Below are 286593 nucleotides of genomic sequence, written 5' to 3' on the forward strand. Positions count from 1 at the left end.
TATATATATATATATATATATATATATATATATATATATATATATATATATATATATATATATAAATACTAACGTGACACACTAACCAATGGACCTTCTACTGAACTAAATCCCCAAACTCATGATTAACTCTCCACGATAGCTGTCAGTGCTGAACAATAACTTACCATCCAGATTACATTAATCAAAAATGACGCAAGGCTCGGCTGTGCTGTCATCATAGACATTTAATCACAGCGGAGTTTGAATAATGAGCCTTGTCTTCATGCTTGTCGATGTCACCCGGGTGAACAAAATCTTTTCTGTCATCCGTTTGCAGGTCACAAGAATGTCCCCCTTTGAGCCTTCCCACTCTCACATTCCTCTCTCATCGCCTACTCACACACACACACACACACACACACACACACACACACACACACACACACACACACACACGCACACAAACAAACACGGCACTGGGTTCCACTGGGTTCCTTCTCAGATATTAGACCTGTTTTAAGAATATTTGCACCATTGCAACACAGGAAAAATAAATGCATAGCAATTCTTAGTTCCAGTACATTATACACTAATGAAAATAATATGTGTATGAATATTATATTCCACTCCTGACAATGGGTCCCCCTAAATGTTAGACACCGTTCCTTTATTGGAGTAGTAGGAATCTGTAAGACTATACTTTAAGTATATTCAGTGTAGTATATTTATATATATTTACCACACTTAAAGTAAAGTGTTACAGATTCCTTCTGAACTGAGCTCTTGGCCCCTTTTGAGGGCAGACTACTTCAAATCGTCTGTTGCATAGAGTTACGCTTATACTGCACAATTTGAATTTGTACAGGTTGTCATAGTTCCAATTTCACATTTTCTCTCATATAAAATGATGAAATTTCAAATAAAAGGTGACAGTCCGATTGTTTCTAGATTTATCAAATGTATTTCAAAACAATATATACTGAAGTCAAGGCATTATAACTAGGTTTTAACTAAGGGCCAGCTATGAAACATCAAACATCTGAAATAGTTACATTTTCCGACATTCTGTACCAAACTTGGTGACAATTGCTCAACATTTGCAGGAGAAGCAGCAAAAAAAAAGATTTGGACACAATTCTAAATTGGGTTTATTTCTTATAGGAAAAGGCTTGCAAAACCCACAGAGTCAAGAGGTTGAGGGTGCTGGTGTTGTCTCCATTGAGTAATAATTTTTTTGCATAGTTAGGTAGTTTAATTTAGGCCAGGCCCCTTCCAAAGGGTCACAGATAAATCTGCTTTTTTACTGAAATATTTGTCTAGTTATACCTCTTGAGGATCTTCAAAACATGTTGGGAATCACTTTCTTAAACAGTCTATAGCATAAATAATAGTTACATGTCAAATCTGGAAAGTATTATTGCTGTGAAATAAAAAGTACAACATATTTAGCTAAAAATGTATATAAAATGCAAATATCTCAAAATTGTACTTAAGTACACTTGAATGAATGTAGTTAGTTACTGTCAACCATAGTCATACAATGTTTAGAAATACACTTTTAGGAAAACAACAAGTATACAGGAAGCCCCTCTGCTTTAATTCACACTCCACTCGGATCTCTGTCATCTGGGTTTCCGGTGGACATGGTTGTGGTCATAACTGCGGTCTCTGAGGTGTGGACAAGGATTTGGAGTGTTTCCTTGGTTATAGGAAACATTCAGGAAGCATTACGTGAGGCCCCAAACCACTTGGTCAAGCCAGAAAGCCAGTAGGGCAGCGCTGTGAGAACACCTCCAGGAACTCCCTATCTCTTCACAGGCCTGCACGGCCACGGCCACGGACTGCTGGTGCTCTTGTTTTGATTCCTCTCTACGCCTGGGGACAGCAGCCATCAGTGACTCACACATGCTGGCTCTCGGCTGACTGAGGTCCTTTTTTTCATCTTCAATGAGTTCCCTCTTGTTTTTCCAGATACAGTCCACGGATGAAATAGCTGTGTTATTGTCTCAAAGTTTCCTGGACCTGTTCAAGGTCAGGAGCCAGTTGTTGAAAAGTAAGCGAGGGGACTTTATAAAGTGTGCGTGCGTATGTGCGTGCGTGCGTGCGTGCACAGGGGTTGATTGCACTGATGTGAAATCCCCAAACAATACAATGCCTGGCTTGTCAGTATGAGACGGGGATTGAAGAAACGTTGTAGCGGGTGGAAGAGAAATGTCAGCTGTTACAGCCACAGCTGCCATTCGGATGTAAATGGATAATAGCTTTGCCCCAATGTGCTTATGTTTGGTCTCTTTTCAAATCACAGCGAATTCCCCGGTCTCATCAGCATGCACAGTGGTGCTGAATTTAGCCCCACAAACTGCTCTCACACTAAAGTGAAGAGACTCAATGATGAAACAGTGAGTCATGTGAAAATTACAGGTCTTTAGGTGTTAAGGATTGACCGCAAAAGAGTGAGGAAAATGAAACACTGACACAACCTTAGCGCTAAAATGATTGGAAAAACAAAGTACGGTAACATGCTGTGAGATATTCTATTAATCAGGTGATATAAAACCAAATAGAGAAAAAGGAAGAAGAAACAGTAGCCGACAAACCTATCATTGGCTAGACTGACGCTTGCAGGACGCTTTCATAGCATAGTCATTCGCGTGTCCACCATTCCCCGCAACGTTTCTTTTATTTCAATATGAAGTGTGTGTGTGTGGCTCATCATCACCATTGATGAGTCACTTCTACCTTCTTGGATTGAGAGTGAAAGGCCTTTGAGGTGGAGTGATTGTGGCAACAAGTAAGAATATGTTTAACTGCATCAGATAAAAGCAACTCTGTATGCCATGAGCCCACTCAATATACATGGATAAGATCCTCAGAGTCAGTTCAGACCACCACCGTATATCATTTTCAGATGGCTTTAATTACGGAAGAGGCGGCTTTGTGATTCATCATCAAAAAAAGCTTACTGTAATTTTCCTAAGAACAGAGAATGTCAGCTAAATGTAATAATTATTTGTTCTGGGAACATGGTACAGTATCTCTGGGCTCCATCCTCTCAGTGTTCCTGGAGCTTGCTCTCGAAAAAACCCGGTGAGTCAACATCCTCTCTCCTCTTGGACAAACACCACAGCGTACGGCATTCCTGTAGCCCAGACGCTCACTGCTCTGCAGCCGGAGAGTTTCAGGCGGGCATGCTGTTTCATTTGCTGTGACATTGTGGGAGATGAGGACAACATGCTGTACCCGCATGTTGGCTGTACTGTTATATCAGTGTGGACGTGGTGGTTGTATTTTGCTCAGCATCCCATGAAAAAAAAGAAAACGTTCAGAACAGGGGTGATCCGCACCACTTCCTGTCTTTGGAGACAGGAAGAAGTTACTGTTGGCCTTCCTCTTTCTTTAAAACTACGCATGGATGTCTACTGGTCTGCACGTTCTATCATTTTTGGAACTTTATTTTAGTGAGAAAAGGTGATGTCTTTTTAAAATATTTAGCTGTTTCAATTTCTGGGAAAACTAAAGCCGCATTGTGTTTAAAGATATAAACACATCATGACACTTCCTGCCATTGTATTTGAGGACTTTCTCTGTCTTGCCTTAAACTCACAGCTGTAAGAGGTTTTATTATAACAGCAATTTCATTCTGGTGGTTCAGAAACGACCCGGTTGATCCGTGGGACTAATATAGTAAGAGTAGTTTTGCACATTAGTAGAATTTCATATTTCAGCTATTATTATTTTAATCTCCCCCATTCATATTATTTTTTTTAATAGAGTTTTTCTAGGATATTACTAACCCAACTTTCAAGTCAAGAATTCATAGGATGATATTTCTGTCACAGGAACTTACTTTGGAATACATCCTAACTGTCTTAATGTCCGGAAGATATCTGGCTTGTGAAAAATATAATAATAATAATAATAATAATAATAATAATAATAATATTTATGAATCGGTCATAGCTAACATTGCTGCCATTAACACCTTAACTGAGTAGCCTAGCTAGCTAGCATAAACTGCTGACTAACATAAAGCTAATTAGCGATAGTTTGCTAGTGTTTAGCTTATTAGCTTTTTCTTCATGTTGTATTTTGCTTAATTTATCTTGATTAAGGGTTGATTGGCCTTTAGGATGGATAGATGGATGGATGGATGACATTCCTGTGGCAATTCAGCGACAGTAGTAAAAGAAAATACAAGTAAAAGAAGTGGGTAAAATAATTTGGGAAAAGTCCTGTTATAACTAAAAGGGAACTGCCCTCTTAGTGGTGAAGGGGATTTAAAGAGTTTATTCTACATAGTTTAGTAAGCTAAGTAGCGTAACTTGGCCTAATTGCTACGTTTGACCTTTTACTGAAAATTATGAATAACATTCAACATTCTTATGATTTAGGTGTATAAGAGTATAGCATATATTTAGCATTAACGGAAACAATTGATTCAACTACAGGTGGTATTCTGTTTGTGTGCATAAATGTGTATGTGTGTGTGTGTGCGTGTGTGTGTGTGTGTGTGTTTGTGTGTTTGTGTGTAGATCAGAGTGGAAGCAACTGAACGTTGGCAGGTGGTTCCTTATCTGACTTTGTGCTGTAATCATAAAAACCTGTTTAATAACTGAACATCCAGTCTGAGGCCTATATCGTACACCATATGCAGCCTACACGCTTCCCATCCAGAGAGAAAATATCACAAATCCCTCAAATTAAAGACAAATAACCTGAAAATTATCAATTTTAATATATTACTGAAGCTTTTCTAAGCAGGACATAAGAGAGAGAGAGAGAGAGAGAGAGAGAGTGAGAGATGCAGAGTTTAAACAAAACACAGTCACATGTGTATTGTATTAGGACTAAGTCTACAACTATAAATGAGTCATTCATTCATTCATTCATTCACCCCTGAAAATACACTGACACTTGCCACATGCTGCTGTTGTGTTTCCTGTGTTAGCATTACAGCTAAATGAGCATGAGTGTCTGACATATTATATATATTATATATATTCAATGACAAAGACATTCCCACATATCACTCGTTTAAACAATAAACACATTATACACTTAGTGTGTGAGAAAGGTGATGTCTGTGTATGTGTATGTGTGTCTACACACCAGCCATTTAGCATTGGACTATCATCAGGTTGGGGAACTCTAAAGACAGTTAGGAAAACAAATAATAGTCCAATGATGCATTACAGTCTGAGATACGCTGAATTTTAGTCCAAAACACTATCCTACAATTCCCATGATGCAAATCAGTATGCAGAATCTTTTATCAGACCGTTCCTGTTTTTGTCAGGACCAGGAGGCAACCTGCTGTGAAATGCATTCTTTGTTCAGTGTTACTGGATTTTTGGACACTCCTCAGTTACACTCAAATACTCATCTTATCTGCTTCATCAGGGTTGTGTGGGTGTTTGTTTGATCATATTTCATTGATAGCACCTGGCAACCATTGCAAACAAACCACATAACTGCCATCAAATTTGAACTGTGAATGTAAATATATCACTTTTTTTTGAGGACCTCCCGCTTTCCACCACCCCAAAAAAAAAAGTAGAACAGAAATCTTCCATGGACAATAATCCAAAGGCTTTGGAAGAAAATAGTTAATGTTTGATGTCATCACTCATAATAAAAGCTTTTTATGGACTGTATCTGGGGTGGTTGATAAAATACAAAGCTGTCCAGCTCTTAAATAAAGAGGTTCTGACTGTATAACTGAGAAATCCATAACAAGCTGCTCAGGGGAAAATTATGAGCAGCAGTGTGAATGAAGAAGCTGTAAAAGTCACAAAGAGACAATATTACTGTGAACGTATCAACTCACTGCTGCTGAGAAACCAAATGCAGAATCTTTATCTCAGATTATTAAGCGTGTACTGATTCACTCACATCCCGCTGGGCAGTTTTTGTTTCTTTTTATTGGTGCTAAACTCACTCTTTTATAGACATTTTTAGAAGTAAAGGATATTTTTTATTTGTAACTTTTGACCCTACACATGTCGTAAATCCTCACCTGGTGCCTTGCGAGGCAGGTGTCTAGTCTGGTTACATTACTGGTTCTCCCTCTTTGTTAAACACACAGTGACAGACAAACATGGAGATAATCACATGCACTGCATGCTGTCTTTTCTTTTACCGTATTCTCTTATCTTTATGGTGGATTTCCGTCACATTTGTCACCCACATCCTGGGCCTTGACAGCCCACTCAGTCTCCTATATCACTATCAGATGCAACAGACTCCAAAGTGCCACACAGGCCTCCCACGCTTTACAACACCATAACTTTTTCAGTAATATTTCTGCTTCATATGGAATTATTTCTTGCGTGGGAGTGACATTGGTGGTTTTGTCTGGTGTCTTTTCTGTGCATGTGTTTATAGATGCTGCAAGAGTTGAGCACAACCACCAAACCGCTTCCTTATTTTTAACCAACAAGAACATCTGCACTGATCCATAAATTTGACCAGAGGCACTAACGGCCCATCAGAAACTGTGATGCACGCTATGCTTGAGAAAGAGCCCTCTGGTCTGAACCGTTTCACCACAGAGGCTCAACTATGTCCTGCAGGCCTTTCTGCTTCCTCTTCTCGAAGCTTCTCATTTCATACCACCGACTGGCGGAAACAGGACCGGACCATCGGTAGTTTTTTGTTGCCTGAAGACTTCCAATTCAGTTAGCATCGCACTGGGTCCCGAGACAAAAAGCCAATGGAATTTGTCCAGAAAATCAGCTCTTTGGCTTTCTTATCCTGCATTATTGCTCCTCGACAAGAATGAGAAAAGATATTTTCAGTTTTGTAAATCAATTAGTTGATCAACAGAAAATTAATTGAGCACAAGCAAAAATTACAAACATTTGATGGTTGCACATTCTTAGTCATATATTATCATTTGTTGCAGTATTTTTCTTTTAGATACCAGGATGTCATTTGGTTGATTGTTTTGTTTTGAGAACACAACACCTTTTGGAGCATTTTGTCAAAATAATGGATTGAAACTGATTCAGTCTCTCAACAAAATACACATTTGTAAACATTCTGGTGACAATAAGAACTTAATAAGTAATCATACTTGGAATAGTGGGGAAAATCTGCTCTGCAAGCAGAAACTGACCTCCATCTGCTGTTTAGTCAACAGTGGCGTTTTAGCAGTAGGGCAACATGCAAACATTTGAAACAGTATTATTAGCGAGCCATCCCCTCTATGCTAACCGCCTACTGGGTTAATTGCTGAGCACCCTCCTTGTTCAGGCATTGTCTCTGTTAATTGCCCCTTTCACACATTGTTTTTAGTGTAGCATCATCTGGAATAATTAGCCCCTCGTTATGCATTCTGCCCATTCGCCCTAAACCCATGTTTCAAGCACCGGCAAGCTTGCATAACAATCCCTTGTGTCACCCCCTCCCTGCTTCTCATTAATTTCCCCACAACAGTCGGAGGGCTCGGCTCCAACACATGGCCACATACCATCATCAACACTCCTGACGCATCTGTGAATGAATGGCAGAGGACAAAAGTGATCAACGCTGGAGAGAGTGACCACCATGACCTCATGGGTCAGCTGGGAGCCAGCAATGAAAAGACTCAAACCAACCCCCGCCCTACACACACACACACATACACGGAGAGAGAGTGATCTCTTGGACAACTGAAGCCACCATGTGAATATGAGAGTGTGGAAGAGGAGGAATAAGCATTCGTTTGCAGGAGCTGAAGGAAAGCGGTTGTGTTTGGAATTTTGGGTCATGCCTTTCTCCGCACATTCCTCACCATCATCCCAACAATAAACTGTGTCATAGCCAAAACAACAGCCTCCCTTCTGGATAACTCGCACCACAAAAAGCCTCAAACCATCCGCGACCAGACATTCACCTCCAGAACTCGAGTGATAACATTCTTAAACGGAGTAAGAGTTGTGAAACCTTGAAGACTTGCTATATTTAAAAGTATCACATGGAGTAGGACACATCTCTACTGGAGAAAATTACAAACAGATTGTGTGTACACCCGAGGTCTGAGCGCTAATTTAAGTTTGGAAGCTACAATTACCACAAACAGTTGCGGTTTGTGAAATAAAATAGCTTTTCTTGCAAATTCTGCACAAAATAACGAGAGTAAAATCAGAAAATGACAATTTATTTTTAGGAACCTTGGAAAAAAAACAAAAAACAGGATCAATAATCATCATCATCCAACGTAGATATCAAAGTTGTCTCTTACTAAATGTCGTGTTGCACAATCAAATCGTAACAGGTCATTTACTCAGCTGTCAAAATAAAAGTTGGTGCATGCAGTACAAACTAAACAAATTCCTTCATTCCGTACAGTAACATGTTAAAATAAATAAATAACTTAAAGAATAAAAAGGAAACAAAAGTTATTTACAGCTGTGAAACATTAAGGGCTTCAGAACGTAGCCACATGATCATTGGTCAAACGTGGAGAGTGCAACTGTAGAGCCATACACTTTGGTCTCGTCACTCTTTGGAGCTGCTTGCACTTTTTTCTTTGGCAATTTAGTTCAAAAGTCAGTGGTGCTTAAAGTCTTTGGGTGTGTAAAGTTTAGGTGAACAGCTCCGTTTGCTGCTCACAGTTTGCTCTCCTCCTCCTCCAGCGGCCGGTTCAAGCCCGGGATGAACTTGAGGAGGCGCCTGCGGAAGCTTTTCTGTTTGGGCTTCCTCTGCAGCGAGTTGAATCCTCCCGGCTTCTCCCCTGAGGTGGACGAAGGCAATGAAGATCCCCTCATGTAGCTGCGAGTGCTGGCGCTGCGGGTCAGCTGCGTCTTGGCTGTCGTGAAGAGCTCGCTGGCCGGTCGGAGGCGTTGCTGCTTCTGCGGCGCTTTCTGCTGCTCTTTCTTTTTGTCGCCGACCGAGTCCCCGCTGCGGTCCGCCGGGTACAGGCAGGTCTGGTAGAGAGGGTCGTCCTCGGTGGCCGTGCTGAGGAAGCTGGCGCTGCTGCTGGTGCTGCCGGTGCCGTGGAGAGCTCTGGGAGTGGCGGGGCTGGGAGTGCCGAGGCTGCCGTACAACCCTGCTGACTCCAGGGACTCATAGACTGCAGCATCACTGAGTACTATGCCTACAGGAGAGAAGGTCAGAGTTAGGATGGTGGACACATATTTATTTACATAACAATGAACACACAGGCATGGAGGAAACTATTCAAACAGGGACAAGGGATTTCTTAGTTTGAGAACATGGGAATGTTTGTTAGCTTGTCATTTAAAATGGATGATTGCAGGATTTATAAATCTGGACACAAGACGCATAAAACCTACCATGAACAAGCCTCTGCTCCTGCACCATCAACGACCGATATTCATCCCATTTCTCGTGAAGAGTTTGCTACAAAAAGGAAGTCAGAGATATGTTAAATGATTAACAAACAGACTCATGAACAACAAATTACTTTCACCATGAAGTAACTTGTGTACAGTTAGAAATGACGCTGCAAAGGGTTGTACAAGTTCATTAAAACTATAATGGGTCATGGCTCAGTTTCCAGCTCATGTATAACAGACGTTTCAAAAAACTTCTAAAAGTAACAAAAAATAATGAAAGCCAAATTATCTGTGTCAACGCTTCAGGTGCATTGGCCAAAGTTACCCATGGCGTCAAGGGGACAGTATGTGTGAAACGGAAAACTGTACGGACAAATACACTACCAGGAAGTGCAGGCTACAGCTAACAGGAAGATGACATAGTAGAGGGCTTTCCCAGAAGAAAAGTTGAATGCTAATTTAACATGCTAAAATGAAGCCCCCCACTTTCAATAACATGGATAGCACCACTAAGTGATGAATACATTTTGTTCCTGCGTGTTGAGCAGCAGGTTAATCTTTAAAACGTTGGATTAGTATCTCAGAGAGCGGCTGTGTTGCAGCTCTCACACACACAAACACACACCCACACACACTTGTGGATTAGAGCGGGACAGCTGCTGTAATCTCTGGGGCAAAGCTGGCAGCTTTTTAACAGCCACGAGTTTGAGAATGTCTGCAGACATCAGTGAACTGCTGATGCAACAGGTGGCGCTGTAGAGGAGACAGGTGTGGATGGGGGGTGGGGTGTCTATATCTAGCATGTAACATAATGTGTGTGCGTGTGTGTGTGTGGTGGACATACACAAACAGACCGCTGACAGTGAAAAACTGCTGCCACGACAGTAAAAAACCCTCACCTTCAGAAACTGCAGCCGGGCTTCCAGCTCCGCTTTTCGGATTGAGTCACTGTAAACTGTCTCCAGCCTTTAAGCACAACACCAGAAGGCAATAGAGTTATTATGCGTAACAGGAAGCACTTATTAAAACAACAAGGGTAGAAAATAGCTGAGAACATATTAAAGGCTCTTTTCATAAAGGGAATGAGTCTGGTGTCGAACAGTTTACAAGAGAAGGGGAAGGATAAGGAACAAATACAATTTCCACTCAAAGACTGTTCAGCAAACCAAATCCTTTGAATTACACAAGTGGGTGACCAATTTATAGAGCTTGTTTTCAGTTTAACAGTTGTGAATGTAATTTGATGATGTCAGTCTATATAATCTGTGCCTCTGACGCGGTTAACCTCACGTTTTCAGCAGCAGCTCCCGAGGCCTCACTAATTGTCCTTTTAATCTTTTACGAGCAGAGAAGGAGGATGAGGAAGAGTGTGGTTTAGATTAAACCACATTCAACAGCGATGTTCAAGATACTTAAGCTATGGATGACAGCTCTTTTAACTTAATAAAATGAAGTAAAACAGGACATTGATATAACAGGATTGATATAACAATATCTAGAACATCGCCCTTCGTTTACTCATGAGTTTCTGTTGCTTTTAGACACCAGGCTTTCTATTTTGAATTCAACTGAGGTGTTTGCACAATGAGCATCACCTCTTTTTCTTCATTTCCTGTTAAGACACATTACTTTATGTTTTCCTCTCAATAAATCTTTCTAACAGCCTAGGTAGCAGCAGAAAACTCTTGTTTGTTTTTTGTTTCCACGCAAATCAGACTCTTTCAACTTTCAGTTTACAATGACCAAAATGCCTCCAACTAGCTTTGAAATCAAATCATTGTTTCAGCCCTAGAATAAATGGAACATGTCCATTATTTAATTAAAACCAATGAAACCATTAAAACATTACCAACAATGATTACGTCAACATTGTGTACCTGAGTGTGTTGCCGCACGCCCGGATGAGCTGAACAATCTCCTTGTGCCTAAATCCATCCACGGTGGCCTCGTTTACACTCTCGATGGTATCCCCTGAGAACACACACACACACACACACACACACACACACACACACAAACACACACACAAACACACACACAAACACACACGAACACACACAGTCTGTTAACCAGCAGCCTCCAGGAAGCACTTCAATCAACTGTGGCTTGAATTACAGCAAGATGCAGCCAACTGAGGATTGTTTGATTCCAAATGAAACACAAATGTGGAAGCCGCGTGCAGCTGTTAATGAACTGAAGCTGACTTCGACGTGTTGAAGCCACATTCATTTTCTTTATCTGAGAGACTTATTATTCCACATCAGACTTCTTAGATGTGGTGTGAACTCTCATGCGTGACAGATTCCTTTATGAGGGTGCAGCACAAAGGCTATTTTCCTCTTTCAAAAACCACCGGCTATTCCGCTTCATGCGATCATCGCTGTGTTCGCAGGAGACAGAGGGAACAATAGAGCAAGCATGTGAGGAATGTAGGAAGTGAAACTGAAGTGACATATGCAGGTTGGATAAAAAGGAAGGAGGCGGAGGATCACCTTCCTCCTTTTTTGACACACTGGCGCCAACATTAATGTTGAGACAGCTTGTGACGGAGCGGTCAAGAGTTTTAAAAACCAGAGGTAATGGAGAGCTGCAGGCATGACATATTTCTGTAGGCCATTAGCGTTGCTCTGGTTCCCTCAACACAAAGCCAATGGGATGTTTGTTTATTGGATTTTGGATTATGGTAGAAAAGAGTTTTGTGGGAAACAAACGTGGATATGATACCTAAACGTTTTGTTCAGCAAGATAATCTTCACAAATTAACTCAATTTTTAGGATTTTTGAAGTGTAAATAGAAATCACCAGAAGTAAAACGCTAATGTTATAAACAAACTACACCAGTCACATGACCCGTCACTACCACTTAAGCTAAAGGCGGACTCGTGTCCAGGTGATGACATTTAGTAGTCTCATTTAGCCACTTTTAGCAACCGCCTTTGAGACACAAAAGCGTCAAAATTCCCAAATGGGATATCTACTGACATATTTTTATATCGTAGAACCAATATTTACAATTCGGCTTGCGTTTGGCATTTAACCAAAAAAAAACACTAATCTTGAGAAAAGAAGACTGACTCATTTGCAGGTTTTGAGACTCATTCCTGCAGCACAAGCAAAGTGAACGACGGCTTCAGTTCTCTTTAGCACAAACTCAAGCACAGAGCTTCTTCTTCTTCTCATCTTACTTTCACAAATATTTACTTGTAAATATTTCTATTTTAGAAACAGTCACAGAAGGAAACAATTAATGTTTGCCAATGAAAATAACACTTCCTTTAAAACTGGCATGTGAGAGGTTGTCTCCGCTACGCTATCAATGTGTACTTCCCCAAACAGCTGGCCTGAAACGCACGAGTGCTTTTGTTGACGTACGGTACACAAGTAAAAAAAAAAAAAAAAAAAAGGCTCACTTCCCCTCATGTCTATTATCAGTTTGCCCAGGCCTAAAATAAGTCTTTCATCTAAAAAGGAGAAAGTCGAAATACAAACACAAACTCACCAACTTTAAGTCCTGCTTGCTGGGCCGGGCTGTCATCGTGCACCTTGCACACAAACGTGCACATCTCCACTGCGTTTTGGTCTTGATGGTGCAGCCCGTAAGTCTGAAAGAGACACAACAATCACTCTGAAAACGTATTGATGAATACTTCCTTCTACTTTACGTATAGGTCAGTGTCACACAGTGGGATTGAGGTCAACAGTTTTGAAATAACGTGGCCATACACGACACTAGACTGATAAACCACCGAATGACAAGCGGAGGAAGCCGTGACGGACAGCAAAGGAAGGCAGATCATATCGCTGAACATGCAGAGAGACGTGGCGCAAACATGCAACTTTTGTTCTCTTGTCTGATTGAACAGAAACTGCTGATCGGCTTTTTCAACATTAAAGAACAGGTTCACATCTTTAAAAACGGTTCTGCCATGCTTACATGTGCATTGCAAGTCACAGTAATTGTTCCTCCTGTCTATTAATGCCTTCTGAATGCAATGACAAAAGCCTCTATTCTGTGATGAAATATACTCCAAAGTTGCACAAATGACAAATGTTGAGCGAAAAATATGTTAGTCCGAGTTAGTCTTTTTAGTACAGCATTCCCTCTTTGTGTTATAATACCTCCAAGAAACACTGTCCATGGATGCACAAGTACTTTCTGTATTTATTGGTACACATTTGCTTGTGCTCAATCAATAATGGCCTATCATAATTTCAACTGAACATTAGAATGTATCTTTCCATTATTTCTATATAAATAAATAATGAATTATAATTTTACTTCAGGGGGGGCTCTCTCATTTGCATCCAGTTTGGATGGGGTGGGGGTGGGGACCACGACAATAAAACTCATAACAAAGTTAGGCCTCATAAACGAAGAACATTGTTGTAAGCCAACAAAATAACACCTTTGTTATTATGTATGTAATATTTTGTTGTCTTGGAAACCTATTTGTTTGTGTTACTTCCACATGTATTTGCATGCTCTTCCCTTTTTCAGATGACATTATCTCCGCAGAAGGTCAGAGCACTGCAGGCAACAAATAGACTTCCCCTTCTCACGCGACCATCAGCCGGTCAATATGCAACTGAAATTGTTGAGTTCCATTCCCTCAACAAACAGGCTTGGTCGTTTCCATCTGCTACACTCAAGTGCTCTCTTATTAAAACATGGATCCGACTTGGATGAGTGTCTTTTAAATGGAACATTTGCAATGATACAGATGCGCCAGGCTCATGTTCTTCTCAGCTGCCTGAAAGATAAACAAAACTATGCAAATATCGTTTGAACGCAAATACAAAATTTGCATGCTAGACTCCACATTGTCGTTAACATAACATGCCTCTCTCTCTCTCTCTACTGGCACTTGTGATCTCACTTCCTCCTGGCAACAGGAGGACAGGAAGGGTGGGAACCTCCGTCGAAACCGTACATAGAACAATACGTCTTTTCCTCGATGCAGCTCTCTACTCACAGAAAATTAAACACTCCATATAAATATTAAACCTTTTCAGAAAGCTATTTACAGAGGAGTATGCATAACAGAGCCATTGTGAGGTCGCATCGCTTCAAGGCGACGGAGAGATATCGAGGTTAAATGAGTGAAGCTGAGAGGGTGAGAGTGAGCAGGTATGAGAAGCGTGTGCGCAAACCACACTGCTTAAAATACAGACACTGGGAGAAAAGAAAACATCTCCTCTTCTCTCAAGTCATGGGACTGACACTAACATAGTTATTTGACTGATGTGTGACCTTTCACCCCCCACCAGAGCCGGCAAATGCTGGGATTAAGAGATTTACAGGATAAGATGTACACAAGTTTCAGCATCTGTCGACAGAGATGTGGCCGATCAGGGAAATCCTGTTAAATGGCACTCGAGAGGCTACCAAATCCCCCCCCCCCTGGTATAAATCGCTAATAATCCTCTTACCTGGATCTCGAAACCAAACGACTCCTCTTCATTTTTTTCCAGGACCACCACCTTTCTGGAACAGGACAGAGATTTATATTTCAAATGTTTCGCTACATACACTTCAGCTATCATAACTCAGACATTCAAGAATCTTGTTTTTTGGCTCATGGTGAGGATAATATTGAAAGACTAATTTATGAAACCGCATTTTTGTACATAACGCAAGGCCAGAATGAAAAGGAGGACAACAAGATGTTTATGTCCATCTCTGGACTCCTCTCTTCCATATCTAAATTGCATTACGAGATATCTCTACTGGCTGCACAGGACTTCCTCTGTGTCCGGCAGCATCAAGACGTCACAGCTAAACGTACAGTACAGCGGTCTGTTGGGCCGACGGACATCAACACAGCATCCCACATGACGAGGCAGCAAAACATATGAAAATTCATGACGACCCTCAAAGAATATCGTGCATAACAATGGCCGCCATCAGTGTGGATGAATGTTTGAATGAGGGCCTTTCACCGAGATCAGGGAGCTCATTTACAATGAGGAATGGGACAATGTAGGATTTAATTCTTTTTTAAAAACACTCAATAAGTTGATCGTGGGGAATTTCTATTATTGGGATAAGGCTGAATATCCTCACACGAGTGATTGTCGAGCTCGCTATCATGTACTTGAGAAGTGAAAAATAGAGCCTGATTAAATATTACAGAAATGATCATGTAAGAAAGAATCGACTCCCACAATGTAGCCATTAAAACAAAAATGTATTTATCCTTTATTTATGTAGGGAGAGCATGTCATTTATGATTCCCTTATTTAAGATGTTTGTTTTTCACTAAAAAGGAAGTTCGCCAAAAAAAAGATGCGTCATATCTGTGAAAAAACTAGTTTCTTACCAACATCTTATATTAAGGGATTTCAGGATGTTTCCGTGCCATTTTAGACATTTAAAGCACATTTTGATGATTTATTGGGATAATAGGCCAAGATAATCGTGACATGAAATATTCATAATGTCCCATGCCTACTTGTGATCACTTAGGTTGAAGATGAAAAGATCAGAGTGAATACAGAGCATACGGGTAAATGTCAGTGAGCGATGAAGGAGAACGTACCTTTGTGGTTCTGGTGTCAGTGTGAGGGGTTTCCACTTCTGCAGGCCGCCACCCTGCGAGGAGAAAACGAAACAACACATGACGCGTGTCAGACACCTGCGTGACGTTAAGGCAAGATTACTCATGAGGGTTTCCCCCCCCGAAAGTACCAGGACACACCTTTTGTACACATGAGTGCATCAACCGGTTCATCGAGTCTTGAAGCTCCACATGTGCGCCGTTTGTTGTGTTGGTTAAGCGACTAAGCCATTACGCCAGTGTCAAAACATCACACGGTGAAACCAGAAATGCGTGACTGGCTGCTGTTTGTTTACTTCACACAGACACAACAGCTTAAGAGAATCTAAATTTAGCCTCAATTTCACACAAAATCTGCTGCCTTCAGGCACTAAAACCGTTGACCTGTGTGGAACTTACGGTCATTTAGAGCAGCTTGTACAAATTCCAGCCTATTAAAGAAACAAATAAAGACACACTGGGCTAAAATAACTACCACAATGAGTGCATTGAGTGAAAGCTCAAGTCAACAGTAGGTCAGGACTGTGCCCTACCTGACTGTATAAATAAGGAAGGTATCTGTCCAGAAGGCTCCACTAAATCACTTACAATCAATCCTCGTCTGTTCCAACTCCATAATTTTCAAATGCTGCCCCTATGAAAGGCTGCTTTGTGCTACAGTCTCTCTGCGCAGTAAAATGTTGCTTTCTTTATGTCCCAACACTTACAGAATTGTCCCACTCCCGTTTCAATGAGTGCATTTATTCCCAAATACCCTCAGAGGCCGACGGGGGTGGCTGGAGCAGGATCTGTGTGCCTGTGTGTGCACAATGCACTGTTGTAGCCTCAGTTGTATCCCTTCCCACCAGCCACTGTGTGTGTGTATGTAGGTTTGTGGATAACTGAGCCTCTCCTCACTGTACACTGTCACACTTGTCTGTTCTAAACTGGTTTCCAACTGCGATGCCAGAAAACCCCAAAGGAAGTAAAGTTACAGAATTAAATAAAGCTTTATGAGAGACGCAATAACCAGGAAAATGAGCGAGTTGACCCTCAAGCCATGCAAACTTTAAGCCCGTTTTATGCAGCAACTCTGATGGTCATTCTGGACCATCAGAGTTGGGGATGTCAATCCCAGCACTTTATTCTTCAATATGCTTTACTAATTCAGGATTACATATTGTTATCACATTTATCTTGGATGAAGCAATCTTTAGTATGCGCTTATTCTGAAATAGAGACAACATGCAACATAGTTTGAGTACTATGATATAAGAAGAAAGAAAGAAAGAAAGAAATGTACACTTTTATTGCTCTCCGTGGGGAAATTCTTCTCTGCATTTGACCCATCATCGCTGCAGTCAAGCACCCGGGGAGCAACTGGGGTTCAGTGTCTTGCTCAAGGACACTTTGACATGCACCTATGGGGAGAGCAAGGGTTGAACCGGGTACCTTATGGTTACAGGACGACCACTCTCCCCATGAGCTACAGCTACTTTATGTAGTCAATCTGATTTAAATATCTTATCTATGATTCATATAAAAATAAGAATACTCCAATTTGAAGTTAATTAGTAGTTTCAATCAAGTATATAGTCTGAATTTATGACGCAAGTACATTCCATATATTTTAGACAGATTCCCCATTTTAAGGTCAAAGTTAAATATCTATGTAAATAATCTCTTAAATCATATCAATGTCAATATATTTCATTAGTCATTAGTCTGTGAATTAACCTGAACTCATTGCTCATGTCAAATCATTAATCATTTTAATCTGTTCTCACATGAAGCACCTGCCCCATCATAAATCAGATCCAGTGTTTGGGTGGTCCACACTTGCCCCATGATGGGCTACTGTTGACCTTTAGAGAAGATGCCCTCTAGATACACTGTGAACCAACAGAGCTTCCCAAACCTTTTCAGACCAAGAATAGGGATGGAACGATTATAGCGACAAAAAACACTCACAATAAATTGATCATGGGGAATTTTATAATAAATGCGTAATCATGAATATCTTCATGAGTGCTATCTGGCTCGCTATCATGGTAGAGAAATGAAAAATGATGATAAAAGACTCACACTATGTTGCTATTTCATATACTTTTTTTTTAATGCATGATTTGTGATTACCTTATATAAGATTGTTTATTTACCAAAGATGTACCCTATCTGTGATGAGATACACATCTTTCTTGTTATGTCAGGTAAAGTTATTCCATGATTCAGAGACAGTTTAAGAGTTGTAAGGACATGTTGATGATAATGAATCGCAATTATTTTGGCCAGGATAATCGTGACATGACCTTTTCATCGTGTCTAAGCAAGAGCGACAACACTACACACCTCAGTAGAGAGAATGTAAGATGTTTACTTTTAGTTGAAGCAATACAAAGCCCATGTGCTGTCGACACGTCATGACAAATCACCTCCTCCTTCCGCCAGGTGGAATAATCACTCAACTGAACACAAAAAAAGCGTGCGTTTTCGCTTCGCTGGTCATCTTGTAGCTCATCAATGTCCACGAAGGTCCATCCAGAACCAGAACTGGACTTGATGCTAATAAGATTTGGCTTATTTCAGAGTGGAAACAACTTGATATTAAACGAAAGGTCGAAATGACAACTAGATCTTAAAAGTTACTTTTAGCGGGCAGCTTTTAACTAAATTGATCCCTTCAGACTCCTCGAGCCAATGAATGAGCACGCAGGAGAAGGGAACACTTCAATGCACTTCTTACCTTTTTGAAGTTTCTGGGCAGCGTCCCTCCAGAGTACGCCAAAGTCTTGTAGTTGTAAACCTCCGAGGAGTTTCTCGCTAAGTCCACAGTCCTGCAACTGTCTGACTTTGACGAGGGGAAATAAATGTCGTTGTCTTGAGATGCGGGTCCACTCTCTGGCCCGCTGGAGTTCACCTTCTTCAGCCTCCTGAACGTCATGCTGAGCTCATATAAAGGGGTGGAAAAAGTTGTGGAAAATAAAAATAATAATGAAATGTCTTGTTGTCCTCAGAGAAAAACCCCGCGTGAAAGATGCTGACCGAGCTGTGAGCTTCAACGTGGAGCCAACAACTACAATTTGACTTGAGAGTGCTTCTTCTGAAGAGGCTGGGGGCGGGGACTTTTGTTGTGAAGGACACGAATGAGTGCCAATAGGGATGTTGACGTGCGTCCTTCTCTGCTGCCTTCGCGTGCGCCTCGGACGTTTGTGTTTTACATTTCGGAAACTGGAAGTGTTTTTGTTATGGGTTCGCAGGCTACTGTAAATACAGCAACAAGTATTGTTTCTGTATCTAAAATCAAATCAAAAAGGTAAAAAGTACACAAAGCATGTAGTCGATGCAGAAGGATTAGTTTAATAATCAATTAGTCCATTGGGATTTGGTATTCGTTCTAATCATAATTTTTCAAGCAGAAATACCAAATATGTGCTGGTGTCAGCACAGTATGTCACTTTGATATTCGAGAAATGACCACGGACATTTCTCCCTATCTTCTGACATTTTTAAACAATTGATCAGGCGAGCATTGCCCTAGTTAAGTGACTTTACTCACCTGAAATATATTTTTGCACCCAAAAGGGAAATTTGAAACTCAATGGACACAAACACTGAGCCTTTTTAGTAGGAGACCTGTTGTGTCACACAATTACAATTGGGAAACAAACAAAAAATGTTTTTTAAATGTTTGTGAATTTATAAGTAGTGCAATACTGATTTTTTTGATGGGCTCTTTAATGTTCTAGCATATTCCCACCAGATATGAATAACTTTGTAAGGCTCATATGTGACATCATTCATTAAATTGGTAGCTCATGTTATATGCAAACTGTTGTGTATATCAGTCTGACCAGCAGCTGTTCGTAACATTTCCAAACATCCACAGTATGGCATCATTGATTTGTCCAAAAGTATATGAAGGCAGTCTTTGTTGCAGGCAGACCAACGCTCTCATTAAAAGTTAGGGGTAATATTACTCAGACAAAAAAAAACAATATTCACTCTAAGCACATATTTTTGCCTTGACAACAAAGAGATCAATCTGTACTATGAGGAATTAAGGATTTAAATTAGAAGAGAAAACAATATTTTTTAGTCATTGGAGCAGATTATGTTGCTGCCATCTGACGCCCCCTTGTGGTAAAAAAGAAATAACCTACCACATAAATAATGACTTCTACCACACTGAAGTCCAGATGATTTATTAAAATCTCTACACAGTGTGTTATTTCAGGCATATTACATACACATCATCCAGATATATTGATAGTATATGATTGATGACTAAGCATTTAAATAAGATACGTTGGAAGTGAACATATCACTGCTTCCTTCCACACAAACATATACACACACACATACACACACACACACACAAGCACACACACACACACACACACACACACACACACACACACACACACACACACACACACACACACACACACACACACACACACATACATACACAGGAACAGTTGAGGGGGCTGACTGCTGCAATAGATCAACATGCATCCCTCTTTTGATACTGTTCCCAAAAACACTTTCAAGTATCTTTTGAAATGTACAAAAAAAAGTGAAATGACTATAATCATAATCTGAAATGAAATCTCATCTAACCTTCGCTTTTGGTTCCAAATTGACACAAATACATATATCTGTATTTCACAGCAACTTTACAGCCACAAATAGCAATAGTACGTGGATTATGTCCAAAGTGCACGTCTACACATAGAGCTCTGTAAAGTCTTCTACCAAGGCCATAACCATAGAGAACAGATTTTAAAGGCACATGAAGCTAAATATTTTTCCTTTAGCGTGATATTCACTTTACTTTAAATGTTACTTTAAGTTCCTCCACTAACTGTGAAGCACTGAGACAGAAGTAGCAAGAGAGTCGGGTATTGATAAAAACACAGAGTACATTTGGTGAAAATATTTTTTTGCCACGATGCAAACATTTCTTACCATAAGGTTGTATTCATACATTGCCATGCTTCGGTTATGTGTTACAGAGATGCAGTTATTCTAACTTTGACTGTTACAGTGCGTTTATTCTACAACATACACATTAAAACTGATTTCATATTTTCCAAAAATGTGTCAGTACTCTATTTACAAAAAACAAGTGCGCGTGGCTGCACAAGCTGTTTATTTGTAGTTGAAAAAACCAGATGATTTGGCCTGCGCAGCCACCAACATACTGGCTTGATTCTTGTGTGTGATGTGAATCTGAAAAGGAAGTATAGAAAGAAAAATGTCCAGTAAATTACAATAGAATCAAAAACATTTCTACTAATTTTTTGTGAAAATGGAAATTTGCTTTAATGTTTAATTTATGTTATTTCAGAGGAAACCATGTCTGTGTGTTAGGTACCGTGCAGGGAGGCTGCATCCACGGCTCTCCATCTATCTGCATCGGTAATGCTTTCTTCACCCTGAGGGTAAAGTAGAGGGCCGTCAGGTAACAAAACCAATTACAGTATAATTAAAATACCAAAAGGAAAGCCAGCATATGCAATTATTGTTACGTAAAGCCGGACAAGTCTAAACATGTCTGTGAAGCTGTTTCTCACCTGATGGTGATCTGCGATGTTTTTGCAAGCCTCACAGCACTCTTAAGACCCGTGTATATCTGTCCCATCTCCATGGCTCCTTCAAGGCCGACCACTTCTAATCGACGATCACTGAGGTCTGACAAGAACACACGGACAAAGTGAACATCCAGTGCACAGTGCAATCGCTCAGTCTGAGTAAAAAAAAAAATATCAGTCATCAAATTCATTCTAAAGAAGCTCCATAAACTACCTTCCAACACGGACAAAGTTAGCAACTAGCCGGTGAACACAGGGGAGCACTGAGCAGCTAAAGAGACAGAGATTTCCCTCGGAAATGTGTAGAGACCAAAATCAGACCTAAAAAAAGAGTCAATATTAGACAGGTAGACACAAACATGAGTCCAAATGGATGCGAATGCTCTGTGTGTGCTGGACGTGGAACTGTCTGCTACCAAGTTGCCATGTAAGCTTGTTGTGTTTACAGCTGGTTTCTGCTGACCTCAATTGGCCAGAAAAAAATCAGTTAATGCAGGTCCACATACTAGAACTGCATGAAAACACATCAGACCGATGCTTTAATCACATGGAAGCCAGTGTCATTTACTGCATTGAATGATTTGTGCAAATGACCCTCTTAAAGCGACATTAATAGATTTTTTGACCACTTGGAAGCAGCAGATCAAGCAAAAAGCACAAAGTCTGACATCCGTTGTTTAGTCAAGCGTTTTAGCAAACAGTCATAGAGCAACATCATTTTTGAGTCCAAAAGTCACTCCCTTATTTACTCTCTCTTTGGATCTGTTTGGTGCTGAACAGGTACAGTGAGTTCATCAGCACCTTTCTGTTAAAAATAGCTGCCGGTTAATGAAAGGGAAGTTTGTTGGTAGTGAAAACAAAACAAAGAGCCAACAGAGGTTTAAAAGCTTTAAGTAACTGAGCGAAACTGCGGATGAGTCAGATTAAATCTCACATGCACCTTGGTCTCTAACTTAACTAAAGACAAAATACCTTGGGAGGTCACTTTCAGGATTTCTGGGTCGACAACCACCTCGGGCTCTTCCTGACTCGCCATTCCCTTTGTGTCTCCTTTTTTGGTCTCACCCCATAGGTTAGAGCCACCGTGCATGCTGGGAATGTTTAGGACAGCAACCCCTTCTAGAGACAGGCTACTGAGGTCCAGTGGAGTACCAGCGCACTGAAGAAGAAACAACAGCAGGTCAGAGACAATAAAGCATCAGTACTCTGTCTGGTTATGGGAACAGTTATTTTTCTCTGACTAAAGAAGAGTTTTTTTCAATGACAAAATACAAAACTTGCAAAACCTGATAAAGCGGATGCAACGTTCTCACCTCAATTGTTAGACTTTCGTTCAGTTTCTTGCAGGAAGCAGAGATGGTTTCCGAAGTGGCAAATTCAAAATACCACAGCTTGTTCTTCATTCTGCAGACATAAAAAAGTGTTTGTTTTTTTCATCTGATTTAAGTGACATTTCATTTTCACAGAACATTTCCTCCTTTTATCACACACAGCTCTTTAGATGGAGGAGGAGTGAAGTGGCAACGCTTGCTACAGCAAACATCTGCTGCCGCCACCTGTGTTCTTTTTATTTATAAAAATCTTTTTTAAATGAAAGTAAAGCTAATGTTCCTCTGGTCTGCTTTGTTGTTGAGAGGTATTATCCTAAAACTTGATTGTGGTACATTACTGTGAGTGGGACATTGCTGTTTGTTTGCTGGTACTGAAGAAACTCAAACTATGTTTCACCAAATTGTTGACTGCCTACCTGCTGTTAAATTTCTGGGGATGTTTCTCCCTCATTGTGTGAAAGCGGTGGGCGATGGAGGCATCCTGTCAACACAACACAACACAGTAATGGTCCAAACACAAAACTGATAAATAAACACTTCCTCTTGTGCGACGTACTTCTGAGAAACTCACCACTCCGATAGAGAAGTAGTTGTTGATGATTTCATAGGGCACTGGGTCGCCCTTCTCCTGATTCTCATCGGGGATGACCTGCACACTCCAGCGGTCCATCAGCACCTGAGAGCTCCCCTCGATGTCTTTAAGAATACGACTCAGATCCTCTCCGTCATATCCTTCAAAAAGAAAACACAACATGACTAATACACACACATATTTGGCTCATTATTTCTCTTTTAAAGAATCCCATTCAAACAGACATGTTTCATTATTCTATTACAAGAAAACACTCCAACTCTCATTCATTTTTCACCTCCGCCCCATCGCAGGCATCGTGCGAGGTCATTTCCTGTGCCCAGAGGAAGCACAGCGACAGGTGGTCGTACCAACAGATTGGCTTTGTCTGATAGCAAAAAAAGGAAAAAGAGAAGCAAATAGGAAGCGCGTCACAATTATCCAGAAGCTCATGGCGTGGCAGCTATCGTGTCCCTTCTACAGAGCTTACTGTTCAATCTCACCTATTGCGTCTAGAATCCAGCCCACTGTGCCGTCTCCCCCGCACACCAAGATCCTGTAGTCCTCCAGATTTCTGAAGAAACTCAGTCTGAAAGAAAGATGATGGGGATTCTAACAGCGTAGCTGCATGTATTCAGGACAATGTGGTCCGAAATAATGTGTATTTTACATTTTATTTCAAGCTGCTCATAATCTGTTGTACCAATTACTCACCCTGGTCCAGGTCCACCATTGCAAAGGTTGTGTACCTGCCGTGGATTCAGTAAATACTGAAATTTATGCAGGACTCTGAAATACAAGAAACCAGGCTCAATAATGTGCATGTTTTAGACATTAATTTCTTCATAAACACGTCTTTTGGACTCACCTTTCTCCCTGCTTGCCACCACTTTTAGGGTTCACAAACACTAGAAGAGGATGGGTGTTTGGCACAGGGCTGATCTGTTGAATGATAAACAAATGTTTGATTAACTGGTTTACTGCACATACAGCCAAATCAAATTAAACCATATCAATGTAAATATTCAACATTGAAAAGGATAATAATAATACCTGAAGCACTTGTCCATCAGGAGTAGTATTGAGCTCGCTGTCATCTGTTGAGCCAGAGCAGCCATTTTTTACATTGTTTGGTCTCTCCTTTAGGGACGAAAACCAAGGTAAAGATTAAATATACCAGAGAAGATGTAATAGATCTTTCTGCCGTTTGAGTGCAAAGAAAAATCTCTACACACTCTACATGTCAACATGCCACACAGGTGAGAAAGGTTTACAAACAAGAAAAAAAGATAATTATGTACCTTTATAACAGGATATATTGCCCATGGAGGCAGGATATGGTCTCTGAGGGGCCCACAGGTACATTCTGTTGGCTCCTGGTCTGCACATGCATCATGACGCTGTGAAACATAAACAGTGGCACATCAAATAAACTCACAGCACAACAGTGATGACAACACACAGGATCCACATGTATCTTTTTCAAGATGTATGCATTTTTGCTTCACTTACTGCACACAGTGTAAAGAGACAGGAAAGTTAAGGGGAAGGAAAGGAGGAAACACGCCTTTACAGACTGAATGTGGGTGCCTGATAACGCAAATGCATATTTTCTCCACATTGCTAATACAATATTTATTCCTAAAAATGAGTAACGCGTCGAAATACGTCCTCACCATCGTGTGGCACCAAACACAGTGTTTGCCCGTAAGGCCTTGATAGCTCTTGATCTTCTTCTGGCATTTTTCACACTTCCTCGAGTCACAGTTCCCACTCACCCAGTCGTGTGCTGGAACCTGAAATGTGAGCTGAATGTTTTAATGTCCAAATAGGAGCACTCATGCACAGGATAACGTCTAATATAGACTGTGAGTGTCCCAGTAAATGTTGTCATGGAGACAGGGGCATACCCCGGTTTCTTTCTTTGACTTCACATACGTCCTGGTACATGGGGCTGGGTTCCTGTTCGCACAGCGTCCGTGGACTGTGTATTTGCAGCCTGCGCGACACAACACATATCCCAGCTGTCATATGATGTGTACATTATTATACATTTAAGGCTTGCAATTCTCAAATTTGACATTACAGTTTGATAAATGTCGCCCTCTTCTGGTGAGTGCAGGTACTCACAGGTGCAGCAGAGTCCTTGTTTCCTCAGACCCAGCAGCATGCTCTGGCACACATTGCAGTAAACAGGCTTATTGAAATGTTTCATCCTCCAAAGGTGCTGCCCGTCCTTTTGAGTCATCTGGTTGTTGAAGGAGCAATCATTGAAGACGGTAATGCAAAAAGAAAAAAAGAACATCATGATTGGAAACCTTATTTGCGTTCGAATAGAAATATAAATGTAACAAATGAAGCTTATATCTGTTTCCTTTGTTACATTTTGGATCAAACTACACAAACCCTTCAATCATAAAAACATTGTGGGCACGGCCTGCTTTGGTTTTCCATGCCTACGCTTGCCTAACTTTGCCCTAATGAGATTGCTGATTATGTAGTATGTGGAGGCTCTACATATCATGACATACAGTGTAACACCATATTCAAATCAACACTGACTATAATCTCAGATTCTCAACACAAGATTATAAAGTAGCTTTCAATCTGTTTACAGGGCGGCCATTGCTTTTATCCGGATTACACACTGAAATGCTTTTTTCCTGACATGATGAATCATCCTATCACTTCCTGCATGACGCATTGCCAGCAGGTCACGAAAAACCACACAGCAACTGTGAGGGGGCTGAATTCATGCACCCCAGGCTTCAAATGTCCATTGGTGGCTAGAAATAGCCTGAGGGGAAGTCCCTGGCATTGTTGTAGAGGCCAAACCCTGTGGCAGAGTCCAATCCATGATTTTAAACCGCCACAGGGAGCGCGCAGACACGCAGTCTAACATAAATGGCTATAACATTCCTGGCTAAACAAATCTCATAACACAAAACTGATCGCCCGATTTTATGTACACACCTATTATACAAATGTTGTATTTCTTTAGTCAAATATAGTTCCTAAAGATTGCTTTTTTCATGCAAGTACTTTGTTAAATGTGGACAGAGATTCTGCAGAGTAAATGGAAAACACTTAAGCACTCTGATGGTGCAGAGCGTGCATGAGAGGAGATGGCATTACCACACCCTGTAACACTGAGTCAGCAAAAAAGCCCTTATCGTCTGTAAGGGTCTTTACGGGAGGAGGCAAAAGACAGGGGAGAGGCATGTAAGGCCACGGTTTCACAAGAACAGTAAATATGGGTTTTATAACGTGCTGTAAAATATCTGAGTTAAGCATTTACGGCCAACACTAAAAGAGAAACATTCTGATTTTAAAGTACCTTAAGACCCAACAAGACCAGCAAGGGAACGTTGTTCATGCCTCCCTCCACCCATTCCTCCAGAGATACTGTACCGCTGCTGTCAGCATCAATTGCTGTCATCATGTCCTTCAGAACCTAATGAAATGACATTGGATTGTTATTATCCAATCAGCACACAAACCTCTAATACTAAAAAAAGACCATATGGTCATGTGTGGGAATTTGTGGATTTTTAAAGGTGCATATACTGCGATGTCAACAATATATTGTACACACAAATGTGTCTAACTATATGTATATTAACTATATTGTCGTGGCTGAAAGTACGGTACGTACAAGCTCTCTCAGAGTGGAGCATTCTGAGACTCACCGGCCTCAGCTCGGACACATCCCATCCGAGGTATTCTGCAGCATGCATCATCTGAGCAATAATCCTATCCACTTCCTGTGGATAGAAATAAGAGACTTGTTTTAGTATTGCGGCTGGTATGATACAGTACTTCCACGACTAAACCAGAATCTTTAATGTGAGCTTGACAATCCCACCGAAGAGACTCGCACAACAACTTACAGAGCTGTCGAGGACTCCGTTCCCATCTCGGTCATAGAGCTTGAAAGCAACTAAAGAGAAAGGGGAAATGAAGTGCTGGACCAAGTCATCACTCAAATTATCTTGGGCAGAGAAGAAACAAAGGACTCACACTCCAGCTTGTCCCGAGGCTGGCCGTCCTCCAGCAGAGAGAAGTAACATGAAACATCCTTCAGAAAGACCTCCTCTACAGGAGACACAGAGGAGAGGCAGAAGGATGGCTGTGAACCATAGCTGCAGAAACAGCACTTCACACACATGTGGTGAGAAATGGACTTGTGCCAAATAGGCCATGGCGTAAATTGATACGGGCATACTGCAAAGTAGCATGGAGGCAGTGAGCTGTGTTAATACATGGTGTATAATCTCACTGGCACTGTCTTCCTGGGTGGGTTCAGAGTTTTGGAAGGAGCGAAAGAGTCGCTGGCAAAGATCCACAGGGAAGTCCTCCACTTCTAAATAAGTCTTCAGGAACAGACGGAAGCCTTCTTCATTGATGCACTGGAGAGAAAAATGAATCGGAGAGACACAATTGTTTGACAGTGCTTTTGTGAAATGTAAAATGAAATGTTTTAACCGTCTGTGTATGTGTGTGTGTGTGTGTGTGTATTTGTGTGTTAACTTCTGCATTTTTCAAATTCAGCTCTTCTGAAAATAAGGGAAGATGGCATTCACTATGTGAACATCTTCATTGTTTTTTCAAGAAAAAAAACTGTTTTGTTTTGGGATGGAGCTTCATGTCCTGTAAGTGTATCCATTGGGGGTTGAAAGGCTTTCAACAGCTCAAGATGTGAAACAAGAAACGAAGCCCTTGAATCAAGATTTCACTGTATCTGTTTGGCCTGGTATCTGGTATCTAGCATGATAATATACTGCAGGATTAACAAGCAATAGTCCCTTGATAACGGTGAACCACAAACCCAATTCTTGTTGACATTATATCATTTCCCTGGTTGATACCTCTGCAGTAATAAACCGCAAGGCAGCCAGATAACAAAAAGGAAAGGAAAAAGGGTCAAATGAAGTAAGACCACGGAATCAGCCTCCTAATTGAACACACGCCAAAATGTACAAATAGCGTTATTATTCAGTGTGTTTTAAAAACTATTAACTACTTTATGGCAGTATTTATGCTTTCTCCCATAAAAAAAGAACATTTCCTTCCAATTATCTAATTAAATTGTCTGTAGCCGGATTATCCATCTGAAATTACTGCATTTGCTTCCTGCACAAATTAGTTGGCAGTCTCACCCAGTGACACTACAGTATAAGAAAGATCTTCAATCACATTTGAGCATACACTGCACCAGAGCAGTCAGCACACTGTGCTGCACAGCTTTGCTGCGTGGGCAAAACCAAGAAGGTAATTTACATTTGCAACCTCGCTCGATTGCGCTGAAGATATTTCCCTTGGACAGCTTAACCTGATCGATTGGTTTGAATCTAATTCATTAGCACAAGAAAATCGGTAACTGTTGAATATACATAAATCTAAATGCTCATTTCTAATTAAACTGCTCCGCAAAGAGAGATCAAATTCAGTTCAGTTAATTCTGTGAGTGAGCTTTGGACCTGATGGTGAACAGCAGGACACAGCATCCTGTCCCCTCACCTCTCCATGTCTGTGCCGGGCCAGACTGCCATCTGCATCAAATTCCCTGAGCACGTCCTTCACCCTCAAGCTGCAGTCTGCAAGCAAAGGCACACAGGTCACTCAGCGATGCACATGTACTTGTGAAAGGGTAGCTCTCAAAAGTAGATTCTTAACATATTACACTACTGTGTTTAACCATTTTTTATGCCACATTTCTGAAATATCATGTACGCATACAGCACGAATACACAGAGAATCCAGATTGATCAGGAAAAAAACTAAAGATGTGAATGCTTTATTTGTAAAAAAAATGTGGCAGACTGCAACCTCTTCTAGATATGAGCGAGTGTATGAGTGTACGTGTGGGTGGAAGTGGAAGTGAAGGGGGGGGCGTTAAGCGCTGAAAATGCAGCCCGCCCGCCTCTCTGTACTCACATTCAATGTACTGCTGTAGCTGGATAAAGTCGACAGGGTTCAGTTCCTTTACCTCTGGGTTTGTGGGGGTGGACATGGTGCCTGCTTCTGCACTAACTGCCTGCCTGTGCACAAGCGATAGAAACAGTGAGACATAGACGGATAGAAAAGAGAAGGTGGGAGCATAGTAGCCAGCCTCTTTGTAGAACATAAAAGCATGGCTGCAAGCAAAAGATAGCATCTCCCATCTCCCTCTGTAAAATCCATGATTACACACACACAGAGAGAGAATCACACTCAACATACAAAGTCTGAGTGAAGCAGGAAGAAGGCAGCAACTGCCAGAGAATATGTAGAGCCATACAGAACAGTTACAGTCAACACTGTACACATGTAAAAAATAATTTTCTCTTTTATAATTATAATACAAATATAATAATTAGAATAGGTTTTCATGCCTAACCACCATTATATATCACTCTGGTCTGTGTTCATAAACCCACCATTTATTTGCTCTGAAATGCAGCTTCTCTGCCAAGTATTAACAATTGTGTGTTCTCACGTCTATATATTGTCTTTACCGGTATTTTAAATCTCTAACGACCCATAACACGTGACTAGCCACTAAAAACTGGGCCAAATGTCTGGAAGAGATGATGTCAGGTTAACAGTACCCATGATACTTAAACACTCGGGATTCTCTGCACTTAAATGATCTTTCCATGTACTCACTGGCCCATATTCCATTTATAAAATACCAGATATATTAGGTTTAGTTCACCTCAAAGGAGTACAATGGTGTTGAAATGTGGCAATAAACAAACAAATCATATTGAGGTCAAATAAACTGTCTTGTCAAGGGAGCTCCCCTCCAAACAAAAGGAAGAGACTTAAATGTCATACAAAGCTGAGAGCGAGCATGAAATCTGAAACTAACACGGAAAAGGAACTTGTAATCACAACAAGTCAGGAGCATTACGTCAGGATGAACATTTGGTGGGTTCGTTATGAAAACTTTCAGAAGCATAATGGAAAGAGATTCACTAATGACAGGAAACAAAGAGACAAATGTATAACCATCAATCATTTAAGAAAGAGGAGTAACACGCTAATGGAGGGGAGAAAGATGCCATCCTGCCATCCTGTGTAACATTGCGGCTGTAGATGCATGCTGCTAAAATGTTGCAAAATACCTAATGCTGTTGATAGTTATATAAAGGAATTTTGTTAGCCAGAAAATGTGATCTTTCCAGGCAGGTCTATCCTAATAAGTATCAAGCAATAATAATTATAATACCAATAATTGTATTGGTATTTAAGAGCTCACATTTGTGTTAAAGCAAAGCCATGTAATATTTGTATAGATACAATAACACATTCTCCCTTTGACAAAACAACAATGTTGATAAGCAATACAATGCATCCATGCTCTTCTCAATAATACCAGGGGTTCTGTTGTTTTTCTTGGTCTGGTATGATCAGTAGCTTCTGGTGGCTAATGTTAGCCAACTTTAGATAGATATAATGGTCATAACTGAATCAATTTAATGACTTGTAACACCTATATTTTTTACACTATGACGTTTTACCCGTAACCATTACGATCATCGCTTGTTAAGCAAAAGTGACATTGTTTTGCATAAAGGGCCACAGCATCTGTTATATATCAGAGCAAATTGCATTAAGTTTTGTCTAAATGACATTTCAGGGTACTGCTGTTGTTTTTACACTACTTTGTTGAAGGGCACAAATTAAGAAAGTTTGAATATTCTGGCGCCTGGACCATTGTAGGAAAGACAAATTCAGAATGAGAAACTCTCAAAACAATTCAAAATATAAATATACTAAACATGGCAGAGTTAAATGCGCACATAAGCCACTGTAAAGCGAACATCATGTCTGATATCAAAGACCATTGTATCATCGACTACACAAAACTGAACCATATACAAGATTGTGTGGTGGTTTTCAGTCCAGCACGATGAATAGGACAACCCTGTAAATGTGTTGTTCACACTGTTGTCCGCAGGTGTTATCACACATTAAAGTGCAGCCGGCACAGGTATCAGTGATGGCTGCCTGCACTCAACAGAAAATCTGAGTACTTAAAGGACAAAGAATGAGAAAGGAAAAAAAAAGAAATAATCTCAAATAACACCCACACCTCACATGTGATTGTATCCATTTGCGGTCTTTGGGCTCTGACAGGTTCACACTGTCCTCACTTAATTCCCTCAAAAGGTCAGCGGCGTTGCCTAGCAGTTCTGTTTATGCAGCCGACCCAGTGGGCCACGTCTGTATCAACAGCAAAGTGACACATGAAAGAATCATGAAAATCCATCTGGTACCGATCACCTGATTAGAGCCTGGACCTCTTTATTCTAAAAATATGCACGTGGCTTCGTCTTCAAACACCGTCATATAAACAAGGTAAAAATAGTCATAAAACACACTTGTTTTTTTAGATAACTGTTTGTTCTTTCCTGTTTTTATGCTTTCCAGAGGAGCGTGATGCCGTGAGCAGCGTGCTTGTCTATTTTATCTCCTTACCAGCTGAGTATCATCATCATTATTGTCTGGTTCAACAAAATCTCAAGCCTATCCGAGTAATCTGATTCCTCACTTCCTGATTAGATAATGATTTGCATGCACAATGCAGTGTGGAAATCAGGACCAGTCAGCCCATGGAGCACAGGAAGAGGCCTTCCCTGCACTTAGAGATGAATAGTGTACTGGAACAAGTATGAATATTTTAGCTGGTTTGAGGAATGTCTCAGGCTTGTTAAGACTTAATACAGACCATGTGACAAATTGCTTCTGAGCTGGCTCTCAATAAGGTTACACTGTTGGACTTAACTTAAATGTAAAAGGCCTAATGAAGGATCAGTTTATGTTACTTGTTTATAGAAACATTTACGAGGTAGAGACTCTTTTGTTTAGACACGAGAAATATTTAAATGTGAGCAAACAGGAGTCCCATAGCCATCATTCAGTGTGATTTGCTTTATGTGAGGCTACTATTTCATAGCAGTAAAAAACAATTTAAATGTTAAAATGGTTCTTCAAGTAGCAACAGCTTGTGTGTACAACTTCCACTCCCACAGAAACCGTCTGTTTAGAGCCAGACACTCGCCTTGATGTCATGTCATGTCATGTCATTTCATTTCATTTAGCTGACACTTTTATACAAAGCAACTTGCAATCATACACACAGCTACAGGTAACAATTCAGGGTTAAGTGTCTTGCTCAAGGACACATCGACTAGGGCGGGGATTGAACCGCCAACCCCCTGATTGAAAGACAGACCTGCTAACCAATGACCCACAGTCGCCCTGTTTGCCTTCACTTCTGACATCTCAACTGAAAAGATATCAAAGCAACTGCCGTATATAAAACAATCACACAGTGAAATAATTGCACGGTTCAGTTGGCATTTTCCTTCACATATGCATGCGTTTAATTACGATCCCTTAATGTCGTCATGTAAAACTGTCAACATACATAGAGCACTCTCTTCCCAAGAATCATTCCAAGGTGCACGTGGGGACGACCTTTTTCAGTGCAGGCTAATATTTGTGCAAGCTGTCATAACGCCCACGCCTTATGTCAAGGAAATCTGCTGTTTTGCAACACTTGCAGGGTGCAAGCCATTGTCATTCTGTGGTTGGAAAACACTGCGTAGGTTCTTTGAACAGAGAGCAAAGTCTACGTCTAATGTTGGCCGTTTGTTTCCCCCCTGAAAGTACATTTATCTTCACAGAAGTGCGTCTAGATTGCACCAGGTTAACAGAAGGGGGAGGACGGGTCGGTTGCTATGGAAAGTGTTTCCCTCCATCAGCTGCTCTCCGTCAGAGCACTGCCACGGGTGACTAACAGGTAGAACGAGGCAGATAGGGAGGCAGCCAACTCTGGGAAAGAGGGGAGCCCAGTCAGGATCGCTGTGGGTCTTCCCCCCGCAGCTTCGCCTCCTCCCCCGCCGTGAACCTCGTTTGGCCTTCAAAACCAGAGGCCACGCTCTAAATTGCATTCTGCATGCAGATGCTACTGTGACTCATCGCATGAACACGGGAATACTCTCGTACTACTATAAATGGTCTGTTTGCACAAGGGGTCACTTTGCAGGCCGAGCCAGAAGTTTCAAACAATCAGTAATAATTGACTTCCTTAGTGGAACTATGATAGAAAAAAGCCACTTCTACACATTTATGTATCCCGAGAGCTACAGCCAGTAACCACGACTTCCCCTGGTTGTTTGATATCTTCACGTTTTTCATGAAAGTAAATATTGTTGTATTGTGTACAGATATATAGTTTATATATTTATTTGTTAAATTATGTTATGGCTTTGGATCAAACATATTGATCAAGCTGGTGTCAGATGTATCAAGTAAAAAAAATGCAAAAACCAGTGTCCAGAGTAATGAGTGTTCTAAATCAGAGCAAAACAAGGTTTCCCTTGTCTACTGCTACTGTATGGAAATATATGAAGAATTGAGTGGTATCCAAACTACAGCGGGCTAAAGTTAGTAGAAACACTGGAGAACTTGAACACAGTCAACATGGCTTGTGAATCTGACAAAAAAAACACAGAAGGGAAAATAACAAAAGTCTATAACCACAGAATGAATCACACATTCTTGGAAAATGTAGGCGAGGCTCTGCTCACTCTCTGGCTCCAAAGTGAGGACTGCCCATCACTCTGAGTTCAGACTTGAATGTGAATTATGTAATAATTTTTGTGTGTGGAGGCAGCATTGTAGAACTCCACGCTGCATTCAGAGAAACTAAACCTGCCCAGACTTGAGAGAGTGCATGCTGTCATTCAGCACTGTGTGCACATATCAGGGAGTCTTGCCTGGTTCGCCCAGATATTTCCACAACTGAAAACTAAAGGTTAACTCACTTATTTTCCAATGATTCAACCTGATACGCAACCACCTCGTCTTGAGACTTGAGCTGCACTAAGACGAATTATAATAACGTCTATGACGTATGACAATACAGTATTGACTCGTGAAAGCAAAGAGTCATTACCACAGGACTCAAGGGAATATTATAATGAAGGAAGTGAAGGCTAAATGGAAGATACTACTATTGAATTTAGAGAAGAGAAATAGTATACAATCAAAATGTATGCATGCCATTGATTTGGTCACACCACGTATTACAGCAACCGCTAAAATTTATAAAATAAACCGCAGACTGCAAAATGGTCTAAATTCTAGTGCATTTACAGGCTCCAGACCCCGATGTAAACACTAACAATGGGACAACTGTCCCGAGCACAGTATTGATCGTCTGTGCTTGAAACAGATGGATGCCACTGACACTCCCTGCTTTGAACTAACGTGCTCGTAATAAACACACAGCTCGACCAGGAACGTGTCACCTGGGAATAAAGTGTCCTCAGCTGAAACTGGGGGTTTAAGTAAAAAAAAAAGAAAAAAGGTGAACACACGAACCTGTAAGTATCGAGATTTTCCTGTGTGTTGTGTTTGACCGGTTAGCATCATAGCTGAAAGTCCCTTTCACCATTTGGGAGAGTTGAGTAAACAATGACCACACAGCGGGGACAGTGCCCACCATCATCTACGTCACACTGTGGAGGATTTAGTTATCCCACGAGTGGCAAAAAGACAGTGGAAACCCTCTGCGTTGTTTCATGTCTATTTGGTCCGGGGGTTCACTGTCCCGGATGGAATAGCACCATATCCTGCAACAAGCATAATATCAGATGGGTGTCACTCAGATATAAGATCCTATCAAACATGGGGCAATAACACGATATACCTCATTGCTCAATGCAATACAGTGATACATCAGGCTGTAGCGTGTGTTTAAATCGAACTTATAGTGGTGTCCTTTGCACCAAAGTATCGTCAGACACCCCAACTGCTTCAGATACCACCACTAATATCTAATCTGAGACATATTTCTCAATTCTCTAAATATATTCAGAGGAGGCTTCCCCGCGTGTAATTTAAGCAGCCTGGCATTAACAGTCATGACACGCTGCAAAGGGAACTAACATTATGAGGTATGCGTTATTTTAAAAAAAGGCATATGACTGTGCACTAACATGCATTATGTCTGCCTTGTTGTCTGTTGTTCGGCTGAGTGCATTACTCTGTAATAACACACGACTGTTCGCTGCCCATGCACGGAGCGGAAAGCCTCCCATTACTAAATGCGCAAATTGTTGACAACAGCACAGAAACAACAGTCTGAAATGAAATCCTGTGTGTGGCTGCGGTTCGTCTGCAGCGAGGCGTTCAGGGGCGACACAGAAACTTCCATCAATACGTCGAGTCCGGACCTCTTACTGTTTGTCGTGGATCGTCGTTTTTCCCGTTTCTGTCGCCACTCAGTTGTTATTTAACGGGATGGTCGCGGTCTGAAATCCTGCCTTCGGAGTGGCCGTTAACTTTCAATGTAGGCAGCGGCAGTTGGGCGAAGTGGACGCGGTGAACGAGTGCGGAGCAGTGACTGAGCGAGCGGATCCCTCCTGTCAGGCACCGCCTCGGCTGCTCTGCGCCCTCTTTGCTCTGCAAGCCAATACACACTCGGCGCACGAGCGTGCGTCCATCTGCAAAGTTGCAAAAGTAACGCTCATCAAAGTAACGCAGCTTTAATCTGTGACAGCGCGTCACTCCTCTAACGCCAAAGGAAACCGATTCATTTGACACTACAGGCGTAGTGAGTAGTATTATGAACTAATGTATAAGAATATGTTGCTACATTTTCCATATGGAGCCGCAGTTTATTTGCAAAGTAGTAACTTTCTCAAAAGTATTATTTGTATGTTAGACTGTAGGCTATGATTTGGTGCAACAATACGTAATAAAATATGAAGGTATTGTTACAATATATAACCTTACAAATTAACCTACTATAACTGTTTTTAACAAAGGTCATGCTAGTTTAGTTACTTTAGTTAAAAGTTGTAATGCTTGGCATGTAACGGGAGTTAACGTTAAGCCCAACATAGACACCGTCATCTGGACACATTGGGGGAGCTATATGTTTTTTAAAATGTTTATTATTATTATTATTATTATCCAATATTACTGACCGAAATAAATAAACACTATTACTACTATTATATGTTGTTTACTCACAGTTCTGTCGTGTTTTGCACCCATAGGTGATAAAGTTTAAGCTGTTGATTGGAAATATGTCTGGAAAGTAACAGTGCAGTCACTAAAATACTGCACCGTGTACACATTTGAGGTACTTGCACTTTGAGTATTTCCATTTCTTGCAACTTTTTACTTTACTTCCCAAACCTTTATTTGGCAGCTATAGTTACTCGTTACTTCTCCAATTAGGATTTTAAAAAACATATGATGGGTTTCGAAAATATAATGCAACAAGAACAATATATTCCATTCGGCCAAAAATACTTCACACACACATGCTCAATGCAGCACTTGTACTTGTAATGCCTACCACAAATATATTATATTATTTAAAATTCTATCCATATATTTTAAGTTCTGCACTATTTTGTCTTACATTCTCATACAAATTGTAATTGCTTTCTGACTACTTCTCTGTAAGGAGAAAAATCACTTGAAACTAATGGGAGTATTTTACGTGTGATACTGTAAACTTGTACTACTCCACCAGACATACAGGCCTCAAATATGTGTACATTTTGTAGAAATGAATCAAGGTCATCAAAACATATTCATTAAATTATTCTGAGGTCTACTTAGCACGAGGCTTAGTACGCCTTGCAGCACCCGACCACGTCACATCATGTTTGTAGACAACACGGGATTGGCTAAAGCACATGATTTCACATTCCAGTGACCACAATGGTGAGGGATTAGGCTCTACAATGAGGATGAGGCTGACAAGAGTGGAAAGCAGACATGAAACACATGAGGATGTCTGGGTTAGACAGAAAAGGAGTGACACAGTTCAGAGCAATCAGACCTTCGTACCAGTTTTGTTGTAAAATGTTCGTCTTAATTATCTTTACCTGGAACAACAGCATTTCACATCCCACATCTCCTCCTCACCGTCCAGATTTCTAAAAGCACTTGTCTTCTCGACTATACTAATGTTTCATTCATCATCTGTTCAGCCAATGCCCTTAAGAAATGCAGAACCTGCAGATCTCTGATGACATGGTGTGGTAAATTAAGGAACTGCATTTTCTGCCAAATATATAATCTTGTTTTCCCGGTGAGCAAAATACATTCTTCCGGGATAAAGTTTGACATTTTTTATTACCTTCTTGTCTGTACAACACAGTACATAACAGACACAAAACAAACAAAAACATTTAAGAGGGAAAATAATAAAGGGCACAATCTAAACGTATGTATACTGCACTTCAGTGGGCTTTCATACTTAATGGTTGAAGTCCTGTTTCTCTTACAGCAATAACTAACGAATAGCAAAACATTTTACTTCTCAAAAGCCATAAGAGTGACTTTAAAAATATTTGTACATTCTCCAAAGCTATGGTTTGTGGTGACATGTCAGTGAACAAATGTTTGCTTACTGTGAAGAATAAGATCAATGCCCATTTCAAATCAGAAAAAGACATAATTACCTAAACTATCAAGTGAACCATTATGATTTGTCAAACAAAACTCATTATACATAGTTAAATCCCATGTTAAACTTCTAATTTAACACTTCAAATGGACCCAACATAGAGACTATATTTACAACTGAGGCAACAAAGAAAACACAAAACCAATTTTCTTCCTGCAATGAACTTCAAATGCACCGAAAAAGGCAATTTCCATACATCAAATGGTAACATTTTCAAGCATGTTTGTGTAAAAGGCAACACAATAAATAAAACAAAATGGCACAGAAGGTTTAGACAATCAAAACTCAGAAGCACAATGTCTTGTGAAATATTCACAAGACACTAATAACTAAAGCAAGCACACAAAATATCTTCAGAGTCAAAGTCAGACCGTAACGCAAACTGACAAAACAGAACTGAGATCAAAAATCACAATCCAATTACAGTGAGGAATAAGAGAATTACATTTATAATTCAATATAGTATTTGTATTTACAAGCATTTATACAACAGAGAGCATCAAACTGGGGTTCAAGCTTATTACTATATTAGGACACGGAGCAGAACAATCAGATCATATAATGCACCAAAATATAAACCTTGTAAACATCACATCTCACCTTTTATCTCAGATATCAGTCAGATTAATTTGCTATTAGCCAGGTTCCTAATATATTTGTCCTTACTTTAAGGCATAGGTATCAAGCTTCGGAGTGATCCTCTTATACAATATTATTTGAAATAAGCCAGATTCCTTTCGAAGCTTCACTCCATCAAGGAAAGCTCTACTCGCCACAGCCAACCACCCACCAGGCAAAATGTCCCCCACGTGTCTCTGGATCAGGTCAGTACGCTGCAAAGTTATAAGATCTCCTCCACTCCGTGTGCAAAGATCATGACCAGGCCTGGCTCCAGGATCATGTCCTCCCCCATATGCTGATTCTCACAGGCCATCACCACCACGGCCTGCTTGCCAGGAATACGCTTGGCAACGTAGTTCTCATAGTAGCGCCTGTTCATCTGCCGCGTCTCGAGCGTGGCCAGTCCCTGCGGCCAGTTTCGCTCGTGGGCGTTCTCGATCAGGTCGTTCACAATTGAGAGAGGACAGCCGCTGTCGATGAGGGAGCGTTTGATGACTGCTTGAAGCACGGCATCAGGAGTGGAGATCATGCCCCCCCAGCGCGTCACTCTGGCAGGTTGCATGGAGTTCACCCACCTGAAGGTGTCGATAAAGTGAAAAACACAAGAAAATTAGGGACTGAGCCGCAGCTCTCAGACAAAGTTAATATTAGAATACAAACAATGGAGACAGTGAAATTTGACTTACTCCAAGATCTCATTGTACTCGATGCTCTCCTCGAGGTTTTGGAGATTAGGATTCGCACTGCGGATTGCTCTCATGTAGGCTTTTAGCAGCTGAATGTCCCGTTTCTGGAAATTAAAAGCATCATCTTCAGTGACTGATATCACAAAATACTCCAAAAGATAAACAGGAATTTATAAATGGCCTATTAATAATTAATGATCCTAAATCGTTTCAGCTTTGTCAGACTCCAATTTAGCTATGAATAATATATATTGTAACAGCAGAGCTTTCCATAAACTACTATATTATATAATTCTTGTATTCTGATCAAATATTTTTGATAAACAAGCTGCGATTCACTAGGCCTGTACATTTTACCACCAGCCTCCGCTTCAAAACAAAGCGAGCATGATGATAGCGAAAGGTCCATATCTGTCTTTCAGTCCCGCCCCAGATGCTCTATATGAATGTTTGTGTGCGAGAAGCTCAGCTTAGAGGTTGTGTCCCGCCGAGAAGAGAGCAGAGAGTCTAGTGTTTGACAAATATTTGCAAAAACAAATGACATAACACATTAAGAATTGCATTGATTACACAGAGAGAGGACATCGAAATTAGACGGGCTACCTCAAAACTACTAATTCCACTTAACGATCGCACAGTGAGGATTAAAAAATCCACAGAAAGCACATGTTTATATGCTTAATGAATGAGAAAATTATCTTTAAGATGCATTGCAAACACACTAAAACAGTCAGTGTTGTCAAAGAAACAGGCCTCTGTCTCCATATACATATGCCTGTGAATGTGTAAATAAATTAATAGAAAAATAACTAAATAAGGTCTAATTGCAAAAGTTATTAGTCAGGAATGGGCATAGTTTTAAATAGTAATAGCTATTTACACTCTGTGGGCTAAAACAGACAAGAAGTTTGATTCTCCTTTACAATAATTCACTATATGTTTACAATCTGTTAGGCAAACTCAATAAAATAAATTTATATGATGGAATAGTAGCATTACAACTTACCCCCCCTAGCTGGCTACACTTTCCCACTAATTCTTCCATATCTGTGTGTAAAGGCCTTAGGCTTATACAATGATAATTGTATATTAACATCCTGCTGCTTCGTAACATAATTGTGACAAAACTCTCAGGTCTCATTTAGCGATTGAATTAGATAGAATCATAGCTACTACTCAGTAGAAAACTCACTGTAAATATAAAGTAATCATGGAAAATAACTATGCTCTTGGCCATTTCAAAAGGTGTTCCGCAGACAACAATATTTTAGAGAACTTGGCTCAAAGTATTTTTAGGTGAACACATAAATGAGCAGGAAAATGTTTTTACTTGTTCCCCCAACTGGTGTTTATGCTCGGCAACCGTTTTCTCCAGATCCGAAATCTTTGTCTGTTGCTGCTTGACGACGCTCCGCAAGTGTTTGATGCAGTTATGGTTGGGGACCTCATCTTTGGGCATCTCAAGCCTACAAAAGTCGGGGAGATAGAATAAACGAGAGAAACTAGGGGATTTAATACCAGATCATACAGAGGACAAGTCATACTTTTTTTTTTTAAATCACATATTTAACAGCATAAACATTTATTGGTGACAATTATTATTAAATTTGGTTCTGATTAGCTCCACCTGCCACGTCTCTTGATATTTGTGAAGATTTGGTTCAAAAGGGTGACCGGAAGTTCATAATCAATGTATCAACCAATAGGACGAAGAGTTAATTTCGGCCAAATGAAAGCCACTCACCCACATCCCTCCTCGCAGTTGACAGGCCTTTTGGGGTTGTGCTCACAGTCCTTTAGGTGTGATTGCAGCTGGTCCAGCCGCAGTGTGGCTGTACAGCCAAAACCTGCGTTGTCACAGCTGATCTGAAGTTTGGACAGCATGTTACGCATGATGCGGGGCACAGGCCGCAAGTGGGCTAGCGTCACTACCGTGCGGTCAACGGGACATATCTGCTGCTGGGCAAACCACTGGGTTATACAGGCATTGCAGAAGGCATGCTCACAGTGTGGAGCCTGAAATGAAACGAAAATACAGAGCCCAAACAATTAAAACTTTGAAATACGCCGATATGAAAAAGAGTGGGTGATCTTTCGGCCAAGAACTTGCCTGCACTGGTTCTTCGAGCACTCCACTACATATAGGGCACAGCAGGTCTTCATCCACCTCCCCTTGGAACCTCGTAATGTCGTACCCCATGGTACATCACTGGGATCCACAACCTCCTAGGCAACACACAACCAAGAAATTTAGATTTTCGGACAAGAAAAAAAAATTGCATAAATATACACACGTTTTGAGCCTACCTCACTCACAAAAGGCCTCAAATGCTTCCATTCAGCTCTTGGTATAAAGCTGATCCATCACATCTGGCAGAAATAATCTGTCTGGTGAAAGACACTGCCTGCAAAAAAACGATGATATTCACACAGATTATTTGGTTTTCCATATACTATTGGATAGCTGATGGTTGGCGCTGAGCCACTTGATCTGAAACCACATGATGAATGCTGCTGATCTCCAGACACATTGTCACGTTAAGCATTCTGGTCACAATCAGAGGCGAACTGCACTCCTTACCAGGATCATTCTCGACAACGAGAGGACTCTTGCCATCTCACGAAAAACATATGTTGTTATTATTAAAATCAATAAAAAAGTGCAATGACTCAAATTGGAGCACACAGCCATGCTTGAACACATCCGAGCCCAAAAGTGACGTCCTCGATCCGTAACGTCCGTGTGGTCTTCAGCCTCATCCTCAAACGTGTGAAACTGCACCAGTTTCTGGAGGAGAGCCTCCTGTGGTACCAGGTGACTTGTTGTGTCTGACCCAATTCCAGTGAAAGCAGCACACACCGGTCCGGAGGATATTTACGGATCCTTTTCATCTCCCATCGCACTCTGCATGCCCTGGCAAACCAGCTAGCCCTCTGAGCTAACGTCAGCTAACGTACGTGTATGATGCTCTTCCGCCGTTACATATTCCTCTACAGCTCTATTCATTTGGGTTTATAATGAGCTAAACTGGTGTCACGTTGAATAAACACCCCGACGTTGGAGTTCAGATGTCAGCATCGCTTACGCGCCATGAATTAAACGAGGCTAACGCTTGAAAACCAGATGGCAGCGCCTCCGGTGCCGTTGGTTTCCTCTGGATATTAGCCGTCGAGCTAACCAGAACGACCTCAGTCTGGACAAACTACACCGACAAACGGCTCATTACAACCGGCCACGTGGGAAGAAAACATTGCAACGGACTGGTGTACTTACTTGAACATGTGATACAAATGATCCTAATAACGATGTTTGTGTATTTTCTGATGTCCTACTAGCTAGTAGCTTGCTAGACACGTCCTGTGCTACATCCTACACTTCTGTTTCTTCGCTACGCAGGCGGGTGGCTACGTCATGACGTTCAACAGGAGCCTTTGATTGGTCCGTAAAATCAATCAATCAATCAATACACGAATCAATCAATCAATCAACCAACTATCTATCTATCTATCTGAAAAGTGTTCTATCTTGAAAATGTTAAGATATGTTTTCAAAGGATCATATGATAAACACATTTCCTACAACCAGTGTAATATCAGTGTGACATGACATTACAAATGCTACAAAAATAATTATAAGTATATGTTGGAATACTAGTTAGTATAACTCCATGATGACGGAATTAATCCATGTATATTTACATATTAATTTATTTCTCAATTGTTTGAAAGGGCATTTTCTTTATTCATTTATTAATATTAGGTATGCAATGCATAGGTATCGGCTGCACGGTGGTGTAGTGGCTAGCACTGTCGCCTCACAGCAAGAGGGCCGCGGGTCCAATTCCCGGTCGGAGCGGTCCTTCTGTGTGGAGTTTGCATGTTCTCCCCGTGGCAGCGTGGGTTCTCTCCGGGCTCTCCGGCTTCCTCCCACAGTCCAAAGACATGCTGCAGGTTAATTGATCTCTAAATTGCCCATAGGTGTGAATGTGAGAGTGAATGGTTGTATGTCCCTACATGTGCCCTCGATGGACTGGCGGCCTGTCCAGGGTGTCCCCTGCCTTCGCCCTATGTCAGCTGGGATAGGCTCCAGCGCCCCCACGACCCTAATAAGGATAAGCGGTATTGAAAATGGATGGATGGATGGATGGAGGTATGCAATGCCTCTTTCTCAGCCATGCACTGTTTGCAATTCCCTATATGAGGCCAAAGGTACACAGAAAGGAAATGAACAGCAGCCAGCATGAAAGGAGTATAGTATAGTGTATGAGGATATGGCTGTACAGAAGAAGCAGCACATTGAACATGTGAGTCATCAGTGTTATTTCATGTCTCCACAATGCATGTGGCTGTGTGAAAATGAAATCTAGCCCAAGGCATTGGAAATTGTACTTGCTTGATTCTTGTTGTTCTGAGTTTGGACTCATGGTTTAATGCACTTATTGTAAGTCGCTTTGGATAAAAGCGTCAGCTAAATGACATGTAATGTAATGTTAGCACAGTTAACAGGCAACCGATTACTGCTATATCTACATTTCTGTCTTTTTGACTTAAAATTGACTTTTGGCAAGTAGATTTCTGACCTAAAACATTAATGTTAAACCCTGAAGAACCTTGTTCAGTTGCGACATTTTCACATATAAATGAAGATTTGACTTAAACTTCTTCAGACAAATATGTAGATGCATTTTTTAAAACTGTATTCAGCTTCACGGCTCGAAGGCATTCCAGTAATTTTAATAGAAATGCTAATTCAGGGTGAATCATGCTCGTAGGAGAACTACGTGATCCGAAACATTGATTCATCATCAAAAATAACTCCAGATTCAGGAAATATTTAGCAATAGCACTTTATTGAACACAAACAACCCTAAGCCACAATACTGAATGACAAGACCAATTGGCTGCAGCAAACATTTTATAAAATAGATTCAGGTTTAATGTCACTAAATTGTGTTTTGTTTCTTCTTCTTTTAACGTCAGAAAGACAGATGCAGGTTTTTCCAAAACAGTGAATGATCTTTTACATATTTAACATTTTTGTAACAAATCATCATTCACATGTTTACACAAAGGAATAACAAGGCAAAGTGCTTTCAGGATTGCATTGTCAAAAAAACAAACAGAAAAATGAATGGCTTGAGGTTTATGTGACAGTGGGTGGGTGACGGGGGAGTGGCTGGACCTGTCCTGGATTAGGTGTGGGTGGATGGGTTGGGGTGGGGGGGGGGGTCCTGCTCAGTAAACCTCAAACCTTTCACCTTGTCCTGTACCCCTTATAGTCAAATTGAATGTACAATGTCAGAGCAGCGTGGAGACAGGTGCCTATGTAGCAGAATTTGTTCCGGCGTGGACAAATGGATTCAAAGGCATACGGCTCGAGGGGCTCAAACTCGCCCCGGTACAGAATTACAAATCCACCCTACTATCTTTGTGACAACCTGTGGTACCATTACAACTGCAGGGTAATCGATCGCTGACCCAGAATGAAGCTGTAAACGTTGAAATTATGCATACTAAAAAGGGCTGGACAGGGAAGTATACATACAAGAGGAAACCAAAGAAATAGCTGGTGAAAAAGCTAATGCACAGTTACTTATTTAAAAAAAAAAAAAGAATCCTCTGACCATTCGCCACTGAATGTTAAAGGGGATAGACTATCTTTATAATCTGCATCATAACATTGTCTGGCTTCACATTCCAGTGGTAATTTGTCATATAAATGCTTCTCATAAATATTTTTTTTCAACGTCAAATAGACATATACACGTACAGCACAATCAAGCACACTTTTTTTTTAATGTATAACTACCATTGCTTATGATAAATCTGTATTCCTGTACTGTGAAGAGACTTTTTTTTGTGTAGGTGGACCGACAAACAATACTCAAGGCTGCAAAACAAGGAGGTAGGAGAAATGCTACTGAAAAACAGCAAGTGATGCTAACATGATCTTCCACTTAAATAATTGTGAAATACACCAGGCCTGGGCCCGACTTATTGAATTATGCTTGTGCCAACAGTTGCTATTCCAGTCAGTGTTTAAAGAGCAAATGTTAGATTTTCACCTTTAACTACCAAATGAACACACTCCTGATAGCTCAAGATGAAGACTGGTGTAGCAGTTGTGGTGATTTACTAACAGACGAGGCCCAATCTGCCCAAAAATGTAAATCGTGTCTTATCCCTATATTTTCAGACTGGTCATATTCTAAATTGAGTAACTTCATTTGTCCTGTTGTCATCACAGGTGTTGAGGGCTGGTGATGGCATTGACTCCTTTACACACAGTAGAATAGTAGATTTGCAGATTTGTAAATGAGGTAATCAGCGTTAGGCTAAATAGGGAACCCTGTTATTGACACACATGCCCGCTTCATTCAGAAAGAAAGAACAGAAAGATTTCCTCAATCAGCGGGACCGGACTCTGGAAAATTAAATCAACTTTGGAATGTTGGGATGGATGAGCCGTCTTTTTTATTCTTATCTTTCGTTTCGTTTGTTTGTGAAGGTGCACTGTAAAACTATTTGATTGTAACTCATCACATGCCCTGATTCAGAGTCCTTCCCCTCATACAGGCTCCTTTGTATTTCCACAGTTAAGCCACTCAAAGTAAACAGGCAACCCTTTATCTGTCATATTTTGTTCTTTTTAATTAAAATGAAAAAAGGCTGCCTCAGCAGCAGATCAGTGCCTGCTTTAAGTCCAGTTGTGAATGGATTGTTAAAAGCTTGTGAGTTGCAATGAATAGGCAACATCTACAGTGAAGCGGACTAAACAAAAAAACATGAACGGGAGCTGCTACCAAAATGTCACAGAACATGCAGTATTACATCCTTTCCTATAGGCTATTCCTAATAGCACATTCAAAAGGGGCTCCTAATGGGCAAATTCTCTGATATGGCTCTGCGTTAGAGTCATCAAGCTTGGTGTGACCTCCACCAGGGGCTCACCGAGGGAGCAGGTCTATAAGGTCAAGAGATTGCTGCCTTATTTCACGTTGCGTCATTTAGTTCAACCGGTTCAGAAGTAAAACACTGGAAAGTGTTCTGAACATTTCTTTTCCTTTTGTGTAAATCAATCCCCCCCCCCCCCCCCACCCACCCCCGAAGACACATCCTCTGCTGGTGAAAACAAACGGCACTTTCAAAAGGGGAATGTGTTTCTAAAACCACAATCACAGGACCTCCAAGTAACAAATTCTGAAAACACACAGGCTGTACAGAAGATATAAATCTCATACGTTTCTTAACTGTACAAGCTTTAGGCTACACGCTGAAAAGGGAGGGACACGTAAGAACCCTTAATGCTTAACATTGAAAACAAATATAAGGCATTTCATATTTCCTTTTATCCGCATACGTCACTGACAGCAGGTCTAAATATTTTTGAGAAAACATTTCATTCAAAGAGGAAGAGGATGCATATACACATCTACACATGCAAATGAAAATGTCTACCGGCTATAAACCAGAAGTCCAAACGACAATACCATCAAAGTCCATCAGTAAAAATAAAAAATATGCACCCATTCAAATCTATCAGTCAACATGTGCACGGTTCTTTCTCTGAGCAGGCAGCTTTAAAAGTCGGATATCACAGTTTTAAGAATGAAATATCAAACACTCACACGATCAAATGCCACCTCTCTGAACACAAACTAAAGGACGACTTGAAATCCTTCATTTGCTACAGATGAGTGACTTTTGGTGTCAACAAAAAGGGCATATTAAATAATATATTTTTTTTAACTGAGGAAGCAATAATAAACAAAAGGTTATTGCACTTTTTATCTTTTGTCTATTTCAAAAGGAGGTCAGCTTGAGAGAAGAGGATTCATGCCTTAATGTCGTGGTAAGACAACAAATGTTACATCACTTCTATGGTATGATCACACGTTATTAACACTGCACACAGCTACTACTGCAACCCTACTTGTAGTCAGTCTACCCTACATAACACAAAACAATCTCTACAATCAATTTGCAACACAGTCACAACAAACAGTTTGCCTTAACTTGATCTTGAATGCAGGTACCGCGTCACATCACAATTTGGTTAAAGTTACTAATCGCCGATGAATACCAATTTGAGAAGAACAATCAGAGCGAAGCTCTGAAATTCCAGACAATGGTCTTTCTACAGTTAATGTGTTACTGACAATCAAAACTCATGTTCTCTGCACTCAAGAGGAGTCCAATGTTTTTACTCTCATCTATGCCTAAATTTGGTCGAAAGGCTCCTTCACGTCTTTGTGTTGGGAGAGCCAACCGAGCCCCAGGGTGCCTTCTTTGGATTTGTGCTTTCGTACAACTGATCCCCATCCATTCAATGTTTGATATGCCTGAAATCGCAACAGTACCATGGAATTTATTCTGCCACCCAAAGGGAGCACTCAGTCCCTGGAAATGCATCATGACATCCAGACTAATACAGAAGGAGCTATTTCAGTGTTTTCTTTTCTTTTTTTCAAATCACATTGGGTTGAAATAATCAAGCTCAGAGGGAAAATGAGCTGAGTCGTGTACTTTCAGTGTAATTTCTTTTTCCCCATCATAAGGCTTCTGGGAAATACAAATGGAAGACCGTATCTTTCGGTAGTTACAAATAAAAGGCACCATGCCACCACTGTGCTCGATATTACACAGGTCCTATTGGTGGGGGGGGGATTAATAACCAACTGCTCAGGCAGGGAAGGTCGGTCGAACTAGCATTAGTCATACAGTCAAATGTTATTGTTTTGACTTTCAGAGGTAAAGTTTTATAGCTACCTTCATTCCTCGCCTTAAATTAGACTGAACCCTTTACCCTTTATGACTTGCACCAGATAATAGACTCATCTGTTGGTTGTAATGAAGAGAACGTGTTGAAACTGCTTTTCTGTTCTAAAACGTTCGCATGTTCTTGAATGTTTAGGTTTGCCATGCATATATTGAAAAGTCTTTCACTCACACACACAGACACACACACTAAAAGAGAGAAATATACACGACTGGCATCAGGAGAAACAAGAAGAAATCACAGAGGATAAATGTCAGCGTCGTCACACAAAAGATCACTGATGAGGTAAAACTGCAGGTCCAATAAAAAGTACAAGGTGCAGTTGGCTGCCTCTTTGTAAGGTAGGAAACATGAGACATCTGCCAACACTAATCTAACACTTCCGCATAGATACATCTCTGGCTGGTTTAAGCAGAATTACACTACCCACAACAAGATAGACCACAAGATTTGAACTCTTTGTTAGCGAAGCTGTAAAAGCATTTTTCATAAGAATTTTCCTTTCCATACAACTTTCTTTTTTTTTTTTGAGGTACACCACTTTTATCTCCAGGGTCATTTGGCTCTCGATGACGAAGAAGCCAAAGTTGATTGTTTACGAGTGAATTCTGAATTCGTTCATTCACAGTGGCAAATATGGCGATATCCTAACCTCTCACGACAATCTCTGCACCATGGCAACCTTGAGCTATGTGCTACCTCAATTGATTTGTGTGCTTTTACGACACCCAAAGATGTCTGTCAGACCAAAATTAGCCATCCAACCAAGCAGCTTAACTCAACAGGTGATGCAACTTTTCAGGTACTGCCAGGTATTGTTTCCTTTTTCAGCTTTTAAGGCAAAAGGCTCAACAGTGGATCAGAGAGTTGAATTGAAATTTGCCATTTACTTCAAGTAAGAACCGAGACATCCATTGAGGCAAATCAATTCTATACTGTATATACCATGCTTTTTTTGGGACATCATTTTTTTTCTCCAGGTAACACGCACACACACGCACGCGCACACACACACACACACACACACCACACACACACACACACACACACACACAGGATTGCTTTGCCAATACCAAAGGGAGTAACTATATTCTTCAAAAATGTCCAATTATACAATAGACTTCTATTAACAGCACATTTGAACAAAATACTTGCATTTAAGTACTAATAGCCCATGCAAATATTTATAGGTTTTCTTTGACTTATAATTGGGGAAAAGACATGCAGCTCCAAACACAAAACTGTAATAAGCCTACTTCTGAATTAGTTACTGACCAAGTAATAATGATGTATGTCTAAAGGCAAATAAAGGTTTCTATGGCACTAAATGGGTGTAGCTTAGGTGCATTTTTGTCAAATATAGGCTATTAACGAGTATGTGTGATCATATCTACTGTAGACCTTTTTGTCCCTCTTGTTTTACTGTACTGTAAGGCAATCTCAATGGAAAGGATGAACATGAATGTTAAAGTCATCTGAACTCTTCTCTTCCATTTACCTTGTAGGCAACACTCCACACAAATATATATGTATAGAGAAAGAAGAGTGATATTACACAACAGCAGGCCTATTCTCCAACAATGCCACAAAAAAACCCTATCCAGACCCTCAATGCAGGAAGACGACTACACATACTGTATAATATGTAGAGAATTAGGTTATTACATGCTACCTGTATAATCATATCCACACAAGACAAATGAAGGGCAACAGTTTAAAGTTGGGAGAAAACAAATTGTCCTGCTCCAAACTGACCCTACATTCATTTCAGTTAGAAAAATTCATGGCTCAGATTTGATGGTCAGACTGTAAACTGCTTGAACATATGCATAAATCCATTGCTGCTTTACTAAGAGGTTGTCTCCTTTGGACACATTTTGGCAATTAGGCCTTATTTGTGACCAAAGATTATAACATCTAACCCGCATTTAAATCTTCCATTGGCATTTATGCTATAATTGACTGAATTGGCCTAAATGGATGGCAGTGCAATGTTTGTGCTGCACACGATTAAACACACACACTCTATTGCTACAATTGGACCGTTCATTGCTTTTCCGTTACTGACACCAGATATATTGTATATGCTCCACTTGCTTAAATTGTTACTATATCAAAATTGTGATCTAGCTCCATGCACAATCACACAATTATCACTGGTACACACACACACACACACACGCACACAAAAAAAAAGCATGTATACGAATACTGTGATACAACAAAAGGATTCAGTTACATTTTGTATAATCGCAGGGGCAAAGGCTCCATTTACTGGTCAGATAAGGACATCACAAGAGAGAAAGAAATCCCTGCCCGAAAGAAAACGCTCTGACAGCACCTACCGATGGCAGAGAGTATGTTGAGTGTTTGAGGAGCCTGAGGTGTCTGTTGAACCACGTGACTTAGGCCAGAGTCTGTGTTATTAACAGAAGGCTGCAATGTAACCGTGTCACTTTTTTGGGCTGGTTTCCCAGAAAGATAACAAAAAAAAAAAGTCTGTGGGCAGTGGACACTGTCCCTAAGTACTTAGAGACACTTCTTTTTAATAATGCATTATTAGAGTACAATGTTGTTGCAGCCTTTGCTGGTCTCTTGTAACCCTACCTTCCTGTATTCAGCAGCAACACACATGCATGTAAACATAAGTACATACATTACATCTTCTCTAATTTGCACACTTAGAACTTCAATGTACTAAAGTGCGTGCTTGACTATCTAATTAAGTGCTGTGGGATTAAGGTTAAAAAGGAATTAAATTCTGGAACATCCCATCAAAAAAAAAAATGTAGACATAATCATCCTGCTGAGATCTGATTGGATTAATAAATTCTGCCTGCTGCCATTTCAGCACAGATCCTGAGATTACAAAACGTTTTGTACCTATCCCGTTAATAGTGATGTTAATAATCATAATAATATAACTGTTCTGATGAAAATTATAAATTGATCAAGAGAACAAAGGCTGGGGATCACCAATTACAGTCGCTCCATTTCCTTTCAGTCAGTTATGGAGGTCAATTGAAATGCAAACTATGACACTGACTGAGAACTCAGTGCTCTGAATTTAATTTTCTTGTAAATTAAGTAAAATTCAAGATTGTTCACAGGGGTATTCAACGACATAGGTCCTCATCTCTCCTCCAGTCAACTAATGTGTGCAATTGTGCCACTTCATTATCAGCGGATAAGAAGTTATCACACCGATGAAAACAATCCGACTCAGTGTAATTCAACCACCAGCACATGGTTTAAAAAAAATAAAAAAATAAAAGAAACAGACAAAATAGCATAGATATAACATCTAAAAGTCACAAACAGCTCTAGTGGTCCGATACAATCATCTTTAGTACCAGAAATGGGATGAGGAGACAACAAAATGAACACCAAAAAAGCACATATTTGGATTTCTGCTATTCCTGAAATCTAAACAACAGGTATTGGCCAAAGCAAAGATCCCTCTCCTTTTCATCTTCGCCCTATCTGCCTCTATAAGGAATATCAACTCCCTGGTCATTGATAATGCCGGGACACATAAAGATATGCCGAGCAATTCCCCCTCCCCCCCTCCCCACAAGATACTATGGGTGAAACTGTGGTTCAATGCTGTTGCGCTCAAATGGGTGGAAAGATAATCAGTCTCAGGGCTCATCATATTCTGCCATTATGCAATCCAACTGAAATGATGTGTTACAGAAGGCATGGGTCAAAAGGCATTTCATGAGATGCCATAAAGGCAATCCAGTGCATTTGTGTTGACACTGACAGTAAAATGCCCGGCACACACAGAGCCATTCGTTTAGTCTTTAGGTAATTTTTCATGAAATAATAAAAACACATTCCAGGGAAACAAAAGCCCTTGTGACAGTGATTGTCTATTCAAAAACGTTCAAACAAAACAAAAAAAGGCCAAAAGAAAATATTGCTTGAAAACTGCCCAATGAAAATAGCAGACATTACTCTTTTACCGTTTAAATTGATCAGAGATGACGACCAAGAAGTTGAGACATGAGCTATTTGATGTTTAAAACTTTTTCACCAGCTCCAAGAAATACTCTTTTAGTGCGAGTGTGTTAAAACCACAAAGCCGATGGCCGGTTCAACTTCAGAAAACACAAAGGACAAACAAATAATAATACGTCACAAGTGCCTAAAAAACGAAAACCGATTGCTCTCATTCGATAATTAGGCCTTTCAAATTTGGAAATCTTTTCCAAAAAACACTGTTAAATAGATGGGAAATAAATTGAAATGGCTTGTTCATTTATGTGCTCAGATATATGATGCTTTGATGAGGTGTTGTTGGCAGATATTACTAGTAAAGCCTCCATCTAGAAATAAACAAGGCCTCAGGCAGTTACTATCCTACAGACGTTCTCCAGTCCTCCAAAAGGAGAACGTTAGGCCCACGGACCCTGGGTGAAGATGAAGCAGCTGCTAAACGAGTTGACGAGGTATATCAAGATCTATTGTCTTTCTCTATACAGTACAGTTCATCTCAAATAAATAATTTATAGCCATAATAGTGTTGATCAACTTTGGTCATAAGTTATATGCTTCGAAACATTCTAGCTTAACAAACACTTATTTAGCATCTTTAAAACATGAAGTCAGCATAAAGAACAAATTAATGTTACGACGCTGACCCGAACATTGCTCTCCTTTGGAAGGAGACATGCGAATGTATTCAGCAGCATTACCAAATTATCTTAAAATGCCAAACAATTCTAGGCCCGTACTATTAAAGTACACTATGGAATTAACATCTTTGTGACCCTTCTCCAAATTTCGGATTTTACTGTAAGTACACAAGCATTGCACTCTGAAGCAAAATTTCGATTTTTCCCTTGTGTGGTTCCTTCATAAAACTTCTAGGCGAACAAAACAAAAAAGAAAGAAAATATAAATCAAAAAAACAAACAAAGAAACTCTTTGATCATTCTTTTGGGAAGGCTGTATGTTCCTCTACAAGGTCACCACAACTTATATGATATGACTTTTATATTGAGTGATATGAAGAGAAAGACAGGTGAGAACGCAGAGATTTGCATGCTCTTAGATGTCGGTTATATAACTATGTCAACATGGTTTTAAAGGGTTACATGATTTAGAGATGGCCAGATTGCTAGTGTTTGTTTTGGATGCCACACTTCATCCGAGTGACCTTGTAGAGCAATCCGCCTCTACATATTAAGCACTACCAGGAGATGGAGGAATGGGATCTAATTGCATATTAGGTTTGACTGCACCTCAAGAGAACAAACACTCACGCACACACAGACACACAAACACATACATACACAGAGAACAGACATGTGGGTGGGTGCTCTCCTGGTCCTCTGGGCCTTGTTAAAGGGAGTCCCCCCCTGGTGGTGATGATGGAGATAGCAGCTGACTGACGGGGGCACGTGACCTCACTCAGACAGACACCCGTCCAGGCCAACCGGTGCACCGTGACGGTCTTTGACGTAGCCGTTGTGGAGGCCGTTGCTGGGCAAGGGGGTGCAGGCGGCAGTGATGCCGCAGTGCTTCAGCAAGTTGAGACCCGTGGATGGGGAGACGGTGGGAGAAGGACAGGAGCAGGAGGAAGGGTCCCGCTGGGGGAAAGGCTTCATGGTAGAGAGGATCAGAGCCAGGCAGTCAGCCACGTCCTTGTTGGGAGCACAGGCTAGGGCTGGGGTATGGCCTGGTTGACAGATAACAGATTCACATTAGGGCTGAAACGATTCCACGAGAAAATTGATTACTAAAAATCATGCAAACGTGGCTTTGCTTAACCCCTCTGCCCACACCAACTTCAGTTTCAGATATTTTACACCATTAAACAAATAAATAAAAGTCAATGATGTCAAGCTAAATCATTATAAACATTGTAAGACTCTTAAAATAGCCAAACTCTTAACTCATTTCAATGTAACACTTTATCTAAATCAGACTAGATGAGCTCTAATGGCTAACCAAGCGCCGAAAGGCCTCACCTTCCTCATCCACAGCCAGCACAGTGGCTCCTCTACTCAGCAGTGCCTGCACCACCGTAGCCAGGCCATTACGTGCTGCAAGATGGAGGGGCCTGGAAGAGGATGTGCGAAAGAGTGTGAGAAACAACTGGCAGAGCTGCTATACATTGAGAAGAACACCCCAAACTTGAAATACAAGTTGCAGCCTCAGAGTAGCGGCCAGATGTAAACGGATGACAAACATGGCCTACACCGTTTAAGGATATTGGCTTAAACGGGCTTTTGTAGAAATGTAGGCTCACAATTATTTACAGAAAATACCAATAAACTCCATGTTCTTTGTCTCGTTTTTTGTTGATAGCTTAAAAGTATTGCTAGCTTTCTCACATTTGCAGGGCGCCGTTGGTGGCGTTTATGAGTGTGGGACTGTGGATTTCCCCCAGAATCAGCAGGGCACACATCTCATGGGCCTGAGAGACAAAATTAAAGAAAAAGTTAAAAGAAATGCCCACATACTACTTGGTGTATCGCATTACACTCAGGCGTTAATACAGTGGAGCTTTGCGTACCTTGCTGCAGGCCAGGTGCAGGGCAGTGTTTTTGTTCTCATCCAGCAGTGTCAGGTCAGCCTTGGCCCGGTGAAGAAGGATGGCTGAGGGACATCAAGACACAAAGTTGGACAATCAGCGATGTATTCTCAAGGAAACAACTCGTTCTTAAGGGCCCAACAAGAATAACAGGTCAAAGACATACCCACGGTGCCACTGTGTCCCTTGTCAGAAGCTACCATCAGAGCAGAGCATCCACTGTTGTCCACTGCGTTGATCTCTGTCCCATGGCGAAGTACCAGCTGAAGTCCCGCGACATCCTCAGCAAATGCAGCAGCATGCAGTGGGGTCCTACAGGCACAGACAGAGACAGTCCAAACAATTACTATATGATCAGTGTTAAAGCTTCAAGGGCTGTGGCATTACAACAAACGACCAATTACTTGATAAGACAGAAGTAGGATGAGGTCTTCGTAAGACTACTAACTCTATTATGATGAGAAATACATTTGATATCAGCTTTAAAAAATCGTTTAAAGCTACTTTTCTTCTGAATCACAGTTGCACCAAATTGAGAAAGGTAAAGGGATAGTTTGGCTAATTTTGAGGGGTTGTATGAGGTACTTGTGTGATTTTTACATCACAACCGTACAGAAACCCTGACGAAAAAAGAAGAAGAAAAAGGGCAGTTATTTAATACGAGCTGTGTGTATTTTTACATGGATTGGACGTTAATACCTTCACTGTATTTATATAGTACTTAGACTTACTTTAAAATAAACAAATACATTTTTAAAAAGTCTTTTTTTCTGCATTCTCACCTTCCTTTGGCATCTCTGGTGTTAATCATGTGGACCCCAGCAGGCTCCAGCAGCCTCTCTGCAGCACCGCTGTGGCCATTCATCCTACAAGCAAGACTGAAAGGGTTAATGCAATGATTTAATCTAAACCCACCTTAGTTTTGAAACAGTAAGACATGCAACAAAAGCCCATGCCAACATAATACTCACAGAGCACAGTGCAGGGGGGTGAAAGGGTTTCCCTCTTCATGGATAAATGTTTTAAATTCAAGTAAAACCTCCAAACAGTCTTCGTGCCCTGAGAACAAACACACTCAGCATTATGGACAACAGCTGTGACAGTGATTCATTGCAACATGTAGGGATTAGCCATTTCCAGTGGATCAAACTAAGCAAACCTTTGTAAGCAGCCCAGTGCAATGGGGTGTATTTTTTGTTGTCTAGCAGTTTATCTTGTTGGTCTGTTGCCACGGCGGCCTGCACCAGATTGGCCAGGATCTCCGTATGGCCTCTGGATGCAGCGTAGTGCAGCGGTGTCCGGCCCTGAATGTCCCGACACAGTGCAGACGCTTTGTGCTCCAGCAGTGCTGTCACACAGTCATCGTGGCCCAACACCGCCTGAACATAGACCAGCAAAAAGGCAATGAGATAATCTCCATTGATACAACTAGAAAATACCAATTATAACATCTTTACGTTATAGATAGAAAACATTTCCTGCTCACATTTCTCTTTTAGGCTTGATCACAAAAGCAATAATTAGATTTAAGGTAATTTCCTGGACAGGGATCTCTTATTCTGAGATCTATCTTTGAATGATATCTCATTTGAAAAGGTTTTTGGGGCTCCGTTGCTTTCATCCTTATGACTCCTTGACAGATGGTTCTAGTAAGACTTTAAAAAAGGAGCTTTAACCATCATTCCTTTATGTTAATATATTTGTACTTATTTGTCAACAGGGAAATGTGCCACTCTTTGCAGCTTAACTTTTTCATCAGGCTATACGATGAACTACAAGTATTAACTCAGACAACAGAAGTCAACATTGATTGTAAAGCTTTAATTCTCACTACCACAGTCTTGATTTAGTTTTTTTGTGGTGCAGCGGATGCTCTGCTAGGGTATTGTTTTTCGACCTACCCCTCTGTGCAAAGATGTGCTGCTCCTCTTGTCCTTGGCATCTGGCGAGGCACCCTTCTCCAGCAGGAAGTGGACACAGTCAGTGTGACCTCCCAGAACAGCTAGCATCAAAGGGGTCCTGAAAGGGACAGTAAAGACATTTTACTGAGTGCCGATTGGTCAGATGTGCTATAGGCATTAAACTGTCTTTGAAAGCTGAATGTACAAACTAAAGCCGTGCTTTTCAAAGAAAACAACTCACTGGCCGAATTTATCTGAAACATTGGTCAGATCTCCCTCCTCCCCATAATCAATCATCATGCGCAGGCAGTCTGAGTGACCATTGGAAGCTGGTATGAAATAAAGCACAGGAGAGAATTCAAACACCTATTCCCTGCAACTTAAAATGTAGACCATTCAGGGTAGTAACAATCAGAAACATTGTTGCATCGTGAAATCTTGCAGCAGAGGGCTGCATACCTGCAACATGAATTGGAGTCCACATGAGGCGGTTGTCATTGAGGAGACAGGAGGCGCCCTGAGCCAACAGCACTTCCACACAGCGCGCGTAGCCTTTCTGGGCAGCCAAGTAGAGCACAGAACGCCCTGCAGCATCCTGCATGTCCACATAAGCTGCCGTCTCCGTCAGCACACGCAGCGCCTGCCAGTGGCCCTTATCAGCCTAAGGGAGCAGAGAAGGGCAGTCACTACCTTGCATGTAGTCAGCATTAAGAGGTTGATTACAACCGGTTTCGACCAGAGTTGGTTAAATGTACTTACAGCAAGATGCAGAGGACTGACTGGAATACTGCTTTCTATGTCTCCTAGTGCATTAAAGGACATCTCCAGGAGCTGAGAAATAAGCCACAAGAGTGGATTTAATTTACTGAGGAAATAAATAAACATGCTACACATTAATATCAATCAAAAGTTAAACATGTTTTCAACACGCACAGCCTGCAAATATTAGCCCATTAATTAATCATTTTGTCAAAACAACACGACCGGAAATATATTTCACTCAACGGAATAAATAATTGTCGTATGGACCAGATCTGGGACATCTGCTTGAGTGGAATAACCGGATGCATTTAATGGGTGACATTTGAGTTTTAATGCATGTGCAAAGAAAAGTTAATTTCAGATTAAAAACAGACAAACTCACCAGCTCCAGGTTCTGTTTGTTGCCATGGTAAGCTGCATAGTGAACAGCACTGTAACCCTTTGAGTTGACCATTGATGGATCAGCACCGTTGTCCAAAAGGTGCTCCAAGCAGCTGTTATTAGAAGACCACAAAACATGAGAGAGAGTATTATAGAAAGAATACCGCAGGCCTCATCACTAACTTTTAACAGTGGTTGCCAGGCATCAGCTTTGGTTGCCGAAACAGAAAATAGCGGTTGACATTTTTTGTCATTTGGCTAATAATAATTATATCGTGACATGTATACTATACTCCCTGTCATGTGTATGTTGTATATGCTTTGCAGTATAATTTCCCATCCCGCTCAAATTCTAGTTTATTTTCAGTTGAATCAATTTGCACATTTGCTTGTGATGTTTGACTGTAGGGTGAAAAGTTCTTCGAGCCCGTCACAACTCAATTTGCTTCGCTATTGTCTCAACAGACGGCTGTGTGCATGCAGCGTTGTCCAGTTCCAGTTACCACCGTTACAGCAATATTTAAATATCACTAATGCAACAATGGTAAAATGGGGTGCACAGGTTGCAGTTTAAGGTTAGTGCATTTTACATGTCAACAAGGCCAAGAATTGGCGTCCAATTTCTCAAAAAAGTTGCTGTGGCAACCCAAACTGTTGAGCCTTGAGGATAATTGAATTCCGTGACCTTTAGGCACAAATCTTCTCCACTAACAAACTTGGTGTCCGTTTATTGAATTTTAGGCCTTGATCACATTCGTCAGTCGTAGTAGGAGGAAAGACAAGGAAAGGAAAAAAATAAAAATAACTCACAAGTACGACTCCTTCGCCTCATCCTCATCATTCTGATTCTGGTTCCCAGAAAAATGCCGATCAACTCTGAAAATAACAAGAAATGCTCCGATTCAATAAACTTTCTTGATATATAACATGCACATCATTGGAAAACCACATTCCTTGGTGTGTTGCTTAGATTTGTACACTGTTATCTAATAAGCCCAGGTCAAGAAACAAAAATGTTCACCAGCTGTTTGAATTTCATAAACAACAGTTGACAGTTTGACACAGAAGGAGAAAGAAAGGTTTTCCAACCTGCTGAAGGCTTGGGAGGCGGCAGAGTAGTGCAGGGGAGTGCAGCCCGTCTGGTCAGGCTCGTTGACCTCAGCGCCAGCACTGACCAGGGTCACAGTGCACTGGTACCTCCCATTAGCAGCCGCATAGTGCAATGGGGTCCTACAGGGAGGATGAGAGGCGAGAGAATAGTCACTCAGAATAGTTACATGTATTAGGTGGCACTTTAATTGCTGTTACAGCAAATGAAAACATCTACAACATATGAGGAGAAACAACTCACCTTCCCATTATGTCCCTCTTATTCAAGTCGGTACCGCTACTTAAGAGCAAGTTCAGACATTCAACGTTTCTGTAAAGGAGGATGATCATGGAGAGGGAATTAAGTTACAAATGACATCTGAGACCAGAACATTCTTGGTCATTTCAACATGACAAAGCAGATTCTGCATCTTACCCTCCAGAGGCAGCAGCGTGTAGACAGGTCCTCCCAAAGTTGTCAGGGGTGTTTATGTCAAACCCAGCCGAAAGTACATGCTCCTTACTCATGGATGAAACTATACTGTACAGCTGACCTGTCGGGTAATGAAGAAACACACTGGCGGTAACAGCTATGTCAAAGCGTATAAAAATAGTGAATCAGAGTGCACATTTTTGTGGAACAAAGACAAACCTGAGGATAGTAACTTGCGACAACAGTCTGAAAACCCGTACAGCACAGCTAAGTGCAAGGGAAACATTCCATGGATTCCACGTCTGGAAATGACAAAAATATAAAAACAAAATATTAGAAAGAAAGCCAATGTTAAAAATGGAACAAGGGATGCACTGTTCTGACTTTTTCAGTCCCGATACCTGGGCTTTAGGTATCGGTCGATATGTACTGAGCCGAAACCGGTCTTTAATTAATGAGCTCAACATCATTCTTTCTTCAAGGCAACATCAGGCCTGACTTAAATATTACTTTATTTACCTTGTAAAAAACAATGTAAGAACGAAATAAAGACATTTACTAAAGTGTTATTTTTTATCAAAATAATAAATTGTATTTGGTAAAAAAAATCTACAAAAATTAACAGGAATTAAAAAGTAAATATGAAACTTTTAATGCAGCAACAAATTGGTCAAAACTTAAACAGGTATTCAAATTCCAGCGTATAATGTATATAAACATGCGTGTTGGTCTGAAACATCCCTAAATGTAACCCTATTTATAACCAACTGTTTTACAGCATGGATATATACAGTAATGCCTCTTTGTATAAAAGGGCTGTACTTTACTGTGTTTTTACAACCTCATGGCACGATTATACCCATCTGTAACACAACTTAAGGCTTTTATGATACCTGGCCGTGTCTGCTCCGTTGGTCATGAGAGTGCTGATCAGCAGTTCATGGCCGTACTTAGCAGCAACGTGGAGAGGAGTATTGCCATACTTATCCACACAATCAATTTCCCCACCTGATGGAAAGAAGGGAAGAGGGAGTGAATAGAAGACTCATCATGAATCAACAAACATCTTCTCACAGATCAGTCAGACAAGACAGCACGCTCACCGTTACCATTTTGGATGAGGATCTGAGAGCGTGTGAAGCGTCCATGAATGGCTGCCATGTGCAGGGGGCTCTTCCCTTCTTTGCTCTTAAAAAAACAAACAAATATAAAAATCACATTATTTCATCTTGAGTGGAGTTCAGAGATAATTACAATTCAGAGTTTAGGGGTGAGCAAGCTTCAGAAAGCCGCTCCAATGACAGTGCTCAAGGCCAGTTTGACAACTGAGCGTCTCAAACTTTAAAACTTACAACTTTGCATGAATGTTTTGACAAGTTCTATGCAGTGTTTCTGCAGGGAGCAGAAGCTAAGAACAAGTAGTTTCCACACCCTCTGCCATTGTTATCAATATAATACATTTTAATGTCACAGGTCTCTCTTTCTCACGGCATAATTTAGTAAGTAAAGTAATTTGCGATTTTCATTTCCATGCAAGACTCTTCAACCCATTACATACCTGCTGGTTGACATCGGCCCCATTGTTGACCAGCAACTCCAGACAGAGGGCACCATTGGTGGAGACAGCGGCCAGGTGCAGAGGGGTGTAGCCGCACTTGTTGGGCTGGTTAACATTAGCTCCATGGTTCACCAGCTCGGTAGCAACAGCCTCCTGTCCCATGTAGCAAGCCACATGGAGCGCAGTGTTTCCAAAGCCATTGGGCTCATCAATCTGACAGCAGAGCACAAACAGACACCAGATCAGACTCAACCAAGAGCCTGAAAGACAGGAGTCCTAGAAATCTTAAAATAAGTGTCAAATGTTTGCAGATGATAAAAAAGACTATTGGTTAAACGCTGTGACATTTAATGATCAGACAACATGGCAGCTTAAAACAACCATTTCATTGTAAGAAGTAAAATCACCCACCTCTGTCCCCATCCTCAGTAGGTACTTTACAATTTCGAGGTGACCACTTGCAGCTGCAGCATGGAGAGGTGTGTAGCCCTGCTTATCCTTGCAGCTCTTGTCTGCACTGCGGGACACCAGCAACTTCACAATCTCTGAATGACCTACGGGAAACACAAAAAGGGAGATAACATTTCTGTATCATCTTTAACACAAAACGTAATACATTTGAAGGATTCAAAGCAACAGTGGCCACAAACAGAGAGGTTCAAGTATGAGACACAACAATCAGCAATTGTATTATTTTGTCCCCAGATACTGACGCAAGTACTTGGCGATGTTATTGCTCATCATTTGAGTGAAACTTGTCATGAACAATAGGAGCTTTTACGGCTTTGAGACAATGAAAATGTGTGCTGTGTGCAGAATTGTATGCAGAAAAAGCGAAACTTGCTTACCCAAGTAAGCAGCACAATGGATAGGCTGTCTTTCCTTCTTATCGATGGCACTCAGGTTGGCCCCTTTGTTCAGCAGCAGCTTTACCATCTGTAAGACAAATAGATACAATTGTAGAAAAAAATCAACTCAGGTTCTCAAGAAAATCTCAAAAATGGGAAGCCAATAATTCAAGACTCACCTCCTGGAACCCACTCTGAGCTGCGTGGTGCAGGGCAGTTCTGCCAGTGCGATCTGCCATGTTCAGGTTGCTCAGCTGGGTCAGCAGGGCCTCTGCGCAGCGAGTGGCACGGTTGGCAGTAGCCACATGCAGTGGTGTCTGCCAGAACTTGTCTCGTGCATTTGCCTCTGCTCCGCGCCTCAGCAGCAGACCTACTGCCCTCTGTAGAGAAGGAAACCATCAGAAGAGCTTAAAGCATACATTGTATCGGTATGTTTGCTGCATTTCCTTTGGTCAGCACAATGTTTTGGTGCATACATCTAAATGAGTTCTATAATCACTGTGGGCGAATACATAATGGCATTAGAGGATGAAGTCATCCGACAGAGATAACTGGACTTGGCAACGGGATATGATTCTATTGCTTACTTCATTCCTGGAAGCAGCCGCCCTGTGCAACGGGGTCAGCCATACATGGTCTTTAGCATTTACAGTGGCACCTGGCAGACAAAAAACAAACACATTTTAGGAAGTAACAAGGAGGTTGTCGGTGGAAAGAGCAAAACAACTGCAAGGTGAACTAAGAATGAGGGTAATGTTTATTGGAGTCGTATCAAAGTTTCGAGTATGCACCGCAGGACTCAACATCAACACACAGCCAAGTATCACTGATGCATACAGCAGCTCACTCACCTGATTCAATGAGGAGGTCCAATATATGGACATCACCCACACAGGCAGCAGCATGAAGTGGCGTGCGGTGCTCTTGGTCCTGTGGGTATAATATAATCAATTCAGGGGAATATGATTAAATTGTCAGGTTTAACATATATAGATTAAAGGGCCCTCAGACTCCTTCGTGAGAATAGCCCGTTTACATTGTAACTAAACGTGCATTATACATACCAGTGCATTGACATCCTCCTTTTTGTGCAATAATAGTTGAACTTCTTCAGCATTACGATTGAAAATGGCCTGGACCAGAGGAGGCTGCAACACAGAAATACCTGCTGAATTACGTTGCCCATCTTAACGTTGACCCAGAAAGACGATTCGTTCGTTAACATATAACGTCACTGCGCACTATTCAGTGAAGTGGGTTAGTATGCTATCGTGATGTTTCATACTGCATTTGGTGCATTTACTGTAGCGTTGTGCAGCGAATGTGATTCTTGTTTCCTTCCAGGAAATACACAGAGCCCTGGCTGAGGCCTACAGGCCCTTGTCTACCTACTTAGCTACGTCAGCCAACCAAACAGCTCTTGAGCTAACCCCGCTACATAGCTGGCCCCGTCCCAGAGCAGGGCCGAGAAAAGAGCAGCAATAACGTACGTATGAATGCCAACACCCTCGCTAATCACAAGCGATTACATCATGATGTTTACGACGTGCACTTAAATGAACACGCACGACAAATAAGCTAAAAACGAAACAACTTGCTCCGCGAAAAAGACGTGAGCTAGTATGTTGCGCACAAGAACAGGTCTTTCCCAGCAAATAGACTGCGCCACCGCACAGCTACGGAGCGCTTTCTTTCATCGTACCTGGTCTGCGATGTTATGTACTCCCATCTCCCAAACTCAGCCAGGACGGAGCTCCTTCATGAGGATAAAACTTCGAGGTATATTGCGGTGCGCTACTGTATCCACTTTTCAGACTACACCCATAGCTGGTTGCAAACAGAAATACGGTCTTGATCTGTCACTGTTGTTGTCTGTATCCAATGTCTGGTTTGACGATACAGGCTACGACTGGACTGGTCCGCCTACAGGCGTGGCGGTCTGTTTCCGTCTGCTCGGGTGAAATGGCGCCATCGCGTGACCGGAAACGGTAACGCGTTTACGCCGACCGTAGGCGACAACATGGACGGCGCTCACTTCTGCGAGGTCAAGTGAGACGTTGAGGGTCGAGGGGCACCGCGACAGAAACTTGTAGTCATAGTTATGTAACCTCCTTGTTATTGAGCATAGTGTTCGTTGTAGCTTGAAGAACAAAATGTTGTCTCACTTACTAACTGTGTGTGGCTCATTTCCAACCGCATCTCAAGATTTTCATGTTTTTATTTTGAACTTATAAGTTGTAAAAATTAACAGATACAATACAAATGCGCAACTTAAAACCCTTACGAAATATGAGCCTCCAGCACAGTGGGGGCAGCATTTCACCCAGAGCCGCCTGGGCCTACAGAAGAAAGGAACGGCTTGTCCCACCGGCGTTTTATTTAGCCACAGAAGGTCGGTCGCAGCCAAGGCGGTATTCGAACAAATTAAAAATAAACCAAAAACTAGTCAAAATAATTTAATTGTATTGCAAGTTTGTGAATCTAAACGTGGAGCGATGTGAGTATTGCTGTGAAATAACAGTAGTGCGGCGGTGCTGGTCGCATTTCTCCAGTCGGGCTGGTTATGAAACCGTGTTAGCGAACGTTGGCTAACGTTACCGAGCGTTGGTGACGCCAACGGCTCTGGACGCAGCCGGATACGTCGTTAAAGTGACTCGAACACAGCGAGACGGCAAACCGCTAGCTAGTTATTGAGGACGGTCAGAGCTAGGTTAGCTGCTATTACACGTCGGTCGGCACTACAAGTGGGGTGTTAGGACCGGATCCTTGAATCCCACTGCCCGGAGCCCTTTGCTTTTCGCTTCGCAGACCCAGGATCGGTCTTCCTCGAACTGAGTGGCTGATTTAATGGCAGCCACGGCCAGTGCCCGGCGGTTACCCATGGGCGTGCGGACGTTTAGTGACTTCCTCAACATCGCCTCTGTGGGATCCACTCGCTCGTGTGGCACAGGGCTGCAAAGAGGAGGAGGATGCCTGCGACAGAACATCAGGTACGACTGTCGTGGAAACACACAGCGAGTCCGACAACACTGAGTCAATGACACCGTCTCTTTTGGACCGAAGGTCATAATTGTCGTATTTATGTTATTTCTAAAGTGTGACAAATGACTTATGATATACTGTTAGCTAATGTAACCATCTGTACTTGATCATTAATAAAAAATAGATTACATATTCAAGCAGAAGACACCTGTGATATATAATGAAGATGTGACGAGAATGTCCATTACAAATTAGAATAAATAAATAGACCATTGCAATGTTGTTGTAATTTATGTAATGTAAGACAGACTTGTTAAGATAGAGCATACTTTCTCTCCACATTTCACAAAGACAGACATCACGTGAGGAAAGAGCAACAGCTTATTTGAAGTCTAAACGACAACAAAATGCATTAGTCCATAACACATTTTGGTAGATTCTATAAGTTATCTACTGGAAACCATATTGCTAAGTGGTAGTCTGAGCCTGAGTGGGAGTCAAATGACATAACCTTTTGCTATTCACAGAAGAGGACCAACTCAGAAAACACCAGCACAGTCACAACACAGAGACCTTCCACGACCTCCTGGTTCAGCACATTATGTGTTCTCATTGACTTTAGTATCTGGAAAATGGAACATAGTGGGCCTTTTATGTTGTGGACTGTGCCTGGGGCAGGTGTCACTCTTTCCAGAATGTGGCTTACAGAAAAATATATCTTTTACCTTTTAGACACTTGTCGTCATGCGGCATTTTGATGACGAGAACTCCCAAAGTGCTCTGCCTTCACGACTGGGACACAATGACAACGGCTCCTCAAAGCAGAAACTTCTTCAGTCTGACCAACAAGAGGAAGGAGTACTCCGAGCGTAGAATACTTGGGTAATTTTACCGCATGTGCTACTAATAATAACTATCGTTTATGTGTTTCTGAAATATATCTTTTTTTAGTTCCTTAACCTTGCAATGCTTTCTGCCATAGGTTTTCTATGCAGGAAATGTATGATGTGGTTGCCAATGTTGACGATTACAAGCACTTTGTGCCATGGTGTAAGAAGTCCCAGACCGTCATGAAAAGAGCAGGCCACGCCAAAGCTCAACTTGAAGTCGGATTTCCTCCAGTGGTGGAGAGATACACGTCTATGATCACTAACGTCCGGCCTCATCTAGTCAAAGTAAGTGCCAGTACCATGACAGAGTCGTTACAGTCCTGCAAACTATTTTACATGTGATGTTTAATGTGATATCGATGGATGGAATGTTGTATGCCTCTGTTTGATGTTGCTGCAATGTGAATGCGAATAAGTTAAATGTCAGCAGCGGACTGAAAGCAAAGCGGTCTAAGACGCAACACAATTGTTAGTTTAGGCGAATAATGTTTGTGATGCCAACATGCACCCATTGTTCATATGTCTCACTTCTAATCACGTCATTTATTTCTCTTTTGGGTGATTTTAGGCAGTGTGTACGGATGGAAAGCTATTCAATCACTTGGAGACGATATGGCGCTTTAGTCCTGGTATTCCTGGTTACCCTCGCACCTGCACGGTAGACTTTTCTGTAAGTAGCTTGCAGCTTGCTTCCTGGGGCGAAAACACTTTATTGCCAAAACTTAGATGAGGAGCTAAATACCATTCTCGAGTCTGTGCGGTAAATATGAAGGCTGAGCTAGCAGATACTTTGCTAGCTTTTGCATAAAGACTGTCAGCATAGCTAGCCTGCCGGACGTGTCTAAACGGCTCATTCTGGTTTTTCAGGTGGTTATGTGTGGGACAGAGACACGCTTGCTTTTTACCCTTTTCCACTCTCCATGCTAAGCTAACTGTCTGCTAGTCTGAGCTTCAAATGAATGATAACGAGAAAGCAAATAAACATGTTTCCCCAAATGTTAAACTATTCCTATTCAAACTATTGTTGCCATATTTTATGACTTGTCTACTCTCTCTGGCATATACTAAAGTGATTGTTATTGTATCTTCAACAGATATCCTTTGAGTTCCGCTCTTTGCTGCACTCCCAGTTAGCCACCATGTTCTTCGACGAGGTTGTAAAGCAAAATGTCGCTGCGTTTGTGCGGCGAGCCGCTAAGGCCTACGGCCCAGAGACTCGCATCCCGCGAGAGCTGATGTTTCACGAGGTGCATCAGACGTGATGTCAGCAGATGTATGTTCTCATCTGGCCTTAAACCACACCAACCTGTATTCCCTTTATCAACCAAACCTGCATGATGCCTCTTAGTCGCCCATCACTTCAAGTCTCCAGCACCACGTAGAAATCCTGGACCCTGAAGATGTTAGACATCCAACTCCAGTAAGCATTTGGTTGGAATTCCTTCCTCAACACATTCTCGTTCTTTTCCTCTGTGTGTTAAGTCTGTCCATTTTCTGTCTTCGGCCACTCAAAGGATGCTTTTTTGTCAGAAGGAATCCACCATTGCTCTCGCTTCCAGTTACAAGCTGTACTTGTGTAAACAAAACTGTAAATCATTGCAACACCATGTTACCAATGGTAGAGTGGACTATTACTTTAAACAAAAAGCACATTGACACTGAACAAAACAGCCTTTTGCTGTCTGCAGGGATCGAGTCTTATCGTGTGATCTCAAGGTTATGTGCCACACTGACACGATATCAAATCTCTGTGCGTCAGCTGCTCATACCTTCCAAGGAAAGCAGAATCGTTGCCTCCGCTTTTACCATTAAACATTATTTTCAAAGTGAAGTTTCAATATATTATTTGACATAGTACATATAATTAGTTGTCATTTGCAAATTCTTACTGTGTTATTGGGAGGGCCTTGAGTGTGAAAATATATTTGACGTGCAAAATCTTTCACAGGGGAAAAAGGTCATTTCTTTATTTAGTCAGCTGTGCCCTCCATTCACTTGAGGTTTGGAACATTTTGCTTTAACTTAGATGCTCATGTGCTGTGAGAATCTTGCTTTTGGACATTGAGATTTGAACAATGTCTTATTTTACAGCCCAGAACAAGTAACTATTAGGAGATTAATATAAGCGGGGAATCTTAACTTTGCACCAGCAAGAGCATCTGATCGACTGGAGAGTACTGTGAAATACTGTAAATGGGGATTACAATAAAAAATCATCATTAAAAGTCATCATTAAATTATCACATACTTTTTAAAATAAGATGAGTTATAAATTTAAATTGATAACTGCCGTGTTAACATCAATATTTAATACATGCTGTAAAAGTTTCCCTACTCGTTTTTTGTATTTTACAGTTCACTGAACGTCATCAGAAGGATGTTACAGTTCTATCATGAACATAGTTGGTATAAAGTATACTTGTGGGCTGCAGAATAAAACTATCAATCATTTATCATTGTCTATGGGTTTCATGCTTATTTTTTGTCAAGTTTAGCTTTTACTTATATACATTATGATGCATTGATACAACTTAACAAAAAGGCAAAAACTGTTTGTGTAGCATTACTCGTGCATGACTTTAAGTTGGGATTTATATTTAATTTGTAAGCAGCCCGTGGCTTTATTCCTACGGTTCATTGATTGTATTTGTCGTTTTACTGTTGACCATGTTCAGGTTGCAAAATGTCAATGGAAAAAGTCAGTATGTGACCTTCATCATAATAGGCAGTACATTATGTCCACATGCTCATACCCTGGTGAAACTATTTTCAATGCTGGCGTGCTTTATGTTCTGTTGGTTAGTGGAAATTAAGAAGAGTTGATCATCAATGCATGAAGAATGTTAATGAAATAAAAATCTGTCTGGGAATCAGTTACAAAAAAAACGATTGTTAAATACTATTGTAAGAATGCATTTTCATCCCAAGTTTGTTAAAACATGTTTTATTTTCAGTATATTGCCCAAAGATAGAATTTCTTGCCAAGTTTCATTCTTGTAGTTGCCAATAATCTGTAAATCCAAAACATAAAAAAAATATTTTAATAAACCGAAGAAATATTTAGAGTATTATATGATCACCTCAGCGCTCCAGCCCCACAGTAATACCAATTGTGTGAATGACCATTGGTCTCACGGTGGCAGTCTAGTATGTATACAGGGATGGAGGCACATTGCGGTCACTGTAACTACAATAGAATATATTATCATGTTTCATACACTTAAGCTCACACTTGTATCTGTTGAAAGCTTAAGTGTATCCTTGTAAATATGGTGTGTATTTCAGAGCTTTGTTATTTAAATAAAACAATTGGAATTTATTCTTGTGCAGTTTTTTTTTTATTTGCAGTTAAAGACATTTAAATAAAGCACCGCTGAACTGTAATGCAACAAACAGTAGGGGTGCAGTGTCAGAGGGCAGACAGGGCTCTCCAAGAGGCAGCTGATCGGCACGAGAAACCAGAGCAGGGGGATGATGGTATGTGGGACAGTTATTAATAACAGCACATAGAAGAGCTGGGTGTTCGGGCCCATCTTCTTTCTTAAACATATCAATTGTATTTATGATCAAACTCAGGCCTAACCAAACACGTCTTGTTGCAGATGGCGAAGCCGAAGCGTTAAAATGAGGACTGATGATGGCATACCAGAAATGATTGTCTCTGGGGATTCAAAAGATTGTTTCCAAAATGATATTGTTTGATGCTGCATGTCTCAACGGGAGTGACTCAAAGTTTGGCGTAAACGCAGTCTACCTTATATTTAGACATGATGGGCACGGGCATGACCCCGACTTCACTCTGCAGTGGTTGTGTATGCAAATCATTTCGAAATACCGTATAATTGGAATGTCTCCTTAACCTTTTCTATATCTTTAAGAAAATGAGACCCAAAAAGTGTTAATAAAAACCTTTATTAATTTTTTTTGTTAGGTTTTTCTCAAGTTTATCTGGCCCTTTTGACGGTTAGTCCCAAAACCAAAGTGTTTCTCTGATGAATCCACCTGCACTTAATTCTCCCAGTTATCATGTACAACAACCATGTTCCTCTACGATCAAAATAACCACGACTCTTGAACACCCCGCAAGGAAAAACACTACAATGAAACAAGCACGCCTGATAAAAGCCAGAAGGAAGATGGAAGCAGAGATTCAAACATCTGAATGAATCACTGACTAACAGGAGTACTTAAAGAAAAAGAAAAAAAATGGATTCAAGAACTTAAACTACACAAATGGAGTGTTGACAAACCCACAACTTAAGAACAAGCTTGAAACATTCAAGTGAAAAACCTGAAAAACCCACAAAGCCAGGCAAGAAATCATGGATATACAAGATAGCTGCAGTTCTTCTTTTTGTTCTTCGTCAGAATGTCCCAGTGAGACTCGACATGAGTGATGGACACTACTTCATTGTTGGTAAACTATGGTAATCATTGTGGTCATTACAAGCAAGTGATCGTACAGAGCTCATACATTCAAGCTATACATATATATACCTATGTACACAAAGTATAAATAAAACCACAAAATGATAACCCAAAGATTTGTTTTATACATTTTCAACACCAAAGAAACCCTGTAAAAAGGGACACAATCAACCAGGGGGGGATCTCTACTACTACAAATTAGGAAATCCAATCAAGCAAGTGCTCATTTTGGAGTAGTTGATGTTTAAAGCGCTCTCCCGTGGGGATAAAGTCACAAACATACACTCAAATAAGACAGGACTTTAACAAATACAAAGTCCACTTTTCTATTCAAGCTTGCTCTTAAGGATTTACTACAGGCTGCCAATAACAAGACCCGCTGCTCAAATCTTTATTATTACTGTACATTCTTAATTCAGAAGACCGTTTGAGCAGATCCCCATTAAAAAACAGGAAAGCGTGTTAACGAAGAATGAATATTTTCTATATAGACAAGACAGTTATTTTGATCATAGAGGCAAGACAGGTCATGATTTAAAAAAAAAAAAAAAAAAAAAGGAGGGACCAACGATTTAAAAAGGGGCAGTATCTTTTAACAGTTTTTTCACTATTTGGAATATATATCTCAAACAGCTTGTAATTATATTGGTAGAGACCTTAAGTGTTAACTGGAGTGTTCATAAATGGGAGTGAAACACATGGATCGACTGGGCGGGATGAGATCAAGTGGGGAGCCTAAAATGGAGGAATAGGGTCTTTTGCTTTTGGATATCCTCTAAGACGAAAATCACTGCATTAGCCAAAAGCAGCAAAGGTTGAGTCACATATTTAATTTGAGATCATTAAACAAATACAAAGGAAGCATTATTCACTTCCACAATTCCCTTTGAATGCCACTGTCTTTTCATAGTTCAGACCCAGTGCCAAACACAGCACTGCACAGGGAATGCTAGCAGACTTATAATGGTACATCATTTGACCGTACTATGATGTACATTTATGTTTCTGAAGTTTTCACCTCTCATTTTCCAAATGTGGAGACCCTATGGGAAAACTTGTCTTTTAAACTAAACACACTCAAACACTACATGGTGTGACGGTTAAAAAAGGCCCTTCTTTTGTGAAATGACATTAAAAGCGTACTGTCTCTTTGAATCCCATTGAATCCCTCGAGTTGTAAATGATAGGGGGTCAACCACTTATGTCTGCCTTTTGATGTTCCCACCTCCTCCTCCCACCCTTCACACTAACCCCCAGCTCTTTTCAGGCGGTTCTTCAACCTGACTTGGCTCCCACCAGTGTCATCAGTCCATCTGTGCTCATGGACTTGGGGCGCTCCAAGGGGAAGCCCAGGGCTCTACTCCACACCAGCTGAGCCAGCACACCGAGGGCTCGGGACACACCGAACAGGACAGTGTAGTAATTCATCTCAGTCATTCCATAATACTGCAGACAGAGGAAAGAGAGTCAGGCCTGTCAGGTTCTGTAACTGCCACCGTAGGATGACAAATGCACGATTGCCACACGCCTCTTACCTGCAGCAGCACTCCGCTGTGGGCGTCCACATTGGGCCAGGGGTTCTTGGCCTTGCCTTGCTCCAGCAGCACGTTGGGCACAATCTTGTAAAGCTGTGCAACCATCTTGAACATGGGGTCGTTGGGCAAGTGCTTCAGGGCAAACTCACGCTGACAGGTGTAACGTGGGTCAGTCTTCCTCAGGACAGCATGGCCATAGCCTGGCACAACCTACGAAGAGAGACAACATCGGATCAGCACAAAAGAAAAAAAGGGAACAGATATAACTTTTCCCCAAATGACGATCTTGATGATCCATATTGGCGGATCCATAGTATTTTTGTTGTTTTGTTATAGCAACAGGTCTACAAGGACCCCATAAATCCCTTCAATTGTCCATTAAATTTTTTTTTTTTAAAATCATAAAAATACACAATTCACATGATTATGAATTAATGACATAAGTAGTTTTCATTATGTATAATAAGCTGCTTAGGAAGTTATACAGGCCACTAACTCCCTCTCCAACATCTTTTATAATGCTGTGAAAACACCTCCTTCAAACAACTGTATATATTAAAGTCATAAAGATCATCAAAATTACATTTGGGGGATCCGTACAGATAACGAATTGACAACGGTCCGTTAATACACTTCAAGAATTGGTAGAGGAACTGGTGTCTTTACCCTTCCAGACTTCAGTGTGTTCCAGATATAATCCCTCATCTTCTCATCAGACACCTCTCCCCCCAACTCCTTCTGCAGGGCAGTCAGCCACACCAGTACTTCCTGTGAGATGCAGAATTTAATAGTCATTAAACACAATTAACATTCATTCTTAATAACAGAATGTATAGGCAAGTGTGTATCATCAAATTAGTGGAGCTTTCTAAGCAGCTATTCTTCGGGAGCATAAAAAATATGTTAACGTGTCAAGTGTGGACACATATGACCATTTTCAACTAATTGAAAAGATAAGACATTGAAGATATGTTCAAGTAAGACATGGAAACCACGAAACCAAAGCTGCAAAATGTCGCCCGAGAAAGAAAATGCGGGATGTTGATAATCACTGCCTTCAGCAAAATGTCACCTTCTGTAAGTGACAATAGAGTGAACATATTGATTTGCTTGCTACAAACCTGATTAGCCAGGCCATGCAGAGGACCAGCCAGACCATTCATGGCAGCGCTGAAGGACAGGTAGGGGTCAGACAGCGCACTACCCACCAAGTGGCTGGTGTGTGCACTGACATTGCCTCCTTCGTGGTCACTGTAACATTACAAAATAAATATATACATTCAAATACAAAAATTGGACATCAAAACATGTGAACTCAGCAATCCTCAAAAGTGACATTTTGTCTGAGATTAAACTGTTTTCACTACGTTTCAACACTAATTGGCAAACCGGTTGTTGGACACTGCTGTCAAATCACTAATTGTAATGGAAAGAGTGGCCCCTTGTGTCTGAAAAGTATATTGGTGCACTCCTCCGTGTGCAGTTTGACTGTGAAATACATTCACCTTTGATAACACAACTACAGGTTGTGTAAAATCCTACCATACAGTATTTATTACTGTATCTCTTTGAACTTGTGTGGGTAGCAGCCAATTCACGAAAGCAGTAGATAACAGTGGAAGTTGCACCACACAAAGTGTAATGTAATCTAAAATGTGATGTTTCTACAGCTTAGCTCTAGAGATGACAGGCTTTAGCGACACAAGGGTTACTAGTTACATAATCCTCATTATTTTTGTGTAAAATGTTTACTAAAGCATTATTAAAGCATAATATAAAGCATTATATTATAACCTGCTGTATTATTCCCCCCTGCTCTTTCACCATGTTGACCATCTCCAACCAAAACCAACATAACTACAAAATCAACGTTAGTTTATAATCTGATAGGTAAGCTTGAAGTTGCACCTGTGGATGGTGAGGTAGAGCCTCATTAGCTCAGTGAACTGGGCATCGCTGTAGCCCAGCATGTTGCTAAAATTGTGGGACCAGTCCAGGTTCGAGTCGATGGCTCCAATACTGCTGCCTTCGCGGTACAGGTTGCGGTAGATCTTGGCTGCAATGCAGGGCAGCTTAGCAATCAAGTCCATGGAGTCTTCATAGACAAACTAAGAGAACCAACACAAAAGGGATGTACTCAATTAAATGGCAATGCATTTATAAGTCAAGATATTTTACTTTGGACACTTGTGCCAAGCAAACACACCGTTTTGATGAGGATTTTTTAGATTTCCTGTATGAGTGTCGACGTAAACTCACCTCCCAGTACTTGGACTTGTGGACTCCCTCAGAGTATGCCCGTGCAAAGCTGCTCTCGCTGTTCAGAGCTGTGATGGCAGCACTGAACTGAGACATGGGGTGTAGGTTTGTGGGGAAATTATCCAGCATGGTGACAACGTGAGAGGGAAGTGCTGCTCTCTTCGCCCACTCTTTGGACACCCAGTTCACCTGGAGGAACAGGAGCACACAATTTAAGAGGCTGACCTATATTCACTCTCTCTGCTCTTTCAACATCTCGATGATAAGATAAAAATGTCTGCTACATGTTACATTGTAACAGAAACCCCAGTGCCAATGAAGCAGTGCAAGGTTTCTTTTACAAGTAGAAGGAACATATTTATTAATAGTAATTGTTAGGGAGCAAAAAGATATATCTAACATATCCCGCAGATGCATTAAGGAACAGATTATCAAAGAACAAAGGGCGAAGAGAGTGAAAAGTTATAGACAGCTAAAAAGTGAAGGCTCATCAGTCAGGTATATGACTGTTATATAACTGTTCAAGGAGATAGCTGGTAACAATAAAATGCCCAATTAAAAAAAAGTAATGAAAGTGTCTTGCTCCCCAGTTATAAAACAATCTTCAGTTTATATTTGATGATTTTCTGGAGTCATACATAACTGACAGTCATAATTATCAAAACACCTTGTGATCCACCTTCTCATGTTTATAACAAAGCAACAGTAACCATGTTGCTACTCACATTATATCAAGTTACTTCAATACCAGCACTGACAGAGCGAATTGACAGATAGAGCGAATTGACAGATAGCGCGAATGAACAGCCCTCCCTCATTACAACTCGGGCACAATTATCTTTGAAGCTACAGCACTCCTCTGCCACTCACCTGCTCCTCAGTGGGAACCTGCCCTGTGACCAGCAGCCAGAAGAGGCCTTCGGGCAGCGGCTCTTCACCTCCTGGAGCTTTAGGCAGCAACTTCTGACACTCTGGAATGCTGTAGCCCCGGAAACGGATGCCCTGTATATCAATGGAGAGAAACATGTCAAAATGATCCTGAAAGGCATCACCAAGTGAGTGATGGCATGCTGTCAACTCTACCAATGAATATGTAATTCCATGTGGTGGCCGGTAAAGGGCAGGAATTGTAACCTTCCTCAAAACAGTTTTTGTTTTTTTTACATCCCGAAGAGCAATCAATGACTCCTAAGCACTGACAAAAAATAAACTACATTTTTTTTTAATCAGGGTACTACAGTATAGTTTTTTAAGCTGACCAACCATATGACAACAATGCTGCTCTGCCACTAAAAGTTCTCAACGTCATCAAGAAAAGAAATCAAGATCAGTGCCTATGGGGCCGGCTAATCTCCAAAGAGCATTCAAATTATAAAACCACCTAAATGCTTTGTGCCAAACTGACCTCATCAGGATCCAACACAGAGGTTTCATACACCAGACCCTTCATCCCCCTCATACCTCCATAGATCTGTGGATGGAAACAAAAGCATATAGTGACATTTCAAATTGAAAACAGTCTTGTTAAAACCATACAGTTGTGCGTTTGTAATGCAGTACCAAGAGTTATGTAACATTGGACCTTTAAAGCCAAAATCCTCCGATTGAAGCCCAACAAGAGCCAATTTGGGCAACGGCTGCCAAGTCTTTAATTAATTATTTTGTTATTGATTCATTCAATTATTCTTTCCGACTAGCCAATTAATTTAATGCGGTTATAAAGATTTTTACATTAATGGTTATAACAATTAATTTACCCCAAATAAATATATTGTCTAATATTTTATTCTATCATCTTCTCTTAAAAACAAACGTAACAATATAGACCCTATTTGTCAGATGCTAGACTGGACCTCAAATTCAAAAGGATTTCTGTGAAGCATTGATTAATTTAATCACTGTATGTGAAAACAACTCTCTCTGAACTGGAGAATCAGTGTATTCACTAAAGTACTTCACTTCCAACTTTAAATGGTTTGGACATGGATTTATGTAATCACCAGAGTAATATGCAGTTAAGGTATCACTAGCAAATGTATTTTTCATTGAGTGTGGGGCAAGGGAAATAATCCAAAAGATGTACAATGGTAACTAGTTTGTTAAGTAAAGTTGTAGAGTTGTGATAATCCATGTCCAATTTGGAAAGCTTGCAGAGCACCACAATGTTGGGTAAATGTCTAAAATACTTCATCACTAATGATGATTATGGATTGCTGCAGCCTGTTTTATGGGTATGCTATGACCGGGTGCAGTCCTTCTTTATACAAATGAGTATTTTGGTAACGGATGACCTTGATGAATCACCTCAGCCCCATTACAAAAATGGCAAAGATCAATTCACTATTAAACTTAACGGCAACTATTTTGATAATCAGTTTGTGTGATTTTATTTTTTGAAGAAAAATCCTACTCAGTCTGCCTTGTGTAACACCATGCACAGGAATAAAACATGCACTTTATTGCTAATAAATAGTTGTACATACCATGAATAAGCCACAGCTGAATGCTTACTTGTTTTTGTTAAAAGTAAAACAAACCCAAGTTCTTCTAAAGTCAGCTGTCAGTTCTTTAGAAATTCTTCTCAAATCCCCATGGCAAATTGCCAGAGGTCAAAGGTGTAGTGACGATGACATGGCTGTTGCACTGGGGTGGGTGTGTGTGTGTGGACGAGCACACATATATAGGAGCACTGGGAGTTGGCAGTGTACAGTAGAGGTTTGAGTGACTCAGCCAAAATGTCTCCATCGACACGAAGCAGTATAGGTTCATATTGTGGACTCTGAGGGAGATGACCGAACAGTGATACCCGACAGTAAATAAGGCTGTGCAGGCCTAGACGGATTAGGTGATGCCAATATGCCCTTGTCTAATCCACATCATTGTAGATGGCCTAGATGCTCGCTCCTTTCGTCATTGACACAGTGGATCAGAAGCATCTTGGCTTTGTTGTTCTAATTTTATTCTGATCCCTTGACACATTTAACCATCTAACACCTCAAGCATCACTCACCATGTCAACAGAAACCTGTCCTATGTTGGTTTTGCCATACTGTTGTTTAAAGTTCTTGATCCTGGTCTGTTCTTTAGGAATGAGGTCAGCCAGGACATCCTTCAGATTCTGGAGAAATAAAAATGTTCAATCAGTCAAGTCCTTGAACCAACATATTGTCATCAAGTACAATTCAGTTTATTTTTGTATACCCCAAAATCACAAATTAGCCTCAGAGGGCTTTACAATCTGTACACATACGACATCCCTGTCCCAAGACCTCACATCGGATCTGGAAAAACTCCCCCCAAAAAATAGCAGAAACCCTTTCACAGGGAAAAAAGGGAAGAAACCTTCAGGAGAGTAACAGAGGATGACCCCTCTCCCCAGATGGACAGAAGCAATGGATGTCATGTGTACAGATGAACAGCGCTATAGAAGTAAAACACATTCCTCCAAACTGAACTAGGGTCAATTAAACAGACTGTATGTAAAAATATCTGTCAATCCACAAAGGTCAGCGTTTTCCATTAATACTCGAGAACACAAACAATTGTCTGTTGCAAATGCCACTTACAGCAGTAATAGTCTACACAACACAGTACAGCATAATAACCATCTTATAATTTGAGGCAAGCAGACTACTCTGGAGTGAACGTAGTATACTTACTGTTGTTGATGCGGTGGCATTTCTGGCAGCCACAAAGAAGTAGGTGGCATTCTGCGGAGCAGACAACAAAATAAAAGAACTATTAGGAGTATTATTCTCACAACCACAAATCGTAATGAAAAAATTAAAGGCCACAGCAGCATCTCCAGGCTTCTAACGCTCCTTACATATGAACCTAGACTTTGCAGCAGCTCACGTCATAAGACACAGAACTACAGTTATTCTTTTATGGATGTTAACAATATCTATGAACTAAATATACAAGGACAGACTTTAAAAACAAAACATTTTCTAGTTCAATTTATAATTTCTGACCATTTTACATCAAACTGACTGACTTACCGACAGTAGTACATGCTTTGCTTAACACTACCAATTAAACATGGTAGGGTAAATTATAAATCCTTTATTCCTACCTTACATTGACAAGCACTTCCTTTCTAAGAAATACAAATATTTAACCATCTCCATTTTCATCCCTTTTGAACCGAGTTGGCTGTTGGTTACTTTCTCCAGTAAAAAAGCACTCATTACACGGAGAGATCAAACATTTTCTTATGATAAATGATGGATAAGACTTGAACTGTTGCTTGAACAAGACTAAGGGATGTACGAGCGATTTAAAAAAAATAAAATAAAAAAAAAATCACTGGCCCGGTTTATGAAAGTATTTGGAGACTAGTAATCTCATTAAAAACTTAAGAGTGAGAAGTTGAGCTTGCTGCTGTTCACTACTGAAACAAGACTCCTCTGCAAGCTTATCAAAATCATCAATGTAAAAGGTGAATGAGTCTGAGCCTGGGGGACAGCTGGCTCTGTTCACAATGGGGTCATCTTCCCTGTCACCACAACTGGTAAAAGGCCAACAAGCCTCACCGAAAAAAACAAAAAAGGTGGGATCTTGCGTCAGCACACACACACACACACACACACACACAATACAGCCGAGAGAGAGATTACGTAACAGCTCAGGGCCTTAAATATAGAGCAGCAGGTTTACTCAGTCATTCCCAACACCCTGTCTGGGAGAAAGGTGACAGCAACTACACTGCTCAGAATGGTAGGGCAGTCGTCCCAGTGGCTGTGTCTATAAGAAACACATGGACATTTTCTTAGGTAAACTTAAAACCTGGTTGAAGATACTCTGTTGATAGTACGCAAACACAGTCTCTTCTAAAAAAAACTGGTTTCCTCAGAGGCAAGAATCCATGTTGATACCACCACAAAATGAATACTGCCGTACCTGCTCTACAGAGCATGACTGACATGATGTTAAATATAAATAGTTCAGAAACAAAATATAATGTGTTCACTACATAACTACAAGACTGATAACAGGGAGAAGATACCCCCCCAGGTCAAGGAAAGACATTTAGTCACTAAATACTAGCTTGGGGGGGTTGCACGGTCATTCAGTTCCAGCCGTGTAGGCTGAGAGGTCAGTGGAGTAAAACACTAGGTTTCAGTCAGCACGGAAGGCAACTACCTTTACCAGTGATTGGAAGTGCCTCGGCATACGAAGCCTTGCGGTAACATCATGATATACCAAGTTAATTATTAAAGCAATATATTAATCACACGCTAAAATCTGGCATCTGAGGCAACACATGTACATCTGATGGTGGATATCTGAATTCAGACTAAACACATCGTTTACACAGAGTTGTGTCACTTTTACATGTTGGAGAACACGCAGAATATTTGGGAGAACCTCAGCAAACGATGTGAGAGATTTCAACCTGAAGGTCGACGGGGGTTGAGAGTTGAGACTGGAGTTTAATCATTGTCTGTAGCCGACCATAAATAACACTTATTTACTGACAACTAGAAACGGGATATGTAAAGTAGTCCCGACTTAGGTCACTTAACGTCTGGTGAAAGAAACATGTCCAAACAGGCGGTGACGATACCAGGCCAGCACAAGGAGCACGTTAGCTAACAAGAGTTCAACAGTACAACTCAAAAGTAATCGTTACAGCATCGCTGTAGATAAACAACGAGCCATCGAGGATACTCCTAAAAGCTGTCACGCTGTTTTTAGTCATTATTAGCCAAGCTCTCAGTAAACAGGGTTCACAGTGTGACTGCCAGGGCTAAGCTAGCACACGCTTACTAGCTTGCCTCGCTAGCCCGATAAACTAACGTTAGCTTTTGTAAATAGCATGAAGAATGGTGACTTCTAAAGTGACATCAATGCCATTTCAAGTCCTCTTACCTTTGAATTGAGGAGTTTAGGTGCTAACCTACTGACAGTCAGAAAAGACATTGTGTCTGTGTAACTCTGTTACTTCCAATTGTTCTTTAAAACTAGGGAAGCCGCTGCCAGTGCACCGCGGAGCTGGTTGAAGGTGCCCCTCCGGAAAGCAGAAGGTTGAAGGGGGATTCAGGCCCGCACGTAGCAGCGGTGTTGATTGGACGATGGGCTGGGTCAGGCGCAATAGCGTATATTGATTTGATTGGCTAAGGGTCTGTTAGGTGTGCGCTGATTGGATAACGGATTTTCCTCTGTCAGTTACGATTTATGCAGACCAGGGTCTGTTCAAGACCGATATTTAATAAACTCTCTCCCCTTTTCTATCCAGTTGAAGAAGAAAATACCGCTATACTGAATAGTTGATGAAGCACCGGTTGCAACGACCTGGATATTGTGACAAGGATTCCCCTCTACACTCATTTTCATTTATCAAGTTTGACTAGTAACAGTGCTATGTACAGATGCAGTTAAAGGGCGTCTTCGATGTGGCTGCAATACAATGGACTCTGAGCTTTACCCCTGAAAATGTTGTCTCAAGATCAATGACGAACATTAAACTGAAGATATGTGGTTGCCTGAATTGAATTATACTTTATCTCTGAAGGAAAACATGCATGTTATAATGTTGTATATGCCTATGCATTTGTTTGCAAGTTGTCATAGGCCACATCTATGCATTAATTATAAATATATTATTGTAATATGTTTGGCATTCTTACCTAATGCTGTATTTTATATGGATTCATGTGTCTGAAGAAATAAAGTTGAATAATATCAGTGGTCATGATGTATCGCATTTTAAGCAGTAATAGCTTTGAATGCCACACAGCAGTACTTTTGCAGAGATCAAAGTCAGTAATTACCAAGTGTTGGCACATTATTGTTCTCATAATTATCTATCCAAATGGCTATGTTAGGCAGTTTAGTGAAGGTAGATTGTTGCTGTAAAACAAGAGGTTAAAATTTTATTGTCAATGATTGTTGGAAAATAGGAGTGGCCAGTTGTTTAGATTCAAGGGCATTCGTTTTAAAACCCACTGCATGCAATTTACCATGATCAAGACCACAGTCAACTTCCTTTGTGGACTGTAAGGTAATGGCTCAACAAATTGTTCAAAGATATAATTTAATTCTGCAATACACAAGAAATGTTTAAAATCATAAGATGTACCAAAACAGAAACATACTGTACTTCCCAATAAATAAAAAAAAGACAGTCCTACATAGACGTTCTTGCAATAGTCCTTGAACCAGAGCTTGTGTTGTAAATAGTCACAGTTGCAAACTCATTCTTTATCACAAAATGCAAGTGATGCAAAAAGAACCAGTGGATAAAGTTCACAAAATGAATTTGGCACATTAAGAATGATCCATATGGGTCATATAACTTAAGATGGGGAATACATTGTGCTAAACACCTAAAATAACTGTGTAAAATAATTTTACAATGTTATCTTAGAGATTGTGGAGAGTCTTACCAGGAAAGTGACCAGTAGGGCCAGGTTGCATGTTATATTAGAGTTTAGGATTCAAATATCTTGTATGTATTGTACATTTAAACATTTTCATGGAATGGAATCTGTATGAATCTGAATATGATCTCATAGTCCAGTTATAAGAATTTTTTTCCAATGTGTTCCCGGCTGTTGGCATATTTGATACTTTTAACCTTGATGGGTGAAATGTTAATCTGCAAAACACAGAAAATGCTATATAAACTAATCCACATCATGCAGCCATTATGACATGCATGTTTTAAAATCTTTGTAAACCTTTGGCAGAATCAGTAGCCTTCTAGTCCACACCATATCAAGTGCATTTTGTAAACAAACTGCCTCAAACATACAGTATGACAGCAAACACAACTGTGTGCAACAAGATATACAGTACATCAACAATGTTTCCAGAATTTGTAGGAGATGATCTGATGTGTTTGGTCCCCACTTCTTTGCTCTTGTGCATGGTAATCTGACCCAAGGTAATGCATACAATGGCATTCAGTCCAAAGATAGTCCTTCCAGAAGGAGGGAAGGGACTCTGGTCTCAGTCATCTTCTTCCTCGTCATCCTCTATGGGATCTAGGAGGATGCTGTGTTTCAAGCAGGACTGGAGGTAATTCACCACTGTCCGCTGGAAGTGCTGGATGCTGTGTGCCTCCCTTAGAACGTGGCCCTCATCTGGATACAGCTGCAGGGAGTAATTGGCTTCCACCTTTACCAGTCGGCTCAGGAGCTCTGCGCTGTGCTGGAAGTGTACCCTCGCTTTGGCCAAATACACACATACATTGAAATTAGAGGTGAGAAAATAGAATTAAAACAAAACATGTCACAACATCTCACCATCTGCAGTTCCATGAAGAATAAGGAATCTCTCATCTTTCAGCTTGTTAACCTCCTCCAGCAAAGAGGCAGTCTGAAAAGATATGCCATCACAATACAAGAGTATTAGATACACTTAGCTGAAACTAATGCAGTCTAACAACAGCACTACAATAAATCCCACCTTCATACACATTTATATGTTGTTAAATGTTCTGTTTTTGTTGAAACTGTTCAGACTGCATTGGCTTTGAGGCAAAAAGGCCTGTAACTGAGAATATATCCACAGCCTCACCCACCGAGTAAGCATGCTCCTCCTTAGCTGGAAGGCCTAGATACCTCTCTGAGAATGCAGCACCTGAAATAAGTGGAACAACTTGTACTCAAATACACAAGTTGTGTCCGTTTTATCACAATTACCATTGACTTAATGTTTGAATAGTTAATGATATGATCTCACTATAAAGCCTGAAGTCAGTTATTGGTGCCACAGCGGCCGTGCATTGGAAGACGTTATCTGTTGCAGCTAGCATCTTGAGAGTTAAATATCCGCCAAATGCCTGCAAGGAGAAACCAAAAAGTGCTAAAACAAACAAAGCATGCAAGAGCTTAAAGGGCTTCAATAGGAGAATTGAGTTTAAAAAATAAAAAAAAAGCTTTAACCTTGCCATAGAGGACAATCCGACGATCGTCAATGTAAGGCAGTTGCATCAAGAGCCTGTAGATATATCATTAAATCCTATTAGTTAACCAATTTACAGGCAATATTCTCACGTGTCAATTATATAGCTTTATTTTGTTTGCATAAGTAAACTTACTCTACAACTCCCAGATAATCTTTGACTCTAACTGAGCCAAGCTTGCGTGGATCCACGGTGGTGGTCTTCTGTCCCCGGCCAACCCCACTCCTCCCGTCCACCCAGGCCAGGGCCACATTGTGAGTGCCGGAGAGAACCTGTGGCCAGTCAAGGGAAAATTCCTCTGTCACCGACTGACTGCCAGGCACGCCATCCCTGAGCGACAAGACAAACAGGATCAGCAAGTACGGGGAAAGGCCAGGGATCATAGGTTGCAAAACAGGTGACATGAAATAACTCTTAACTGCCACTTGCACAGTGATGCTCACACAATGACGAGGAGAGGGTGCAGGTTGGCCTCGTAGCCTTGAGGTAGAGATAGTTTCAGGTGTAGATCTAAGGAAAGAAAATAAGGTAAACTATCCATAGACATGTTAGGATTGCAGCTACATTTAGAGCCTCTGCCTGACACATCTGAACCTCTGAAGCACATACATATTTAAAAAAAAAAGGTTAATCCTTAATCTGAACAAAACATGCAAAATCATACGAGATCATAAGAGAATGATTGGCCATTGAGTAGATGACTCAAACTAATAATTACCAAATCACCAAATTTAAAAAAAGATTGGTTGGACTATATTTGGACTTACAGGCTAAGACACTTGCAGCCCGTGCTAAATATAGTCAGACTGCTTGAGAAGGGCACTCAAGGTGATCTGTGATTGCTTGTATTTGTGTGGCTAATATCCTAAACATCAACACATATAAAATAAAGCCAATGTTTTCTTTGTTGTACCATGGTTGTCAGCTGGGAGTGTCCTGAACAACGTCTCAGGGAGCCTCTTGTCCTCCAGAGCTTTAGATAGAGGACTGTTATCCTCCAAGACGACGTATCCTACAGGAGATTAAACACCAGTGCGTCAGATAATTAATACTAAATATCAAAACAGACGCACTACGCCGCCAGGTTGAGGCCCAAATGATCTCCACGCAGACAGCTCTAACTGAGAGCTACAGACAGATGGCAGTGTTCACAAGCCTGGGATTAAAGAGTCTACATTTGGGTGTGCTTGAATACAGCTTCCTCTGCAGGCTGCAGCAGGAAACTGCAGACAAGCCTTGTGTGTGTGTGTCATTATACAATAAGTGAGACAAGCAGATGTAGCACTTACTGGAGGGGTCCTTTGTATTGTGAACCGTCACTTTGGGTATTCCTGGGCCTGGGGGATTTTTCAAAAGAAAGAAATTCTAAAACCAACTGTCTGAGCAGCGTGAAGCTTGAAAGCATCCTCCTTGCTTTTGTGTTTCTCAGTTACCTAGACAATAGAGGATGAAGTGGGTTTGATTGGGGCTGAATTCAGCTTTAAAGAAGCGACATCCATCCATTAGAGTACAGGAGATGCACCGGCGCTGAAACACTCCATCCAGGTCCACACTTGGACACAAGAGAAAATGGGTTATTGACCACACAGAGGAATAGGACATTCGGAAGTGGTTTGATTAGTGCCGGGAGAGGGTCAATTGTTTGCAAATGCATTGAGAAAATGTGTCAAGTGTCCTGAGACTAACTAAGCAGTTGACTTTTAAGAAACAAATGCTTATAGGACTAGAAATAAGAGCGGTTATACAGGTTGCTCTGTATCGAGTCTCACAATGACCCTCTCCACTCTGCTGCTTACACATTTCATACAAGATTAATCATATAGGCCAAGTTGAAACAAGCCTTCCTACATAATGCCGTGCCATCTCCTGAAGCCCAAAGCTATGTGATCTAATAAAAAGATAAGAAGCTGAGAGAAAAGTGTGTCTTAAGTTTCAGCACAGATGGTCCTAGTCCACTGAGAGGGATTCTTTCTTTTATGAATGTGTCAAGAGAGCTCTTGGCCTCAAGCATGTACAGCTCACAAGAATAAAGATTCACATATCAACACATGTGCAGTTTCTCATATCGTATTTATAACCAAATACCTGCTAAACTGATGAAATTGCCATCAGCATCAGTAATACATTGTGTTTAGTGCTAATTATCAAACGCTAACACGCAAATTGATGAACATGGTCAATATTATACCGGTTACATCAGCATGTGAGCATGTTAGCCTGCTGGTGTTAGCATTAAGCTCAAAGCACCACTGTCTTTTGGCTGGAGACTCTAGTTCAATGTTAATAACAAGACATGCTAGCATAGCTTCTTTCGAAGGGCACAAACACTTCGAACACTTTGGACTTCGCACTGAACAGCACTTTAGCCCACCCACTGGTGCAATACTAATACGTTTAAGTACTTTTAATATATTATACACTTTATTCTATTTCTACTCCGTCTGTATATATAATATTCTTCTTGTTTTTACTCTTTTATCTTATTTCTGTTTACTGTTTATTATACTACTTGTTTTTTACTTATTACTGTGAGCAATGCTGCCGTAATCCTGTAATTTCCCCACTGAGGGACTAATAAAGGATTATCTTATCTTATCTTATCTTATCTTAAGGGTAATGTCAATAATGTGTCTTTTTAAATAGCTTTGAAGTGAATCTGTACTGACGTTTCAGAGGGAAACATGTTTACCTATAAAGGTGTCTGCTTTGTCTGGATTCCTCTGCACTCAGGAAATAGCTGATGATGAGAAAAACAAACCACAGACACAGCAAGTTACATCAACACTGATCACCGTTGGGCATATTCTGGATATCAATTATTCATGACAAGAACACACAGATTTACATACTTTGGCATGTTAAATCACACTTAAAATCAAAAGTGAAGTGAATGTGCATAAAATCATCATATGTCAACTATCCAGCTCATTGTAAGTAGAGTACTGTGAGACAGAAAGACTTGTGTGGAGGCCAAAAGCAGAATCAACCCCGGTGGGCAAACAACTGACTAGATATTCAATTGACATTGCTTGATTGTCTGTGACGCTCACGCCCCAGTCAGTCGGCTCATGAGGGGTTTCTGCCCCCAGCAGGATAAAGACAGATTTAAGGGATAACCTGCTCAGTTCAAATGTAAGTTATCATTTAGTCTCTTCAGTGGCAAAGCATTCCCACAAGCAAGAGGAAGGTTAAAGACATTTAATTGGGCATTTTTTCACAGAGATCAATGCTACATGTTAAAATTGCACTTTGAGTTATTTTTAAGAAGACAATCTTATGTGGACCATTCACCCAGTGTCTGGCCTAACAAAGGAGTTGATCTTCAGGCGCTGGCATGTCTAGAAATTGCTCTCAGCTTACAGCGAGAGATGATCACTTTAATGATGGCCACTATTCTACTGCAGCACCCCATTTCTATTCACAGTAAGGAGCTGCAAGCTGTTAAAGATGTGAAAGGTGAGTAAACCCGTCTCCACACACTGTGACTATCACATACATTTTTCCAGCCTTCTCGTCGAGGGCACAGAGAAAGGTGACGTCCCAGCTCCCTGATGTCAGGAAGCGAGGAGGGACGGAGGGGATGGCAGGCTGCGTTACACAGAGAAACAGAGATGAAGAGCAATGAGGAAACCAGCTGATACACAGAATAAAAATAGGTGCAGCAATACAGTGTCAGAGGATGGGCGGGGGAGATAAAGTTTATAACGTTAAACCAAATGACAGCTACAGTGAGAGTTCAGGAACAGAACAGAACGTTTTAATGAAAACTTATGATTTGAGCCAAAGCCACTAATGATTTGCATGAGCCCAAAGGTGTCACAACCCCTCAGATCTCTCCATACTATTTGTTAAATATTCTACCTGGTTGTCTATGTCATTAACTGCCTTGTAATTTTAGGCTGAGCCTCTGGTTACCCCTTTACGCCAGTTCCACGCCTTGACATGTTCCTCCCTCTAGCTCACCTGCTTCCCATTTCACTGTATGCAACAGTTGTATTTATACAGGTCTACTTCCAATAGTTAGTTGCTAGATCTTTTCACGTGAAAGCATTTGTTACCTGATTCTGGTTCTGATCCTGTTTACTGTACACTGTTTTTGGCTTCCTGATTCCTGTCTACTCCCGGCCTGGTTTGCCTTGTTCTGATTGCTTCCTTGGTTTTTGACCCCGCTTGCTTGGAATAAATCTCATTGATTTTGGACTTTACCTTTGTGTGTTTGTGGGTTCTCACCTGTTCTGTGACAAGAGACCCGACAGCTATGTAACATATGCTACTACACTCTTCATCTGTCTACTAATGACAAAATGGCAACAACAACAACAAAAAAGCACAAAACCTTTTTAATTGCCCTTCTAAAAAGCAAAACGGCCATTACAGTAATAATAAATGAAATGACTCCTGAGATAAAGGTGGTGTTTTAGTAATTATGGATGGAAACAAAAGTATAGGAAATTATTTTAAGCAAACCAGACTTTATAGGCCTGTGCTGCTGAGATCTGCAATCAAAGTGTTTCATGGGGCTACTGTTGAAATAGTAACGACCAATTTTTGCAGAAATCTTTTAAGGATGACTGAAGGAAGTAAAAGTGAACTGCCCTCAAAACTGACCTGTGCTGAAAGACCAGCGATATGTTGAAACTCTCCTCGAGCCCCCTGTTTTGCTGGCAAGATTGTATAAAACACAGAGCCGTCTGCTGAAAATAATGGCACATCCTGTTGAGGAAAGGTATTGGGTCAAAAAGACAGATAGTCGTGGTAAACAGGTGTAATAAAACGTGAAATATGAGCAATACATACCTGTCGTTTGTTTTGCATTATGTCCATGGCCATTTTGTGCTTCTTTGGATTTAGAATCACACAATATAGAGAAATGTATCAATCAACCTGTTTACAAAGCTACAGCTAAGTAGCATTGTGTAAATAAAGCTTATTATATACATTAATTATTAAATATAGAAATAATAAACTATTGGCAATGGGTAACTGAAATCTGCAAGGATTTAATGAAAGGCAACAAGCAATACTGCATGACATCACTGAGAATTCTTCTCATGCAGCAAATTACTTTAAATATGAATCCAGCCAGTAGATGTTTGAGAGCTTAAGGAAATCAATCATAACTCCCAAGATAGTGTAAAATAAGTACAAATTCAAATACAGCCGTATATTGCAGCGGAGGCCATTTGTGGATTACTAATGCTGATCGACTGATGACCACTCACCTCTGAGCAGGCCCCCGTGGTGGCCTCGCACACGCAGAGCACTGATTGGTTCTGGGCACGATTCAGCCAACGAACCGCAAGGCGGGTGCTGCTAATCCAAGTCACCATGGAGATGTAGCTGTCTCCGAAGAGGCGATGCAGAAAATGATACATGGGGAAAGTGGTGGAAAAGATTGAAAGAAAGAAAAACAGTGGAGAGAAATGTTGACACATGAGTAATAATATCTGAGAGGTGATGTCCACATTGTATGTGTAAGGCCTGACTTAATAACCATTGCTTTCTTTACTTTGTAAAACAAAATGTAAAAAATAAACGTTCTGTTATTATTGTTATTTATTAAAATAATGGTATCCGATACCAGATGGGGCTGTCGCGCTGATACCTATTCAGCAATTTAAGTCATTATCAGTGCATCTCTAGTTCTTACATTCAGAAATAAGTAGTACCTGGCCCTGAGGGAGTCAGGAGGCATCATCTCCAGAGTGTGAGCTGGACCATACAGATTCACCACAAACAGACTGACTGATGGGATACTTGAGCCAGCCTGTCAGCACAACAAAAGAAATATACAAAATAAAATATACTAATTAAAACATGTATGCACAGGCAAGTCTTTTTAGCCATGAAAAGTGGCCATTCTCAAGCACTTTGGTCAAGAATGTAATTTCTTGACAATTTATTTTAGAAATTGCCAATAAAATTTCCTGCAGGTATCAATAATTCCCACAGAATGAATCCTAGTGATCTTGTTGACCCCCGTCTTTCTTTCTCTTGCTCCACTATGAGGTTGACTTGGAGATTTGAGTAAAATGTTTAAGCCACTATTAGATGGACTGCCATGACAATTGGTACAGATATTCATGTTACTCTCAGGATAAATTGTAATAATTTGTCTTAATACCTGCAAAACTAATGACATTCCCAGCCTCAGCATGACCTTTATGTTTTGTGTTACTTTGCAAATGTTAAGATGCTAACACAGTGAACATGGCAAATATTACACTCATAGACAGTATATTATATAAAGTGGATATCTTCACTGTTTGGCTTGTGGATATGGTTTTGATGCCTTGAATTTAGCATTTTGGCCTTTTGCCATCTTGCGGAACCAGAAGTGACTCATATAATAAATATGACCATAACTTGAAACTAGTGATTTAGACCATCAACTCATGTTTACAATAATGTTAACTGAGGTAGAACAAATCAAGTTAGAAGTAGGGTAATTTAATCAATGTTTACCTTTGGGTAGGGGAAGAGCACATTGGAGGGGTAGAGACCACCTAAGAAGTGAGGTATTTCCATCACAGGTGTGGCAGAGTTGTTGATGGTGAGGTACGCCAGCCGGGCCCCGTCCATAGACCACCAGTGGGCAACATATGTCAAAAGCACTTCCTCTGTTTTAAAAGACAGCGTATGTTGTTGTATCAGACTCAAAGCATACAGCTGCTGTTCAGAATCATTATTATCAGCTTGGTTTTGCAGATGTTTCACTCTGTAGTTTAAGTGCTGGAATACATCCAACCTTCATAAGTCCAGTCAGAAAGCCCGTTCACCACATTCTGCTCCAGGTCAGCGATCGTGAGACGCAGGGCTTTGCTGGTCGCACTCGGCTTGTAGTAGATATCTCCGTCAAACACATAGGCCTGACATGAGTGGCACAGACAGACCGGGCAAATCCATTATCAAAGAATGTACGGCTGAAGGCTTCATAGCTGGCTGCCAGAATCGGTCGGACGCCCTCCAAGAGTGAATGAATCATTGGCCAGCACAAGTGAGAGCCAATACATCTTAACTTGCCAGTTAATATGCTGCAGACGTAGCAGCAAAAAGCCAATTACATTACAGGGAAGGTAGATTAATGATATTATGAGTGTAAAACAACTCAATTATAGCAACACAGTCTCTGCAATAACCCCTGAGATGGAGTTCATCTCATAATGACAGAGACATGATACCAGTGTAGCTGATTTAGATGACGCAGACAGCACATTGATCAGGTAAATGAGAGAGCCCCTGGCTTACCAGCTGGCTCCCCTGAGGCCCCCAGGAAGCGTATTGTAGCACTGCCTTCTCCCTCTCCGGAGGATTAAGCTCCAGCAGATCCCTGGAACACACACAAATACTCAGACATAAGCCCTCCGTTAGAGTTGAGTGTCCTGTTTACAGCCCTCTCAGGTCCATCCATGCCCTGGCCTTGAGCTTTGCTTGAGAGAGACACTGCACTGTGAGGACAAAGGAGCAAGATGCAGACAGGGAAAAACAAAACAGAGAATGGAGTTGCTACATGCAAGAGTGCAACATTTCTTGTTACATATTCCGAGCTGCACTTATTTTCTTCCAAAGGACAGGCAAATATTTTCCTCCAAGACATACTCAGGCAATGAACAATACTGCAGGTCCTCCTGGATTCCTTTATCAGAACCATTCCTCAGAAGCTCCAGGGATCATCCACAGCTACCACTGAGTTTTTCCACTGATATAATGCTGATTATGAATCTCAGGCAGTAAAATCTGAAGTACAGTACAAACCTTACGTTGGGATATGGAACCTGGAAAGACCACTCAAGAATGAATGCATGTCTGACAGAAACATGAGGCTCTGATTCGATGAGACACACTCTGGGGGACGTTTTTTCAATCCGCAGGTCTGCTTGCATTGGTGATGCTCATGCCCAGTGCAGCCCATGCATTAGCATTCATGATTCCACCTACCCATTAGCCACATTGTAGATAGCATAGGAGGCTGTGAAGGACCTAGAGAACACCTGAAAGAGGTAGAGGATATCATGCACACAGGTGTGCCGCACTTAGATGACAACACACATGTATTTTAGTGCTCACACATGCTCATACACATGTATAAAGAAAGTTAAATACAAATGAGGTTAGGGAGGGCCCTGCCGAGGCCCATCTTTAAAAAATGAAACAATAAGCAACAGGAAGATATCTTTGTTTCCTGTGGCTTATTGCTTTTTAAAAGGGCAGCAACAATATGCTACACAATTTAGAAACCCTAAATTATTGTATTAATTGTTTGAATTAATTTAATAACAGATTAATGCTATTCTGAGCAGTAGAAACAAAGTATCTGCAAGTGTGGCAATATTACCAAGGCTAAAAATTAAGAAAGATAGAAAGCGTGAAAGATAGGGCAGGAAATACAAAGGAATAGTGAAAAAAAATGATTATGCCATTTATGATACCACCAGCATGTCAAACCTCGAGAGCTCAAGAGTTTTCAGAAAATGTACACAAGAGGCGTTCTTGTGAACACGGTAAACATGACCCCATTTAAAAGGCAGCATGAGAGCATTCAGGTGAATCTTCCAAGTTTATGGACACATTTTCTGTTTCAGAACTGAAACACTAAAATAGAACAAAGTTTGTTTGGGTTAAAAAAAGAAAACAAACATTCTGTGGTTGCATAAAATTTCCCAATAATTGTCTTTGGGGCAGCCACAGACTTAACACTCAATGACTTAGCAATGTGAAACTTACTTCTCTGATTTATGGCTTTGAGAGAGGAGCTCATGTTCACACATATTGATAGAAAACACAGTGGGAATAATATAGAGGAACTCTTTATGTAGGTGGGGTTCCCATTACAGAAACTAAGACAGACATTATTATTAAATAGTATTGTTACAGCTAATATCTTTCCCACTGAGATCCATTGTGGCTGGCAACCCTGTCACAGGCATCAGCAGCTAATAATTCAATTAACACGCTAAAGAAGACAAAAGGCCCTGAATCAATGAATGTGTCCATGTGTGTGTGTGTGTTTGTGTTAACCGCAATTGACTACAGCATTACCTGATGAATTATCTGTAATATATTGATTTGTGTTATTCTTTTTTTTCCTCTCATGAAAGGGTTTGGAAACAGGCTATTTGTACACTGGCCTCTAAAAGCCTGACCCTTCCGAATAACCAGGACCCGAAGAAATTAAATGTCACATCCTCTATACAGCACATTTAGCGGTGAAATTGGATTTTTTTCCCTGTGTTGTTTGTCTATTGTTAGAAAATGCATGGATGGAAAGACGCAGTGATAAAGAAAGAAAGAAATTCTAAAGGCTATCTAGTAATTGAAATCTGATTGCGGCGTAAAGTCTGAGCATGTCTTAGCACCAAGAATAACTGCAATGGCAGAAAGAGGAAGGGTTGAATTGGTCCAACACTATGGGAAAAGGGGAGGGAGGAAAATAGAGAGAAAGAAACAAGGGCAGGAAGGGAGGAAAGGACTGATCTTGGTCCTTACAGGGAGCATCACTCGAGACCACGGGGGGCGGCATCCCCATGTGCACCGTGTTCAATCAGCTGTTCATGATTTGTAAATTAACCCAGAGCTTCTGCTCATGATTTAACATCATGGGGCTGGTGACAGAGGTTTTACTTTATTGTGTTTATTGTTTGTGTGTCAGTGTGATAAACAGAGAGACAGTGAGAGCATCTATCTGTCTAAGAGAGGAAGAGTGAATTATAATGTGGCTGTCTGTAACATATCATAAATCCCCCCCCCACACCCCCACCCCCCCCACCCCCCACACACACACTTTACTACCGCCCCTAACCAATCCATGTCTAAAAAATGGGGGTGGGTGCATAAAACACAAATTAAACACTCATAAAATAGCTTGTTAATAAACACGTGTTAAAGGAAACTTATAGGTATTACAACACATTTTGCAGGAGCACAGCGATATTATATATTGTACCCTAAATGATACACAATACTAAACCCAATAGCACCCTTCCCTCTCAACATTGTTCCTGCCTCACAAGCGTTTCTTAGCAGCCTCACTATGCATTGCCTTTGATACCCGCACCCATCAGCGTATGCTGCAGAGTGTAGACACGACTCCGTTGGCATCTTGTCCCTAAACTGCTTTGTCTTGGCAGGTGCTGGTCCGTTTGCCTCCGCTCAGCAATCCGAGATTGATCTCGCATCCCTCTTTGATAAGAAATATGTGGGACCCGTTTAATTCAAACAGGCTTTGAGGAAAGACATTTTCATGAGTACAAGTGATCTGCTCGCTCTTGTTCCTATGGCCAAATCCCTAACTCACTTCCATGTACACCCTCTTATCAAAATCCATTTATTTTCACCCACCAGGCACACAGCCCTCCCTAAAGCCTCCAGAGCTAACACAGAATCCAGAGAAGCCTTTTAACTGTACCCAGAGCCTGCTCATCCATTTCTCTTTACTGCAGCTTTCTCCTTTTAGCATCTCTGTCATTCTTTGATAACCCTTCTGATTGATTTTAACTGGGCAGTGCATTTGAGGGGAAATGGTGCATATCTTTCTGCTCAACTCCCTTCTTCACAAGTGGCTTCCCCCATCTCTCTCTCTGTTTTTCTCTCTCGTTCTCTGTCACTCTCAGCAGCTTGCCGTTCCTCTTTCAAACAGCGAAGCTGGTGCCTGGCTCAAACTGCTTCAGTCAGCACAAATCCCCTCCAGATATGGACAGAAATAAAGTGGCAGAGAGTGAGGAAGAAGGAGCGAAGAGAGAAGAATGGTACTTGAAAGACGAGGAGAATGGAGGAATAGCCCCCATGCACACAAAAGGCCAACCATGCTAACGCATACATATCCATTTTGAAATGACTCCATGTGGCGGGCCCACTGCCTGTGTGAATACACACCGAGCATACAGATGAGAGTAGACAATTCCTGCTGACATCAAAGAAAGTATGCTAATGGTATAAATCTAAAGCAATCCACAGATTGGACAACGATCTGAGCCCTTTCTCTCCAGAGATATCTGAAAAGTGATTGAATGTATGTTAATCACTGAATAATGCAGTTAGAATGGATACACTGTGTTTAGACGAATACTGTAACACCGCAACAGGATCTCCCCCCCTCTACCCAGAAAAGAAGTGACTAAACAAATGAGAGTGGGAGAGAGCAGCAAAATCTGATTTCTGATTTTTAATAAAAATGTGGGGGAAAATGTGCTGAGGGGTTTCATTTCATTCTAATTCTGCTTCCCTCTGTCGCTGATTAATTGCAAATAACACGACTTGCATGCCCTTTAAAGGAATAACCAACTATTTAATAATGGTGCGGGTATTTGCAGAGGGAGGCGGCAGAAGGAACTGATCTATGTGGTGTTAAAATAAAGGGAGCAAAAGGATCTGCTTTGTGTCGACCCCGACGCTTACCCAAAACCACCTGTGATTGTGATTCTTGTCAGCTTCTCATTAAAATTCCGCACCAAACTAGCGGGGCGATTTCATTACTGCAGCTCCAACGTTACCCCTCCATCTCCTTGATCTCCCCTTCCCCCCTTCCCCCCGCTATCACACGGATCACTCACTCTATAAGCTTTCCTCAACCCCCTGCATCTTCCACCATCAGCCCATTTAAATATTCAACTCTCCATATGTTATCCCAGTCATGTGGCGGGGCATGTTATGGAGCTGACGAGTGCTGCAGTAGAAGAACCTGCACACATGCGCGCGCGCGCACACACGCACACGCACACGCACGCACACACACACACACACACACACACACACACACACACACACACACACACACACACACACACACAACCTCCTTCATGTTCTTGCTCCTTATCTCTGTTGTTTCTTCAGGGCTCTGATGAAGGTTGCGTCGTGTGAGTGGTAACAGTCTTTACTATTAGGGGAATAATGTATGACCCTGGATGTCTTCTGAAGGGAAAGAGCTTGATGGAGCTTATTCTGGAATAACTCTGAGTCAACTTGGCATTCGGAGAAAAACTTACCGGTCGAATGTTATACGTCAAGAGGACAGACGTCTTGTCTGCAGACACTTGAAATTTAGTAGTAGTCAGGTCCTGTTGAAAGATTAGACAATACATCATCAGCAAATTCCCTTTGTTTTCCTATGGAGATAACCCTGTCTCCTTCAAAAGGACATTCCCTTGCAAAAAAATACTTTCGTAGGTTGAGGCAACAAAACTAATTGGTTAGGTCTTAAAAAAGATTATATATTGCCTTGAAATGACCACTAAATTGAAAAAAAAGAACCTGCATCAACAATACCTGGTTAGGATTTGGCAACATAAGTACTTGTGGAGACTCATTTGAAACTTAATTGGGATCCAAAATCCACATCGAAATAGGTTACCCTGGAAACGAACAAGGAAGATTCATTATATGGGATCATAGTTTTTAGAAGACAGGGCTGGTGGAGAAAGTGGTTCTGGGTATAAAATAATTGGATATTTTTCATAGTTAGACATTTTACAACAGCACTTAGGTTTCCTGGCTTATACTCAAAGTTGGGGTCATTTTGGATTCCCAGTTTCAGGTCGGTTCTATCGTCCTGTTATTTTCAATTAAGAAACAAACGACACCGCTGATTATCCTTCTACCAGCTTGAACAAATCATCCATTATTCAGTTTCATCATGTCTTGACTACTGTATTCTTGTTTAAGCCAGGACCTCTGCGTTCTAATATCACATTTTCAAAGCTTCCTTGCCTTCATTTATTCTCATTCTTTTGTCATTTTTGATACTTTTCACCATCTTTTTATGTAACTGTGAAGCACTTTATCTCCCTGGTTTTAAAATGTGCTTTCTAAAGTTGCAAACAAACTCCTGCACGCTGTCTAACTTGTACAATTATTGTTGGCTTTTCAGTGCAAGACCTTTATCAGGCAAATGGTTTGTGACAATGAGAAGCCATTTTAAATAGGGAATAGGGAAATGACTCTATGGTAATCACCAATATTGTATGTAAATAAAACACTGTGCTCCAAATAAATGTGCTCCAAAATGTTTACATTAAATGGGTAAATGATATCAAATAAATGCTCAAACTAAAGGCTAAACTTCATTCTCAAAAATATTTGTATTTTTCTGCTCTAAAAAGTGTTACCTAAAAAAGTTTAATTAATTACTATGAATTCTAATGTCAATGTTTGACACCATATATAACTAAAATGGTGTCAGCCATTCATTTATTTAAGGAAATGCCATGTGCATCTTCGTATTCATATAGGAATAGATATTTTCCTAGAATTAGTAAGAGCAGCAGAGATAACAAATCCCGTCATAGCACCGAAGAGAGACTTCTTCTCAACCTGACAACACAACCCTGCTTTTAGCTCCTCGGCGATGACCCATATAAGGCTGTCAGTGTTGTGCAGAGGCGGTGTTCAAAATGATGCCCTTGCTTGGGAAATTCTCTTTGAAGCCACATGTTGAGAGGGCTCACAGAGCAGCCACATTTGGGGGGAAATGAGCTGATACCGTCACTCTGCCAATTCTTTTTTTGTCTTAAAAGTGTGGGATGTGGAAAAGTGGCACAGCTTCTCTCTCTCGTTCAGGACGCTCTATTGGCCAGTCGATTTGTCCAGCTGTCTCTGGATATAAGCCAATCAATACTGAAATCTGTCCCCTGTCCTCAATAGCTGTGTTGCTGTAACTCACCACAGAGCTGTTGTCCACCAGAGTCGAGGTGAGGTTGCTGGTGAGGCTAAACGACAGGACGTGTCCTTCTCTAGTGCGGAGAGCCACTTCATTTTCTGACAGGGTTAAGACAGTTCAGGGAAGAGGATCTTGTGTTATTACAGTGATGGCTTAAATCCACAGAGGCAGAAACAGCTGCTTGGTCTGCCAACCAGGAGCTCAGTTTCAGGTGAGATCGATAAAGTGGTATTAAAACAGCATGAGCACTTTCTCAGTCGGGAGTAATTTACAAGACGGAACAGGGATGCTTACCGTTCAACCATGCCACACAGGGGTCGTGAATTTTGAACTCTTCACTCTCCAGATCCTCCATTGTGAGATGGGAATGGAGTAATAAGTGAGATTCATCTTCAGAGAAAAAAAGACAAGAGTTAATTAGTTCATCAAAAAGTATGTCGTGTTTACAGTAAAGCAAAGCCACATCGTGTTGGAGCCTGGACTATATATCTGCTTCGGTTTTTCACATTTTTGCCTTTATTTGACACATTTCAGAGAAGACTGGAAGCATGGGGAGAAAGGGGTTTGACATGCAACAAAGGTCACCTCCCAAGGCACTTCATTTTTAAAGAGATGAGATTGGGAGCATTTCTATTGCCTCTCAAATATACACAATATATATATATATATATATATATATATATATATATATATATATATATATATATAACAACACACACAGAGGGAGTGTGTGTTGTTCCTTTTCAAGTTCCTTTTCTACTCCAGGTAGACATGACTCCACTATATCTTTACATGCAAATAGTTGTTTGCTGCAATACTAATGCTCTAAATATGTGTCATCCTTTAATGTCTGTTTTTATGTATGAAACATTTGTTAAATGCTTGCCCACATAACCGCTAGTTCACCATTTTGGGAATGGTTATTATTATTATTTGCTTTCTGGCTACTAATTGGAGAGTTAGATCGCAAGATGGATACCCCTCTCACAGGTTTAATTGTGCATTCAATATAAAGCTACAGGCAGTATAAGTCATAAAGACTGGAAGCAGAGGGAAGCAGCTACCCTGGTTCTGTCCAACAATAAAGAAATATGAATCCTCTGGTCCATTGCAAGGCGGTTTGGGGACTTGTGGTTGTGGATTTGCACAACTCTATGCAAATCCACATCAGGCAATGGTGTTTATTACTTACATGACATTGGAAGACGCATCAATAAAATAACCACCACCATAAATGGTGAGATCTATTAGCAGACACATACAGCCCTCAATATAACATATATGGCAAGCAGCTCTACTTCCAAGTGATATACAGTCTATGTATGGAACTAAAAAAAGGGGGAATTTACATTTTGAAACAGATAAAATAAACAAGATATAATATTTTAATTTGAGAGCTTTAGAGGTGTTAGTTGTATCGATCTTCTCATATAACTCTCTGCCAGAGAACACATTTCCCAAAATATCACGCTATCCCTTTAATTCCCTACATTTTAACACATCTCTGCTTTGCTGCCTTTTCTCCTCCAAACAGCTCTTCTTACCGGGTGTGAGGAGGATGACAGAGAGAATGACCAGAGACATAACAGCCAGGATCACCACGATGGCTATTCCTATGCCCTTCTCCAGGTCCGTGGGGACCATCTGAACTCCCCAGGTCCTGATATGAAAAGAACGCACACAAACACAGTGATGAATGCAAGCACAGCATGTGGAGGAGGACATTAGTGCTGCTTCATCTCCACGCTCTCCCCGACAGGCAGATCAATACAGCGAGCCCCATAGCGGGGAATGAGACCAGTCTTCGCTGAATTACACACATTTTCCGAATGAGAAATGCATACAATTGTGGCATATTTGACAGATCAGACTTTGATTGGGGCAGCAATTTTGGCCGCACTTACATTTTTCTTTATCATCGCTCATTTCACTTGATACATGACTGATGGGCCATGTGGTTTTGCAAAAAAAAAAAAGAAAAAGAAAAGAGGGAGGTGGAAGTAATAATGATATATGTGTTGCCTGAGTGCTTTTTATAGGAAAAGCTGCTACTTATTTCATTTGCTTCAGTGGATCAGAATTTATTCAACAGCAGTGGATGAAGTTGTTAACGTGGCAATGAAAATGAGGAGAAGTAGTTGGGACTATATAACTATACAATAAATTAGAGACAAAGCTTCAGTTATCAAGAGATAAAATGATTCTTCAAGTCTGTGTATATCCTGAGTATGTGATCAGGGAGAGCTGATGGAAGGAGCCGGCATCAGTATCAGTTACATTTAAACACAATTGCATGCTGTTCCCAAACTGGACTTCACTCCCTCATAAAGAGTGGCTGGCACTGCTGGAGCCACCAAGTGTGAGGGTTCAATTACACAGCAGCTACACATTTCACTCCTCATTATGGCTGCCCCAACTTTTAGCTTAACCCTCACTGCCTTGCCTGTCCAGATCACCTTCCTCCAGGCATGAGGGAGGAGGGCAGCTGATGGAGGAAGGCATTTTGGCTTGCTGGTCAACAGATTGCTGCTTCTCCGTGCTCCCCGGGTGACACCAGCTGTCCCTGACTCAGTTATATTGGCCAGATCTAACATATCTTCTCCACAAACATACACTTCTTTACCCCCATTGACCATCGGACTTAAAGCCACTGACACCTACTGTATTAAAGTGCTGAAGAGTGAGAATGCGCTCACATAAAAATGTCTTAAAAATCCATTTCAGAAAAGTGAAACATGGTGAATTCAGCAGGAACTGATGAGTAAGGATCAATACAGTTTAACCAGAAACAGAGAGGTTTCTCCTGTCTTTATGCCTACATGTGCCATTTATTAAAAATCCTCCATTCACAATGTTATTATTTTATTTTTTTTAAACCGTTTTGAGAATTTGTCTCTCTCTTATTATAAGGAAGGAGTTTTATTTTATACCCAAGATGAATGTAAGACAAACAAGGTCTGTTCTATCGCGAGTGGTTTGCCAGCAGAGAACTCCTGCCAAGGTCTCATCTTTAATAGATCTCCTTAGCTGCAGTATTATAACATATTCAAATTAGAACCACTACAAGTTACACCTGCAGGAATAACTTTTAAATATTGTTTGAACCTTCAGGGCCTCAGTATCTATACTGGTCTTTCTTTCTAACACTTAGTTTTATCTCGTTCTACTGCATCTCTCCACCATTATCCTCCCATCAAATAAAGAAACCTACAGCAGTCTATGAAGGCTTCGGGAGCAGTCAACTCTGACTCATACTGTATCTGTACTTTCTGTTTGACTGAACGATTCGACATGAAAAGAATTGAGAGCTGAATGTCTCTTAACAAACTAGGTGTATGTTGCGTAAAATTGCAAACCATGAATAGCAATGGCTAGGTCTCTTGGTTACATAAAACATATAAATAATTATATTCCAGGATCTCATAGTAGAAAGGGACATTTTAAATCCCTCCGTCTAATTACTGTGAGCAACGCGAGAACGGAAACATCCTCCTAATGGGATGCCCAGCTCCTATCACTCCCCTGAGCCCAGACATTAGACCATCATTCCAATTAAGGTCACACTGTCGTTGTAACAGACCTGGGAGAATCCTACGTTTGGGCGAATAAGGAGTTTTGTCACACTTGTAAATGTGGTTGAGATGTGCCGAGCAGAATTCCCAGAATGAACATTGTCGAAGCTGGCGGTGCTGACTGGTCGCTGATCCCAATGCATGAGGGAATCTAGTGCAGCACAAACTGCAGGCACAGGTGAATAGATGACGAGCTGGGCTGTGTGAACGGTGGGCTTCTGCCAATCAGGTTTTCTTCGGAGCGAGATCAAATATGAATCTAAGTGAACCATTTAATTTATTCAGCCTCTGAAACCCCTCAGGAGTTGGAGTATATGCCTTGAATGGGTGTCAGTTGAAAGGTATTGTTTACAGATAAATCTTCTAAAGGAATCCCTTTGAAATAATTTTTTGGCAAACCATACAGAACTGCATTAGGGAAGAGAAAGCTCTTCTGTTTGCCAGTGGAGCACAGGGATTTTAACTCAACCAAATGAGAGAATCAATAAGGTGGACAGTGGTATACGGTCCAGAGGGAAGCAATTAATAGTGGGAATACAGTCATAAAGGAGACTTCTAGGAAGACCCCCTCTGTTGAACACTGGTTCTTGCCAGGTGTGACACCTCCATGTGGAACACACAGACGTATTCTGACCGTTCTATCATTTCAACTTGAGTATCACAATTATTGGACTGGAAGTGTAAATTGAAGAGCACACAAACAGATTACTGGCAAGATAACTGCCTTCTTCTTCTCACAGCACACACAAAATCAAACAATTTCAACTTTATTGATTAAGAAAAAAAAGCAAGCCACACTTAAACACAATTCAATTTCTCAATCTGCACATCGAGCAACACAACTAGGCTGTGCAGAATCAAGGCAGTGCTGATAATTCATAAATTAGGCTCTGGAGAGATCCTAACGCCATCTTCCGTGTCTATGAGGCATGAAGAATCCGACAATAAATCATAAGCAGAGGAACGAGGGAACCATTGCAGGCTGTTTGGGGCTTCTGGTTTTGGATTTGCATACCTCTAAAGCCCCCTTTAACATCAGGCAAATATGTTTATTACTTTCATGACTTTGGCAGACGCATCAATGGTATATCCACCACCATAAAAAAGGGGGAGATCTATTGGCAGACACATACAGCACTTCAATATAAACGATATGCTCCTTACTTTAACGATACACGGTAATTGCTCACAAGGGAAAGCTGTAATTTAGCAAGTAACCCATGTATGCATTACTACATCAATATTGCTCAGATTCATTTAAAATAAAGGTCATCGTTCGAGCAGGCTGTAATTTTCCTGTGGTCGGGATAAATGCTAACCAATCTGCTGAAGTAATGAGATACTACAGCTCAATATCGATTCATATGTGGGTTTTCTTTCATCACATCCAGACACATTTCTGTGCTTGCCACTCACTGTGCCACTACTTCTCCCTTTGTGTTTATTAAAAAATAAAAAGTGGGTGGTATAGACACCAGATGAGACTAACTGGGCAGATGTTTTGCCCTCGAGACTATTGCCAGACAATGCAGCACAAGCCTTTGTGAAATGAAAGACCTGCTGCTTTCGCCTCTAGCGCTGCAAGGCCGCGCTGTCTTACTCTTTTTATGCTCTCCATCATGCATAAGAAAATGACTGTACAAAAGGGTATGAGTATGTATGAGGGAGCTTTTCCTCAATGTCCAGGGACTGATTTCCTGCCTTTAATAAACCAGCAGCATCAGTAAAAATCCATGTGGAAGAGCTTCAGTTGACATGATGTAGTGTTTCAGTGACACGAGAACGATACGGCATTTGTCACTCGGCTGAGACTCTTTAGAAATACTTTAATAATAATGAATAGGTTTATAATATGCTCATTATACACTAAAATAGTACACTTGATCGTATTGTTACATCATCAGTGCTGAGGATGAATGCTAAAACAATATTGACTTTGAAAAACAACTAATTAAATTATTAGTATACATTTCTTTTCAGGGATTAACTGAACCAGTGCATTATGTATTCCTGGCACGGAACTTTTGATGTGGCTTTCATATTTGACAGAGTGGTGACAAGAGTCATTTATGTTGACGCTCTTTGCTGTACCATGGAGCGTCTAATACTGTGACACACAGATGTATGACACAAGTAGCAACCCAAATTATGCCATAAATCATTGCACCTTCTCATAAACGGAGAGCGACAATCGTAACCCAGCTTAGCCTCATTGAATACTTCATAGTGTAAAGAACATTGATTAGAGACTGTGACATGAAATGTTGCGACATTTGCAGATAATGGATTGTTTATAAGCCCCCGCAGCCTTGTGTGGCCCCCTTTCAAGGAGACAATAATGCTGCAGTATTATCACACGGACCCTTCACCACGAGTAGAATAAACTTAAGGTTAGTGCGACACTTCATGTCAAACACCACTATGCTCATATTGCATACCAATTAGACATCATTTAACTGCTCCATCGTCTCTCACACGCGCTTTCTCCAACAGGGCAGCTGTGCACTAATCAGCTCATGATTGAACATCTTTCCCAAGAAGGATGACAGTTTGTTGAGATTTTATATTTAGGAGAGCTCACTGAGCAAGGTTTTAAATTGTTGCACATGCACTTTAGAGAAACGGCAGTGGCTGATTTGTGGACAGTGGCTGATGCAGCACAGGAAAGTTTGATTCAAAGCTGCATTTTAGAGTAGCTACTACGTAAATCATGCAAATCCAATTAAAAGCAAAGTGTGACGTTGATTAAATAAACCATGGTCCCATTGGAGCAGGTGAGCGTGTTATTTACAATTAAATGGGAGAGCTGCATTAAAGAAAAATTTACATTATAGATATTTCATTACAGTCATCATTTGGCATAATCCATGAGTATTAATAGTGTGAGCAAAAACACAAACAGTGGATGTATTGGCTAATAGTCTTTTTTCAATGACAATACACCTACACAGCAGAGGGATAATCAATCACACAGTGCAGGCTGTAGGTTTGAGCCGTTGTCACTGTGCACATCCAGGCTGGAGGGGACATGTTTCTGCTGGGACAAATATGTGATTATTATACTGGAAAAAAAATACTGATGCAGATATCATGATATAAAAGTCTCCATGGGACAGAGGGACAATAAGAGTGCGAGGCTGTAGACGTCGAGTTACCACATCAGCCTGCACCGCAGTGCACAGAGTCAAGGCTGTGCAGGTGATGAATATTCACGGGAAAGTCTGTGGGCGAAATGACTAAAACACTAATTGATAATCATCGTATTGTGGGTAGACATGAGGAATTCCCCACTGCACATCAGAGATTACACACATATACACGCGCACGCACGTACGTACGCACGCACACACACTGGTCTGAATCGGAGGAAAAACTAAGTAGGGATAGATAAAACATTTAACAAAACACACACATACCGGCTCCGTGGTCATGTTTTGTTGAGTTGTGGCAATCATTGTAATCCGCAACAAGCTCTGCTGCCTCTGTAGCTTCAAAACGCGTCGAGCAGCTGCACTGTTGTCTTGCAGAGCTTTTTCTGCATGCTCTGCTTCTTGCAAGTTTGTCCTCGCTCGGCTGATAGTCTCTCTCTCTCTCTCTCTCTCTCTCTCTCTCTTTCTCTCTCTGCACGGGTGACTCTCGTTCAGTCATCACCTATTTTTTTTCTTCAGATTTCCAATCTGATGAAAACTATTGATTGGCTCAGACAGGAGGCTTGGGAGCCATAGGCGACATAAGCTGCTTCAGCATTCTTTATGTTTACAAAATATTTACAAATATTTAACAGCCACTTTTACCCGTGAGTATTTCGATTTTGGTGCTATGATTACAAAGCGCAATATTTTAATTCCATTGATATAATGATTAGAAACGTATCATAGTGTAAAAGTACAATAATATAACCTACTTACTCGTGTGGTGTATGCAATAACACAATAATACACGTAAGGAAATTAATTAGGAGGAGGTGCAATGCTGCAGTGCCTTAATTTCCAAAGAACCTTCAATGTAATACTGGAAACATTTCAACGCCATATGTCGTCATGCACATGTCCATGTATAAGTGGCCTGTAGTATATCAATGTATGAACACTGGATGTATTTCAAATGATAAAGAAATTGTTCAAATAAAGATCACTTGTGTTCATGACTTGTCGTGAAGCTGGATTGATAAAAAAGAAATAGCGATATGGTGATAATTAAAACCGTTTCTTTTAATGCTGCTTTGGTGCCAGATGCAAGACATTACCTCTCAGCCACAGCATACTGACACTGAACTTCACTCAATGTAACAGGCTACAGCTTCTGCATAGTCGTTATTTTTCCACTTATTCAAAGAAAGAACCGTTTCTTCGCCAGTATGGAGTATGTATTTTGAAAGTTGTGACCGGAAGTCTCACGTTATTCTTCCCATTGATTCCTGATTCAGTTTGTTTCTATGATTGTTGGCTACTTTATAATATTGTATTTCCAAACCAAACTATTATTTAATATTCGTGGTATTTCTGGTCCTCATTTCTGTATGTTTGTGCCTTTCTGTGGGAGCGACGTTTTATTTCGAAAAACACGCTCTCGGAAGTTATTTTCTTCCCTCTGTCCTGACGTCATCGCAGTAGTCGTCGCTCATTGGCTAGCGGCGAAATTTGAAATGCAACGCGCTCATTGTAGTTGTGTCTGCGGAAGGATGTGGACGAAGGTACGACAAGGTAGTCGTTAAAAACGAAAAAGAAGATTTAGGCGTTAAACACCACCGACAGTTTTTTTTCTCCAGTAAGGAAACGGTAGGTAACTGTTGCCAGCTAATCTTTGCTAACATGTGAGCTAAAATAACCGCCATGTTGTTTTTTCCAAGTAATAACGTTACAGTTGGAAACTCTGAACTAACGCTAGCTTGAACAGAAACAAAAGAAACCGCTAAACTAAACGCATTGGCAAGGAGGAATACCGCATGGTATTTAAATGAGCCTCTGGGTAGCTTACAACGCGGCTTATATTTGTACGCATTGTTATCGTTGCCATTGTGTTTGAGAATAATTGCCATGTCCTCTTAACATTTGCCAGTTGTCTTGCTACGTGGAAAATGAGTCATGAACCGCTGTTTATATGAATTAACTACGTAATGTCTCTATTTGCAGGGCCTCCAGATATAGACCATCATGCAGCCTGCTGTGCACAGCCTCCAGAGTTTATATGATCAGTTGAGGACGCAAGTTGACCTTCTCAACGAGAATATTGAACCCAGTATGTTCTTTATAATCCTTGGGTTTATCTTACATGTCTATCATTTGAGACATAGGTTCCGGCACAGATGTCTGTCACAGTAATATGTGCGCCCTCTTTCCCAGACTTCATCCAACTGGCACACAACTTTGATGACTGTCGTCGCAAATGGCTGAGGGCAGAGCAAGACCTGGGCTCTTGCAAAGAGGTGCTTACCAAAGCAGAGACGGAGAGGGGAGCTTTGGAGGTCAAACTGAAACATGCTCGCAACCAAGTGGATGTCGAGATCAGGCGCAGACAGAAGGCTGAGGCTGACTGTGAGAAGTTGGTATGTTGGATCAAATGCAGACCCTTGTTTGCTGATGTATATATGTTGATTTAGTCTGCTGTTAATTCACCTGGTACGAGGAGTCTCATTTGTGCCTTGCCTGCATTTCTATATTACAGGACCGTCAAATTCAGTTGATCCGGGACCTCCTGACAAGTGAGGGATCCTCCAACAGCATCAAGCTGAGTGCAGAGCAGCGCTCAGCTCTTGCCTTCCTGAACACAAACTGCCAGGCAGCAGTCAGCCTGAACACCAGCCGAAGGTAATATGCCCTGTTATCTGTTGCTGGAGCCATAATGGTAAAATACCGACTACAAGTTTCTTGTTCGATTACTCTCCCATCTATTTATCACAGAAATGCACACATTTACTCCGCTCTGAACTTTCAAATGTATTTCCATTTTTTAAAGATAAAATTACAAATGCAAACAATTTTCAAAAATGTGTGGGAAGTGTAAATAAACTGTGTGGGAAATGCTTCTGACTGGCTTGACACATACTTCTGATGCTCCTGATAGACTGACTAGGATAGATGAGTCCGCCTCCATCTTGTCAGATATCAGCTACGACAAAACTGACGACTCCCTTGTAAGTGCTTCCCTTTTTTTAGAATCATGTAGAGTTGCATTTACATCATATACAGTATCATTGATTCTTATGTACTTGATCTGTGGCAGGACTGGGACTCTTCCAATGTGAGGACAGTGCGACTCAAGAAAAGAGAGAAACGGGTATGATAAGTGCATGAGCACCATTTCTCTTTAAACATTTTTGCTTGGAAGATTGGCTTCATGTTCACTGGATATACAGATGTCATGTCTGCCTTCTTAATTTCAGCGCTCCTCGAGAAATCATGTAGATGGTCCCCCAGTTGCCTCCAAACGCTCTCGATCAACAGGCAGAATTTTAGAGCGGGTAGGGAAAATGTTTTGTTGCAAGTCTGTAACCAGCTCTTAAAACGTTATACTGTTGGGCCCTTACATAGTCTGCTTGTATGTTGTTCTTACTGTTTTTTTATTCATTTGTGACAGGGAAATGAGACTCTGGTGACAAAGACCACCGTGACTGTCCCTGCAAATGGAGGACCTGTTGAGGCCATTTCTACCATTGAGAGTGTTCCTTATTGGACTCGCAGCAGGAGAAAGACTGGTACGGTTCTTGTTATAACAGGAGTACGCTTGGTTTATGAGCCCCGTTCTTCATATGTGGCTCAACTAATTCAGGCTAATATATTGTGAGCCAGTTTAAATGACCGTCTTTATTTTTATCCACCTAACTTGATTCTTCGAACACAACTTGATACAAATAATTTGCTTGGGACAATTATACTGTTATTTTTTGCTGATAATGTTGTCTTCACTCTGCCGGAAATTATTTTGTTAATCTTGGATAGAATCCATTAATGGCATGCTTTACATTTCAAGCCATTTTAGAAGAACAGAGAAATCTAAGCTTACATTCACCAAACTATCTACCGTACAGGGCCCTGTTGTGCTGCAGCCAACATATAAATGTTGTTTAATCAAAAGAGATCACTCGTACTATTATTTGCAAAATTCTCATTATTTTTTATGGGTGTCTTGAATACAAATATGCAGCAGTTATTTAACAGTGAATCTTTTCGTAACCGCAGTGGTCATGGCAGGTAACATGTTTGTATTTATTTTCTATCTCTTGCTCAGCTGCCATGGAGTGGGAATCTGAATCGGTCAAGTCTGAGGATCTCTTTAAGCAGCCTGGCAAACCAGAGGGAGAGAGAAAAGTGGCGCCCAGCACTCCGCAGAGCCACGGCGGTGTCCGTCTTCATGAGTTTGTCTCCAAAACTGTACGAATGCCATTTAATCAGACTAGAAAAACACATTCTAGCACTTTTGGCTTAAACCAATAAGTTTGATCAAACTTGGCACTGAAGCTTGTTATCATCTACTCCTTATACACTGTGATGTCTGCAAAGAAACATGATTATGTAGTGCATTTATTTGAGTTTATTTGCCTAAACCAAGTGTAATACCAAGCTTTACCCGCATTCTAACTAACTGTCTTCTTTCTATAGGTCATTAAACCGGAATCGTGCGTACCTTGTGGCAAAAGGATCAAGTTTGGCAAGATTTCACTGAAGTGCCGCGACTGCAGGGTGGTCTCTCACCCCGAGTGTCGCGAGCGCTGCCCTCTTCCATGCATCCCCAACTTGGGCGCCACACCAATCAAAATTGGCGAGGTGTGTAAGAAAATGTTTCACTGATTTCTCGCTTGTTTACTTCCACTCTGGAATTTTATGCCAGTGCTGACCGGTTACCCACTCTCTCTCATATGTTCCCAGGGTGTGCTGGCAGACTACGTGTCTAACACATCACCCATGATTCCACTTCTCGTAGTCCACTGTGTTAGTGAGATCGAGCAGAGGGGCCTGCATGAGGTGAGTGGGGTTTCCCTGTCCTAAAACCATGAGAAAATGTGGAAGTTAGTAAAGCTTTACACCCCAGTAGTTAATTTTAATGTCTTTCCCGCAAGCTGCTACAGAGGGCTGTAATTAAGATTTTACAATTTGTTCCTGAGAGATTACATTTCCAATTGCTCCAAATGTCTTGATTGCTTTCTGGCTGCTGATGATCTCTTCTTTCTATTTGTCTCACTTTCTCAAGATTGATACCACACTTTGCTCTCGGTACAAAGCTACAGCAAGGAGTCAATTAACTTGGCTCAAAAACTGGAAGAGCCTCTTTCCAGAATGATGATCTTTAATAGTTTTATTCTATTTCTTCTTCTCAGGCTGGTCTCTACCGCCTGTCCGGTGCGGATCGCACAGTGAAGGACCTAAAGGAGAAGTTTCTACGCAGCAAAACCGTTCCCGTGCTCAGCAAGGTGGACGACATCAATGCCGTCACTGGCCTCCTCAAGGACTTCCTGAGGAACCTCAAGGAGCCTCTTCTCACCTTCCGCCTCAACCGCACTTTTATGGAGGCAGCCGGTATGTGTGTGTGAGACTTGGGTTAGAAAAAAAAATGCTGTTAGTAGATTTTTCTGTTGTAAAGGGATTCTGAGGAAAACAAGAATGGCTGAAATTTAACACACGTGCCACTTTTTAAATTCTTTTCCCCATTTATTTTGAGAAGTGATGGAAACCTCAGGCATGAATTTGCTTGGAACAAAGGAGAGATTTACCCTTTTTTTCTGGACTAATACATTTGCTTTCAAGTTATTTAATCCATACGGCCTCCCTCTCTGCTAACAAAACTGTTTTATTGATTCCCTTTCAGAGGTTTCAGACGATGACAACAGCATAGCTCTGATGTACCAAACCATCAGTGATCTGCCACAGCCCAACAGGGACACGCTGGCTTTCTTAGTCCTTCACCTTCAACGGTTGGTACTAAATATAATACTAATATACCTCATTAGAGCTATGCATATCTAATATATAATGCATCTGTTAACAAAAGCATTGCTTGTGCTTTGATACCGTGTATATTTCTGTGACAAATTCATTGCTGAAATTTGCTAAAATTCATAAAAGCCTCTCTGTAAATGACCTTTACCAAAAAAAAAAATTATTTAACTGAACTTAATTGGGTTGAAATGCTTTTGGCAAAGATGTGCGTCATCATTATCTAACTTTTACACAAGTAAATTCTCTTTTTTTTTTAACCCAGGGCTCTGAAACCTTTTTGATTTATAGTGCCATTTAAAAATGTTCTTGATAATCGTGTGCTATTTCAACATTCCCATTATGTCACCACATAAAAATTGTGCATAGCTTATTTTGTTAAGAAAAATGTTCTCCCATCATTAGGACATTGTGAGCGCTACATATTGGAGCGCTACACAAGAAGGCTGTCATCCTTATGAAAACATCCACGCCGAAGTTGAAATCATTAACCCTACCATCCTTCCTAAACGTAACAATTTCGCGAAGAAGGCAACAAGTACTAGCCAATCAGACGCTTTTTGAGGAATGGAAATAACATGCTGCGCAACTTCCAGTGGCTGTGAAAGACTCTGGCATGCCAATGAGACGGCTCTTCAGTATTTCCAAAAAACTCTCTTGCACACTTGCTGCTGTTGGTTAAGCCAGCACATGCCTACGGTTGCCTACCCCTGATTTAACCTAAGATACACTTTAAATTTTGTATAGAGACATAATTGAATCTAATAAAATCTTCCAGAGTTGCTGTCAGTTTGGACACAAAGATGAACATCAGTAACTTGGCTCGAGTGTTTGGACCAACTATTGTGGGTCATGCAGTTCCCAACCCTGATCCGATGACAATCCTACAGGATACCAAACGACAACCCGGGGTAAGCCTCATTGATGCATGGCTATGGCACATCATGTTTCTCTATTTTCTTCTTTACTCGTATACTAATGTAGAACTTTGATGTTCTGATTGTAACAGGCAGTGTGATTCAGTGCTACATGTCCCAGAATCCTGGGGGCAGCACACACTTGTTATAAAGTAGCTTCTTGTCAGAAATCCAACTGGTATTTCTGTTAACCGTTCAGCTAACAAACACACTTTGTTTTGATAAAGAAGCCAGCCAATAACTGCCCTTTTTCCATCATGTCATGAGCAACCGCTGTCTGATGTCATGCTGTAAGCTTGGAAAAGGGAGTTAGTCACCCTGCAGCTCTTAATCTAACGGCTCACTGTGGCTGTACACACATGCACAGTTTCCTGCAGTTGAATGCAATGCAGGCATTCTGGACTCTGCAACTGACAATAATCAATTAGATTAGTGAGCTAATTACAGAATGTAAATTAATTGAATGCCCACTTGTTAAAACTATGCCAACAGCAAATACAATAAAGAAGAAAAAAAATGCATTATCATATCTTACTTTCTGTCAAAGTCTAGATGAGATTTTAATATATTTCTTTTACGGATAGTTTTTACAGACATTAAAACTAATTATTGTGATTATTTATCGTCACACTAATTAGCAAAAACCTACCTGTAACCCACCTTCATAAGTGAGTGACCTACAACAACATACAGAGACCACCAAAATGCTAAATACTATATAATCCTACACTTCAGAACATCATCACAATGCGCTAAACTCTTTCAGTAATCCCCCTCTGTCTTGCCCAGGGCAATTACACACGCATTCGGCTCAGCACTGTTGGAAGAGGATGAGGCAACTCGCTGAAATATCCCTGATCTTTTGCATTCTTGCTAATCTCTCTTTCTCTGTTCAGGTTGTGGAGCGTCTGTTGGCTCTGCCGGCGGATTACTGGGGCCAGTTTTTGATGGCAGAAAGCTATGCGCCTAACTTGGATCACCTAATTATCGAGAATTCAAACTGCTATGCCACCCCCGAGAGAAGTACGAGCTCACTAGACTTTGTGTGTTTTTTTTTTTCCTGCCGTTGTTCCATGGGAGTCTGTGCACAGTTGTTTGCTTTTTGATATATCATTGTAATATTTGTACTGTTGCAGTGAGCATGCTGGGACCTCTGACTACTCCAGAGCACCAGCTCAATAAAACTCCCTCCTCCAGCTCCTTGTCTCAGCGCATGAAGTCCTCTCTGACACCAAGGTAAGCACACAAGCACACGCCCCTTCTGCACAGTGTCTTCCATATTTAACGGGCCTCATGCAAGAACTCTCAGGTGACGTGTCATTAACAGCACACCAATGTTTTCCCAATTTCTTCGCTTTAACAGGTCCCTTAATTCTACTGATGACACTGTTAAAGATTATAAACTTAGTAATGCTAATATACAATTCTCATGAACACATGTGTATCATTCATCCTGTTTACGCTGTTCATTTACACAGTTATCTGATGTTCATTTACACAGTTATCTGATGTGCGGAGTGTTTACTGAATTTGACGTGGTAGACTTGTACGAGCCCAATATATTGTATAAATACACGGACGTCAAGTATCAATCCTTTATTATATAAACTACTAATGAGTCTAACTTGTTCTTGCATGAGGGCCAATGATCTTACAAGTACCTCTAGAACAACTGTTGTGTGCTGCTGATTTAAAAAACGTATTTTCAAATTTAGATAAAAGCTGACTCATTTGAACATTAATCTACTGTACAATATCTCATCATCCTTCATTGACTGATATTATCTGCTCTTAATTCAATTAACTGCCACTATGTGAACTCTTTGTTGCAGATTTGGGAGCAAGAGCAAATCAGCAGTCGGAGTTTCTCGTCAAGGAAAATTCTTTGCTTCTCCACTCCTGAAATAATCCAAAGCAGCGACAAACCTTTTCTTGATACAATAACAACCAATACATTTACATTTATGCAGAACATGTATTATGGTACCGCTTTCAAAATTGCTATAAACACCGCCAGTCTCCTATAATCATTTTTAGTGTTTTCAATAGAGTTTTATTTTGGTGATTTTATGTGTTTGTAAAAGGATAACTTTTTTTTCCTATCTATGCACACTTGTGTGTTTTTAGAGTTAAATGTTTAACAAGACATTCTACTTTCACCTCTTCACACATGGGAATGTACTGTTAAATACTATTTTTGAGAAATATGTTTGTAGGTGAAAATATGTACTGTATATGCACAGTTTTATTGTGACCTGGTTCTAAATTCAGTGATTTCTTTAGACAGTTTTTCAGCTCATGTGTCACTCAGAAGTTGAATAACTAATTCTCAAGCATTTCATTCCAGGTTGTAATTGAATGTGTGACTGCTAGTAACATTTTTTTAACATGTTTGTAATCCATTTTGTTTTGTCTTCATCCTCCAGAGAATTGTAAATGTTTACAAGCTTGCTCGCCCTTTCCTTTTCATCTGACAAGTTATAAGACGTTAGTATGGATCTTCTGCAAGCTTGACTGAGTGTGAGGATTTTGTTAATTGGCATTAATCTCTTGAAGAGGGACATTTTAATATATTCCCCTGCAGGAGTTGTGTTTCGCACTGCCAGTGATCATCAAGATTATTTACTGGTTTATGTCACAGGCTATAATCTCTACTTTTGCTTCTCTGTTTATCGCTCTGTGTAATATCTGTACTCTGGGTGGATGCCTATGAGCAATCCCATGCAAAAGGCAATTATTTTGCATTATTTGATTAACTATTGGCACAAATGTTGTACATGCTCTAAAATTCATGGAACTTTTAAAATACATTTCTTACCTTTACAAAAATGTCTTGTGTGCCTTTTGTCAAATGCTTTGTGCTGTTCCCTAGCTTCCTCAATCCAAAAGTTGGAGGGTGTAACCAGGTTTTTGATGAAACATACAGGGAACTTGCTGGTTCCAGTTTGACAGATGGCCTTCACACCTGCAAAATGACCAGTTTAAGACACCATTGTTATTCTAACAACTCACATGTGAATCTTAACAGCCATCTCATTGGCGATATGCTCAACCTGTAAAACTAAAACGTAGCGTTTTACAAAAATCTTACGCAGAAGAAGGCTGTTGCATAAAGGTGAGGTCTGAGTTTATTTTACAAAATAACAGGACACTTTGACAAATGTGTCTATACAGTATGTTCTGTTTGAGGCATTTATTGGTACAACAGTTGAAAAAAATGTAACATCAAAATTTAGGCCATGGCCACAGAAGAGGCGTGTTCTTAATGTAGTCCTGGAAGCCTGGGTCCGATCCCCACTTCCTCAGGGCCTGCTTCTCCAGGATGGGGATGCCGCTGACGAAGCGTAGCAGGAACCAGAGGAAGAGAGGCGACACCACACTCAGGTACTGGGGACCCTCCATCACTGACGAGGCTGAGAGCCAGAGCCCCGACCACTGCAGGATCTCCCCAAAATAGTTTGGATGTCGGCTGTAAGCCCATAGTCCACTCTGGATGAATTTCCCCTGGAGCCACAAAAATAAATGTGACCACCGTTTACACACAGTGAATGGTGCATTAAGGGTTGCACAACACCCCGTCTATTAACTTACAGTATTATCTGGGTCACGCTTGAAAAGCCATTTCTGTTGGTCAGCAATAGCTTCAGTAGCAAAGCCGAGGCCCCATACAGTCCAGCCGATGTAGTCCCTCGTTCCCAGAGGCACGTCCCGCTTCTCGCTGTTCAGCATGAGGGTGGGCAGGAGGGTCATAAATACCCACAAGGCTGAGAGAAATGGGGAAAAAAATGAAATAATCTTCCATTCTAGCCATGCCTTAATATCACCATTAACTAAATGCATTCAACTTACAGACTGCTCTTTTATAGAACACAATCATACTAAGAGCTAGAAACTAGACAGTGATTTATACAAGGCAACTTGGGTGCCGAGTTGGTTCAGGACGATGGCAATGAGAGGAACGCATCTGCATCACAAGTACCTTGAACGGTCCAATATATAAAGAAAGTCCCCGGGCTGTCTCTGACATTGTTGAACCTGCGATCATGACCGTCCTTCAAGATCCGCATGAAGAGGAATGTCCCCAGCCTGCATAGAGGACATGGTTAATGTCCATTCACATTAACCAACGGCATTATTCATTAACCTGACGTTAAGGTTTCACGTTCATTAGTTCCTTCTCTGAACTCGCCAAGGACCCTCCGTAACCAAACTGTGTAGGTGTTAATGACGGTTTGAGTTTTATTCAACGGGGTGACACTGTGTGGTCAACGCTGCCTTACTTACCGTAGTCCCCATGCTGTCACCAACCCAGTTTGCACCTTCTGGCGAACATGACTGGCTCCTCCCCAGACACGACTCAGGTGGGCAAGTAGTATAAATGTGCCAGATCCTGAAAGAAAAGAGAGAGAGAGACAAGCTGCAGACTCAGGGCGGTCGGGGCATGGCGGATGGCTCTACTTGTTGCACAGTAAGGCGTGTTCAATAAATCTTTTACCCAGGATACTGCAGACAATTGGTTCCAAAGTTCAAGGGTAAAATATCCGGGAGCACGGCGCAGAGTGGAGAACAAGAAGAGGACGAGTCAAAGACAAGTGTCGAAGTGATCCACTTGGGAAGTTACAAAGAAATCAGTCATTGTTGTCGACAGGTAAGCTGCACTGTTTGTTCAATATGTAACAAATGAATTAATAATTATCTGGTTGTCAGCCTGCAGTCACCTCTAACTTCGTCATTGTTCGTACGCTTAACTTTTTAAGCTGAGAACTTGTCAAGAATCACCTTCTTAAAAACTGAAAACTAGGACTATGACGACAGATTCTATTAATCATTTTTTCACTATGGATTAATCGGCTAAATCTATAAGATGTCAGAATGGGGAAACATGTTAATCACAATATGCTCTGTCACTGCTTCTTTGATCCCACCAACTGTTCAAAACCCAAAGATATTCAGTTTACTGTTGCATAAGAAAAAAGCAAAAAATCCTAAAAACTGAGACATTTTTTTCTTGAAAAAAAATGGTTCTGGTGTTAGCTCTAGAGAGGTGGTTTTCAAAGCGGGAAATATTTTCATAAAATGGGGTCTTTGACATGAAAACGTTTGGGGACCAATGCTCTCGAGGACATTATTAATAAACTAAGAATTGAATCAGAGTAATTCTTACTTGTTTGAACTGGAGGTTTTACCAATGCAAAAGTGAGACCAGGTACCAGTAATCACTAGTGGGGGACAGGCTGAGTCCATTCTTAATTGCGCCCCACAACAAAACTATATTAATTGAGGCCCCCTTTATGTTTTAAAAAGAGGGCCCCATGATCTCTCGCCACGCCCCTGCAGTGACACAGGACCAGTTAAGTGGAGCTGATTGGATCTGCATGCCGCTTCTTAACATGGAGGAGGAGCTCTCTGGCTGTTTCACAACAAGGCTGCTTTAGATAACACAGGTTTCATAATGGTTACAGTTTTAAATTAAATAACAATTCACACAACTGAATTTAATTATAATAAGTAGCCTACACAGAGCCCGCTTGAATGGGATTATCTGTCGCGTCGAGTTTACACCACGTCAACTGTCCTGAAGTCAGGCTGCACAACGTGAAAAGTAGTTTTTGTGTTCATTACCTGCCAAATCATAAAACTTCTCGGTTCTGAAGGCTGCAGCCAGAGCCCAGCCGGCCCACTGGATGCCCAGGTCGGTGGCCGCGCATTTGACCAGCGTGCTCCCCATGATCATGTCCTGCAGGTCGGCAAGCAGAGCTGGAATCTGATCGGATTGTATCATCGGGCCACTCCTCCCACACCAACAGAAATATAAACACTGACTAAAGTTCACCGCTGCCTTTATAATCCTGGCAGGCGGCTTGGCCGCGGGGAACTCTGGGTATTGTAGTTATGAGAGGATTAATGCGGTTCCACAGCTAAGGCAGAGAGAGCATTAATGGGTCACTGAATATTAAGGATACCAACATATAATTAAATGAACATGCCATCAAATGTACCAAAAACAATATAAAAAATAAATGTGGGCATTGATTTATTCATAAAATGTGACATACATTTATATTTCGGTTTTTATTTGGTTTAATTTATTTGTTCCGTCACTCCTACATTTAATGGCAGAGGTTTACATTTTCTACTACTTTATACTACTCAGTAATGCTAGTAGTATTCAGAAGTAAAAGTATTAATACCTTACTGTAAAAATACTCCATTAAAAGTCAAATTAAAAGCCATGCATTAAAAGTGTTACTTGAGCTGTTGTCATAATATTAAATACAATAATGCTGCATTACTACCTATGCATTGATGTGTTAACAGCATTATATTGTTTATTGTAGTTGGTCATGGTAGAGCTCATTTGAATGACTATATACTTTTAGATAGTATACTCTGTAACAATATATCCTATTTTATGAGATTATCATGTGTTTTCTTAATGAAAATCCTAATCTTAAAAGTAACTACTGCTACACAGATACATGCATTAATTATTAAAGGTGAAGTAACGTAACATATATAATACAACTTTGAAATTCTGCTGCATACTTAAAACCAAATTATATTGTAGTAAAGGTTTGAATGCAGGACTTTGTATTACTTGTAATGGAGTATTCTTATATTGTGGTACTTTAACTTGAGTAAAGGATCTGAATACTCCAGAGCTCCAGCAACATGAGGACTTATCTTGCTACTTTGCTCACTGAGGTGAATATAAAGAGATTATTCACATATGCCTCACTCTCCCCATTTTTCCACCTCATCTGATATCATTAAGTTTAAATACTCTTATAAATATTCCTATGAAAAACCCATAAGAGTCAAGCATTACAGCAGCACAGAGGTAGACTCATAGAGTGGAGTGGAGTGATAGCATTAACAAACCTGCAGGCATTTCTCACAATATCTAGGACTATAACAAATAATTGTATGAATGAAATCCAGTAGTAATACTATGTATAGTCGTGTTACCTGTGGTAGTATAAGTAATATACACACTACACACTAACAATATGAAAATATCTTTAATAGAAACAGAAAGAAGCCATGATATAGCATATGCAATAATAATATGTAGTAATACAATATCATATTGTGATTTCAATATTATTATGCATGTGTTAGTACTACCACTTGTACTAGCGACTCCTATAGTATTGGTACTAATTTAAATATAACTCTGTAAATTGTGCAGGTATGTTGTTTTACATTAAACCAAATAGTGGGTGGTGTTGATGTGTTCAATATGCAAGAAGTCTCTGAAGGGTCGGAGAGGGGGTAATGTAAAGTCTTAATTTGGTTAAATATGTGAATCCAAATGACAGGTCTTCTTCTCTGTTTCCTTTCATGGTTCAGGAATAAATAAAGTCCAGTCAAAATATGTCCGAGAGCACCAGTCCAAAAGGCAGCACTGGTGACTTTGCTAAAAAAGTCCAAAGACAGCTGAGCAGAAGCAAGAAAGTAACAGTCTGCACGAGGAAACACTTTGTTACCATGCGGTAGCTGTTGCTTTGAGGTACGTGCTTTTCTCCAGGTACTGCAAACGTTGGGGAAGTACAGTGGAGAGCAGAGATGACCATTTTGAATATTTTCTCCAACAGTTCAATGACCAGCAGGTAATCCTGTCGGTTTAACACAAATATATTTTCACTGCTTTCTCTACTGTGTATGTTAACATTGAGATGATTTATACTCAGAGAATCAAACACAATGAAAGACAATTTTGCAAACCTCTTGTCTATTTGCAGACTGATGGGAACCGGATGTACAAGGACCTGAGGAACTACATCAATTCAGGTTCGAGGTGGAAATGCTTTTCGCTTTGTAAATGTTGTAGATGTGTGTCCTCTGCAGCTCTCACATGGACCAGTCTGCTTTTTACAGACATGCGTGAAGCTTCAAGACGCCTTTCCCAGTCTCTGTATGATGCTTATGAAACTGACTGGGCTGGAGAGGAAGATTTAGGAGCCATTGTAGAGGTCAGTACGATTATCAGTGACGAACTACAGCTCTGCCACTGCACATTTGTGTTTTACAAGTCCCAAAGTAGAAGGACCACAACCCCTTCTTTCTCCCTCTCTTCATACATATTTAATGAAATATTTATGCTGTGCCTCCTAATAAGGGGGAGGACCTCCTGTGGAATGACTTTGAGGTGAAGCTATCAGATCAGGCCGTACGCACCATGGAGTCCTACGTGAGCCAATTCCCAGATGTCAGGGTAAGACTAGAGGAAGCAAGCATGCAAGCAAGCAAACAGAAGTGAATACACAGACAGACAAAAGGCCTGAGAGCAAACACGCAAAACCCTACAAAGACACACAAGTACACACACACACACACACACACACACACACACACACACACACACACACACACACACACACACACACACACACACACACACACACACTCACTCACCATCTGTGCTTTCCAATACCCATACTACCATACTATTTATTATGTCCCAATTCAAAGTATGTCTATGCCAAAACAACCAGGATGTGCTACATCTGGTGATATTTTGCAGTATGCAAGCTTGCATGCTTTTCTGTCCATTCTGACCCACAATCCTTTGAGTAGCTGACATATGAGCAAGAGCGTCAAAGTTATAGGTGCAATGTTATAACATACTACATCTTAATTGGATATCTACTGCATGCGACAGTATGTTTTAATAGTCTGCGATTTGCCAATCTTTTCCAATCTGTAGGAGAAAGTTGCCAAGAGGGGAAGAAAATTGGTCGACTACGACTCTTCCCTTCACCACCTGGAGGCACTGCAGACTGCTAAGAAGAGGGATGATGTCAAGATCAACAAGGTTATTGATAATGTCATGCATATGTCTTTTTTTAACTGTGCATTTCAACCTTCATGTACTTACATTCTCACTCTGTAGGCAATAGAAGAGATGCATGCTGCCAAAAGTGTCTATGAAGGGATCAACACTGAGTTAAAAGAAGAGCTGCCCATGCTCTTTGAAAGGTTTGCTAGAATTATTTTTGTATCATTATATGAAATGTAAGGGTCTACACATGTTTTACTTTATGGTTTTATTTTTCTTTCTCAGCCGTATTGGGTGCTTTGTGACAGTCTTCTCAGCTCTATCCAATTTAAGAGACATCTTCTATAAGGAAACGAGCGCAGTATGTTTTTCTTAAGTCAGTAGGCTAATAATACACATTGTTGTGTTATTTGTTTTGTTTTGTTTGACCAGTTATGTCCTCTTTCAGCTCAACCTTGATCTACAGAATGTGATTAAGGAGCTGAAGGCTCAGCATCCGGACAAAAATGTTTGCTTTGAAGGGAATGCAAAGGTGAGTTGTTCTTTTTATCTTGGAAATGTAACCTTTTGGATGACAATAGTTCACCAAAAAGTGATATCATCTTCTCATGACAACTGAAGCTCTGCTAAACTTCTCAAAAACATACACAGTCTCTTCTCAGCATCACAAACTACTGATGCTTAACAGGTCTGATTTGTGCAGCTCCAAAAGACATTTAATGCCAATATTTAACATAGTTTTGGGGTCAAACTACATTTTGGGCCCAAAGCTGCAATATTAGTTTGAGAGACAAAGTGCTTTCCGATAGATTTTGTTTGCGATTAATATTTTTAATTAGTCAATGTCTGAATTTAGGGATAGAAAGCAAAATATTCAAATAATTGTCTTGCTTTTTATCTCAAAATATTTCAGGTATGGCTCCCTGAAGAGACGAAGTCTGATGTCCCCTAAGGTCTGGAAATCCAGCTTTTCTGAGTTTCACAAGAGCTATAGTCCCTAGACCTGGTCCGAGGTTTAGTTTCAGGTCCCCGGACAAGCCTCGCCACAGCACTTTGTCCAGACAGAGCAGCACCATCGGAGTCTCACCGCAATCGGTCCCTTTCGGAATATCCCCCTTCTGAGTCCACGGACCTGACTCAGAGTCCAACCACAGTGAGATCCCCAGTTGTCCTGCACAAGAAGACGCTGCAGCTGGAAATGAGCGGAAGTCTGGAGAAGACAGCAATGATGTGGAAGAGGAGAAGGGCACGAAAGAAGAGGGGTCTGAGCCTCAGCCTCCCGCAGATGGTGAGAAAGCTCCACCAAGTGAGAGCAGCTCTGAACTGCTGAACAACTCAGGTGATTCAGAGAGCTTGGAGCTTCAGTTGTCTGCAGCAGACGATGGCCGGCTGCACATTGAAGAGAGAGAAGACAGCCCAGTGGAGCTCCACACCCCAAAACCAAACGGAGTGGAGAATGGTGACGTTTCTGGGTTACACTCTGACAATAAGGACCTGAGCCTTCCTCTCAAGGTTTGTCATTTAGTGAGCTGAGGAATGGTCACACAGATCTCTATTCACTATTGTGTTTTTGGCATGACTCATATTTCACATGACTTTTCAGGATGCTTCTGCAGAACAACAGGCATCTCCAGACTCAAAAAGCACAGAGGTTTAAAGTATTCGGACTCAAGGTTTGTATGACTAATGCATTATTATCAGTCGTATTGTTTCCATGTATCTTCTTCATATATCCATGTCTGCCCTTTGTTTATTTTAAACAGCGAAGCAGAGGAGATTGAAGTCGACAGCTGCACAGGAAATGTTCAACTCTAATATCAGGAATGATGGACATGTGCATCGACTTGTCGGTTTTAGTTTTCTTATTTATCTTTTATTGAAATCAGTTGTACATAAAGTACAGTTCATAGTATGGGTAAAGTCATATTTATGTAACAGCCAGGTTTCATTTGAAGTATTCTTTGAAAAGTATAGATTATTGATTGACTTTTTCCCCACAGGTTCCAATATGTTCTGCAAATTGTGGCTAATGCTAGCAAACATAAATGCAGCAATAGGTTGGTATTGTTAGAAACGTTTCTTACTGACTACAGTATGGTCACTGTATACAAATGTACATGTACTGTAGACTAATTTACCATTTTGGTTTGAATTATGTGCAAGTATATTTGATCTTTTTCACTCAGAAACTGGAATCAGTTAATTAGGTGTGCACTGTGAAGATGAATCAATATGTAATTCTGAACAATTAACTTTTTTTTGTATCCCATACTAATTTGTTGAAATATAGAAATGATTAAGAAATGCGTACCCAATAAATCCTTCTGTGTTGTTTAAATTGAATTTAAGTTGTCAATTGCTGTGGTTGTTTCTCTGCCTATAGAGGTTTTAAAATGATAGGGACAAAAACAATGAGCTCTCACTCAACCCGCATTTCTCATCTTTTTGTCATTGTGAACCTAACATAATTTGCAATAGTTTGTATTCATTTATTTGCATAAAAGCTACGATTATCTTCTGCTGTCATTAATCTTTAATATTTAAACGTTTATTTGAACAAATGTTGAAAGAAATTCCTGAGCTAATTCAGTGAAAGAAAATGGTTTTTTTGTTGCTTAATTCATTCAAAGAAAGAGACATAAGATGTGAATCATGTGACCACAGTGTCTCTCACTTCCTGAATTGGAACCACACGGAGTTTTATTTTGGTAGTCAGAATCAGGAGAGAAACCACTTTTTCACCAGATTTTCTTGATTAACAGGCAGTACTCTGTGAAATCTGGATTCTGTTATGTCTGAGCATTATTAATATATATATATATATATATATATATATATATATATATATATATATATATATATATATATATATATATGCAACCTCTTAGCTTATGTCCAGCTGCATATGACTGCCTTTGTAACTTATTATTAATAGAATACTTTTTTTGAGGCCTGTTTTTATCTGCCTGTGAAAACACTGTTAGTGTCCCCTATAGCTCTGAAGGGAGCTTTTAGTCAATTCTGACAAAGTAACCCTGATGATGTCACAGGGCTATGTCAGCTTTGGATAGGGGGGTTGAAAAACGTGGTTGTTTACCATGCAGGAAGGATGTCGGGTGCGACTCGAAAGCCAACCAGCACAGTGCTGGTTTGAGCCGGTTTGGTGTAAAAAAACAAGACACCCCATTCCCAAACAGCACTGTTCACAAAATAGTCTCATATAGACATATTGTATGCATATAATGTAATGTAAATAAAAAATGATATCAATTTGCCAAAACGTGTATGCTTTACCCATACTAGGAATACCAAAATTGGTATCTGCTGTAAAGATTTCAACAATTCTTTATTCATTAATTGGTTGCAGCTTCTCAAATGGGAATATTTCCTTTTTTAGTTTTATGTTCAATGATAATAAAAAAACAATATATACATATATAAATATATTTAACAAAAAAATTATATATATCGTTTTTTATTTTATTTTAATTGAAAACAAATCAAATATATATATTATAAATATATATTCACAGGGCAAAATGACTTAATAGATAAAGAATGGACCAGTGATGATAAAAGTAAATATCAAAAAAAATATCTTTGCTAACTAGCATACGCCACTCGGAGTTATACATCTCGTATTTAGACGATCTTTGGCACGGAAAAGAGGGCGGAAAGGGAGGGGCGGAATTCGAGAGAGTGTGCTGCATGACTCACGAGTGCTGCCAGAAAAAAGTAGAGCTACTTACTGTGTCACAGACGCCGTTTCAGACGCCTCGACAGACGCTCACGCAGCTGGAATTTTAAACTTAAGTTAGCAAACGTGCATTAGTTTTCTCCAACTTGAGGTTTCAAAACAATTGGATTTTAAAGCCAGCTGTTTCGATTTGCTCCGCTAGGTAAGCCCAGCTGTGATGAACAAAGTCTGATTGTTAAGTGTGAGAAATACGTCCCCTGAAACTGATACGCCGGTTTGAACGTAATGTTAGTTGTTTCTTCTTCGAGGTGACATTGTGTAGTAAACTAATCGGGACGAAGAGGTGTTGTTTCCCTTAAAAGGTTACACAGTCAGTAAGTCTTATTGGGGCTGACTGGTTCATTTCCATGTGAGTGACACAAATGTCCAACATGGTTTCTTGAACATTGTTTGACCAACGTTTGCGGAAACATTAGTGAGTAAAGTGGATGTTTATTGGCTTGATTGTAACGTTACGTGTTTCTTTTTTTCAGGTGAAGTTAGCCAGTGAGTCAACTGCCACTAATCATCATGAATAGTAAGTACACCTTTTTATAAATCAATTTTAATTAAGTGCTTGTATGTATGTAGCTATGTCTGTCTGTCATTATTATTTTTTAGTACTATCATACAATTGATTCTTCAAGGTATTTCCAAATAAAATAACAAGTGCTATACTTAGTAGAGTAAAATATTGAGGTTGTTATACTTTTCTGTAGTCTTTTAATTGCATGATGCTTAATACTACCATTTGATTAACAATAAACGTTAATCGATTAGTTGATCAGAAGTACTCACGTAATCAAAGAATTTCTCCAAAAAATGTTAGACATTTGATGCTCTTTCTTTTTCTTCTTACATTTATAGTAAACTAAATATGTTTTGAAGTGAACAAGACATTGGATGATGTCAATTTGTGCTAAATGATTAATCAATTCGTTTAAAAAGTAATCTACAGCTCAATTGATAAGACGATCATTGGTTGCAGTCCAGGACTACATTCCTCTGAAAGATGAGATAAAGTTACTTTGCAAATTCAGCTTTTACATACAAAATGGTTGTTTATGTTATACAGTTATTTGTTGTCCTTGACAATTTACCCAACAGTTTTATTTCTTTAAGGTCAGCTCCACCTCAACCAGATACAATAACATGCCAGTAATAATAATCCAATTATATAACCTAACACTCTGATTAGCACCCTTCTGCAGCCTAATGGTATACTTTTTACTTTTAATACTTTTTGCTGATCAGGGCTGCAGCAATAATTTATTCTATAAAACAATGATGAATGCCCATCACAATATCCATGAGTCTTGTTTTGTTCGACCAACAGTCCAAACAACAAAATATTCCAGGAAATTTACCCCAAAAAAAGTGATCAATGAATTTTCTTATTAATCAACCTCTATGGCTGGAAATACTTCTGTACTTCCACAGTAGTAGAATTGTAAATACAGGACATATGGAGTGTTATAATGTTGTATTGTTACTTTTACTAATTTAAATACTCTGAGCATTTAAATCCCAGGTGTGGTCTCTGATTAGGCTGTTGCATCACAGAGGGAATAAACAAGTGGTTGACAGGTTTGTTTCAGTGCCAGTCCTTAATAACAGATTACCGTGTCACCACACTTCACATCCCCTCCTCGGCTTGTGCGGTTACACAACTCTCTACTAGCCGACTGTGTGCTGAAGATAGCGCCCTGTGACATTTTTAACACATTTTATTTATTTTTCAATCATCCAGATTCAGATATGGCTCCTTCGACAACAATCTCCACATACATGAACACAAATGCGACAAAAGGTGAGTAACATTTTTTTATTTATGATATGAACTCACTTGGCTTCAAATCTCCGAGTTGCAGCCAACCAGAATCCTAAATCATGATCTTTAGACTTTGTGCTGTTTTATCAATTCATGTCATGCTTGTGTTTTGTGCAGCATCAGATATGGGGCTTCTAACATCCCTTCCCACACAGGCAGACACCATGATTCAGGGTAACCTCCTACACTTTCATATTTAATTTAATTTTTTTAATCTTTCTATCTATGGCACACAAACCAGTCTCCTCCTGGAAACGCTCTACTTCCCCTCCTGCAAAGTAGAACAATCAAATGAACTCTTATACATCGTCTGTTATCAGTCGCCAGTGGTTTATAAACAAAAACCAACCGATCTGCTTGTTTTATTTCCCCTCCTCAGTGGCAACGACAGCAGCCCCCACCAGTGCAGACACAGTGGTAGCAGGTAACGGGTCGCACTTGAATCTCAACCTTTTCTCAACCCTCCTCGTTTAAAAAATGGCCTTTTAAAAAAATAATCATGTTTGCCTCATTTGTCCAGTGGTTATTGTCCTCATCCTGCTGACGGTAGCTGCTCTGGGCGTCCTGCTTTACCGATATCTGTGCCACAACAAAGGAGACTACAGGACAACGGGGGAGCCGGCTCCGGGAGAGGACCCCGATGACGAGCAGAATAACCAGGCTGTGAGCGAAAAGAAGGAATACTTCATATGAACCTGGTCAAGACCCGGGTCTATGGAAGACTGCTACGAAATGGGACTGTTTATTCTATGTATCTGTGTTTTTGAGGGACGGCCGTGACTTTCTGCACATGGGAGGCGGAGGAGAAAAAAAAGAAACATGTTTAGGATGTGTGTTGCAAAAAGGTGCACAAGCAATACCAAAGATAAGATTGTTACATGGAGTGAATATCAATGGATGAAGAGCAGGTGACGAGACAACAGGTGTGTGTTTAGGTTAGCAGAGCTATGGATAAAACAGGTGGTGGGATTTTAGTACGTCAGTTACATGATCAGTAAACACAGCCTCAATCTGCTACACTATTTATCAGCCATGTTTCAATTGTGCCCTCTACTATCGGCAGAATGTTTCATTCAGACAGTTTGTTTCCCCACCAAACAAACCGCTTACATGATGCGTTATGAAGCTATTGAGGGAAGGGGGGGAGGGGGGGGGGGGAGTTACTTTTATATTGATTTTCTTGTGACCTTCTAGTTTTTTTTCCTATGCAATTATTTTATATGCTAGTTTAAAAACAATGTCCTTTTGTATTATTCCTTGCGAGACGCGGTTACTGATTTATCCATTTGAGATAAATGTGGAAGGCAATAAAACCTGTTCTTGGACTGATGCCATAACAGTGTGACAACTTGCAGTGATATTTAATGTGTTTCAAAATAGTCAGTCATAAACCCACAACCTGACTTTGAATAGGTGTTCAATGCACTAACAACTCATGTTTTACACTGTTTGTTCGATACATATAGCTCCAATGATAAAGTCTAATGAAATCCCATCAAAAAGTTAAAAAAAAAAAAAAAAAAGATATTTGACACCATTTTTCACTATGTATCAAATGATTTCAATGGATGTCCAAACTATCAACAAGGACTGACTTTAATACACTTCATAAAAGTGGGGTTTACTGTGGACTGTTGGATTGAAATGCCAGACGCAATAAACTGGCGACTGTGTAATGCTCAGGTGATATTTGACAAAAATACAGATCCATATTTGACTCAATTCCTTTTATATCAAAGTGACAATATTTTAGTTATTGACTCTTTCGTACAGTATGTATACTAAACTAAGGTGGGAGATCATTATTTATGACAAAAGTGATATTGGTATTAAGGCCAAGCAAGTAGCATCCACTCAAACAATCAAGTTGGTTAAACGATCAATTACCTGTGATGCAATCTGGCCAGGGAAAGGCAACATTTAAGCTATAATCACAACAAAACAACCAAAAATCCCAGGTGTTATCTCAGGTCACAATCTTGAACTAAAAACCTGCCCTGTTCTAATACAATGTATAGAAAATTAAACAAACATGCAGCATTTCAAATTTCCAAAATAACCTTTATTCTAAACTTACATTTTAAATTTTAAGTTTAGTATAAAAAAGTTAAGTGCACCTAAGACCTTTTTAAGGATTCCATCTTTTTGACACTCATCTCCTTTAGTAATCTTAAAAGATAGAATGTGTACCAAAGTCTGTCACATCACTTTAGTACTTGCATTTTTTTTTTACAAAGTATTGTAATGAGAATCCCTGAACTATAAATGTCCATAATCCTTCAACAGAGTAATCCATTTGCTGGCTGTGGTTGGCATAGCATCTACCGGTCAGCTGTACTTTATATTGCTGGGAGAAAGCCACCATTATGCTGCTTTACAAACAGATGGAGCAAAGAAAGAAAAACCTTTTGACTGAATCATATATTTGTTTAAAAGTTTTGATAGCTGTGGCCTCTTCCCCAGCGGAGCTGTATGAAACGACAGCGTGAGTGAGAATAAATGAACATCGAGCCATTTAAAGTGACACGTCGGCCATGTCTGGTATAGTAGCTTTTGTTTATGAGCTGAGTTCATCCGATGAATGAAGCACGTTTCCAGACAGCTGCTCTCTCTCTTCGACCGCACACAGAAATAACTAAATGTCGGTTGACAGCAGCAGCATTTGTTTTCTGGTGGCCACAGCTGTTAAAACTTGATATGGTGTGTCGGATACCCAGTGACACATCGACACTACTAGACACCAAAATTAAGAACATCGACAAATATACGTTTATTGTATCCATACTAACTTAGCTAGTTTCAAATACCATATTTAAGATTGCAAGATAACGTATTATGCAAAGATTCTAACGTTTAATTAGCAGCACAAAAACGTGTTGGAAATGAACAATTATGTGGACAATGAAATAGCCTCATAGCAAGTTTGCGCACACTTTAAGGCTACCAAACAACACAACATATTTTACTCTCAATTGGACTAGACTTGATGGATTTTCTAAAAGGGTCCAGAAAGTGTTTTTAAAGTCATGAAAACTGATTTAAAAAATAAAGAGTAGCCCCTCATCTGTAACCGCTCAGATTAGCGTTTCAGTGCATTGCTAATAAACAAGTAATCACATGTTTACACAGCAAAGATGCAAAATGATGCATCAGTTTAAAGATGTGATTAATCCACATAAAGTGACATTAACACATTAACTAACAATTGCCGTCATGTCAAACTGAAGGTCTTGGTCCAAACCATCTCATACCTGCTTAGTCGAAGAAGATATGTCTGCTTTTAAATTGTGACATTTTTTAATTTCAAGTAATAACCAAACATAAGTGCATTGTAGACCAGATGTTTGGTACAACCAGCTCATTGGTTATACAAAATAAATGATTAGCCTAACTAGTTGTGTAAATGTGGAAAGTAATGAAGGGAAAAAAGAAACACTGAAATATTTATTAAAGTCTCCTCAACTTTTTAAAACGACAATAAACTAATACTATCACAAAGGTGACAATTTTCTACGGTGAATAAATACTTAAAAAATTGGATTTATGACTAAATTATACTGTGTAAAAAGACAGAGAAAACAGTGGAGGGTAGTTCTTGAAGTCTGTACAATAAAACATTTAGTGTATAAACTCTGGGTATCCGACTGGAATAGAAACAGGAGAACAAAAAATTCTAAAAATGTTACACCAACCACCCCTTCCCATTAAACTTACTATTTGGATTTACTTTAAAGTTCTTTCCTTTAAGTTTACTGAAGTTAATTTGCTTTAAATTAGGGCTATACCCAGTGCTCTTTGGCACTTCACTATGTTCATCTACAAATTGCCCAACAAGGTACAGTAAACCACTTTGGATATTGCATGAAATCTTTTCTTAAATTATTTGCTTCAGTTTAGTTTATTTAATTTACAAGTGATTTAAATGTAACAATCTGTCAGACTATAAAACAAATTTGCTGTGATAATTTGGATACTGTGCAAAGGACGAGACAATTCTAGCTAAAAGCATCCAAGATGCTTATTCTTTTTTTTTTTTTGTATAGTTGAGATGTAATTTCTCATGATCATCATACTTGTATTTACATGAAACTATTACACATCTATTAATTTAACTACACTAAAAGTTTTCAAAAAAGACAAATGGATTTAATTTTTTTTGCGCTTCAACTGCAACTTTGTAACTGCATTTCACTTTCACCATAAAGCAGCTAGACTATATAACGCGGGTCTGATATTTCAATATTTAATTTACGTTGCTTTTACAGGTATACAAGAACATCTCAATGTATTTTGTGATCCATTCGATCAAAAGGAGACCAGGTCTCTTGAACAAATACAGATGCCTGAAAGAGGTCCAATCTGGAATGACCAAAAGAGGTTAGACCCATTCAAGAATTATGGAATGAATTCTACAACATTAAAAATTAGCATTTGTCCTCTCCAGGCAGTGGCATTCATCATTTGATCTCTAGGTCAGAAGTGGAGTACTGTACCTTTTACAAGGGCGCTAAAATATTACATTCCGTTAGGTGATATCAGTATTGTGGCATGGCCAAGCAGCCTGAAGAGGGAGGCGTATGGGATGGGGGAAGAACTGGGGCATCATTTGGGGCGGGGACACGGTTTAGGCATGAAGGAGGAGTTGAGGAGTTGTCGTTACCAGATGGTATAACCTCCACTGGATCCACCCAGGAAGAAGTTATTCTTGCGCTGTGCCATTACAACATTGGCCCCCTGCATGGCAGCCAGCTGAGCTGCATTGGGGGGATGTCCAGGAGGTGGGGGCTAGAGAAGGAGAGAAACAAGCACAAGCATTGGTAGAGAGCTGATCACTTTTAGATTTTATAGTAGTCTGCAATAGCAGCCGAATTGCAATAATCCTGAATAATTAGACTCGGTGGATACTCACTGGAATGGAAACACCGCTGCTCGCTGTGAAGCGTGCGCCAGCATCAAAGCCACCATCTACCATCACTGTTGAACCAGGGGGGTACACAGCTCCCATGGGGTAGTAAGCCATAGGGACATTCTGGCCCATTTGCCCAACCTGCATATGTGGCTGCATGGGCATAAACATCTGGGCACCAGGGTAGTGAGAGGACATCTGTGCCACCTGACTGGGCACCTGATGTGGAAGCATATATCTGGGCTGGTAAATCTGCAGACACATATGAAAAAAAGAACTGAATAGAACTGTTCACATAGAGTATTGTGTTATGATAGGGTACATACGTGTAATAGTACCTCAGAATATGCAGGTGGTGTGTCTGTGTAAGGAGGTGCCTGAGGAGACATTTGCATAGCAGGAGGGTATACAGGTGCAGAGCTCTGCTGAGGATACACAGCCTGCTGAGGATATGAACCTGTAAAACAACATTTTACATTAAGAAAATGCTCGTCAATTAGTCCCCACAGTGACTGAAGCAGAAAGTCTAAGATTAATTTTTTAAAAGGTCAAATGTTTCTCAGAAACAAAAAATGTCATGTTTATTGTCAGGCTAAAGCAAATAATTACATATTTCCAGCAGTAATAGAAAACAGCTAAGTTAAGTATTACAATATTGACTGCAGAGAAATTGAGCACATACAGCCTTGCTTGAGGGTTAAAAGCTAGTCCCAATTTCAGTGCCAAATGATGGAGAAAGCTCCAAGATGTATTTTATACACACACACACATTTATATATATATATATATATATATATATATATATATATATATATATATATATATATATATATATATATATATATCCAAACGGCTAACTACGTTTAAAAATGCAGTTGGAAGATATTGTTTTAATTACAGGACCAGGGTTTAAAAACTGAGAAAACGTCAGAAATAAAAGCATAATTGCATCAAGACAACCATATACGACACATCTACACAGAGTTGAAATGCTTTGTCGATTATTTGACAGAAAATGTATTTTGATGATTCATTAAGAATTTTTTTAAAATGTAACCAACATTTTTTTTTTTTCTCTGGTGCCACTTTCCCCAAAGTGAATATTTTCCGGTTTTCTTTATATTACTGTCCGGGTGTGATAATTAACGATGAACATCGTGTGCCATTTGCCGTAGTCAGACAGGGCAATTATTCGAGCAAATAATCGGTAATTAATCGATCATAAAAAATAATCGTTATTTGTCGGCCTCGGCGCTTCAATCCCTGGTAGCAACAAAGGATCCGAGTATGTTCATATAACGAGCATACAGCCGAGCAGAGGGACAAAACACGCTGCATTATACACAGATAAATACGGGATACTTCTACACATACTGCATGTGCAACGTGGATTGAAATGATGGATACAGATTTACATTCCCACGGATGAAAACTAAAACGGTAAAATCCTGTTAGCTCTGCCTGTAAATTCTGCCTGTTGTGAGTGATGATGGCTAACGGGAAATATGTGACCTGGGCGCTAACGCTAATGCTATGCTGATATACGGTGACAGTATATTTGAGCTGTCATTATTTACATCTTTAGTATGTTATAATAGGATATATATACCCGCGATCAACGCGTGCGCTAAACAGTTAGCTAGCCAGAAGACGTCAGTTTATTGTCATGTACGTAGCTAAACGTGAAGTCCGCTTTAGATGGCCACAACCAGCTCTTCATCTCGAGTTAAACAGTCAGCGCCGGAAAACGGACAGCTAACTAATTACCCAAACGAGGTCTGGAGAAATACCTTTGTTGTTCATTGTTCTTGACTGATGCGGAGACTGAGGAATTTCAGATTAAAAGGAGCTCTGCGTATCTTGTCACGGCCTTATTACAGGTTACGGCTTCACGATCATTCACTTCCTTGTTTTTCAGCTTCTTGTTGTTGTGGAAGTGGTGACGTCAGTCGTTCTCTCTCTGTGGTTCGACGCACTCGGTGTTTTAACTGCGCGCGCCCCCTACAGTTAGAATATATATGGATGTTCGATGTTAATATGTATGTTCAAGAGTGACTGTTGGCTTCTTGAAAAGACAACATAATCGGATTTAGCTTTTCAGGTGGAAGAATACAGGCTGGTATTTAAAAACACGGACACATATTGACAGATAGTTATACAGATGGATAGTTTTTCAATATTAGCCTATGCACAGCATAGATAGATAGATAGATAGATAGATAGATAGATAGATAGATAGATAGATAGGCAGGCAGGCAGGCAGGCAGGCAGGCCGGTGTCATAGCAGACAGTTTGAGTTGTCCTAGTAGGAAAAGTATGTGTTACAAACACATTAACAATGACTCTGTCCCTCTATGCCATGGCAGTGTGACAGACAATTGTTTTTCGTGTATTTGTATTTATTTATTGTATTGTGGATTGAACTGTTGTCTACTGATTGGTTGGATTTCTGCTTATTTTGTGCACTTTTTGTTGTTGATCTTTTTTGTTGTAATTTTTTCTAAATTAAGTAAGTGTATTTTTGGTTATCTTTTTGTTTTTCTCCGTATATTGAGAGGAGGCCATTGTATAAGCCTGTGACTACTTGACCTCTCCTTTCACATTTATTTTATTATTTTTCATTATAAGGATTTCATGAAGTATTTCTTCCAAATAAAAAAATACATCTGCGTTTTTCCTTCTGTGTGGAGCTGATATTGTGCATGGGGCCATTGTTAATTTCACTTTATAAGTAAAAAAGGCATTAACATTTAATTTTATGACATTTACCCATTCATACTAATATTACATTGAGATAATAAAGTTATTATACTAACCTATAGCTGCATATTTTAAGTGTTATGGTTACTAATATTGTAAGTTAAACAAAAAGAGCAGTTTTAGGCAACTCTTCGTGTATAGCAGTATTATCTATTATTTCTCTGTGCCAATGCTTCTTTCTCCTCGGCTTGTATTTTCGGTACTTCCCCTTTAAGAGAACATGGTAGCTCGCAAGTCGAGGCAGACATTTTTCAATGCAAGATATTTTCCGTGCATAAATTATGTTCATGACGTAGTGCGAAAGGCCAATTTTGTTGCAATTTAGTCCGACTTTACACCTCAAATATGATTTTGTGAGACACCTCAAGGATTTTTGATTATCTGAGCTGTTGCAGAAAGGGCATCGTCATTAAATATTAAGAGAGAGGAGATCCTAACAGTGCAACCCTCCTTATCAATGCAAATACCTCTTTTGTGTGCAGTCACAGCGCCTGTCTGGGAGCTGAGATGCATTTTTAATTATGTGTGACTGAAACAAACTGTGACAAGGACCTTTATAAAAGCGGGGGATTACAGAAAACAAGCTGCATTTACGCGGTAAGTTGAATACAATAACCGGAGTCTATTCGAGTCTGCTCCTCGCGCGGAGCAGCGAAATGGCGAGAGTTTTGGTTAATATGCAATGTTCGTAATTAGCATAATTTATATATTTATGATAAAGAGAGGGAAATACATAATATTCGGTCTCTAGGCACGGGTAGAGATGATTTCTGTCGCCTGTACGTGGTGGTTAGTGCTCGTCTTCAAAAGTGGCCGACGCGGCGAGACTTTTATTGGCCAGGATGGGGGTGGGGAGCTCATCAACACCCGCTGAAGTTTTGACAGATCCTCATTTCTAACAGGGCATTGCAGCAGCATATGCACCATCTTGAATCTTTTTTTTTCTTCTGATCTGCGATGAAAGTGTAACCACTTCGTGTCGATGATCAGCGTCGTTCATCATGTTTTCTGCAGCCGAAGAAGAGCAACACAACATGGCCTGTTTTCCGGCCCCTCCAAATAGTCTGGTCCTGCAATGACAGAAATAGCCATGAATAAAAATCAGTCCTCTGCATGTGTGGTTTGTTTGAACCAGGATTTGCCCCCTTATTTTCGGATCATTTGGGCTAGAAGGGGACACCCTAAAGAAACAAAATATTTATTTTGTGGATTAAGTGACTTAAATGGGTTCTATGGCACCTTTACAAAAAGATGCATGATTAAAAAGAACAACATATGAGTACGACACACATTTTAACATCAGAAAATAGCACACTAACTAAGAGAAGCACCACAGCTCAAAACGGCTTCAGCTGTGATTTAAAACACCCAATAGAGTCTGCTCAGAGACCCAGGACCGCAAACGCATCGCCCCCTTATGCTGTCAGTCCAGAATGAGGTACAACTAGCTGGCCTTGTTCATGGGACCTGAGGGGCTGAGCAGATTGTATTATTACTCAGGTACTCTGGAGCAAGACCAGTCAAAGCCTTGTAGATGAGGAGTAGGACCTTAAGGAGTGTCTCAGCAGCTCAATGTTTGGCACTCAGCAGAAAGATCTATCTGAACTGTACAACAAGTTGCCAAAGAAAGCAGAATTCATTATGTTTGACAGTACCACCCCTTGCGCTTAGAGCGTAAACTCATGCCCTCTTGAGTACTACCTCACACAACCATAATGTCTCTTTTATACCCTCTGTCACTGCTCAACGTTGTAAAGTAACGATAACATGAGCACATCTCCAACCATGCCTTTCATTCTCTTTCCCTAATACTGTACACTTTTGTACTTCATGTGTTTACCTTTTACTCTTGAATTTATATGTTTTTATTATGTGTGTGTGTGTGTTTAAAAAAAAAAATGGTTATCTTGTGTGTCTTGCACTGTGTTGTTGTTTTTGTTTATTGGTTATTGCCACTGCGGCAGAAACAATTGCCCCTCAGGGACAAATAAAGGTCCTGAACTTGAAGTTGAATTGGATCATAAATTTAATCGCAAGCACATGAAAGTCACATCAGATGCGATATGAGAGCAATATGAGGTCTTAGTGAGTAGTCTAGCTGCAGTCTGGAAGGACTAACTGTAACCAGGTGTCTTGGCTTAGACAGGAATTTGGGGGGGGGGGGGGGGGGGGGACTTAAACTTTGCTGTAATTTAATTGACGAAAATGTTGAGATATTCATTAATTACCAAATTGACGGATCAAGTGCCTTTAGTCAGACTCTAAATCAAATCTTTCTGAGTTTGTTTAATGACTGTTTGTTTTCCCAGAATGTCAGGAAAACAGTGACTGTGGTGGTGCAGCGAACCATGAACTCCCAGGATGCCCCTGCCAAAAATGCCCCACTTACAGTCAATGAGCAGGTAACACTCACCTGCCTGTTAAGACACGATGAAAACACTCTGAGCAAAGCAACACCCCGATAACTTATGTTGTCTTCGAGTTCTTTGCTGCTGTTTGCTCCTGTCCCCCTCCATGTGCCAACATACCGTATCATAAAGGAACGATGAGCTTCCACAGGAGTTCATTGAAAAACACGTTAGTGTTTTATCACCTAATAATGCCTGCTGCTCTGTGCTTGTGAGGGTTACTAGTCTTTAAACTGCCATACTTCATCATTTATTGTGTTTTTTCTCTTTCTAGTAATATTCTGTGTAGACATAGTCAGCAAACAATAGCAATGCGTCACGTGTGTACTGAGGGGAGCTCGAAGAAAGCATTGCTTGAGCTGCATGCTCTTATCATTGCTTTTTGTGTACTCTTGCTTTTTTTCATTTGTCTTTTTTTTTTGTGTGTGTTATGTTTTGGCTCATTGTGTCCTAACATGTGCTCGGCTTCTCTGTTCTCCGTAGCCATTCACTGTCTGACTGCCGAAGTCTTTTTTCAGCCATTTAAATCCTGCACTTTGAAATTCCCTGAAAAGACTACCAGGTATGCATCCTCCTCTCTCTTCCTGCATTGTGTCTCTGCACCTTGTCCTCCAGCCCAGGTTGTCTTGCTGCCTCTCCTCTAGGCCTTTCATGATTGCATACCATGAATCATCAGTTAAGTCCAAACCACGTGTGAATTGAAGTAGAGAAATTCAATTAAGTTATTGTTCCAAATTTTGTGCTTCATCAAGTGACTTTTACCATATTGAAAATGTTTTTTTTGTGTTTCACAAACTACTCACACAATTACATTACATTACATTACATGTCATTTAGCTGACGCTTTTATCCAAAGCGACTTACAATAAGTGCATTCAACCATGAGGACAAACTCACAACAAGAATCGAGAAAGTACCATTTCTTCAATAAAGTTAAACTACAAAGTACTATCAGTAAGAGACATTTAAGTGCTGCTAAAGTGCTACCATGGCGCTACCTTCCATATTCAAGGTATATTATAACAAATGTTTATTATGTTAATGTTAAATATAATGTATATTATAACACATTATAAACTATGTATACACAATACAATTCTAGTAGAACCCTAAACAAAGTAATTAGAATAGAGTAGTTTTGCACATGAGTTATCTCATATTTTACTCCTAATTGCTGCGCAGGTCATTGTGATGTCCAGCCATGAGACTATTCGCGTACTAGAGGTAGAGGTCGATGCATCTCTGCCATCATCAGTGCCCGATGGGAAGAGTGAAGTCAAAGCTGAGGAGGGAGTGGCTCGGCCTGCAGGGCAAACTGAGGCTGGCAGCATACAGGACGGCCCCACTTTGCCCCAGAGCACTGGGGGAGTAGGTAAATCATGCTCATAGTAGAAAATGATGGATCGCAGATGACTTATTATTTATACATACATATTCTGAAATGTTAATAACAGCTGTGAAAACCACTTAAAATGTCAGTAAGCACTAACCCTTGCTGTGCTCCAGCAGTGCTGAGTGAGCAGCAGGTGGTGTCTGTCGAGGTTCCTGCCCCTGCTGTCCAAACGCTGACTCCTGCTGTTCCCGTCAGTTTGTCCCTGTCGCAGCCCCAGGCCGCCATGCCATTCACTGTACAAGGCTGTCCACAGGTATTGAATTTACACACTGATTACGTTTTCAATATTTAGTTGAAGTCTTCAGAGAAAGAATTATGTAGTCAATAGTTGTGTCAATAGTTTCTACTTTCCCTAAAACCAGGGAGTAGTCGCGAAAGCTCGGGTTGCATCCGCTTTGAAAGTGTGTCAATTACTGAGGAAAGAAAAAGGCAAACAGCTTTTAGGGAGGAACAAGTTTTTGTTCCATTTTGACAACATTACTATTCATGTTTTGATTTATACATTAACAGTTTTTCCCAGACGTTTGCAAAATACTTTCTTTTTTTTTAACTTACTGTCTGAACTGTAAGGTTCTTCATCACGAGGATATCATCCATAGTGGTCAGCCAATGTTTGTGACATAAGCGTCAGTCTTGAGCCAGTTCTTAGTCTGGCAGTGAGTAAGACCAAGTATTGTCCCAGGAATAAATCAAGACACGATCAGGGGATATCCTAACACAAATCCTCACCAAGAACAGAACTTTTACTAGAAAGGTTAGATTTTCTTGTAACACCATAATAAAAGTGTTTGGTTCCATGTGATCAAATAGTCTCCATCATAGTTGATGAATATTAAGTATTAAGTAGTATAGTTTTTATTGAGTTTTTCTCCATCTCTGTGATTATGTAGTGGTCTGGTTTATTTTCCACATATCGTACCACATCTTTTCATTTAGTTCTCTCTCCCATTCCGCCTTAACATGCAGATTCCCTCAAAACAAAATATCTATACAATTTAAAATGGAACCTATTTGCTTTTCACCATGCTTTGTTCCAATAATCGTGGGGAGCTTAATGTTAGTATTGTCACGCACAGAAGGTGGTTTACTCTGGGGCTGAGGCAATCGTCTCTAGTGCATCGTAAATGTGAAAAGTAGAACAAATCTGATTCAAATCACCTTAATACACACAGCCGCAGACTGAAGAAACATTTGTAGCAAATGGAACAGAACATACCGCTGCAATAACATAAAATAAAAACATTTGGACTCAAATACATCTTTTTCCATTCCACTATGAAAAAAGATGGAAGTATTTGAGTCCAAATGCAATGATAATGTATCACTGTTTAGTTGAGTGAAATGTCCCCTGTAGAATTACCAGAATGCCAGTACACAGAAAAAAACGAGGTAAAAAAATATAATCTGAAACAAGATTACTCTGTTCATCCCAGTCAAAAAAGTTTAATATACTACATTAGGTGCTGACCCAAGAAAGTTTGGCCACTCTGATGACTAGTATGATGGCCCAGACGGGATCTCTGGGGCAGCCCTTGCTCATCCCCCTCAGTATGGCGGGCTCCATCGGAGGCCAGGGAGGTCTGGCTGTTCTCACCTTACCTACCGCCAACATAGCTTCTCTCCCCGGCCTCACAGCAGCCAACACAGCTGGAAACCTTCTCAAACTGCCCTTTTCTGGCCTCCAAGGTAAAACACCAAGTATCATTTAGCCTCTCACATTTAGATTTTGTCCAAATGTATTTTTTGCTAGATCACAGTTGATTGCCATAGAAACACTTTGGTCCACACTGACATATTTTAATAACTATTAGGTGGATTGCACATTAAGGAGAACAAAAACATAACCCAACATAACATATAAACAAACCTGGTGTTTGAGCTCCAACATATATAAACATATGAATTGATTGATAGTTATGAATGCTAATTCAATTGTATGTTCACATAATTGCCTCTACTATATCTCTGGAACAGTCAAATAATCAGCAGGACTGTATCTCATCGTGGTGCAACAATGTTTTAAATCACATTGAATTGCCTCACTACAGAACAATAATAGGGTTGCAAACTCTTGAATTTTTACTCAGCTGCGACAGTCCTGAACTCTGTCCAGCCCCAACTGCAGACGAACGCTCAGACGATGTTCCAGCCTCAAGCTGCCGTGCAGGTGACGGCGGCGGCGGCCCAGACGGCCAATACTGTCTCTCAGTCCAACATATCGTTAGCAGCGCTCCAGTCTGCAGGGCTCTCTATCAACCCTGCCATTGTAAGAATGCAGAGCAATGAGTTCTACTTTCTTTACTGTTTTATTATATAATATCAGTCATGCAATTACATTACCTGCGCTTCTTACACATGTTGTGTTTTTTCTGCTCAGATCAATGCTGCCTCTTTGGGAACTCAGCCCCAGTTCCTCAGTTCCCTCACTTCCACTCCTATCATCACTAATGCCATGTCCAACATGGCTGGCATCACCAGCCAGATCATCACAAATGCTCAAGGACAGGTTGGTGCCACAAAATAATGCTTCTCACTTTATTCGTGTGAGTTTGGATTTGACTTATGGTGTCTCTCTACTTTGTACTGCCGGCTAAAGGAAAGATGAGGATCTTTTGCAAAGAAAATAACATCATTCTTCTAGTAGTGTATCATTAGCCAGAAAAGACTTTGACAAGAACTCCGTGCCAGTGACATATTTTGCAGGCGTTCATTTCGATGCATATTGGTAATCGCACCCTCTCCAAAAGGATTTCTGGTTGTGTTTCTATTGCCGGGAATAAAAAACCCGGCCTCAAGTTAACAGCAGTCGGCAGTGCTATTTCAAGTCTGTGGAGCATAAGACAGTTTCTGTGTTAACAGATTTGCCTTCTCAAACAGTTCCATCAATCAATCGTACCGTTGTTGCCGCTCGTCTGAGTTTGTGGTGTAGTGTTCAATCTTAAAAGGCATACTTTTATTCCAAGTGAACCGCTAATAGGACGTACATCACAGGTTGTTGAATGTTCTGAAAGTTGGTTTAGTGAAAGTGTTTCTCAAACAAATTTCTAACAATATTTTCAGATCATAGGAACCCTCCCTCTTTTGTTGAACCCAGCCTCTCTAGCTGGAGCGGCTGCGACACCCAACCTCCAGGGTCTCCAGGGTCTCCAGGGTCTCCAGGGCCTCCAGGGTTTCCAGGGTCTCCAGAGTCTCCAGGGTCTCCAGGGTTTCCAGGGTTTGCAGGGTCTGCAAAGCTTGCAAGGCCTGCAAGGTCTCCAAGGTCTCCAGGGTCTCCAGGGTCTCCAGGTCCAGACTGTCACCCCACAGCTGCTTGTCAACAGCCAGGGCCAGATTATTGCCACAGTCGGAAATGGATCTGCAGTTGTAACTTCTGCTGCAGTTCTGCCCAAAGTGGCTCCTCCCCCAACACTTACCAAACCTATTACACAGGTAAACAACAAACATCCATCTGAATTTAGTTTTGAGGTCAGAAAGGACTTAGTCATTTCTGCTTTTACACGTAAAAGCTAAAACAGACCAAAAATGACTGAATATCTAATTGGTAGATCTAACTATTATAATATGAACTATTCCTGAAGGTGTTTAAATATGAGTAAACGTTGTCATTTGCATCATGGCGGGTTATATAATTATTTTTTTTCCTCCCAGGCTTCAGTAACAACTGTCAGCCAGTCACCAATTGTCATCGCCCCTCAGCCGTCTGTACTGAAGAATGCCACCACGCTCTCCTCCATCACCTGTGGAGACATAGCAAAAGTGGGACAGCTTGTCAGCAGTATGTACACCTGCTTCTCATATCCAAACATAGATCCATTTTAAGTAGGTAGTTATTTTTAACCAGATTCCCTTCAACTGTAGAACCCCAGCAGGTAGTCAGCGGCGAGGAGGGCATTAATCTGGAAGAGATTCGAGAGTTTGCCAAGACTTTCAAGATCCGTCGGCTGTCCCTGGGGCTCACTCAGACACAAGTAGGGCAGGCTCTCACTGCAACGGAGGGTCCTGCCTACAGCCAGTCTGCCATTTGCAGGTAATTTACTCCCTAGTTCATGTTACCCTATGGAAGCTTTCTTCAGTAAGGTTTTGTAAAAAATAAAATATTACATTTTCTACACTATTTTCTCTTTATACAGTGTAAAAAACAGAGCATCTGATTGCTAAGTGGACACATTGACTTTATTATCATGCACAAGGCAAGTGTAATATTATTAGAACATCAATGTAGTTAAGGCTTCTATGCAGATAACTACTCATTGTGAATGTATCACAGTGACATATGTTTGACTTTGTAATAAATCATTGTGTATTTTATGTAACGTTACGATAATATTTAAAAACATTTTCATTGCTTTTGCAACATCCCACATACAATTAAGGAAGTCTGTGAGTATAAATTACATTGTATGGCAGATCATAGTTCATATTGTTTATTTATTGGAAACAATTCCTTTAAATGAACATTTTCATTGCTTTGGCTACACTCCATGCAGAAAGAAATACAGACCTCTATGAGAATACATTTAAAGAATTGTTCAAATCGTTCATGACCTTGAAGTAGTACTTTTAATAGGAAAAGCAACAGAGTCATAATTATATAAAGTAAAAATAGGGAGATATTTTTCCATAGGTTGGTTAAAGCTAGTACCCAAAATACATTTCATATCTTAGTTCCTTCCCTGCAAACCGGTTCTTTGTGAATAGAAAAGGAGATGCAGTTAACACAGTGTGTGTTGGCATGAAATGATTTTACTTTTGTAACGCAGGTTTGAAAAGCTGGACATCACGCCCAAGAGTGCTCAGAAGTTGAAGCCGGTGTTGGAGAAGTGGCTGGCTGAGGCTGAGCACTGGAACCAGAAAGGCCAGCAGAATCTGATGGAGTTTGTTGGCGGTGAACCATCCAAAAAACGCAAGCGACGTACCAGTTTCACCCCGCAGGCAATAGAAGTTCTTAACTCCTACTTTGAAAAGAACGCATTGCCAACAGGTCAAGAGATTACAGAAATGGCAAGAGAGCTAAACTACGACCGAGAGGTTGTGCGAGTGTGGTTCTGTAACCGGCGGCAGACGCTGAAAAACACAAGCAAAATCAATGTCTTCCAGGTTCAGTAAGGACCGCGTTCTGCGAGGGTTCGCCACTGACCCTTTTTGGCGTTGTTGGAAGTTGAACATTTAATACGGCGACACGGTTGTGAGTTTTGTTGTAACTAAAAGCCAAACTCTATTAAAGAGTGTGTACCTTTATAGAAAATAAAGGAAATTACACATAATTCAAGTGTAATGACAGAGTACTAAAAACAAGTTGATATTGTATTTTAAGACTGTACATGTGTACAAAACTCCTGTGTGGTGGGTTTCAAGTCAGACTGCATGGTTCTTTTATCATATTAAGTGATAATAATACAGCGATAAGGTCCTATTTAAAAACATTTGGTGAACTTTTATACAAGTGATTTTATAGGCTATCCCTCTGAATTATAATAAGTGGCAGTGCATTGAGTCACATTGATTTTAGTCACATAATTGTCACTTTGTCACAATGGGTGACATTACACTGATATTTGACTAACCGGCACAGTTCTTGCCGCTCAATTATTTTGTATTCATGTAATATTTGTACTACATGAGCAGCTTTGCAAACATAAATAAGCCCCTGTAGACTAAAAATAGGCAAAAGCATATAACCTTATTTTCATCAGAATTTGTTGTCAAATTAATGCCAAAACTGATTTTGTAATCTATGGACCCCTGACTCTGCAACAATCTTTTGGGACAATCATAATTTGATATTTTATATTGATATTTACAAAGATGAGCCTCACATTTCATATTGTTTGGCTTTGATCAAAACAGTGCCCAGAGAGCTTTTTTTGATGGTCCTTGGACAACAAGTTCTTTTCAAAATATTATTATAGCTTCAGCTATTGTCTATGATGCCACAACTGTAAACTTTTTTTTGTTGGTATTTTATAATGTTTGTTTAATTTGTGAGTTAGTGATTGTGCAAATACACGTAATGTATGTGTGGGTGAAACATGTGTGAATTCACTACAGTCTGCCTGTTTTTACACTTCCTGTTTCATGTGCTGATAATACTCTGAGAGTATTTAGTTTTTCCTCTTTAGTTCCCTCAATGGCTTGACTCTGCAGCATTATTATTTCATCTCAAGTTAGATAAAGTGTATGTTAAAAACAGGACCTTAATTTGACTCTTATGAAGAAGGCAGTTTAAAACATTCTTGTGTTGCACCATTTTAAAAAAATATTCTTATCAAGCCAAATTACTAAAAATGCAATTACCTGTTTATTCAAGAAATGGGTTTTGTGGTTAAATGAATTTCAATCTGAATGAGTTTGAAAAGTGTTTGCATGTGCAGTATGAAGTTATTTTCTGTAGGAACAAAACTATGGCCATTTTCTTTATCTTTGCCAATGCCAATTATTCAAGAATTATTTGCACTTTAGTGACAATAGGGGAAGTAAAAGGGATACGAATGGTTTATGTACAGTTCAAGGTTTAGTAGTTATGAATGTGGGATAATTTAATTTCTGCATTTTAATGTTCTTGAACGGCAAGAATCTTTGCTTTGCAAAATGTAGCAGTACTGGCAAAATTGCAATCATCTACTTAACATACAACATCTATCACTACGAATAATGTACTTGTATGCAGAAGAAATGTAAAATACTGCAGTTTAAATGTACATGATAATATGCATTAATCACATTTTTTTATTTTGTGAATTACATGGTTAATATTTTCATTTTAAACAATTTTGAATAAATGGGCCTATTTTGCAATGGACAATATTACAACGTTCTTGCAATACTATGTGTTTTCCTTCATGTTCAATATGGGAGGACAATACATAGTATTGTTTAATATACTAATTTATTAATAGAGTAAAGAAGAGCTAAATTATAATAATAATAATACGATGATAGTCATTTGACTCTGCAAAGCACATAAAGAGTTCAGGTCTTTGCAAGAAAAGAGAAAAAGGGAAGTTTGATGCCTTTTGTCATTTTTTGTCAGATAAATAAACCCTGGTTTTATTAATCACTCTTCATTGTTGTGTATTGATGTATTTCATAATTTGCAATGTTTGTAGTTGATAGTGACCCCTGGCCTCCATAAAAAAAAACAAATTGAAAAATGGGTTGTTTTTAAAAGTAAAATATAATTTATAAAAGCAGGAAACTCCCTTGTTCAACCTCATGTTGTACCGGCCACAAGCGATAGGTGGCGGTAAAGAGCACCATCGTTCTTTGCTCGCACTGTGAAATAATAACACGAAGAAAAGAAACGGAAAGTACGGCAGCTCCCGGTTCCTCACGAAGCTAGATAAACAAACAAAAGCAAGACATTTCATGACATACATTTAGGAGCCTGAGCTCATTTGGACGTGTCTATATGTCCAGATATGTCTATCAGGAGTAACTTGTTCCCGTGAATCCCCAATAAGTGAGGCAAAGCAGGGCTAGCATCCTTCTCGCTCAGTGGTTAGCTCGTCATGTTTATTTTAGTGCTGGGGCGAAGGAGCGCGACATGATGGCATGAAACTGTCGCTCTATTAGCAAGTAGCTATCCTCCTCTCACTTACAGGTATGTGGGTTTTATTTAATTTGATAACGCTATTAAACAAAATGGAAAGAAAAAAAATACAATTTCTTTCCTTATTTTGTTTTTATTTTAACAGCGCATCAGTGCACGGTTGCACTAAACGCGTGTGACGTTAACGATCCCGTTTCCTTCAAGAGCTGCGCATTGTTCAGCTTAACAACCTGTTAAGTTTGTGTCGATTGCATCAACCGCTGTTTGATCCTTGTGTCTCGTTTTAGTTCTGTCCGCTCTTCGATTAAACATCCACATGTTGCTCTATTTACACGATTTGTTTTGGTAACAAGTTCAAGCCACATTCAATGAAAGATAAACGTATTATTTCACTTTCTGGAAGGTTTTGGGGAACTTGGCGCAAGTTTGAACCGCAACTGCACTCCGAAAGATCTGCTAATCGTCACCATGGCGTGGGCTCTGAAGTTGCCTCTCACGGATGAAGTGATTGAGTCCGGACTGGTCCAGGACTTTGATGCCAGTCTGTCGGGTATTGGCCAGGAGCTGGGTGCTGGGGCATACAGCATGAGGTACTGCGCGAGTCCTGTTCTCCAAGTCCGCTGTTGGACAGTAATAATGCTGCAAGTGCAACACACTGATATTCACCAACAGATTGTCTTCTGGTTTGATTTGTGACCCATTTCAATACAGGCTTTAAATTCGATCAATAATATAAATCTAACCCCAAAGTGAATCCTCCTTGAGTCATCACTTTTCAAAGTTTGTGAAACTGCATCACCTTCTTAAGATTTAAGTGTCAGCTGTGTGTGTGTTTTCACTTGACCTACAGCTTTAACAGCAATCATCCCATTTACGACTGCGGAATTTGCTTTGTAGTTTAACAAACAGTTATTTTCAAAAAGTATTCAAACCCCTTCATCTTTTTATGTTGCAGCCATATCCTAAAATCCTTGTCAATCATCACTCAATGACTACAATGAAAAAGCAAAAACTGAATTTGAAATACATTTTATTTAAAATGTGCACATTTATTAAGAAGAATACAAACTGAAATATCATATTTACATAACTATACAGACCCTTTGCTATAACACTTGAATTTCAGTTTCTACATATTGATTGGAGACAACCTGTGGTAAATTAAATTGAACGGACATAATTAGGAAAGGCACACACCTGTCTATATATAGATTCACAGCTGGCAGTGCATATCAGAGCACACACCAAGCGGTGGAAGGAACAGCCTGCAGAGTTGAGACACAGATCTAGGGAAGGATACAAAAAAGTCTGCTGTATTGAAGGTTCCCAAGAGTACAGTGGCCTCCATAATTCATAAGTTGAAGAAGTGCGGAACATCCAGGACTCTTCCTAGAGCTGAAAAAAAAGAGCTCTCAGAGAAGAAGGGCCTGTTTAAGGGGGGTGACGACAAATACCCTGATCTCTGGCTGAGCTCCAGAGATCCTGTGTGGTGCAACCTTCAGAAGGACAACAATCACTGCAAAATCCACCAATCTTGGCTTTAATTTAGAGTGAAAAGACGGAAGCCCTACTCAGAATCCTGTAGGTGCTTTTTTTGCTAACTCCAATCTGGCTTTTAGTGAGTGTGAGAAACATGATTCTCTGGCCTGATTTAAATCAAGATTAATCAGTTTGCGTAAGTACGGAGAAAACAAGGCCCCACTCATCACATGCATATAACCATCCCAACGGTGAAGTATGGTGTTAGTGGCAGCATCCTGCTCTGTGCTGTTTTTCCGTGGCAATGTTTAGGGAAAGCTGAACGGAACAAAGTACAGACATATCCTGACTGAAAACTGGGTCCAATCCCTAAATCCAGGTGGGCAGAGCTTATTGTGTCATCACTAAGAAGACTTGAGTCAAGGTGTCTGAATACCTAATGTCAAAGGGATATTTTAGTTTGTTGTTCTGTATGTGAAGTCCTGCACTTGAATGGAAAATGTATCACCACATGCAGACTAATTGTAAAGGTTGGTGACGATCAGACAAAGAATACTCTTTGATGAAATTTGAGTGGGGCATTAGACTTCCACAGGCCATGTCCACACGACTACGTTTGCACTACATTTCCATGTTATCCTATCACCATGCAGCATACTCCTGATACATTAATATACATATATCTGCACACTGTCATTTTTTGTCAAGAGCTTAAAGTCTAAATATATATTTATGATGTTTGCTCAGTTTTTCATGATGGTAATTATGTGAAATGCACTTAGGTTTGGATGACTCGCGTGCTTTGCTGACGAAAGATCCCTCTGTTGTGTTCCCTTTCTTGGCTGGTTAAGTGCTCTGTTAAATGATACGGTTCAAGCTGCAAAGTGCATGCTTATTCCTGAAATTCTTCTGTTTAGAGGAGCTATGAGATACTGACTTGGTATTTACTGGTGATGGTGCCCTAGTTGCCCTCCAATATAATTTAATGAACTGCAAAGCAGACAAACGCCATAAACCGGCATTCAGCCTCAAGTGTTGCTAGACTCTCCATTTGACTCCATTATTTTTTTATCATGAGGTTTCTTAGAATCAATAACATCGACATGGCAGCTCACTAACAGTGTTCTTCTGTCTCGGTTCTCCAGCGACGTGCTTGCTCTGCCCATCTTCAAACAGGAGGAGTCCAACCTGCCTCCAGACACCGACAACAAGATCCTCCCCTTTCAGTATGTTCTGTGTGCAGCTACCTCGCCAGCCATTAAACTGCACGATGAAACCCTCACCTACCTCAACCAAGGTCAGCATCGGGATCCCTGCCACACTGCACTTTTCAGATTTATGTAAATGTATCAATACAAATCAAATTGTGTAATTCTCAAAGCACCCGTTAAGAGTGAAATGCAGTAAGTGCTCTTATGCTATTGCAATCATTTAAATGAGCTAATATGTATAAATTAGTGAAATAGGCTCCTTTCTGTGCAAACAAGCCTCATTGTAAAAATAGTCCAATTCACAAAGATTGCCGCCAAATGCAGTTACAGTAAAATTATTATCCTCTTTAGAAAGATGGCGGTAACTGAAGTGCAGAAGGGGTGTAAATGTATACAACTTAATAGCGTATCGTTTCTGCTGCGTTGGGATCGCTGCAGGCAGGGACTTCCAAAAGAAACGTGTGAGTCCGAGCAGAGCCTGGTTTATATGGACCGGCCCTAATCGACTCCATGTTCCTGGCTCAGGCTGATGCAGTGGCCTCAAATGCACTTATACTTTGCACCACGGATGATTGAAATCACACACAAAAAAGGGCAATTGCACTCAGCTGCAAAACTTTATGGCCATGTTTGCACTTTATTATCATTAGCGCAATGTCTTTGTGAATAAAACCTTTCTTTGTGAATTCGGCCCCTCAATTGCCTTTTTACATATTTATCCTATATATTATATTATCTGGTTAACTGTATATCTTCATAGACAAATGTAATGAGTTGAAATTAGGGGTGGGGGGGAATCTAAATGGATATATTTTACAATGTGGTCTGTTTTGAATACACTGGCACCAGCAGTTTGTTAGTCATTCAGGGCTACATTTTTCTTTTGTGATACACAATCATAATTATCTTGTTTATGTGGCATGGTGGAATTGACTATATTTAATGTCATGCTGTTACTATGGGCAACCTCCTTTACCATGATAATATCCCATTGCAAAATAAGCGCCATATATGTAAATTATGCATTCTTATGATTAGTATAGCTACAATTGTTGGATTTTATTTGTGAATGTTTATTCACTATATGGATTTGTCATTGCAGGGCAGTCCTATGAAATTAGAATGCTTGACAATCGGAAAATTGGGGAACTTCCGGAAATCACCGATAAAATGGTGAAGGTAAGATTCAGACCCGTACACGCATACATGACAACGTATGTATGATGGACTGCAGGGACAAACCAGCATTCACATATTAGCTTCAATAGCATTGACGCAATCTGCCTAATTCTTTCTAAAAAGAAATCTCACAAAATTTCAGAGCATCATCCGTGTGGTGTTTCATGACCGACGACTTCAGTACACAGAGCACCAGCAGCTGGAGGGCTGGCGCTGGAATAGGCCCGGGGATCGCATCCTCGACCTGGGTGAGCACAAAATGAAAAATGCCGGTCTACTTTGATGGCTCCAGAAGGTTCTGGTTCTTATCTAGTGTGTTGGATTTGTGTGTGGAAAGATTTGTTGCTGTGCAGCCTTGTGTGCATGTTAACCATCCAGTAGTTTTGGGATGAATTCAGGATGTTGACTGTTGGCCTATAACTGCAGGGTTTAGACAAGGGCAATATTATGGAGAAAATGGTGTGCATCAAGAACTCTTTTGATAACAGCCTGTTTTACATTGATCCATTGCAGATATCCCCATGTCCGTCGGCATAATCGACCCCCGGGCTAACCCTACTCAGCTTAACACTGTGGAGTTCCTTTGGGACCCATCAAAAAGAACCTCAGTTTTTATCCAGGTAGCATGACGGACAACACTTTTGTTTTCATTCATTAAAAGACAACATCAGTAATCTGAGGCAATTTTAATCCTTTTGGCATCATAGATCTAAGCTTGTTAACGTTCAGTTCACTTGACATTTTGCACAATAGAATAGATGCCATTCTGCAGGCAGTAATTACTAATAAAGTTGTGTAATGCAGTTGTATTTCTTTATCTGATTTAACTGACCTGAGTTTTATGTTTTTGTCATCATTCTTGTGCAGATTTGTATTTTATTTAATATTCCTTTCCTTTTTAGGTACACTGCATCAGCACAGAGTTCACCATGCGCAAGCATGGAGGAGAAAAGGGTGTCCCTTTCCGAATCCAGATAGACACGTTTAAAGAGAATGAGAATGAAGAGTACACCGAACACCTCCACTCTGCCTCCTGCCAGTTCAAAGTCTTCAAGGTGAGAGAGAGAGAGATTTTTGATTTTTACAAAAACTTTATTTCTACATAGAACAATACGAACATACAGACACATTAACTAACTACACCCAACAACAAAAACCCTCAACACCCTTTTGTCCCTGAGAGGTGGTCCTGAGACCCCACTCAGTATGGAGTCGGGAGTTTCCTCTTCTTCCTCCTGCAGCATCTTCTTCTCAACCTCCTCCTCCTCCTGCAGCATCTCCGTCCCGTCTTTCTCCTCCTCCTGCAGCCTCTCTGTCCCGTCCTTCTTCTCCTCCTGCAGCCTCTCCGTCCCGTCCTCCTCCTCTTCCTGCAGCATCTCTGTCCCGTCTTCTTCTTGCATCATCTCCCCTTTGTCCTCGGAGCAGGGCAGCCACCGTCGCCTCTGGAAATCAAATCTCTGCAGGACCTCATCACCCTCCCTTATCTCTCTCTCCACATTCTGCGCTATCTTCCTCAGTCTGTAGCCCTCTTGCTTTGTAAAGCTTGTACCTGCTTCACCGGCCATGTGGTGCCTAATGGACCTAGCGAGCCTTGGCATGTCTGAGAAGTGGTTGTCTATCACCACCCTCTGGTTCTTGGTCCTGACTAGATACCCCCTTATCCTGCCCACGCTGTATACTCCTGGCCTCTCCTCCTCCTCCTCACAGGAGTCACCCTCAGCATCTGAGTAGGAGTCCTCCTCCAAAACGGCCTCAGCCTCCTCCTCCCCTTTACCCGAAGCCCCCTTCTTAGCCTGCGAGCTTTCCTCATCCTCCCTACTCTTCCTCTTCAGACGGTGAGCCTGACTCTTCTCCTCGTCCACCTCCATGCCAACCTCACCGTCTGCCAACTCGACCTCAGCCTCCTGCCCACGTTTATCCCTCCCTGCCCCTTCCTCCTCCACCTGCTGGACCACCTCTGCCCCTTCCTCCTCCACCTGCTGCACCCCACCTCCCCCCTCCGTGCACCCCCACATCCCCCCTTTGTGCTCCCCTCCTGCCCCCCACCTCCCCCCTCCGTGCCCCCCCTCAGCACCCCACATCCCCCCTTTGTGCTCCCCTCCTGCCCCCCACATCCCCCCTCCCGTGCCCCACATCCCCCCTCCCGCCCCCCACTTCCCCCCTCTTGCCCCCCACTTCCCTCCTCTGTGCTCCCCTCCTGCACCCGACCCACCTCCTCCCGGCCTCCCTCCTTGTCCCCTCCGTCCTCCCCGGTGTCTCTCTCGGTCGGGTTCCCCTCGGCGCCCTTCTATCCACCAGATGTCTTCTGAGGACAGGCCCTGCTCTGGTGTCCCTCCCTCCCACAACTAAAACACCTCATGTCGTCTGACGTTGCGAAAACGACATATAAAACCCCCTCCACTCTCACTCTGAATGAGGTGTTCAGGGCCCCGTTTCTGTCATTGAGGACCATGAACAGCTGTCTCCGGTGAGACACCACGTGTCTCTGGAGCTGAGACCTGAACCCAGAGGACAGCTTCCTCACCTGGGAAATAACCCTCCCGTACCTGGACAGTTCCCCCACCAAATCCTCGTCCTTCACGAACGGGGGGACGTTAGACACCGTCACCCTCACCGCCGGTGTGTACAGAGGAGAGACGGTTACGTGCGTGTCGGACACCACGACCCCGCTCTCCACCACCGCGTCGGCCTTACTCACGCTGTCCAGGAAGATGACCACGGCTTTGTTCATCCGCGCTGCGGACTTCACGCTGCCGTGGCCGACCAGCACCCCCACCGCGAGGCTGCAGTCCTCCACCGAGCACGGGAACCCGGGTACAAGTCGGATCCCGTGTCTCCTGGATAAGTAGTGCAGCTCCATGCTACTGTTTAGCACGGCGAGCAGCAGCACGCGCTGCTCGGCTGCACACCGACACACACAAACACACTACACCCGCCAACCCACACACGACCCCGTGAAACCTACACCCCGCTACCCGCTCTCATACCCCACACTACCCGGTGAAATAACGAGAATTAGCCACAAAAACGATCTCAGCTACCACGCTCCTAACACTCAACACTCCGAGAGAGAGAGAGAGAGAGAGAGAGAGAGAGAGAGAGAGAGAGAGAGAGAGAGAGAGAGAGAGAGAGAGAGAGAGAGAGAGAGAGAGAGAGAGAGAGAGAGAGAGAGAGAGAGAGAGAGAGAGAGAGAGAGAGAGAGAGAGAGAGAGAGAGAGAGAGAGAGAGAGAGAGAGAGAGAGAGAGAGAGAGAGAGAGAGAGAGAGAGAGAGAGAGAGAGAGAGAGAGAGAGAGAGAGAGAGAGAGAGAGAGAGAGAGAGAGAGAGAGAGAGAGAGAGAGAGAGAGAGAGAGAGAGAGAGAGAGAGAGAGAGAGAGAGAGAGAGAGAGAGAGAGAGAGAGAGAGAGAGAGAGAGAGAGAGAGAGAGAGAGAGAGAGAGATTTTACAAAAACTTTATTTCTACATAGAACAATACGAACATACAGACACACTACCTAACTACACCCAACAACAAAAACCCTCAACACCCTTTTGTCATTGAGAGGTGGTCCTGACTAGATACCCCCTTATCCTGCCCACGCTGTATACTCCTGGCCTCTCCTCCTCCTCCTCACAGGAGTCACCCTCAGCATCTGAGTAGGAGTCCTCCTCCAAAACGGCCTCAGACTCCTCCTCCCCTTTGCCCGAAGCCCCCTTCTTAGCCTGCGAGCTTTCCTCATCCTCCCTACTCTTCCTCTTCAGACGGTGAGCCTGACTCTTCTCCTCATCCACCTCCATGCCAACCTCACCGTCTGCCAACTCGACCTCAGCCTCCTGCCCACGTTTATCCCTCCCTGCCCCTTCCTCCTCCACCTGCTGGACCACCTCTGCCCCTTCCTCCTCCACCTGCTGCACCCCACCTCCCCCCTCCGTGCCCCCCCTCAGCACCCCACATCCCCCCGTTGTGCTCCCCTCCCCCCACTCTCACTCTGAATGAGGTGTTCAGGGCCCCGTTCCTGTCGTTTAGGACCATGAACAGCTGTCTCCGGTGAGACACCACGTGTCTCTGGAGCTGAGACCTAAACCCAGAGGACAGCTTCCTCACCTGGGAAATAACCCTCCCGTACCTGGACAGTTCCCCCACCAAATCCTCGTCCTTCACGAACGGAGGAACATTCGAATGCAAATATGTTGTTATCTATGACCACCTGAATGACTTCCACATGACCTGTTTCAGCCTAAAGGTGCAGACAGAAAGCAGAAGACTGACAGGGAGAAGATGGAGAAGAGGGCACCACAGGAAAAGGAAAAGTATCAACCCACCTATGAAACCACAATCCTGACAGAGGTTAGCATATTACTAATGTGTGAAAGGGATGCATGATTGGGTAAATAAACAAGTCATTAAAATGAAACGCCACAAAGGTCAATGATGTGAACAGACCCTGCTGCAGTAAAATGAGAAACTTTCCAAAAGGTCTCCGATACCTGGAAACCCTTTTGTCACACTATTGTCACCGCCAAAATCAACAAGAGATGAATAGTTCTCGTAGTAGCTTTAAATGTAAGGGAAAGGTGCAGAAATATATTTGGTAGGTTATTGCAACAATAACAAAAGTGTTCTCTTGCAGTGCTGCCCCTGGCCTGAGGTCACATACGTCACCACCAACTCTCCATCACCTGGCTTCAACAGCACACCCAACAGCTTCCCAGTGCCAGAAGGGTATAAGTGTTTCACAAAACTGGCCAATGCTTCATAATAAATGCTGCTTGAATTTAATCAACCATGAAATCCACATAGTAGTTTTGAGGTTTTGGTTGTTGAGGAACACACCTGGTGTTTAGATTCTTCTAAATCTGGATTTCTGAAATCTTCCATGGTTCTAACTTCGTACGTTTTTCATCCTTTTTCAGAAATGGATCGCCAAGCCACCAGCCTGAGCCTGTCGTTCAGGTAGCAGATGTAAGTTCAAGTGCATCTTCACTGCCTGGCTAAACTAGTCTATTCTCTCAGGCCTAACTTGATATTGATAAACCAAAAACACAAGGTCTGCTCACCTTCAAGACATCTAGACACTTTGTTGTGTTACAGGAATCCAGCAAATGATTCTATGTGTATACCTTGAAAGAAAACTTGATAGAATATTTCATATTGTACATGCGGTGTGTGTGTGTGTATATATAGGACTGAGATCTCTCCATGTTTGCAGTATTTCAGTTTATTGCACTCAAAATCCTGCTCGTCATATTTTGGCCTTTTTTGGAACATGTTTCAAAAGCTTAATTAAAACTATCCAACAAGTTTGGTGATGTTTGGGCAAACTTGATAAAAAGCCATTTGATTTATGGCCTAATATTCTCCAGGACCATGCACATGTTTAGAATGATTGGTGCACCTTTTATTGAGTGATGTTCAAAATAGCTTTTCACACTTTCATTCAAATCTATCCTGCAAGTATGTTTTTGAGACAAAAAATGGTGCACATCCTTTCCAGTTGTTGGGCCGAGTTTCATGTTCCAGCTCGCAGACAGACAACATATAATAACACACCTTGGTAGCCTGAACCTTAATAATAATTATGAGTCAAATTCACCTTTAACTTTGTTTCTTGGCAAATTTAATTATACTCAATCTGGAGGGATAAGGAGGCGAATAGAGATTCTGTAACCATAACTGAATATATAAAACGATTTCAAAGACGCTGGATTATTTACATAACATTAACATGTGTATCATTAATTAATGTTTCATTTTTGAATATCAAGTTATTGTCAATATTGGAATATCACAACACACCTACTCTTCACAAATGAAAGTGTTGGGTTATGTTTGCCCACATTATAAATTAACTCCATAGATTCAAAACTTGTCAATATACGTCTTTTTCGCCATTTTCTTTGCGTGTTTACATGCGTCTTGTTGATTTTGAATGTTTTCTCAAGACGGTATGAACAGTATGGCATGAGGTAATTTTAGAAAATGGCAGTATATTCATATGTGACTCGTACAAGCCAACTATGAAATTCCCTTTGAGAATGGTGCAATTACATGTTTTATTCTGAGTTTGTTTTCTTCTTTTTTTTTCAGAATTTGTTGCCCACAGCAACACCACAGGATGCACAGCAGTGGCTTTTAAATAACCGCTTCTCACCCTTCTCTCGGCTCTTCACCAACTTCTCAGGTAGTCTGGCTTTTGAATACAGACTTGCAAATTAACACTTGTTCTTCCTCGTAACACTTCTATCACTACTGTGACTTCCTCTAAACAGCTACACTGAAGCCCCTGTTTATTCCATCCCTATTTCTTATTTTCACTCCAGCTGCATGAATGAATACATACATACATCCACACTATTATGTTTTCATTTTAAAACAAAAAAAAGATCTCGATCCATACAGAGATGCGTTTCAGCATCGTTTTCATGACCATTCACGGTCACTTGACGGTATAAACAGGAAGCAGATTTTCAGATGGAACTTTTGCTCAGTCATGTGACCGTGGCGTGACTAATCAGAGAACGACACGTCGTGACTGCTAAGACCCAATCAAGTAGCTAACGCGGGTGTCTACGTCATCGTTTCCAAACTTCCATGTAGTCGGTGCTCTTAAAACTCCGGCAAAGTGTGGACACTCAGTGTAAACATGGCAAAAGATATGTGTTTTTAAAATGGAAACATGGTAGTGTGGACATGGCCTAAGTGTCCTTTAGCAAGGCACCAAATCCCTGCTAAAGGACACTGGGCTGTCTGTCTGTAGGTGAGCCTGTATGGTGACCTCCCAGGTGGTAGAATAAGTAAAAGATGAATCTTTTACTTGCATATTTGACATGTTGTTTTTATAATTTGTCTGCACATGTTGCAAATGCTGGAGTCCCCAAAACAAACTTGTAATTCTAAGAGTGAAAGGTTTTATGCCCTAAACAAAGGTCTTGTTTTGGTGTACCAGGGGCAGATCTGTTGAAGCTGACCAGGGAGGATGTCATTCAGATCTGTGGGCCAGCTGATGGTATAAGACTCTTCAATGCACTGAAGGGACGGTGGGTCTTCGTCAATCGAATCCCATCTCACAAATGCATCTATGTATCACAAATGGAAGGTTGGTTATTCTCTCTGTGGACGCTGTTGACAGGGTGGTGCGCCCGAGGCTGACCATTTACGTTTGCCAGGAGTCTCAGCAGGCGAGGGAGCAGCAACCGAAACATGAAAACGGAGATGCTGCCGCAAACACTTTCTTTGGTCAGTGCATGTTCATAGCACCACATCAAAATATCAATTATTGGAAGAATAAGAAAAGCAATATTATTGTGAATATCCTCAAATACATGAAACAATTTGTCAATATCTTGTCTGACATGCAGCCATTGCTATAAAAGAAATATGGTTGTGTATATGAGAGCAGTGCAGAGCAAGCCAGTGGGGCACATATGCACTCGCATGCACTCATGGCTGGCTATGTAAACAAAACACAGAGAGGCTCGGATTTCAACAAACAAAGAGGGAGAGCTACTTAATTTATCTGCTCAGGGTGCCCATTACTCCACATTCAATTCAATTCAGTTTATTTTGTATAGCCCAATATCACAAATTTGCCTCAGAGGGCTTTACAATCTGTACACATACGACATACCTGTGCCAGGACCTCACATCGGATCAGGAAAAACTCCCCAAAAATAACCTTTGACAGGAAAAAAAGGGAAGAAACCTTCAGGAGAGCAACAGAGGAGGATCCCTCTCCCCGGATGGACAGATGCAATAGATGTCATGTGTACAGAATGAACAGCATTTACAAAGTTACATAAACACATTACATGAATATGACAATGTATGAATGGACCTCCAATCCATGAAATAGAAGGAGGTAGAGAGGAGGGGGGGGCGCGCATCAGCAGGGCCAACGCGGGAGGCCGGCTCACCAGGCATCAGACACCGCCAGGTCCAATGGACCCTATGAGACGTAAAGTCACAACCACTCCGGGGAGGAAGCAGAGTTAATAAGGTGCAATGGAGAGATGTAAATTCATCCATAAGGAGAGAGAGAAGAGGAGATAGGTGCTCAGTGTATCCTAAAACATCCCATAGCAGCATATCTAGGAGCTCGACCAGGGCAAACCTGATTCAGCCCTAACTATAAGCACTATTAAAGAGGAAAGTCTTAAGTCTATTCTTGAATGAGGTGACTGTGTCTGCCTCCCGAACTGAAAGTGGAAGCTGGTTCCAGGCAGACAAATGACAGCAAACCCCACAAGATATCAGAAAGTTGCAAAGCAGCAGTGATGTTATTACACTTTTTTCCCCCAGATAAAACAAACAGGATTCGTTACATTTAGAGCTATAACTTGTTAATTATTAAACTTAAGATGTGCAGGTTTTTAGATTTTGATACCTTTTGAACAGAGCTGCACTAACCCTTCCCAAGCCAAGCTATCTGGCTGTCGGCTGTAACTTCATACAAACATTATAATTGCTCAGCCAACTCATTTTTTTCAACTATTCTTTTTGTTCTGCTGTGGTAGCTGCTTATGCCTTCTATTTTATCCCTGAATTATTGTCAAACGAGTTGACGTAGATTTTAAACAAATGCCTCACTTGCTGTGCAGAAGGGGACTTGAGGCAGATTTTAATATCCATAATAAGAGAATAAAAGAGCTGTATTTAACATTATGAACAATAATATAGCAATAAACAACTGTTAACTATGGCTAGATATAGTGCAGTAATGTCTGTATGAGCAGAGAATTAAGTCTCTCCCTCTCGTCAACAAAGCAAGCTTCTCCTTGCTTTGTTGACAAAGCCGGGCCGGCCATGGTGCATGTTAGCGTGCCCCGCAGGTTGGCTCGCTGCCCTGCACTGCTCTCATACGGCGGTCACAGCTGATAATGAATGAATGGTGTTGTTATTGAAGAGCAGCATCCACCCTCCGGTTCCCCCTCAGGTGTCCACTGTTGGTGCTGTATTCACTGTTTGTCAAAATGTTGAGAGGCAGTTCAAATGCTTCCAATCTTAAATCTTGCACCTTTTTAATCTCCCTAAATGAATTTTGTCATCGCAACACGTACTTGTGTGAGAAATATAAATGTGTGTTTTTTTTTTTATTATTATACATTTTTTTAGTATATCATGCCATTTACCTGGAGGACCTCACAGCTGCTGAGCTGACAGAGAAGCTCGCTCAGCTCTTCAACATCTCACCCAGGCAGATAAATCAGATCTTCAAACAGGGTCCCACTGGCATCCATGTGCTGGTCAGCGACGAGGTGAGTAATCCTCCTGCTCACTGCCTGTAAGCTGGGTATACACTGGACGGATTCAGAAATGTTGTTTAATTCCAACTGCTACTGATACATCTGTAATGTAAAGCCAAAGCTCACATTGTATGTGCTCACACTGTCGAGCTGAGTGCTCACACTGTATGTGTAAAATTATAAATATAAATGTAAAAAGATTAGTTTGAAAGCTCCAAGGCAGGTAGAGGTTTGTTTGCCAGCAGAGGTCTGTCACGTTACACCAGCAGGGCTCACACACATTAATGCCAACAAGGCAGTCTGCCTTGATCATCTATGCCACACTGATGCAAGGGGCAACCTGGCCTCCATATCTTCCGTCCACATGGCGCGTTTTGTCGCCATGGAAATGTCAGATTCTGTCACTTACACATTTTACTCACAGATGATGCAAAATCGATACCACACGCTGGTAAACAACTCTCCCACCGACATTAATCATGTACACTCTTTTTAACAGATGATTCAGAACTTCCAGGATGAAGTATGTTTCGTTTTGGACACAATGAAAGGTAATTGAGTGTGGCATTAATGTGTTTCTATACTTGACCTGGTGCCTTGATGAACTTATCATTGCCAGTTTATTTATAATCCCCTGCTAAGTTTTCTTTTTCTTTCCCTTTTTTTTTTTCCAGATGACACTAACGATGGCTACCACATAATCTTGAAGTGAATACTGCGCGGGAGAATAGCGTTGTTCTCTTCTTTAGACCCGATCCAGTCAAGCCCTCTAGAGCTTCATATTCTTCGCTGTTCTTTGAATACGTGGGGACGCCCACGAGAAGTGTCTTGAGGATGCTAGGAGGACCATGTGACTGTAGCACCTGGCCCTCTCCTCATTTTACCTTATTGTCTTACTTTTGAGGTAGTGACTGTTACCACAGTGAAGTGAACAATCTCCTTGTCACCCTACCATTGTCTCCGTTTAGTGGTTGCGTTGTCCTTGGTTGCTTATGTCTTGTGAAAGAGGTTTATGGCACTACAGCTGCTATCACTGTTTATTTGTTATCTGAGCATCTGGTGCGCCAAAGCTCTGTGCTACAGAAACAGTTTGTCATCTCTTTAAAAACCAACAACCAAATATGCAAAAAAATATAATTAAGTGACAAAAAAGACTGACAGTACTTGACTTTCAGCCTGCAATGCAGCACCATTTCTCCTCTTCATGCTTGGTTGGCTTTCTGGGATCCACTGAATCCAGTCTGCAAGAAACACGGTATAGCTAACGCAATCACACAGTCACATCAAAGAATCACAAGAGACATCAAATCAGTAATCAGGACATTAGGGGAAACCGTTGGAATCCAGCGGTCCTCAATTACATCGGAGTCCTTTTGAAAGCGAACAATGTCAGTCTTTCACTGGTTTTAAGTGTTACTTTTGAGGAAGGAAAAGCTTTTCCCAGATATTGTTAAATCCTTGTAGTTGGTGTAGAGTGTTACTACCTATGAAGCTTGAATGATAATGAAACACCGTCTGTGTTTGTGATCTCAGTGGCTACACCAGCAAACTGTCTCCTGTTCATGTGGTTTCAACCTTATTTGTAAATAGATCATTATTTTAAAATGTTTTGATAAAGAATCATGTTTCTTTGGCAGTTAAAAGAAAAAAAGTATTTTAACCAACTATTGTTTTTGAATTTTACAACATCCAAATACTAATGCATGTAATTGAGCTGTTGGTCACATCAGAGCTGCATGTGAAAATATATGGTTAGTTTATGTTCAGTCCATTGTACTGCTTTCATAAAATTGATAGCTTGACATTTTAGATACCAATTTTAGCCACATATTATCATCATTATTAAAATGTGTGTCCCTGAGGTGTTTGCAAAAAAATTAAAAAGATTTTTTTTTTTTAACTATCGTAGTTCTTAACCTAAAGTGTGTCTTATTATAAATACATGTTTCCCTTTGCTGGATAGACGTGAAGTACACGCACATGTACTTGTGTTGCCATGGAAACGGTAGCTTTAACACAACAATAAGTCAGGCTTATGTTAAATGCCATATGTATCAAGATGCTTGCGAATTGTGCACGTCTATTTCTGAGCAATATGAACAAAGAAGCGGAAAAAAAGAAATCACTTCATTTCCCAGCATGCTCCGGTGTAGGGCATGCCTGTGATGTCACAATAAGTATATATACGGCTACAGGGAAGAATTTCTTCCTCCATTGTTACATTGTAACAAACGGGGCCGGGGAGAAACCGCAACGGGGAGAAAGGATTCTTCTCGTTCCAACATTTGCAACATTTTGACACGAATCTTAAGAAAGGGGGGGTGGAACAAAAGCAGCCACATTCCGCGTTAATGCGAGACAACAGCGAAATAAGCACCGCCGACTGAACCCGCCCCGGTGAGAAAAAGGATAAACGAACACAGATGTCAGCGGATTTCTCCATCGCAAGCAATTTTTTTTCGTTATCAGGAAGATAACGACATTAGGCTCCCGTTACATTATTCATGTTGCATCGGAAAATGTTGGGAAGTAAAACGCAGCTGATCATATGACGTTCCCTCTTTCTGCAGTCTGTCCTTTTAAATAGAAAGGCATGCAACATTTAAATAAAACATGCAGGTCTAACACACAGCTCCTGCTTTCTTTCTTCGCGAGACACCAGTGTGCAGAACAATGAGCATGGAGCCGAACTATAGCCTCATATAGTCCGATTTAAGTGTTGTAAATTGACAGTCACGCAAGCTTTCGGACAGATTACTTTAGGTTACCGTTGCACCATCGGTTGCAGTCTGGATACTCGGGTTTGACACACAAAAAAAGCAACTCATAGGGCGTTGGAAGATTGATGTGCAGCTAACATTGAAAAGGGACACGACCTCCGAGTTGGTTGGAATAAGGGTCTCTGTTTCTGCCCCAGGTAAGAGAGTTTGGTATTTCATTAGCGGTTTGCCATTGTGTGTGTGTGTGTGTGTGTGTGAGAGAGAAGCTGGTAAACTGGAGAGGGCGGTTGAGCTGTTGCCTATTAGACTGATCATATCCAACCTCCCCCAACGCAGTCAGTTGCTGCATGTACACAGTTGACCAACTACCTCGCCAACGCTGCACATCCCTGCAGCGAACAACGTTATACTACGAAGTCACAGTTGTCCGTAGGCGTTCAACTAAGTCCTTAAAGGAGCAGGAGGGGGAGTCTGCTTCTCACAAGGGAAATGAGCCTTCCATCAAAATTCTGCCTGTGCTCTGTTTGCCCTATTAATGTTGGGAGTCCCCAGGTGGAAAATGGTTCACATTCATGCTACAAGCATAAATAGCATCTCGACTGAACATGTAAGACATTGCAGCCCCTTCAGATGTGTTAAATGAAATATGACAAGAAAAGAAAAAAGGAATTCCAAAGAAGAACATGGATGAAAAATCCACATTAAAAATGAATGTGTGCAGTTTCAATGATGTTGCACAGTGCACAACACAGACATCTACAGCATCCACCCCATGCATCAACACATGAATTAAAACACAGTGTCATAGTTTTAGTTTCAGATATCACGTCTTATTTTTTAAATTTATGTTACTTGTTCATACATGTTCCAAACGGCAGCAGCATTTGTTTCATTATTCATTGTATTGAGAGCAGCTTTAAGAAATGTATCTATGTGACATCTTTCCAACATTGTCTCTCTATTAAGCTTCAGGATTTTTCCTTTGAGAACTTAGAAAATGCCTAATTTTGAGTTGTCCTAATTAGGAATGAAGATGCAGCACGTTGCTGTGTGACATGTTAACCCAGACCCATTTAAAATGTGTTTTATACAGATTTCGAGTTGCATAGTAAACTAGTAATTACCTTTGTAAGTGCCTTGTTCATAGGGGATACTGATATGATGAGCTGACGCATGGGCATACTGTCTTTATGGAATGTCGTTATGATTTTTAATTTATTTGGATTGAAAATACTAAACTTTGTGAAATGCAGTTTGACCACTGACCAACATGCTCCCTCCATTCACCTTGTTTGACCTCAACCTGCCGGTAATATCGATCAGTCTTAGCTTTCTGATTGACTTATATAGACGCCCTCTGCATTGCTCATAGCAGAACGATATGCAAGAGAAGTAAGAGCATAAGAAGCCAGTGAGATCATTTTTTTCAAGGGTCTGCATGTTAACCATGCTTGCCTAGTTGCCATGGTGACGTTTCTAGAACTGATGATTTCAGAGTAGGATTTCATGTGAGATGGGGGGCAGAGGAAGGAAATGATGGTGCTGGAATACAGATGAAAGGAGCCCGAACAGCTGATGTTACCTTTTTGTTTCTGGTGTTGACAGCTTTCCTGGCACAGTAACAGTTTGTCTTTCAAGGTGTTCAATTAGCAAATATGACCCGGCACCAACGCACTTTATACACTCTTTCTCTTTTGAGTCATCCACCAATAACTGCACTTTGTGTGTAGGTGGATACGAGTCAATTGGTCCCTGGGTACAGACATGCAAAAGGCCCAACCACCTCTCCTACATAAGAGACAGACAGACTTAACAGTTATTTTGCCTCTTTTTGTGGCCATTTTCTGACTTTGGGGTTATTTTGACGCTTTTATTAGTCGTTGCTTTGTGATAAGTTGTGCTTTTATGTTTCTTTGTGGTAATTTTGAGTCTCTTCCTGGCTTGTGCGTGTCTTTTTGAGTGATATTTTATGGTTGAAGGCCAGAGGGCCCCCTGACACCATGGGCCCCCGGGCCTGTACCCAGTGGGCCCGTTCAGTAATCCACTCATGCCTGTGTGCCCTCAGACACCACGTTTCCATGGAGGCAGGTTCGTCCCTCAGCCTCAAACGAAGATATGAAGAGGTGGACAACAGCTCTCCATTCTCCACACCTAAAGACTCAGATGATGACATTTCCAGCAGTGACAGCGCTGATAGCTGTGACAGCCTCAACCCCCCTTCCAGCACTGCATTTACCCGTAAGGAACAGCAGGAGACAAACGTTAAAGGCAATACACTCTAAAACCCACTCAAACAATTAATTAGCAAAAGTAATTTAGTTAATCATGTGTAACATTGCATCCCAAATGTCTCCCCCCACACCCATTTTTCCCATTTCAGCCACCTCCATCCTCAGACAGCACAAGCCGTCATCGGGGGGAAAGCGAGTACGTTTTGATGTGGTGACGGTGTATTACTTCCCCCGGCGGCAAGGATTCACCAGCGTGCCCAGCCAAGGGGGCAGCTCTCTGGGCATGGCCCGTCACCACTCCTCCATCAGGCACTACACGCTGGGCGAGTTTGCCCGCGAACAGGAAACAAGCCACCGGCACACGTTACGCCAGCACTTGCGCCAAGAGAAGCTCAACGCCCGCAAGATGAAGGTATGTTTCATTAGATCAAGGTGTCTGTACACTGTATTTATGCATTTGATGTCTTACAGAATGTCACACACCCTTTATTGGATCAAGATAACGTTTTTTTTAATGAGCCCTGTGTTCTGTTTCACTTGACATGTAGAAGATCCATAATCATTACTCATAAACATTACTTATTTTCTTCTCTATTTGCAGTGGTGAAAGGTAACTTTTACCAAGTGCAAAGAGTATTTTCATTTTATGCTACTTTACTACATTTGAAAGGGAACATATTGTACTTTTTATATCTGTACTAGATATATCTGACATATATCTCGTACATACATTACAGGATAAAGGATTCAGTTCTTAAATTTGACTAATTGTTGCATACATGACACCATGCAAAAGAATTTCCAAAAAGCCACATTTTTGTTTGAGTCATGCTTATTTCAGACCAAATACAGCCACTGCCCTTTAAATGATGGCTCTGGTTACAAAATGCAGTTCCTTGTTTTCTGAAAGTTTTAGTCTGAAATGATGAAGCTGTAATTGAAGTCTTGAGGGTAATTATGATGCACTTGAGCTTTAAATAGGGATTCGGTCTCTTGTTGTCTCGAGCTCACGCTTTAACTGTCGTCCACAGCTGACGAGGAACGGCACGGTGGAGTGCGCTCAGGCAGACCTGCTGACTCTGGAGGACGTTTCGGATGAGGACCTTGACGTGGACGAGGTGGAGGTGGACGACTGCTTCTTCCTTCAGCCGCTGCCCACAAAGCGCCGCCGAGCCCTCCTGCGAGCATCTGGCATCGCCCGCATCGATGCCCGGGAGAAAGCTGAGCTCCGAACCATCCGCCTGTCGCGGGAGGAATGCGGCTGCGACTGCCGCTTGTACTGCGACCCTCGACACTGTGGCTGCAGCCAGGCTGGCATCAAGTGCCAGGTAAGGGCTGTGGGCTGTGTGCATGTGCAGAAAGAAGAGAGCAGCTGTGCAGTTTGCCCAGGATCAAATGTGTGAACTGATAACCAGACTTTCTTTAATCATTTTTAATTTTAAGTCATGTGGAATTCATTTTTCCAAAGGCCTTGTTTGGGCCCCAAAATGATCTCTATGTGACCTAAACCACCTCTGTGCGTGTGCATTACAGTCTTGACAGATTGCTGCAGGGATGACATATTTTTGTCGGACTACCCCAGAAGTTAGCATCACGCTGGTTCCCTCAACAAAAAGCCAATGGGATTTTTCCATTAGATTTTAGATTATTGAAGAAAATAAGCTCTGTGGAAAATAAATATTTATGATGTACGTTTTGTTCAGCAAAAACATCTGAAGCTTGAAATACAATCACCAGAGGTAAAAAGTGAACATTAACCAAAAACCCATAAGAAACTCCATTGACTTCGAGATGAGACGATAAGAAAAATATTAATATGCTTTTACCTCTTTGTGCATATGTTTATGTGCATGACTGTGTGCTGGCTGTCAAGGGTTTGAATTGTTGCATTGGTTCCCATGTTTAAATATAATTTAACGTGTTCATAAACAACTAATAAATAAGACAGATATTTCATGTGTTAAATTCAAAAGAATATATTAAAATAAAGGATGTATCTTTCCCTCTATTGTTCAGAGCTATACAATTAAAAAAATTATAATTAGCAACTATTCTTATAGTAGTGTAAGTCATTTTAAAAGCTAAACATTTGATGGTTCAAATGTACCAGCTTTTCTAGCTATATATAAATAAATATTGCAAATAATTGTTAGGTACAACCCAGGTATTGTTGATGTTGTTGATAGTTGCACACCTCTTAGAAGAATCATAAAGTTATTTGAGATTAGAGAAAGTTAACTGTTTTACTTTGTGAATGATCTTTCTCTTTTTTAAATTTCCATCTCGACCCGACTTATTACACAGTAACCAGATATTCTCTCTCTCTTATCTCGGCAATTCTTTCTCATCTGTCTTTGTCCTTTGCACATATAAGTACAATTCCACTTATCTTATGAACTGCTAGCATTCTCCTATTGTAATAAAATAGAACTGGAACTGAAATGACCGTGGCTTTTATCCCCAGGTGGATCGAATGTCATTCCCATGTGGCTGCTCTCGGGACGGCTGCGGCAACGGAGCGGGCCGCATCGAGTTCAACCCTCTACGTGTCAGAACTCACTACCTGCACACCATCATGAAGCTGGACCTGGAGAAAAGGAGGATGCTGATACAAGGGACTGGGGACCAGTATGCTGAATCTGACCAGATGTCCTCCCCCTCCTCCACTTGCCCCACTTCTCCGGACCTATCCTCCGTCGCTGGCCTGGAATCTGAGCTGGAAGAGAGCGAGGTGCAGACAGTGGTGGAGGTTCAGGATCTGCTGGCAGAGCAGGACATTCTGGAGCGAGAAAACGAGACGGCTGTGTTGCACCTGCAGAGCGCGGAGGAGCAGGAGAGGAGGGAGAGGGAGGAGGCCGAGGGGGAGACGGTGCACCAGGAGCTGGGTGCTGGAGGTCTCGCGGAGCAGCCCCTCTGCCTCCTGCCTGTTGCTTTGGGAGGGGAGCAGGCAGAGGTGCCGGGTGTGGAGCAGGACCTCCTGCAGGGGCCGTTCCCCACGGGGGCCACTGTCCTCTGCATCACTGACAACCAGGAGGAGAGCCCTTCTGACCTCATCAAAGACTCCACTTCTCTGCTCTACTATCAGCTCAGTCCCATAGAGCCTGGAGCCTTTGAGACCCTGCCCAGAGCAGAGGACGCTCAACAAGATTCAGGAGGAGAAGAAAAGAAACAAGGAGGAAGAGAGGAGGAGTCAAAGGATGATAAGCCTGAAGAGATCAAATGCAGGCAGCGTTTAGGCAAGTCTTTGGCCAATGTGATCCTGTGCTCGGAGGAAGTAGTGGAGAGGCCCTCGGGTCCCCAGCAGAGCCTCCCTGAAGTGCAGTGCCAACGGGAGTTGTGCTTGGAGGGAGAAGTACATCCACTGCCTCCTGAAGTTTAGTTTTAGCTTCTCTGCAGATATTTTGCACAATAGCTTCATCCAAGATGAAAAAAAAAAAAAATACATGTTTCACATTTATTACTGCTATCATCAAAAATTATTACAGGTTGCAATCTCTTGTAGTGACTGTCATTGAATTACGTGGAGTATTACAATACATGAGGGTAGGGGGATGCTGAAAGCACATATAGATCACTCCCTTGAAGTAATATGGATGCAGTACAACAATGTACGTAATTCTGTTGGGGGTGATGAATGCGGCCTTAATGGAAAAAAAACATGAAAACACTTGTGTGTAGGAGTCATTTTTCAATGAGAAAGTACAGCAAGTAGGGCTTTGTTAATTTCCAATGTAGCGAACAGAAAAACACAACGTATGAATGCTGACATAAGCCTTTTGTTTGATGATGTATAACACTATCAACACTAAACACAAACCTTTTTTGCAGCGGGCAAAAACCTGGTAACTTCAGGGCTCGACATTAAGGGTTGCCAGGTTGTCATTGGCAACCATTTTGAGAAATTTGCAACCTTAACCTGTAAAAATAGGGACAACAAACAGCAAAACGCGCACCCACGAATACATATTTTTTATTAATATTTGTTGAATTAGTGATATTCAATTATTTATGTTAGTCAGAACCAGACAACGCCGCACGTACGTTGGTGTGTTTACTAGCATGTGCACAGTTATCTCTTTTAGAGACAATGTTGATGGACTGTGGAAAGTTTGACTAATCCATCTACATCACAAATGAGTGTGCAAATTGATTAAACTGATAAAGAACCAGATGGACCTGAAAAATCAATTTAGCGAAGTATCTCAGCATCCTGGAGCTGGACCAAGAAATATACTGCAAAGCATGTACAACACCTCGATACCTGACACCTCAAGTCCACTAACTCAAAGCAATCCGAGCAGGCAGCTCCAAAACATATTGCATCGTATCTTATACTCCAAATATAAAAATGGCAACCATATTTCCAGTTTCAGTAACCAGAAGCTGATGCCTGGTTGCCAGCCTGGCAACCACTTTTAAAGTTAGTGTTGAGCCCTGTAATTTAGACACCCACTGGCTCACTTTCCATTGCGGCAAACACGTGCCATCAAGCCAAATGAAGGCCTCTGATAGTGCCATCTGTTGAAAATAGACCTAACAATCCTGGAAATACTTGTTTTTGTGTACTGTATGTGTGTTTGCAATGTGCAAGACAGAGCCGAGGTTGCTGCTTTAAAAAAATTAAATAAGAGGTTAAGGAATGAAGTCAAATTCATAAGTGAATAGCATTTAAAGAGTAAAAGAAAGTAGTTATACAAAATTATGTGATGTTACTAATTTATGAAACAGATTGAAAACAACCTGAATTTGTATATTTTATGTTTAATCTGTACAATATGTGTGTACTTTACATTAGTGTGTCTAAGTGAGAGAAAAAGTTGAGTATGCATCTGTGTGTGCATGTACACGTGTATGTACTGTATTATGAAAAGGGGGAGGGGGAGTATATTAGTGAGGATACATATTTTATTCCTGAAAGGTGCTGATGTTACAGATTTACAATTCACTGTTGTGTTTTCTCTCCCCACCCTCATGAGGAAATAGGATTTCATGAAGAACGCTAGAAGTAGTGTTGGAGAGCCTCTTGTAGGAACGCAAAAGCTACTGCACTGCAAATCATTAATGTGGCCATTCTGGAACGAGGTGTGTGTAAATGCAACATTTCCTGTCTTTTTTAAAAAGAAATGTCTGATTAATACTGATCTGCGTAAGTTTGCTGACTCTTCTCACACAAAGTCAGTCTTTTGTTTGGTTGCCTGAAATTACAGCTGTTCCTTTTTGGCGACTCCTCGGCGAACACAGGACGGGGCTGCCGTGTACGAGATGTCTAATGTATTTCTTTGCCTTTTCTTTTATATTGTCCTAATATAAATCTGCTTACGAGTTGCACCAAAGCAGTGGTTTCAAACCTCATTAGATGATGCTCTCAAGCATCACATTTAACAAAGCAGTCTCCTGTAGTTATTGTGAGGGTTTAGATTTATTGTGGGCCTTTTGTGTGTTCTCGTGACTTGCCTCGTGCCATCTTTTAAAATGGTGATTATTGAAAGCTGCCTATTGTTGAGCTTTTGTCCTCTGCGTTCAATTGATAGACTTAGGTTTGGGACCACTGCATCAAATTAACTCCAGTACACTATGTGATTGTGTGCTTCTCTGTGTGAAAGGGGTGCGATTGTTGAAAAGAATAATACGTTTAGACTTCATCTAAAAGTTATGAGAACTACTCTCATGCTAATTGTTGCCTAAAGTGGCCAAAAAGGTTTTTTTATACAAAAATAAAAACAATAAAACACTCATTTAAAAAAAAAGGAAACATGTCTCTTGTGTTGATTTGAGTATCTAATCAATCTGTTTCACATGATTTAAACCTCACGTTATTGATTACTTTGATTTGGCTAAATATGGATCATAAGTCTTAATTATGATACATTTTTTTGTGATTTCACTGTCCTCAACCATAGTCGGTATATACGAAGGAAGCTTTGGATCCAATATATATCTTTCTTGTTAACAGTTTGAGTAGAAAGCTCCAATGAAACTATATTTAACGACATTTAATCAAACTGTAAAGCAAAGAATCAATGTCTAATATGTCAAGACCCGTTCATCAGGTCCACTTCACATTGGGGCGCATTGATGGGAACTCGAGACTGGCACGTGCAAGTTGGACACGCGTGGACACAAGCTCAACATGAATGGACTTTGACAACAGTGCTCTGCAGACCGAGTACAGTTCGTTGTCAACGCGACCGGAAGTCCAACTGGAAGCAGACTCGCTCCGCTGCGTCTCCCCCTCGACTCGATACCAACTCCAGCGTTACAGCCAGTAAAATGAGCACAGCTCGCTAAATCCACGGTACTTTAATATTCAAGCACGCGCCTCCATGAAGTGTATTGAACTGATGTTTCTGAGCGCGCGGGTGGTTTGGGGCCGCTGAACACGTCTGACTTTACTTTTCATCCTCTCTGTCACTGGGAATGCTGGTAATCGGTATCGGCAGCGATGGCAGAAGAACTCAATGCGTTAGTCCCGGAGACCCTGAACACAGCAGCCATTTTTGACGTGCCACTGCAGGTTAAACACGTGCAATATAAAATTTATATAATACTGTAAAGGAATGAGTGACATATGTTAAGAGTTATTGTGTTTACAGGAAGACGTTGTTATAGATAAGAAGATTGTTTATGGCAATTAGTGAGTTCAGGAGGTCAGTGAAGGTCTCATGACCTGTGTAGCTGTGAGTGGGTGGGACACATGAACGAATTTAGGATAGGCAGAGTGAGTGAAGTGGGATGTTGTTGTTTGTGTTACTAGCCTGTTGAGAGTGAGTCTATGACCGGGAGCAGACGGTTATGCCTGGAGTAGCATGTTTAACGGTGTTGACTGTTGTTTGGCGTAGGTTAAGGCCCACAGTAGCATGTGTACTGTCCCCCAATCAACCGCAATAAGCAAGATAACGTTTCGTAGCTTTCCTGACCCAGGGTCGCTACAATACAATACGCTACAATAGTGCAACACAACTCGGTTATAAAAGGACATTTAAATACAATCGTCATTTTAGAGCCAATGAAATAGCAAGTGTAAGATTGATGGAATAAAGGCTGCACCAAACAGAAAAGTATTCAGTCTTGATTTAAAGTGTGAGAGTTCAAGCTGACCTCCAGATTTCTGGGAGTTTGTTCCAGATATATATATATATATATATATATATATATATATATATATATATATATATATATATATAATAAAAACAACGACGACAACCGGAACTCTGCTTCTCCATATTTAGTTTAATTCACAAATTAATTATGGTCCTATTCTATTTCGTGTCACGCTCATTCAGTGTGCCAGCGCAATACCAGGGCCCTGGCACATGGAACAAGGGCCATAATTAATGTTATTAATTACACCTGTGTTTCCAATGCAATGACGTCAAAGCGGCTGCTGTAAAAAGGGCCCATTTCTGAAATAAGAGGAGACTAAAACTATTGCACAGTAAAAGTCCAGCATTCAAATGTTCAGTTCAATGTACTTCAAGGTGCTAAATGCAAGATTGGGAGCATTGCTGTTGCCTTTCAACAGCTCTCAACATGGTGGCGGATGAGCCAGAATTATAAGAAAAATATTCAGCATTTTTAAACATAATGTATATCTGTTTGGGGCGTTCTTAGTCAAGTTGCCTACCGTGGCTCATGATAAAAGCTGCTTCTGGTAGTCTGGCATTTTTTCCCATGAGCCACAGTGTATTTCCCTGCTTCTGACGACTTTAGTGTGTGACCCAACTATTTCATGGTGGGTGTTTTGCTCAGGACCCAAGGAAGCTCAGTGTTCAGTGTGAAGTTAGTTTGTTGGTGATTCAGCAACACCACAGGTCAGGCCTTCGGCCCATATGGAACAGGGTTGTTTTGAACGAGTACTGCACTATTGTTTCTAATTTAGAAAATTAAAATTAGATGATGATTTTATTTTGTCTTTATTTGTTAGTTTTGTCATTACAATCACTCACTGCAAACTGATGTGAGTGACATAAAGTGTGATTATGTGTAGAAGATGTATCCTTGTTCAGACACTGGAGGTCATGATGCAGTATGTTCTCTGACCACTAGATGGCATCATACACTCAGTGCACTCCTAAACGCAACCTGCTCTCTACATGTGTCACATAGAGGGTTCATTCAATGCTGTAGTTACTCTGAAATGTTATCCACGACAAAGGATTACAGTACCACTGGAGATAGCCTATTATGGCTCAACTGGTTTCTTTTACTATGTGATGCCTCTTTCGCGACCTATAGTCTTTCACTCTTAATGAGCTGACTTTGATTCATCAGAATAATCAGTGGCAGTGAGAAACATCTTTTTCAGAATCGTCTATGTTGTCTGACAGTTTTGAGGGGGCCAACAACTGACCGTGTAAGGCAACAATATTTGCTCTCTCCTCTCTTTAATGGCAGGAAGTTGCTAGGTCTTTACTCTGGGATGCAGGATGCAGACTCACTGCTCTGACAGATACTTCCCTTCAAATAGCTTAAAAAACCAAATACTGATAAGCTCTGGCACAAACAATTGTCAGATACGTAATTGCGAGAATTCCTATAAGATTTCTATTATCTTAAAGAGGGCGATCGTTTTGTTATATTGAAGGGCACTCCGACGATTTTGCTCATGACGTTCAGTTTACTCGCCCTGAGGAGAATTACTCAGCTTGTGAAAACAGAGTGTGGAGTTCAGTGGAGACATGAGCATTTATCAGACAGAAAAGGCTTTAACAAAAGATGCTGTTACGTTGCATTATGGGAAGTGTAACATCCAGTGTTTTTGGAGCTGGCCTCATGTCAAAAGGACTGCTGCTTCAACATGGACAATTCAAATGTTTTAAGTTTCCTTTATAGATTCCCAACCTGTAAGTTGCTGGTGTACAAATTGTCTGTTAACTTGAAGTTCCCTAACAAAAGTTCCCCTACTCCTAAGTGCCCGTCACCATGTCCCATTATTCATTGAACAAACAGTCTGAGAGTAGGCCCAGACTCAACGAAACAAACATGCAGAAACGAGCTACCTCTGGAACAATTGTGGCAGTCCACTGCTCTGGGAACTATGCATCATCTGTTTAACCTTTCCGGCGTCTTGCTTTCTATTGTTTCACCTATCCAATGGCCGGAAGAACTCAGCCGGGCCTGATAGCTTCAGGGCTGATGATGGAGACCATCTCGAGCCTGTGGAAATATTTTCAGAGGGCATTAAAAACACACACACACACACATCACAATCAGAGGAGAGAATTCTCCCACAGCCATCTGAGTGGGTGTTGACAGATGTGCAAAATCACCAGCTTTATCTGAGCTTTAATTTGACTGTTGTGACTGGACCGAGCCATTGAGAACAACTGGACCTTAAAGTGACGTATGTGAAATGGAAAGTTGCCACACCACTTCACTCCAGTCTACCAGTCTGTAAGTGCTGCTCCAGTGCCTGGAAAGAATGCTCCCTCTTTCCTTCTCTCTCTGTGACGCCAGTGCTATGGCATCATAAGGCCTTCACCGAAACCAATCCCTTTTAAATGGCACTATTCATAAAACCGGCTCATGGTATTTTCGCTAGTCGGCTGCCATGCTCTTCACATGTTGGCTGAACTGAACCGGGCAATCTAGACCCTCTGACACAAAGTTCACTCTGTGTGCTCAGGAGAGAGGATCTGAATATCCTGAAAGCGGGAAGAAAGAAACAATGGTGGCAGTGAAAGTCAACACGTAACTGAAAGCTGCTAAAATGTTCTCTTTGGGCCTTTGAGAAAAAAGTACAATATATCATCCTTGACTTGTCTACATATGTGGTGCCTATTTGCAAAACATCAGTTATAGTCTGTATCTAATATGTAAACTATTGTATATTATTTTCAGGGATGCCTTAAAGCAGTAAAGATGCCTTAAACAGTTGTTCACAAACATTTTGGCTCATGAGCCCATAAAATGGTTGGTTAATTTCTAATATAGAGTTGCTCGTTTGCTATTGCATGAGACATTTGGACATTATTTGACACTAGATACATTTTTCTTTCTCAGATTGTTTATGTTTTTCTTCTTTTCTTTGTTTATTGTATTAAGGTAAAACACACACACACCTCTCACAAGCACATCCTCATCTCTACCCTAAGCCCAAAAGAAGAACGCTAAGGTTTTGAAGCAAGGCGGGGTTAAAGGAAACGCTGGTGCGTTTGCTCTATGGGACTTTTTCCTGCACATCACTGCTTCTAGGACGTCCCCAAGGATGTCCAGCAATTGAAAACTGGGTCGCCTAAAAGCAAATGTTTTATCAAATAAGCCTAATATTTCCCTCCAAAAAGCTATCTAAGAGAGGGCACTTCCAAAATCCATAAGCGGATTTCCCAAAATGTCGATCCAATTGCATGTATCACTAAGGAAATTGGAACGGTTTTCCCTTTCCCATTTATCATGATTTTCACAGTAACAGCTGCCTGTTGTCACAGAGGGAGGAGGATGGGCTGTGAAAGATCAGTGGGTTTTCAGGTGGTAACAGGTAGTAATGCTGTGGAAGAGACAGCTTTATTCTGGAAAACAATGTGTGCAGAGGCAAAGAACCCTGCAGTCACAGACGAGTGTTACCAATACAGGTCCTCTCAAGGGTGTAGCTGCCTCTTTATGTGCTGAATGATTATTCATAAATTAAAGGACATCACTCAATTGGCAGTTGTTTAGGTATAGCTGCAGTCTAACAGCTCTTTTAATAAATGATGTTTGTAATCTTTTTGTTGTGCTGTTGAATTGTTTTGCTTCATACTGAGAGGTGTATCTATTATTTACTTTACCCTCATTTATATAAATTGGTTGGATATAAGCTTCGTGTTTAAAGCAAAAGCTTTCCATCTGTCGCATCGAATGCAGTCCTGGTTTGACATGTGCAAGAACACACTGAGGCCAAAACCAAAAGATTTCTATTAAGTCATCAAGCTCTGGGTTTAAGATGGCACTTCCAGAACTGGCAAAAAAGGAAAGTGAACGAAAGCAAAGCATGGCAGCATAGTCGAGTGACTCCAAGCAGAACCAGAAAAACAGCTGTGTATCCACAGCTGTGTGAAATATGGTGTGTCTCGCTCTGCCTGCTGGTCCCCAAGGACACGTATGTCCCGGCTACGTCCAAGTTCCCTCACAAAAACGCCATAGACTGTGGAGGTTGCTGAAAAAAATAGCATTTCTGTTCCGCGCATGTTCTTTTATTGTTCCATGTCCTCGCTGCCTTTCAGTCCTGTAATAAAAATCATACCATTAGCTAAGCAACTGGCTGTGTGCCCGGTTTTTATCGAGGTGGAGGTTTAAATATCTATATGCTTACATAGCCTCTTAACAACAGCCAGCGGGAAACCTCATGTTAATGTTTTCTGTCTTATCCATGGAGAGAAAAATGGTGACTTCATATCAGAAGTATCAGGAGAAAGAGGAATCTGCATCTATTGTGTGACCTTTGAAGTTTTGAGGATACTTTTTATTTCTGGAAACAAATCGTCAGTCTTTACAAAGCTGTTAATTCGTTGAAAGTGATGAGTAATGTTGGATGTTGACTGTTTTCCCTTGAGGCTTCTCATTGATTACTTATTTTTATTCAAGTTCTCAACTGGCAACTGAGTAGTTCTTTAACGGGACTAAAGTGGCACATTCAGGAACAGGTGGATTAATGATGATATTTCCCTCATGTGGTAATAATATATATGTTGTAATATCACGTGTGAGGTTTTCATGGGCTCAAGGGATGGCAATGTCGGTCGGTTGGTCCACCGTTTTGGTTGGATTGACATGACGTGGTACAGGTGACTCAGCGTCACTGCAGCCTCGGTCTCACTGAGTGTGTAGCAACACTTCTACCTGTGGCTGTATAGTTGTGACATGACAACCCTACATACATCCTTACAACTCATTTAAAGGCATTTGCTGGAGGCATTTCTCTGCGGAGTGAGCGTTTTGGTGCTTTCACATTATTTATATAGCACGTAGAGCAGCATAATAATTTAAAAAAGACTTCAGCTTATTTATACAATATGCTGACCCTATTTGCAAACGGTTGCTCTTTTACACATCACATATTTACACAGTTATAGAGTGTTACGTGTCAGTGTTGTGTGTTTTCCCCTCCCTCCATGTTTTCCTTTCAGGTGCCAATCAGTTGCCACCTGTACAGGCCAATCCGGCTGCACCTGGGTTCCAGAAGGCCCGCTAGCCAATCAGCTGAGTGGGCCCCGTTTTAAAAGGGAGGAAGCCTGAAGAGTTCAGGGGTGTCTTTTTGTTTTGATGTACCCACTGACACTGTTAGAGGTGCAGGTTTGTGGTGGGTGGTTGAGGACAGTAGGTAAGTTTGAGGTACCCTGTACATTTGTGCACTCACGTAGATACTTTGTGTTTCAAGCATTAGACTATTGGTTGGTGCTGCCTCTGTATTGTTTTGATGGACCTTTGTTAGATAAGCAGGTGAAGCCATTTTGTTTGTTTCTTTTCTAGAGGTAGTTAGGCAGGCCTAGTTCTGTTATCTTGATTTCTTTTGTTTGGCACAACCACAACTGTCCCAACCTCTCCCACTTAGTAGAACTTTTGGGTTATGTGTACACCGCATCATAATAAATGTTATTTAAAAACATTACTCCTACTTTTGACTTCTTTTCACTTATTCTTTGACTGCCATGTGTTCGTCCCCCCCACATATCCCCTAGACCGAGAAGGGGACATAACATAGAGCAACAGTATTATTTGTTTAGCGTCACGTTTCTGTCCACCTGAAGAAGTTAAATATGAACTCTCTTTTAGCTCTGATTTTGGTCGTTACAGCTCTATCTGGCTCTTTAATTCACCAACACGTCTCCAACTGTATCTGTGTGTAGTTTTATGCCGAGTATGTGTTGTACGGTTGGTTTAAAAAATGTTTTTAGCTGAATGTAGCTCAAAAATAATGTGAGAGTGAACCAACACAGTAAAGTTACGGGTTGGATAGCTAAACAATGCTGTAGATTCTGGCAATTATCTGTAGGTCCGTCACTATGAGTGACCCCCTTCACATTGATTTAGTTCAAACATAATTTATAGCTTGTTTAAGTTTTAATTAGCAAATGTTAGCATGCTAACACACTAAATTGAGATGTGAACATGTTAGCTTGACGGCGTTAGTGTTTAGCAATGCTGTTGGAGGGACTCTAGAAATAAAGATATTGTTAACACATGTCATAGTCTAAATGCAGTTCTAACAATGCTGTTACAGCTCTGTTCTGCTCTTGATCTTGATGCTGCTGTCTCCTCTGGCTCACATGAGCAATAGCATGTTTGTGGGGGTCAGACTTATGTTGCAGATGTGGTGGGAATAAGAATCTTTATGGATATGTGTTTTTGCAAATCTGAGAAAGGATGTAGAGTCACTTCCTGTCCTTGTGTCCTACTCCCTAATGGACAATTAAATGAATCATGTAAAATTCCCTCATTGCTTGTGGCAAATGTCAAACCCCCATCATGGCTGGGAAGTCACTCCTCAACCTTAATTAATACCATATTCCTACATAAAGTACTATACAGGACTTTTGTGGGTTTTTTTTCTCTCTCTTTCTTGGGCAAAACTGTGCAATGATATTCACTCAACAGGGGCCAGGCGTTGCTGAATTTTATAGTTCAGTTTTCAGTAGCACTCTTGTTTTTTGATTGTTTTATCCAAATGACCTAATTTCCTGTAACAAAGTGCTTTGCTGGTCTCCATGTAAAAACAATGCTTTGCCCTGTCGTCTCTGTAACTAAGAGTTTCCATACATATGTATGTGTGTGCGCTACAGCTTTTTTGTACCCTCATCGCCCTTGCTGTCATGGAAACATGTATGCAGAGGAGTGGGAAGGGATGTTGGAAGGTGGAGGGCGCTTTCCATTTGTGGAACAATCTGAAAGGGTGGAGTCTACTCAGGAAATGTGCCGCTTAAGGTTACAGGTGCAGTTTAGTTTGAAGCTGATAAAGAATCTTGTATTTCAGCTAACTGCTTAGCATTAAAGTGATGAGATATAACAGATTATTTTGTTAACCTTCTATAGTATCTACATGTTTGGGATCCACATAGCTTTTGTGTGTTTTGCCTCATAACTGTTTTTGGAAGATCTGGTTTTAAAGGAAAAAGTTCCATCTGTACTTAGATTAAACTGGTTAACTAAACAAAACATGATCTGATCACATATTAGATCCTAACTGCCATTAAAATACATTAAGAATATTTGTTGTCTTCTTAATGTGAGGTCATTTTATTGTACACAATCACTCATTTGTATGTGCTGTCTAATTGGTGCCAATGTGTGCTGGGAATGAGGGCCTGGTCTCTACTGAGGACAAACTGCCAATTTTATAAATAAATGAAGAAATGTAGACAAAACGCCTCAATCATCAAATCAATGTGCAGATTAATTTGTAAATCAATTAATAATAAATAGACAAATAAATGAACATAATATATTAAATAATTTGGTCAAATTGTATTAATTTATTTTGACATTTAATTATTTACCAATTAATTTTCTGTTTTTATTTTAGCTATGAATTCATCACTTTATTTCTCTATTCATTTATTTATCTATATATTGTATTTCTTCAAGGAATGAGAAATATGAACTTGTGTGAACAAATAAATTAACCAATAGTTCTTAAGTAACCTTCAAAGCATGCCCCTTCATTAACATATGGGTTAAGGAATACATCAATAAATACAGTATTCATAAATAATACAACTGTTAAAAATAAAAAAACTTAACCTGCACATTTATTTGATAATTGATACGTTTAGTTCTACATGTCTGTCTTTATTATTTAATTGATTGAGTAATTTATTCAACATATTCCCAGTTCTAGACTGATCTCGGGTTACTGCTGGGAAAACAGGCGTAGCATGAGTCCAACAGGTGATGGACTTGATTGAGCGGCTTGTCATAACACTGCAGCGCTTCATCACAAGGGAACTACTGCTGAAAATTAATTACACATCCAGGATGACTTCAGAAGAATATTTATAGCCTCTCTCAAGGGTTTTAGTGGAAAGAGAATCCCCTCTGAGAGAATGAAAGTATCAGTGAACTGCTTTGCCTGGACACTGAGCGACATCCCTTTGACTAAAAGTAAAGCAAGGTCATTCATAGTTTGGATTTTTAAAGATCTGCTCTGTATCTGTGAACTGATGTTCAGTTTTAAGTGTGAGCAATCAGTAACAGAAAACAAACGAGTTCAACCAAATGAACGTGAGGTTAAGCTCTCTTACACTCTGGAATGCCAAATTGGTTTCTGTTTGCTCTGTTCTTCCTTCTGGATCGTTTTTTAGTTTGTTTCAGATAAATCACTAACAAGCAAACCGGGCGTAAAATAAAGACAACAGAACAGAAGGAAACATATTTTTCTGTTTTTAAAGACGACTTTACTTTTATTGTCTCAGCAGGATTCAGAAGATATCAGTACTGGCACGCAGAGTCAGCTGAGCTGTGTAAACTGGAAAAAGAGGGGAGATTATGCGGCAGCAAGAGGGCAGAGATGGAAGGTCATACCACTGCTGAATGTCAATTTGATCTCCTTCTTCTTGCTTTAATGACCAGACACTCCCAGCTGCTCCCAGAGAAGATGTTATGGTTCAGCACTTCCGTGAGATGCGATGGCTTTCCCATTGACCCCTTTAGGGAATCACAAAGAAATCTTGTTACCGGGGATCTTCATTCGTCTGGGTTTTCAAGAGTTACCTGAGACTGATGAGGCATTCCTGAAAAACATCAGAGGACTCCGCTGTGATCTTGGTACAGATTTGCTTGACTCCCGTGTCAGACAGCATACTGGGAGCTGATAAAATATTTCAATAGAAACCCAAAACGCCCTCCCAGAGATTAAACTCCGACAGAGAGAGAGAAAGAGATGAGGAGTTCAAAATGCCATGAATTCTTGGCTAAGTAACGTGAACTGGAGAGCAACTAGATGGTTAATGATTAGAATATGTAGCGATCTGCCTCATTTCCCCCTGTGGCACTTTTTCCCACAGGCCATCACTTTCCTTGAGGTTAAAGCACTGAGAAGTCATTGTTTGGAGTGAACACAAAGGCTTGAATTATATGCAATTACTCTTTTGTTCCTGGCCTGATAAAACATTAAGATTAGATCTTTGCCTGAATATATTTGGTGTTCGTCTGCTCAGGGATTTTAAGTGGATAACACTTATATTATGCAAGCTCCTTTCTGAGCAGATGCCATGGCTGCCATCCCGGGGAGTTATTAGTATTCCCCATATTTCATACCCTTAGCTAAAAGGTTCCTTCCCCAACTGTTCCACTTTTAAAGGGATTTTCCTCTTTAAAGGAAATGATTTAGACACAGTTCTCTCAAAAGGGAGGGTTCCCCCCTAGTTATGAAAGATCATGTTTGCATGCAAGAGAGTTTAACTAAGCAACTCCATCTGCGGATGAAGGACATGTGCAGTGATGATGACGCGATCAAATGCTGGTCCTTGGTGTGAGATTGTTTTTGCCAACAGACAACTTAGTATTTTTTTTATTGTCCAGGTTTTGAGATATTAGTAAACAGGGGACCGTAATTAAGATAATCACTAGAAAATGACATTGAAGAAAAATCAAAAGCGCCATTTCTCTCCAAAAAAGGTTTTGCGTGACGAATAAACAGCATTTAAATGCAAAATATTTGCATGCGAATACTTTGAAGAGCACTACGGCTAAATCAAACATTTACACCCCCCCCCCCCCCCCCCCCCCCACACACACACACACACATACACACACGCACACACACACACACACACACACACACGTACCGTTGTTAAGTGTCTCGAGATTAGAGGGCTCTGTAGTTTCCCACTGACATCAGACTCTGACCCTGCAGGTCTTTCTTTGCATTCAGGCCCCATCATTAGGCTCCTGCAGAGTGTGGCCACTCACCCAGGGAGGGGAGGTCGTCACCCAGCCTTTTACTAATCACAGCTACAGACCGGCCTCAGCAGCAGCTGGCAGGTGAATCAACGCGCTCTTTGTCAAATCACCTGAAAGTCTGTTTTCTCCCCCTGAATCGTTGTTTTGTTTCTGATTACGGGGTAAAAGCCTGTGAGTCAGAAGTACCGTTGTTGGGTTTGAACTAACAGCTGCTCCTTATTCATTTCCTTAATGATTCTTTTCTTTCTTTGTCATCGTGGAGGAGTCTTGTGAGGCACGGTCTTGTCTTTATGTGGTGGATGTATGTTCATGTTTAGACCAAGCAATCCTCCAATTTCTCTGCATGTGTGTGTCATCATGAACTTATGGCTCGCACATAGAGATTGCTGCTTGGCGGACGTCATTTTGGAGGTCAACTCCACGTTTCTCTCGACAAAAGGCCAATGGGATTTTTTTTTTGTTGCATTATTGCAGAAATAAAGCCTGGTGGCAAACAAATGTTTATAATACTTAAAAAAGTAAAATTAAAAAATGTTTTAATTAATAACATTTGGGTAAAGTACGCTTATTCCCAGTTATGTAGCTATATGAAGCAGCGGGTCAGCTGAGATAATCATAAAGACTGGAAGCAGGGTAAACCGCCTGGCTCCCTCCAAAGTTAACTGAATGTGCTCACAACCGGCAAGCTAGTTAACATGTTAAATCTTGTTTGTTTTATCCCGACGGAAACAGAAAGTGTGAGAGCATTACAGGTGCCGGTCGGTGGGTTTTGTTTACTCAATGCAGACAAAGCCCAGGAAGTATAAATGACAGGTGTCTTCATGCTTAAAAAGCATGTCTCACATGTTGTGATCCTCAGCTTGTGGTTGCAGTTAGACCAGAAAAATGACACAAATGCTTCTGTATTTCTATAGTTTCCTTTCTTGCTTAGATTTGATGAGAAAATCGATAACATTCATGTTTGTTGTTAAGTATGCAGCCAGAGCCAGAATACGGTTAGCTCAGCTTAGCATAAAGACTGGAAGTTGGGGAAAACTATTGTGCGATACTCGCCATTGAACCTCAGTAATTAACGCAATCTGTCATTTATTTTGAGGTGCTTCTGGGTTTACCTTTGGGCGGAGACAAGTTAGCTGCTCCCCTGTTTCATATCTTTGTGCTACGCTAACCAGCTGCAGATGTTTAGCTTCATATTCACCTTGCACTCACGAGAGTCTTCTCTTCAAATCCAGGCAAGAAAACCAATATGTGTGTTTCCCAAAAAGTCAAACTATTCCTCTCAGTAGTTTTCTGATGTTAAGATGCTTTCTCTTCTCTGTCAGGTTGCGGAAGATTGCTTCCCCAATGTATCTTCTTGGAGAATATTTTCCTGACAGATACATAGTTCGGCAGCTTTGAAGCAGGCCATCAGTTTTATCTACACTCAGTTATTCTGTTATTTATCTGTGTTTGTTCAAAAGGCAACCACAGAAAGAGTCAGCCACCTCCCACCAATGACAAGACTCCAGGAAGTCACTGTGCCCGGTCAAGAATCACGCACAGCATGTAGATCCCTGTAAAACCACAACTTGAATGTATTAAATCACTGATGTGTCGGAGTGCAGTCCCAGAACGAAGACAAAGATCTGCATTTGTATCACATGTCCTCATCGGTAACACTGCCTTTATGACCAAACCACATTTACCAATGCATTCAATGGTGTTATCAACAGATGATTATGAGTGTTACATCTTACATCTTGTATGTGGTAAATATCAGCAAAGAGAGTGCAGGCTGTCCTCAGATCAGTGGTAATGTGGTGAAAACACTCCAGCTCCCAGGAGTGGGGAACAAAGTGAGCTGCTGTTCTCATGATCTGACTGTTCCAGCTTGTCTTTCTCAAGTTTCTATGTGATGTGGGGTGAGAAAGACGTTGGTCTCAGTTTTCAGTGCACTTTCGTTTCGCTCCTCAAGAAAGACGCACGTGTTTGTCCTGGTGCCACCTCCAATCTGCTCCTATCAAAAGGCTTCTGCAGAGAGATGGAAACACCATGGTAGGTTGAGGTTGGAGGGACCAGATGGCACCTGTGGAATTCAGCCTCCTTACCTGCTGCCAGTGTGCGGAGCGCCTAAACACCTGGATAGCATCGTCTGGGCACTGAGTTCATTCTGTTTGTCTCAAAGTATCTGGCTTTGACTGTCTGGCTGAGGGTTTATCAGACTGACATGTGAAAAGATCATCTTCAGAAGCCGTTGCAGAGCTACGGATCAAAAGTGTCTCTTGAAGTGGAAACATAATACTTTATAAATGATGTTCAATCTGTTTCAAATCAATATATCTCCTTTTCACGTCTGAGGGCCTTCACAATTCACAGCAGTGAATTTACCTCACTGCTTTTTTGCTCAGAGCGTGGTGACTTTAATTGCCTGTAGGAGGTTGCGGTTCCAGACGTAAGGACGCCTGACATGACTGCTGTGGAAATAGCACGCTATGAGCAAAGGAAAGCCTTACTCATAGAGCGCACACAGAGAGATCTACCCTCTGTAGCTGTGTCATCAACGTGCAAGCCTCTCAGCTGAGAGAATGGGCCCTCCACAGCCAGTAAATGACCCCACCCAGCGGGGCTTTGCTGTTCTCATCCAAAACCTTCCCTCTCCACCTCTCTCTAGCATTATCAGCATGGCCTGCACCACAACTGAGAGACATGGAAGCAATTATAGCAGCAGGCACGGGAACACAGTGTAGGCAGGGTGAAGTCGAACCTGGGTAAGAAGATCTCTGCCTCTGTCTTCGCATGTCAGGCTACTGATCAATGATTCAGGAGGTTGTCAGGAAAAAGGAAGGAAAACTACACTACTTTTGATGAATGTCATGCATCAGAAAATGCTGAGATTGTTGCATCACACGATGATCAGTTTACCGCTGTGTAGAGTTCTCTGTGGCTCTGGAGAGGCTTTATAAAGTGATAGAAATAACACTGATGATGTCATCAGGATTATCTCACATCACATTTCCAACGGAAAGCCTGCATTTCAATCGGTGAACGTAAAGTTTGTAAGATGTTGGTGTTTCTAAGGCAGGGAGGGTCTGATGAGAGATGCTGAGATGAGTTGGATTATGGGAACTGTAGGTTCCAGATTGTTGAAGCTTGACTCATCTTAGGACCTGTGCACATTTATCGTTTTCGTTGTCTTTTGTTCCCAATGCAATAACTGCACCCAGCGCTCCACCCTCTCTTAGCGCTTCTTGTTGGAAAATCTTTTCAGAAAAGCATTGGCGACGTAACTGTAGAAGATGGAGGAGAAGCTTGTGTCTGTCGATCCTGGACTCGATCCAGCATAACAAAGGCCTGAAAGATTGGCAGGGCTGACAACGTGCAACACTAAATAGGAGTGCCTCTTTAGAAGCAGTATATGTGGTGCTTTCCGCATTTTATCCATCAAAGGATATAGGTTCCCATTTTCCAAGTCGGTTTTAAAACAACAATTGTGTGTCCTCATGTACTACACACCAAAACGGCTTCTCGTCATGTGCCTCCAACGTCAAGTGATTTATCTCAAGCTAATAGGAGGCTTCAGCACTCTGGGTTAGACAAATCAAGTGAGCTCCTTTTTTAAGTACCAAATTCCCTCTCTCTGTTATTGCCTCACCACTGTGCCTCAACAAGGAAATGTTGTCCGTGCGAGGAAACCCAAAGAGGAAATATTGTTCTAAAAAGATTGTGATTTTGGGAAGACACACCTTTATGTTCAAAGATATTTGAGATTACCTCGATGGACTGGCGGCCTGTCCAGGGTGTCCCCTGCCTTCGCCCTATGTCAGCTGGGATAGGCTCCAGCGCCCCGCGACCCTAATGAGGATAAGCGGTATTGAAAATGGATGGATGGATATTTGAGATTAATCCATCCTTTTTGTTGACTGATGTTTTGTTTGAACTGAAGCTGACAATAAGAAAAGCATATCAATCTAAGAGCGTATAGTATGCTTTAAAAATTGTCAGTAGTAATGTATAATATGTAATTTGCTTGTAAAAGGGCAGAAAATAAATGCAAGGCAATGTTTCCGGATCCACCCCAGTGGATTTAATTCTCACAAGATCCATCTAAATATTTCCAAATCCAGATGATAATTCTTCTCACTTCTCACAGGCTCTTCCAACATTTTCTCTGATCCCCCTCCCACCATACAGAGGTCATTATCGTTCACATCACATGGGGGGTATTACAAGACAACAAGGTATTTCTTCCGTACTCCTCAGTGGCTGAGGTCTGGCCAGATCCTGATAAGCTGAGGTGGGTCCGTCCAAAGAAAGTGGACGCGCCCATGAAAGCTGTTTCTCAGGGAGTCCACCGCTCCTTGTTACCCGTGGAAACCAATGGATAACACAACCGAGTTTACTGCGAGACTCAAATGTTCCGGGTTGTCTTCATGTCCCTTGGTTGCAGGGATGTGACAGTGGATTTGTACATTATATAAACTGCATGTGCACATGTGTGGGAGTCAAAGTTAGAGAGACAAACTGAGGGATGGGGGCCGTGTTGCAAAAGGGAAATTTCTGCTCCCGTACCTAGGCAGAACGCACGCAGAGGGCTGTGCCAAATCACTAATAGAAACCAGACACATGGCGCATGAGGAGTGAGCCTTTCACGGCACAGCTCCAGAGGGAACCACTGGAGGAGTGACGCAAGAGAGGAGGTGGGGAGGGGTAAGCAGGCGAAAAGAAAGGCAGAATTGCGTAGATAACACACTTTTAACTGTTATTTGCCCTCAGAGGCTGCCCGAGAAGAGAGCGTTAACTCCCTATTAGTATCTAAAGTTTCTCCATCCACTCAAAAAATGAACACACTGACTGATAAGGAGGAAGCCATCAAAGCACTTAACTGAGATAACTTTTTTTTAAACTGAACCCGCTGTAAATGTGAGAAAATACTTTTTTTCTTGACATCTTGTTGATTTGGCTTAAGGGATAAATTGACCTAACCACAACCACATGCACACACACACAGATAACCACCCAGCTTCAGCTTTGAACTCATTGACAGCATATTGAAATGCAACTGGCAGCGTGTTAGAAGATACACAGGGACAGAGAAAATGGGAAAAGTTGAGTATGGTGTAATACAGGTTTTTTGTTTTTTTTGGGACAAAGTACATGTGAAATGGGAATAGAGGGGGAAAGAACTGGAGTACATGAGTAATTTCAGGCATTAGAACATCAGATGATTCATCGTCAGAATTTTATGAATCAGATGTTTTCTTAAGAAAACCAAGACTTTTGATCTCCTTCAAGCCTCCTCTCCTCTTCTCTTCTTTCCTCTCCTCTCCTCCCCTTTCATCTCCTCTCTTCTCATTTTTACACAAACAATCACAATCCCCCCCCCCCCACACACACACATTTTAGTAAACCATCACATGTTATACCTTCTCTTTGCCCAGAGAAGCTCTGAGCCGGTCATGTGTGAGACATCGGCCGGGTATGAACAGAGGCTCCACTTCAGTCAGCTTGAACTGCATGTCGGGTCATATGCAGGGACGAGGAGTGCTCGTGAGTCGGGAGTGCTACTGAGAAATACACTGCCTTATTTAGAATCACAGTTGGAAGAGGTTTTGAGTCACAAGGCATCTGCAGCACAGTCTCTCCCAATGGAAATTCATTAGGGAGAATGAATCGGCATTTAAGCACAAACATTAGGTGTTGGTGTTGACGCTCAGCAGTCCTTGTGTGAGAAAGTCATTACCATGAATGGTCAATTCTATTGTAGTGAGACATTTAGTCTCCAGGTGGAAGAGATGAATCAGCTTTCATAGCTGGGACATCACTTCCTGAATGAGTCTTAGAAGGTGGAAACAAAATGGTAATATTTCATTTTAGTTACATTTTCGAACAGCTTGTAATGTAGTGATGCTTTGAATAAAAAAAAAAAAAGTGGAGGGGAAGATACAGCAACGATCTGGCTGAGCTGAACTTTATTGTCTCACCAAAAATTGTTAAGTATATTTCATTAACTGTCTTCTTTTCTCCAGTTAACAAAATTGGCTAGTTTCTATGATTTCTTTATGCAATGGCCCCTTTAACACTCACTACTCCTTGCTCGGACCACACCCATCTTCGAAGTCAACCTTTAATTTTAATCTAAACTAGGTCGACTGGGGAAAGAGCATGACAAATGTGGCGCAGAGCTCCTCGACCAGTTTGCTCTCTGTCCCTTGGAAATAGTCTCTGTGGCTAGGGCTTCACACAGTGATTGGCTTTTAGATTTGTGATGATTTAGTTTATGGTGTGTTTGAATCTCAGATTTTATGGAAGTAAACAGAAAACTCCCCTTTCAGTAGAGAAATGTGAAAACACCTCTTCAGGGTGAAACGCCGATATTATAAGCATAAAAAACACACATTCTTTTAGAAGAAATGATCTTCAAGTAATTAGAGGTAGGACATTTCATGCATATGTTTTGAAACTCTACTCATTAGTTAGTAGGTTGGTTTATGGGGGAATGGCTACTGGCAAGATAATGTTTTCCTGTTGTTTTTCACCTGGGTGTTCCACTATTGAAAAATTGTTTTCAGTGAGAGGAGCACAGAAAGGAGTTACAGTAAATCTCTTTTATTTAAAATATCGTGTTCCCCACAGGGAAGACACCACTGCTGCTCTGGTGTGTAGGTGGTCCTTCGCTTAGCCCTAAACTGTGTCATATTACATCACTAGTTATGCCAGTTATGTGTGGTCAGAAAAATTAGTTCTGTTGTGCTAAATCTTAATGCATAATTGTATAATTACAGCACTATTATGTAAACGCCAGATTAAAGTAAAGTGGGTGTGATTGCTGTGTTTTTAAAATGACAGAAATGACGCAGCATGAATTTTGGCCTCGATAAGAGCGATTGTAATTGGAGACGTCAACACATTTTGCCTGAACAACATGCAACGGGAAATAAGCTGCAAAATGAGTCTCTTTTCCTTTGAAGAGCTGGCAATTCATCAGCAGAACGAAAACACAACATTCCTCAAGACAAACACAGGAAGAGTGGGATTGTTCGTGCTCATTGCTCGGCTGTGGCAGTATGGGACTTTTCTAATAATGCATCATATGTTCCCAGATAAAACATGCCAAGAGCGGCCAATCAATGTCCTATTCACAAAATTGGGACATTGTGCTGAATAGAACCCGTTCTGTGCTTGGGATGTGGGTTTGGATAAATCAACCTTTGCAAAATAAAAGTCGAGCGCTATTTTTAGTCCACTGCAGGCTATTTGAGCTATAAATTCCTTACAGCCAGGCGAGTAGTCGTACAAGTATTAACGACTGTCCCAAAAGCAAAAAGGCCCACTAAAAAGATTTTCCATGGAGACGTCCTAGAGCTAGATGCAGGAGCAATAAAAATACCTGACTGGATTTTTTTCCCCTCAACACTGGCTATTCTTTGAATTTCCAACTAAATGTTCACGTCATATAATCTGCTGCTGCTCACGACATCTGCTTGCAGGCTCTTGTCATATTATTGAACAAATAAATGTGGAGAACAGGTGGAGATTTGGTGGAGATCCTTTTCTGATGTTTTAACACAGAAACCTGGGATGTGTCCGATTTCAAGCGGAGGAAAAACCTGCAGTTGAACCATAATAATACCGCTGACCTCGCACCCTTTCATTAGAGAAGACACTTCCCCTCCACGCTGTTTGCTTGTGTGCATGCTTTTGGTTTGTTTGGGATGTAACCCTATCCAGGCAGAGGACATGCTTTGTGCCAAGTCTTCTCAACCGCCTTCATTAATCTCAAACCCCCACCAAATAACCGACCATGCCAATCATTTCCCAGAAGCCCTCATGCTCTGCCTTGATGGGACCCTTGCTCATATAAGGGCCCTCCCTTATATGAGTATGACAAACTTCACCAGACCAACACGGAATGTGACCTTGCCACGACTTGTACATTAGCAAGATGACAGAATACCCTCTGCATGTTGGTTCACACCGGCTGATATGACTGATGCACTGATCATAAACCTCTGACGACTTATAAGGCTGTGCGAGTGTGTGTGACACCTCGGTGGTCTGGACAGCATTAACATCAACATTGACTTATAAGGAGGAGCGGCACAGATTAACTGGAGTCAGGGGGGTAGGTGTAACATTTGAACGGGCATTGTGACTCACCATCTCAACCATCTTAATGTTCATAGAAGGTGACACAGATGAAGACCCCCCTGTGTTATTCATCAGCTTCATACAGGACACACATCAGGAAGTGATGGAGATTTTAAAGTGTGAGTCACCAGAACACAACATGCTCAATTTATTTTCATATTTCTAGCCATGCTAGTGATATGACTCGGGATACCAAAGTTAGACTAATGGTCAGTTCACTGATTCAATTCAGACTGAAATTCATGGTCCCCAGGGGATGAATCCTAATTACCAGCTGCGACAGAGACGCTGGCATTGTTTTTACCTTGTGAGTCTGTGTGAGTCATCATGGCAAAATGTGGTCCTGTAGACTAGAGGACAACTGTCTACTGTAGTGGGAACTACCAAAGAAGCAGTTTTGAGTACTTTGTCAGGTGTTCACATGGCTGTCTGTGGACAGATTTTGTCACTGCGATAGCGTTGTAACCGTGCATTCAGAAGACTTAACAGGTGTGTAGTTGAGATCAAAATGAAGGTCGAGTTTGAAGATGTGTGTGGTCCAAGTAAGGGCAAGTAGGGGGTAGAAAGTAGGGAAGGAGCCATTGGCCCCCCCTCTTTACAACCCTGGCCAGATTTAGTGTGGAGGCTTGGGTGTTCTGAAGATGGTCTCTAGTTGCTTCAGCAATCACCTGATCTTTCCTCTATCCCCTGACTTTTTCTCTTGTGTTATTATCTTGTTGACATTTTAGGATTTGGGTGAAATATTCCGACCATTGGATGAATTGTCATAACATTTTGTACAGACATTAATGCCACCTCAGGATGAATTCAAACCACTTTGGTGATTTCTTCACTTTAGCATCACGTCAAAATAGGAACATGTATATTACTTTGGTTAATGACCGCAAACCTGCATAACAAAAAAAAACAAAAACATTAATTCTCACTACTTTGTGTCCGTGGCAATTAAAATGAGCAATTATTTGCATTCTTACACACTAAGCTAAGATCTTGAGCATGCTAAACATGTAAACATGAAACATAAAAAGTAAACAGTAAAGGTGTCTAAGCATTTGCCATGCTGTGTTGAGGGATCCTGCTCTGCTTGACTGAACAAAATAATCAAAGTGATAAATGTGAACCTCCACCACAGGAAGGAACTTAAACATTTGAACCAGAAACATTCAGGAAACTATAGTAATGCGTTGAGATGATACATGATGATAGCAAATGGGCCTTGTCAACACGTAGAGGAGACCGTATGGTCCCTTCATTGTTGTTTTATCATCCAGAAATGTCTCCCTCAGTGGAGGAAGTGCATGTCGCTCATTCAACTGATGAAGTGTTGAAAGTCACCGTATTGTGTCTAGCGGTGCCATCAACTGGCCATTATCACGAGATGTCTCAAGTCACAGCACAAGTGGAGCAGCCGGAGGCCTTTTCAAGGATGCTCTGCCCTCTTCAATCAGACATCTAATACACATTTGTATGTGCTTAAAGCAGCAGTGGTTGATGCCCTGTCATGACATTTTTTTAACAATAACATGAGGCGGTAAAAAAATAAAGAAAACGTTTATGTTTATGTCTATGACTATAAGAAGAAGCACTATCTATATTTAGCTATTTTCACTTTAAGTGCCGTTTGTTTTTGTCATGGGAAGTCGGGCGCGACTGTTTCCATGTGCATTGTGTCAAACATGTGGCCCAGCGAGTGGGTGTGGGAAAGCAACGGCAGCAAATTGGATGGTATGAATGGTTAAACGTGTGTGTTTATTTGCATGTGAAACAATACCCAGAGGCTCTCCTGTGATCACATTGATTCACTGCCCGCTCCTGCTGTACCCCCAGATACACATTTTACAGCCACATTCCTTCACTCCGAGGCACGGCGGCAGCCCCGCGGCACGCCCGCCCCAACAGCAAAACACAGGAGTAGGTCACGGGGGGCACACAATTACTCTGAGAGACAAATAGGCCATCCAAATAAAACATGACACCCCGAACACGGCACCTGAATGCAAAACCTGGACGACTGACTGTGCACACATGGCTCGTACAATGTCATCTTTCAACTCAAACATTCCTGTTTACAAGTTTTCACAACAACTCAGTTTTGACCTGGTTTTGGAATCGTACCCCCTGAGATTTATTTGACTGTTTACTTTCATCATGATTACCTGCACATATTGCCTGCTGCGATTCAACTTGTTACGAGTTTGATTTTTCACTGTTACTTCTGGTGTTCAAGAGGATTTTCTTTTAAGGCGAGCTCGCTTCTCCTTCTTCTTCTTTTTTTGCAGCCGAGTGATTGCATCTTGTCTTGGTTTGTCAGCTGGGCCACTCTGCTTCAGTGACCTCCCATTAAAGCATGTCAAGCATTTTATGCCGCCTCGTAAGGAGTTGTGTTTTCAAGCAAACAAGTCCAGTGAGGTTGAACAGAGACTAAAAACTGCATGAAGCCGAGTGCTGAATGCAATTGCGGGCGGGACAGGGGACACTTGTGTGTGTGTGCCGGAGCTGGTAGCGCCTCCCAGCAGCTTGCAGGCTGCTGCTTTACTGCTCTGCACCCTTTTACTGATTAGCAGATGTATATAAAAACACAACAGCTCATTTTTAGGCGTTTTTGTGGCTGTTTTAACAAGGCAACTAAATAATGGACACTGTTTGGATCATCTTGCTCCCCACACACGTTTGAATTGACAGTTAAAGCTGACAAGAGGAAACCATAATGCAGAAGGGCGGGTGGACTTTGCCTTGTAAGGAGCCTACGGGATGATTTCGCTGTCTAAAACAATCATATGATTCACTCAGCTACTATGTTGCTAAGAGCTTGTGTTGAAAACAGTGGACAGTGGATGTAGCAACAGGACTTGCTCAGGACTTCCACCCCTTCATGACAAAATCTGTCATTCAGTATGCAATGCCTCAGACTGGCTGCAGTGATCAGCAACACCTCACCACCCTTTACTCCTTGTACATGGGGAATGTTACAGAGCTGAGGGGAAAGCAAAGCAGATAGGAACATGGTGTGTGTTTATGTGTGCACGTAACGGAGGAGCAAAGAGTAGGCACTAGCTGAAACAGGAAGCCCAGGCAGGCTTTTACATTGGAGGAATTTCCTGCCTGCAAGATGTGTATCGCTGTGTTTTATACGATTACGGGGAAACGGTGAGGGGGACGAGGAGAAAAGTTCGCTCTGCGTTTGAGAAGGCATTTCATGGCAGGTTTCCGGCTTACTGTTTAGATCAAGAGCTGGTTTGAATCCAAGCCACAGTAGCCCGTTCTTCTCAAAGACTACTACTGTACATGGGAGCTGACACAGTATAGCCCCATGTTCAGCAACCACGTTTGCCATCATTACCTTAAATGTTCTTGCTCAACAAGACATTTGATCCATAGCAAAGTGAGTCCCAAATCCAATACATCCGAAAGGCTTAAAGAGACAAACACAAGTCAAAGGCTCCTTGCCTCATTGTTCATACTGTTGACTTGTGTGTGTGTGTACAAACTAGTATCAAGTTGCCTGTTGTGGCCTTTTATTTGCCGTCTGTTCCCGAGTGGTAAAATGCTGTTTGTTCTGAGACTTAAAACACTAACAGTTGCCTAACGGCAGCCATCAGGGGGTCTCCCCACCCGGCTCCTGTGGAGCCCATTGGCGTCAGCTCACTGTTTGTGCTACAAAGAGAATTGACATGGTGGGGGTTGGTGCCTCGGGGAATACAGATCATTTGTAATGGGCAGATAGATGCAGTGATAGTTTGCTGAATTAGAGTCAGAGACCGCACCTTAGACTTAGATGTTTCCATTTTAAAATGCATATCTTTTGCTACGTTTAGCACCGGAAACACTCCCGAGGACGGATACGTTTGAAAACCCCCGGGTTACGTCCTATATTGGACGACACCCGCGTTCCCTTCTTGATTGTCACGCCCCAATCACATGACTCTGAGCATCGGCTCGACCTCGTCCCCGTCCAAGCCAAGACATCTCTGGTCTGTCTTTTCGCCATTGCCGTTCTTCCTCTGCAGTATTTTCTGTAACTAAACCAACTGCAGTTTGCTTCCTGGGGTGTGAACATTGGACAAAGCCAGATATATATATTCTTTTAATTGTATTTTATTTGTTGTCAAAGTTTTTTTTTTCATAGGGAACATTGGATATCTCTTTTTATCAATCCATAAATCAGAACACAGCCAAATAAAATAAAAGAAAAGTTGTATAAATCACTTTATGAATGATATTTGAACAAACAAATGAAACTGGGTTGTTTGGTATATATTGCTGGGTCAGGGTACAAACAAAAATTGTTTTGACACTACAGATGCAGAGAGTGAGCTAATAAGATCAATATTTAACTGGAGCCAGGAAGTGGTTAGCCTAGATTAGCATAAAGACTGAAAGCAGGGTGAAGCTACTGAAGCCATGGCTGAAAAGCAGTTGCATGAGCACACTGAACTCACACCTTCATATCTTGATATAACTGTGAAGATAAGGGCACTAAGTGGCCTTCTGGTTGTGCTATTTATATAGTTGATGGAAAGCATATGCTCAGTTATGAATTAAGAAAGTAAATGTGTATGTGTGCATGTGCCTGTACGTGTATATGCCTGGCCTTGCAGAAGTCCCAATGTGTCAAGTCTATATTTAAAACAGTTGGCCAGCTGTGTAGTCCTGTAAAATGTTCTCTACATGTTTTGCTGCACTTCAGATCTGTTGCCATAGCGGCCAAATGATGATGTCAAAGCAGAGGCATTGGAATAAGACCACACACCCTTTTTCAACGGAAATCACAGTTGGAGGGAGATGGAAACACTGTTCAGTTAGCCAGACCCAATTCTGCGTCACCAAAAGCAGAACAGGCTCTTTTTGGCTTCTTCATACACACAAACACGCTTCACAGAACACACACAATTGTGCACACTGACTTGGAGGTGAAGTTGCTTTTGGATGACACACACACAGACGTGTGAGGGAAGAGACAGAGGGGGCAAAACACTTGAAAGGAATATTTCTCCTATCTCCCAGCAAATCCTGATCCTTTACGATGTCAAAAAGATAAATGTGGGTGGGTAGATAACATTCGAGCTGTCGTTTAATCAGGCAGACGCTGAAGAAGACAATGACTGAGAGCTGATACCATATTATCTATGTCCAAAGGGTTTGCTCGCCCCCTTCAACTGACCTCATACATGAAGTCTGTATGGAAATGACAACGTGGCAGTAGCTTAAGGAGTTACAATGCTGTTATGATGATCCCTAGTGCACACTATTTACTAGTCATGAAACGCACAACTACACGCACACACACACACACACACACACACACACACACACACACACACACACACACACACACCATTAGGCGAATATTTATCTGATGCCAATCTCCTATCCATCCCACATAGGACCAAGCACTGGACGTGGGGTGACAGAGCCTTCCCTATATCTGCCCCCTCCCTCTGGAACTCTCTCCCCAAACTCATCCGAGACTGCACTGATCTTTCCTCATTCAAATCGCAAATCAAAACCCACCTGTTCAGAACTGCTTTTAATGTGTGACTGTTTGTTTTTGTTTTTTATTAGGGTCCGAGCGACTCAGAAAGTCCCTATTTGTTTTACCTGTATTTTAGTTATTCTTATTTATTTATTTTTAGGATGTTATCATTATGTGAAGTGTCTTTGAGTATCATGAAAAGCGCTATATAAATTCGATGCATCATTATTATTATTATCCATCCATCCATCCATCCATTTTCAATACCGCTTATCCTCATTAGGGTCGCGGGGGCGCTGGAGCCTATCCCAGCTGACATAGGGCGAAGGCAGGGGACACCCTGGACAGGCCGCCAGTCCATCGAGGGCAATTATTATTATTATTATTATTATTATCTTACCAACAATGTGTTGGATTTTTCCATTTGAATGCGGTACTCAGGAAGGAGAGCACATTAAGATAAAATACGTTTAAAAATTACTTGACAACCCGGTGCGTCTCATACAGACGCTAAAGGGAGCCTTATGCATCAGTATTATACGTGAGGGGTGTGACACATTGTTGGTATTTGGCACCCCGGGAATAAGAACGGGCTAGTCTGCACTGTCTATATATACGCCCCTGCTAGGATGATCTCCAATGGCTTCAGAATTTCAGAAGTGTGTTGGTGGCAGATTGCACGAACATCTTCTCATCTCAGACTTTGCATTTGATGGTGATTCTGAAAACCAAACCGTGACTTCAGGGGGAAAGTTTTACCTCCAAATAACGCTGATGGCTACATATAATCTGTCTTTCTGTCAACCACGCCTTGAATACTGTTTACAACTCATCCGGAGGACCTAAAAACAGAGTGAGAGACCCCTCAAGGATCAAGGCTTTGAACCATCAAGTGCCCCCAACAGCTGTGAACTGCCCCCCACCACAGACACTTTGGATTTCTCCCATCAGTCCACGGTCAGACTTCACTCCCTGTGTCAGAGAGCTTCAGCCAGTTTATAAATACGAGCAGCTCTTGACGGAGAGTTCATGTTGCTTTACTGCCACACAGCCAAATTTGGCCCCTGTGTTCAATCCCCAAGGCTTTAAGTGAATCAGCTAAACCAACAGTCACTAATTCTACCCAACCAGGATAGGTTTATTAAAGGTCTCATTTCAGTGAGTCGTTGTTTTGTCGCAGCCTTTCCTCGGTCTTGTGTGACTCAGAGGCAGGAATACGACATCTTGCCCCCCCTCACCGAAGTGCACCAGAGGACATCATATGCCCAAATCAGATGTACGCTGCCTGTAATTAGATAGAAATACATGTGGATCACACATTGAGATGCAATGGTGTGTGAGAAAGGTGTAATTAGTGTGGAGTTGTACAAATAAGTCTTTGACATTCGTATATGTGGGTGGTTTATTTGACCAGTGGAGAAGTGGCAGTTCATATATAGTTTCCTCAGGTTTATGGAATCATTGAAGGATCTGGTGCAACAAAAAAAAAAGGACTTTTTTTCTTTTTTTTCCCCTGACTTATCAGTGAAAACCTCAAAAGATAAAGATCCACTAGAGTAGCATGTAAGTCACAGCTCGGCTTCTAAACAGCTGATATGTCGGTTGTTCATGTGGCGTTTTGTTGACCTTCCCATCACCTATCCAACCCTCACCCTAACCCCAACAGTCACACAAGCTCAAGATAACCGTGAGATAAAATCAAAAGGAGGATTTTTTTATTCATTGTCCTTTTTGGTTAATAATCTTGTGTCACAGAGACATTAAAATAAAAGTCTTTGAACTCAAAAGTGACCACATTTACACCGCATTGGTAAACATGACAGTGGACGAGAAATGTCCTCTTCTTTTTTCTTTTTTTTTTTAGGGAATCACAGGCTCCTCCTCTTCCAAACTTTGTCACTGGTGTGGGAACTCCTTGCTCCTCCGTGTCTCGTGAGTAGGTGAGCAGATGAGGCGTGGGCCCGGAGAGAGGAGAAGCAGACTGAGGGGAGCTGACGCCGAGAGGAGCTGACGCCGAGAAGAGCTGACGGAGCATTAATGAGACACTGACGGGTTAGAGTTACAGGGATGCAGTTTTAGCCCTAATCTACAACCATTTTCAAGCTTGATCTGCGGGACTCGAAAGCGCCACAAACTGGGACAATTTCGACATTTAAAACCAATTTGAGAGGATTGATTTATTCTCAAATATGGGCTTGGAACGGTTTCGCGTAAAGACGCCGGGGCTCGCAGCCCTTCTCGCCCGCTGGCTCCTTTGTATCAGCGGGCTATTCCTCTGTGTTTCTGTCTGCGAGGCGTTTAACTTGGACGTGGAGAACCCAGCTGTGTACAGCGGACCTAACGGGAGCTACTTCGGATATGCAGTCGACTTTTATCTGGCCGATTCTGCCAGGTGAGTTCTTTTAAACAGAAGTACTGCTATTTTCCCTTTTTTAATTTTTAAAAAAATAATAATATCATGAAAAAAGTCACACGGGACTTCTTCTCAGCAACGAGCCCCGGTGCAGCCTGAACGTTGTTCATCATTCTATCCTCAAGAAACTCTGTTTCTCACAAATGTGTTGCGCGCGCGGCGTCCAAACTTTCCACGGCGGACAAGATGGTTTGCCAAGAAATGTAAATGTACAACTGCCCTGTTCAAGTTGTAAAATAAGTTTCCAATAGGAAATGTGGGATGGTGTTGTGGCGGCTCTGGCATTGAAGCCATAGACTGTTTTATTTCGGGGTTTTGTGTGTAAACGGTGTTCTGTGGAAGGATCCATGCGCGACGCACAGCGCACACGCCTCCGTGTGCACACAGCCTACTGCAATTTAATATACTCATGAGTGAATTAGCTAGTGTTTTTTTAAAGGACTCCTACATAAAATCATAGATAGTGCTATATATATATATATATATATATATATATATATATATATATATATATATATATATATATATATATATATATATATATATATATATATATATATATATATATATATATATATATATATATAAACATCATGAAAATAGAATGCACTAAACTTTTTTTAAATCTCTCGAATCCTAATCTCATCGCTCTACAAAATGCCATTTTAATTCTGACCTTTTAACCTGCCTCAGCCTTTAAACGCCAGGGAACAAAAGCCTGTTAACTGCAAGCTTTCGCCATCACGTCTTATTGGTCTGAAACGCTGCTGCAGATTGTGATGCTTCCTGGCTCAGTAGGGATGGGATCCCTGTGACACCCAGCATGCTGTGATTGTCTCACATTCTTCCCTTTTGGCATCAGTCATTTTGAGGGATTCATGCACACATGCCTGTGGTTAGGTCTAATAGTAGCATGAGGGAAAAATAATAGTGTGGGACATTTTGACTGTCCGAGGAGCATGTAGGTTTTATATCAACAGGGATGCAGTAAAAAGAAAACTAAACCTGCTTGACATATCTGCATTTGTGTTGATATACAATCAGTACACTTTGGTGTACTGAATCGTCATAATCATTACCAAAAGGTTGTGCAGCCGCAGTCAAGGTTTCACTCAGACATGATCAGACTTCCTGGCGGGGTCTGTGTCTGCGGAGCAGCACCAGCGGTGTCTCGCCCCACTGTTCAACCAGCCTGCATGCTGGGATGTGAGGAACGGCTTTGTGCCGAGTGGGCCGCCAGCAGCAGCTCTGGTTTCCCTGTTTCTCCTCCCCACTTCCCTGGACGGTCAGACCCTCAGCCATGGGGACATCCCCCCACTCTTCCCCTACGCTGTCTCTTTAAAGCCTGCTGCTCTTGGTCTTCATCTCTCTGCCTGGGAAGCAGCGACTTCAAGAGAGCGCTATGATTTAGGACGTGAAGCTTGAATGCATGAACCCCTCTTCTCTCTCCAGCCTCCCCCTCCTTACTTCCTCCTATGCTGATGTCATTCTGCAGCAGGGCTTTTAAATTCATCCATCCCCCCACTGTCTAGCCGCTCTCCCCATCATCTCCACGACTCACTAAGTATGAGACGGAGTAGACGTCATCTTAATGATGACTTCACCTGAACTTTTCTACAGTTGGGATGTCATGCTCATGGAGGAGATGATACAATGCTCCTGCAGAACAGGAATAATGTTAAATGTAGCCTCCTACAACTCAGTGCCCTGTAATTGTCCTGTGGATGATATGTATTCAGAAGTCAAATGTCAAACAAAACAAAGTACGCAAGAGCAGATTTAAGATCATGACTCATCGCTTTATCTGCAAACCACTCGTATCTGCCACTTTTCATTCACAGTTTTCTTAGAAGTGGACGCATATCAGAAGATGTCAGGAGAGTCATGAAATGAGTTTCTGTTATCTCTTGTTTTTGCCATCACATCATCATCGCCCACGCTGACATGGGGGAAGCGGGGGAGTAGCTGGAATCCAGGGGTGAGGTCAGTTCAGGGTTACACAGGGAGTTTCTTCTTGTCAGAAGGAGCTGCTGTTAGCCCGGCTCCGATTTGAACAAAACAAAACTACAGTAAAAAACTTGTGTTCATCACTGGTTGCATTACAGCAGATACATGAGCAAAATGAGACTGATGGCAGATGAAGATAATTCGACCATCCATAAATGCCCCTGACAGGCCTGCGAACACAAAGGCTTACTTTCTCCCAGTTTGATGCTCATCCTTGACAACAAGTTTATATACGCGGCGGGTCTGTCATGTCCTTAGGCCCGGTGTAATAAAATTAAGTTTGGACACTGGCAGACAGCCCACCATGGAACAACGCCTGAGGATAGTCTCTGTGAACTGTGTATGAAGGCTCCTGTCAGATACACAAAGGAGATATGGTCCTATGTCAGTGTGTATATTATTTTCATGAGTGAAGATGGTCAACTCACATGCTTGTACGTCAGTCCTACGCAAACCCGCATCATCATCATCATGGGAAGAACTTCTGGGGACTGACTCTCTCCTCAAATAACGTAATAATCAAACAACAGTAACTGCCTCCTCTTTTACTTTCGTCGGTGCCAGGCAGGGATCTGGGAGTGGATCAAGATAGGAGTCAAAGGGTCAAGGGGCTGCAAATAATAACAGATCTGGTCTGGAGCGTATTAAAGGACGAGACTAGTTCTGGTGCCTGTTGGACTTTTGAGGAAACCTACATTTATAACCACTTCATTTTGCACTGCTCTGAGTGAGATTATAGTGCCATTAAGAAACTATGTCCAATGATGGATGACCTTCTGATGGAGATAGAACTATGTTCCAGTCCCTGTTTGCGTTTCAGTGACGTGTCAGAGATGTGCACTATCTCTCAAATTGTTTGGCCATGACCAACACATGCCGGGGTCAGTCCGTCCATTTAGGTCCCTCTACTCGAGTTTACCCTCTCAAACAGGATTAGAGTTGAACTAATGTTGACATTGGACTGAGGTCTCTTTTGGCCACTAAAGCTGCAATGTTTTCTCACAGTGGTGCCTCTCCATATATGATCACTTTTGTGTGATTGATTTCATTGGTGTCCTGTTCTATGGACTTGTTTTGAAATGAAACCAGTAAGTGTTAGAGCGGCAGGAGCACAGCTTGTATATTTGTGTTGCCAAGCTTTTCTTCATCCAGGTTCTCGTCGTTACATGCAGACAATAGGGCCCTTTGTCTGACGGTAGAAATTGTTTTCTATTTTCCATTTAAGTAATTTTCACTGACTCATTTCTTTCTTAATTTATTGGTCTTCTGAAAAAAGCTAACTTAATTTTCTGTTGTCAAACTTTGTACACACCTATGATAATCAGGCCAGTTGGTTGAGAGCATTCGTGTCTGCTAAGGTCAGTTGGGACAGACTTAGCTTGGCTACTCTGCAGTCTGTCTCAAACATAAAGTGCCTGTTTAGCGTTGACTGGTCTGTAGGTAAAGGGGGGTTTAAATAATGAGCCTGTGTGTGTTTCACTGGAAAAAGATGTCAGTGTGGAGGGTGATGATGTGTTTAAAGGGCCCGTGGACCTTGCTGTCACGTCTGCTACATTGAGTTGGGAATGCCCGGAGGACGTCATGTCTACTTTGGAATGGAGTTAGCCGTTGGTCAGGGTCGTCCTGACTCATACTTTGCTAGATTTAATCTCTGACTGCAAGGGGGGCCTGGTTTATTTTAACACCAGACCACTAAATGACTCATCAATGGGGACTTGATAAATACTATCCTTAATATAGCCATAAGACGTCATAGTCTGCTTGTGACAATATGAAAATTCCACTGGCTGGAATTCAAATTAGCATCTCATTTTTGGAATGGAAATGTGACGTAACCTCTGGCCATTACGGTCTCTGGATGTGAATTTTGTATGTATGCATGTGGGGGTGCACAGACAAAGTGTTTCAACAGCTGCGTCACCCCCCCCCCCCCCTCCCCTCCCCATCATCACGTTTAATACAACAGCCTCTCTATCTTGAGGTGAGAGGACTGGACCCCCTGACGTGGGCATTGTGCAGAGGTGTGAACCACCAGTAGTTAAAGGATTTTAGAGCGCCTGGACTGTGAAAAGGGGAGGGAGGGTTTGCATTTAGGGGTGGGAAAACAGTATGGTATGAGAAAATGTGGTTTGCTCGACCACAAGTCATTTTGCTGTTTTTTAAGAGTGGTTTCAAATTTCTCACTTGCCGCACGTAATAATTTTTTTGTTGTTGTTGCATGGTTTGTGGTTTATATAGAGCAGCTGCTGGTTTTCACACATAAACTGTAAATGCACCCATCAGGATGGTATAATACAGACACAGAGTGACTGCTGCCTGCTGAAATGTGGGAAGTAAAAGCAGCAATCGCTAAATCAGCTTGGTGTGGACTTTGCTGATTCCGTTACCAGGCTAGTGACTTCTTCACAGCTGCAGAATATCGTAAAATTAAGGTCTAAACCATAACATTGCCATTTCTCCTGTGTGACAATTTTTTTGTGCATACCAGGGAAATGGTTTTGCGGTGATAGCGGAATCAGATCCTCGACCGACTTGACTGTTCATCTGATCAATACTGGTCGGTGCGGGGTCAGATCTCAATGGAGTGTGGGAATGTCTATAGGTTGTCATTAAAGACTGGCTCCAGGCCTGTAAGCAACATACATATCCTTTATCTGGTTCTCACTGTACCATATGACCGTTATGACAAGTAAAGTGGCTTCAGCACAGCACAGTAGACTCTCTGTAGTCAGCACACGCCATCCCAGCAGGCACTGCTACTCTCATCATCGTTTGTGTGTGATGTGGTCTGTGTGTGTGTGTGTGTGTGTGTGTGTGTGTATAGACGCTCGTCCATATGGCAGACATAAGGACTCAAACAGCTTCTGTCTGGCCTTGGTTCTGAGTGCACGTGAGGATATTCGCGTGGCTCCATAAGGTCTAGAATAAGTCATCACACATTACTTGTCCTTCTCATTTCTGTCACTCAGCTGATCTCACTCAAGTGCCCACGCGTACTTTGAAAAAGTCAATATTGCTGCAAGATGACATCATGCACTTATTCATTAATTTTAACTGTCTACTCTCATTGATCCAGGTATCATTACATTATGTGGGTGAAGGGATTCCTTAGAGATGTTTGTTGTATTCTGCCTCCGCTTCTCCACCTAGGGAGCGAGAGCAGTGAAGGTCAAGAGCTGCCTCTGCCTCTGGCTCAGATCAGGTCACTGCATCTGAGATTATCTACTGATATGCAGCCACCTCAGCGTTTATGCACTTGTTGATAGCTCTGTGGTTTGAAGGACACAACTCCTTTGTCTGTGCCACAGCGTTCGTTGAGCCGTGTTTATGACTGCAGGTGCTGGCTGCAGCCGGCACTGGCAGGCTTTAACATATGCGATTTGTCCTCCACCTCTTTCTAGCTTAAAGCGGTCATCATGGTGTTCAAATGACATCAGCTTTTGCAGCTGGGTGGGAGACAATTAAATATGGAATGGGGCTGATGGGGTGGGGGGGTAACTGAGGAATTTGCCCTCTGACAACCTCCTTCTGTAACCTCATCATAAACTGTATTAGCCATGGCCATGCACAAAAGTGTCACATCAGCAAGTTCCAGCACTTTGCATCACCTCTAATCTCTCAACCCCACATAAAATAGTGGTTACAGTCTGGCAATTGTGGTGTGGGGAGTGATTTCTTTATAGAATGCCCTCTGATTACTTGAGCTTCAAATGAGATAAACCCAGTTCTCAGTCACAGTGAAGCTGTTGTTTACGAATTCCTTACTTGCAACCCAAATCCCTTACAGTAGTTTAATTAATGCTTCATTAGTGGCTGCTGTATGGCAGCTGGTGGGGTAGACTCTACTAGATATGATGAAGCTGCCAATGCTTTACATCCTCCTACTCCCCCACTAGGGCATTGCTCAAGTCGCTCTCTGGTGAAATGGTTTAAATATTCGTCAATAGAAACATGAAACTGACAAATGAGCATGTGAAGAATGGTTTAATTATCCAGTAGACAAAACATCCTGAGCTTTGTCAGCTGTGATCCCAATCAGACTTGTGAGGGTGCAGCTTTTAATCCCTCCGAGAAGTGAACAGCCTTTTGTCTCCCAGCTATTCTCGAACCACTGGGCTGAGGCACCCTGTTGGCCCTTAGAGCGCCATCTAGTGGTCCACGTAGCTGCTGCAAAATTGTTAGATTTAATTAAGAAAATGCTTCTCTTTTTTTTCAAATAAAAATGCGTAGTTTTAATGACCAGTTACGTTTGAACCTCACCACAACAATTATGACACGTCATCGGGTAGAGACAAAACTGTTAGCCAGCCAAATTCCTTGGGATGCAGTGAAATGTATTGTTTTTTTAAACTACAAAGTAATGTGGCAGTAAAAATTCCAAAGCGTGTGATGAGGAAGTTTGACCCTGAATACACTCAAAATGGATTCCTGATAGCCAGAAGTGATGGATGACGGTAAGCTGAATATTGATTTGGGTGATTACAGCTGACAGTGGCAGAACACCAATTTACAGCCTGCAGTTTCTTTTTTCATTTATTTGCGATGGGGGTCCTCAGAAGAATCAGAAGTAGGCTTCAAGTTACACCTTGGCAGAGACTCACTTTCGCCACAGTGGTTTGGACACAAACCCACGAGTCTGCCCTTCAGCTGAACAGCTGAGGATTGCAAGCCCTCCTTCCAATTGCACATATTTGCATACCCATACCAAGAGTCGATCATACACTCCGCCTCCTTTCACAAAGGAATTTGTAATGCAGCACTCAGCCGACTGCAGTTACAGCTTCATTAAATGCTAATGATACTCAACTCTACCTTTTTGAGCACACAGCTAGCAGATAAGGTGTAGGGCGGAGAAACACTAGTTTTAGTTCTAGACTGATCCTCAGCAGATAAAGACCCATTAAATGCTAATTCCTCCTCATTTAGTGCTTTTAGATTGTTATCAATCTGGGGTTGTGTGTCCGCACATCTGCGTGTATCTGTGTATGGTATTGAAAACTCTCTCCAACCGCCAACTGGCTGATTAAAGCATGATCTGCTTGTTATGTTATTTCCTGTATTTTTTTCCCCCTTTGAAAAGCTCCCACAGCCAACTATGGCTGGACTGCGTTCAGATCTGATTCAACAAAGAAGATGCTGCTGCTTCCAGTTTCCTTGGCATTGTTAGTGTATACATGTTCCTCCAGTTGTGTTGCTTATTGCATACATGTGCTTGCATTCAGATTATTTGGAAAAGGTTTTTTTCCATAGAAACATAAATTGGTTTCTGTTCTTCTGTCTCCTTCGAAACCTGTACGGCCGTGTTGTTCAGCACAGGTAATCCTTCCTCCAGTAAAGTGTGTGTGTGTGTGTGTGTGTGTGTGGTCTGCCTGTGGTAAATATGTACTCACTGCTTGCATATCTAGGTGCGAGAGGGAGATCCTCAGCTGTCGCAATGTGATCATTTTTAGATTATTGCACATGCGCTACTTGGATATTTCTGGGTCTGTTTATGTGGTCAGTCTTGTTTGTTTTTATTTCTCTCTTTCAACACAAACCAGCAGTTTCTGCTCCATTTGGAATTGGCATTGCACTGTATCTTCTCTTTGGAGGTATTAAGACTATAGTATTGGTGTGATATTAAACCCATACGCTCTGCTCTGTGACCTTCCCTTTGTTCTACACACAATAATGTGTTTTCAAAACCACAGATGATGAAATGATTTGAAAGCTTTGTCCTGACCACCAACGCACTCTGTCTGGCTCCCTCCTGTTAGATTTATTTTCCATAAGCCATCCCATAACTTTCATGCGTTTTGTCATCTGAGGAAATAGATGGGTTCAGTGGGATTAATTATCGTGGATTACAATGCCTTGGAATATTGCATGCTTTAACTGCTGTTTTGACTCATGCTGGCTCCCCCGTCTTCCTCTGAACTCTGCTGAGTCCCCTTCGGGCAAGAACGCCAAGTTTAACTAAAATGTAAACGTTCATGCACTGTTGGATGATCTGGGGCAGGAAAGGGTGTGCTCTTCCTGTTTTGGAGCCCCGAGACACGGTCTGGTCTCAGTGGTCCCTTGCCTCCTTTACCCACATCAATGCCAGTGACTATGTCTGTGATGCTGGTCGGGTCAAGTGGGTCCAGAGTGAGCTAATGGCTAAATCATCCACTTAAGACACATTATCTAGTGGGGGATATTGTGTCCAACTTTACCATGCCCAAGTCTCTGTTTTCCCCATTACCGTACCATCCCTCACGTTTCTTCTTCTCTTTCATCTTTAAAGACTCACCTGTCACCTCACTGATTCGTTCTCTGTATGTTGAAGTGGTCGGCTGCCCTTCTTGTAGTTGTACAGTGTCGCTCCCAGGACATGGAAGTTTAGTGGCACAGCTGAAGAAACAAGAGCATGACTCCACTTAGCCTGTCTGCCTTTCTGTTTTCCGATTGAACCTGTCCCACGGGGACACTTGTGTGACCATGTGAGTGCTTCTCATGACTGCACGAGTGGAGTGAATATGTCTGTGAGCATCACATGTGCACATGACATAGCAGCAGTTCCACCTGGTTGTATGGGGATTATGTAAAAGAGTGCTGCAACCTGTTAAAATGTCTTCCTTGTGAGTCAGAATACTGCTTGCTAAGCGGTTAAATGCATTCATGCATCATGTTCAAAGCTGTCGAGGCGGAGGTCTGGAATGCCACTTTTAATTGAGGCCAGGTTAAGAGCTACAAACCTTAGCACAGGTTTGGTAAAGAAATGCGGGTTTGGTCAAATTGTAAATTGACAGCAAGTTGTGTATCTCTTTCTGTCATTCTTTTGCAGTGCGAGTGTGGTGATCGGAGCTCCAAAAGCCAACACCAAGCAGGCTCAGGTTACAGAGGGAGGATCTGTCTTCTACTGCCCATGGAGCCTCAGCCAAGCAGATTGTCACACCATCGACTTTGATACTGAAGGTAAGCATGAGTATAGAGCTGTTTGGAAGGTCTGTTCTAATTTTCATGTTTTTTTTTTATTGCACTCCGATTGCATGCGACTACCTGGTTTGAGAAACTGGATGTGGTGTTTAAATTATCTCAAAACAGCAGAGATTTACTGATTCTCTGTTCGCTTTTGATGCCATCAGAGCATTTCCTCTCTGCTCCTGTTGTCAGCAAACGAGTCAGGATCAGGCGTCAGCGTTCCACTCCACTGAGCTATTGTCAGTTACTTTGGGCTTTTGGACACAGGGTGAACCTTTTTTTTCCCGTTCCCTCTTTGGGGATGAACAGGATAATGGGGTGTTGAAGAGGCTTTTGAAGGATACTCTTTCCTTCACCTAGGTCGTATTTGTGTTGCCTTGCACCTGGAGCTATAAGGGAGATAAGCAACCAATAAACAAATAGTTCTCACAAAGAAATGTCCTGTTTGTATGACAGGTGAAGCAGATATCGCCGGTGGCTCCACTTGAGTCAGAATTAGGTGAAGTGGTTTGAGAGAACACAAGGACATTCAAGAGGTGGTCTAATGAATGGATTCATGTTTCAGTATGTTGTCAGGCCTCCCATCAGCCTGTTCTGCACTATAGAGCCATAGGAAGGTGAGGAAAGGGACAACCAAAGCAAAATGACTGCTAGCTTTTAGATTGAACATACCCTAAAAAACACACACACACACACACACATGGTTTGAGTGACAGTTACTGCGGTGCTTTTGGCTTCTTTCCTGAGAAATCAAAGCTTAGCATTGTGGGTCAACTTACATTCACTGTACATAATGCACAATAGGGAGAAATATTCCACAGTGTTTCACCAGCCTAGTTTAACAATATTCTTTTATTGGACACACCACTGCTCGGTACCCTTTGCTCCACTATCTTTGCACGTTTTTTCTTGACATCACTCACTGGCTGGAGGCCCCCCAAAAAAAGCAGCAAGGCCTCACAGTGAAGTTTCGTCACCCGGCTGTCAGTGTCCTTCATATTTTCTAAGGGCCTTTTGAAGCAGCTGATCAGAGCGCCAAAGTCGGTTCCAACATCTGGATCACAGCAGAACCACCATACAGTCGAGGAACAATCAAATCATGGATGCTGCAAATGGAAGCTGTTGCATGGATGGCATTTACTGCTGCAATTAATTGACTGTAGCCGTGACTGTTTTCTCTGACAATTCTGATTAGTAAATATGAAAGCAATACAAAAAGATTGCTTAGAATCTTTCTTATGAAGTCTCAGTGAAGTGGAAGGTAAAGCATCTTTTGTATCAGCGTTTGTACTACAGAATATAATTTAGTTGTATACAATTACAAGAGAGATTTATATAAAATTCTTTGCTTGGAATGTAACGAAGCTACAGAGGACTGTGTCTCCACACACACCGTGTTGCTAAAAGTTGTAGATTGGTTGATGCCCTGGTGCTAGCTTACATTAGCACACTTCATATATTGTTTTTCAGGGAAAAAAGATTTTGTTCGAAAAATATATATTCTTTGCATTTATTGTCAAATCGGTGCACTATATTACCGCGGATGTGATCTAAAAAGAGTTAAACAAACCATTTGTCCTTTTCATTTGACTTTCTCCACTACGAATGCTATTGTAAAGGAGTGCTATCTTTCACGAGCGTATATGGTGTCATAGGTCTCACTGTCTCTCGGTGTGTTTGAGCTCTGACCCACAGGCCATAGACCCTCTTAATTAGCCTAACTAATTGGGTCAAAGTGGCCAGAGGCCCCCTCCCATACACTTCCTCCTCCATTGAGATAAGAGCCCGTTTATGGATCTGGGAGGAGCGAAGGGGAGCCAGGGCAGTAGAGAGGGTGTGAGAAGGGCACATACAGGATGGGAGGAAGGGAGGGAGGGGAAGAAAGCCAGAGGGGAAGAAGGAAAGAGGGAGAAACCAGAGCCTTGTTCCTCAGTTCTGTCCCCCTCTGTTCCCCTGCTGTCGGTACTCCCACAGGGGCAGCTGATGTGATGAGTGAATTTGGCCATTTGTCTTCAACCCCACTGACACACACACACACACACACACACACACACGCACACACATACACACATACACACACACGCAGAGGCTCTAACTCCACTAATGGCTGTCGTCTCACACACGGTTCAAAGGCGAGAGTGAGTCCATGGACGCACTCCAGACCCCCACACTCCTCTGCCGGTCCCGGGAGAGACTGGGCCCGGCACCATGTCACATCAGCGCTCACCATTCTAACCGGCCTCCCAGGGGGACCTCGGTCAGATGGCATGTTGTTGGAGCCTGTCTCTGGCTTCCACTCTATCTCCACCCTGAATTTCCTCCGACTCTCGCAGACAACAAACAGAACCTTTCATCACCCATTCTGGTGACACAGAACTAATGCTGCAAACAATGCTAGACCATGTGAGCTTATTAAGGCATTATGTGCCTCCCTTTCTTTTACATCCCTCTCTATTAACTTCAACAACTCAGTGTTGGCTCCAACTCCGACTGCCAGGAACCTCGGTGTGACACTCGAAAGTCAACTCTCCCTGACTGCCAACATTACCGCAATAACACGCTCCTGTAGGTACATGCTGTACAACATCAGGAGAATACGACCTCTTCTCACTCAGAAGGCGGCACAGGTCCTGGTCCAGGCTCTGGTCATCTCACGGCTAGACTACTGTATACCATTCGACCTCTACAGCTCATCCAGAATGCAGCTGCTCAACTGGTCTTCAACCTCCCGAAATGTACCCACGCTACTCCGCTCCTCCGCGACCTTCACTGGTTACCGGTGGCCGCCCGCATCCGCTTCAAAACATTGGTACTTGCGTACCGTGCTGCGAACAGATCGGGTCCGGTCTACATCCAGGACATGGTCAAACCGTACACCCCACCTCGTTCACTTCGCTCGGCTTCTGCCAATCGGCTTGTAGCTCCTTCACTTCGAGCTAAACACTCAACAAAGTCACGACTGTTTGCTGTGCTGGCTCCTCATTGGTGGAACGAGCTCCCCATTGACATCAGGACAGCAGAAAGTCTCTACATCTTCCGTCGCAAACTAAAAACACATCTTTTTCGACTATACCTTGAATAGGGAAGGTAGCGCCGTAGTAGCACTTTAGTAGCACTTAAATGGCTCTTACTGATAGCACTTTGTAGTTTAACGTTATTGAAGAAATTGTACTTGCTTGATTCTTGTTGTTCTGAGTTTGGACTCATGGTTTAATGCACTTATTGTAAGTCGCTTTGGATAAAAGCGTCAGCTAAATGACATGTAATGTAATGTACATGGATAGATAACTGATCACAGTTATGAATTACAAGGGGATTTTCTGCTGCTGCCACTGGTTGCCTTGGTAACATGACTCAACCTAACAGTCACTCACTGCCTACTATGGACTACAGACTCAACATGTGTACGATCTTTCAACATAAGTTTGGTATCTTTTTGATGGATTTCATTTTGACGGCGACCACAGCTCATACCGTTCCCTGGTGGCTTTGCATTGGCCTTGTCCAAACAAAGACCCCTTAGTTATGACAATATTAAAGTGTATGCTTTAAGAAAAAGTAGCATGCAGATTAGTTAAAGCAACATGCTTACAAGGAGCCGTTTGAAGTGCTGGTCATGTTATTAACTGTATGGCTGAAGCACTTCTTCTTTTCACACATGGGGGCAGAGCTCACTGCTGTAGGCTCGAGATGAATAATGTTCGCAGGAAACCCTGAAGTTGGAGACTAGGCAGAAATACAGATGGGTTATTAAAAAAACTATAATCTCTGCATATTGCTTATTAAAAAAAACTATAATCTCTCTGCTTATTGTCTTGGGTGAGGGGTAGCAGCACTTACTGCAAACAAAGGAGAGAGAAAAGGCCGTACAGGTATGGAGTCTGGGGCGAGATAGTGTCAAGAAAAAATAAGAAGAAGTTGGAGATAATATTGAAAATGAAAATAGAGAAAGTGGGAGAGAAGTGTGTGCCAAAACAGAGATGACTGTGAGGTTGCTATGAGGAAGCCGGGCCAGAGTGTGTATGTTATCCTTGGACCCCAGTCCCTTCGCTGTTTCCACAAAGACACGGAGCAGCTCCAGGCTGCTGAGTTGGCTGGGAGGAAAGTCCAGGGGCCGACAGCCTGCTTTCTTTCTTCACATCAACATAGGTCATGATCTCTTGCAGTATCCAGCGTCAGCGCCTGTTCTGCTCTTTTGCAATATGCCTGTGGTTCGATAAAGTCTTCAGGGGGTTAAAGTAGGAGTGGTTCAGTTGATTTTGACCTCCCATTTGAACTTTCCTTAAAGATGTCAGCTCACACTCTGAAGCCCTCAGTGTGTGAGTTTATATGGAAGGTATGTGACTTCCTTGCCGAATCAATTTGTTTGCATTTCATTCTCCATTGCTGCAGAGCCACAGACGTAACATCTGTCCACCGATAAAGCAGTGTTTTTAAATCTGACTCCCCAGACCATCTGTCATGTCACCTGCTACTGTCAAAGCGCTGAAGTGGGAGCTCAGCGCTAGTGGCCAGGTGGTCAAACAGAGCGAAGGGTCAACGAGGTTAAACTAGTCCAGTCCAGTCCAAACCCGGCCAAGCCAAGATAACTACTCTCTTCTGAACAGTGGCCGAGTAGCGAATGCCATACTTTTCAAATTCTCACCCTGATAGTCTTTGCATGAAAAATTGTGTAAAGACTGGTGTTAAGCTTTCTTTCTGCCAAATGTCCAGATGTTGTCCAGGGCCTGCGAGGGGAATTCAGAAACTCAAGACCCACATGAAGGAATGCATGTTATTTCTTAGTGCTATTACTCAGTGTCATTTTCTCCTGTTTTTCCCAGGGGACCGCACCGTCCTGCTCAACGACACAGAACATCAGGTTGATTTCAAGTCCCACCAATGGTTCGGCGCCACTGTGCGCTCTCACGGGGACACAATTTTGGTAAGGTGACCCTCTCAGAGGTGATTTTGGGGGTTGGGCCACACTACAACACTGGTGCTTTCTGCTGTTAATGATTATGGCTTTCAGTGAAGCCTGCTCCACACTGTGAGAAACGGTCTTCTTTGACTGATGTCTCACTCTGACATTGTGTTCTTTGTTAGAAATGTCTCTCACACATTAAGTTGTTGTCACTGGGGTCCAGTTTTCACCTCCAGTCTCAACACACCATAAATAAATATTTGTGTGCCCCCACCGTGACGTCAGAAGATGGGCCGCCTCTTGTTTGGTCTGATAGTGTGGGTTGTGACCTGGCTTGAGTTACGGTGGTTACCCTGCTCCAGATGTACCGCTGACCTCGGTCTAAGTCTCCTTCTGAGTTCACCAGTGTGATGTTGCAACTAGAAAAACATCTCCCACCTAAAAGCTCACCCCATTCATCACCACATCTCTTCCCTCCCCTTTTCTTCCCCGACAATCCCCATCTCTCTCCACCTCCGCTCTAACCCAGGCTTGTGCCCCTCTCTACTCCTGGCGGACTGAACAGGATGTCCCCCCACTCTGACGCTACAGGAACTTGCTACCTCTCAGTCCATAATTTCACCAAATTTGTGGAGTATGCTCCCTGCCGCACAGGTAACTGTCAACTCTCTATGTGGGAGTCATATAAGGGGACATTTTGGTTATTACGTCAAATAGTTAATGATGCTCCATTCTTGCATGTTTCAGAGATCAGTGATGCGGTGGGACAAGGCTACTGTCAGGGAGGATTCAGTGCTGACTTCACAACGGTAATAACTAAGTATCTGTTAGTGAACCACCAGAGGTTTCTGGGATTAATTATTTCCTTTCCCATTATAATAATTCTGAGTTTTATCTTTCAGGATGGCAGAGTGGTATTAGGAGGGCCAGGCAGCTACTTCTGGCAAGGTATGTATGGCATACCAATTAGCCACATTAAAATAAGAAAAACCAAAGCCTCGAAATGTTCTTCCAACTTTATTTTCATTTCACTTTGGTCTTACTTCAGGTCAGGTGATCACTGCAGCTAAGGAGGACATCATCAAAGCGTACTATCCAGGCTTCTTCATGCAGTCGGTGGAGGGACAGATCCAAACCAGACAGGTGAAGGCTGAACATGATGACAGTTACCAAGGTAAGGGAAGCTATGGTGCTTTTATGATGAATGCACATTGACACATATCGTCATTTGTTTGCCATGCAAGCTGAGGTTGACATCTGTCCTCTTGTCTACAGGCTACTCTATTGCTGTCGGGGAATTCAGTGGTGATCAGGTGGAAGGTAAGTAAAGAAAATAGGGTATGCACGCACATGGCCAATGGTAGGTGATGCGTGCAGGATGTAAAACACATAACAGCAATCGCATAGCAATGCAAATATTACAGCTGGAGTGAACACAAGCTACACTATTTTATATGATTATTGAGCTGGAAACGTCTTCAATATTGGAATTCTCTTACCCTACTTCTGGGCTTGACTTGTATGTTTCCCCCACCCTTAATCTTTGCTTCATATCTCTGTGCACCTCAGATTTTGTGGCCGGCGTTCCAAAAGGACTCATGCTTTATGGTTCGGTAAGAACGCTTAATCATCGCTCTCATTTTGGCTCCCATTTTGGTGCTTTTAGGATGAAAGTCCTGGGCTTTAGATTTGGAGCCGATAATGGAAAGCAAAAAAAGAAAGATAACCACCGTAGTAATGTTGTCAAAGTGGGAACTATTTTTGCAGTGAATTCCATACCAGAGACTGTGCTTATATTAGACTGTATGAAAAGAAGTTCACCACATGTGGCTGCTGTGTTGCAGGTGTCTATTCTGAACGGAACAGATCTGAAGACCATGATTAACTACACTGGTGAGCAGGTGAGTCGGAGAGCTCCAGCCTCAGCGGAGCAAAAGCTCCTTTATGCTCAACTTCCTCTGTGTTTTTACTTCCCGGCTCTTCATTAGAGCTCTTAATTTGTTGAGGCAGTGTAAGCAAACATAATTTCCTTGAGAACGTTCTCTTAACTAGATTTTGGTGTCTTTCGTGGTTTGCTGTAAAGCTTTTATGGAGGGGAAAGTGCGGTGGCAATTTGTGCAAATGATTGTGGGAATAGAAAGGCACTGAGCTCGTTTAGACAGTGATGATTGACTCAGCTGAATAAATAAAATTGCATGTGAATTTTCTTACACTCTGGTAATTCAGACTTCTACTACAATGTGCTTTTCCAACTCAAAGCTCATGACAGAAAATTCAGGAAATTAAACTGATCTTGAACAGAAACGGCACCAAACTGGGCCTCCCCTGTTAAACCCATCGGGCCTTCGTGTTTCCTTCAAGATTCCCTTTTTTCTCGCGATGCAGAGTGCAGTATGACTGTGTTGTATTATTTAAGCACAAACTAAATATTGATGATGTTAATGTCTCATGAGGATGAGATTTTCAGTCATGGAAACCCTTTTCTTTACAGATGGGATCATATTTTGGGTACGCAGTGGCAACGACTGACGTCAACAGTGATGGGTGAGTAGTTGCCTTGCCCTCCCTGCCTTCCTTTGTTTCTTCCTTGCTGGATAATTTTTGCTGGATAATTTTCTGGCAGAGTTGAGATTGGATGCCACCATCATCCCATTACAGGTGTCAATGTGTCTGAGCATAAATTAATTTGTGATTTTCCTTTCTTGTCTCCAGGATGGCTGACCTGTTGGTGGGAGCTCCCATGTTCATGGTCCGAGGCTCCGATGGCCGCCTGGAAGAGATGGGCCGGGTCTATGTTTACCTACAGCGGGGCCCCGGGAACCTGGAGCTCCACTTACCTTACCTGACAGGCAGCCAGGTGTATGGGAGATTTGGAAGCACCATTGCACCTTTAGGAGATCTGAACCAGGATGGTTTCAATGGTAAGAATGGGGATTGTAGCAGGGGGATTGATGGAATATTGGAAGTAAAATTTGTTAGCATCTTGATTTATTTTTGGAAAGGAGTAAACAAAGGCAAGGAATTCTATTTCTTTCTATTCAATCCTACTGAAATGCTCAAATATTTACAAGTGTGATTCATTTGAACAATGGAGGTTTGTTAGGTTACTTACACAAATTCAGTGTTTCCCAAACTTCGTCTTTTTGGGGACCAACTTTTTAACAATGACAATTCACCGTTACCCAATTCATAATAGTCCGTTTTCCAGGCCTTTACTTATGAGAAGAGCACATTTTGATTTCATTCTGAATTTGCTACACATTTGTGTTTATGACCAGATAACAGCAACACTAATGACATAATCAGCCTTAGCTGTGCTGGAACCCAGCATTTAGCACAAGTTAAGCCTGAGTATAGCCCCACAGAGCCGCTGGCCTTACACTTTAAGCCTTGTTATTAAAGGAATGTTCTCCAGTACGTTAACATCTGCACAGAACTACTGTGGGTACAGTCTAATATTTTTCCTCACTTTTGCCCTTTGGCAGATGTGGCAATAAGCTGTCCATTTGGAGGGGAGGATCGGCAGGGACTGGTCTACATCTATAATGGATACTCAGAAGGACTCAGGGAAAAGCCATCTCAGGTGATAACTGGCCAGTGGGCTGCTGGTGCGATTCCTGCCAGCTTTGGATTTGCCCTCAGAGGTGCCAAGGACCTGGACATGAATGGATATCCAGGTGAGTGGGGTCGCAAGTATGCAATGGCCATCAATATATTGTTATATTTGCAGTATGTTTTCTAATTCTGATCCTTTATTTCCTCAGATCTCATTGTTGGTGCCTTTGGTGTTAATAAGGCAGTTCTCTATAGGTGCGTTGTTTTGAATCACATGTATGTAACCATAAAGTCTGTGTGTTTATTTGCTTATTCCCTTTCCTTTTCAGAAATCCAATACTCATGTCTTCAGTAAATGGACTGTTATTTTAGCCTAGCATACTGACTGGGAAGAGAGGGAAACTGCTAGCCTGGCTCTGTCCAAATCCACCCACCAGCACATTCAACGCTCACTTTAACTTACACATCTGTCTTGTAGGTCTTAGAGGTACTGGTGTGCAGATGTTTTACCTTTGGACAGGGCTAGCGAGCCATTTCCCCTAGTTTCTAGTCTTTGTGCTAAGCTAAGCTAACTGTTTGCAGACAGATGTGCGTGGTATTGATCTTCTCATTTAACTCAACATTTTTTTTTCGCTGAAGATGTCAAACTGTTCCTTTTTATAATGCCAGTGTGTATCATTTTGGTGGATCTTTTAACAGAACTGTAATAAAATATGTACAACTATATTTGTAATAGTGTATAATAACTTGAAACTAAGAATAGTTGTCAGCCCTTCATATCTACATAGAGAGCGGGTCTTCTTCACAGACTCTGGGGCTTCAATCTACTTTCTTTTTGTTTTACACAGATCCCGCCCAATAGTTAACACCAGTGCCTCTCTGACAGTTCACCCCACCATGATCAACCCTGAAGAGAAGAACTGCATGGTCACCAATGGAAACACCAGCATTCCTGTTTCCTGGTGAGTGTTCATCAACTTGTCCAGTACCACCACTTGGCTTCAGTACTGCTCTGTTGGTAACTGCAATAAAGATGGATGCTTTCTCATTTCCCCTCCATGCAACAACACTCCCATCCTGACAGGAAGTTCTGATAAGGAAAACCTTTTCCACAAGCAGTCACAGTATTTATTTGTACCTTTTTTATCTGACCTATTTTCAGAATATCTTCATATCACCATGTTTCTGTTGAGCAGCAGAGATATAAGTCGCTGAATAGCAGCATTGTTAGCCGTTTTTTTGGCCTCGACCAAAGGTGCACAGCATTCAGCTCCAGAAAAGGGGGGAGAGGAAACAGGCGACAGTTGCTCGCTGCCCGACATGGCTGACACCACGCTCGCGTGTCTGCTTCCCCCCCCTTTCCAGATCCTGACCCATAAAGGAAACTCTTGTATACACATGTGTCTTGATTACACTACGTTGCCTGGTGATGAGGAGTTTTTGGTGGGGGTGAAAAGGGAGCACAAGGGATAATGGGATGGGGAGGGGCTGGAAGGCTTTTGCTGTTGCTTTTGAATGAGATATTGTTTGGTGGTGGAACACAGCTGGGAAACATCAGGACCCGAAGACTCCCGTGAGCGTGAGCACAGTCATGCAGAAACAAGCAGAAGCTTATACATGAAGTTTATACTACTCCTCGGAAGAAGTCATAGTACACTCTGTGTCTTTTACGTCTCATTTTTCACCTCTCTTCCCTTTCCTGTGTTATATATATATATATATATATATATTTTTTTTTTCAACGCTCTCCCTTTTTCCTTTCTCACTTCTTCCAGAGTTTGCTCGGCCTCTCTTGTGTGGGTTTAATAGTTAAAGGATTGGGGGTTTTGGGTTTGCAGACTTTTGGACAGCAGCAGAGTGCTGTGCGGCTGATGTCATGGGAGAGAGCTACAGGCTTATATAGACTGCCATTGACTGGTCAGCACTGAAACCTGAGTCGCCCAATTTCACCCATCTTAACTCTCCTATTCCTTGCGTGTTGTATGTGTGTGGAAACAGAGACGAACCAATCTATCAGCTTGGCTGGCGAAAGCGGTCGGATGCCAGTGTGTCTCCAAACATTTGGCATTTTTTAATATTATGCATTGTATTCCCGTTAACGTATCGCGCCTTGTAATGTGAAACATGTAAGGAGCTGACATGAGTGGGCCATGAGAGAAAGTGAGGGCAAGCGAGGGGTCTTGTGTGTTTAGTGTATTTATACTTAATCTCTGCCATAAATGAATATGCATCCCTCATTATGTTTTTGTCCCCTCTGTCCAAAACAGTGTGAACCTGAGTTTCTGCATATCTGCTGATGGGAAGCACCTGCCAGACATCCTAGGTAAGCCAATTTTTCACATCTGCCCTTTATTAGTAGTCAGAAAATTGTCAAATAGCCACCAGTGGTAATATTTTTAAAAAACTGTAGTTTTTTTGTAATGACAAGAAAATGGAGCGCAGTGTGCTCCAGCCCCCACCAAAGTCCCACATCACAGCGCTATGTGCTCTGCATCTTCTATGATCCACCTTTTAATGATCAAACTGCTTCTGTGCTCGCTCCTCTTCCCTATCAACCCACAGTTATTGTCTCTAATTGATTCTCCCTTTATATACAAGCGTTTTCCGTGCCATTAAGTCTAAGTTGCATTGATGACATTTTATGTCCTTCAGAGTAATAATGTTTTTTTTTTGTCATGCCATGAATGCTCATTTGTGTCTGTGTTTTTGTGTGTGTGTGTGTGTGTTCCAGATTTCCAGGTGGAGGTGCAGCTGGATAGTAATAAGCACAAGCAGAAAGGTGCAGTGTGGAGGGCTCTGTTCTTGGATTCCCAGCAGCCCTTGCTCCAGAGGAGTGTGAGCGTGCGCCATGGCGAGCGTGTATGCCACAACACCAAGATCTACCTCAGAGTATGCTCTTTTTCAAAATAATATATAAATCTAATATTGTATGCAAGACATCTATGACTGTGATTATTTGTCTTGTGACTACTGTGTCTCAGCATGTTTAAAAAACTAAAAACATTGAGTAGTAGCCGTGGTTATTTTTTACGATTTTAGAATGGAAACCTGGATCCTGGGATATTCTTGACCAGCAGATTCCAATACCGGTATCGGAACGCCTCTGTTACAGCCTTTAATGATGGATCGGGTATTGGCGTGTATGCAAGTCATTGCACTGATATGTTATCACGTTACCATATCATTTACCAGCTCATTTACCAGCTAATTTACGCTACACAGGAACAACAACACGTATCACTCACTACCGGATCCGTACGTCCTGCCCGATCGCTCCTGCACATGGGCAACTCAACAGAAAAGAGAAATTAACGAGATGTCTCACATCTGTCAGCTGCTTCCATAATCAGCTGTTGCACATGCGCTTGCGAAAAGTATAACTTTAGCCGGAACTGGCAAAATGCCATCAAAACCTGTCAACTAGATAATAAAAGAAAGTTTTACGGCACTCTTCCGTTGTATATATTTGACCATGTTCACCAGACAACAATGATAGCAGTCATATACATTGTTGGTAGTATACAGCTGTTAATTATTTTTAACGGTTGTATACTACTAACATAGGACTCCTATCATTATTGTATATGTAAATGCATCGGTATTTGATCGGTACTCAGTTATCAGAATCTATATATTTCAACACATTCTCAATTGTTTGTACAAACTGCATCTGACAAAATCTCTGGTATGTTTCTTGGATTGCAGGATGAGAAAGACTTCAGGGATAAACTCTCCTCCATATATGTGGCCTTGAACTTCAGCTTGGATCCCAAAGCTGCCGCTGACTCCCACGGCCTGCGGCCCATCCTTAACTATCAGACCACCAACGTAATTGAGCAGAAGGTATTTGAACATGCACTACACGTCTTCAATCTTCTATCCAGTACAGTTAAGTGACCCTGGAGTGATCTACGGGACTGTGAGCATCAATATAGCAGTGTTCCCTGATAATGTACATGTTGGTCTTAGATTCACTCTGAGCTGATGATAAGAATATCCGCCACGTAGAGTAATCCTTCTCTGTATCACCGGCCAGCGTCTCACTGACTCTCTGTTGGCTCGGGTGGAAGAGTCTGTTCTTTTGACTGTAAATTCAAAACTACTCCGCTGGGAAGAGGTCCAGAATGTCTGGAAAGCTGTTTTCAAAACGAAAATGTAAGGCATACGTACAGTCGAGTGTTTTCCTTTCGCAGCAGGAATTCCTTTCAGCTGGCTCGGCTGCGTAACGCTACATACAGTAGGTGACTCGACACAGAAGGTTGGTAGATATTTCCGGGAGGGGCACAGCCAGGCTATTTGCTCATCTGGTTTAATTCTGTCTGCGTTTTGCCAGTTTTCATCTGGCAGTGAGTAGAGTTGGCTGAACAACACGTTGGCACCCTTTCAGCTATGGCACAGCATGCACCATATGTGAGTTCAGCAACAGCCATCAGTTTGGAGCATTTGGGGAATGGCAGTAGTTTTATCTCCCCATCTTTCTCCACTTCGTTCTCTACCGTGGTTTGTTTCTATCTTTTTGGATCACGACTGAACCCTGTCATTGATGTCCTTCCTAGATATCAAAGCTGTTGAGCCTGCAACAGATGTGGTCTTTTGCTGTACTGAGACCTTGAGACAAGCCTCAGCTAAGAATCATCCTTAAACCTGAAAACGCCCCTTTCCCCCAAACACCCAAAGAGGAAAAACCTGATCTATGTTTATGTGTGGGGAGTAGCTTCAGACACACAGCCAACATATTTCATTAATCTAGCTTTAGACTGTGTTAATGTAACAGTCTTTAAACAGTGAAGGGTGACTTTTATACCGCAGCCTTGGCCTTGATCAGACACATGATGCCTTATTAATTCCCACACATGGTTTGAGAATATGTGGCAAGCCCATGTAACATTTCAATGACTCTGCCAAGTTCTTACTCCCTTTGAGCTGGAGTGAGAATGAGAGATGTTTGATGTGTTGGGCACAGTCTCAATCTATGTCCTCTTAACCTATTCCATATGTTTCCATTAGGACTTAATACATGATTATTAATCTATTAATTGCGGTCATTCTCAGATCTTGTTCACGGGCATCTGCAAAACCAGAATGGTGTCACAATTTTAGAACTTGGAAACGGCTGAAATTGTGCATCAATAGCCTCATGAAATAGCCCCATGAACTGTAAGCTACCTAATAGTTAATAGTACCGTTTTGATTGATGAAAACAACTTCATCTAATTTCCCTCGAGCTGTTTTCTGTTCAGATCATGGTTGGTAAAGCCGTACAGCCCCGTGTGTAAAAGCCAACGCATTGGGGGGAAAAACGCAATGTGCATAGAGCAGAAAAACGAGAAACGCTCAGCAATTCAAAAGTTAAAAAAAAAAATTAGGTTAAGAATATGAAACGGTTCTTCCTTGAGTTTCATTGTTCTTAAAATAGTTACATCTGACCAAATCAGTGGGAATTTGATTATTTGGATTCCACTAATTTTGCCAAACTTGTGTTTGGATTTCACTGCGTGATGCTTGGCCTGAGGTCAGGGTTGTTGTTCTTTTAATTACAGCAATAGGCCTACGAACGTCGTTTTCTCTCCCTACACAGACCCAGGGTGCACATGTGGCCAAGTTAGCTTGGTCGATTCCATGGTGTCCATAATTGGAGCCCCTGGATGGTGTAATGACAAGGGGGGCGTTTGGCTCTCTTTAATCTCCTGCTCTATTTCTATTTATTATCCTCATCGTCATGAACATCATCACACTGTCACAGGCGCAGCGGGATGCAATTTGGTAACCAGCAGGGCTTTCCCTGCAGCTGTCCTGCCACACGTTCAGCGGTCAGCCACTTATCCAGCAGTGTTTCTGTTCCTTTCTTGTGTTTCCCTGGACTGTAATCTCTGAACCCCCACTTCTGCTTTTCAGGTCAACAGAAATATCCAATGTCTCTGTTTCTCTAGGATAAAGGCTCCTCCTTCTCCATATGATCATACTATAGGGCTGTGGTTTGCTGGGTGGCGTAGCATTTGGTGAAAGCGAGGTTTGCCACATAGGGCTGTGATGTGGGACTCTGGTGGGGGCTGGCAGCTTTGTGCTCAAGTGCCTCAAGAGTATCTTCTCTGGCACGGCATCTTAGGGCTGGACTCTTCCTCTGCTCATCATTTCCTTCTCTCGCGCCGCAAACAGAAAGCATGTGTGTGCCGGGACAGCTGGTTCAGGGGAGCGCGCATGTGCCTGTCATGACCTCACAGAGTCAGACAGTGTCCCTTTTTTTTCAAGACACTTTTTTTTTATTTATTGTCTGATGATGCAGTGATGATGTAATGTAGATGAGGGGGACTGCAGTGCAGGTGTGTGTTGGGAGGTGGGCTGGAGGCTACGCGGTGGAATGCATTAGTCATACCACATGTTGCATCTTGCTACATACATCCTGTTGTTTCCCATTAACAGACATTTGATTTATCATGTGCGCCTAATTCTCTTCACATGTAAAAGTGTGTTTTAGTCATAATCCACTCTATGATTATCATGGTATGCATTCCCTATTAACACTTTTATTACCCCCACAATGTGCATCTTATAGGCTCAGATTCTGTTGGACTGTGGAGAGGACAACATCTGTGTTCCTGACTTGAAGCTGGAAGTTCACGGGTGAGTCTGTTAATTTTTTCATACAGTATGCTTCCTAAAATCCATAGCGTATGGATTTTAGGAAACATATTAGAATGGGATGGATAATACATGGTAAACTGTGAACAGGGTCACTGAACTCTTCACCTCCATACGGTGGTTGAATTTGAGTGCTAAAGTGTAAATACAGCTGTTTTTGTTGTTCCGCTGCTTTGTTTAGTTTAGCATACCAGAGAGGGACTGTTAATAGCCCCGGAGTTGCAGTAGAGTAGGAGTACATAGTGCTCTGAAAACAGGAAGCAGCTCTGCTCTACAGGTGCGATGCGGACAGTTAAGGGGGACAGACACCAGAGATGAAAGGGAGAGTATGTCAGCTGTGTCAGCCATACTTTCCACACAATGATTCAAGAAATCTGTTAGCATTTTCCTCCAAAAAAAAAACAGCCTCCCCAATACTCCCTTCTCTGCTCTGTCATTTAGATTGTACATTCCTATATTTATCTACCATCTGCCTCCATTTCTTTCAATGTATGGCTGATCCATCGCATGTGGAACAACCTGCTGCGAGTGCACGTGAGTGCTGCGCTCCGTCCAAGTGCAACGCAAGTCAGAAACTGACCCGCAGGAAGTGTGATTGGTGCCATTTTTAAAATAATAGCTCAATGTTTTTGTCTGCTCTGTTATAAATTAAGAACGCCAAATAGAAGTACGAGGGGTTGACGGGAAAGGCTGTGATTTAGTGGAATTTCAAGATAAAGTCGTTCACGCAATGTTGTTTCTTCTTTTCCGCTGCCAAAGCACATAGCATGTTTTGTGCTGTTTTCTAATTTTGAGCCTTTGTTTGGTTTAAAAAGTGCAATGCCAGTTTAGAGGAAGACTAACGTTGACTTGTAGACGATCAGTTCCAGAAATCTTCTCTCTCCTGGCTCTTATGCTCTGCTTTATGAGAGCACGGTGTAATTAAAAGCGTCTGTGTGGCCCTCCAAATGGAATTTCTCATTGTTCTTAGCTGTGGAGAGAAGTGGAGAGAGAGAGAGAGAGAGAGGGAGAGGGAGAGAAAGTAAGGAAGGAAGGGGGAGGTGATTTTACAGTCTTTCGCATGTATGACTTTATTGCCACATAGGAAAAGTTTTCATTTAATGGTGGGGCTGTGTGAGTTGAATCGAGTGTATGTTTTTTTTTTTTGTAGCATGGCTCTTAAAAAAAAAAGAAAAAGATATGCCAAGCACAAAGCCTGAATGTGCATTAGTTTTATTAAAGCAGCAGCAGCAGTTTATTGGCCACTCTACTGCCAGCAAACGCAAACAAACAAAGACTCATTGTATTCTCATCAGCGTAAAACAATTTACTATATATAGTTAGGGTTGGGTGATATGTAATAAATCAAATATCACAATATTTCTCACCAAATATCTTCAGGGGGTAGGGTTGACACCATTGACAAAATATTCACACAATGACATTTTTGATCAGTAATGTGGAAATGATTACGAAGTAGGTAAAGGCAAATAATATACATGCTAAAACACGCTGGTGAGAAATTACATAATTTTACTGTAATGTAACATTTAGACACTTACGCCAAGACTTATCTAGTCTCATATCCCAATATCAATATAATATTGATACAATTACCAGTCTTGCATATATATATTTGTGGAAGGAGTCCTGACACTATTTAACCCTAAACATCGAGCCTATTCGTGATCCACTTTTTCTCTGTCGGGTCCTCAGGAACCGGAAGGAAGTGTACCTGGGTGACGACAACTCGCTGACCTTGACTTTCAACGCCAAGAATGAGGGTGAGGGAGGGGCGTACGAGGCAGAGCTCTATGTGGTGCTGCCCCCTGAAGCTGACTACAGCGGTATTGCCCGCAACAATGAGGTGAATAGGAATGCAAAGCAAAGAACAAACACACAACTTCTAGCAACTGATGTACTGTTTGGGTCGTGATCACGGCTGCTGGTCTTTTTCTTTCTCATATTCCTTTGCTGCAGGTCTGACCCATCATCCTCTGTCCTCTTATTTCACAGAGCCTGACCCAGCTTACCTGTAGCTATGACACAGAGAACCAAACCCGATACCTCAGCTGTGATTTGGGCAACCCGATGAAGGCTGGTACCAGTGTATGTACATCACTGTCTTCTGATGGTATTTTTTTCCAAGGATTGTGGTAAACAGTTGACACTGGGGGTGTCGCAATATACTGGTATTGATAATAAAAATAATAAAACATTGACATTATGCACAGATGATATCAATGTGTGAATGATCCAGCACCTCTGAAACCCCCACACCTCGATATTGCAATAATATTGTTATCGTGAATTATTTTTGCCAGAATAATCATGTGGTGAATATCTGATAATGTGACAACCGTAGTTGACAAAACATCATGGTATCCTGCTCTTGGTAGGAAAACGTTGAAAGCTATCACCATGTTGGGTGTGAACAGCACAGGAAAAGTCTGAATGTGTTCGGAAATGTTGTGACAGGAAGAACAGACTCCAATCTGGCCCTCAGCTGTCCGCTGGGCAATGTTCCCCTTTTTAGCTAAAGAGTCACATGTTGGCATGCTTTTTAATAGGTCTGTAGAGGAAGACTGTCAATGAAATGTTAAATGAAAGAAGAGACAGAATTCTCTATTTTAAAAACAATTTACTGTCCTTGAATATGTTCACTTGTTCTTATGGTAAAGGTCTCCGGTTGTATTGATCTGTTCGGTAGCTCGTTAAAGGGTAGATGCAGAGAGACTAATGTACCAGTTTGTGTGGAAAACAAATGGATCTGAAGTTATTGAGAAAGAAGGGGCGCATTTTGAAAGTGCCCACGTGTAATGCGTCTGTCTGTGTGCTGGATAGACGAGCAGTGCACAGACTGAAAATCACAAAATCTATCAGATGGATGAGATGAGTACAGTAGAGATGGGAGGAGTGGCTGCGAGGGAGTCCTTGAGGGGTAACATCAATATTATTTAACCCAGACCCTAAGTTTTTGTGTCTCAGTGACTAATAAGGACAACCATTTTTTAAATTGGTCCAGTATTGAGCAACTGTGCCGCAGAGTGTTCGTTTATTGAACGCCAATGCTACGCTGTGATTGGCCCGTCTGTGTTGGAGTAGGACTTAGCAAAGGGACATTTTCTCACCGGTAATTTATGTCCACTAAAGTGCTTTTTTGCCACTGACAGTCTCAGATTCATCATGTCTGACATAGTTATGAAAAGGACCCTATCGAGAAATGAAAGGTTTTTCAGTACCTTTCACTTGATTCGATCGGTTGAGCACGTAAAGTGGCTGCAGTGTTCTCAATTTCCAAATAAAGTGGTCCCGATTAGTCACAAAAACATGGGAAACTTGCTCCAGGTTCAAATCCTTTAACACAGACCCACCTCTTCTTTCTCTGTTACTTTTGAGGTAGTAATGGAAAATATCAATAGCCAAAGTGCAAAACTTTTTTCTAATAATGATTAATATGTTGGATCCTCCTCTTTGCAGCTGTGGGCAGGTCTGCGCTTCACAGTGCCACGGCTGAAGGACACGCACACAACTGTTCAGTTTGAGCTGCAGATTCGCAGGTACAACTTGCTGTCAACACACATCAGAGACGCCAACGTGTGGTTCAGCAGTGCTGATCTCCACAGCTCTCGAATTACATCAGCTAATCAGTCTTTTTCCTCTCTCGGTTTCCACAGTAAGAATGAGAATAATTCCCACAGTGAGGTTGTGCCTCACAAGCTGGAGGTGGTTGTTCAGGCTGAAGTCATTCTACAGGGGTGAGTTCAGTGTCAGGATTCCCTCATTTGAACTTCAAAGGAATTTCAGTAAGTCTCTGGGGCCTTCCTACGCATTCTCTCACATCCCTTCTTCTTCTTTTTAAGTGTGTCTCGACCAGATAAGGTCTTCTTCCCGCCGGCCAACTGGAAGGTGACCAAAAACTACGACGCGGAGCAGGACGTGGGGCCGGCGGTGGAACACATCTATGAGGTAATCAGCCATGTCGTTTGCTGTGCAGACTCATCGGGGCTGAGCAGATTGGGTCCGAAAGCAGATACTACTGTTCACAAAGCAAGTCGACTTCCCAGGCCAAAGAAAATGTACTCCAGATCACGCAGTGTGATTTATTTATTCGGGGGTTGTGCTGATCCACCTTCATGAGTGTTCCACTTTAGGTGACCTATTTGTAGATTCGGAAAATATGTCAAATATGAAAGAAAAATGTGTTGCAACCTCCCCAGCTATTACTAAAATATGTAACGATCAAGCTGCTTTTGAAGTTCCCTAATATGTTGCATACTAAAGTTTCCTTTTTCCAGCTGGTGAACAACGGGCCCAGCCGGATCAGCCACACCCTACTTGAGCTGCGCTGTCCACTCAGTGTCCAGGGTCAAACTCTCCTTTACCCTCTTGAGTTCTCCATTAAAGGCCCAATCAACTGCACCGCCGACGGAAGCATGAACCACCTCCGCCTCAAAGTAAGTGTTTCTCAGAGTCAAATAAGGCCAACTTCAGACAATAGACATCTCCCACTGGTTCCCACTCAGATGTATGATTAACAGTTGCGCCGTCCTCGCTGGTTGGCCCACACCCACTTCCTCCTCCCAGCTTTTTAGCCCCATCCAGGACACTAACCCCACCACCGCTTTGAAGTCCAAGCTCTTCCCTGTGCTCGGAACAGCTTGATGAACCACCTCACATCCAGCGCCGCGCCCCCTAATACAAAGTTGTAGCTTTGGGGGTTTTGGTGGGCAAAGCATTTCAGCGCTGCTGTTTGTGTTTACATTAAAAGCTTGACACATGTTGAGCAGGGTTGTGAGTGGTCATCTGTCATAGCTGTGTGATCTAATGTGACCCCCCCCTCCCCCCCTTTTGGTGAATTTCTAAGTGCAACGTATTTCCCTGGGAATCCATGTGGAGTGGAGATCACATGTTTTTGATTAATGACAGAAAACCTCAGGGTCATGCTCACATTAGGTCTTATATTGACAGAAAGGGCGGTGCGCTCTTCTGCCTAGTGAGGTCAGTGCCTGTGTTGTCCTAATCTGTGGTGTGTTGTGTGGGTTTTCTCTCTCTACTCCTTTAGCTCCAGCACACGTCCACAGAACCGCCTATCCTCGCGCTGAAGGCACATGAGCACCGCGTCGAGAGGAGGGACGTCCACAGAAATCAGCTGGCTCATTTGACTAATCTGGTAAAATGCTTAAAGTGTGAATTATATAAATATAACGGATTATATGCATGGATGAGCATCGTCGGGCCAAAAGGTTTAGTCTAATGTAATAGGTGACTTGTGAGTGAGGAAATGAGAACCTTGTGTTTACAGTTAAGGGTTTAATGTGGTTATGTTGTTAAAATTATGTTTTTGTCACTGGCAGAGCAGAACGTGTCCTCATTGGATTAAAAAAAAGTTTTTTACAATATAGTTTGTTGCTTTTTTTTGTTTCTTATATTTGTTGAAATTCTCTTTACATCCCAACAGCGATCAATAAATCAAATGCTCTGTCAGTTCGTTAGTGTGTGCACTTTGAGTCCTTCACAAGCTGGACAGCTGTGAGCACTAACAGCAGCCATGTTCCTTGTTTACGTTCTTGATGACAATTTTGGGGGAATGCCTTTGGAAGGAGGCCTAAAGGACTGTGAGGTCAGTGTTGCAGACTTGGGGACTTTTTGCTAGATTTAGTGTTTCTTAGAGCTACTTTCAGTGGAGTTGGCAAGGCTGGGATAAAATCTAGCTTGCTCTTGCTGGTTTCTTAAGCTTTACCCTAGCTTTAAGTTAAGCGTGCAGGTCTGGATCTAGTTTGGTGACACTGGCCCAGGTCTTACATGAGGCTCCTGGGATTGGGTAATTAGGTTATGACGCCGTTAAAACGGTGGGGTCAGAGGGCACAGGCTTGTCCCGTTGTGGTGATTAACATTAAAGAGTCTTTAGTAGTGGTGGAGGGGCGGAGAGGCTGATGGGGACGTGGGAGGCCTTATGTCAGTGATGCACTGGTTACGACACAGACTGCTCTCTAATTTTGGGCTCTGGGTGTTTTGAGGCCCCGAGCCCCCACACACACTGGCCCTATTGATCCAACCAGCTGCAGGTAGCTTTTCTCTCCGCCTCAGTCTGTCGATACCTGCTTCCACCAAAGAGGTCTTTGTCTGCGGCCTATCGCTTCTAACATGCTCGTTTATCAAGCATGTCCAATGACACCTCAGCATGAAGGACCCCATTCTCCTTTTTCCCGCATGTCTGCACTTTTTGTAGCTCTCAAGAGGAGACATTTCTGTTCAAAGTGTCTCTTAATCAAAGTGTGTTAGTGTTTAGCCAGGCTGGATGACGCTTTCACCAAGGTCATAGTGTGATCATTTAAAATGACCTGCTTGGTCTTTGAAGAGCTGAGCTATGCATAAAGGAGACATTAATGTCTTTATGTGCACTACTAATTGAAAGGCATTTCATGATTACTTGGATTATTATTTTAGTATTATAATGTCGTAGTACTCTCATAACATAAATGTTACAGTATGTTTGGCACCACTTTCTAATATGCTACCGGTGCCAACGGTTTTATGTGTTAACTAACGTCTTTATTGATGGTAACTAAATGATAATTTTATCAGTTATAAGAAAATAATACTACATTGGGGTTGCCAGGTTGTTATACATTTATCTGTCAGGCGGTCATCCTGCAGCAGGAACTTTTTCTTATTTGGTAAAGTCTTCTAATAAACTATTTTTGATAAAACCTGCAGAGTATCTGGACCAAAATTAATTTGTTAACATTTGGAACTGTAAACTGGATGGTTTATTAGAAAGTGATGACTAAACCTACTTTAGTATTACTGTATTACCAAATACAGGACCAATAGTGTTGATTTTATTAATGATTAACATTCTTTACTGTATTCTTTACTGATTTATTACCCAAATATCAGTAGCAAACAGTGTACAGCAGCTGTGCAGTTATTTTACGAAGCTGTGGGAACAGCCTCCAAGCCCCCAAGCTCCAGATCTTGACCACATAATCGCACCAGGGAGGATATGTGAGTCTTGGGTCTGAGGCATCTTTGGCACCGGTCCATGCTCAGGTCATTTCCACAGCCCTTTGTGGCCCCGGTGCCCTGGAGCTGTAAGGCGGTCTACCGGGAGGAAGTGGCTGATACGCTTCCCTGTCTGTCTGAATACCCTCATTAAGTCTTTCTAAGACTGAGCCTAAAGGAAGCAGCATTCTCTGCTCCTCCTGAGTTTGCCCTACTTGATATAATAAGTAAAATATTGTGCTCCCGCTGGAAACCCACCCGAAATTTCTCTATCTGGGGGCCGTCTGTAACACCACCTCTAAAAGACAGTGATATGTTAAATGTGCCAAGCTGAATTATGGGGATCTAATTAAGATTGTATATTTTACAGTCTTAAGAAAAATGTGCCGTTTTTAGCGGTTGGGCAATAATGTAGAGAGTTGTGCATGCTGCATTTTTACAGCCTCGTGACATTCCTTCAATCTAATTTGAAGCAGGCGTGGAATAGCGATCATAACACTGGGCTCTCTATTATATTTATTTGACCGGCAGCATGAACATGGCTATTATTTGTCCCTCCCACATTAGTTCTACCAGTTTTCACTTGTGCCTGCATGGCTTTCACCTGTATTTAGTTCCTATTGAGAAGAATGACTTGAACAAAACTGCTTTAGCATATTCAATTAACATGATCTTAACTCCTTTGTGTATGTTTCCGTAGTCCTGCTCTAATACGGAGTGCTGGGCTCTCCAGTGCACCGTGGGTTTGCTGGAGAAGGGGACGACTGCTATCCTCAAAGTGCGCTCCCGCATCTGGGCCGAGACCTTTACCGAGGTTTGTCACAGATAACCCTGAAAACCTCACCACACATGTACTGTCCACTAACGCGTGTTCCTACCAGATGACATAGCAAAGGAAGTGGCTGTGCACTAAAGATTAGTCTTTTCCCACCGGTGCCTGTGTATTTTCTCATGTCAGGCTTTGGCAGGAAGTTAGAAGCCATTTTTACAATCTCAATCGTGAAGCTGGTGAAGCTACATAGCTGCAGTAGTCAGTCTCGCATATTTGTTTGCGTTGATTCTGTATCCAAATTTAAGACTGCCAGTCTGCACAGTCCCACATATTTGCCTCAACCAATGGAACAGTTTGTAACATGATCAAGATTACAGTTTCTAAGTTTAAATTTTGTTGCTGACTGCATGCCATATTGGAGCTACACACAGACTATTCACCACCCCCTGCAACCTTTAACATTAGACATATGCATAAATGTATTGAATTCATTATCTGGTATCACACTTTATCTGAGGATTAAGAATGCTGAAGGGATTTTCTTTGGAAAAAGCCTACGGTCTCTGTCGCCACCTAGTGTATAACTTGTGGATTGCGTTCATTTTTAATCACATTTTCTGAACTTCCTTTAGAGAGCTTACAAGCATTATGTGCTGGAGTGCCTTGCCAGATACAGCGTGGAGAAGATGCCTTACGCCATCTTACCCAGAAATGCTCCCAGTGGACACAAAAAGGTATTTTAGAGGGTCTACTTCTAACAGTTGTATTGCCTTAATTATTCTTTGTTGAACTGACGACGTGTATTGTTGTCAGGTGGTGACCCCGGTGGTGTGGAATAAGCCAGATATAGAGAACTCGGTTCCTTTGTGGATAATCATCCTGGCTATTCTAGCTGGTTTACTGCTTCTGGCTCTCCTCATCTACGTGCTATACAAGGTCAGTGCTGCTTTAAACAACGATTGAAAAAAAATTATATATATATATTGTAAACTTATTAGACATCTGCTCAATTCCCATTTGCTCATTTCTAATGTTTTCTTGTAGTTCGGCTTCTTCAAGAGATCTCTACCTTATGGTACCGCCATGGAGAAAGCTCAACTCAAACCACAGGCTGCCTCTGAGGCCTAAACAACCATATTTACCAGAACCACAGCACCTGGCCATATGATTGCAAATGGAGAAGCACGATGGAACATTTAGACTGAAAGAGAAAAGCAGTTGAAGAGAAAAGTAAAAGAGAGACCACTGGAACTCCACTGTGCTGCACTAGAGGAAGACAACAATCCAAAGATCTCCAAGCCAAATGAATGTTTCTTTTTTGTTGTTGCTTTTTTAACTTATGACTTGTTTGTTGGCAGGTTGGGATTTTTACTAAATAGAACCTGTTCTCAATGCCGCAAGGCTAACATTAGACTGAACAATGAAAAAGTGACTGCAAAATACGCACAGGCGTGAGACGCCTGTTGGGTTTCCTTGTGCAGACTCTTGTGGTGGAGAGTTCTGTCATATCCCTTTTAACTGCCTTATTTTGGTGCTAATGATCTCCAGGATATGGCCACATGTAGCTCATGGCAGCCAGGAGCTGTGGATTACGCTGCCTGCTGAGGCCTGAAAGTATTCTTCTGGTATCTCCTTATCACATTATTGACGGATCGGTAAACAGGTTTCAGGTGCGAACATTAACCGGGCTATAGCAACGGCAATATTACCAGCCCAGATGTCCAGAATCCATCTGTTTTAATAGCTCTGCTTTTTAGAATACATTTCAAGTTTGACATAAGGCCCTGACCTGCTTGAGGTGTTCCCCTGATTCTTGTCTAATGCATGCTGGGATATGCTCCAGCACCTCACAGCCCTGAACCGAATAAGCGGGCGTAGAAAACGCACAGATGGATGTTTCTTAACTGATCTCTCTCTGCCTCAGGTTGGTGGACAGGGCTGGGTTGAGTTGTTTTTGCACGCAAAGGAAATCTACTGATACAATTCCACCTAAGACTGACTGACTGACCTTCCTTTGAGTTCTGATTTTGACTCCTACTGATCACTTTGTATAAATCCTGTTCGTTCATGTCCAGAGGTACCAATGCTAGCATCATCAGCGTCGTCGTGTAGTCGACTGGGACGGGACTGGAACCACCACAGGCCTGCAAAACCTCACGTTGGGCCTGAACCAGCGTGGTGCTTCTGTCAAACAAAACAAAGTGGCGTTCTCCTGAAGAATATTTGACTCCTGCTCGGTTTGAATCGAAACCGCATGCAAGCAAATGAAGCTTCGGGGAAACCACCAAGTTGAATGGCGTGACGATATCTTGAACCAAAGACGTGACAATCAACAATGTTGTAGAGAGTTTTATTCTGAGAGCAGGCGGGATCATCACTCTGTTAGTAGAGGGCTGGGCGAGACGGAGAAAATCCAATATCACAATATCTTTGACCAAATACTTTGATATTACTATTGTTGACCATTGGTGCTTTTACAAAAAATATTTACACAATGAGATTTTTGATAAATATTCATGAGTAATGTGGATATACTGACTAAGTGGGTAAAGAAACAGCAGTCTGGTAAGGTCAGAAAATGACATCACTGTAATGAAGCCTTTAAAACCAGGGAAAGACATATTATGATATCCACAATCTACGACGATATCTAGTCTCATATCACTACATCAATATAATACGATATACTGCCCAGCCCTGTTTGAGTGTGAAGGATCCATTTCCAGCTCACAGCGTGTGTTACTGTGTTATACTGTATTCCTGCCAACGTTTAGAAAGAAGTGGCGGAAGCCGACTACCAAAAGGCAACAGGGGACTGAACCGTAAAATGCTCTGTGTTGGGTTCTTTCGTTTGTTGTGTACATAGATTTCATGTGCCTTAAATGTAAATACTTCATGTCCGCGGGTAAGAGTTGGTGTTGTGTGTGTGCTTGCATGTGCACATGTGTGACTTCATGCATCCATGCATTTGTGTGAATGGCATATTTATAATTGTTTGTTTTGTGTATGAATTGGTTATTACCTTTCCCCAATGCTTAGTCCTGTTCATCCCAATCTGTAGCTTGAGATTGATGAGGGTTATGGATTCTGCATTACTATTAGTCGTGATGGCATAACTACAGTCTAGGTAACTGGTTTAACTGTATGGCAGCAGTCAAAACACTTGAAAAAAAGACTACGGCAACTGTCCAGATCCTACAGCAGAGGTGGCCAGACCTTTATGATTGTGAAACATATATGGAGTCTGGCCATAGTTTTCAAAGATCATTGCGTCTCGAATTAAAAACTAATAATAAATTCTCTATCAAAATGAATGTGGAACACTACTAAACCCATTTGACATTAGCAGTCTATTGGTGTCCCCATATATTACAAAAGGTATTTCTTTATCTGCTGTCCTTTTTAAATGAACTCAATATTTTTCCACTCTAATATGGATAATCTGCCAACTACCTATATTGGTTTCTGTTTGTGGCTTAAAGACCCACGTAAAAGGTAAATCTAGTTTAATATTAAGATGTAAGAAACAGAACAGGCAGAAATGGTAAAATATTGATTTCTTACCCAAGGGGTTAAGAAATTCAGTCAACATCTAGTGTAAAAACAATGCAATGTTCATAATGAATTGATTAGAAACCTGCTCAAGCCATATTCTAGTTGTTAAAAATTGACAGGACAAGTTACCAGCTGTAGTATGGCCACCTCAAATCTACAGGATGTCTTGTACCTCGAACAAAGGGACTAAGTGCTGGGATCTAAATGTTGTTTGGAAGTGCAATATTTATATCCACTTTTTTTTTGGTTTTATTTGTGACTGAACCAGGACTTTTTGTTTCAAAGTATGTAACGAGCACATACGCTAAATCCTTTGTGAGGTTCTGGCTTTTCACTACTATTTGCTTTCTCACTAAACATACTTCAAAGTGTGACACTTCTGATGTACTCACCACTTCGCTGGACCACTGTTTTCTTTTAATACCACAGACTGACACAACAATGCAACAACATATCTGAGCTGATTTTGACAGTTTCATAATTGATGTGCTCTGCTGTTGCGCCTGACCAAACACCGACATTATAATAACCATATGTTTTACATGTGTTTGTCTCATCATCACACTCTTTTCATATGCTTCCCGTATTGGCTAGTGATTTACAATTTGTCAAATGGTCCACAAAATCCCCATATGGTAGTTGATTTAAAACATCTACCATCTATCTGTCTGTTCTTCACTGAAAATGTTGGCCCATTATTTATAATGACGGGCTCATTTTACTACTTCCTCCATGGTTACATCAGGGGAAGACACTGGGTTTCTTTCTTTTTCATGTCTCAGCCCATTTTCACTCTCCAGGACTTCCAAAAAGAAATTGTACATATTTATGACAAGGAGAGTATTTTTTTTAAATCAAGGCTTAACTGATTTGTTGTGAATTTCTCTCACCCCATATTGGGGAGAACATTTGTCAGGGGAAAAGGATGGGGGACGGGGGTCTTTGGAGGTCAATTTTTACCTGTTAAGGTTTGTACTTTTAATAAAACATTTCCCTTTTTATAAACTCTTGTGCTTTCATTGACACACATGAGAAAATAAATGTATTTATAAAAACAACATATGATATGTATGAAATTAAATGCATGTCAGTTAGTGGCATCATGAGGTCCTGGGACAGGGATGTCGTACGTGTACAGATTGTAAAGCCCTCTTGAGGCAAATTTGTAATTTGTGATATTGGGCTATACAAAATAAACTCAATTGAATCATTGGCCCAAAAAAGAATGATCCGATACAATATATTAGTTTTAATGTGAAAATACTAGTGCACAAAAAAGTGACCTAAAGTGATACAACTTTGGCAAAGATCTGTTGTGTGTGTTCTTATGGCCCTTTTGTAGATCCACACAAGGGATCCTTCCACAGACAGCAGTGTGTTAGGGCAACAGCTTTGGTCCAAGTTCACTTCCTGTGAGCAAACATTTCAACAGGAAATACAAAGGGGCTAGAATGTTCATGTCAAGTTTGAAAAGGTCTATACAAAATGTCAAATAAATGATTTGTTTACATCAAAGACAGGCATACTTTGCTAAACTGTACATGTTGTAACGCTGCCTTTGTGGGGGGGATCCGTTTCCACTGTAACACACGCTCTGCTGTACAGCTTTATGGATGAAAACAGAGTCCCTTTGGACACAGGATTGGATTCTCTGGTTCATCATTAGAGCTTATAACTCTTTTCACTCTTGATGCCGTGCAGAAAGCTCCTCCATCAAAGTCCAAGCTACTTGAATTAAAGGGATTCACTGCACTGAACACCTGCAGACGTCCATCTTATTGAGGCACGTGTGGATGTTTACTTCATCCGGCTTTAGTCCGTTCTCCGGTTCACATTTGCGCTACAGTTTCACAGTCTTGCGGGTTGGTTCCCTAACATTCTATTGTTCTTGATAGCTGTGTTAGCTTGCGCTGGTTGTCAATCACATTCAGGTTCTGAATGTAGTGTCGGATGTTGCTGGGACTCCGCAGAGGGAGGCCGAGGTCGGAGTCTGGAGGAGAAAGAGAAATCACCTTTGACTCGGCACACATTTAAGTGTTTGTAGCAGCAAATTTTCCTTTTAATTCTTTAGCCAGTAACATTTTAAAAGGACTAATATGAGAACGAGGGAAATAGAAAAACAGTAACAAGACTGTGGAACCACACCATTAGCTGCAGGCATTATGTTTAAAAAAGCAAGAAAAAAACCAAACTAAAACCGTGTTAATGATATGGTAGATGTTGCTTACATGTAGATATGCGAGTACCAGGCCCTTCCAGAAACATCCGATCGGCCAGGCCCCTCTGTGGAGACGATGGCACTGCACAAGAAACATAGAAGTGTACCTACTTCATGCATCATTCAACCAAATCATCCATTTACTTCAACCTGCACGTGCAAGTGTTTGACCTTTTGACCTAACCCCATGCCAGTGCTATATGTCTGCCAGTTGACAAGCTCGACTGGATCACTTACCATAAGGCTGGCTTCTGCATCCTCGTACAATTTTCACTGTCTTGGCAATCATGCGCTGTCCGAGTGGAAGGATGAGGAAACATTTCAAATTGAATGCCATGCCGAGATTTGTGAGGAGAATATAATAGTGCAATGTTACAAAACATTCTGTCTTACCACTTTCTCAAAATTGACCAATTTGTCTACATAGTTTGGATTTCCGTCATTGATGAATGTCATGTCTGGGCATAGGCAGGAACAGAAAACATGTCAGAGATTAGTGAATTCATTTACGTGATATTCTAATGCTGTGTAGGTGACACTGCGATGCATCACCTTTGAGCAGCAGAGGCATGAAGGGGATGTAAGGAGGACTGAGTTTGGCCACAGCCAGCCTGTAGGCCCTGTGGTTGCGTGAGGGATCCTATAGGGAACAGAGAATAAACAGAGCACCTCTTAATTATGTTAGTGTACAGAATTAATGTACTCAACAGTACATTGAGAGTTTTTGAGCATTTATAAAATCTACTGGATGGGTGCGTATAGTGCAGCTTACCATCAACCTCTCATAAGCACAGTAAATTCTTTTTGTCTTGCTGGGTATTCTCTGGAATAGACAATACCATTTTTTTGTCATTTAGTAAATGAGGATACTTTGTTGCATCATCATTACGGTTGCATTCCGGGGTTTCTCACCTCCCAGGTCTTGTAAAGCTTGTGTACTGCACTGTTGCTCAGACCGAACATCACAGCGAAGAATGAATTGAGATTCTTCTGCTCCTTTAATCTGTGACAGAGAGGACACAAGGCTACAAATCAGTGTTTCTCAAACTCAATGATCAGGCCTATTGTAAATTGGATCGTAGTAGTTTATCATTTATAAAACAGTGGGTGCCCAGAAGAAGAAAAAGAAAGTGTGGGAAACACTGCCATCGTAAGCATGGATGCAATCCATGTTGTGACATTCCTTTCAAAAAACACAAATGTCCACCTCATGGTGGCGCTAGAAGAAAAGTCAGGGGAACTCCAAAGTCAGTAGGCCTAATCCTCTGTGGACCATGAATGTTTGAACAAAATAATATACACATTTCAGTGTGGACCAAAGTGGTCGACTGACTACCTACATTGAAATCAAAACATGGCAACGGTTTTGTGCAACTAACCCCAACTTACACTGCGGCAATCTTTATGAACTTCTTGAGCAGAACGGCTCGTTTCACCAGATCTTCACAGAGGCACAGCTCGGTCACCACCCAGTACTGCACCTCGTTGAAGCGACGCACAAACCGCTCCAGGTTAGCCGTGATGGCACCAGGGAATTTATGACAGCCAAATATGTAGTAGACAAGCTCCACCTGCAGAGATTACGGGAGCTTTTATGGGTGACTCAGTGAATATGATTTGCTTCAGAAACATGTGAAGCATGCAGGAAGTGTTGTACTGGAGTGCCAGATGATCTGATGGCAAAGTGACAACGAGTGTGACATTCATCAAAAAGAGATACTCAGTCGTTTGTTGCAATGAGGAAGTAATTATATTCGACATGAGGAAGATGTCGTAAGATATCTGCTAGAGTGACCTCGTGCATGGCAGTGAATAGTTCCCAATCATAGTTGGTGAGTTCATTGGCGATATCTTTCGAGCCCATCTGTTCGAGGATGTCAGTTGTTCCTCGCTCTGGACCTTGCTGCTCCTTCAGGGGCATCTAGGAGACAGAGAGGGAGAGGAAATGAGAGGATAACAGATGGTGGTGGCGTGCACCTTTGATGTTAAACTGCTTTGAACCAAACCCCCATGTCTAACTTAAACTGCACGTACCATAATGAACATGACAATGACTGATGCAATGACATTTCCTCTTTTATAAATAAGAATAGTATTGAGGCCATCTATTCCTCACCAGTTGGTCCACTTGGCTGCTTGTGCAGATAAACAGTCTCTCGTTGAGTCCCAGAGCCGTGTAGACTGCAGTCGCATCCAGCTTTAACTGAGCTCTTTCTGTGTGCATTCAATGAAAAAATCATTTTCAGCTGACAACGAATGATAGAAAATCACATTTATATCCAGCTCTGAGTGCTTCATTACATTTAGCAATTTAAATAAAAAGTATTTATGAACATTTAAAAAAAAAAAGAAAAAAAGATGTCATTAATATGTCTAGTCCCACCTCCCGTGGAGTTCATTTTGACCAGGATGTGATCTCCACCAGATTTGACTATAGCTGACAACACATCCTTTACAGATGTGTTCACTGCGAGCATCAGAGTGATCGGCTTGTTGTCTGGCCTGTAGATCTCATACAGCACTGCAGCGAGAGAGAGGACAATAGCCAACAAGACAAAAAGTGCTGATTTGATTATTGATGATGTGAGTAGTGATGTGTTTTCATGAACAACAACCACAGAGACAATGTGAGGTCAGTTAAGTTCATTGATGTACATCATTGACTCGACTGTTTGATTTGTTCTCGAGTCGTACTCGCCTTTATCTTGAGCTCTGATTGGTTGTAACCTCCCAACTGGCTCCTCGCAGTTTGAAAACCAATCAAATTGCTGATTCTGTGAAGAGCGTCAGAGTGATTTAGCAAGTTAGTGACATGAAGATGACAAATGGCAGCAGCATGACATTCTGTTTTATCATTAAAATGTATCTCTGATGTTAAAATCCTGCAGCCAGCTGTCATGTGCAAAAAGACAAGACACTTACCCTGCTCAGTGACTGATATCCATTCTCTAATCTGTAAAAATAAAAGATGAAAAACTGTTTTGGATCTCATGCTGCAATATTTATGACTAGGAAAATGTCTCAGAAATAGCAGATGTTAAGAGAGAATATAGACAATTTACACTTTTGTTCTCCTCCTTTCCCTAAATTGTTCTTTCAGCATGCTCAGCAGACGGAAATCTCCTGCCACCTCCTTCTTCAACCGCTGTTTGAGCACAAACATAGAAATGAATAATAAAAAAACAGAAACGTAATTATTGATTTTCCTTCTAAAATGTATATTCTTAAAATGTGATGTAATTATTGAGCATGCAATCCCAACCTCCAGAGAGTCCAAAGCAATGGGGTCTTCTTTCAGCAGAAGGCTATACAGCGCCACCCACTGGCCAATCATCTTCACTACCTTCTGCTTGGTGGTAAGAATGTAGGAAGCCTTCTCCTGATCTGAACCCTCGGAGAGCTTCGCCTGATAGGTGCAACGGCGGTTAAGGGGCATTTCATAAACACACTTTACAGACTAAAAAATCGTAAACAATTACAAGACAATGTTTTCAAACAGAAAATATTAAATATATATCCAATATTGAGATAATTCTGGTATCTAAATGCTCTGTTTGTTTAATCTGTGGACATAAAAATCATAATAAGCAGCAGTGTCAGTACACGTTACATCATCCCCAGCATCACCATCACTGCGTATTAGTATTGACCATCACAGGATATTGATGCTGTAGTGCGGTGCACAGCTGGCTGGTGGGCATGAAGACTTTGTGAGTGAGCAGAAAGTCGGTCACGCAGGGATCTGCAGAGACAAAACCCACAACAATTGAATAGGGTAAACAAATTAAACAATAGATATCATCATTCAACTTCCCAAGTTGATTCACTTCATTAAGGCAATTGTTTTATGTATATGTATCTACAAGTTTTCTAAAATGACATTTTTAAATATGCACACAAAACATATCCTAACAAATATGTGCTAATTTGAATTGGATAAAGCCAGTTTCAAAATAATTGTATAATTTTGTTGACATTCAGTCAGGAGATATTACAGAGGGGATTTTGGATATATCTTGGAAATTGGAAATAAGAACATACTGTCAGACATACACATTTCCCGGGGGGGAATAACATGTTTTATAAATCAGGACATTCAGGAGAGTGTGAGAAAAACTCATTTTGCAAGACACTACAGGAGAAAACGGTCAAACTAACTGATATATATATATCACCATGTGGGTTACCTAAATAAAGACAGTTTTCTGAAATGTCTGAATTATAATGCAAACTTTTAGTAAATCCATGAGAGATCTACAGACACAAATAGACAAAGTAGTAACATTAACACTTAAATGTGTATTTTAGATTTCTTTCTTTCCATTAATCTGAAAGAATGAAAGCAAAATAACTCAAAATCTCAAAACTGATCCAGGATCAGTTGTTTTTCCTTTCACTAACTAGCTGACCACGTAACTCAAGAAAACGGTAAAAAAAGGCAAGAAGGTGCTTGCAGATTCTCACCAATTGCGTCGTTTCCATTGGAGTCCAGCTTTACTGTTTCCAATAAGTGTTCCAGGATTTTCTCAGGTGTTCCCGACATAACGGAGTACCTGCACAACAGAAGGGAGAAAGAAACAACAGAACATTTTTTTCCAAATGTTAATAGTTCCTTTGTATTGCTCTGCATTCTACTTCTTAGTTGTGTTTGTTGGGTAATTAGTGCCCGATAATGTCGTAGAATGTTACTTTCATAACAATTGCTCTTGTATACTATGTCAGTTACTCATAACTTACATTCCTTTGGAGACGTCATTGCATCAGTCCAGAGACTACAGACAAGCACCAAGCTAGCAGCTCTGTGAGACTGAACTTAGGCACAGTGGGGCTTTGAGCTAATTGCTAGCACATCTTAGTTTAAATACTGTCTTATCGGTTTGCATATACGTTGACTGATAACCTCCCCCCCCCCAAAAAGAAGAACCAGAAAAAAAACATTTGACTAAGTCTGAGGACTTCTTGCCTCATACCATCAGGTCCAAAAACATGTCGGGCTCCTCAGATCATACATCTTGGTTGTTTGGTGGCAAACAAGAGAATGCGATATTAGTGGCATGTTAGGATCCAGGATATCTAGTTGATTAAGAGATGACAGCTGAGGACGTAGGAACAGGTGTGTCAGTGGAAGGGGCTCGGGGAAGAAAAGGCCAACCTTGAAGTGTATACTGACATGTAGGGTTCGAGAAACGCAGTGATTTTAATACATGTATATCTCTGTAGGAAAGCTGACACTGCCCTCCCCACTCAAATATACAGTTGTGGTAATTTAAAGTGGCAGTCTGCCAACATGTCTTATTGACCATACGAGTGGGCGTTGTTTAAAATGGTAGTCTGCCCAGATTAAGTGAAATACAAATGTCTTTTTCTGATGATAATATTCCATAAAATGTTGGACTGTATATACAAAATTCAAGTGGATCGTTTGTGTATTTTTGTTAAGGCTGAGCAGGTCCTGGAGGACACGCACCGCTATGGCTGCCTGGGTTGGGTGAACTTAAATAAATATCTATAAATCAAAAGGATGTGAGACTTAAACGGTTTTACATTGATGATGTGCCTCAGTTTAATCAGTCAAGTGCTGATTATGATCTTTTAGGTTTTATTTGTTTGTTAACACTGCTTGTTTTTAAAATATTTTGAGCAAACTAGAGTTGGTTTTCTGTCCCTGCGTAGGGTTTCCTATCCTACAGTGGGTGCACTGGGAATGGTTTCATGTGCTGCCTGCATTAGAGTCGTGTGTGTGTGGTCTCTTAAGGTTGGTTGCAGTGATTATTCTTTGGTGCCACCCTGTGCTCCCTCTCTCGGGCTCTCCTTGAGTAGGACCAGCAGATAGTAGGCTTAGTTGTATTTATTTAAATGACAAATGAAACTTCTTGAAACTGCACTTGAACTGGTTATTTTGACTCCTGTCTTCATTCAGAACTAGATGAAGCTGTATTCATTGTCAGGTTTTGTCGCCATATACCACGGGCTGCAAGAAGATAGCTGATGGTGGGCAGGTAGGGGAGGTCAACATCATGCTAATTCACTTTTAATGTTTGCTAAAACACTTTCAAGACTGATAACACAAGTTATTACGCATTGCAGGGTTGAAGTCCATATTTTCCCCCGGGCTTGTCAGATAACAGCCGTTTAATGAGACCGTAACTGCGTTTGACAAAAAGATCTGTCTGCTTGAAATGATGACAAATGGCAGAATTTGTGATATTGCCGTGATACAGTACCTGCCCACGCCCAGGTAGAGTGTCTTAATGATCATAAACCTGCTTGTAAAGCGAGTGTGTGAGAGTTTCTCACTTGCAGTTCCCTGCCCCTCCCTGCTCGGCCCAGTCGGTTCTCTTCTCCAACACCAGGACAGTTTTCCCATGCTCTTCAAGTCGCACTGTGTTAGCTTCCACATCCTGAAGCACGAGAATGGACCAAAGCACAGTCAAATACTGATTTAGTATATCTGTGGATCTGAATTTGAAGTGCACACAGAGAAAAAACTTTTTTGGGACGATATTGAGACATGTATAATAATGAGTTACTCAGACACACCTTGAGGATGCGTATAAAGTCCTGTTTATCAACACGGAGGAAATGGCAGTTGTCTTCTCTCAAGATGATGGTGGCAGCACGAGGGGCATCATTCAGCAGAGCTAGCTGCCCAAAATCCTCACCCTCATGTAGCGTAGTTACCAGGCCCTGCATGCACAAAGCACTTTCAACATTACATTATACTAACCCAAGCAAAGAGGCCTTTCATGGATTCCAATTCAGAAATGTCTTATTATGGCAGTAACAGTCAATGGATTTACCTTCCCATGTGTGATCACGTTCACAGAGCCTTTCCAGATGATGTACCAAGAAGTGCCCTTGTCCCCCTGACTGAACACTACATCACAAAAAGACAGTCAGTACTAACATTGGTCCTTTACACACGTCGTTTACGATGGGCTTTGTGATGTACGCATGTCTATAGGGGCATAGTGACAGGAAAAAAGACCTGATTGTCTCCACTGAAGTAAGGAATCAATTGTGACACGAGAATGTTTGAATATGATACAAATATAATATCTGAAAGGTGTGTTGTACAGAAGTGAATGTTAAGAGGCCATTTGTGCACATGTGAACACAAACTACACAGTTAAACTGTGTCTCCATGGGCATGTAGCACGGCCGTAGCCGGAGCACTCACAGACTGTTTCGGCCTTGGGATGTGATTCAAAGACCAGCACCGCTGCCAGCTCCTTACGCACCTACAAGCACAACACACAAAGAGATTAGACGAAACTGCATTGATTACTTCTAATGGTCAAAGTAGTTTACTTTGTGTCAGTAGACACTGGATGCATGGCAACGTCTGTTATCAAAAAATAAAAAAAACAAGGTGGAAACATAATGGGGCAAACTGTTGTTTTTGCATTCGCTTACAATGGCAAGAGTTTAATGGTTGATTTTGTTTATGCAAGAATTCTCACTTAAACAGATGCAAATGGGGCTCTTGTATGAATTTAAATTACCATCAAAGAAAAGCTTCTTAAGTGCAGTGTAATTGACCCTTTGCTAAGGTATGGCCCTCAAACACAGACTGGCCAATCATAGCGCCTCCAACCAGGGTCTGGCAGTTATCCGGCTCTCGTGCAGTCGTTTCAGATTTTCTTCTGTCTGGTTTTGTGGATTTCGAGGTAGTCGTGGTTAAATGTTGTGTCATAGTGATACTTGTTACGCGGAGAGGTTGGAAGGATGTATATGTTTTTTGAATAAAATATGTACAATACTAGTGCAGTTATTGACAGTGTGGTCTCCATAGTAGGCGACGGGGCTTAGCGAAGGGTCAATAAATGTGACTTTTTTCTCTGCACAAAAACTGCATATAGTGGCTCTAATCATAAGGACAAGGATATCAACAGCAGGCAATAGTGACTCACAGAGGTGGAGAGATGAGCTGCAGCCTTGACATGGAGCAGCTCCTCATAGATGACCTCCAGGTCCTCAGCACTCCTCTGACTCGGGCTAAACACAGACGTCACATGTAATCAACCACAGATGCACTTGCAGACTTTGTTGAAAGATGCGAGCTTGTATATGATCACTATGAAAGTGACTTTATGAGGTAGTATTACATGTGCAACAGATTTTTCATGCGTATTAGTTATGTAAAGGTATACTGACCATTTGCGTAGAATCATAGTGAGCAGAGCATCTGGACCCAGCTGAGACAACAGCGACAGACTCTCTTGCAGCTCGTCCTCTGAGTCCTTCTCATTTGTGATGTGGCTCAGACCAAACTCAGAGTCTAGGAAGCGGTAGAACTGGGTGTCCTTGTCATGGAAGTTCAACTCGTGTTTCACTTGGTTGAGGCAGAACACAGAGGAGGGAAAACATCAATAAGACACACATGTAACTAGACCTTTAGAAAAATGGTGATCAAATAAAAGTTAGATTGTTGAACTACACAGATTAGTGTAGAAAAGGAAATCATTAATACGTTTTGACCTTCAGGAGAATACGTTTTTTGTGTAGTAACTTTACAACACTCTTGGATGTCAAGCAAGATACATGTAAATAAGATTCATTTATTCAGAGCGATCCCCTTCATTTGATGATGAAGCATTTACATCCTGATTGGAGTGGTCTCTTCCAGGAAGACAGTGCCTCGTCCAAAGAGCAAAAGCGTTTCGTGAACAGTTGACCGAGTGAGAACTCGTTGTAAAACACATGCCCTGACAGGCTCACTGAACAGATTTCAAGCTACTCAAGCACTACTGCGGAATTCTTAAGTGCAGCCTGAGATATTATCGTCAGAATATATTTTTTGAAATACACACTTCTACAGTCCATGAAGGCATGAGCTCACCCAACACATATGATAAATTCTCCTTAATTGTAGCTGCTGGTCATTTGTTGGTAGTATTTCTGTTGTGAAGCACATCTGAGCAAAGATACATTTATATTTCTTCTTAAGATACAAATCTGCAAAATTCAGCTCTTTAGCTGAATTTTTGCAGATTTAGCTCTCTTACCATGAACGAGGATTCCTTCATCCACCAGGACTTGCCACATTCCAACTGCTTGACTTCTTGATTGCAGGCATTCATTTTGTTTCATCAGCCAATCAACAAGTTCCTTACCAGAACAACAGTGTCTGTGAGAGAAATGTAATATTTGAATCAGAACGTATTTTGCAGAGATCTTTCTCCAATATGGAAGAAAATGTGGGTACCTGTATGTTTTGAGGTGATGCTTTCTGTCTCTGATCAGACCTGGGTTCCCCTCGATCATGACACTGTACACCGATCTCGCTGCCTTCACCACACGATCTGAAAGAAACTTAACAGACATGACACAGAAAAAGCAGTTAAACTACTGCGTCTTTCTGTCATAAATATTTATCTGAGTTGTGTTCACTTTTATCATGTGATGAAACAGCATGCGAAAGAGCGGGAGGTTGGGGGGCGCGTACAAAAAGAGGGAAGATAATAACACAGGCGTTCTTGTTGACTGAAACAGGTGGAGAGGTTTGCAAAAAAAAAAAGTGTCTGCATTTCCCCTCAGTGTGAAGATCTTGTGATGGGACCCACGTCATCAATGTGGAGATTTATGTGAGCGTTGGAGTGTAATGTGGTGCGTTTGTGGGTTGCAGGGAGGCGAGAATGTGTTAAAAAAGTTAAACTCTCCCACTCGCTGCCTCTACAACTCACTCTCTGGGCGGCACACAACGGCAACAACTTTCACTTTCTGACCACCCTCAGTATATTTCCTTTGAACTTTTCTCAATTTTTTTCACTCCCCTTACTCTCACGCCCTGACGCACATACACACAACTCACTTGGGTCTGACCCCCCCCCCCAAAAAAAAACTGCAGACATCGGTGCAAAACCTGTCAGCCACCGATGCAGAAGCAAGGCTTATGTAACAAGAATAGGCTTTGTTTTTGCCTGTAATGCGGCTGTCCCTTTTCAGGCCTTTTAATGCTTTGCACTATACGCTCTGCTTCTATTTCACAAACAAATTGGATCAAATAAACCCCTGTACAATATTTACTGTCTTTACGATTGACTGGAGTATACGTCTTTATTGTGCACCTCCCTGTTAAGACTCCTTCTCTCACATACCCTGCAGAAAGTCTTGTGACTCCACGAGTGACTGAGATGGTTGCACGTTTGTGCTTTGTATTTCCTTCAAGGAGCTGCTATTTGTCCAAGGTGGTGGTCTAGAGATGCACACAGAACCCAACAATGACCATTTCATATATCGGCGTAGTCTCTTTTAAGTGTAGTAGCAATGTAAGAGCAAATAATTATCACCTTCCCCCTTTGCCTTTTCTAGTGTTCTGCAAGTGTTCTAAAAATGACTGCTGAACTTTGACCGATGTACTGACCCCTTGCATTGATGACGCCAACACAATCTCTGCTCTCTGGGGGCTATGACACATGCTCGTTAGATCTAAGTGCTACATCATGACTGCTTATTATAATGTACAACTATAACGGACTACTGTGGGTAACACTGTACAGCACAAACTGCAACCTATCACCCCCACATTGGGCTGTTCCCAGACCTGACATCAACTGAGTAGCCTCACTGTGCCCCAAAGCGTCTGCTGCGCCCCTCTGGAGTTGTGTTGTCTGGAGGTCACCACTTTTCCCAGGGGCCCATTTTCCCCCGGGACTCACATTCTCAGGCATGTCAGCTCCAAAAGTCATTTTCTTGATGAGGCCATTTTCCATTCCCTAACCCAGTCCCTATAAAAACAAGTATCAAAAGCCATATTTCACTGAGGGAAGCCTCGCCCCCGCTGCTAAACCTGACCATCATGTAAACATGCAGACACATTTTCTATTACTGCGATCCAGTCCAGTTCTGGCTGTCTGTGAACCGTGTGTTGTTTATTGTCTGAATGTAGGCCACCTAATCATGTTATCTAGGAACTATAACCCGTAGGTAATTGTTCCAAGTGAGTCGAATTACAGAGCAAACACCTTTCCCAGGTACAATACACACCGTGTATGTGTGTGTAGCAGTGTGCAGTGGCCAATGCTGATGTATGGGCCATCTGAAAGGTTTGGACAGGCAGTTATTACCCATTTTATGACTTGGGTCCATTGTGCTGTTGAAGTCATTTTACAGTCAGGAACCTGTATTCAAAGTCCAAGTGACACGAAGTAAGAGTGACTTTAGCTTCTGGCCAGCAAGTAGTTGCCATTGAAACTGAATATTTGAGTTAGAATTGAAATCAAATCCTCTGCATTTGAATCTAAAAAGTTACAGATTGATTAATAGTTGGATCTCATGATATTATTGGTTGAAATTGGTTGGTACAAGATTACATATGTAATATGTCATATTTTGTTACATAGGTAAAAAAGATATGAAATAAAAATATGCGGACATTGATTTTCTTGATATTTGTTTTGCATTAAAACATAGGTGCACAATATGAGCGGAGATGTGCCCTAAAATGGTTCAACATTTTCATTTCATCTCAACTTTAGGAATGCTAATCAACATCATATTGGTTTACACTTAGTCTTAAACTGTGTACACTTAAACTGATCCTAAATAACTACATGTGCTAGCGACAGAGCAGCTGCTCTCCAGCCTGTACATGTTTACTCAAACACTCTTCAGCAGAGCATGTGCTCACTGTCACACAGGAGTGAACGCAGTCCTTTGGATGCAAGAAAGTAGTAGTATCAGAGCACAATCACATGATTTATTCTGTGTATTCTTTTCTTTGACTTCATTCTGGTCCTGGCGGAAAGTCTGAGTCATAATCTTTTGAAGTCTGTAGTACGTGGTTTGGTTTCATGCATGCATCTTGTGGGGTGGAATGAGGATGAGTACAGTTTATCCATTGTGTCGGTCCTCTGTAGGCGAGACATTTCTGTTTCTTACTCTCAGTGCACCTTGGTGGGCTGTGTTGTGTGAGAAGCAACTGCAGATGAATACTGTGTGAGATGGTGCTTTATGCAGCTTTGTGGACTATAGATACCTGACTTTTCCTATCTCTCTGTGTGAGAAAAATACAAGACCACACGTCAGGAGGCAACATTTCTATCCTGCAATACATGACAGATATGGGTCCTTTCTGGCCTTTGATTAGGTCATTTAGCATCGGCTCTTTCAAGTTGTCGCTTTAGCTTATGCGAACTTACACCTCTGACCTACACCAGATGAGTATGGGAAAGTTGCCTGAAGTCAAACACATTATATAACTGTACGCAACCTATGTATCCAAGATACAACATCCTGCAGTACAGTACCACCTCAGTCAAAGGCAAGTGAAACAAAAGTTACACTGGAACATATCAAGCTTTTGTTACACATGTGAAAAATGTATCTACTATTAAGCCACTTGGTGGATTCTACCTCAGTGTGTTCAAACACAGGTTATTAAAAACAATCCGTCTTGTATGGTGTTATCAGAATGTATGATTCTCATTAGTGACTTAAAATCTGGAGCCAACACTTGCTAAGCAACCGAACAAAGCGACAAGAGGTTAGCAACACCTGCCTCCTGCAGACACGATTCTCTCTATCTTCTCTCTCTAGCACAAAACAAAATGTACCGGGTTTGATTCTTTTGGGGTTGAAAGATGCTCTATCTTTCTCTCTTTGCTTCATCTGTCTGGTGGAACGCAAACAGGATTCACCTCCATTTCAAACCCTGTATGAGTGTTTTAAAAGGGTCTCCTTGACCTGAGATAAGGCAGTGTGAGGGCCCTGGGCTAGGTGAGGCCCTGGAGAGCCCTTTAGACCCCTTGTGACTGCATGTCCCGCTAGGAATGTGTTTTTTAAGACTCGCTTGAGTAGTAATGGAGGATATTATAACAGCAAAAGAACCGGTTCAGCAGTTTGAGAGGATGCAAGCACTGCAACTCTGGATTACAGCCGAGGGCAGCAGAGCCCCGAGGAGAGAGAGACATCCAGGCCGGTGAACTCGCATTCAAGGGCTATGCCAACCATTGTCAAATATGGTGCTCGGCTAATTTGCAGAGTGGCAGATAGAGAGCCTGATGTGTACTTACAAACCTGATTATGAAATTGTTATAGATTGAATAAAAACTTACAATGGATATCACATGACAATAAAATTCGAGATAATAATTAACCCTGATGACCAAAGCTCATGAACAATGCACTTTGCAATAGTCATATTTATTAAACACGTCAGTTTTCAGTTATTTTGCAGGAGGCGATATATACTTGTTGAAGTGTTGAAATTGAAATAACACTATCTTCAGCAGGAGTTTAAAAACACCAGTGAGAACATTGGAATACTTCTGCTGTGTACCAAAGCTCTCCATCTCCGGCATACACACCTGCTTCATAGTGTCCTTTGAATTCAGGGCCTCTGGCAGCGGAGTCTAAGAGAAACAGGAAGAGAGACGTTATCACCTCTTAGCTGTTACTTTATATCCAAAGCCTCTGAAATAAAGCAGATAACTTGCTCTGGAACGGCATTTCACAGGAACTAGCTGGACTGCTCGTTGATGATAATCTCCCTGCTGTTCCACCAAATAAACAGATTAACCAAGCTGGACTGGCCAGATAGAAAGAATAATTATTTTCTTTTGATTGGGATGAAGGTCAACACAAATACATTATTACAAACCTGCGCTGTGTTACCATCGTCTCCAAAGAGGTGTGGGTGGGTGTCAAGCGTGTGTGATAAAGTGGGAGGTAAGAGTACATAGACATCAGCAAAGGAAAGTACAAAGCCGGCTTCCACGCGTTTTGTTAAGTGAAAAGGTTGCTTTTAACTATGCACTATCCTTTTCTTTTGAATTTCCCAACCATTAGAGTAAATGCTCTGCAGCGGTTGCAACATATAAACAAATGTAATCATTTATTTTTTCTGGAGACTTTACTCTCTGCACAAGAACCAGGTCTGCGCGAATTTTCTGCCTATATGGATATAAATATATAGTGCGGGCAGTGCGGTTGCACGAGGGCCCAAGAGGTGGGTGGTCCTTAGAGGGAACAAGCCCCTACGCAGCTTGGAGATACACCTGCGTACTGCCATTTGCTATATATACCCTCAGAAAGGCAAACCCATCTCAGTTGCAACACATTATAAGCATATCCTATATAAACTATAAAAGCGATGTGTGGATAGCCCAGATAGCCCCTTGCCCGCCAAGTCAAATGCCCCCATTGAAAAACGGATTTTATAGGCACTACATTTCCCTTTATCTCATGGGTTGCTCATGTTGCTCATTTTTACTTGATGCATGTGCTGTGAAAGATGCCAAGTAATCGCTTGATATCTGTCATCTCTCCAGTTGCTGACTGTTCGCTTTTCAACCTCACATCACATAACTGATATGCATCTTCAGACATACTTTGTGACATATTGACAGACATTGTCTGGTGCGCTGTGCTGCCAGCTACGTCACGTGATTATAGCCTGAATGACACGCGATCAATCGTTTTAACGGACTCTGATTGGCTGTTATTGTATCGGGGAAGAGCTTGAAAGAAACAGGAGACATGTTTCAATCATTGTGATCTTGGTTCTAATTAAAGAATATTTGCAATATATTGCATATTTGTAACAGTTATGACCCAATGAAAATGACACGTGTGCCCCCTGACTAGAAAAGAAAAGTGTGAACAGTGTTCTTCCAGGTCTGTAGAAAGGCAGACACCATTAGCCTTTATGACTGTGAGGTATTTTGTTCTTCTTTTCCTCCATGTCTCAGCTCTGGTATGTGAACAAAAAGGACAAGAAGACGATGCCCTGGCATCTCCTAATGATGGCAGCAAATAGAGCTCAGTTATGCCCTTGACGGCATTCGCCAACTCAGAGAAAGAATTGGCAAATACCTCAATGCCAGTTAAATTGTGCTCATTATTGATATCATGCCTAAATGAAACTGGACACCAATTTGGGAAACATATTACTCTCTGCAACTTTGGTTATTATCAGGCCTAAGATGTAATATGCAACTAGAACATAATATTGTTATTGAGGTAGATAACCCTGCTTTTGTGCCTGTACAATACAAACAATGTTCACAGAGAACAGATCATGTGTATAATATCAAGTCAGTGCATTTAATTATGTTATAATTATGGTGTTTGTCACTTAAACGTTACCCTTTAGTATACATCTTGTTATTGGCCTGGCGAGGACTTCTCTGTGGAAGTACTTATGTGTAATTTATCACGTTAAAGATAACTTGAGTAAACACAAACTCACTCACAGGTTGAACCACGTATGTAACATATGAGGGTATGTGCAGCTTTTTAAATTGAGTGATTATTAAAAACAGGTTGTCAGGTGTCAAACTGGTCCGCCAGATCCAAAACATATGTCAGTTATTTATGATATCATTGTAAAATCTAATTGTAATTTAACCTCTTGATTTGCTTTATGAAAAATGTCACATTGATATTTGGCTGGTCAGCAGGAAGTTCAGAAGTCAGTCTGTTGAGATTTACAATTGTCTTTGACGTAATTTGGTTAAATGTCAAGTAAATTTAGAGCCTCGCCACTGTTCTGTGTCTTCCTGTGACCTGGAGACAAAACCTCCCCTTTGTGCATTCTTCCACATACTCTGTAAACTTAGCGGGGATGTTGTGGTAAAGGTGAACAATAAACAATACTCTATTTATAACCTATAAGCTTGATTTAAAAAAGAAAAATGGCACTGTTGCCTTTTTGCATTCACACACAAAATCTGCAAAAGCAATAGAGAGATCTGCTTCATATTTCAAGCATTCTTAAAATATCGTGCCAGCTGCTGTGTTGAGAGCAAGTCAGGTTAACTAAACCTCATTTTTACAAACACCTTTCCCCTGTTCTCTGACAAACTATCCTTTTCTCCACCTCTCATGCAACTCTATTTTTGAGTTTCAGCACAAAGTGCATTGGATGCAATGTCCTTCTATATGCCGGAGGGTTGTCACTTAAACACACTTTATAAATCAATTCAGCAGCCAAGTGTCAGACATTCTATAAATGCCAATTTCTACCACACATTATGACTAGCTTTTAAGAATCAGAAGACATTTTCTTTACAGAGAGAAAGTGGCATATCGCAAGTGCTTTGTTTTGTGATGAAGTCTAATATTTGCAAAGTTTCCTTCTCTATCAACATGATGAAGATGATCAAAAAATATTGGTGGAGTATCATCACCACTCTCATCTCCCGGACATATTGCTGTGCCACCTTTCAGTAAACTATGATGTAAACTCCGCAGTTACTTCTCTGAAGTAAACATGAAAGCAGCATACCCAGCTGATGCCTCGTATGCTCGGTGTTTCCACTGAGGAGCGGTCCGGGAACATTTGGTAAATGTGACTCCGAAACAGATGCATTTTGTCTCAAATCCAAACAACCGAGGAGCAACGTCCCCTGCCAGAAGATCTGCTCGCGGAATTGGCACCTCCGGACATTATTCACAGCAAAGTAGAGCGAGCCGTCATCGCGCTCATCACTGTGCACCGGCAACGCAACGCAGCGACCGCGTCGGCTCAGGACTCCGCATGTTGTGCCACAAAATCCAGGCAAGGGGTTTCTGCACGTCGTCCCTGCATCCAAACCCGGAGCGGCTGTACCTCCACAGACGTGTGTGTGTGTGTGTGTGTGTGTGTGTGTGTGTGTGTGTGTGTGTGTGTGCCTCGGAGGGGGGACGGAGTGTGAGGTCTCCCTCGGCCATCCCACGCAGCACAGGCGCACTGCTGAGTTGCGTGTGTGCGCGCGTTGGTCAACAGAGAGACGGCCTCCTCTGGCATTTCTTAATTAATGGCGTTTGATTTATTGAACTTGACATCGATGCACTCCGTGTGTATGTGGGCTGCTGCGCGCTGTACAAATTGTCCAGTCTTTAAAAAAAAAAATTAAAAAAACATGCCAGGAAAAAGTAAGTTCTATTTCACCGGGCTCACAATACAGTAAACAGATTTAGTGTCAACAGGTGAATGCACCTGTACCTGTAAGGCAAGTTTATTTATGGAACATATTTCACTGCAATTAGGCGATTCAACGTGCTTCATATAAAACATAAAGGCAACGAGAGAAAGACACACATTATAAAAGCACACTTAAGCACTATTTAAAAAAAGTCATTAAAAAGCTGAATTATAATGAGACAGGTATAAAGTACATTAATAAATAATTATTTAATAGAAGCCAGCAGCAAACAGAAAAGTCTTCTGCTTTGATTTAACAGAAGTGAGAGTTTCAGTTTGATGGTGCATAACAACTCTGCTCTCTATGTTTTGACTCTGGGGACAGTGAGCAGGCCTGCCCCAGGTGACCGGAGAGGTCTGGATGGTTCATAACAGAAGATCAGAAATAAACCATCCACTGCTTTAAATCAATTATCTGACTGAAGCCAGAGACCTCAGAACTGGGGTAACGTTAAGGTGGTGAACAAAATCCCTAAAAAGACACAGAGGGACAACATATAATAAAAAAAAGAAGCTAATTCTCCACCTTTTCCTTAAAATGCCTCTATTTTACACAGCACTACGTATAGAAGTGCATTCCTATGATGTAACTCTCAATGAAACCACCCGCTCAGCAGCTCACCTGCACTGCACCTTTACAAGGTTATTAAATGAGTCATAATGTTCCATACAAGCACTATGTGGTCTAGTTTGTTTAGTGCCAAAGTTCAGAGCAGCGCACTTGAGCTGCAGAACTCTGCACACACATTTATCTGGCTATCCAGCTGGCTGGCTCAAGCGGGTCTGGAGGCACATGGACTTGCAGATAAACAGTTTCAAGGGCAGAACACCGTTTAGTTTGTGGAACAGCACTTGATGTCTCTCTCATTAGTAGTGTTGTTCAGTTCCAGTCGTCCCTTTGGTGAAAGGTGTCAGTCCTTTTGCAGAGGTGTTAAACTTTTACACCCCCACTACAGTTTTATGGATTCATAAAGTTGTATTCAGCTGTGAATACATCTTGCCATGTTGCGATATCCTCATCTTTCTCTGTCTTTCTAGCTCAGACTTGACATATGTGGTTCCATTATATTGCATTGACTTTATTTGTATATGAAGTATGTACACAGATGACTTACTTCCTCATTCACTGGTGTACATCGTCTTAGTGGGGAACAGATGGGGTTGACCAAGTTCTCCATAGAGGATACAGCTTGAACAGTATCTGTGGGAAAGACAGGGGTGATAATTAATTTATTTTAGAAACAAGGAAGAAACATGGGAATGCAGACGTCATGCCTGCTTGTCAATAATTGGTCGAAGCAAAAGAAACGTCTATACATTTGCAGACCGTCAAACAAGGACAAGGGGACCCTCTATTTCTTAATTACCCGTGCACCTCCAGTTATAACTGCGTCCTGCAGCCTGGCAATATTATGTAAGACTTGTTTAAATCCCTGCTATTGTTCCAGTGCAGAGCCGCCCTTCCTGTTCTGACCTCAATGAGTCAGTTTGCCATGGCTTTCCACAAGACGCACACAGGCAAGAACACTAATTCTGTGCGGCTTCCTGTGCTTTGGTTTTGGTTGTTCCTTCAGCTGGAAAGGAGGGCAATTTATTGGAATTCTCCAAAAGTGCAGCAACTGTTGCTCCTGTATGTCACTTCTGTTGAGGCATTGGTGTTCCTTTCTCTCAGCTCTACTTCATTCACATTTGCATTGAGTGAATGCCTGAAGCCGACAGAAATCAACTCACTTTGAATCACAAACTCCCTTCATATCAATTTTCATAACAGAAGCTACATTGATCGCTACTGCGAGGCATATTCACCACAATCCCTCAGAAACAAAAGTTAGTTCTTACCAAGTTTAGACCCCTGTGACCTCCTTGATGGATCATGGGGATGCTCTAGTCACTGCTGTCTCAAAGGTCAGTATTAAAAATAATAGAGCCATTAAACCAAATGGAAAATACTGTCTTAAGAGCGGCTGACATGTTTCCTGTGTTCCGGCTCGACTTGTATGGCTCTCTGTCTCCACCAATTGCCTCACAGGGACTCAGCGATGCCGAATCAAAACAGTTCACAATGAAGGAATCCAGTTTTTCTTCTTATGATCTCCTGAGGGAATGTTAACATGATATTCTTACTGATAAGGATGAGCACATTGCTGTTTGATAGTATCTGACAAAGTGACTGTGTTGTGTGCACAGAGAGACATCAATGAGAAAATTGTGAAGCAGAATTTAGAGCCAAATATTAAACGCTTCGGCCTCAAGAGAGTAAACTGTCCTCTTTTCATAATGGGCTAATCAACGCTGAATGGGAATACTCTCTGGATTGATTCATGAAAAGTAAAGCCAGAAAATGTAAACATGTCAATTGCTTTGTTGCCCTTGGATTGGGATGAAAGCTCATTGATGCTGCTACATTGTTGGAGGAGCTTGGTTTTTTGGTTTCAGAGCATATTGTTCATCCAAAAGCTCCATCTCACAGGAGAGATTAAACGTAAACTACTAACACCTTAAACTCTTCCTTCACTCTGATCCCAAGTCACTTTGCATTGCACAAAGCTTCACCTCGCATGCACTTTAAAAACAAATGCTGCCCCCTATTGAGGACACAGATACTCTGCAATCTACATTACTCCACTGGGTCGAGTGGAAAGTCATGTAAACCTCAGGCACATTTACACACACAAAAGCTACACACATGTATGTTTTAATAATGGATGTTTGTGCACTTATATTTTATTACACAAGTAAACAAATAATGTATTTTGTGTGTGTTGTCTGTGGTTATCTCGCTGTCTCTATTTGTATTTATGTTTCTATTTAGATCCTCCGGGAATGGGAGTGGGATTTCCTGCAACACATCTACGCCCAAGGAATGTGCACTTTGCCAACTGTCTTTGTTGTGCCTGTCTGATGGTGAACACACAAACACACACACACACACACACACACACACACACTCACACACACACACACACACACACACACACACACAGACACACACACCACACACACACACCTTTTCCTTTCCTCTCCCTTGGTCCAGTTGTTAGCAGGGACCGGGAATACAATATTTTATTCGTTTGACCCCCAAGGTCAAATAAGGACTGAGGCAGAAAGTGAAGCAGACATGAGAGAAAGGATTAAAACAGATGGTGACAATAATTTGTAATCCCCCCCCACACACACACTATTTGTCAGCATTGTTTTAAAACATCTACCTCATGCTGCACAGTCACATGTTGATGCTGCCCAAATTAATTGAGTCCTAGACGCTAAGCAGCAAATAACGTCAACATATTTTTCAAAGAATAACTTAGTTGCTTTGTCTGGAAATTTGAAGCAATTAGTAGTGAAGTGATCTGTATATATCAGAATCTGCTTATAAAATCCTGTCAGACATATAGTAATACTTTGTCTTTACTATGTAAAGTCCGTTTTACATCTAATGGATTAAGATGTCATAAACCAACCAATATGACTGGTCCGTTACATCATTTAGATAAGTGATCAGATGCTCACCTCTGGCACGCTCTTGTGAGGTTCTTCCGTCTGTCAGCTTCCACACTTTTGGGTTTTCTGCTTTCTCTTTCCACCCTTTGCTCTTTTCAAATGTCCAAGGATGATTTTTCATTGCTGTTTATGTGAATTGCAGGGAGTGTTGCTAAGCTTCCTGTACTTTCTGATTGGCCGTGAAGTGGGTGCCCCAGGGCTTGGTCTGAGTACAGCAACGTCTGTGTGTGTGTGTGAATGTGAAGAAATGATCAGAATATAAGCAACTGCACAGTATTCGGTTTAATTCACATTCATTTTTGCAGCTTTATTTGAATGCTGTCGAAAATATAGCAGATTTGAGATGTATTTACTTTTTTTGCTTTTCATATTGTGCATCTTGTTTAATATTTAACAGTGGTGGAACAGCACATGTACTGTACAGTTTGACTATTTTAATTTGATGCTACGACTACTTCTACTACACTACGACTCACATGCCAATATTGTACTACATTTATCTGACAGCTTTTGTCATTAGTTATTATGCAGACCAAGATCTTTATGGATACAACATATAATGAACTTGATATAACACGATGATTATGAAGTTAATCATAGGTTTTGTACATAACATATATTAAACTACCCAGCAGTATATAAAATAGTTAAAATCAGCTCCACTTTGACCAACTTCCACACAAATATGTTAAGATGCACAAGTTCACCAGTAATAATACAATAGAAACACACACATGTCATTTTTACCATACTTTTGATACTTTAAATACACTTTGCCAATCAGACTTCATTATGCTTTTTTTTAACATAACTTCAACATAAAGGAGGTTTTTCAGAGTCTGGTATTGCTACTTTTAGAGGATCAGACTATTTTCAACCCTGTTGTCTTTCTAGCTGACAGTTACTTAGGATTAACACAGTGCTTTTATTTATTTGCCTGACTGTATGAATGTATGCAACATCTTTGTGGATAGATTTGTAATGTGTCAAACCAAAAACATGCCGTCGCAATGAGCTGCCAGTTGTACATCTGTCACTAAATGATCATAACGGTTTGGCATCGGAGGTCTGGAACTGCTGTTCTTGTTTCCTCCACTAGGGGCAGTCGAGGGTTTCCTCAGTGCAAAGATATTTTAACGTTCATGAGATAGATGACTTTTCGGTAAATTGTTGAAAAGGCACCGAAACAAATCAGTTTTTTCCCCACATAGCAACACCAACATTTGTGTATTTCGAGTTTTTAACAGTAAAGTACACGTACAGACCAGTTACACCGATGAAATTAACCCCTTATCGATATATTGTGCTGTATCGACTGAAGACGAGGATCCACGGCGTGCGCGTTTTCAGAGTCACCGTTTTTCATCTTTGATATGTACCTCAGATAAACACTTGTGTTGCTACTTTTTTTTCCTGCCTGTTAGCTCGAAAGCAAAATTGTGTAATCGGAGTTCGTGTGTCGCGCGATGCACACGAACCCACTGATATTGAGCTTTTCCTGACGGCCTGAAGCGGAGACATCGATAGGCGTCGTCCTACCCAGGGGAATTACATGTTGTCGTTTACCAACGCTATTAGTTACATAATGTGGCGTTAAGCTGTCGCGTAACACCCGAATATTTAGATAAAAACAGGCCTATAACTAATACAATATTTTGGTGGAGATAGTTGGATTTTAAAATGGGAGTCAGCAGGATTTACATTAGCATCGGATATGCTACCTTCGGTACCCTGGTGGGACTTTCGGCTTTCTTCGTCTGGAACATCGCGTACAGACAGCCATGGACGGCGGCCATGGGAGGCCTGTCGGGTATGTGTTACTACACGCCGAACTTGTTGTCATGTTGTAAGCTCTCCGTCATCGTCTTATTCACATAACGTTAGAGCATTTCACTCTGGCTGCCTGATCCTCTCCGGAAGGCCTGAGCAGCCACACACATCACACCACCACCAACCACCATGTTGTAACACCGTGTCGGTTGTATGTCTCTGACATGCTGACGCATCATTTTCTGTCTGTATTTGTTGACATGAATATTTGTTTGTGTGTTCGCGAGCTCAAAAAAAAGAAGTATATCACACTTGTGCATATGCCCATATTCGTAGCTTATCCCCAGCCTCTGCATCACTGTTGATCTTTCTCCCTGACATAAACAATACCAGTTTTAGTGAATGTCTCTTTCAGCATGCGCACCTCCAATAAACTGACTTGATATTGGCTTCTTTTTTTTTTAAGGCTATTGACATGTTGGTGTTTAAACATTTCACAATGTTTGAAGAAAAAAATGCACGATGAACAACATTCTGGACGTTGATACAGACCCCTCAGATCCATTTTTTTTTTGTTCATGTCATGGGGATTATTCAATATTTTCTAACAATAAAGAATAAAAGTACATGTTTGAACTTGTCTTTCAACAGGAGTGTTGGCGCTCTGGTCTCTTGTCACACACATCATGTACCTGCAGGACTTCTGGCGCACTTGGCTCAAAGGCCTCAAGTTCTTCATCACTGTCGGTGTGCTTTTCTCAGTCTTGGCAGTGGCCGCCTTCATCACCTTCCTCACTCTCGCCATCACACAGAAGCAATGTAATGCTCTCTCTACGGGTCCTAGTTCATAATGAGTAATCTTCAGTATAATGGAGAATTAGAAGAACACATTTATTATGAAGACTCGTATGCTTAATGATTTATAGGTTGATTTCCAAATGCAAGTATTCATCACATGGCTTTTTCTGTCCCGCAGCTCCTACTGACCCGAGGAGTCTTTATCTCTCCTGTGTGTGGAGCTTCCTGACGCTCAAATGGTCCTTCCTCTTGGCCTTATACTCCTACAGATATCGCCAGGAGTTTGCAGACATCAGCATTCTCAGCGACTTCTAGTCGCTACTGATTTTAAAGACTGCGATGGACTTCGAGAGGTTTTAGGCAGCCGGCAGGAGCTGGCCAAAGAGCTTTTGTAACAAAGGAGGAAGAGCAGACATGACTAGATTAAGAAGTCACCTGACTTACCATGAGGAGTTGCACTTGTTGTACTTGCTTAACAAGCTCTGTATTTGTATTGTCACCTGATCTCCTACTTTTATTGACCCGCATATATTCCTGTAGTTGTCTTAAGTCTGACCTTCTGAACATTGGAGCTGCTTTTTAATGAATTGCTTGAGGCTTTGTATTGAGAGACATGCTGTGTTTTTAAGATTTTATCTTGGGCTGGTTTAATCTTAAAACCACTAATACATATAAGGAAAACCCCATGGCAACAGGCCTTTAATCTCATGATAAATGATGAAAGTGAAAATCCTCAGAACCAAAACTAAAGCTCCTACCTGAAGCCACTCTGCTAATTGCTAGTTGACTGTTTGAATGTTTGTATCCAAATGATCTTTTTCATAGTTAACAGCTTAGAACAACAGCATACTCCCATCATTACAGTCACTGTCTTTAGTGTCAGCAAAGTCAGTCTCTAGCTCCCTTCAATGTCCCAATTTGAGAAACATTTTTCTTTAAAATAAAATGTAATTACATATGAATAGTTAATATTATTTAATTCGTTTAAAGAGGATAGTTAATGTACTTTATTTATCCCTTCTTACTCCACATTTACGTTTCGATGAACTGAAGAAAAGACTTTCCTGTGGAATTTGTTCTTTTGACTTTCTTTGTTTCGATCAAAAGCCCACTCGAACATCATGACATTCTGAAGAGAAAACAAATTGGTTTGTTAAATAATTGCACTTTAGTCTTTGATATTGATGCCATTGTTTTGCACACAGATCCTAATACAATGGAAATAATTATGTTTTACAAAATCATCTCTGTCTCAGCATTTCAAATGTTTAAATACACTATTTGTATGTAATTATTTTACAGTGTTTTTTGCAAGTCAAGTTAAACTAGGCTTTGTGTGTGGTTTATTCTCCTGATGTTGCTCATGTCTACCGTCTACCATAAAAACATGTTACACATATTTTTGTTTATGAGAGAATGAATGTGAGGATGCTACATGTACATATTTACTGAACCCATTAAAGTTGCATTTATTGTTAATTACATTACGTTGTCTCCTTGCTCTACACCACACAGATACAGCAGCATCTAACGAATCAACAGTTTTAAAGCTGCATGTGCTGGAGCGGTTCATTCTATAAGCTCCACCCAGAAGGTGCACAGGCTCTTAAGAGTATAGCTTGATAAGTTATCAAACAAGTGGGTAATACACACTTCGGAGCCAAATGCTTGCAGACGTCGTTCTCCAACAATAAGGTACAGTACTGGTTTTGTTTTTTGTGACCTCTAACTTAATACAAAACGATCAGCTCATTACTTGCTGCTGTCATTTTGATTCCTTTATCAGTGACTTCATCATAAGAAGATTCACATCTTTAACCAAAAAGAGGACCTCAGAGATTATGCAGAACGAAACCTTTTATATAATTGATGATTGAGTAATTAAAGATAATGTGCACTGGATTCTCCACAGGTGTTTTTTTTTTCTTTTTGTAATTCTTGTTTTTACAGGCTTATTTATTCTTGCGCTTTAACCCTCATAATTAAACTTTTTTACAACGTAACAAGCATGTTTAAACAAAAAGCACAATTAATTTAATTAAAGTTAGGTGTTAGTTTTGGACCAAAATGTGCAGATATCATTTTATAATTGTAGTTTTTCTCAAAACATGGAATGTGGAAGAGTTGCCCATTTTATTTCTACAGCAGGCAGACTGTAAGGATCTTGTGCGTGTGCTCTTATTTACCGAGCGTTGAGCTAATATTTTAGCAGTCCACCTACCTGTAGCCTAATCCTTCACCCTTCAAGGTTAGATTAAGGCCTCGGACATTCAATTTGCTACCTAAATGTAAAACAGCAGAAGTGCAATCCTAAAGATTCCATTGTGTCCACGACTCATATCTTGTTTTTGTTTACGTGTTAAAACAAGCATTGGTGTTGAAGTAAAATTATAGTGATGATGTTGCTACTTTTACATGATTAACAACTCATTTTAGGAAAATATAATTTCTCATGTAATTCCTTAAATTGCACCTTGAGGACATCGGAGAGTTTTCCACGGTCCTTAATACTTTTCGATATGCTGTAGCCATGCACCGGGACCGCCCACGTTATGTGATTGACAGGCCGGCATATAACCTCCCAGACTTTGACGGAGAGTTTGACAAGAAGAGTCGACAATTCCCTGTTCGAGAGAAAGTGAGGAAACTCTTCAGGTACAGAACTGCAATCTCTCCACACCGTCAACATGAACTGCATTTCTTCTCATCACACTCTTTCAAAGTAGCAACCAGAAAACCTGAGCTCTTCAGAGAGTTTCCCTTGTTTGTGTCTCTCAGATGCTCTGTACTGAGACTGAAGGGCCTGTTGTTCAGACATCTGCCTATACTGAGCTGGCTTCCCAAGTACAAAGTGAGAGAAAACCTGCTGTGTGATGTCGTCAGTGGGGTCAGCGCTGGCTACCATTCAGGTTCCCCAAGGTCAGTCGAGACCCTCCTCTCTCCGATGCCTCTGTACTCTATATAATAACCACAGGACTGTAGCTACTTCCAGCAGCGTTGGCCTCCTGTATATATTGTATTTTTTTTGATGTTGCATGATTTATGTGACAGTTATAAAACGGTTTCTGTTCTTCCCAGGCATGGCATTTGCCCTCCTGGCCAACCTCCCTCCTGTCAACGGTCTCTATTCCTCTTTCTTTCCCCTCATCCCGTATTTCTTCATGGGCACTGCTCACCAGATGGTCCCAGGTAAACCAGAGTGATTTATCTCCAGTGATTTCCTATGAAATACAGTGATAAGTTGCCAGGGCTGGACTGCACTCAGCCCGACTTCCCAGTTTGCAGTATAGCAAATAAACTAGATGTGACGCACTACTTTTCAATAGGTACGTTTGCTGTCCTCAGCATCATGGGGGGATGGTGTGTGTCTGAGGCTGGCCCCAGAGTCGGACTTCAGTCATTTCAATGCCACTCTTAATGCGACAGTAGTGGACACAGACCTGATGAATGAGGTTCGCTTGGGAATATCTGGAACCCTGGCCTGTCTCACTGCAGTCATACAGGTACTCAGCGCTAAAAGCAACAGTCTTTCAAAGTGAAGTTTGAAAGACATGTGAAGTGCAGTTTAATCTAAAAATTACACATTAAACATGTCTGTGCAGATTGGCCTTGGCTTCATGCAGTTTGGATTTGTAGCCATCTATCTGTCAGAATCCTTCGTCAGAGGCTTCATGACGGCTGCTGGATTGCAGATCCTCATCTCAGTGCTCAAGTACATCTTTGGCATCCAAGTGCCCCCTTATAGCGGTCCGCTGGCTGTTATATATGTAAGTGATTCCCCATATTTTGGCCAAAGATCATCAGAAGACTTTATCAGCTTGATTGTCATTAAAATATGAAATTTTATTTATTTCTCAGACTCTCGTAGATATTATACATACCCTTGGAGATACCAACATCGCATCGCTAGTATTCGCTCTGGTCAGCAGCGTAGTTCTTATTGTGGTGAAGGAGCTGAGTGCACGGTTACCGCCACAAGCTGCCTTTCCCCGTTCCTATGGAGATTGTAATTGTAAGTAGCTTATAGTTTGTCATTTCTCTGAGGACACAAAAGTGCACTTTATGTTTTGTTTGCTGTTATTTTCTAGCTTTGTGACATATATACTATATAAGGACAATAGTGGTGATTGATCCCTATCCCCGTTCTTCGCAGGTTGTGGTGGCCACAGCCATCTCCGGCCCACTGCATCTTCCTGAGATCTATCACATGGACATAGTGGGAGAAATCCCTTTGGGTAAAGCGTGCATCAGCATACTCAGAATCAATGGTTGCTTCATTTATTAGAATTATGTTTTTACTGTTCAATTTATATCTTGTCTTTATTTTCCAGTTTCCCAGCACCAATCCTGCCAACAGTGAGTCAGTGGGAAGACATGTTGAGCACAGCTTTCTCTCTGGCAATCGTGGGTTATGTAATCAACCTGGCTATGGGAAGAACACTGGCAGCCAAGCACGGCTACGACGTGGATCCCAACCAGGTACAAAAATAGCATCTTTTTTAGTAGGTCAAAATGTGCATTTGATTTGATTTTGTTCACACAACATGCATATTGGTGTACAGGAAATGTTGGCTCTAGGCTGCGGCAATTTCCTGGGGTCCTTCTTTAAGATCCATGTGATCTGCTGTGCCCTGTCTGTTACCCTGGCTGTGGACAACGCTGGTGGAACATCACAGGTGAGTGATGCCTCCCCACTTCTGTAGCTGCAGGGGGGGAAGAAGTGCTCTGATCTTTTACTCAAGTGAAAACAGTCACACCACAGGGGAGAAATGCTCTTTGTCCTGCAACAAGTCCTGCATTCAAAATCGGGCTCAAGTACAAAAGTACTAGCTTCAAGTACACATGCAGAATGGTCCATTTCAGAATATTGTTTATTGTATTCTTGGATTTTAATTATTTCTGCAATAATATGTACATTACTTTAGTGTTAAAGCTGTCAAATATGGGGCTTATTCTTACTGTGTGCAGCTGGGTAGCAGCCAAATCTTTATCTATAAACATAAATCAACATATTTGTTAATCCTATTTAGTACTATTAGTCTGACGCGGCAATGTGACTAGTATTTCAAGTTGTCAATGTAGTAATATTTGCCTCCAAAATGTATTGCAGTACCATAAAATTAACTTAAGTACAGTTGTTGAGTAAATGTACTTTCCACTACGGTTTTAGTGTAATTGAGGTCAAGTAATAAGTATATAGACTACAATAACTAATATCTCTGCTAACCTCTGCACCTCTGTTGCTGCCCTCTCATAGTTCGCCAGTTTTTGTGTGATGCTGGTTGTAATGGTTACCATGCTTGCACTGGGAGCCTTCCTGAAACCGCTTCCAAAAGTAGGTGGACATATAGGATTATGATACTTGAAAAATTCGTCAAAACATTTAAGTCAAAGTAAGAGAAAAATCTCGTCATAATTGATGACCGATGCAATCTTGGTTTCTCCAGTCAGTGCTTGGAGCCTTGATTGCAGTGAACCTGAAGAACACTCTCCTCCAGCTCTCTGATCCCTACTACTTATGGAAGAAGAGCAAACTGGACTGCGTAAGTCAAAAGCCTCGGATGCAATATTGCTGCACAATGTGATGTCTTTTTCTTCCTCCATATTTTATCTTAATCTGCTGTTCTTTATTTCCCAGTGTGTGTGGGTTGTGTCATTCTTGGCCACATTCTTTCTCAGCTTGCCTTATGGAGTTGCTATTGGAGTGAGCTTTTCCATTCTGGTTGTGATATTCAAGACACAGTTGTGAGTAAATGCAAACGAAAAAGCCTTTTTTTGTCTATAAGTGTTTATCAATGCATTACTCATTTTAATAATGTGTTCCGCATAGTCGCAATGGTTCGTCAATGGTTCAGATTATGGATACGGATATCTACAAAAACCCAAAGGTGTACAGTAAGGTATGAAGACTTAATGTTTGTGCATATTAATAGTTGTCACACATAATAATAGGGTAATTGCGTCTAATCTTTTTGTAATAACTCCACAGGTCATTTCAATCACAGGTGTGAAAATAGTGAACTATTGCTCACCACTCTATTTTGCAAATGCTGAAATATTCCGCCAGAGGGTCATCAAAAAGGTACAGTGTATAAAACATGACCTCTTCTGCTCTCACGCAAGGCGACGCAGGCTTGAGTGAACTTGTTAATATCAGGTGTTTACACAGGCATGTTTGTGTCTAGACCGGGCTGGACCCTGGCAAACTGATCCTGGCCAGGAGGAAGTTCTTAGAGAAAGAACAGAAGGAGAAAGCGAAAGAAGAGAAGAAGGACAATGAGACCAGAAGGAGGAAACCCAGATTTTTGGTTAACATGAAGAAGGCTCAGGTGGGATCGACCGAGCAGCTCGCATTTCCATAGATTTATCTGAAACTGCATCCTGTGATCTCTTCTGTACACCTTTCTCTATGTATTTCCTCTAAATCTAGACCATATCTCAGCTTGAACTGCAACATGACTTTGATATGAATGAAGGCACTGCCAACAAACCTGAGCCTCCCAACAGCCACGTCAACATCCGCTGTAGTGACATTGAGCCAGGCGAGCAGGCGCCGGACCAAGAGCCGCCCAGTCCCACGCTGGAGTCCCACCCCATGCCCTTCCACACCCTCATCCTCGACTTGGCAGGGGTCTGCTTCATAGACCTAATGGGCATCAAAGTATTGTTGAAGGTTATATGCTTGTTTGCAATATAAAATTCACAGAAAACAATTTGTTCTGTATTAAACCTTTTTGAGTAATATTTGTGTACATTCAGTGTGCAGTATGGCACCGCTGAAAGGTTCAATAAGCATTTCATACAGAGGTTCTGTATAACCATGAACAGCTTCTTTTAGATTCCATTTTAAGAGGTTTACATGGCCGATATTAAACCTTTTTGTCACAAAAAGTTCTTTGAATTGTGATTGAACCCTGACGTTCCTTACTAAACTCCTTAACTCATCATTTTTAAGTTTGGGTGTATACAATAGTATATATAACAGTCTCCTTTCCTCTATTTCTCACACAGATGAACTCGAGCTACGAGATGCTGGGCATTAAACTATACCTGGCTAATGTTCAAGGTAAAATCTTTAATATCTTCAGTGCATTTCATACCCGTTGTCATGGAAACAGAGACCGAGCCATTCATTGAGCAATAAGTCCATAAGGTCTGTGAAGGACACTGGTAGAAATGAGTGTACAATTGTAAGTCAGAGATTTACTGTCTAAACACTTGTCATAGGAAGCAAGGGACTTCCATTTCCTAGTGAGATAAAGATATAGCGGTAATTTATCGTGATTTATCACATTTAAGGATTAATAAGTGTTCTTATCTTGGCTAATAAAACAGCCATTTATTTTTCTATTGAAATACAACTTGAGTGTTGAGTTAAAATCTCTTCTTTTGCTCTACTTTGAGCCTTGTGTGATGTTTGTTGTACTGCCGCCTGCAGTCCAGGTGTATGAAGAACTGGAGGTCGGAGGAGCTTTCGATGACGGCAATATTGACCGCAGTAATCTCTTCCTTTCCGTCCATGATGCTGTTGTGTTTGCTCAGCAGACCTCTGGAGAGAGGCACATCTCCTCAAAGGTAGGCCCATCCACTGTCTAAAATAACCTTACCGTACACATCTTTTTCATGACATCACATACATCACCTGGTCAAAGGTTTCAAGGTTAGGGATCGAGGGAGGGATTCAGAAGAGAAGAATAGCAAGATTTAAATTGTCTTTTTAAGACCTTATCTGGTTCAACAAGGGTAAACAGAAATATCACACAGGTTTTGTGATACAGCAAACAAAGTTGTAAGTCACGCCACGGTCACGCTGCATATTGTATGCTATGTGCCGGCTTTTGTCTGCTCTTACTTCCTGATGTGCATCGACAACGTTTTTAGGATCCGACTGGACAGCAGGATTCTGTGTTGTGTTGCCACTCTCAACTGTCAAAAAACACATGAAATAAAGTGTCTCTTAAAAAAGAAAGGGTGGATACCGAGAATGAATACATTTCAATACAAACAGTAATGTAACCTGTATGTATGTGAACACTTTAATGGTGCTAAATTCGTAATTCAATGCATTTTAATGATTGAGGGATCACCTCCACACGGACATCAACATGGTGACTTCTGAGCAACAAGCCAGCCAGTTGGGCACACACACAGGGACTCACGTGCACTAACATGTATTAACATGCGCACAGGGCCGGACATCTGGTGGAAATTACTCTATCTTTACATAGTAAATAGTTGTTTGCTGCTATATTAATACTCTGAATTTTTAATTCATCACAATTCATCAAAAGGGACGCCTTTAACATCTGTATTTATTCTATTACCACTGGAATTATTGCATATTTTAGTGTTTTGCATTCCTGCCTGTTTGACTTTAAATATGTACTTTTACTTTGTTTGCTGCAGGAAGAGACAGCGAGGCAGAAACTTGCCATGACCGTTAATGAGGAGAAGGATCTGGAGCAGGTATTAACTAGTTTGCCCATAATAGCTACAAAAATAAAAGTTTTGCCAACCTGCTTTTATTTCCCATCAATCCATTACTGTATATCTAAGAGTAGTTTTACTTTTACAGGAACTGTTTTGAGCACTGATTGCTGCAGTGAAGATGAGCAGAAGAAACATGCAGAAGATGCCAAAAATACTCCCTGTGCTTTATATTATATCTATTTCTTTTATCTATATCAATTATTTTAAGAAAAAGTATTACTTGTGGGTTGGGCACAGTCAGTACTTGACTCCACTGACAGGGGGTGACACATACCAGCACAAGAGACGCGAATAACAAAGGAAGCACTGAGCAGATAATGAAGTCCCCCCGCACACACACACACACACACGCACGCACGCACGCACGCACGCACGCACGCACGCACGCACGCGCACACACACACACACACACACACACACACACACACACACACACACACACACACACACACACACACACACACACAATAACTGTGGAGTGAACCTGCTGACTGTGCAGACATACAGAAGCTGTCCTGTAATTACCTGAAAGTGTGCATGACCACAGCTGTGTGGTATAGCCGTCTGAGCAGTCTGGCTAAGTCCCCATGGAGGCAAGACACTTAGAAAGGCTAAATGAAAGGAGGGATGCATCAGCAGTTTCATGACTTAGTTGTCTCTCTATTAAGGACCAAAGTGTCCATCATTCAACATCAAGCATAATAAAGCCCCAACAACCAAAAACACGTGTAATTGATGCCGGTTGTATCGCTAGAGTGACTGTAACAAAGAGAAGTGGGCCAACTACCTTGTGTTTGTGTAGCAGGTGCTTTAAGGCATGCGGTGTCGAGCCTCACAGCGGGCTGACAGCATTGTTGGTATGCTGGTGACGCACGAAAGGATTTATGAAGCTATTAAGAAATCATCCTAAGGTATTCCGGTACACATCTGCTCCTCTGCAGCAAATTGGCACCACAAGTGATTACAAGGTTTCTATGGCCATCAGCTTTAATTTGGAGCTCTGGGGAAGTCTCTCATCTCTTAATGTGTGCGTGTGTGTATGTGTTTAATTTCATCAACTGCAGCTTCTCTTTTTACTTCTTCTCTCCCTCATTGTTTTGAGACCGTCTGTCGAAGCCCTTTGCTACTTGGGCCTGATTTAATTAATTAGAATTAGGGACATATTCAGATTGAAACCATTTTTTTCGACCATGGTTTGTCACATGGTTACGAGACAAACCATTTATTGTCTATAAACTTGACTGTCACATACTATGTCCCAGTTATACATAAACGCAAGCTACATATGTGAATTGCATGCTTCATACTAATTCTAAAAAATCTTGATTGAGTGTATTGTTGATGGACATTATGTAGTCAGACAATGTAATGCACAGAAGAAATAGAGGAGTTGCCCACAGCAACGGAAGGTGGTTGTCGGACAATAAGCTGATGGGATATATCCATTGGCTTTCGGATTATTGCGGAAAAAAAAACGATGTGGCAAACACTTTTTTTTGTATCATGAATGCAATCGCAAGAAGTATACTGCTAACGTATGAATAAACTACACCACGGTTGCATTACTGCATCACCAGTAAGCTAAAGGTGAAGTGGTGATAGCCGTGAGTTTAGTAGTCTCATTTAGCCATTTCTTTGCAACCCCCTTTTTCTACGACACGTTATTTACGTATTTACTGATATTTTCCATCGTAGAACAGAACGACAAAATCTCGGGTTAACCACAGACAATATTTCCAGAGTAATGTCGGGCCACCCTTTGTTGCTGCTCTTTTTTTCATTTACCGCCATTACATTTAAATTTGTGGTGTATTGCTTGTATTTGTTTCTTTTATCTAAATGTAGGCAACTAAAGGCCTTTTAATGTGACCTTCCTGATATTGTGCAATATAATTAACCCTTATTAGAAAAGCTATAGGCAAAAAAAAACACCCTCTCCTTTCTGGAGGTCAAATGATGAATACACTGAATTATGAAATGCTTCTAGCTAAAACCTTTTTCAGATGAGATACTAATATAATGGACTAGCTTCTCAATTCCAGTAATTGCAAGTTCAGATAAAAATAAACGTTACACCTCTTGCACATTCATTCATTGACCATGATGGTTTAATTAACAAGCTCCCTTTTTAGAAATTTGAGTCGTAGAGATTTATGTATTAAATTTGTTTACACGCCCAGTGGTTTCATACTATTGAGACTAATTGAATGGTGTCAGAGGGTATCTCCTTGTTGAGTCATGGGACCATGTCATTTATAGCTTGCCTATTTTCATGAAGAGCTGTCCCTGAGAAGAATATTTAGCTCTGACCTTGCACAATCAAGATTTAATTTTAATAAAGAGCCAGGAAGGAATTCTTATCAAACGAGTGTTGCATAAATGGACTGTGGGCTTCTATGGCAGAGAAAATTAGGATGACCGAGCAACCAAAAGCATTTCTGCTCATTGAAATAATGTCTTTTTGACATTGATCAAGCGGTAGCACTTCTAGTCTTATGTTTGGGGATCTATTTTGCTTAATTAACAAGCCAGTTTGCAGCCAGGGAATCATACATCTTGATTGTGCAATGTCAGCAAATTGTCTTTGGACAGGGTCTGTTTACAAAGTTGCAGAGGGCAAATCTGACCACTGATAGCTGGAATTAATTAATATGTGCATTGTCTCATTCCAGTAGTTCATCAGCAATTAAATGCACCAACATTCTCTGGTGATTAATTAAGGCATACCATGATTGAGTCTGCCTCTCCGACTCTATGCATAATTATTTATAGTTAAATAAAGCCACAACCCCATGTCTGATTGAAAATACTGCTCAACCTGCTTTGCCAATATTTTTTCCTCTTTTGCAACCTCTTGATGTAATGAGTTCTTTCATTCCCCGGTAATATTCAAATTAAGTCACTCTGTTGATCATTTCTACAGATATTGACCTTTATGGAATGATAAAAAATACAAACAAAATCTGAAATTGCTGCTGCCGCAAAACGCCAAGATGTACTTCTATATTTTTAGTTTGTTTGTTTTATGGGAAAGGAAGAAAAAAACTTCATTTGAATTTCATTAACAGTATCATAAAAACCAAAGCTGGCTTATTAAGATAATGCTATAGAAAGATAAACAAATGTGACCATCCTTCTGAACAGGCCGTCAAGACAAAGAGAGATTTGGACAGACAGTGTCATCAGTGAGGTGTTCTGTCAACTCATTAAACCGAGCGGCAGGTACTGTTTGCTCTCCTGTCTTCATATTTCATTAAAACCGCAGTGTGATGACTACAGATAGGATCTCCTTACTGAGCCGTTCAGCATCAGCGGGGAAATTAGGCAAGACAATGCAAAAACAACGCAGTGTGGTGCAACGCTAAGGGAACTCATTAGAACACTGCAGCATAAGAGGAAGCCGCATGATGCTTTGCAACATGTCATCAGGGGTGTTGTGAGTGTTATTACACAATCAGGATTTGATAGCTTGTGCACAATTACTTCATTAATTTTAAGAATCTTGCCTAATAAACTCGGGAGCCAAGAAGGACATTAAGGAGGGAACGCTTCGATGCAATACAGTGAACCAGAGCTCGTGATCTGCTGTCGTACATTCCTGTATAGAACGATTCGTCTTTAATGTGTTTAACCAGATCTTCATCGACATTGACAGGATGCCAATATAGCTGTGAATGTATGATTATAGCCTTTATGTTAACATGTTTTTGTAGGAGACAGGGTTGTTTGAAGAGATGGACACATGCACAGTAAGAGTAAAAGGCTGCTTTGAAAGGCGACGAGGACCATCAGTTTACTGCTTGATGTACGATAAGAGTCAGGTTTGAAGAATTGGACTGTCAGGAGTGTGGCTCAACTGATACTTGAAGCAGACTTCAGAGACCGGCCGTACCCGAGTGTCAACAAATGTCTGTCAGGCAGAGCAGGCTGAGACCATTAACCACGCACGCATTAGTGAAATTGCTCCCTGCTTAAACTGCTTAAATATTTCAGAATCATTAATACAAACATTTGCAAATTAGCTTTCCAGCGAGCTCTACATGAAGACTCTCCTCCCGGTTCTCCAAATGGTACTCATTCATTTCAAAAGACAAAGCTTACAAATGGAACAAACGGTTTTTTCTTCTTCTTTATTTCTTAATGCAGATAACCATCTAATTGACTTTATAATGATTTTATTACATGAATACAAAATGCTAGTTACTGAATATTAATAATACAATACATCTTCGAATTACCGTACACATTCAAATCCTGTACTCTGTATAATTAAAATACTCTATAATACAGTACAGTATATCAAATACATGCATGCAGTGCATTTATAAAATGTCAACAGGCCTGAATATGAACTGGAGGGCATCAATGTGGAATATAAAAACATGTATATCCATGTCATGGATGAAAATACCCAAAATGAACACTGTAAGCAGACTAATTGATTGGTATAAGCAAATTATTCAAACAGTTTTTTGGGAAGAATGATTCTATCTAAAGCTTTTTGATCCATATAAGGGACAGATCATGATCACTATAAGCCATTTCCACTGTAAGGGAAACAATGGTGGGTTTGACGTTTCTCACAGAAATTATGGTTCAGAGCAGTTTGATTTGCTCTCTCGTTGTCGAGTGTCCCATGGGTGCTTCTGTCAGCAGCACCTGAAGCTCACCTTTTCTTTTATCTCAATAAACAGGCAATCCAGGCCGCCATTATCCAAAGCCCTTTGCTGCTTTTGTTTACCTCTCCATGACTTAACTTTCAGCGGACAAATTCAGCTGTGATGGTGATCTATTAACTATTAAATGAGTTAAATCAAACTCGTCCATTGTTTGCATGAAGATTGACACAAAGCATATTGCCTGGACTTTAAACAGCGTGTGATAATATTATAAAACATGAATATATTTCAGTATTTAAATGCTTAAAAACTTCCACACAATGCGCTTTATGCCATGCAGCAGAAACTGCACCATCATTGCGTTGAAAGAGGGACATTTGCAATTAAAATGTATTTTTGTTGCACAGCTACATGCCCACAAGTAAACCGAGACGTTCCACTCACAGCTCTGGCCTTTAAACATGTTTAGGCTAATGAAGCATTTCCCCGTTATTATGACAGCAGCACTGCGATTCATTGTGCCTTGCTCTTTTTAAGCAACTGTCTAACTGCACCACGTTATGACCATCTACTCACCTCTCTCTTACATTTAACAACTACAAATCTTCATGCTGTAACCGCCCACAGCTGCTCTTATAGGTAAAGCAATAAAAACAATATCTAGTATATGTCAGTTTGGAAAACATGTTTGTCTTTGAGCAAAAAATGTTACTACCTGGATATATTCCAGTAGTTGGGCTTTTACAGCAGAAATTATCTTCTCATACACAACGCTCTAAAAATTGGGCAACATTTTGTCGACGGAAAAATCAGCATGGTCATATTCACCATTAACCTCTAACCTCAAGTGAGTGGGGATAATAGTCTCCATCATAGCCACATGCATCTTTAAAACCACAAATACAAACCCAGGGATGATGATGGCTTTCCTAGGTTTATTGACAATACAGGTTTTTCTGAGCAGTTTCAAGAACAGAAGTTCTCGCCATTCAATCGTCGAAAAAATGTCTTATCTCCAAATGTCAAACGTTTTTGATACCAAATCACAGGATAACTTATTCTATGGTGTGTTCCTCAATGTCTGCGTAACTAAATGTTGTATTTTGGAGGGAATTTTGACAATTTTTTCGATCAATTTTCAAAAATACTTAATTATTGCATTGAATGTAACAAATTGTATCATACATATATATTGCAGCAACAACTTATGAGACAAAAATGCAAAAACACATTTCATAATGCTCTAAGCCCTTAAACTTTCAGCATTTGAATTAACACCTGAGCAAAGCAATGCTTATTAGAGAGGGGACACTATAAATGTTTTTAGACACAGTGATGAACTGCTTCTCAAATTAATCGTCAGGTTCCCAGATGATATATACCATTTCTGTGTGGCATATAATGTCGACTATCTAAATATCCCCCTAAAAATGGCAAAAATGTGTCTATGGTAAAGAAAAGTGAAGCAGAAGAGGTTAAAACTGCTCATAAGTAGAGTTAAAATACAATTCATGATTGTCTGTAGTAATAACCCTTCGTGACCACAGGATGGCACTGTGGTTTTATCTGTAAATCCACAAAGCCGCTCTCCTCTGATCAGCAGTGAAAACTTTGAAGAAGACTCAAATTCCCCACAAGGAAACCATGAAAGATAAAGTTGTGAGAGCTGGAGCCGAGGAGATTAAAAAAAAAAAAAGAAAGAAAGAAAAAAGTATGACTGTAAAAGAGCTGGTGTTGTGATCTTGTTTCCTGTGATCCATATATATTGAGCAAAAGGGAGAGTGATGGCTGAGCAGGGACTGCAGCACCTCAGTGGCCCTGCAGATGAATGAAGATGCAAATGGAGGGAGGAAGAACTTAAAGCCTTCAGTGACACTAAGCACACCCCAGAGGCCCTGCTGCAGAACGCTCAGCCTCAGCACATCAAGGACACAGCACGCATCGCATCCGTCCATCTACGTTTTCATCCAGACAAACACTTGACTCCTTATGCTGAGCTGAGCCAACCACAAGAGACAGATGTGCCCTCCTCAGACAATTTAGTGTGATAAGCTGCTGTGCTGCTCCGCAAAAAACCCAAAAGAAACCATCCGAATAAAAAAGGGGAAAAAACTATTTTACATGAGAATGGATATTCCTGGAAACCGTACCCTCACACGTTGGCTTCGCCTTGGCTGTAAATGTCAATTTCATGTCAGATTCTTTCTCCATTCATCCATGACGCCTGTGATTGCTTCATCCCTTTGCATGAGAATGGGTTGAAATGAACGTTGGCCGATTCCGGTGCTCATTTTCAGCGCCCTGTGAATGAAATGCATCGTAAAGGGCCGGGAAGCAGACAATCGCTTGATCAGGCTCCACTCTATAGAAAATTAAATTGTGCACTGTACTGAATGTTTCTAAAGTTATTCAGTTTGCCTCAACAGGCTCAAGGTGTTTTATACTTTTCTTTATTCGCTAAGAGCAGCTCCCCAGTGGGACCTTGGCTATGCTAAGGAGTGCCACAACCATGATGTAGGCCCCGAGTGGCATGCTGTTTCTGTGAGTCATTCAGGCATACAGTACTCTGGCTTTCCTCTCCACTGGTTACAGAAATACAGGTGAGCCCACAGCAGGTGAACCTGTCATAGTCAGCACCTGCAGGATCCTAACAGCCAGCAGGGAAAAACTGAAGGACAGAGGAAGTTTTGTTGTGAAGAGTTCTGCTCTGCCACCTGGGAAGCGTAGTAATGAAGGTGGAGCACATTGTTGTTCTGAAGCAGGCGTGGACAAACATTTTGGATTGTGGATCATATACAGAAATCTGTCTGTCAGTGTCTGTCATTATATTACAAGATATTACATGACTTAACAGTTTACCGTTTGACATTACACTATTTTTTTTGTGTGCTTACATATTAAAAAAAGTAACTGCTGGTCTTAAATTTAATTTGAATAAATGAAATGCTTTTAAACTCTAATGCAGTGCATGGCCTCGGTCTTCACTTGTGTTGTTATGAGAGCAATTTATTAGAAATGTATTTTCTGATTCATTATAAATATGTAATAAAGCTATATTCTATCTTATTTCTAACAATTCATTAATTTCTTCACAAAGTTTCATCACGATATGTTACTGTTTTTTTTGTACATGCCAAATATGTCAAATACATTGCTTTATGCATTAGATTATGAATCAAAAACATCAGTATGAATATTGAAGAAGAACATGCATTATTTTATTGGTCATTATTTTGGTAGTCAAAATCCATGATGCCTTTTTGGCCTTTCAGAGCGTTGCTCATACAGTTCTGCTTGGCACTATAATTTGTTTAAATGTTGATTTATGAACTAATTGTCTGTAATTGCTGCTTAGTGCCACTGTTAATCCAAGCTGTCTGCCTCCTGAAGCACATTAGGCCAGATTTGTATAATGAAGTAATTAGTTTAATTACGAAGAAGAAAGTAGGGATAGCGTAAGAAACTGGGAGCAAGAAGCAAGAAAGTACCCCAGTGCCATGAGCGTGTTTTCTGTCGAGCCATTATGAAACATACTCAGCAGAGTATATGAAAATGTGAGCAAATCATTTTCCTAATTAAAGCCAACACAACGTTAATTTGAATCTCTTAATGTGGACATTTTTATTTAGTTTGTTGTCCGAGGCCAGTTTCTGGACCTACATTGCTGCAGCATCTCACATATCGATTTATTTCAGCTTTCTAACAACCCTTTGCGTCTTCACACGTTCAAAAAATATAGCTCTGTGTTTTCTATTTGGCTTCTGTCGCCCACCAGAAGCTGCCATCACAACCAAGACTGCTCCATTGTCTGTTAGCATTATTAGTCTTTTGGATTGCCTGTGGAGGTATCGGCAGGCTCCGGGGGAAGCAGGCGCCAAGCTGGATAATTAGTTGTTCTTCGATGCCAGACGGGCACATTGCCGTCACTTGGAGGGGAAATGGAAAGTGGCATCACTATCACAGTAACACCGGAACAACCTTTGGTGTTAGGGCTTGGTTCCAGCGCATCTGTCACACCACTAGTCATCTAGCCACTGGCAAGACAATAATGCTTACCAGCGTAGCAATACGCAGCATGGATAATTACTTTATCTGAAATGGCATTATTATTGTCATGTTGGTTATAATTAGTTGTGGTGTGGTGGAATCGATATTGAGTGTCTGTGTTGGCTCGATTATTGTCGCCAAAGAGATTGGAAGATTTTGGCATTTTCATTCTTCCATAAAAGAGACATCTGAAAAACAAATAGAAAGTCTTTTTTTGCCTTTATTTATGCATGCCTACCAGTTGTACATATATTAGGACGTAATGCTGACTATATTTTTTAAAGGCTTCCTATTCCGTTAAACCCAAAGCTGTTTGCTTTGCAGCCTCTGACTTCCCAGGTCCTGCATTTTCAAATATGAGCTTGCTGCTGGCGGCCCTGGGGTGAAAGTGCTGCTGGTTTCTATTGGAGATGTGTAGGACGACGAGAAGTATCGAGACGCCTGCAAGCAAGGTACCTCCGAAGCCCAGCAGGATGCCATACAAGAAGGGCAGAGCCACATCCAAAGGCCCCTTCTGGTAAAGAGCGACAGGAGCCCGCTCCACGATCAGGTCCAGGTCACGGTATGTCAGATCCCTTACTAACACACACAAACAAACATACGACACAAACAGGACAGATACATTTCCAAGGTTCCCATGCGACCTGGAAAACCGTAAACCAATTTTCCAATCATTGAAAACACACTGAAAATTAGAAACGAAAGTTAAATGTTCTGGACATCTTGTATTGCCCTGGAAGATTATTTGGACGTTCTCCTGTTTTCCTTTTGCTGAGTATGACCTACTAGCTTCTATCACAGCTCTAAGTTACGTTCAAGATCATATTAACACCCAAATTTTAGTTTAGGGACGAGAGTATTTTAGTTATGTTGTGGAAACACTGTGTAAACCCACAAGTCACAATCACATACAGGTTGGATGACATTACATAACGTTACTTTCTTCCTAACTTTTTATATGGTTCAATAATGTTAAATTGGTTAGTGAGTTCGGTTTGGTTGCTAAAGCTGAAGTGCTAGCTAGCTTGTTTGACTTGCAAAGATTTAGGGTTTGTGATTCAACTCCTCCTGCGAGGAGCAATGTGTTCAAATGTGTGTTGGGCATTGCTGAGAGAGTTAGATAATAATGATTAGGATATTATTAGGTTAAAACTAAAAAAATATTATTAGGTTAAAAATTAGCCCAAAACACTGACCAAATACTGGCAAATTGTACTTTTTTTTTACTGTGATAGCATGTAGCAATAGACCATAACATGACATTACATTTTGTAGCGGTAGCTCACAATGGATTTGCTTCATTAAGACCTCACTTAATATTACTAGTAAATAGGTCAAAGTATAATGTGACTGATAAGACTCAACTGCAGTTAACTCGACTAAAACTTTTAATCAATTTGTCTTAATTTCTAAGCAGGTAGGGATTGATTTCATTGATGAGTTATAGCCATATAACTCAGCACATCTTTTAAATCAGACTTCTACAGGGAGGGACTTACTAGAGTACGGCTTAATTTCTGCATGATCTTTAGAAAAGAGTGGCAACCCCAACTCACTATCTCAAAGGACTGTGGGAGCATTTTTGTCAAGATTTAACTTGAATGAAGAACCCGGGAGAATACAAAAAAATGGACAGGTGATAATTACATTTTGGAATTTAAAGTATCCTGGGAAATACTCCTCATATAGAGAGTGTTGGTGTGAAGAAGTAATGAGCTGGAAGCATGCCTACGGCCACCAAATCTAATCTGGCATCTCATCTAAACACTTAATAGAATCAGGGTTCAGTGGAACATTATATCATTTGTCATTCAGACAGTCTCCAGAGGGATAACCCAAAAATCTCCTCTTGACATCAATAGCCAAAGATATTTGGGCGTTGACATGTCAAGAATCGGTTCACCATCACTAATTCTATTTAATAATGTGCCAAACTAATATGACTCTTTCCAGCTTTAGGGTGAATTACCTCTTCTTTTTCTGACCCTCTGGGCTTCATGCTCTTGGTCTTTTGAGTCTGATTGTTCCGGTGGGAAGTTTAAAGAGTTGACATATTTGTGGTAATCTTCAACGTAGCGTTTAAGGTTCAAGGTTTTGTCCTGGTTGATGTTTTTCCCCACTTCTGTAAAAACATAAGCACATTGCACATCTAAAAGTATATATATGTCACTTCACATGATAAACGTGCATGTATTTCATTAAAAAACTCTGAACTGTGCATTTGAATTTAATTGTGGTTTTTTCGCCCTAAACACAATCCGTTCTGGCATGAGAGCAACTGTCGTCCTTCGGTTCAGAATAAAACAGAATGAGCCACTTTCTACGTATGACTAGATCTCTTCACAACGGCAATCAAGTACGATAAATGCTGCATTCTGCATCTACACAGTCGTTTTCCTCAAAGCCAGCACTGCCCCCCCCCATATGTCTTATAATTCATCTCTTCTCATCCTCTCTTTGTCTTTTTTTTCTCGAAAGTTGCTGTTGAAAGGAGCAGATGGTTTGTTCTGTGGCTGATGTCAGCTCCACTGAGTCCTCTGTCAGATCATTTACACCTCCTTCTATCCCACGCCACTCGGCTGTGGTGTTGTGTGCACACTGGACTGAAACGCATGCCAGAAACTGGCAGTGTGCAAAATATGTCACTTTTGAAGTTCCAATTAAAACAAATCTCAAAGTAATGAAGCAATTACACACTGTTGTTAAAGTCTTGAGGAGGCCTTCTTGACCGAAATAAACCAATTTTGAAAATACACAGACGTGTTCCCAAATAAGACTTTGTTCCAATTTCTTTTTGTCAAGGGACACGCTGAGACAACACTGTGCTGTACATGAAAAGTGAACTATTTTAATTTGAAACCCATTATCTTAGTGGCACCACATGGAATTATTCTCCTTCAAAAGATATAACCCAGAAGGCACATGTGTTCTTTCCATCTCCATTTGTTTCTCACCAATGGCAATGTCGGTTCTGCCGACGTGCTGCAAGGCGCGAGATAGCCTGTCGAAGTAGGTCTGCTCGCCATACCTCAGCATCCAGTCTGTCAGGGCCGTCCGACACTGAGCCTCACTATCTGGTGAACACAAAACATATGGCCCTCAGACATGCAGGTCCCTGACAGTCAGCTTGCTGCCAGGAACACCCGAGCTGAGCTGGACGTGTGAGAAACAGACTCTGGGAGGACTTCTTTTCTACCTTATGGCAGCCAATAGCATACGACTCGCAAAGGATAGGGTCACATTTTTGCCACGTCTATCTTAAGACACGATTCACATGTTCTTATGTGTGTGGAATTCACTGTAATAATTCACTGTGGTTATCATACTGGCCCTGAAGGAATCCCTTCCTCAAGCAATTTCAATGTAAGTGATGGGGGACAAATTGCACAGTCCGCTTCCTGTCCCACAAATGCTTGCCAGAGTTCAACTGAAGCAAATATAAGGCTTATATTAAATTATAAGACTATCTGGTGTTTTTTCTTTTTAGTTGCATGTGGTTAAGCCTTCAGGTTTTCCCTTGTTTCATTCATTCATGTTTAGGGTTTCCTGTTTTATTTTGTAGGTTCACTTCTCATGTGTCATGGTTTATTTTACTTCGTGCCTTTGTGAGTGTGTGCCTCGTCCGGATTTGTCCCACCTTTGTCTAATCACCAGGTCTCCCTGTGTGTTTAGTCTGTGTGCTATCCATCGTTCAGGTTCAGGTTGTTTGTTTCCTCGTTCTATTCTGGTTTGTTCTCAGTTAGTTTTAGTCTTAGATTTATTCAGCCGGCACTCTCAGTTTTCTGGAAAGAACTTTGCAACATTAAAGCCCGATTTTTGTTCAGTTCAACGTGCCTGGTGTTCTGCATTTGGTTCCTCTTTGCACTCTAGACAAATCAAGTAGGACTCTTCAAATTATCTTTTTTTTTAGGTAGAGTTTCCTCTCAAAAAGTAATGCAGCAATGTTTTCTCAGTACATTTCAACCGACCAACCATACAAATACAAAAAAGTATTTTTACTACATTTCTAATAATTCTTTTCATTCATGGTTACATTTTAGGCATTGGTTAAAAAATAAAAGGGTCACATCTATTTATATATCTAACATGCTAAGTGACCCAAAGCCAACACCCCTACAATGTTATAAACAACAGGTTCATGATGGGTCGAGCTAAAATAATAAACACTAATATGTTCACGATGGATCCGCCAACTGTGACTTCTACATTTGCTTTAGAACTTCTGCCCTCACTGAGGCGTGTGAATCCTTTCTGCTATTTGTGACATAATTTGAGGAGCACAGTGCAGAGAGGAAGTGAAGTGAACTGGTTTCATTTGCATCAGGAGTGACAAGCTAAAGGGTTGAACCTGGAGCAAACTGTGAAGGACTGACACAAAAGTCAGACTGGTGAGTAAGACAACAAGCGCATTGATCTGTTTTATAGAGGCAGGATAATCAATTGATGTCGTCAAATAATGCTTGTTGCATCCTTCGTGGTGTACGTATTCCTCTTTTTATGTTTATTGTTTATTTCTATGCAACTATGTGAGTTTTCGTCCTCTGATTAATTTTCTTACAGTTTTACTGAAGAAAGTGGTTGTTCATTTGTAATTGATGCACAGACTGCAAATGTTTATCGAAAAGGAATTTAATAAAGGAATTAAGTGCTTGTCGGTGCTGTTCAGACCTGGAGACGACGTAATGTTGTTCCACTTGTGTGAAGTTGACATGATAATGCTCTTTATTTTGCAGCCTTTATATTTTATATGAATAATCACATTTCCCAATTATTATTTTTTTAATTTTAGCTTAATTTTATTCTATCATAAATAACTTACACATCATTATATATAATAATTCAGTAAATTTAGATGTATGTATTTAGTTGTACATTTCTGTTTGAGAAAGTTAAGAAAGAAAAATGTAAGTCAAGCCTGATGATGCATCCCTTGAAAAATGTCAGTACTTTTACTTGAGAAAAGTATAATGCACACATTAACTAGCGATCTTTAATTTCTGTGATCTGAAAGTGTTTCAGATGACGAGTGCACTGACCTGCAGCAGGGGAGGCGTCTCTCTTGGCTCGAGGCTTAAGATCTAGTGGATTCTTTCCTGGTGAGAGACGCTCAAGGCGCTTGAAGATGTTTTCCTCTGGGTGAGAGAGGGCGAATAGAAGGTCCTTGCACTCCTTAGACGTCAACATCTCCACTAAACGCTCCATCTGATGGACACCAATGTCCTCTTCAACTAAACAGTCGTAAAACACACTCATTATAAGTGCTGCATTAACTCTAGGATGAATACCAGTTTCGCCAATAGGACCAAGGCTTGTTGTATTCAACCGTCACATGACAGCAGGACCATACAGTACAATGTAAACTACAGTTAATGAAGCGTAATGCTGACACCTAACAACATTTCTGCAGCATGCTTTTGCTTTCAATTAGCGAGTGCTGCTTATGTGGCGTGAAGCTGTCTTAGCTCCTCATCTGCTTAGAATAGAAACTGAATAATCAACATTTTACAAAAAGATAACCGAGTCATCAGCAATTTCAGTCTCACTGTCAGTTTCTTCAGTTTAATTCTCCTAACATGCAGGCTGCTGATGTAACTGCATCTACTGAGGGAACATTTGCTCTCACCTGTGTCCTCTCCGAGGGTTGAAGTCAGAAGTAGAAAGAAGAAGAAGAGACAGAAACTCTGGACCTTCATGTCAGCTGAAGGAGTATAGACTAAACTAAAAATATACTAATTCAGTATGTGTAACAAAAGTAACTAACCGTTCATTCAGTTTATTTTCAAAACTTACACATGTTCTAGAATTTGTTGAAGTAGCATTCAGTCTTTTTTTAAACAAGCGGCATATATAATCAATTTACAATTATATGAAACGGTGAAAAGAAACATTTTACATTACAAGTTTTAGTAATGTGATATTGCTAATGAATACATAATATAAATATAGATGAATGTATATATGAGGTAATGCCTCATGTATAATACTTATTATACATGTGTGACAGTTGTTTTTAAGTGATACAGCTGTTCATGGTGTGACGTTCACATCTGTTAACCAGACCACACAACTTATGAAGGGCAACTTCTTGGCATCACAGCTTGCACATTGTCTCTATTTCTAAATTATATTGCACTTTATCCAGACCAGGTCTTGTTGTAGGCTTTAAAATAACTACGAAGTCTACATATGGAATATGTATACCTGGCATAACAAGAGTTTAATGCACATGAAGTATAGAATGGATCACTGAGGTATTACGTAAAACAGCACTATTATGTTTGTCTCCTTTTGATGAGCACCGCTGGTGAGAGGTGTGCTGGGAGTTCTTGAGATGCAGTGATAAACCTGTTAAATGGCATTATTGTGTGGGCTACAGTGAGGGTATGTTATCCATTGTAAATAAGCTTCATTTGCAAAACAGTGAAGGTTGTTTGTGTGGGCTGAGTCTCAAATTCTAAATTATGGCTAATGAAGAAAAAAAAATCATGCTCTTGGGCTGACGGCCACAGAAAGTTGGGTGTGGGTGGGAAAACGGCTCCGTAATGATTTGAGACGTTGGAACAAAGACAAAGTAAACAAAAGGTCAAGATATTTATTCATATTCGTGAGTTGCTCAGTACAGTATCTTATGAACGAAAATGCATGCAAAACATATCTAAAAAAAAAACATTCAAAATGGATCAAATGTAGTTACTTTTTTACTTTTGAATTGGATGCCTTCCAGTATTGTGAGGGTTAGCTTGTGAAGCAGTATCCCCATGTCTCTTACACTTCACACCACTGAAATCTGGTTTAGTACAGACACAGACTCCGGTGGAATGAAGGATAGAACACATGGGATATTCTTGCGGAAAGTGTCTGAAATATAAGACACAAATATACATAACACAACCTTGTTCATGTCCAATCTGAATTTCATTGTGATTCTGACGAATTCTGATTTTGATGATTTTTAATCTTAAACTAGAGGCCGGACGGAAGGCGACCCTGGCACCAGGTGCAGAGCAGGCGATCGGGACTGTATGATTTATGAGGAAGCCTCCGAGGTGGAGGAGGTGGTGGAGATGAGTGCAACAGGAATTGAGTGTTGGCCTCTCCCTTTTCTTGAGTTGAAGTTTGAGCCTGAGCGAGACCAGGCCTGCCCTGCTCCGAGGCTCCAGGGTTTCAGGCTGCTGTTGAAATCCCGAGCTCTGGCACGTTATCACAGGCCTGAGCTGAATGACGGTTTAGTCATCAGTGATGCAACCCCACCACAGCCCTCCTCAAGCCCACCACTGCCACCAGACACCACGGCCAGCCCCACTATCTGTCCGCCTCAGAGTCCCGGGGTAAGACGATACCTTGCTCCCTCCCCACACCTGGAGCTTTCCGATAGTCATACTTCTCCCTCTTTTATGCACACAACTGCTCCTCTCCTCCACCCAAACCTCTTTGTTGGTCCTGCTGAATCTTAATACAAAGGCATGTGATTCCTCCAGGTGATCTCATCCTCTTAAATAATTCCACACAGGTACTTTTCTAAAATGGGAAAACATTATAGTTGTAGCTATAGACAAATCTACTGTCTGAAGTATTTGCAAGATTAGACTTTTAGCTTTTTCTGTGCAAAGACAAATGCTTTACCTCGCTTAAAATGCATTACTCACCTTAGCTGCTCCTTTAGTTCCTCTGTGACTATGTGAACGAAATAGCTTGAAGCGGTCTTCACGAGGGACTGAAGCTCCAGCTGACAACATGCGATCTGTCTTCTCTCTGTCTTTTCTCTCTACCTGATTCAGGTATTGGTGTTTTAGAGGCCTGCGCCGACCAATAAGACACAAGCACCTGAGCAGGGCCACCCATTTTTCTTCAATAAAAAGCTGCCACACCCTGCCATGTGGCGTGGTTTTATTGCCACGGATTAGGACAAAGAGCTAATAATCACAGAAAAAGAAATGAGACAGTTTTAGTAAAATCATCCTTAAAAAAAAAGTTATTATCACAACAAACACATCTTATCCACTTCAAAGGCTTTGAAAGAAGACTCCAAGGAAGGCATACACTTACAAATTAAATAAAGGAGTTTCATGTAATATTCATCTAATAAGGGCCTTGTGTTCATTGTTTGATGAGAATTTTTTTTGTCTCTCTCTCTGTAGAGTAAACCCCATACTTCATTACTCCATACAGCATCTCTGAAGCATTTCAGAAGCCCTTCAAACCCATTTTCTTTATAAAATATTTATATAATAATTTGCAACTGTGGCCAGATAAAAAGTTGCCTCTGCAGTTGCACCTCCTTTCTAGCTCCTGAACATCATTCAGCCCAAAAATGACTATAATCCACATTGACATCAAAATCAAAATAAGTAAATAACAGTGCAGTTAACTGAGCTGCGATAGGTAGTGCACTTTGTTTTCTGGCACATGCATAAATACATTTTAACAAGACACTTTGCAGCTCTATTCTCCTCTTTTCAGCCTTTAATGAAAAATCGGGCGACACCCGACATCCCTCAATGAGAAAGGACCGACTTCTTGAAAAGCATTCCTTCCCCTCACAATGGCAGGGTTGGGGTGGGGTGGGGAGGAGGAGGGGAGGGGGTTGGGGGGGCTGGAGAACAGCACCCACACATTCCTGAGGTAGCGAGCAGCACCAAGCCTCACCTGACAAGATATTTCTTTGGTGAGCACATTAATTTGAGCCCAATCTCTTTTATATGTGATTTTACTGACAAGGACACCAATATCTTTGAGTTATGAGCTGTTGTTCCCAGGAGACAGACAGTGCTTTACCTCTGTGTTCTGTGTGGTCCAGATAGCTCTGGACAGTGTGACTTGTTCGAGGTAATCTTTTGGACCTCTGGATGGTGACAGCTGAAAAATGAGCCTCTAAAAACACTCTGCTCGGAGGCAGCTCTGTGTCTGGCCGACTATAACCACACTGGGAAAAAGCTTACTTTTTAAGATTCTGGCCATGTTGCTTTTCAATACGGACTGTCTGAAACAATACTGTTGCTCAATTTAAAACATACACGCAAATAAATACATCAAATAATCCTCTTTCACAGCCAGACATTACCATACCGTGTGTATCAAAGGGATCAACAAGGTGTGTGCTGTTAATGGGGAGCTGACTCAGGTGAGATTAAAAGCCCTTGTGTTAAACAGCAGTGCCTTATTCGCAAACACAATTATGTTTACAACATTTTGTATTAATGTTACAAAAACAATATTGCAAAAATGTGAACGTCAAGCAGTGAATGACAACACGCGGTCAACAGCGTTTGTTTGCCTGTTTAACGAGCTCTGCTGAGTTTATGTTTGATTACTGACGATGCTTCAGATCTGGTCTCACATAATTACAGTTTTATACAAGTTATATCCACCAAGGTTTCTGGAAAATAATCTCTCTGTTTGCTTTAAAGATTGTTAGCCTAGAGGACTCTGTCGCTCAGAATAAAACAATTTAAAACTGCTGTTCTTTGAGTTTAAATGTGTCTTGTCCTAGAAGGAGACATTCCTCAAAGTTGACAGATTGGTCAGCCCTTGGGTTTTTAAATATATAAATATTTAAATATATTAACCGAGCCAGATTACTGGTTAAGACGCAGTCATTCAGAGGTGTTTCGGTGTGAGCCCTGACCCTCTGACAGATGTGTTGAAAGAAGAGGTGCTGTATTTCATCTCTTCACTCCCTGGAGGCAGCACACACAGAGCGAAGGCTCCGTTGAAACACATCACAAATGTGAGGAATGTGAGCTTCAACGCACTTTCACGCTCAATTCCCATTTGTAGATTCAAATGCATATTGTTAGTGTTAAAATGTGTCATGACTGTGATCCTGCACAGATGGCCGAAACCTTGCATTATGATATTGATATTATAATACATCTGTGATCGGTAGATTATTTAGAAATAGAAACATCACATATAGGAAACTACTGTATTTGACATTAACGTGACTGTTTTGTATTAAATGCATACCTGAACAACAACCTCCAAAAACAGCTCTGTGGTTAAGAAGGTCCCAAGTAAAATCTCTAAATGAAAGGGCTACTAAATAAATTTGGGTTGGGGTTCTAACCCTGGTAGTCGTTACCACTTTGCACTTGTGCCATTCAGTAAATTACTTTCCAAAAAAATATAACTTTTACAAACAAACCAGATTCTTTTTATTAAAAATGTAATCTCTAAGATGATGCTGTATGATGTAGGATTGTACCATCACTGCAGAAATGTGCATCTATCTGTATATACATGAGCATGTATATTACATTTAGGGCTATAACACTACTTCAGAAATGTGTTTACTAATGACACACGTACACAAAAATATCCCAGCTGTTATGCTCATTGTTTATTAATGCATATAGCATGAAACACGCTGCATTATGAGCACATGTTATTTTACAAGCTCTAGTTGCTTAATATTTATATTCTGCATATGTACTCCCATGCGTCAGTGTAGTGAAGATGTATCATTACATTACATTACATGTCATTTAGCTGACGCTTTTATCCAAAGCGACTTACAACCACGTTACAATCATACACCGTAGACACAGCTACAGGGAACAATTCAGGGTTAAGTGTCTTGCTCATAGATTGAACCAACCGCCAACCACCTGATTGAAAGACAGACCTGCTAACCACTGACCCACAGTCGCCCTCAGAACAAACACATATATTAGTCCCTACTTTAAATGAAGAAATGCTTTTGACATTTATTGCCATTTGAATGTTTTTGAGAGAGATTCCTGGGTGTCGGCCTAGTCTGCAGGCTCTATAGCCCGAGGCCGCCCAGAGGTTGTCTTTCTACCTTGATACTCCCCTCATCTCTTTCTCTCTCTCTCTCTCTCTGATGCCTTATTGGCAGATTCTGTTCTGACTTGCCTGAACAGGAATGCACCTCCCTTCTAATGCAGTTTTATGTTCAAGCAAATTGACCATGAGGAGTGCCATCATTTTGCAGCATAAATATTTCATTCTCCATTTGGATGCAGATTTGAGATGTCACACCCAGAATACAAATGGGCTTCCCCTCCCGTGGAAACTAACGGAGACCCTGTGTGAATATGATTTGTGTGAGCTCAAGACAAATATGGTGCAATGAGATTAGGTCTTATTGAGAACCACTGTCCCAGTAAAAAAAAAAAAAAAAAAGATAAATAATACAGTCTGTATCGTAATCAAATTCCCCAATTGAAACTTTTCGCAGCAGCTGGGAGATGCAATTACACAAATTACCAACATTTCCGCAAGCTGTATTGCAGTTATTCTTTTCCTGTCTTCATTAGAATTGATCACACTGCACCGAATAAAGAGAGCTTGAGAGTTAACAGTCTCAGTGAACACTCAATGTCTAAAACTGTACTTCTTTAATGGAGCAACATGTATTTATGTGCAACATGTAAAAAGTTGTGTCCCTCAATGAATGTGTTGGGGCAGGGGGGAGCTCGATAATTCTCCCATTCAAGCGTGAGACAGGGGGTCTGTCAGTACCCGGTGTTTATGCACTTCTCTCACTGACATGGAGTAATGGAACGTGCAGTAATAACAGTGGAGCTATGGCGTCGCAGCGGGAATCATTGGAAACGCTTAGTTTTGCTGCAACATTGTGCCCTATTTGAATATTACTGGAGCGTGAATGGCTAGTCAGTGCCATCACCGCAGACACCAGATCAGTTCTTTTCTTTTGTCTAAACCATCAAGAAAACACAACGACTGTTGCCATGGGCATCAAACGCATTAAGATGTAATAGGAGGCATTGTTTTGTTATGTTTGGCTGCACATTTTGCAGAATTTGCAACACTTTTTTTGCCAAGACTGCTCTTTTCGTGAGACTACAAACACAAAAGCTCCCAAAACACTCCCATGTTTTTTTTTATTTTTTTTTTTATAATGGTGCCTGCAGCCTCATCAGTGAATGAGTCTGGGCATGTTTTCTGTTCAGAGTACCTGTCTGGTTTTTCACTAAGCCTATACTTCTATAGAAACGCGGGACATTCCAGCCGAATAGAGGTGGTGATTAGACTCGGTTTGTTTTGAATGAGAGTGTATAGGGCTTCTGTGTCTGAGTTGTGGGAGGAGACCGGGGGCTGGCGTAGTTGAGAGGTCAACACTTATATATTGACAAAGGCGAGACGGACATGACCAACACCCTTTGATTAGCTAGTCCATTAGTTAACCTGGTCACACAACAAAAAAGACATGGAGCATTTGGGTCAAATATCGCTCTGCCGGAATGTCGTCCTCCAAAAGGTCTGATGGTTGATTAGGGCGAGGACTCAGGCTTCTATGTATGTGTTTGCGGGTGCATTTCTGCGTGTTTGTGCCGTGCAAACAACCTGCAACTCGAGACCTGAATTTTAGGGTTTAAAGGCTATTCAAGGTACACTTCCTGAATTATTTTCAAAATACACTGATTCACAGATGGATTGATGTTGTTCTTTTCCTTTACTGCTAACCTTTGAGCACAGGGTTTGGGTTCAATATATTGTCTAAGTGGACTGAAAGAGGTCACTGAGAGCCAATCGAGATTCTTAAACCTGGACAGTCAAAAGTTAATCCAGAGACAAAACAAGCAGCAGAAAAAAGTGTGCAGGTGGGATTGGGTGCTCAGTGCACCGGTTTGTCTCTTTGTGAAGGTTGTTTGGTCAAATTCTGCAGGTAAGAAATGTCGGTAAACTTTTCTTGCTGACCACTGCATCCAAGCTGTATCTCAAAAGGACAGCAAACGGGTCTTTCAACCAACGCACCAGCTCTAAATTAGATTAAGAATACAGTTAACATATAATTAAAGTAAAGCAATTTTAAAGGAATAGTTTGACATGCTGAGAAAAATACTTAAATGCTTTCTTGGAGAGAGTTGATTGAAAAGACTGACACCCCTCTCATAACTGTCTGTTAGATATATAGCTGCAGCCAGTTAGCGTTTTTACTTCTTTTGGATGGAGCTGTTTCATACCTGTTTCATTCTTTATGCTTAGTTAAGCAATTAGTTGAGGCTGGCCATGAACCTGTGTGACACAGCAACACGCTACGAGTCATTTTCAATGGAGGCCGAGGACATGAAGCTACAAAATTACGCTCAACACTTGTCGCAGTGTGACATGCTACAAATCAAAGTTGAGCTGGCCGATCTTATTTGTTTCAACCTGTTCCTTCTAAAACAAGTCTTTGTATGCTAGTGATTAGCATTAGCGCTAGCTATGCGTATGAAGTGTGAATGCAATCGGAAGAAGTAAAATGCTAAAAATCAACTCTAAACTATAGTAGTATACACAATGAGGCTGTAGAGCCAAACTAGTCGGCATGATTGCGCTTTATAGTGTAATTTAGCCACTTGTTTGCAACCGCCTCTTTAAAGTGACGTACACGCTTAAAAATTCGAAAGAGGGGGATTTACTGACACATTTTATGTTGTTGAACTAGACGTTAAAATCTCTTAAGCTTGTATTAACTACATACCTTATTTAAAGCATCTAACCAAAAGTCATTTTTGTGTTTCAGGACTCATTTCTGCAATTTCAACCAGTATTCAACACAATATGTAGAATTAAAATACTTTACACTAAAATGTCAAGATTTGGACCTGAATCCATCAACAACACTATTAAATACTCGTATACATTGGTTTGAGGGTTTAGTTTTTCTTTAAGGAGCAATAATAAGTGATAGATGCAGTCAGACATTCCTTAATTGAATCAACATGCACCATTTGTGTGAAAAGTGTAGGAGCTGCGATTGTGAAGCCATACTAAACAACAAATAAGCAGATTTTCTTTCGCAACTGGCCAGTAAATACACTGTACTGAAACACACAATACACTATTATCTGGAGACATTTAAAGCTTTAACATAAAGCAGCAGGAAAAATATCATGTGAGATAGCGTTATTGTGGGCCGATCACATAGACATGGGTGTGAAAACAACACCAGTATAAGAACTCTTGTAGTATACACAGTATCACAATATGCATGATTTGTAAGCATCCTCAACAACAACTGCCGTGTAAATATTCAATTGAATTAAAGACAATGTTTTCAACTAAGTTTAGAACTTTTCCTGCTCATTCTATTTAAAGCAAGAACCTTGTAGAGGGGTATTAAAAAAAACACATGATGGCATTACAGACATGGTGTAATTCTAAAATACTGACGCTACAACTACATTTATTTAAAATGGTCATATAGCCATCTAATGAAAGTTTGACTGGGATTGCCTAAAGGTATAGTATGCAGGCTTTTACTAATAACGATGTGTAAACTCATTCAGTGTGTGATAGTGTCTGTATCTGCAGAGACCGCCCTCTGCATTTATTTTCTTCTGGTTTGACTGTGTTCAGGACGTTTCTGGGCGTCAGGCCCCACACATGCACAAGCATGTATCCAAGGGACGCAGCGCCAGAAAAAATCAAATATAGGGCGTTAAAAAGCCAAGCGTACAGAGCTTCTTCCAAAATGAGAAGGAATCTGGGTTTGGGTTACACGTTCGCTGCCGTATAATGCTGCAGGTGATACAATGTTCTGGCAACCGCAGTCAGGAGGCGTGTGCTTTTGGTGTCTTTGATGGGGGGGACTGACTTTGAATGTTGTATTTAAAAAAAAAAAAGTAAGCAACAATTCCCGCCGGATGTGCCTTTACTGAATACAGTGCATGTAGAGAAATCCAAACTTTTGGACAATCACTGTTCGGGGGCAGGGTTTAGAAAATGATAATTACAATAAAAGTGACTTGTTTAAGGTATATTATGAAGGGCTTTCCTAAAAAACAATCTATATGAAGAATCTCTCTCAAATATTGACCCACTTAAAAGGTGTGGTGGTGTCTGTATCTACAGCCCTGTGCCTGTATTTTCCACAGCAAGAGGAAGCCCGCCCTTTGTTTGAAATCTGGCACCTTCCTACATGGTTACGCAAAGGTGTGGGTGTGATTATTTGTGACGTACAACGTAACTGCCATACAACAATAACACATTATTCTTCTGATTCACTGGTTTTTGCTTCGCAGCTCCCTCCCTTCATTCACTCTATAGATCGCTGAACAAAATGCGAAGAAGAGGAGGAGCCGACTAAGGGATGCTGTGTGTTCACAAACAGCAACTGACAATGCAACCGAGTATACCTTGAAGAAAAGAT

General features: G+C 41.2%; 19 protein-coding genes across 38 annotated transcripts; 9 read left to right on the forward strand and 10 right to left on the reverse strand.

The window, feature by feature from the left end:
- Positions 1 to 8105: 8105 nt before the first annotated feature.
- On the reverse strand, positions 8106 to 18909 carry tamalin (trafficking regulator and scaffold protein tamalin). The gene is made up of 8 exons (XM_034536692.1): positions 18543 to 18909; positions 15803 to 15855; positions 14694 to 14748; positions 12763 to 12865; positions 11141 to 11234; positions 10163 to 10229; positions 9261 to 9327; positions 8106 to 9061 (listed from the first exon to the last, which is right to left on the reverse strand). Exons 1-8 carry the CDS (start codon positions 18738 to 18740, stop codon positions 8574 to 8576), a joined length of 1125 nt encoding a protein of 374 aa, XP_034392583.1. The 5' UTR covers positions 18741 to 18909; the 3' UTR covers positions 8106 to 8573.
- Positions 18910 to 19985: 1076 nt separating this feature from the next.
- On the reverse strand, positions 19986 to 35842 carry dgkaa (diacylglycerol kinase, alpha a). 10 transcript variants are annotated; one of them, XM_034537625.1, is made up of 25 exons: positions 35536 to 35793; positions 29518 to 29549; positions 29233 to 29336; positions 28816 to 28892; positions 27575 to 27704; positions 27316 to 27390; positions 27186 to 27235; positions 26985 to 27059; positions 26633 to 26749; positions 25426 to 25543; positions 25206 to 25294; positions 24972 to 25091; positions 24597 to 24695; positions 24349 to 24435; positions 24164 to 24237; positions 24010 to 24084; positions 23799 to 23884; positions 23594 to 23683; positions 23296 to 23456; positions 23141 to 23205; positions 22707 to 22797; positions 22366 to 22552; positions 21376 to 21493; positions 21177 to 21237; positions 19986 to 21031 (listed from the first exon to the last, which is right to left on the reverse strand). In XM_034537625.1, exons 3-25 carry the CDS (start codon positions 29306 to 29308, stop codon positions 20951 to 20953), a joined length of 2202 nt encoding a protein of 733 aa, XP_034393516.1. In that variant the 5' UTR covers positions 29309 to 29336; positions 29518 to 29549; positions 35536 to 35793; the 3' UTR covers positions 19986 to 20950. The 10 variants fall into 10 exon arrangements, 9 of the variants coding, with proteins under 9 accessions (XP_034393516.1, XP_034393511.1, XP_034393512.1 ...); XM_034537620.1 differs by lacking the exon at positions 29518 to 29549 and adding an exon at positions 34675 to 34925 and having other exon boundaries at positions 29233 to 29332; XM_034537621.1 differs by lacking the exon at positions 29518 to 29549 and adding an exon at positions 34675 to 34925 and having other exon boundaries at positions 29233 to 29332; positions 35529 to 35793.
- A 1588-nt stretch (positions 35843 to 37430) lies between these two features.
- rnf41 (ring finger protein 41) lies at positions 37431 to 42483 on the reverse strand. Of its 2 annotated transcripts, none has more exons than XM_034538105.1 (7): positions 42365 to 42483; positions 41398 to 41495; positions 41201 to 41316; positions 40835 to 41106; positions 40421 to 40556; positions 39091 to 39194; positions 37431 to 38979 (listed from the first exon to the last, which is right to left on the reverse strand). In XM_034538105.1, exons 3-7 carry the CDS (start codon positions 41288 to 41290, stop codon positions 38625 to 38627), a joined length of 957 nt encoding a protein of 318 aa, XP_034393996.1. In that variant the 5' UTR covers positions 41291 to 41316; positions 41398 to 41495; positions 42365 to 42483; the 3' UTR covers positions 37431 to 38624. The 2 variants fall into 2 exon arrangements, with proteins under 2 accessions (XP_034393996.1, XP_034393997.1); XM_034538106.1 differs by having other exon boundaries at positions 41407 to 41495; positions 42365 to 42477.
- Positions 42484 to 43921: 1438 nt separating this feature from the next.
- On the reverse strand, positions 43922 to 63307 carry ankrd52a (ankyrin repeat domain 52a). 4 transcript variants are annotated; one of them, XM_034536718.1, is made up of 28 exons: positions 63088 to 63307; positions 62450 to 62533; positions 62237 to 62315; positions 61973 to 62043; positions 61565 to 61765; positions 61386 to 61473; positions 60949 to 61091; positions 60538 to 60750; positions 60089 to 60167; positions 59873 to 59987; positions 59199 to 59281; positions 58983 to 59100; positions 58809 to 58877; positions 58547 to 58687; positions 58268 to 58333; positions 57459 to 57570; positions 57074 to 57145; positions 56774 to 56975; positions 56556 to 56643; positions 56315 to 56432; positions 55573 to 55792; positions 55385 to 55472; positions 55196 to 55279; positions 54580 to 54725; positions 54396 to 54478; positions 54214 to 54296; positions 53848 to 53939; positions 43922 to 53555 (listed from the first exon to the last, which is right to left on the reverse strand). In XM_034536718.1, exons 1-28 carry the CDS (start codon positions 63112 to 63114, stop codon positions 53284 to 53286), a joined length of 3237 nt encoding a protein of 1078 aa, XP_034392609.1. In that variant the 5' UTR covers positions 63115 to 63307; the 3' UTR covers positions 43922 to 53283. The 4 variants fall into 4 exon arrangements, with proteins under 4 accessions (XP_034392609.1, XP_034392607.1, XP_034392608.1 ...); XM_034536716.1 differs by having other exon boundaries at positions 55196 to 55291; XM_034536717.1 differs by having other exon boundaries at positions 60083 to 60167.
- On the forward strand, positions 63262 to 68576 carry si:dkey-190g6.2 (coenzyme Q-binding protein COQ10 homolog A, mitochondrial). The gene is made up of 5 exons (XM_034536720.1): positions 63262 to 64375; positions 65100 to 65249; positions 65350 to 65542; positions 65826 to 65927; positions 66352 to 68576. The coding sequence occupies exons 1-5, from the start codon at positions 64233 to 64235 to the stop codon at positions 66517 to 66519; spliced, it is 756 nt and encodes a 251-aa protein (XP_034392611.1). The 5' UTR covers positions 63262 to 64232; the 3' UTR covers positions 66520 to 68576.
- Positions 68577 to 69150: 574 nt separating this feature from the next.
- On the reverse strand, positions 69151 to 79515 carry cs (citrate synthase). Its single transcript, XM_034536719.1, has 11 exons — positions 79354 to 79515; positions 77139 to 77189; positions 76490 to 76597; positions 74885 to 74950; positions 74350 to 74481; positions 73480 to 73668; positions 73129 to 73328; positions 72342 to 72471; positions 71887 to 71988; positions 71221 to 71430; positions 69151 to 71131 (listed from the first exon to the last, which is right to left on the reverse strand). The coding sequence occupies exons 1-11, from the start codon at positions 79402 to 79404 to the stop codon at positions 70961 to 70963; spliced, it is 1410 nt and encodes a 469-aa protein (XP_034392610.1). The 5' UTR covers positions 79405 to 79515; the 3' UTR covers positions 69151 to 70960.
- A 997-nt stretch (positions 79516 to 80512) lies between these two features.
- On the reverse strand, positions 80513 to 103071 carry LOC117733536 (inactive dipeptidyl peptidase 10). The gene is given in 26 exon segments (XM_034537275.1): positions 80513 to 81653; positions 81732 to 81804; positions 82010 to 82068; positions 82171 to 82270; positions 82374 to 82428; positions 82529 to 82723; positions 82837 to 82903; positions 83307 to 83405; positions 83683 to 83730; positions 83827 to 83945; positions 85083 to 85130; positions 85890 to 85981; positions 87002 to 87106; positions 87191 to 87232; positions 87616 to 87740; positions 88064 to 88160; positions 88859 to 89013; positions 89142 to 89262; positions 89642 to 89723; positions 90332 to 90384; positions 94375 to 94446; positions 96048 to 96142; positions 96339 to 96434; positions 97589 to 97667; positions 97669 to 97704; positions 103033 to 103071. Coding segments are annotated over 26 exon segments (2370 nt in total). The 3' UTR covers positions 80513 to 81435.
- Positions 103072 to 104242: 1171 nt separating this feature from the next.
- Positions 104243 to 112284, forward strand: racgap1 (Rac GTPase activating protein 1). The gene is made up of 17 exons (XM_034537276.1): positions 104243 to 104394; positions 104749 to 104854; positions 104959 to 105161; positions 105281 to 105423; positions 105680 to 105749; positions 105839 to 105892; positions 105999 to 106076; positions 106193 to 106310; positions 106844 to 106986; positions 107215 to 107379; positions 107482 to 107577; positions 107931 to 108129; positions 108419 to 108524; positions 109325 to 109457; positions 110360 to 110486; positions 110600 to 110699; positions 111296 to 112284. The coding sequence occupies exons 2-17, from the start codon at positions 104770 to 104772 to the stop codon at positions 111369 to 111371; spliced, it is 1896 nt and encodes a 631-aa protein (XP_034393167.1). The 5' UTR covers positions 104243 to 104394; positions 104749 to 104769; the 3' UTR covers positions 111372 to 112284.
- A 357-nt stretch (positions 112285 to 112641) lies between these two features.
- On the reverse strand, positions 112642 to 115302 carry si:ch211-210c8.6. The gene is made up of 5 exons (XM_034538387.1): positions 115086 to 115302; positions 113748 to 113853; positions 113443 to 113549; positions 113055 to 113227; positions 112642 to 112967 (listed from the first exon to the last, which is right to left on the reverse strand). The coding sequence occupies exons 1-5, from the start codon at positions 115243 to 115245 to the stop codon at positions 112689 to 112691; spliced, it is 825 nt and encodes a 274-aa protein (XP_034394278.1). The 5' UTR covers positions 115246 to 115302; the 3' UTR covers positions 112642 to 112688.
- bin2a (bridging integrator 2a) lies at positions 113777 to 120506 on the forward strand. Its single transcript, XM_034538388.1, is given in 15 exon segments — positions 113777 to 114111; positions 116817 to 116921; positions 116993 to 117076; positions 117209 to 117257; positions 117345 to 117439; positions 117586 to 117681; positions 118174 to 118281; positions 118360 to 118445; positions 118531 to 118606; positions 118694 to 118747; positions 118749 to 118777; positions 119159 to 119240; positions 119242 to 119757; positions 119849 to 119918; positions 120009 to 120506. Coding segments are annotated over 13 exon segments (1410 nt in total). The 5' UTR covers positions 113777 to 114111; positions 116817 to 116840; the 3' UTR covers positions 119903 to 119918; positions 120009 to 120506.
- Positions 120507 to 125852: 5346 nt separating this feature from the next.
- dazap2 (DAZ associated protein 2) lies at positions 125853 to 130675 on the reverse strand. The gene is made up of 4 exons (XM_034536442.1): positions 130509 to 130675; positions 129057 to 129175; positions 128722 to 128970; positions 125853 to 128597 (listed from the first exon to the last, which is right to left on the reverse strand). Exons 1-4 carry the CDS (start codon positions 130519 to 130521, stop codon positions 128469 to 128471), a joined length of 510 nt encoding a protein of 169 aa, XP_034392333.1. The 5' UTR covers positions 130522 to 130675; the 3' UTR covers positions 125853 to 128468.
- Positions 129885 to 142341, forward strand: pou6f1 (POU class 6 homeobox 1). Of its 4 annotated transcripts, XM_034536441.1 has the most exons (12): positions 131714 to 132075; positions 133788 to 133880; positions 134370 to 134448; positions 135069 to 135258; positions 135393 to 135532; positions 136740 to 136965; positions 137367 to 137545; positions 137657 to 137785; positions 138340 to 138708; positions 138928 to 139054; positions 139138 to 139306; positions 140040 to 142341. In XM_034536441.1, the coding sequence occupies exons 4-12, from the start codon at positions 135078 to 135080 to the stop codon at positions 140383 to 140385; spliced, it is 1866 nt and encodes a 621-aa protein (XP_034392332.1). In that variant the 5' UTR covers positions 131714 to 132075; positions 133788 to 133880; positions 134370 to 134448; positions 135069 to 135077; the 3' UTR covers positions 140386 to 142341. The 4 variants fall into 4 exon arrangements, with proteins under 4 accessions (XP_034392328.1, XP_034392329.1, XP_034392332.1 ...); XM_034536437.1 differs by lacking the exons at positions 131714 to 132075; positions 134370 to 134448 and adding an exon at positions 129885 to 130158 and having other exon boundaries at positions 140040 to 142303; XM_034536438.1 differs by lacking the exons at positions 131714 to 132075; positions 134370 to 134448 and adding an exon at positions 129885 to 130158 and having other exon boundaries at positions 135396 to 135532; positions 140040 to 142303.
- Positions 142342 to 142553: 212 nt separating this feature from the next.
- On the forward strand, positions 142554 to 157823 carry tfcp2 (transcription factor CP2). Its single transcript, XM_034537693.1, has 16 exons — positions 142554 to 142879; positions 143232 to 143418; positions 145453 to 145604; positions 146621 to 146697; positions 146840 to 146945; positions 147211 to 147317; positions 147600 to 147752; positions 150913 to 151023; positions 151307 to 151398; positions 151590 to 151638; positions 152764 to 152857; positions 153623 to 153713; positions 153806 to 153912; positions 155788 to 155930; positions 156418 to 156469; positions 156593 to 157823. Exons 2-16 carry the CDS (start codon positions 143297 to 143299, stop codon positions 156628 to 156630), a joined length of 1494 nt encoding a protein of 497 aa, XP_034393584.1. The 5' UTR covers positions 142554 to 142879; positions 143232 to 143296; the 3' UTR covers positions 156631 to 157823.
- A 121-nt stretch (positions 157824 to 157944) lies between these two features.
- csrnp2 (cysteine-serine-rich nuclear protein 2) lies at positions 157945 to 166554 on the forward strand. 2 transcript variants are annotated; one of them, XM_034538300.1, is made up of 5 exons: positions 157945 to 158835; positions 160704 to 160876; positions 161019 to 161281; positions 161901 to 162197; positions 163334 to 166554. In XM_034538300.1, exons 2-5 carry the CDS (start codon positions 160717 to 160719, stop codon positions 164246 to 164248), a joined length of 1635 nt encoding a protein of 544 aa, XP_034394191.1. In that variant the 5' UTR covers positions 157945 to 158835; positions 160704 to 160716; the 3' UTR covers positions 164249 to 166554. The 2 variants fall into 2 exon arrangements, with proteins under 2 accessions (XP_034394191.1, XP_034394190.1); XM_034538299.1 differs by lacking the exon at positions 157945 to 158835 and having other exon boundaries at positions 160697 to 160906.
- Positions 166555 to 193293: 26739 nt separating this feature from the next.
- Positions 193294 to 229547, forward strand: itga5 (integrin, alpha 5 (fibronectin receptor, alpha polypeptide)). The gene is given in 31 exon segments (XM_034536262.1): positions 193294 to 193736; positions 202570 to 202700; positions 207530 to 207630; positions 208139 to 208177; positions 208179 to 208263; positions 208357 to 208418; positions 208512 to 208557; positions 208658 to 208783; positions 208885 to 208929; positions 209179 to 209222; positions 209454 to 209510; positions 210101 to 210153; positions 210322 to 210530; positions 211095 to 211286; positions 211374 to 211419; positions 212013 to 212126; positions 213432 to 213487; positions 213896 to 214053; positions 214870 to 215007; positions 217718 to 217785; positions 219499 to 219649; positions 219799 to 219891; positions 221263 to 221342; positions 221460 to 221540; positions 221646 to 221751; positions 222081 to 222239; positions 222848 to 222955; positions 225491 to 225604; positions 226195 to 226296; positions 226376 to 226498; positions 226607 to 229547. Coding segments are annotated over 31 exon segments (3174 nt in total). The 5' UTR covers positions 193294 to 193533; the 3' UTR covers positions 226691 to 229547.
- A 511-nt stretch (positions 229548 to 230058) lies between these two features.
- rapgef3 (Rap guanine nucleotide exchange factor (GEF) 3) lies at positions 230059 to 251961 on the reverse strand. Of its 3 annotated transcripts, none has more exons than XM_034536263.1 (28): positions 251755 to 251961; positions 249360 to 249445; positions 244646 to 244690; positions 240544 to 240650; positions 240344 to 240465; positions 239493 to 239670; positions 239249 to 239333; positions 238516 to 238576; positions 238136 to 238212; positions 237876 to 238022; positions 237633 to 237736; positions 235800 to 235888; positions 234999 to 235077; positions 234598 to 234748; positions 234398 to 234480; positions 234258 to 234288; positions 234034 to 234109; positions 233719 to 233856; positions 233452 to 233549; positions 233131 to 233256; positions 232725 to 232906; positions 232248 to 232338; positions 232108 to 232158; positions 231888 to 231975; positions 231729 to 231793; positions 231573 to 231627; positions 231346 to 231417; positions 230059 to 231107 (listed from the first exon to the last, which is right to left on the reverse strand). In XM_034536263.1, the coding sequence occupies exons 1-28, from the start codon at positions 251864 to 251866 to the stop codon at positions 230989 to 230991; spliced, it is 2718 nt and encodes a 905-aa protein (XP_034392154.1). In that variant the 5' UTR covers positions 251867 to 251961; the 3' UTR covers positions 230059 to 230988. The 3 variants fall into 3 exon arrangements, with proteins under 3 accessions (XP_034392154.1, XP_034392156.1, XP_034392155.1); XM_034536265.1 differs by lacking the exon at positions 251755 to 251961 and adding an exon at positions 250084 to 250224; XM_034536264.1 differs by lacking the exons at positions 249360 to 249445; positions 251755 to 251961 and adding an exon at positions 247567 to 247983.
- A 953-nt stretch (positions 251962 to 252914) lies between these two features.
- Positions 252915 to 255797, forward strand: slc48a1a (solute carrier family 48 member 1a). Its single transcript, XM_034536266.1, has 3 exons — positions 252915 to 253555; positions 254167 to 254334; positions 254492 to 255797. Exons 1-3 carry the CDS (start codon positions 253426 to 253428, stop codon positions 254626 to 254628), a joined length of 435 nt encoding a protein of 144 aa, XP_034392157.1. The 5' UTR covers positions 252915 to 253425; the 3' UTR covers positions 254629 to 255797.
- Positions 255798 to 255903: 106 nt separating this feature from the next.
- On the forward strand, positions 255904 to 263127 carry LOC117733619 (solute carrier family 26 member 9-like). Its single transcript, XM_034537399.1, is given in 24 exon segments — positions 255904 to 256008; positions 256842 to 256968; positions 257092 to 257212; positions 257214 to 257232; positions 257392 to 257502; positions 257640 to 257671; positions 257673 to 257816; positions 257916 to 258080; positions 258172 to 258279; positions 258281 to 258325; positions 258467 to 258555; positions 258645 to 258792; positions 258876 to 258989; positions 259571 to 259648; positions 259761 to 259856; positions 259952 to 260058; positions 260144 to 260213; positions 260303 to 260395; positions 260499 to 260642; positions 260744 to 260986; positions 261325 to 261379; positions 261752 to 261888; positions 262720 to 262779; positions 262889 to 263127. Coding segments are annotated over 23 exon segments (2316 nt in total). The 5' UTR covers positions 255904 to 256008; positions 256842 to 256843; the 3' UTR covers positions 262901 to 263127.
- An 8631-nt stretch (positions 263128 to 271758) lies between these two features.
- On the reverse strand, positions 271759 to 277162 carry LOC117733862 (transmembrane and death domain protein 1-like). Its single transcript, XM_034537772.1, has 5 exons — positions 277093 to 277162; positions 276506 to 276697; positions 274424 to 274543; positions 273439 to 273591; positions 271759 to 272048 (listed from the first exon to the last, which is right to left on the reverse strand). Exons 1-5 carry the CDS (start codon positions 277160 to 277162, stop codon positions 271759 to 271761), a joined length of 825 nt encoding a protein of 274 aa, XP_034393663.1.
- Between the last annotated feature and the right edge of the window lie 9431 nt (positions 277163 to 286593).

Source organism: Cyclopterus lumpus, chromosome 7, assembly GCF_009769545.1.
Source record: "Cyclopterus lumpus isolate fCycLum1 chromosome 7, fCycLum1.pri, whole genome shotgun sequence".
Classification (NCBI taxonomy): Eukaryota; Metazoa; Chordata; class Actinopteri; order Perciformes; family Cyclopteridae; genus Cyclopterus; species Cyclopterus lumpus.

Coding starts and splice junctions, on each gene's coding strand:
- tamalin (XM_034536692.1), bottom strand. CDS start 18,740: ATGACGTTCAGGAGGCTGAAGAAGGTGAACTCCAGCGGGCCAGAGAGT. Junction 15,856..18,542: donor TGCCCAGAAACTTCAAAAAG/GTAAGAAGTGCA, acceptor TTCTCCTCGCAG/GGTGGCGGCCTGCAGAAGTG. Junction 11,235..12,762: donor GCAAGCAGGACTTAAAGTTG/GTGAGTTTGTGT, acceptor GTGTGTTCTCAG/GGGATACCATCGAGAGTGTA.
- dgkaa (XM_034537620.1), bottom strand. CDS start 34,725: ATGATGCTAACCGGTCAAACACAACACACAGGAAAATCTCGATACTTA. Junction 27,236..27,315: donor GCCTCGGGACAAGCTGGAGT/GTGAGTCCTTTG, acceptor CTTTCTCTTTAG/TTGCTTTCAAGCTCTATGAC. Junction 21,032..21,176: donor GGATGCAGCCTCCCTGCACG/GTACCTAACACA, acceptor CTTCCTTTTCAG/ATTCACATCACACACAAGAA.
- rnf41 (XM_034538105.1), bottom strand. CDS start 41,290: ATGGGGTACGACATTACGAGGTTCCAAGGGGAGGTGGATGAAGACCTG. Junction 40,557..40,834: donor AACTGCGAGGAGGGATGTGG/GTGAGTGGCTTT, acceptor CGACTTTTGTAG/GCTTGAGATGCCCAAAGATG. Junction 39,195..40,420: donor AACACCAGTTGGGGGAACAA/GTAAAAACATTT, acceptor TTTAATTTCCAG/AAACGGGACATTCAGCTGCT.
- ankrd52a (XM_034536715.1), bottom strand. CDS start 63,114: ATGGGAGTACATAACATCGCAGACCAG. Junction 59,988..60,082: donor CCTCATCCAAAATGGTAACG/GTGAGCGTGCTG, acceptor TCTTTCCATCAG/GTGGGGAAATTGATTGTGTG. Junction 58,688..58,808: donor AAGAGGGACATAATGGGAAG/GTGAGTTGTTTC, acceptor TCCTCCCTGTAG/GACCCCATTGCACTATGCGG.
- si:dkey-190g6.2 (XM_034536720.1), top strand. CDS start 64,233: ATGGCAGCCACGGCCAGTGCCCGGCGGTTACCCATGGGCGTGCGGACG. Junction 64,376..65,099: donor TGCCTGCGACAGAACATCAG/GTACGACTGTCG, acceptor TTTACCTTTTAG/ACACTTGTCGTCATGCGGCA. Junction 65,250..65,349: donor TCCGAGCGTAGAATACTTGG/GTAATTTTACCG, acceptor TTTCTGCCATAG/GTTTTCTATGCAGGAAATGT.
- cs (XM_034536719.1), bottom strand. CDS start 79,404: ATGTCTTTTCTGACTGTCAGTAGGTTAGCACCTAAACTCCTCAATTCA. Junction 77,190..79,353: donor CTAAACTCCTCAATTCAAAG/GTAAGAGGACTT, acceptor TCTGCTCCGCAG/AATGCCACCTACTTCTTTGT. Junction 73,329..73,479: donor ACAAGTCCAAGTACTGGGAG/GTGAGTTTACGT, acceptor TGGTTCTCTTAG/TTTGTCTATGAAGACTCCAT.
- racgap1 (XM_034537276.1), top strand. CDS start 104,770: ATGCAGCCTGCTGTGCACAGCCTCCAGAGTTTATATGATCAGTTGAGG. Junction 104,855..104,958: donor CAACGAGAATATTGAACCCA/GTATGTTCTTTA, acceptor CCTCTTTCCCAG/ACTTCATCCAACTGGCACAC. Junction 106,077..106,192: donor CAGGCAGAATTTTAGAGCGG/GTAGGGAAAATG, acceptor CATTTGTGACAG/GGAAATGAGACTCTGGTGAC.
- si:ch211-210c8.6 (XM_034538387.1), bottom strand. CDS start 115,245: ATGATACAATCCGATCAGATTCCAGCTCTGCTTGCCGACCTGCAGGAC. Junction 113,854..115,085: donor GAAGTTTTATGATTTGGCAG/GTAATGAACACA, acceptor CTTTTCTTTCAG/GATCTGGCACATTTATACTA. Junction 112,968..113,054: donor AGCGTGACCCAGATAATACT/GTAAGTTAATAG, acceptor TTGTGGCTCCAG/GGGAAATTCATCCAGAGTGG.
- pou6f1 (XM_034536437.1), top strand. Junction 139,055..139,137: donor AGTGGGACAGCTTGTCAGCA/GTATGTACACCT, acceptor CTTCAACTGTAG/AACCCCAGCAGGTAGTCAGC. Junction 139,307..140,039: donor AGCCAGTCTGCCATTTGCAG/GTAATTTACTCC, acceptor TTTGTAACGCAG/GTTTGAAAAGCTGGACATCA.
- dazap2 (XM_034536442.1), bottom strand. Junction 128,971..129,056: donor CACCACCTGCATATTCTGAG/GTACTATTACAC, acceptor ATGTGTCTGCAG/ATTTACCAGCCCAGATATAT. Junction 128,598..128,721: donor GCAGCGGTGTTTCCATTCCA/GTGAGTATCCAC, acceptor CTCCTTCTCTAG/CCCCCACCTCCTGGACATCC.
- tfcp2 (XM_034537693.1), top strand. CDS start 143,297: ATGGCGTGGGCTCTGAAGTTGCCTCTCACGGATGAAGTGATTGAGTCC. Junction 145,605..146,620: donor CCTCACCTACCTCAACCAAG/GTCAGCATCGGG, acceptor TTGTCATTGCAG/GGCAGTCCTATGAAATTAGA. Junction 147,318..147,599: donor GAACCTCAGTTTTTATCCAG/GTAGCATGACGG, acceptor TTTCCTTTTTAG/GTACACTGCATCAGCACAGA.
- csrnp2 (XM_034538299.1), top strand. CDS start 160,717: ATGGAGGCAGGTTCGTCCCTCAGCCTCAAACGAAGATATGAAGAGGTG. Junction 161,282..161,900: donor TCAACGCCCGCAAGATGAAG/GTATGTTTCATT, acceptor TGTCGTCCACAG/CTGACGAGGAACGGCACGGT. Junction 162,198..163,333: donor AGGCTGGCATCAAGTGCCAG/GTAAGGGCTGTG, acceptor TTTTATCCCCAG/GTGGATCGAATGTCATTCCC.
- rapgef3 (XM_034536263.1), bottom strand. CDS start 251,866: ATGAAAAATCATCCTTGGACATTTGAAAAGAGCAAAGGGTGGAAAGAG. Junction 240,466..240,543: donor CATCACCTCAAAACATACAG/GTACCCACATTT, acceptor TTTCTCTCACAG/ACACTGTTGTTCTGGTAAGG. Junction 232,907..233,130: donor TATTCACTGCCATGCACGAG/GTCACTCTAGCA, acceptor TAATCTCTGCAG/GTGGAGCTTGTCTACTACAT.
- slc48a1a (XM_034536266.1), top strand. CDS start 253,426: ATGGGAGTCAGCAGGATTTACATTAGCATCGGATATGCTACCTTCGGT. Junction 253,556..254,166: donor GGCCATGGGAGGCCTGTCGG/GTATGTGTTACT, acceptor GTCTTTCAACAG/GAGTGTTGGCGCTCTGGTCT. Junction 254,335..254,491: donor CGCCATCACACAGAAGCAAT/GTAATGCTCTCT, acceptor TCTGTCCCGCAG/CTCCTACTGACCCGAGGAGT.
- LOC117733862 (XM_034537772.1), bottom strand. CDS start 277,162: ATGAAGGTCCAGAGTTTCTGTCTCTTCTTCTTCTTTCTACTTCTGACT. Junction 276,698..277,092: donor AACCCTCGGAGAGGACACAG/GTGAGAGCAAAT, acceptor ACGACTGTTTAG/TTGAAGAGGACATTGGTGTC. Junction 272,049..273,438: donor GAGGGTCAGAAAAAGAAGAG/GTAATTCACCCT, acceptor TGTGTGTGTTAG/TAAGGGATCTGACATACCGT.